Raw genomic sequence first — 243,793 nt, 5'->3', positions numbered from 1 at the left:
GCCCTCTTCTGGCCCTCGACTGGCTGTACTTCTCCACACAGAGTGAGGCGTCCATGGGATTAAGTCCACTGTGTGTCTCCTACCCCAAATCCATACCTCCCCAAACCTCTGGAATCCTTCAGTTCTCCTCTACGTGACCTCTCACTCTCCAGGAGCCACACTGGCTTCTTGGCCTGGTGGTCCCAAGGCAGCAGCCTCAGAGCAGAAGCTGCAAGGTGCTTCGATCTCTGAGAAGCAAACAGCATATGCCCACCTTCTAATGGCCAAAACTAGGCACAAAGCCAGCCCCGATTAAATGGGATGATGGAAAACAGACTCCACCTCCTGATGGGAAGAAGGGCCACATCACCTCACAAAGGAGTGTGGTGGCTTTGTTTGGTGCAAGTGAAATAAGTCAGTCAGAGAAAGATGTCATATGTTTCACTCATATGTGGAATTTGAGAAACTTAACAGAAGACCATGGGATAAGGGAAGGAAAAATAAGTTCCAGGGAGGGAGGTAAGCCATGAGAGACTCTTAAATTCAGAGAACAGACTGAAGGTTGATGGCGGAGGTGTTGAGGGGGTGGGAAAAATGGGTGATGGGCGTCGAGGAGGGCACTTGTTGGGATGAGCACTGGGTGTTGTATGGAAGTGATAAATCACGGGACTCTACTCCCAAAGCCAAGACTATACTGTATATACTGTATGTTAGGTAACTTGATAATCAATCAATCAACCAATCAATCAATGGATCAGAACTAGTAGCTAAGTAGCAGAGCCAGAATTCAAAGCCAGGTGGCCTGCTGGGGTGCTCTAAATAACCATCTCTGAACCACAGGGCATTTGGGGACACTCTGATGTGGGAACGATGACATTCCTGTATTTTGTCTTACCTTGCTCTTGTAATCTCCTTACCGATTTAGTCTCTCTCTCTCTCTCTTCCCCCAGTGTCTGGCTCAGTGCCCAGTACCTGGGGCGGCATGGGTTAAAAATACCTACTGATGTCACTTACAGGAGATGTGACCCTGAACAGGATACCTGACTTCTCTTAAGTCTCCACTTCCTGCTTGCAAAATGGGGATAATCTTAGTACAGAACTCATCAGGTTGCCGTAAGATTCCGACCCCACACCGCAGAAAACCACCTGACTCCACGTTGGTGTTCTGAGAGCTCCTAGAATCAGTGTGACTGGAATGCGGACGACGGATGAATGCAAGTGGACTTTTTAAACAGTGGCAGTAAAACACCACTTGGTTTCCAGATGCAAGCACGAGGCTTGCAAGCACCGGGATTGCAAGCACCAGGGTGGGGAATAATTTCTAAATACAGTGTTTGAATTCTGATAGCAGCTTTAAAACAGTAGGCGGGAAAATCAAAACACACAAAGGAAGAAACACACCAGAGTTGCACCGCAGCCGACCTTTCTCTGTTACCTTTCCGGATTCCACTCTGGGGGTGCTTGCTTCTTCCAGGATGGAGACCTCCCCGGGTGCCGCCAGGTCGCGGAGGCCGGGGGAGGTAGGAGGGGGTGGGGACCTACCTTTGGCGCCAAAGTTCTAGATCACGTGGGCCGCCGAGAGGAGAGCCCAGCAGCTGGCGTCCCGCAAGGTAGTTGTGACTGCAGGGGCGAGGGGCGGGGTGCCTCACTTCTCGCCGCCTCCGCACCGCTGCGGGGGACCTGCTGGCTCCGGTGAGTGTGGCGCGGTGCAGCGGGTCCTTGCAGTGTCCCAGGGACTCAGGGAGCGCAGGGCAGGTATCTCAGGAGCCCTGTGCTCAAGAAGGGAGGTAGCATCATCTTGGCCGGCTTGGAGTTTCCGGAGTTTCCAGGTTGGGGAACTGGAGATGCCTTGCACTTGGCTCTGGGTGTGCCCGGCCCCCAGGGAACATTCCAGAAGGCCCCTGGCACCACCGAGGCCTTTGCACGCAGGCCTCTTCCAGGCCAGGAAACCTCCCAGTTGAGGAGCCTCCCAGGGACGCGTGAAGGTGTGGGACACTCTTGGCGCAAAGTGGGGGAACATCCTTGCCTCCCTCAAGACGTCTCTTTGGGATGTTTTGATTTCGTGGGTGCTTTGGAAGAGGGAAATGCCTTTGATCTGAGCATCCCACAAAAGGAGGTTTAGCCTGATAGAGGGAAGGAAAGCAGGGGAACGACATGGACTATAGGGTTAGGAGAAAACCAGGGGCATAGGACAGCTGGATGAGCTCCTGGCCAAGTGCATTCAGTACTTGCAGGGAAGTTCCTAGAAGCCAGTGGGAAGCATCCAGTACATTTGAGGACAGCTTCGCTTCATGGGAAAAAATAGGCTTTGGTAAATTTTGGATTTAATCCCACCGATGCGTTTTGTTAGTTGGTGACCTTGAGCAAAGGTTTTAAGTTTATTAAGCCTCAGTCTCCCCATTTTAAAGACACTTATTTTTTTCTCCTCCACTTAAATGTACAACTAACTTTTTACTATTTTGGGTGTGAGATGAGTAAAAAGAGATGTAAAGAAGAAAAAAAAAAACCCATCTAACTAGAATGTATTTTGCTAACTTGAAAAATAACTTTTAAGAAAGAAAGTTGTTCCAAATAGGAACTTTTACACTTTTGGTAAAGTGGATCACGCTGGCTTTGTTGGCATGTGAAAGTCTGTACAGTTGTCAAGACCCTTTGGCTGATGGGGCTTTCTAGATTTGTACTCCAGGTTAATCTAAGTCCAGTGGAAACCCTTTGTATTGTAATGAAAGTGTTCTTAGCAAGAAGCTGTTCTTTTTTTTTTTTTTTTTTTTTTTTTGGAGGGGCAAAATTGGTCTCACAATATATATGAGTCCATCTTATAAACCAGTTTATAGTGGGGGGTTCTCCTGAGCTGACTTTTATAGTCCGAGAAATAAGTGGGTTTTGACTGACAGGTACTTCAAATGACTTAGAAGAGTTATCTGGAAAGTCCGCAGGGCTTACCAGTTCACTCCCCTTGAGAAAAGAAAAACAAGAAGCAAACAGCATGACAGAATTTGCTAATGACTTTGTTTTTGTTTCAGAGGGCATATGATTTGTCAGAGGGAAGACTGAGTGTTGAATACCACCCTGGTATGCACCGAATCAAGATAGTAAGAGGAGAGCTTAGTTACTGTCTCAGATAACATCGGATACTCCTTTATTAGCACCGAAATTCCCAAGGTAATGGCCCATTCTTAATAAGTATAGTTCATTTTTTAAAAGTTTAATGATTTATTTTGAGAGTGTGTGTGTGTGTGCACGAGCAAGGGAAGGACAGAGAGAGAGAGAGAGAGGGAGAGAGAGAATCCCAGACAGGCTTCACTCTGTCAGCGTAGAGCCCAACACAGTGCTCACACCCACCAACCGTGAGATCAGGACCTGAGCTGAAAACAAGAGTCAGACGCTTACCTGACTGAGCCGCCTAGGTGCCTCAAATGTAAGTTCATTTTAAAGAGCAAACGTGATATTTCAGTTTAGCATTCCCAGGGGTTTAATAATGTGGGGTTTTCATGGACAGAACTAAGAACATTTAAAAGAACTGATGTAGGGAGGTTTCTCATAATTAGGAAGGTACTTTTGGAAAAATGACTCATTAATATCTATATAGACTTGGGAGAGGGTAAGCTGGACAGAATGCTGAAAACTGTACCTTCTTGGCCAGAACCAGGAATGGAGTTTAAACTTTTATGCTATATATTTGCAAGTTCAGAGATTTAAGCCATAATGGGTTGAATTCATCAGGACAGTGATCAAGTGCTTTGTCATAAGGCCCAAATGCTAAGCGTAACTGAACTGAACCCAGATTACTGAGATTCCTCTCCCTTGGAGATACTGCAGGTATAGCATTGTATGTGAAACCACATGCTTTTCTTTCATTGCTTTAAACCAGAACCTGGGGAGTAAGATAAGGAGGGGAGGGGATAACTTTTTAGGTCCTTAGATCTATTGGCCTGAAAAAGCAAATTCTTAGCATATTTCCAATATCCTTGGGTCTTATCTCTTAACCTTTTCTCCATAGTCGGATTCTAATCAGTGGCTGCTTTCAAATTATTGGGGTTATTTCCAGGCCAAAAGATGTATGTAGGTATCCTGGACCTTTCCCTTTGGGGATTCAATATCCTATTACTTATCTTTCAAAAAGATGCCTAGACATATCTTTGTGTAATTATATGGTTTGATTCTCCTTTTTCTCTCTCCGCAATCCATTCTGTTCACAGTTTAACGACTTTACTTGTCCCAGGACATGTGTGAAGACCTTTAACTTAGCTCTCAGACTTTAGGTCCTCTCCACTCCAGCCTAACACTGATGCTAGAATGAGCTTTTTTTTTTTTTTTTTTAAAGTAGACTCCGCACCCAGTGCGGAGCTCAATGTGGGGCTCAACTCGGAACGCAAACTCACAACCCTGAGGTCAAGACCTGAGCCTAGATCTAGAATTGGATGCTCAACCAACTGAGCCACCCAGGTGCCCCTAGAATGAGCTTTCTAAAGCACAAGACACTCCCCTCCTTAAATGCCTTCAATGGCTCCTGACTGCAGCCAGGATGAAGTATAAACTTCCTGCCATGAAATTCAGTGTCCTCCATGTGACTCCCAACGTAACCACGCAGACCAAAGTCACCTGACCCCTTCACAAACTGCTCCGGTCAAATCAAACCCTTCCTTGTTCCCTAACGTTACTCTGGCTTTTATGTCTTTACAGGTAAGCATAGCTCCAGGCAAATAGAAGGCACTAAATCAATACCAGTTGAATGACAACAGAATTTAGGTAAGGTACACCTACCTAAAGTTGTAAAATTGTTTCAGCTTTTCTGAAAAATTTCATAATCAAACTTTGTATATTCAGGAATTGTGGCAGATGCTTGCTTTCTTGTCACAGAATAATATACAGAGCCCTCAGCTGCCCGCTTAGGTTCTACCTTTATGGTCTCTTCCCTCTCGATTTTATGGTTTCTCTAACTTCATTTATAAGGACACAAAATTAGTTTTATTTGCTTACCTGCAGCAAAGGAGAACGTATCACGAAGAGGTTGGGATAGAGGGAGAGGCTTCTGAAAGGTTTGACCTTGGGCCAAGTGAGGCAAGGGAGGGATCAGGGAAGCGGGGGTGGGAGGCATTCAAGGCAGTTCAGCAAATGACTGTCTCAGAGGTCTTGGTTCAGGAGGTGGAGGAATAAAGCGAGGCTGGGAACACATGGCTAAGAGAGCAGTAACTACCCAGAAGAAAGGATTGACAGTCATTTTACAGCTGCAGTATGGCCTTGGGCATGTAGAAACATTGTCACTGTTGTGTTGGGAGCATCGTAATGTGATTACCAGCAGGGCTGATTTTCAATTTCTCAGGGGTCTGATTTTCCACTCATCCCTACACACACACACACACACACACACACACACACACACACACGCACATTAATGCACTAATGCTAGTTAAATTCATGGCAGAATCAAGTAGTGAGAGATCTTAGTTAATGACACCACCATCTGCCCAGCCATTTAAGTCAGATCTGGGAATCATCCTAGATTCTGTTCTATTTCAACATATAATATTTCATCTCTCCCAAGGTCCTGCTAATTTTACCTTCTAATTATTTTTACGTCGGCCCTGTCCACACTATTACCACTGCCCTTACCTGTTTAGGCTCCATCATCTTAACTCTGGATTACAGTAAAGTGTATTCACTTGTATCTGTGCCTTCTGTCTTTTCATTTAAATCCATCCTCTCACTGTGGCCATAATATTCTTTTCAAAATGTAGAGCCCTCCGTACCTGGTCACTAGAAGACGGAGGCTCTGAACACATCTTCAAGGCTGTCTGCAATTGCTCTCTATTGACTTCTCCTCCATCCTGCTGTTTACCCACTTCCTACTTTATGCTGAGATCTTCTTGCCTATGTGTTCATTATCTATTGCCATGCAATATAGTTTGAAAAGGTGTAAAACCCTTGGCCCAACAAAATAAGAAAGACAAATGCAAATGAAGAGTGTGGGGAAATTCACCAGACTCGGAGTTAAGGTCAGGGTCAGGAATCAGCGTGGAGATTTACAATGGTCCAGGCAAGTCATGTTAAGGACCTAGATTAAGACATGGGAGTAGCACTGATGAGGAGAGGGCAAATTTGAAAAACAGCTAAGGGATTCAGTTGGCGATTGATTGGCTGTGAGAAGGCAGCGAGGAGACAGATAAATCCAGAAAGAAGCTGGGGTTTCTAGCTTCAGTGCTTTGAGAGTATTTTTTTCTTTTCTTTCCTTTTTTTTTTTTTTTTTAAAGATAGAATTGGCTCTGGGGCACCTGGGTGGCTCAGTCAGTTGAGCAACCAAGTCTTGATTTTGGTTCAGGTCATGATCTCACAGTTCATGAGTTTGAGCCCCACGTTGGGCTCTGTCCTGACAGTGCAGAACCTGCTTGGGATTCTCTCTCTCCCTCTCTCTCTGCCCCTCTGCCCCCCCCAAATAAATAAATAAACCTAAACAATTTTTTTTTAAAGATGTAATTGGCTTTATTAAGTTGTGAATTGGTTAGCATTCCATCTAGAAAGTGGAGGGGGTTTCTGAGAAGCTGTAAAAAGAAAGTTATTAGCAAAAGAAAAGGATCTTTCACCTTTCTTGTAGGGGGGGGACAGCAAGGGGTCTTATCATGCAGATGACCTCATCTTCCCAAGGGGGACAGAGAGGGCCCCTCCCATGTGGCAGACTCACAGGTACTCATCAGAAAATACCTGACTGACTGGTTAAGACTGCGTTTCTGGGGGAGGTTGGAACTGAAGTGAGACTATGTGTTAAGCCTTGGTTTGGGAACTTGGCCTAAGTGAAGCCCTTGTGGGCCTGTAGTTTTCTTTTTAACAATCCCCCCCTTTTGATCAGACTTTCAGCTTAACTGATGTGTATGGTTAAAATGTAAGACATTAGCACTTTGAAAGTACTTCTAACCAAGACAGAAAAATAGGGAAGTAGGTACATGTTTAGAGAAGATACTAAGTGTAGTTTTTGAGTTCTTAATGATTTCTGTCCACATAGTTCATGTATGTAGGTGAAAAAACCAACCAAAACACTGGTCTTACTGTTCCAAACTGCACTGGTGGACTGGTGGCTCTTCAGGCATAGCTGTCCTCCTGGGTTTTCTCTTCTGCATTAGCTCCCCTACAAGTGAGACCTTACATCTTTCTCTTTCTTGGTTTTCTTCCTTCTTTCGGTGGAACCCATCTACCAGTAGCTTCCTGAGTAGTGGTATGTTAAGAATCAATTTTTGGAAACCTTATATCCACCTGAAGATTTTCTTAATTTATCCTTATGTTTGTATGATAGTTTGGCTGAGTGTGCAGTCCTAATGTGAAGATCATTTTCCTCTTCGTATTTTGGAGGCACGTTTCCCCAGCATCTTTTAGCTGCCATTGAAAAGCTCAGTGCCATCTTGGTTCCTGGTTCTCTGTTGTGATATCTCTTTCTCTCTCTCTGGAAGCTTAATGACAGCCTCTTTATTTCTGGAGTGTGTTCTGTGTCTTCTCATTCTTTGATCCAGGAACTTGGTGGGTCCCTTTATATCTGGGAGGCATGTCTATATCTCTGCTAAATATTTTTGTGTTATCTCTTCCATAATTTCCTCCCCTGTATTGTGTCTCACTTCTTTTTCTGGAACTCCCATTAGTCAGCTTTTGGTCTTCCAGAACCAATCTCTTAATTATCTTTTTTTTCCTCCTATTTTTAACCCCCTTTTCTCTTTTAGTGGTATTTTCTAGGAGACTTATGTGTCTTTATTGTCCCACTCTTTCATCAAAATCTTAAAATTGCTACCACCTTTTTGGTTTTCAGGAACATGTTCTTGTCCTTCATTTCTTTTTAAGGCAGTATTCTGTTATTTAATGAATGGAAGATCTTCTCTTATCTTCTTAAAGATGTATATGTGTATAGATAGATAGATGTATATATACATATATATATGTATATATGTATATATGTATATATAGATGTATATACGTACACATATATACATATGTATATATGTGTACGTATATACATCTATATATGTATATATACATCTATCTATCTATATATATATTGAAGCATTATTCATTCTACTCTCTGTGTTTTTGTTTCTTGTAGTTTGTTTTTCCTTCAAGTAATTTCTTTTGCTTTTTCTTTCAAAGCAAAGGCTTTCTTCCTATTTCCAGTGCTTCTTTGATTCTAGTTTCATATTAAGTGGGAGAAACCAAGTTGTTGGTTGGAAGCTCTGTTGTGTTGAAGGGATTTGTCAGCCATCCACTGGCTCCTTGGTATTGATTGATGAGGTCCAGGAGATTTTATTGGAGGACATGTTAGTATGTGTGTGTGTGTGTGTGTGTGTGTGTATCTATCTTTCAGTGGATTCAGGTATTCCAGAGAAGAATCCTTTAGTCTCCTAAACAGAGTGAGGGATAGAGGCATATAGTGCTGGCTGCCAGCTTTCTTAAAGATGAGTGTTTGAAGGACCAGAGGCATATCAGTGTGTAGATTTTCTCTTATTTTTCAATTGGATACCTCTTCCCCAGCTTTGACTGTATTTCATATTCTCAAATCTAGAGTTTCTATGGTTTAATCGCTCAAAGAATAAATCTCAAAGAACAAATAAATAAATTCTGCAGCATGAGTCTCTTCCTCTGCAAGGGATCTGAGGCTCTACCCACTGTGACAGATTTTCATCTATCCCTCCGTTTTCAGCGCCACACCAACCCCCCCCCCTTTGCCTTCTACAGAAGGCACCTACCCTTTGCCTTTCTGTGGTTTTGTGACATGAATTAGCTTGTTTCTCATTGATATTCTGCTTTCTCTCTCTGCAGACTATCTGTTCACTTTCCATCTAACAGCAACAACAAAATTTTGATCAGCCATATTTGCTGTTTTCTTCAGCCATGGGATGTATGCCTTTAAAAAAAATGTCTTCACTTTCACTTTAGAGTGGTTTAATGAGGGAGCAGAAATAAACACATGTGCTCAATTCACTGTGCCTTCCCAGAAGGGTTAGGTTCCATTTTGACAAGTTGAGTTTAATATGCCCATGGGGCATCGGTTGAAAATGTTCAGCAGACAGCTGGGTGGGTGAGTCTGCAGCTTTGGAGAAGAGTGGTTATTTGAGTGGGGTCATTGGAAGGTCTACTTGGAGTGATGGGCCCACCCTGGAGAGAACGTGTGGAGGAAGATAAGCCATGGACCAAGGATAAACTCCTGGGAAACCTAACGTTTAGGGGCAAGGCAGAGAAAGAAGGAAACATGAAGGAAAATATTCTAGAAGATCCCTGAAACACACATCACAAAAGGCAAGGCCATGGCAAATTTACCAAGGTGGTAATGACAAATGTGTCAGAGAAAGCAACTGAGACAAAGACCTTTGAATTGGGCATATGGACATCATTAATGCCTGGGGTCAGATGGTGTGGAAAAAAGTGAGAAAGCAGCAAGTAAGAGGGTGAAAATACGTTGTTGTTTTTTTGTCTTTGTTTTTTGGTTGTTGTGGTTTTTTTTGTTTTTCCTTCAGAAACCATAGGGGTAATTATAGAGGGTGTTTCCATGGCTCAAGGACCAGATGAACAAATCTGTGGGCTTTTTCTAGGGTGTCCACTTTGGATACTGTGCACATTTGATTTTAAAATACTTAATGAGGAGGTTTAGTTCTGTATTTATTTGTTCTTGCTATAGTCCATGACTTTGTTGCCCTTTGGTTACCTGTATGAAGGTATTTGGGCTGGTTTGAGTTTTAAAAATCATTTCAGTTGATCAATTCCCATACCTTTCCAGGGCTGGTGTGGGCAAGCCAGAGTGTATGTGACTTCAGATTCTGAATATGTGTGTGAAGCTCATACTGTTAAGGATGCCTTGCTCCAATTATATATATGATGGAAAGTTCGCAGTGGGGTGTAGTGGGAAAAAAATTCCAGCCTGTTACACTTAGAAGAAAGTCCAACTTCCATTCTCCTGGGGTCTCTGAGGGAGCGCTCAGAATGGCAAACTCCTTTCCCTCACCTGAGTTCTGGAGAAATGGAGAAGACAAAAGGGCAAGGCAGGTGGAGAGTGAAATAACATTTTTATTACCAAAACTGGGTTGGGTTGGAACTCTTAGTTCTGGGCAAATAAACCTCCTACTGCTGAAGCCCAGGGTTGAGCAGATTTGCCCAACAATTTACAAGTCCAGACCGGGTGCAGAGAGAAGAACACAGTTCCCTGTGAGGACATCGGGAGTTGAGCCCAGCATGCCCAGTTTACTACCCATATTTATCCATCAGATAAACCTTTCCACCTCTCGCCCCGCCGTCCTGGGAATGAACAAGAGGCGGGCATGAGGCCGGCCTCACCACTGTTGGAAGCCTCAGGGCTGGGGAGAACTGAGCCTCTGAAACACATATTGGCTTCAGCACCCCGAATGATCGGATACCTGGCCCCACTTTGTCCTTTCCCCTTCACTCGCCAGATTCCAGCCATACTAGTTTCTGGCCTCCTGGCCTCCTGTTATAGGGCCCTTGTAATCACTGATCTCCAGCCAGGAACTCTCTTCTCCCCGGATCTTCACCCAGAAGTCACTCATGTCCTTCAGATCTGCTCACAGGTCACCTCCTCACAGGGGCCCTCCCTGACCATCCGATATAAAATAATACCACTCCTCCACCCATCACTCCCGAACCTTTTACCCTGCTTTCATTTTCTTTTCTTTTTTTTTAAATATTTATTTAAATTCAAGGTAGTTAACATACAGCGTGGTATTGGTTACCGAAGCAGAACCCAGTGATTCATCACTTACGTAGAATACCCAGTGCTCGTCCCGACAAGTGCCCTCCTGAATGCCCATCGCCCATTTGCCCATCCCCTCCAGCAACCCTCAGTTCGTTCTCTGTATTTAAGAGTCTCTTATGGTTTGTCTCCCTCCCTGCTTTTATCTTATTTTTCCTTCCCTTCCCCTACGTTCATCTGTTGTGCTTCTCAAATTGCGCATATGAGTGAAATCATATGTTTGTCTTTCTATGACTGACTTATTTTGCTCAGCCTAACACATTCTAGTTCCATCCGCGATGCTGCAAATGGCAAGATTTCATTCTTTTTGATCGCCGAGTAGTATTCCGTTGTATAGGTATATACCACATCTTCTTTATCCATTCATCAGTTGATGGACTTAATAGGTCCCTTTGTGCTCTTTCTCACCGTAAAGTAAGCTTTGTGAAGGCAGATGCTTTGTCCCTGGTTCTCTGTGCCTCCATTAGAGTCTAACACACAGTAGGAGCTAAAGATATGCAGTTTGAGCTGCACTGGTCCACTTGGATGCAGATTTTTTTTGATAAGTAAAGTAACATAAATGCGTTTTCTCTTCCTTATGCTTTCCTTCGTATTTTCTTCTCTCTAGCTTTCCTTATTATAATAACACAATTTACAATACATACAACATGCAAAATACGTGTCACTTGACTGTTGGTGTTATTAGTGAGGCTTCCAGTCGACAGTAGGCTATCAGTCATTAGAGTATGGAGGGAGTCAATATTATGCGCGGGTTTTAAGCTGTGCAAGGGTCACACTCATGGCCTTCATGGTGTTCAAGGGTCAACTGTATGTCTTTGTTGAATGAGTGGATGGCCCCGTGAACTTGGGAGTCTGCCTCAGCTCTGCTACTGACTGATGGCTTTATCAACGTGGGTCTCTGTTGAAGAGCCACTGACTCCTTTGAAGACCAAATGAAACGACGTGTGGAAAAGAGATGAGAAAAATACTAGACTCAACTAAGGGAGTATTACATGGCGGTTATTCTCTATAATAATCGTCTCTCTTTTGGAATCAGGGAGGAGTTTCTTGCCACCTCAGGGAGTGCTGGTGAAGGTGACGACATTGCAGAATGTCCCAGGACCATCGTCACATAAAATATTCTCATCCAACGTGTCTTACCTTGTATTTGCCACGCTGTGTATCTTAAGTTTTTAGTTGAGAAATTTAGTCACAGTAGGTAGCAAAAAGGAGACTGATTCTAAGAGGAATAGGTCTAATTTACATCAGAAAAATAAAGAATTTATCATTGGAAGACAGTGCTTTAGCCATGAGTCCTAAAGGACTGAGGGCTTCAGCCACCACTACAAAATTACTTTCAAAACTGAGGGAAGCATTTCTTCTTCCATTTTTTCTTCGCAGATAAACATGCCCTTAAATCACTTGCAATTTTAACACCTATAAGTTTTATAAATGCCGAGATAATCCAGTTTACCCAGAATTCTGCTTTCGTCAAAAGCTACACTGAAGCAGGTTTTCTTATATTGTGTGGTTTACACAGTGACATATGGAAAATACATGGACTTTGAGATCACTTAGATCTGGCTTCAAATTCCAGCTTTCCTGTTTGATAATAGCTAAGTGGGGGCTTGAAAAATTATTCAACCTAGTACTTAGTGTCCCATCTGGGTATGTCTTATGTAAACCTCTGGATTCAGGGCCTTTCTAAGAATAGTGTCACAGTCAAACACATGCTGCCCATTAATAAGTGAAAGGCTCTGAGATGTTCTGGAACCAGGAAGCCTATTTAAGCTTGTTTAACCCAAACCTTCCCAAACTTTTTGTCCTTTTAAAATCTATTGATATTTTACTGAACTAGGATCCTATGGGAAACCCTGGCTTATAATAATGTCACACATATCTCAATAAGAAATCAATGTAGCTTCTCTTTCCCATTTTATTGTTGATGACTCACATTTTACTCCTCTCCATCACGACTCCTTCCACAGTGTTCCCAGCCTCCAGTGGGATATTGGTCTCACTATCCACGTACTAGTTTCTTAGGGCTTCTATAAAAAAAATACCACAAATTGTGGGGCTTACACCATCAGAATTTATTGTTTCATACAGACGTCCAAAATCAGTCTGGGGCCATGTTCTCTCTGAAACTTGTAGAAGGGGAGGGGAAGGGGTGAACCTTCCCTGACTCTTGCTTTTGGTGTTTGCCGGCAAAAGCCTTGGTGATTCTTGGCTTGTGGATGCATCACTCCAGTCTCTGCCCCCACCCCACTGTCACATAGCTGTCTTCTCTGGCTTATTTATTTATTTATTTATTTGCATGGCACTCTCCTCTCTGGGTTTCTCTGCTAAACATCAGTTACATTGCATTAAAATCTACCCCTAATCCGGTATGACCTCATTCTAATTTAACTGATTACATCTGCAAAGACGCTTTTTTCTTTTTTTTTTTTTTTTTAACGTTTATTTTTGAGACAGAGAGAGACAGAGCATGAACAGGGGAGGGGCAGAGAGAGAGGGAGACACAGAATCTGAAGCAGGCTCCAGGCTCTGAGCCGTCAGCACAGAGCCCGACGCGGGGCTCGAACTCACGGACCGCGAGATCGTGACCTGAGCCAAAGTCGGCCGCCCAACCGACTGAGCCACCCAGGTGCCCCAAAGACGCTTTTTTCAAATAAGGTCACATTCTGAGGTGCTGGGGGTTAGCACTTCAACATATCTTTTGGGGGAACAAAATTCAACCTGTAACAATCCATGAAATTGCTCTGGGCAGAAGAGCTTAGGAGTCATCCTTGCTTCTTTTCTTTCCCTCGGCCACTTTATCTAGTCTATTCATAAATGGCGGTGGATTTCCTTACAAAATGCAGCTCACATTTTTCACCACCGCCACCGCTACTCTCTGGCCCCAGCCTCTCCCATCTCTCCTGGGGTATTACATGAGCCTCCTAATTGGTATCCTGGTTCCATCCTTTTTCTCCTATCGTCCACTTGCTAGGTGGCAGCCAGAGTGATCATTTCACATTTTGCAATTCTGATTAGACCATATTACTCCCTAATGTTAATGAATATGAATACGGCTAAAACTCTACATATTTTGGCCCTGACCGCCCTCTGAACTCATCACGTGCTTGCCACTTTCTCCTTCATTCACTGTACTCCCATCAACAAACAACAGACAGACTTATTTGCACCTCAGGGCCTTTGCACTGTTTCCTCAAGGCTGGTTCCACCCAGAGATGTTTCCTAACCATAACTGAAGTGTTAGCCCAAACACTTTTCTGAGGTCATTTGGAGCAGGAAGGGCCTAAGATATAGATGTTCCTCTATCATGTTTTGTTGAATAAAGACCACAGAGTGTGTTACATAATTTTTTTAAGATATTGCCCCCAAATAAAAAGGATTTCCTGATCAAAAATTGGTTGGTTTGGGAAATACTGGGCTAAGATTTAACAGATTTATTTACACCAGAAATTCTTAGCAACATAATAATTTTATTCTGCAGGGATATAATATGTCACATTTCCAAATTTACCTGAAAAGGGAGGAGGGACTCTGGCCCACATAGCACATCTTACGAGATGCTGGTGTTGTGACTCTAGAATAGTCTTTACCAACTAATTGGGATTGGCCTTAACTCCTTGATTTACCACTTAGTGGTGTGAACTTGGGCCAATAACTTAAATTCTCTAAGGATCAGTTTCTCATCTCTAAAACGGGACGATAATAGAACCTGGCCCCCAAAGGTGAGAAATAAAAATATAAAGCAATTAGCACATCTGCTTGTACATAGAGAATGTCCAACGATTGGTAACTATGATTGGTATTGTTATGATGAGGCCTTTGGTCATGAGGATGTCTTTCTATTTCAAAACTGTTATTAACATTTTGGGACATGTCTGCTTTCTTACTTGCCACTCCCACTCAAATTTTCCTTCTGGCTGGAGTGAGACTTCACCGTAAAGCTCCTTTCTATTGTGTCAGATATGATTTTCTCCTCTTCCTGGTTCTTTTCATCCTCCACCTGCCACATAACTCAAATTTATCTTCCTTTCTTGTGAGTCCAAATGTATGATGGCAGAGATGGGAATGACTAAGTCATTAGCAAGAGGAGACACTCCTGTCTGATGCCCTGGGGGTGGGGGTGGGGGTGGGGGTGGGGTGCTGTGAAAAGAAGATAGGCATGTTCTCAGTGCCCCCTCAACAGAAAGTTGCCTATCACCTCTCACCTTGCGTGTCGTGTGCTATGTCTTTTCTGGGAAAAGAGAGCTTCAAATATCAATTTTAGAAATTAAAATGATGTCTTGAGGAAAGTGAGGAGTGGATTGCTAAAAATAAAGGTTTATTTATAAAAAGGTTTGTTTATTTAGATAAAGGTTTGTTTATACACATAAACCATTTGTTTGCATGGAAATCCTTTAGCAAAAGAGCTAGATTTGGGATTTGGTTTGATATTTAAGTTGAGGGTTGCACAATAACTCTTTGTTACAGGATTCAGGTGCTTTGGATATGCTTGAATAATCTTGAGATGTGCTTAAATCTTTTTAAAGTAGAGGGGCATCTGAGTGGCTCAGTTGGTTAAGTCTCCAACTTTGGCTCAGGTCATGATCTCACTCGCGGTTTGTGAGTCTGAGCCCCCGTGTCGGGCTCCATGCTGATAGCTCAGAACCTGGAGCCTGCTCTCTCTCTCTGCCCCTGCCCAGCTCATGCTCTGTCTGTCTCTCTCTCTCCCACACATATAATAAACATTAAAAAAAATCTTTTTAAGGTAGAGGAACCACTTTCTTGTATACCCTTTTTTTTACTACAGATTTCATGGAAATGTCTGTCACTAGGTGGCCTGTTTTATTAGTTTGTTTTAGGGAATGTTTTTATTACGTTGGGAGCCAGTTAAATAGGTAAGGGGAATCTAAACAGCTGGTCTATTGGAGCTATACCATTTATTTCCATCCTTTGATTAGAATAATCTACATATCAAAAGAGGGACGTGGGAAGGAGAGAAGAGAGTAGAGGGCTGCCTGACACATTTGCTTTCTTTGTCCTCATTCTGGAGTTTTTGTTTTTGACTCTTTTTCCATTGGTAGAACACACAGTTTCCAATGTTTTTTTTCAGATTTCTTTTCTAGAAGCCTTGCATATCTGACCGTGTTAGTGGTTGCTTCCAAACACAGAGGAAAACTTGGCAGGATTTTTCCCTTTTGTCTCTTCTGCTGATCATTTTTTTTTTCGTTTATTTATTTTTGGGTGAACATAAGCAGGGGAGGGGCAGAGAGAGGGGGACAGAGGATTCAAAGCAGGCTCTGCGCTGACAGGCTGACCACAGCAAGCCCAATGTGGGGCTTGAACTCATCAACCTCGAGATTACCACCTGAGCCAAAGTCGTATGCTCACCTGACTGAACCACCCAGGCGCCCCTTCTGCCAATCACTTCGATTGGAATTGGAGCGTGAGTTGATGGAAAGTAGTTTCCAGCTCATTTTTCAAATTAGGAACATGAGACCAACACGTGTGGGTAAATGCTTAACGACTGGATTTCTGGGGGAGTGGGGGTAAAGCCCTGATTTGTGCTGTTTGCTGATTTCTGTGGTGTAAATACTCCCACTATGGCTGATTTCACGATACCAACAAGATGTTCCTGAACACAGAGCTGGAAAGAAATGCACTGTAACCAACCGTTATGTAATCCATCCACCAAATACAGAAACCATAACCCCGAGTCATGGTGAAATGTAGTCAATAGTTATGCAGTGATGAGTTTTGAGTATTTATTATATCTTTCAATAAAACCTATTTAATGGTAAGTTTTCATAGTTTAATCTTTAACAATGCCTTTGTTGAACAACTAGCTCTCAAAGTTCCTAGAAAGGTAACCATTGGTTTTAACATAGCGACTGGGGCCCAGAGAAGTCACTGTCTTGCCAAATGGTCAGTGAATGAGTTGGCAGAAGCTGGATTAGTGTCAGTTTTTCTAAAAATCAAATTTCTCTAGGAAGATTCACTTATTTATGTTTCTGTTTGTTCGTTTGTTATTTTTTTTACGACTGTTACAGGCTATGAATTGTCTATTGAGACAAGAACAGAATATCTGAATATAATTGTAACCAAATTTGGAAGTGTGGAAAACAGGTTGGATGTAGAGCCACAAATAAATCCTAGCTTTAAGTCTTGGCCCTACTACTCACCAGTGGTGTAATCTTAAGGAGGTCACTTATGTACTTCTCTGGCTCCAGTTTTCTAGTCTCCAAGATGAAAGAATTGGTCCACATGAATATCTAATATCTCACATCTGTCTAAAATACCATGACTCATTATTTAGACACATCACTTCAACAAATATTTGCTGATACCAATCGCATGCACATTTGTTATGGATTCTATCCCGGGGGGCATTAAATACTATATAATAATTGTAATTATTATTATAACAGCCCCTCACATTTATGCAGAGTCTTCTAATTTACCAAAGAGAAAGTTTACTTTGAGTCTTGAGGTTCTGTGGTTCTAGGAGATCAAGACATACCTCCATAGAATGTTAGAGAAAGAAGAGTACATTCCAGAAGAGCAAACAGAACACTTATTCCTAGGAAACGCAAGAGGTCATAACCAGGTAGTACCAAGGAATGAGGAACAAGCATTTTGTTTTTTGCCACATCTATCAGCTGTTTCACTTTTTCTTAACAAAAAAGCGAAGCCGAAAACTATTTTTTTCTGATGATAAGATTAATTATTGTAGAAAATTTAGAAGTTTTAAAGAAGTATTAATTAAGGAGAAACTACCCTATATCCAATACAATAGCCTGCTTTTCCTTACCTGATATTTTAGTACATTTTCCCATTCTTGTCATTTTAATTGCTGTGTATAATTCCATCTTTTTGTTGTATAATAACTGACTTATTGTAAATTATATTGTAAATTATTTAATTAATTAATTATTAATTATTTATTACAAATTATTGTAAACAATATAAATTGTTGATAGTTTTTATTATTCTAAGGAACACAGTGATAAATATCTGTGTTTATATTTAAAAAATTGTATGCTGAACATATGGCTTCCAGCTGTAATATTTAAGGATTAGTGAGACAATTTTAGCAAATCATATATCTTTGACCTTTAGCTTACTTGATTCTGCCAATATTGCTTTGTATTTACTTAGATTTTATGTTTCCAAACATTAAGAGGAACAGTTTGTCTGAATCCTTCAATATGATATATTTGAACTGGAAATAGCACCAATGTTTTCATATTATTCCAAATAGATATGAGAAATTGTATGGTGAATACTCCCTCCCCCCCCCCCCCCCCCCAGTTCTTTAGGCAATTGCTTCTAGTAGAGGATGTTTTGTTTAGAAAGTACTCAGTAAATATTCAATACATTAAAAGATTCAGGCTAATTTAGTATAAACAAAAACATTTGAGAAGGATTTAAGAAGAAAACAACACTTCCTTATTCGTGATAATAGCCTTCATTTTCATTAGGAGACATGACAGCCAAGCAGAGTTCAGGAATTCTGGCAGTTAAATGAGAATTATGCAATGAAGTATGTTGTTGCTTTAATTCACCTCCATGAGAAACCATGACTCTAATAGTTATTTGATTAAATGTTAATGAGATCTGCTAAATTGACCGAACTCTTACTTTTATGTATTAGATTTATGTCAATTAAAACAAGACGAGTTTTACCTCTTTCCTTTTTTAACATCTCTGAGTCAACATCTGCTTTCAAGGGAGGTGTTGTAACTACCCTGGTTATTTAAATATTAATGACTTCCATTAAAGGGAGCTGGAAGTTTGCAGCAGGAAGATTGAGAAATTAGATGGTGTGATTAGTTCCTTATTTCTGCCGCCAGGAAAAAAACCTCTTACTGGAAGAGCTTTTTCCAGTATTTTTTTAATTCCACAGATCTTCTTTTTTTTTCCCCCCGAACCAGTTGGAGAGTAAGATTGTTGATTTCAAGTATTCCTTGAAAGTAGCTACAGTATTAAAACAAGTTCACATAATTAATTTAGTGCCATAGTGGTCAGTACCTTGGGCTTCTTGGGACTAACTTCAGTTTTTAAATTCATTTTGTTCCTTATGATAGTCCATAATAGGCAAGGCCAGTTTTTAGCTGCATATTGTATTTGGTTGGGCTTGTTTACATGAAGCATGGGGAATTCTATTAAGTTAACCATGAAAGACTTGACTAGAATTATATATTTGATCACATTATAATTATAAATGTTTATCTTATTGGGGAAATGTGTCTGAAAAGCTTTTAAAATTTGCCACAAACAGTATTTTCATTTTATGCTAACTTGGGTTGTGACAAGTCTGTGGTAACAGATTTTTATACATTTCATGTTTTTAAGATGTTTTAATGGCATGGTATTTTAAGGCACTGAACAGTCCGAAGCAGGCATTATATTTGCATAATTGTATATTTATTTTTACATCCAGAAACCTAAGTGAGTAAAGTATTTATTAGTTTCATGTACTTTATTTAGACTTTAGAGCTAAGAATTCGGATCTTGCTTAAATGGTAGTAGGTGCCGAGTAATGTAATAGCACTGATGGAAGATCCTAATTCTTAGCGTTAAGGATTAAGGTGAAGTAAGTGAGGCACTTGACTCCGGTATAAAATGTAAGAGAGTGCCAAAAAACCCAATAATCATGATAGATAGTATTTTAATGCAACATTTGGGAAAAAATAAAAATTAATGCAAGAAAATCCACGATGAACAAAACGTCACAATTTTAGAAAAAGATGAGATCTGACCCTGCATCTGCCCCTGACTCACCTTGTGCCGGGTTTTGGCCTTGACTGGGTTTACCATGTTCTTGGCTGCGGCATTCCTTATCCAAGGAATCAACATTTCCTTATCTAACATTAGTGCCATTAATCTTTGATTTCCTGGTTGAGTTATTAGGATATTCAAATCAGCTAAAAATACATGGGGAAGCCCATTGTAAATACAAATTACATATTTATTTACAAATTTAGGGAAATCGCCAACTTTAAGTCACTACTATTATCAGTAGAGGTGAGTAGTCTAAGCAAGCATCAGATTTGAAGACCTTTGAAAAACTGTTCACAAAGGTTGAGGCATAGCTCTTGAGTTTATCAGCTAGCAATAAGGGCAGGGACCTGAAGATAGTTGTAGGACCTTCCCTTTCTTCTTTCTTTTTTGTTCTTGAATGCAAAGTTTGTGATTTGTAAGAGACAGAAGAGGTAAGCAGAAATCCACTTGGTTTATTTTAAATTTCTCTGCCCAAGTGCCCATGGACAACTGAAGTCTCACTTTTGCTCAAGCTGTCCCCCCCATAAGTGATGCTTTCTCCATTTCTCCTGCCCATCTGGGTTCCACCCACCCTTCCTTCACACCTAATCTTGTTAAGGCCTCCCTAGGTTCTCTTGGCCAGAGATATGTTCTCAGTCCTGTGCCTTCCCGTGGTAGGTAAGCATCTCTACGACACATTTGGTGATAAGTTACAGAGTCCTTGTTGTCTTGAAGTTTTATCTGATCCTGCATGGAGTTTACTTTTCAGACCACAGTTTTAGAAATATAAATTGTTTCTCTAGTTAGACTGTGAATCCTTGAATAGCCCCTTCCTCTCCCTTAGACTGTGGACTTCAGGGTAAGCAGGGATTAGGTCTGTTTGGTTCAGGTGGTATCCAAGGTGCTTAGCAAAGGACCTTTACACAGAATATTTATTTATTTATTTTACAATATACATTTTTTTTTTTAATGAAATAAATGAATGTCTTGTATGTAAAAGGACTGGGTAAATATTTACTCTTTGGATTCATTTGTTTTCATCCTAGGCCTAGAGAGACTGGTTGGTGCCATGTGGAAGACGATTGTTTTGGTGGTCGTGTTCATGTTCAGCCCTGGTGGCGGGATCTTTCACTCCTTATACAAAAATGTTCGGGTTTCCGTACCACATAAGGGAAACGTAGGAGAGCCATTATTTCTTACTCCCTATATTGAAGCTGGGAAACTTGAAGAAGGTAAGTTTAGTAAAATCAGAAAACCACTGGGGTATTTTCAACAGTTTGGGGTTTTGTTTCATTTTGGGTTTTTTTGCAGTTATTTTACAGGATTCAAAATACATTCTGGTATTTTTTAACCCAGCTGTTTTATTTCAAATATTAATGATTTGATGTCATGTATTATCAGAGTTTTGAGCTAAAATGAGAGTTTGTCAGGGACAGATTATCTGGTGGTCAAGTACCTACATTTCTATTTATAAAACTAGCATAGCGCCTGTCCCCAGCTGGGCAATAATAAATACTAACCTTAAAACTTACTACACATACTGGTTCCGAGGATTCTACGTAAACTCACGTCAGCATCTTAACAACCCAGGCAGGTGTACCCATTTCACATCTAAGAACACTAAAGCAGAACGAGATTAAGTTACTTGCCAGAGTTGGGGGCACCTGGGTGGCTTCTTCAGTTAAGCGTCTGACTCTTAATTGAGGCTCAGGCCATGATCTCACTGTTGGTGAGTTCGAGCCCCATATCAGGCTCTGCACTGACAGCACAGAGCCTGCTTGGTATTCTCTCTCTCTGCCTCTGTCTAGCCCTCCCTTGTTTGCTGTCTCTCTCTGTCTCTCTCTCTCTCTCTCAAAATAGATAAATAGGGGCGCCTGGGTAACTCAGTCAGTTAGGCGTCTGACTTCAGCTCAGGTCATGATCTCACAGTTCGTGAGTTTGAGCCCTGCGCTGGGCTCTGTGCTGACAGTTCAGAGCCTGGACCCTGCTTTGGCTTCTGTGTCTCCCTCTCTCTCTCCACTCCTCCCCCACTCACTCTCTCTCTCTCTCTCAAAAATAAATAAAAACATTTAAAAAATTAAAAAATAGATAAATAAACTTAAAAAAATTTTTTTAAAGTTACTTGGAGAGTCACATGGACACCAGCTGGTAGGTGCAGGATTCACACCCAGACAGCCTCCTTCCGGAGTCTATGACCACAGGCATACTGTTGGGCCCCTCTGCACGGCAAGTTACTCAAATATTCTAGACCTCGGAGTCCTCATCAACAACATGGAGACACAACCACTTGAGTCACAGGGATGTTATAAGAATCAGATGAGAAAACGCACATGAAAGCTCTATAACCTATACGTTGCTCTCTAAATATTAGTGTTTGCAAATCACTTTTTATTTGGAAATTGTGGGGTTTCCAATAATTATTATTAATAGGAAAAAGGTGTTATTGGGCATCATCGGAGACTAGAATTTATGACCTGCCTCTGTTCTTAATGCTTCCTTCTGTTTAGGTAAATCACTGGGTAGATAACACTACTTAATCTTTCAGGACATCAGTGGGTTCCTGAACTATAAAATAGTATATAGGCAGCTGTTTTCAGGTGTTGTTTGTAAAAGGAATCAGAGACATGGGGTAGTGGCTGGAGGGAGCTGTGGGACCAGGAAGGGTCTTTAAACCATAAGAGACTCTTAAAAACTGAGAATAAACTGAGGGTTGATGGGGGGTGAGAGGGAGGGGAAAGTGGGTGATGGGCATTGAGGAGGGCACCTGTTGGGATGAGCACTGGGTGTTGTATGGAAACCAATTTGACAATAAACTTTATATATTGGAAAAAAACTGAGAACAAACTGAAGGTTGATGGGGGGTGGGAGGGAGGGGAGGGTGGGTGATGGGGATTGAGGAAGGCACCTTTTGGGATGAGCACTGAGTGTTGTATGGAAACCAATTTGACAATAAATTTCATATTTAAAAGAGAGAGAGAGAGCAGGAGACAATGTATTTGCTGATAGAAATGATTGGGAAGAGGGGACAGTTGATTGGGATGGGGGACTATTTCAGGAGCACTCTCTTTAGGTCAAAGATGGGGAAGCTGGCCCATAGATGGAGACGTTGATGTTTGCTTTGGAGGACTGACTGCTCTCGAATCACAGGTGGGACAACCGAGTTAGTGGCTGTGAGGCTGCTAGGTTGGTAGACAGCAGGGGCTTGTGGAAGTGATGTTGGAAATTTGAGGGAAATAATCATTTTCAAGATCAAAAATAAATCTATGTACTCCACAAAGAAGTTTAAAAATAAAGCAACGCTTCTTCATTCAAAATATTCTCATAGCTAACAGGGTATTATTGTTTTGGGTTTTGTTTGGTTTAAAACCAAAACGTTCTTGTATCTTGGGGGTGCACTGGAGTCCTGGTCACGTGTCTTTTTTCTGACGTACACATCGACTCCATGTTTTACCGTCTCCTGAGAAGAGGTGGAAAACTTGGATAATGTCGTCAGTGTATATTAGTGTACATTTTCTTAGAATTTATTAATTTATTTTGAGAGAGAGAGAGAGAGCCAGGAAGGGCCAGAGAAAGAGAGGGAGAGAGAGAATCCCGAGCAGGCTACACATCATCAGTGCAGAGCCTGATGTGGGGCTCGAAGTCACGAATCGTGAGATCATGACCTGAACCGAAACCAAGAGTCAGACGCTTAGCTGACCGAGCCACCCAGGTGCCCCTGTGTACATTTGATGATGTAGCCAGCGACAATGTAGTCAGAGAATGTAGTCATTCCTTTTTTAAAAAAGACTCATTTTTTTCTTGATGTAGAAAAGTCATGAGAAGATGGTATTCCGATGGTACAGGCTCATATCACTAGACATATACGAAGAGGCAAAATATCATCCAAATCTACAAAAACGGATCACATGCATTCATTTGGGCTTCTTTAGTAAGTGGGTACTGATGGCTTAGATTATGTTCATTAACAACAAATCAAACCAAATCAGTTAGAGCTGAAATGGCATTGAATACTCATAACCAACCCTACCAATCCACACAGAAGGAATTTGAGACTCCCAAAACGTTACATGACTTGCCCAAGGATATGCAGGTAATAGGACCAGAGATGTATTTAAGACCCAGATTTTCTGACTTCTGCTCTGGGATCTGCCTGCTCTAATTTGTTTCCCTTTGTTTTAGAATCTGGTGCTCTTCTGGAGTGACCAGATGCAGACACATGAAACCAATTAAGGAATAAGGCAGTGAATACTAAAATACTAAAGTGTCACATTTGAGGTAGGCATGTTGGAAATTTTGAGAAGGAAGCTATCCTATCGGTTGGTAGAGTCCAGAAAATAGCAATAGTGTAGTAAGAAAAATAACACATCCTAATATTTAATAACTATATTCCCAATACATAGCACAGTTTCTATATGTAATAGGCATATATAATAAATACTTGCAGAACTTAAATGTTAAGCCTGAATGTATGCCAGACATGGGTTTTACACACACATTAGCTTATTTAACTCTCAGAGCAATGGTAATGAAGAATGCATAATTATTGTTCCCATTTTATAGATGAGGAAACTGAGGCCCAGAGAAATTAAGTGTCTTGCTCAGAGCCATTTAATGATAGTAAGTGGCAGAGGTGGCATTAAAACCTATCTTTGCTGGCTCCGGAACCCAAGGTATGAACCACTGTGCTATGTGACTAGATCCAAACTAGGAAAGGATCTGTGTATACTGAGTGAGGAAAACAGTTTCAACAAAGGCATTTAGCTCAAGCGACTCGTGGTGGTGTGTCTGTTTCATACATCTTGGAGAAACCAAGTGAAAACACAGAGAAATCCATCTGACAGACTGTCCACATCCCTACCACTCCTGTATTCCTTGTTTACAAACATTTCACTGTTGCGGTCATCAGCAGTAGCAAGGAAGGTTTCCAAGGGAGGTAGTTTTCATCTTCTGCCCTTCTGTGCCAAGTCTGATAGATCACCATCTGATGGAGGACAACTTCTAAAATAGTAAAACTGATGTAATGTCACTTTCTAAAGTTCTGTTACGCAGTCAAAATCTTTGAATGGAATTTTGAGTGGCTGATCCAAATTCTGGTACATCTGGGTATTCACATACAGCCCTGATAACATAATTAAGGATAATTTTATTCATCCGCTTTACTGAAAGTTCAGGAAGCTCTGGACAGATGGTCAGCTCATTCCCCTAAATCCCTTTTGTTTATTGAGTCTGTCAAAACCTTAGGCGCATGAGTCTTAGTATCGCAACGGAACATTCTTGAGATAAACAGTAATTCACAAAAAGACAAGGGCGTTTTTATTTTTTAATCTCCCAATTAGCTGGCTTAGTTTTGTGTAATTGTAATTGCACGTTTACTTTCTCTGCAGCTAGAATAAACCCTCGAAACAAAATGAATAAAGGAGGCAAATTTTTAAATATTTACAAACACTGCCTTTTCATGAACTTTAAAGACCATTTTGTTATTAGGTGTCACTTTATTATCACTTACGGTCTGGCCGTGTCTTGTGCAGTACTGTTGATGACTGAAGACTTTGTAAATGTGAAGTGCACCCTGATTAGCTGCTTCAAGTCCTTCTTTGGTCACAATCCAATCTTTTTCAAAGTGTTAATATCATAAACATTGGTAACTGCAGTGAATAATAAGGAGGAAGTGAAATCACTTCAAAGAAAACCTTTTCCTTTTTTTTTAAACTGTTTTGAACATTTGAATTGTGAGTCATGGTTCCAGGAAGTAAGAAACCCCTACATCTTGGGAGTTTATTTTCCACATTCCATTGGTAGACTCTGGAAGGAGGAACAGAACATTTGAAAATGCAAAATATCATTTTAGTTGAAAGAGCTTTTAATTATTTTACCGTGACTTCGTTAAAGGAAATTTAAGAATTGAAATAGGGTGAAACACTTTTTAGTGAGCCAGAAAAAGTCCTTCTAAATTCTTAAGACCTTAAAAAGGCCTGCCTTCTTTAGGAGGATTTTGTAGAAATATGCTAATCCTAGTGCATTGCCAGTGAGTAAATCAGGTGTACCTGTGGGTACGAAGACAAGACAATTTCCCTGCTTTCCAGTAGCCCCTGATCTTCAAGGCGAGGCAGGAAATGTACCTGAGGAGGTACAAGGTAGCAGAGAAACAACTTTGGAAGCTTCAGAAAAGGAGGGCTGGGGGAACATCAGAGTCATTGTCAGAGCAGGCCAGCAGACCTTGTGCTGTGCTGGCCTCAGAGAGATAGATTGATTCAATCATCTCTCTCCCATATTCCATTCCCTCTAGCTCCTTTCTATTACATATTTTCTTTTCTCATTCTTCTTCGACCTTTCTCATTTTTCTCTGTCTTCTTTCTCGAATCCCTGCTGCTCACATACCTCACTGTGAGTCACGTCTCATTTATTCCTAACCCTTCTACCTTCAGGTCTCTATCCACCTTTTTGGGGGTTCTCTGATTCTGAGAAGATTGATAGTTTGGGGGAAAATATGTCAGAAGTGTTTTCGGTACAACATTCCAGTTACAAAAGAAGTCTGGGGATATGATATATAGCATAGTGACTACAGTTAGTAATATCATATTGCATGTTTGAAAGTTGCTAAGAGAATAGATCTTGAAAGTTCTCATCACCAGAAGAAAAAATTGTAACTACGTACGGTGATGGGTGTTTACTAGATGTTGTGGTGACCATTTTGCAATATATGCAAACATCAAATTGTTAGGTTGTACATCTGAAACTCATATAATGTTCCTTGTCCAATATATCTCAATTTTTTAAACAGAAAAAAAAAAGTTTTGAAAGGCTGCCCAGCCCTGGAGGGTCAGCCTTCTTTGGGCTAATTGAGAGCGGAAGCAAAGTGGGGTGGGGTGGAGGCAAGGCTGCTGGAGGGAAGGGTGTAGGCTGGCAATCACCACTTTCCCTAAACATCCCCCTTTTCCTTTGCTTGAGATGCTCCTCTCCCTTTCTTTTTTCTTTTTCTGGCAGCAAGGGATAGGTCTTTTTGAAAAGAGCATGGGAAGAGCTAGAGAAGCTGGATTGAGTTAAGCAATCTTCCCTGGGGGAACCAGACGCCGCCAGAAAAAGGCAGAGTTTTCTAGACAGCACGTGGGGTGGCCCACAAGCTAGTGATGATCTTCGCTTCCTTTGCCCGAGCCCTTATTTTAGATGCAGCTCTGTGTGCTGAGTTTGATCCCCACAGAAAGTCCAGGGTGGGGGAATCGGTATCCACATCTTGCACAAGAGGAAAGAGAGGCTCAGAGAGATAAGGCAACTTGCCAGGGGGCCTGGTCAGAATCACAAACCTGGGTCTACCCATGTTCTTCCTATTGTACTAACCTAGCAGGACCCTTCAGAAACTGCTCTTGAGACCCTGCCTTTATCCCACCATCTCCTCTGCTCCCAGATGCCACTTGTTCCTAATCAGCAGGTGCATTTCACAGGTAACAATAGCTGTGCTCCCTACGAGCCAGCTTCTTTTCTAAAGGTTGTACATGCATGGACCCTTATTCTCATTGACACGTGAAGTCATCCACCTTCCGTAGATGAGAAACTGAAGCACAGACAGGTCAAGTGACTGCCCAGGGACCACAGAGATGGTCAGTAGCAGCGTAAGGCTCAGCAAAGTACGAAGGAAAGGGAACAGTGCTGTCTAGATGAGAGTTTCCCTGCCAGGAGGCAGGTTCATTTTAAAAGAGGAACTTGCAGCCCTGATGCCATGGTGTGCTGGTAAGTGTCACGAGCAGCTCTGTGGGGACGGGGTCCTGATTTGCACACTGATCTGCGCATGTAGACGTTCTTACTGTGGCTTGTTGCCTGCTAGTGGTGATGTTGCTAATGCTAAGGTGGGAAGAGATGCTAACAGCTTGAGAGCCTATGGGCTCCAGCACCCTGCTGAAGGCATCTTTAGTGGGTGGTGTGTGTGAAGGACTAAGCTTCCTGACCTGCTCCTCTCTCTAACCAGTCTCCTACTTAATATGTGTCAGACATAAATAGCTTTTCTTCAATCATTAGTTTTTATTGGGGACACTTGCTTTGTCAGCATTAAGGAATCTTTCTTCACCTAAACTCCCCTTCAGTTCCCCCTACCCCCTGCCATCCATGTCCCATTTCTCCTCCACTGTTTTCCTAATCACTGCTTGCTCTCCCTCCCCCCCCCCCATGCCACCCCTACTTTGGGACTAACTCTCTGGTTGAGAAGCAGTGTAGGGTCAGAGAAGGAGCAAACTCTGCAGTCTGACTGCTAGGTTTGAATCCCAGCTCTCCTTTACTAGCTGTGTGACCTTGGGCAAGTTACTCACCCTCTCTGAGCTTCAGCTCATCTGTAAAGTGGGGATAATAATTACACCTACTGCATAATGGAAAGCCCTCGGTACTGTAGCCTTTAAAGTGTTAGCCCCTCTTAGTATTATTTACTCCTGGGTGTCCTCACGCTATCTGAGCAGTCCCTCTTTCCCCCTCCCTGTCCCTGTCCCTTTGGTGCCGTAAAAAAGCCAGACCTCTGCCCTCTACAACTATCCTGTTGTCTTATTTGGTTTCCTGTGAGTAGCTATGAGGCCATGAGGTCACCCCTCGTCTCACTGCCTGCCTCTCCCTACCCTCCCAGCCATCCCCACTCCCCACATGCGTCAGCGTATTTCCCTTAATGGAAGTGGCAGGCCCCTTGCTTTCATGATAAGGAGAGTGTGGAGAATATAGGCTTTCCGGAGGCTGAGAGCTGCTTAGCTATGTTGTTTTCCTTGTACCCCGCCTCACCTTTTGGGACTTGGTGACTTCTGCCCTGGCCTTTTTATTTATTTATTTCTATTTTATTATTATTTTTTAATGTTTATTTTGGAGAGAGACAGTGACAGAGCATGAGCAGGGGAGGGGCAGAGAGAGAGAGAGAAAGAGAGAGAGGTAGACACAGAATCCGAAGCAGGCTCCAGGCTCTGAGCTGGGCTCGAACCCCTGAACTGTGAGATCATGACCTGAGTCAAAGTCGGGCACTTAATCGACTGAGCCACCCAGGTGCCCCCACTTTGGTTTCCTTTTTAGAGTGGAGCTGAGGATAAGTGATTTTCTTTCTTTTTTCTTAAAAAGAAATCTTATTATAGCTCATAAATATATTTGGGGACCAAAGAAAAAAAGGTTAAAAATGCCCCTTGGCTACATTGTAAATGTGGAACATGTGGAACTGGCCAGGGCAAGCTGGAATTTGCTATAGTCTGTACCTTTATGTGAGTCTCCTGGTAGCTTTTATGTTGGCTCCATTCCAGACCTGGCCCATGAGAGGGAGAAGACCAGAGATGAGGCAGAGATAGCTAACTCGATATTATTTCTCTAATCCTCCGGTACATTCTTTTTTTCCACTAGCAAAAAAACAGAGTTTGGTTCCTCCTTTCCCTGGATCGAATGTGAAGAGTTATGCTGGCTACATCACTGTGAATAAGACCTACAACAGCAACATTTTCTTCTGGTTCTTTCCAGCTCAGGTAGGCCTGCGAGAGCGCTCTATCAGGACACTAACCTTCAGGAGCTGAGAATGCTCCCCAGCGCAGAAATGTTAGCCTAGGAAACCATACTTTAAAAAACAACAACAACAAAAAAAAAAACAACCAACTTTTTTTTTTTTTTTTTTTGCATCTTTTAGATTTTTTTTCTAAAAATAAGCACCAGTGACTCCGTGTGGTGTTCCTGTTTATGTGCAGGAAACAAATGTTTACAGGCAAGGTCCAGCTCTTAAATTCCTTGCAGCCTTATTCAGAATATTAATATTACCACCTTCTTCCTGCCACCGTCTTCTTAAATCATTCTGTCGTTGTTTTGTTCTAAAAATACCTTGGGCAAGGCTGGGCGGTGGGGAACCGAAGAATGATAAGGGATGGGGAGGTTCCCGAAATATACAGGTTTCGTCAAAAGGTAGTCGATTGTGGACTTCTGTGGCTGCTCTGTCCTCTGTCCCCGTGGGCTTTGCAGTGCCAGCTCTTATTTTTGCGCTCCCTCCTTCATGCCTCCGGTATCCATTAGCTGAGTGCTACTCCATGGGAAACATGGAAGAGAGCTAAACTGATAAGGGGGCTTTGGGGGAGCAGTGGGAAAGCAGTGCTAATCTAGGATGGCTTCCAGAAAGCGAATCACTTACCTTCTTAGGTCCATACACACAGCTGGATACATTCTTGTACTTTACCAGTCTTAACTTAGCGCACCCAGGTGCACGCACACACACGTATGCATGTCACACAGCTCTTCAGCATGAACAAACCACTTTTGCCTTACGGGTACTGTTGGGCAGAATTGGTAGAGGTGCTGAGCTGCATAAATAAATTGTATCCCACCCCAGGATAATTTTCTATTTTCATTTTCCAAATTGGATTTGGTTTAGAAGCCAGAGAAAACAAAGAAAAAGCTATCCCTGCGGAGGGTTGTATTTATATTTGCATGTGATTTGCATATCGCCGTGTTGCATCTAGAAAACTGTTTAATCTCGGATAGTTTTCAAATCAAATTGCCTTTGTTGGTACTGCTGGGTTGGGTTTTCTTGACTTCTCATCTCTGCCTTCCCAACCATGGCTTCTGACATAGTTGGCCGCATAGCCAACTATGTGAATGGGAGGAAACATATTAGAATTGGTGAAGAATTCCAGATGCTTTTTGGTTGGGCTCATAGTAGTGTTCAGACTGTCACCTACTCCAGGAAGACTTTCCCGAACCCTGGAGAATTTCTTAGTTCTTCCTTGATGTTATTGTTGAGTGCGCAGATGGGGTGCTTACTGCACAAAATTGAAGGAGAGACTCGCCCTCAGGGTTATATAGGTGCCATGCTGGCACCCAAGTGTCCCCCAGACTCCTGCTGCCACCTCCCGTTGGTGGAATCCAACTGGAAACCAGAGGTGAGGGGTGGGGGAGTCCAGTTCTAGAGGTCTGTCTACCAGGGCACAGAACAGAGTAGAGAATGCAATAGAGAAGCAATGAGGAAAACATCCAAATACTCAATACAACTGTCTTAAAGAGAATTGGTGTACATTAAGCCTACCAATAAGACCTAATTCTAACAGGTGGACATTTTTCATGTGTTCTTGGAAATCTCTTCAACTTTATGCCTTCCGGAAACCATACGATACATGTGCATTTTTGATATCACACCTTTCAATATCCTTGAATGGATGCATTTATCATGAACCCCTTTGTATTAGTTCTCAATTGCTCTTGTACAAATTACCACAAACTTAGTGGTTTAAACAACACAGATTTATTAGCTCACAGGTCTGTAGGTCAGAAGTCTGACATAGGTCTCACTGGCTAAAATTAAGGTGTCAGCGGGGCTGTGATCCTTCTGGAGGCTATCGGGGGGGATCTCTTTCCCTGCCTTTTGCATTTTCTGGAGGCTGCTCACATTCCTTGCCTCATGGCTCCTTCTTCCATCTTTACAGCCTGTGTCAGTGGGCTGAATCCTTCTCACGTTGCATCACTCTGGCCTACTCCATGGTCACATGACTGTCTCTGACTCTTGTCTTCTGCTGCCCTCTTTTACATTTAAGGACCCTTGTGATTGCATTGGGCCCACGGGATAACCCAGGATGATTTCCCCATTTTAAAGCCAGTTGACTGGCAACCTAATCCCATCAGCTACCTTAATTCCCTGTTACCATGTGGCTTAACCTATTTACAGGATCTAGGGATATGGATGTGGATACCTTTGAGAGCCATTGTCCTTTTACCAGAAAGAAACACCTTGCACAGCTAAAATGGTGTGGACGGAGGTGTAGTGTTGCCCCACGTACCCACTTGGGGGAGGGCTGGGATGGGGGCCTGAAGAGGCGAGTGTAGCCTATGGGGTCACCTTTCCTAATCCCGCTCAGTGTTCCTCTGAGGCCTGCCGGGGGGGGTGGGGGGGGGGGGGCTCCACCTCCCCCTCCGCGCTGTCTGCCTCCTTTAGCTCCGAGAAACCCCATTTCCTACTTTCTGTTCTGCTTGGGTGGCTTTTTCTGATAGCAGTAAGTTCCCCAACATGTAACTGCATGTTGAGTCTCCAATAGTAATAATCCAGATTTGTGAAAACAGGAATTAATGGGGTTGGGGGCGGGGGGAGAGAAGTGGTCCACTGAAAACAAAACAAAGACTCAGTCATTTCTTTCTGAGGTGGCCTCTGAGCAGGTGTACAGAATTATCTAGAATAGAGGCGGTGCTCCAGGACTGGAAAGCCGGTCAGGGAAATGGGCCTAGACTCTGCATCCTCTCCTGGTTGCCAGACCGAGATCTGAACCCCTGCTGCATTAAACAGTGACGGGGCTGTTAGGGGCCCCCCTTAATTCAGTGAAGACCTAGCGATGCATCCGCTGGCCAGATTATGCTCTTTTGGGCCCAGGACTGTAGCCCTCAACACATTCTTAGATGAACCCAAAAGACATAAACTCGAGGCCGCCACACGGGAAAAAGATGTTGGAGCACAGCGTGTTCTATTGGAAGTGATAGGCTCAGCTTCAGGGGGGGGGAAACAGGCAGGGATGAAAGGCTGACAATTGTCACCATGTGGCAGCCAGGATCGATTTTTCTGAGACCTCCTTACCCAGGGAGGCCACATGCAGAGCTGGCATCTGAGGCCCCCAAGCAACCATTCTTGCCAAGCCAGTCAGGCTGTAAATTATGGAACAGGCCATATCTCCTTCTTGGGTGTAGAAGATAAAGCATGTGGGAAGGAGAAGTGGTGGTCACCGAGATGGGGGAGAGTTCCTCTCATTTGGCAGAAATATCCGTTCATTGCCTGTCACGGGGAGGCAGCCGATACTAATCAGGAGAGAAATGACCCTTTACAAAAATTGAAGGTGGAGAAAATAAGAGACTCAGGAAGGATGCCGCACTTGTAATATCCTCTGAGTATTTTTTTTTTGGGGGGGGGGGATGCTGTTTCTCAAATTAGTTTTGTTTTCCTGTTTTTTCAGTGAGACTCCCCTGTTATTGTATACACATCGGTGCATAATGGATTCCAGAGCTGGAAATTTTTTGGTGTGTAGCCGGGAGGCAATCTGCAAGAGAAATAATAGGCATTTTCCGTGGGATAAAAAGTATAATGAAGCCAATAAAAATGTAACAATTGTAATGGCTTTTGTTAATTGAACATTAACTAGGTACAAAACACTGTGCATATTCTTATTTAATCCTTATGAGCACCACATGGGGAAGGAATTGTTATCCTTGTTTAATAGATGAAGAGAATTGCAGGGTAAATAATTAGCCCCGAGTTGACCAACTAGAGATTGGCAGAACTTGAATTTAAAACTCGGTCTCTGATAGAGAAATCTTTGCTCTTGATCGCTGTGTGTTGGTCCTGAGAATCAACTAGCCATGGAAGGTGCTAGACTCCAGTCATTAACATTATAGCTCTTGAGTTAGTCAAGCTTGCGTAAAATCTTGGCTCCACTACTTATGCCAGATGTGAGGATCACAGTACCTACTTGATGATGATTTTGAGACAAATGAGAGAATGTGGGAAAACCTTAGATTGGTGCCTGATACATAGGAAGTAGTGTTGCTATTCTTATTATTTCATAATTATCATCAGTATTATCAGTATTATCATCAGTGTCATTAGTTTTCCTATTATTAACACAAATACTGTATATAAAAAGTATAATGAAGCTTAGTTCTTAAGCCGGTCACAATGCGGGATGTTAAAGAAGACAGGAAATGGGCCATTCCAAATTGGAAGTCCCTGAATGCCAGCGAAGAATGCAAATTAATTGTTGGGGGGAGGTTAATACATTACAAAGCGAAACTGGGGTTTTCCACATTTAAGAAGATAAAAAGGCAGAAGATTATTATTGTTAAAATTAGAATTCTTCCCATTGGAGAAAGAAATGCAGTATTTGACTTTGTCTTACAGATATAGGAATATAGGTAATTTGTTGAATTATTTGCATCAAATGTGATGGAGCCCAAACCCGAGGCATTTAGACTTAGGCCTAAGCCCCTTTACTAGATAGACCCCATCTTGCTCCCCTGGCCACGGGGAGTTGCTGGGATTCCTAGAATCTGAGTATCTGGTGACTGAGAAAGTTCAGTATCATATTGAGGAGTCAGCAAGGTTGGAATAGAGTGAGCTAGCCAGCCTCCCAAGAGCGATCTTTAGTTTCTTGATGTCCATGCTCCTGTGTAGTCACCTGCCATATTGAATTAAGGCTGGCCTTTGTGACCAATACACTATAGCAGAAGTGATGGTGTGTGACTTACAAGGCTCCTATTCAGGGCAGTGCTGCTTCCGCCTTGGTCTCTTGGATCACTCACCCTGAGGGAAGCCAGATGCCATTGGGAGGACACTAAAACAACCATATGGATAAACCTGTTTGGAGAGGAAGTGAATGTTTCACCCACCAGTCAGCACCAACATTAGATGATCTTCATCCAGCCCAAGTCAGATGACTGTAGCCCTGGCTGATATCTTGACTGTCACTTCATGAGAGATCTTGAGCCAGAACTGTCCAGTCAGATGTCCCCAAATTCCTGGTCCACAGAAAGCACGAGAGATAATAAATGATTATTGTTATCTTAGGCCACCAGGTTTTGGATGCATGTCATACAGCATTAGATGACTAATATAGCCTCGTGTCCTATACTCTTTGGGCTGTGACTACGATATCTTATGACAACTAGAACTCGTTCCAGTTCTGTCCTTTTACTTGCTCCACAGTGATAGAGCTATCAACATTTTTCCTGGGCAGTGAACATGATGTTAGGCTTTGTCAGTAGAGGGTGCTGGAGAGACATTGCAGGAGGAAGTTGGCTTCTCTTCCTGTTCCCTTGTCCTGCATTTCACTTTCTCCTGGCCCTGCTGTCCAGTCTGTCAGCAGGGCGTGTGTGGGAACATCCAGTAGTCCTCTGCTCTAGCTGGGCCCCCAGACCGCAAAGACCCTCAACAACCTTATAATCCTGGCTCTGTCCCAGTGACCACCTGGCTGCAGCTCCTTCAACACGGACACCATAACATCCTAGGCCATGCCAGCGAGCAGGTTCCCTAAGCCAACTCTCAGCAGACTTGACCACCTGTACCCGAGGCTGGTTTCCCACCACCTTCCCAACGGGGACCCCGTGCACTCTAGGTTGTGTGCCACTTTCACACAAGTGGACTCCCAACATTTTGACTTGCTCTGTACCTGCTCCCACCAGCCACAGACCACTTTTCCCTGGAGGCCTTTCCTACTTGCCCCTGGATTCCTGGCCAGCTTTGAGCCAGGCAACCCAGTGAACTTCTCAGCCACCCAGTGGGTATAACCATACCTTCTCCAAGGAGGTCTAGACCATAGTCTTGGGACTTACACCTTAGGGTGTAAGCCTTGGGAAGAGCCCCATCCCTGCCATATGAGTTTGTCCATCCCTGGGCACTTTCCCTCAGCCCAGAGTACTCTTTGGAGTTCTCCTCACATATTTATGGTTATCCCCCATTATAATGAATATCTCTTTAAAATTTCCTTGTTCCTTGGTGGACACAGGAAGCCTGTCCCGCAGGCTGATATTTGGCCAACACTGAGGATGTGCCTCTTGGGGGAGCAGACCCCCCCTGGCATTACATCCCCACTTCTGCCCACCGGTGGGTGGGTGCGATATCCATGGTGGATGGGGACCAGAGCAAACACTGGAACCTGTAACAGAATTAAAGGTCAATATTTCCATATGAAAAGTAACAATAACTTTAAAATGGGAAAATTTAAAAATTAAAATTGCTACATGGTTTCTGTCTTCTGATTGGACCCTAACTAATATATCCACCCCATTCTAAATCCTTCTCTCCTGCCCTGAGACACCAAGGGCAGAAAGTATGGTCAACTGGAAAGGCATCAGGAGCCGGGACAGCCAGTCTTTCTGTCTCAGCCTTATTCTGACCAAGGCCACAGGATCACTTATCTGTGCCTCATTCCTCTCTCTTGGCAGATCAACATGCTTTGTTTCTCCAGGTATCTGGCAGAAGATGGCTGCCCTACAGTTTCTGCCTTCACCTGTTCTTGAACCATGCAGTCACCAAAGATCCACTAGCACTTCTGCTAGGGGCAGATGTGATTGGCCCACTCTGGGTCAGGTGTTCTTTCTCGGTCCAGTCAGCTAAAGCTGAGGGTGCCGTTTCGTGTGATGTAAGCATGACTAATGGGCCCTTTCTTTTGGTAAATGGAGAGTCAGTTCCTAGAGAAGGGGTTGTGGATGGAACAGATCTCTGGAAAATATGTCTACCACAGATGGCCGCAAATCCATTAGTCATATGACCAAGATTTGGAGGTCGTAGATATTTGTCCTCAGACTTGCACTGTTTATCTTCTTTGCTATTATTGTAATAACGGCACTGGAGATCTGGAGGAAGAGAAGGTAGGTGAGACAAAACAAGGAGAAAGCAGCTAAAAGTGATAAATTACAGATCATTCTGTCCATAGACATATTCAAAATGCAGAAATGCATATTCAAAATGTGTACCTGATTTAACATGGAGAAGAAGGCGACTAACTTGTTCAACCATTTCTTTGTTTGCAACAAGAATGGGAAAGACAGGCCTCTCTCCAGCACCACACCGCCTACCGTCATTCATTCTAAATTCCAACTTTATGGCATGAGGCACCAACAGAGAAGCCATAAATGCCTCATGAAGGAATGAGAGCCAAGTACAAAGGTTAAGAAGGAGAAAGGTAAAGAAGATTCTAGTGGTGTGTAAGTTGGCTCAAATTAATGAGATGACTCAAAGCTCCATGAGAGTCAGTGGGAGCTTGGTAGTTATGTCAAGAGGCCTCAAAACAGAAAACCAACAAACAAACAAGCAAACAGAAAAACCAAAACACATTTGAGGAAGTTAGTTTTCCCGATGATGGGGCAATGGCAACAATCGTAGTAAAGGAAGATTTAGCGAGAGGTCAACAGCAACCACTGTAAGTAAAAATTCTTCCCCAAAGCACAAAATGTCTTAAGCAAGTTGTTTATACGTATTGGGAGTGTGTGTGTAGAATTAAAATGTTACTAGTTAGCTAGTTAGCGATTCTAGTCACAAAACCAATTGCGTTAAATAAAAATCGCTGCCTTGATTAAACCATTAATGCAGCAGCTGAAGTATCAGCGGAACTGGGATCTGTGTGGCAAAATGGGAGTCCATTCAAGCATACTTGGGGGAATTTCAAGACATTTACTTGGGGTACTAATGACTTCAATTAAGATAGAACACATTACTTAAACCAAGCAAATGATCAGCCTCTGCATATAGAAGTGTGAAGGGAGCTTTAATTAATTTACTAATTGCACGTCTCATCTTAAGCGGTACCATTGATTTGGGCCTGTTAGTGGTTTGGTTGCTGTTTTCTCTTACAAAGTATGGTGCCCTTTGTGGGGTGGGTGGGAGGAAGAGGGTAGCTAGAGTATGTACCCAGCCCTGGGCATTGGCGGACAATGTTGCCCTAATACTTGCTTAGATACCTAAGATTTCCTGGTGGCAGATTTTCTGGTCTTCTGTATAAAATGCAATCAAGTGACTTCCGAGTACCAAGATTGGCAAGACTTTAGTGCCACTCCCACCCCCAGATACATGAACTTCCTGCTTCAGTGATATGTGTGAAGCCTGAGTAGAAGGTTATCTTTACCGTGGAATACAGAAGAGGGCTTCAGAGGACAGAAAAGAAGGTGGGTATGGTTTGATGGGGAGTGGGGTGACAAGGAAGGCTCAGAGCACAAGGGGATGCCTTCTACAGAGGGCACGTCCACGTGGGGAGCAAAGGGCAGGAGGGCTTGGTTTCATTAGTGTCTACCTGTGTTCCTCTGTGCTGGCTTAGAAGCAAGGAGAAAGGGAGAAACTGGGTGTTTCCAAGTATCCTTTTATGTACAGAATGTCAAACCGAATGAATGAGTGTCACTTATTGGAATGATGATCTATTAAGACGTCGGGTAGATGTGTTCACCATCGTTATGAATAAGTATTGGGATGCGCTAATGTGAGACATGGTGAAACTTCTGTGTGTAGAGGTTCTAAACAACTAAATAAATAACCTGCTTCCTTCTGGGCTTTTCATTTGGGAACAAACCCTGAGAAAGGAGTGTCCAAGTTCATGAATTGGCCACCAGGGGTCACCAGAAGAATTTAAAGGGCTTCTGAGGCAAAGCCCTGGTTTCTTGCTCACCAACAAAAGGTGCAGGTTTGTGGGACCTGTGTGCCCACACTCTTCTCCGGTGGAGAGGCTTCTCGCTCAAACATTTACTATTCCTGTGTCCCTTCTCATATTTATAATTTCTTTGTCCCTTCTTCGTGATCATCAGTTCTTGCTACACTACTTGGACCTATACAACATTAATAGAGATCTTAGTTTCTTTATAATTAAACATATAAATGCTTATTAGTAGAGGATTACCTACTTTTAAGGTCTTAGCTCGAATGTTAGCCCCTCACCAGACGCCTTCTTTAAGTAGTCAATCTAATGGCTTTCTATTACTCTCTCATATCACCCGTTTATTTAATTACTATTTATTTCCTGTCTTCTTACCTCCCCAGAAAAATAATCAGAGCTAACATTTAAATAGATGTTTGGCTATTAATAGCCAGACACTGTTCTAAGTGCTGTGCGTATATTAATTCTTTGAATCTATATCGCAATCATATAAGATAGGCATTATTATTATTATTTTTAAGCAGAGGACACTAAGACACAGAGAAGGTAAGTAACTTGCCCAAGAGCACACAGCTATAAAATAAGATAGTTGGAATTCAGACCTTGCTAGTCTTGTGCCAAAATACATGCTCTTAAACATTAAGTATCCTACTGTCCAAACCTTAGAACAATGCCTGTCAGTGTTGTATGTTAAATGGGTTAATACATTGTGGTAAATCCAGAATGCCATATGGTTTAGCCAAAAGATGATATGCACTATTACTAAAAGATTTTCACAACATGTTAAGTGAATACAGTAAATATAGAATATTTTATATAGCCTGATTCTATTTTTGGAAAAAAGTATTTACACACATAGCATATATAACATCTACAAAATATATTTATATGTGTGTATACGGGGGGTGCATAGAGAAAAACCTAGAAAACTAACCATCTCCACCATCATCTCTGGGGACTACAACTGGTGGGATAAGGGAGATTTTTTTAATACCCTCTTGAATAAAAATTAATTAAGAGTAAGTGCTTTCTTTGTAACATAAAAAATTTTAAGGAAAATTTCTAGAACTTTTCACAAAAATAAATGTACTATTTCTCGTGTTCCATATGCTCTTGAATTATTGCTTCAAAATAATAAGTACTTTATTTTTTTTTATTTTTTTTTTTAATTTTTTTTTCAACGTTTTTTATTTATTTTTGGGACAGAGAGAGACAGAGCATGAACGGGGGAGGGGCAGAGAGAGAGGGAGACACAGAATCGGAAACAGGCTCCAGGCTCCGAGCCATCAGCCCAGAGCCTGACGCGGGGCTCGAACTCACGGACCGCGAGATCGTGACCTGGCTGAAGTCGGACGCTTAACCGACTGCGCCACCCAGGCGCCCCAATAAGTACTTTAAAAGCCCTGAACTTTGTTAAGTCTTAAGTGAATTAAAGCACTTGCTTCTTATAAGTTTTTCAATGTGGGTTTTTGTTCAGGATGTCTTTGTTTACTTTTATTCTTTCCTAAGTCAGGGGTGCAGAGGGGGAGAGGGCTGCATTCTCACAACTGAGAGCTAAATATGTCACCCTAGGAATGATCACATTACAGCTTTATGCCATTATTCTTTTTTTTTTTTTTTTTTTTTTCAACTTTTTTTATTTATTTTTGGGACAGAGAGAGACAGAGCATGAACGGGGGAGGGGCAGAGAGAGAGGGAGACACAGAATCGGAAACAGTTTATGCCATTATTCTTGATGTAATTATTGTGGCAGGCCATGTCATTAGGATGTCATATCAGATTACAAAAGTCTGTGTGCTGTGATATAACTAACTTTTGGGGCTTTAGCACTGAATACGTAAACCTTGATTTTCCAGCATCTGACTTTTGCATTTCATTACAGATGAGGCTAGTATTAGCTCATAGGTTGGTTGGAGTGTGGTAGAAAGATGTGTGCATGGAGTTTTCTTTTTTCTTTTTTTTAAATTTGTATTTAATTTATTTTTTTAATTTGCATCCAAGTTAGTTAGCATATACTGCAACAGTGACTTCAGGAGTAGATTCCTTAATGCCTCTGACCCATTTAGCCCATACCGCGCCCCCCAACCCCTCCAGTAACCCTCTGTCTGTGCTCCATATTTAAGAGTCTCTTATGTTTTTGTCCTCCTCCCAGTTTTTTATTATTTTGCTTCCCTTTCCTTATGTTCATCTGTTTTGTCTCTTCAAGTCCTCATATGAGTGAAGTCATATGATATTTGTCTTTCTCTGCCTAATTTCACTTGGGGTAATACCCTCTAGTTCCACCCACGTAGTTGCAAATGGCAAGATTTCATTCTTTTTGATTGCCGAGTAATATGGAGTTTTCTTTAAAAACGGGCTTCCTCAAGGGGTATCGAGCTCATTTACCTCCTTCAGGAAAGTACATTCGAGGAGCAAGGTCGGCTGAGGTTGGAGGTGTGTATGCTGATCTCTTATTATTGAAGCATTCCAAGAATGCAGTGTCCTGTACTTCAAAGTTGCCTAATAAAGATGTTTGGCACCGATGTGTTTGACTTGACTTTGTAGTGTGGCCTCTCAGGGTCAGGCTATTTTTCTGAGAGCCCAGAGGTCCCATCATTGCGCCAGGTCACAGGAAGGGACATGAAAAGGGAGGGGAGGGGAGGGCAAAGACCAGAGGGCCTGGGCACCCGAGAGGACAGACTTCCTTTACCCTTGCAGCTTCTCAGCCCTGCCTCCACATCAGAACCACCCGAGAGCTTTGAAAAAGTCTGATGGCTGCCTCACCCCAGACCAACTGATTTGGTATCACTGGGATTTGGGCCTAGGCACTAACGTTTCAAGAAGGTATTTTAATGGGTGGCCGAGGTTGAGAACCACTGGCTCACATGTGGCATACCGTGGCTTCTGGAAGCTCTTGTGCACATTCGGAAAGAAGTCGGGCCTGGGTGTCCACTGGAATGGGTGGGCGCACAGTATCTCACATTCCTAGGGAGGCTGGACCTGCATCCACTGAGATCCATTGCTTCTCCATTTCTAATACGCTCCCTTGCTGAGTGAGTACAAGTTCCGGTGGTCCCAGTAAGTGGTGTTGAACAGCACGTTAGAGCGTGGGCCGGGAGCTAAAAGTCACTTATTCAGACCAAGCACCCACAGTCAGGGCCAGGCAGGTTAGGGTACAGATACTTCTGTTTATCTGGCCCAGCAGAGTTTGCAATATCATTTCATGATACATTTTCTCACACCTGTGAGGTGGGCATTATTGCCATTTGATGGACTGGGAAGCCGAGGGCTGGAAGATTCTGAGGGTCAGGATCACACAGCTGTTTTGTGGCCAAGTAGAACCAGAATCTGCCGGGCTTCCAATTCCAGTTGGTATACCAGTTCTGATGCCAATGCCCTACTTCCCCACAGCAGCCTTAGAAAGCCGTCTTTGATTTTAATATTTCCTAGTTCAACTTATAAGAGAAATCCCTAATTCTTTTGAATTCTTTATGGACATTTGCAAGGGGACTAACTAGTGAAAAACTGACCAGGGAAGGTATTGGCCAAAGGTGCAAGGATAAACACCAAACAAGCCGCTTTTCCGGTCCTCTCATTTATAGAGAGTTTATCTTAAAACCATCTATAATTCCTAGTGTTTCTTTATCACATCAATCGCTAACGTGTGCAGAACACGTATTATATATCCCACTCACTGAGCTTTTCGAAGATTAATTTTAGCCCTCACATCAACCACATGACATAGGTACTATTACTGATCCCCATTTTACAGATGGGGAAACTGAGGTTCAGAGAGCTTGGGCATCTTGCTTAAGGTCACACAGCTAGTAGATAGGTAAGCCCAGATCTGAATCCAGTTAGGGGTAAGAGCTCATGGACTTGCATTATACTGGGCTGATTTGTAGCCCTGTATACAGCCCTACAGTCCTGCTGACCCAAGTTCCCAGTCTGACTCTGGGCTCCTACCTTTTCTCCCTGTTTCTTTAACCACAGTGATTGTTTGTACTTATTATACCTTTATCACACATTAGGCATTGTTCCAAAAGCTTTACAAATTTTACCTCATTTAATTCCTTGATGCGGGAGAAGGGACCTCAGGGTAGACCCTCCTGGAGAGGCTCTTGTCCAGCTTATGGCTGTTCTTACCACCACCTCCCTTTCTGCAAGGCTGACTTTGTTAGACTCCTGGTGACCAGAGAGGAGAAATCCCTGTCTCACATCTGTCTTTATGGTTAGAACCCTGTGGTCAGCTCTGCTTCTAGGTTCTTGGCTGTGGTGCCCAGATCTCCTCCCCTTGCGTTAGTCTTGCCTCTGCCCACAGCCTTCTCACATCATCCGGGTAGATGGAACCAGTCCACTCAAACGTGCAAATGAAACACTGACTGCTCTCTACGTGACTGGGCTAAGTAAGAGGTTGTAGATTTCGTTCTGAGCTAAAGCAATGAGATCTTGCTTGCTAAGCCTGGCTGACTGAACATCAAATGAGCCATGACTTCCAGCCAACACTCACTGTCACATCCAACTGTGAGCCTCCCTGAAGCCACTTTGAGCTCCTTTCAGATCGCTCTGGAGGATTCACGTAGGACCTGGTGACCTCTCGTTCCTCACTCTCATATCCAGCTCTTTTCTGTGTTGACGATTTTCCTCCGCCATTTCCCTCTGTCTGTGGCATTGTTCCCTGGCTCCTCTCATGGCTGGATCCATCTAGAATTCAGATCTCCTTCAACTCAGGATCTCACTCAGTCTTTCCTTGATCACCTGTGTTTAAAGGAAACACCATTCTTTTCTGCCTTCACCCACTCTCTTAACATTGCCTTTATTGCCTCTTCACACTCTTTAATCATTGGGTTTATTCTTTATTGTCTCTGTGTCACATGAAAATAGAAGCAAAAGAGAGTAAGTCTTTTTCTTTTTCTCTACTGCCAGAAACTCATTTTTCATCATCCCCACCCTGCCAATGACCTTTTCTTATTTACCTCTTCCCTGTCTCCTAAATCAATTTGTACCTTGTTTGGGGTTTTGTTACTAACTGATTCTGGGCCTATGCACTTCTTCTCAGTTCCCTCGTGTTTTTTTTTTTTTTTTTAATGTTTATTTATTTTTGAGAAAGACAGACAGACAGAATGCAAGCAGGGGAGGGGCAGACAGAGAGGGAGACACAGAATCTGAAGCAGGTTCCAGGCTCTGAGCTGTTAGCACAGAGCCCGACGTGGGGCTTGAACTCACGAAGTGTGAGACCATGACCTGAGCCGAAGTCGGATGCTTAACCAACTGAGCCACCCAGGCGCCCCACAGTTCCCTCACGTTGAATAAAGTTGCTGTTGTCCTTGTGGGCACCCTCTCAATGAATGAAATCAGAAAGGCAGTTTGGGCTCCAGTGAAGCAGGTGACCTGTCACCGAGGAGGACAGGTTCTTTGTTGTGCCTCTTTGGGAACGTGTTGGTCAAATGCAAGTTTTAACAGATTTAAAAAATATAGCCACGCCCTAGGCAATGTCTGGATCTCTAGGGGCCTACAGAGGCAAACCTTCTATCTTCAGTGGGTTTTCTGGCTATTGGCAGGAAAAGACTGAACTGAGCAAGATAGATACCAGCATGATGAGGCAAATACTAATTTAAAACAAGAGATAACCAGCACTGTGCTTGTAATGGAGAGCAGACACTGGGGTCTGGGCAGGCTTTGTGAGATTTAGTCAAGGCAGTGCAAAACACAGGGTTTGGATATGTTTGCTTGGGTGTATTCTTTTGCTTAGTGCTCCGTGTGGTCATCGGCTTCTTTGTCCCCCTTAGGTACAGCCCATGGCTGCTCCAGTAGTTCTCTGGCTGCAGGGCGGGCCAGGAGGTTCATCCATGTTTGGACTTTTTGTGGAGCACGGACCTTATATTGTCACAAGTAACATGACTGGTAAGTATTACTTGGACTCTGTTTTCCCATGGAGAGGTTTTCACCTGAAACTTACATCTGCTCCATAAAAAAAAAATTAAAGTATACACAGAACCACTAGGAATAGCTTGATAGTTTCAGATTATAAAAACATAGCTTTCTGACAATGTCTGTCCAAGAAGGAGGAGCCACCAGGCTGAGTGTCCTGGCTGGGCTGCTTTCTCCCTTGAAATCTGAGTGAAAGGTTCTAAGCTATTTTCTTGCAATCTGCTGCTGACTTAAGCAATCTGGGCTTATGAAAGCAGTTGGTATTTATTACTATTTGGGCAAGCTCTTTTGCATGAGCCTAATGGGTGGAATTGTATCCCTAATTATTCACATCAACAGAACACCGTATGGCTCAGTAGGATAAATGGTCAGATATCCTGGAAGCAAGATGCTGTGGGTGGAGACAGGGGTGAAGGAAGGGGCGGAGGAACCACATCTGGTTGTAACCCTGGGTCACCTCCATCTCATTTTGGGGGTTGGGGAAGATTGTTTACTTTCCCTGGGACAGAATTTGGAGAGCGAACGACTTTGTCACTCAGGTATAAAAGAGTTGTTCTCTTTGGCATTAGAAAGGAAGAAGAGGCTTTAGAAGGACCAGACTTTAAGAATGGTTGATTGGATCAGACAGATAGGAGGTTTATGGGGTTTTTTCTAAGCGAAACAGTTGCAAGGGGTTTTGTTTCCAAACTTTATCCTAGATGGAGAAACCCTCTGGGGGTTTCTCTAGGTCCGGGAAAAGTAGAGGAGAAGAGGGGAGAAGAAAAAAGGTGCTGGTGTCTGTTCCCTACGGCACGAGGCTGAAGCAGTGTCAAAGGGACCCCAGGAGTTCATTGACACGATGGGGACGGGTGGGGCTGCTGGGCTGCTGACCAGAGCTAGGCCGTAGGTGGGCTGGTTGGTTAACGACCCACTCTCAAACCTCTTCTCTGTTTTACTAGTGAGTCCCAGAGAGTTTCCTTGGACCACCACATTTTCCATGCTTTACATTGATAATCCAGTGAGTATCCGATGGTCCTGTGAAATGCCAAGTGGGCCTCTCTTGTCTTTTTCCTTTATATAAGGTACATTTAAAAAATAAGGGAAATGAGGGGTGCCCGGGTGGCTCAGTTGATTAAGTGACCCCCTTCAGCCTAGGTCATGATCTCGCTGTTCCCGAGTTCGAGCCCCACGTCAGGCTCTGTGCTGACAGCTCGGAGCCTGGAGCCTGTTTCGGATTCTGTGTCTCCCTTGCTCTCTGCCCCTCCCCCACTCACACTCTGTCTCTGTCTCTCTCAAAAATAAAAATAAACGTTTAAAAAACATTTTTTTAAAAAAGGTAGGGAAAAGAAACAGGTGTAGGGTTTTCTTTATAAAACAGAATTTAATCTCTTAAACACCATCTGAGATGTCGTTTTTCCAGCATATATCATTAAATCTGAGTTTGGAGGAATTTTACTTGCTACTTTCTCTCCTCTCATTTTTAATCTTATGAAAGATTTTTTTCTTAATTTTTTCTTTTTTCTTAAAAGATTTTTTTTCTTTCATTTTTAATCTTATGTCCTGTTCACTGAATTATATCATCCAGGATAAGGGATTGGTTTCTTTCGACTGATGATCCGGCTTCGCCATATCATGGGTTATTGTATAGTATTGGAATTCCTAACATTTCTAGCAGAGTTGTAGATTTCAAAAGTCAAAGCTAGTCTCCTTCATTTATCACAGTGAGCCCCATCTGGGAGCAAAATGTGGGGTTCTCCTTTGGAAGTTCTTCTGAAATTGAGTCCAATAAACAGAAAAATAGGAGAGTAATTTTAGAGTTAGCTTCTGCAGATCAGGAGTGTCGTTGCCCCCTAACTGATTTCTCTGATTTCTCTCATGCACCAGATGGTTCCGAGAAAACAGATAAATAGGGAGAAAAAAAAAAGTCCAACATACTTGTTCCCTCTTTTCCCACCAAGTTTTGTCAGCCATCCTCTTTCCTCGTCTACAATTGCGTATTTCTAAAGAAGTCGAATGAAATGTCCTGTTCCCTTGTGTGTTTAGGGAAAGCAAAAACAAAAATGTTTACACCTAGTTGAGGTGTGTCCTTTATGCAGATTTTTGACACAAAATAAGTGGCAGCTTCTTCTGGATTTACAGCTTGGTTGTCTATGCGCTTCTAGGTGTAAGGAAGTGTTAGTTTCAAACTAACCTTTATTTTAAAACTTCTCTACTGAAGGTGAAGGGGGCTTAGTGGCCATATTTCTCACAAATAAAAAAAATGAAAACACACACACACACAAACTATCTTTCATCTCCAGCCTAGAGAGTTCCTTCTTAGCAGGACAGAGCAATGCGCCCTCCAGGTTTCAGAGAGGGGACAACTTTGGGTCCTTTGATAGTGCAGCGGTGGGGGGGGGGGGGGGCAGGAAAGGTGAATGGCTCCCCTTTAAATCAATATCTGGCAGGGTCCACATTGTGGAATCAGGACAGCTCAGCCACTGACCCCAGGGCAGAGCTTTGTGCTGTTGTTTTATTTGGGGTTGGTGGAGGGGAGAGGCAAAAGGTGAAATGCAGCATTGCCCCCACCATGGGGATGGGTAAAGGCACATGGGGTGGTGTGGCAGAAATCCCAGCTCAGAGGCTTGGCCTTTGGAATAAGGTCGATTTCCTTCCCGTGTGGTATCTCCCTGAGGGCTCCGAGGCATGTGTTTCTCGGTGTTTATACCTGCTTATTTATTTCATCCTCAGGTGGGCACAGGGTTCAGTTTTACTGACGACCCCCAGGGATACGCAGTCAATGAGGATGATGTGGCACGGAATTTATACAGGTAAAAGGTCTTGGCTGTCTCTTGACCTTCTTCAGCCCAAACGTTTTTCTATTTCGATACGGAAATTCACCCAATGGTGTCAGTAGTACTGCTGGATCCTCATGGGCTAATTCTTAAAGACATATTAAGAATACGTCTACATGAGGAGCTCACACACGCACGCACACACACACACACACACACACACACGTGTATGCGTGTGCGCACATGTGCGTACACACAGTCTGCTTTTTGCTTTGTTACTTTATCACTGATAACTGTGAAAATGGCCGGCAGACTTGTTGGGATGAGCACTGGTTGTCATCTGTAAGCGATGAATTGCCAAATTCTACCCCTGAGACCAATACTGCACTATACTTGAATTTAAATAAATCAAAAAAAAACACACACAAAAAACAACAACAAAAAATGGTCAGCAAGAAAATAACAAGGAGGGCTGAAATCCTAAGGCACGATTATAATTTTGTAAAAATATCCTTTAAGAGACAACAGAAACGGAGCAGAATTACCCGACCAAAGATTATTTTCAAGCCTTTCAGCTAGGTGCCTGAGAGGATGTTGTGTGCTTTCTAACATTGTATTTGAACTTTGTATTTGCCCAGAAACAACATCTTCTTGCTCGTTTCTCTTTTTTCTCAGGACTCCTCTTTCTGTGGCCTTCAGATGCAATTTTCCCCTCTCTTGCTTCTCCTTCATGACCCCCAGGCTGAAAGCTTAGCTTGTTAGCTAGTCTCTGACTTTTTCCTTCATCTTCCACAACTATTCTTTTACTTAAAAAAAAGAAAAAAAATGGAAAGAAGATGTAAAGTTGTAAGCCTGGTCAAACACTGCACATAGAATTTCTTCTTTTTTCGTACTCATATTTGCTATGGTTATTTTTAGTACTTTTTTTTTTTTTTTTAAGTAAGTGACCATTCTTATTTGGTCACATTTTTCCAGTCTGTAAATTGTTACTAGAGGTCAAATCTGGAATTCTTTCAGATCACTAGGGTACCACCTTATGCCCTATAATCATTTACTCACAGAACCCTAGTGGCCAGAATGAGATAACCAACTCCCCTATTTCCTAATTGTACCCGACACTCATTCTGCTGATTACTTGGTGAGCAAACCCAACCAATTGCTAAAGTGAAAGTAAATCTAATAACAAATCAGAGTTTTCTGATCTCTGACAAAAGTTTTTCATTTTATTCTTTCTCCCCAAGGCAGATGGCTAGGGAACGGAGGAAAGAGTAACTTCTGGCCTTTCTTCCTGAGACATTTCTTTCTGTCTTCTCTGCGGACCCAGAAAACAAATATGGCTCTGTTGTTTTCTACACTTTCTTTCTTTTTTTTAAATTTTTTATTAAAAAAATTTTTTTTTAACATTTTATTTATTTTTGAGACAGAGACAGAGTGCAAGCGGGGGAGGGGCAGAGAGAGAGGGAGTCACAGAATCTGAAGCAGGCTTCAGGCTCCAAGCTGTCAGCCCAGAGCCCCATACGGGGCTCGAACTCACGAACCATGAAATCATGACCTGAGCCGAAGTCGGACGCTTACCTGACAGAGCCCCTCAGGCACCCCTGTTTTCTACACTTTCATTTGTCATTTGTCCCATTATTTTGTCGCTTCCATTCTGTGTCCAGGGGCATGGCTAGGACCCCACACTTCTGCTTCCAGGTACATTGGGTCCTGGGAGCAGATTAGCCAGATTTCCACAGGATTCCCCCTCCTCTGCCCCTAGCTCAGACACCTCCTCTTTCCCTATAGACACATAATCATGATGGCTGTCCTTACAAGTTTACTCAAGTGCCATGAGCAGTGACTGTGTGCTCTCATTTTTCAGATAGAACACCTACTTCTCCCCTTATTCCTCCCTGCCCTCTCTGACCCTCTTTTGGTTTAAATCCAAACAAGCTCAGTTGTTTAACTAGCAAACACCCAGAGGGCGGAGGTTCTGTGGTGAAGAAATGCATCAATCCCCTCTAAGCCAGAGCATGCAACCCGCCATTCTTTTTCTGTCTCTTCTTCCCCTCCCCCAAAGATGGTTACAGCTTCCAGTTGACCCTCCGTGTGGATGTATACTGCTGACATGTGGTACATCTCCTCTTAGATGACATGTAAAGAGAACCTATTTCAAAGCATCCATTGTTTATAGCTGTTTTAGTTCTTTTTGCTTCAGGCTCTTAGAACTGGAAAATAGCTAATCAAGGGTAGTGCAGAAAACTGATTTCAGCTGTTTCCTTTATAGTTTACACTATTTGTTTCCCTTTGTGACTACATTCTTCTCTCCAGCTCTCCAGATGGGTGTTTGGAATAAGAAGGTCGCTTTGAAACCCATAAACGTAGGTTTAAAGAGTAGACCTTCTTTTTCTCCTTTTGAAAACCATCTTTTTTTTTTTTTCCACTGAAAAACCCATTCCTTCTGACTATTAATAGTCCGTGCCTATAAGGAGTAGACTCCTAAAGAGGCATTTGACATTCACACTTAGGCTGCCCTTGTGTGTGTTTGTTTGGAAGCAAAGGCTTTTTACTAACCAGACATTTAAATATTCGATTTTTTTTTTATTTGGAACATGCTATTGAGCCACAATGCCCCTCTGATTTAGGTAAAATAAATAACTAAATATACTAAAGAATAACAAATTTACTAACTTTGATCTGGAGTGTATGGTCTGGTACCATTCCCCTTCTACCACTGTTTATCGATTGCCTGCTATGTGCCAGACATTGTCCCCGATGCTGGTAATAGAGTAGTCAACAAGCTCCCCTAGTCCTTGGTCTGGTGCTTACCCATCTTGAGCGTGCCTGAAGTTAGTTTCTTAGCAGCCAGATGGAAACGGTACTACCATTCTATTCCACCTGCCGCTTTGTATGGGAAATAATATCAATTGCTAAAACGTGTTTCATAACCATGTGACTATGAAACTGGTTTCACATATTAAATGAGAACACTGGACGGAGCAGATCATGGCCCGGCCATAGTGGGGGTGGAATGAAGGCGAAGGATGGCTGCCCGTATGCCACTGCTGAACAAAACTGCCAAGCTTCTTGGCACTGTGCTTATTTCAGTCAAACTGTTACTGACAAAAGCTCCCCCTTGTCTGGCCTTTGTTGGCATGGAACTTTTGCTTAGATTGTTTTAACTTCTTTTTAACGTCTTGTGTTCATTATGCCTCTGACTCCATTAGACCTCTCCAAATTCTCTAGTGCATTATCATTTCCATCTACCTGCTGTGCCCCGAACCTACCAGCTTCCCTTTTTACAAAATGTATCTGAGGAATAATTTCTTTCTAGTCATTTTCCCCTGCGAGGTAGATTTCTTCTTCTTGTCCTTCAGTGTAACTTTCTACCACCAGATGGCCTTTGACTAAAATTCTAGCTGTTAGCGAAAGCCCCTGGCACAATGCTAGCAATGTTGCCAAATGGCATCGTCTGGCAGAGGCAAGCTTCCTGCGACAGCGAGCTCTTGTGACTGTGCGTGGACAGCGAGCTCGTGTGACTATGCACATACACACACGCATGCGTGCAAATGTGTGTCTAGCATGTATTATATATTTTAGCAATTCTGCTTCTAAATTTGAAATTTTATGTAGGCGTGATTCTAGATTGTATTTTTGAGCAAACCCTCACCGTGGAATAAGAATTACATAGAGTTGACTAAGACACAGTTAAACAAGCAAATGGCATATGTAAATCTAACTTACTAAATTGACTTTTTTCTTCCTTCACTCCCATTTAAGAAAGATCTACCAGGGCGCCTGGGTGGCTCAGTCGGTTAAGCATCTGACTTCAGCCCAGGTCGTGATCCCACGGTTCGTGGGTTCGAGCCCTGCGTTGGGCTCTGTGCTGACAGCTCAGAGCCTGGAGCCTGCTTCAGATTTTGTGTCTTCTCTCTCTGCCCTTCTCCTGCTCATGATCTGTCTGTCTCTCAAAAATAAATAAGCTTTAAAAAAAAAAAAAAAAGACCTACCAAAGGCTTGGATTAGCCAAATTTTTATTCTGATCCTCTTGTGGTATTAAAACTGTAACTTCCTCAAGTGGAGAACTTGGAAACTTCAGCTAGAGAATCCTGGCATTTTCAAGCTAGAAGTAACCTGGAAGGTTAGCTCCTTGAATTAAGATTGCCAGATGAAATACAGAATGCCTAGTTAAATTTTAATTTCAGATAAATAATGAATAATTTTTATAAATCTATGTATGTAATATTTGGGTCATAGTTATGCTAACACATTATTTGTTGTTTATCTGAAATTCAAGTTTAATTGGACGTCTTGTATTTTTATTTGCTAAATCTGGCAACCCTAACAACTTTAACAGATTCTCCAAGGAAATAAACTTTAAGCCAAAGCACGAGGCTTAATTGAGATTTACTATGTTAAACTGTCTGTTGCCATTCCAACTAGCAGGAAGAGAGAAGAGAAATAGTTTTTAGCCTGAAGGTTGGCGAGGGAAGGGTAGAAAATAAACTCCTATTTTTATCTCTACGCTAAAGCCATCTCATTGCCAGAACAAACATGGAAGCTATATAGTGTAGCTTCCCAGATTTAGTTGCTACAAAGGCTTTACTTACTGTAAATAATAAATACAGAAATACACCAAAACTCTACAGTGGTCTTTCATGATGGATTTCTATGGAGCCTTTGCAAATTAAGTGCAGCCAGACCCGGCAGTGAGCAGTGATCATAATGACCCAGTTTTGCCTCTCTGTAACCCTTGAACTTTCTCCTCCTCCTGGTTTTGCAGGGCCTCCTTCCTTGCCTTTCATCTTCACTGGATGGTTCGTGGCTTTTAGTCCCTCAGCAGGAAGCTGGAACAAAGCTCTGCCTGACTTTTCAGACAATGCAATCTGGGTCAAAACACTGATAGAGCTTCTGAATTCCACAAGTTTTGTTTCCTTTTTGAAAGATTTGGTCAAGTAGAGAATCATTCAATAATCTACCCTTTTCTTGCTTATTATGAAACAATTTCTGGAGTCTGTTTAAATCTATTTCAGTAGAACTCATTGAAGTGGCTATTGGCATTCTTTAGTAAGTGTGATTTTTTTGGAGCCTAGATGCCACTGTACTGTTAGTTCTATATCTGGCCATTTGGTGGTTTTCTTTTAAATTATGGTCATTTTACAGCCTTTTTGTTCTTTGGTTATTAAAATACTGAAATTGTGGGACCCCCCCCCCAATAGAAATGTTCAGGGTTCCTCACAGGAAGATGTTGGTAAGCAAGTAACATTCTCATTACTTCACCAGAAACCCACGTTAATGGGGTCATAAGGCTTGCAGAACTACCTCTAAGAATTGCTGTAGGGGGACCTGGGTGGCTCAGTCGGTTAAATGACCAACTTCAGCTCAGGTCACGATCTCACAGCTTGTGAGTTCAAACCCTGCTGACAGCTCAGAGCCGGGAGTCCGCTTCGGATTCTGTGTCTCCCTTTCTCTCAGCCCCTCCCCTGCTCATGCTGGGTCTCTCTCTCTCTCTCTCTCTCTCTCTGTCTCAAAAATAAATAAACATTAAAATTTTTTTTAAGAAATTGCTGTAATAATAGGTGAAAGCCTGTATCACTTTGCTCAAGGGTACCCTCAACAGCTAGAAGATCTAGGTTGGTAACCCAGAGATTTGGAAACCTGCCCAGAGTGTTGATGTCCCCTTGTCTCAACCTCTTAGTATCCTAAAGTAAGCCCACAATTATTTTCTAACCATCCACAGTGTGGAATGTTACATATGTGACATTTTGAAAATAATGCCTACAGGAGCTCACAGCCTAATGGCCTCTTCCTTCAAATGTGAAACTTACCGTCAAAAGGTTAGTTTTGGTAGCATAGCATTAAGCTTTTTTGATTCCATGTGATTTTTTTTTTATTGTTGTTGTTCTTCTTTTTGCAGTGCACTAACTCACTTTTTCCTGTTGTTCCCTGAATATAAAAACAATGACTTTTATGCCACGGGGGAGGTAAGTTGAAGTCCTGTGTTCTTGTGTGCTTCCAATATCCTCGGGACTGAAGTACGGTGACTCATGCATTCAGTATGTACATACACGTACACAAATATATATTAACATTAATTCAGCGCATATTCAGAATTCTCTAATTATCCCCCAAATGTTCTCTAGAACCCTTTTTTTTTTAAAAAAAATATAGGGCTCAGTAAAGTTTTGTATATCACGATGGTCTCAGTCCCCTGACATATTGTTGTGGTTGTCTCATGATGATGATTTTGAAGAGTGTAGGCCAGGTGCCCTGTGGCATGTCCCATTTCTGAATTTGGCTGATTCTTTCCTCAACGCGTAGATTCAGTGAAAACATTTCGGCAAGAACATGACACGGGTGATGAGTGAGCCTCCTTTCTTATCCCGTCAGGAGGCTCGTAATATCAGTTTGTCTCATTATTGGCGATGCTACACTTGGTCACTTGGCCCAGGTGGTCTCTCCCAGATCTCACCGTTGGAAAGGCACCTTTTTCTCTTGAAATTAATAAGTAGCATGAGACCATGTGGAAATCTGTTCCCTCCAGCTCTGTCACCCCGTAGTTTTCGCATTCATTGATGATTCCTGCCTGAATCCGTCATTCCACTGGGGAGTTGTAAATGGTGATTTTTTTGGGGGGGGCGTCTATCTTCCTATATAGATGTCATCTAGTAGTCTTCTACAGAGAAGATCTTCCCCTTTTCTTCTTTAACTCTATTTTTTCCCTAGGCTGATTATGTTACAAGTTTTTAAATTTTTTTTATGTTTTATTTTATATTTGAGAGAGACAGAGTGCAAGCAGGGGAGGGGCAGAGAGACGGAGACAGGATGTGAAGCAGGTTCCAAGCTCCGAGATGTCAGCACAGAGCCTGATGCAGGGCTCGAATTCACTAGAAGGGATATCATAGCCTGAGCCGAAGTCGGACGCTCAACCGACTAAGCTACCCAGGCCCCTCTACGTTACAATTAAAAAAAATTTTTTTTTACGTTTATTCATTTTTGAGAGACAGAGAGAGACAGAGCACAAGTGGGGAAGGGGCAGAGAGAGAGGGAGACACAGAATCCGAAGCAGGCTCCAGGCTCTGAGCCGTCAGCATTGAGCCTGACGCAGATCTCGAACCCACGAACCATGAGATCATGACCTGAGCCGAAGTTGGATGCTCAACCGACTGAGCCACTATATGCTACAATTTAACCTACAGTTAAGTTCACTTGCCTAGGTTGGCTTCAGTTTTAGGGTTTGCTTCTTTTTTTTCCATCCAGTTAAATTTAAGGTTATTTTAAACACGTATAGCAGCCAATACTTTGGGAGCCCAGGAATCCCAAGGTGCTAAGAACACCACTGTGAACAAAACAGAACAATTTCCTGCCTTCATACATTGTAGAGGCGAAGACAGTGATAAGTGAAGAAATACATATGCGCTATGCGTCAGGCGGTGATGAGTGTCATGAAGAAAGATGAAGCAGGTGGGGGTTGCAGAGTGGTGCAAGTGCTATCCTGGATACTAGAAAGGCTCTCCGGTAAGGACACAACTGGGCAGAGTGCCGAGACCAGTAGATGCGGACTAGTAGATGAGACTAGTAGAGTGATAGCTGTGGTTATCTTAGAGAAGAACTTTCCAGGAAGGAGGGATAGCAAATGCCAAGACTCTGAGGTGGGGACAGGCTTGGTGTGCTCAAGGAATAGCACGGGGCCACTGTAGAAGGAGCTGAGATGGGAGAGGCAGACGGATCACGTAGGCCCATGGAAGGTTTTGGACTTTATCCCAGGGGTGATGGGAAATCGTTGAGGGGTGCAGTGTTCGCTGAAAGAGTAGTTAGAATCAAATTCGATTCAATTCAGCACTCATATGTCGAGTGACTACGGTGGCTGAGGCATTGGACACGTATTGGAAATTCAGCCATTAATAAGACATTGAGCCTACCCTTAATCTGAAAGCCTGGCAATAGGTAAAATACTGAATGAAAAGGACGATTAGAGAAGTGGCTGGAAAGACAGATAGCACAAGGAGAGTGCCAATAGCTTACTTCTCTCAGTATGGGATCCTCAGGAAAGGCCGGACAGAAGAGGTGACAATTAAACCGGATTTTGAAAGATGCGTAGGGGTGGGTTAGTCAAGGATCTTTTGCTTATAAGTGACAGAAACCCTATTCAAAATGGCTTCAGTAAAACGGGATCATGGCTGTGTCTGGGTGCTCAAAACGTTGTCATCAGGAATTTCTCTCTTGATCTATTCACTTGACTTTGTACTGCGCTAGTTTCATTCTAAGCTATGTTTTTTTCACTGGTAGCCTTGAACCTCTACCCCATCCTCATGTTCTAAGCATAACCTATCAGCTCAACTTTTCTTCCCCAATAATTCCACTATATTCCTGAATCTCATGTGACCCATTTGGATCCCATGCCTGTTCTAGAACTACTAACTGGGGTCAAGGGGATGGACATACACGTTGGCCATAATGGTGCCTGAGGCCCACCCAGTGCCCTGGGAAGGGTGGGATCACAGTGAGGCCCTCCGCCTCTGAATCACAAGGCCTGAGAGTGGGAGATGGGTGGTGCACCAGGGAAGACCCCAGTGACGATACTAGAGGAAGGGCTGGAAGGATGCTGGATAAGCTCAAACCACAGAGGTCCACCGTAAGGGAGACAAGGTGAAAACAGTCTCAGTTTTTCCAAGGAAATGGCAAGTTAATGGAACCAGGAACTTCCTCATCTTCTGCCTGCGTTCTTCTCTATTTGGAAAGGATATTCTAACTGTTTGGCTTACTCCACTTACATCTTTTTAAAGCCAGCTATCTGGTCAGGATTATTTAGGATCTCTACCAGTAATTCCCTGCTGGTCCTTGACTTTTAACCCATTTCAGAGGCAAGTGGGGCAAAGGGGCAGGAAGTGATGCCTCTGTCATTTTGGAAGCCACCCTGAAAAATTCCCAGTCTCCACCTCCGCCAGAAGAGCGATCTGCTTACTGTGTAATTCCTGCCTTGCAAATAATGTGGTGATGCTATTAACCATGAAGTTGGACTTTCAGCAAAGCTGCCCAATTCTGGATGAGAAATTTGTCCATTTCACGTCTGCCCGGTGGTTTCATGCATGTAACTGAATGTGTGTAGGAAAGGACAGTTTTCTTTTTTACACTCTTGGCTGCCAGGATGAATACTTTTAAGGAAACCTGTGCCTTTCGAGTGATGAAGGAAGATGTGAACGAGGGCAGGCAGGAGCTGGGATGAGATGCAGTCACCAGACAGCAACATTTTCATAGGGGCTACACGGGATATGTTAAATCCAGGGCCACATCTCTTTCTAGAAGGAAGAGCACTAAATAATAACACCTTGGTGGTTTGTTTTATTAGAATGCTGTGTTTTTCCAGTCTAGTTTGTTCCATCTGGTCTTCTGTTTTAAGGTTAGGAGGCAGAATGGAAAAGTAGTTCTGGGTTAATAATCAGGGGACCTGAGATTCATTGCTGGCTTTGCCTCTCTGGGTGATTCCAAGCGAGTTCTTTAACCTCTCCTGGCCTCTGCTTTTCATCTTACAGTCGCAGGGCTTGGCTTTTCAATTAGATCACTTTCAGGGATATTTTGCTTTACTAGATGTTCAACCGTAGTTACCTAGATGTACTCTTATAGCATCTGTATACAATTGCAATTTTAATGTAATACCCACCCTCCTTCTCTCCACCCCTCCCCCAAAAAAAACCGTTGCGATAGATTTTTCAAGAAAGGGAAATCCTATCTGTTCAGAACTTTTAATTTCCTCACACTGTTCAGGAGGCTGAACAAACAATGCCACTAAAGTAGCAGGATCGTGATTGAAAAATGAATGAGTGAACTCAGAAATGCTTCTCTGGGGCTCCTGGGTGGCTCAGTTGGTTAAGCGTCTGACTCTTGGTTTTTGAGTCAGGTCATGATCTTATGGCTCGTGGGTTCGAGCCCTGTGTCGGGCTCCACCCTGACAGCACAGAGCCTGCTTGGGATTCTCTCTCTCCCTTTCTCTCTCTTCCCCTCCCCTACTCTCTCTTTCTCTCTCTCTTAAAATAGATAAACTTAAAAAAAAAGAAAAGGTTTTCTCCTTTTCAGCGCAAATGTACTGGACCTAAATATCCTTTCCATTTGCGTACTATGAGTGAGGGGTATAGCCTGATCTCAAAAGGTCTGGGGCAGCTGTTCAGCACCCTGAATTTGGTGCAAGAGAGTCTGGAAGTAATAACAATACCTACTGAATAGGATTGTTTTGAGCATCTAATTAGATAATCCTCCTCAAATATTTAATGACGTGATGGCTGTGGTGAGTACCGAACACACAATGACTGTTATTACCGTTCATGGTGAAAAGCTGGATTAATACATTGTGGCTCCAAAGCATATGACCTAATGTATATAGACAGGGCCTGAGATATTTTAAAAGTTCTGCTCACGTCTTTCTGGGAAGTGGCATTGTCTCTCCTGTTATTTTGAAATCATCTTCAAAAGAAATAGTTTGTTTTGTCTAAACAACGATGGTGGGGCTTAGAAGATGATATTTGAAAGTTTGGGATAGTAGCGAAACGTGCCGGGACCGACCCAGGCCCCCTGCCACTGCCGTGTGGACCATGGCGAGCCCACAACCAGGCATACTGTGGGATCTGCAGGCGGTACGATCCAGAAGGAAGAACCGCCTTGTCTCCTTCCCTCCTTCTCTCCATTTCGGCACAGAACACCAACTGGAATTAATTTTCTCTAAAGAGAGACAAATGTGTCTGTAAATCACCCTCCTCAAGGCATGAAAAAAATGTACTTCAAAAAGAGAAACAAGCTGCATTTAATTCACATAATTAACTTTCTTTATAAGGGTTATCCTTTCTGAGCCAGTAACTATTAGTGAGATTGCTCTTGTTCTTGAGGTACAGACTCACTTGAGAATCCTCTCAAGTGTACGTGGGCCCAGCTAGAAGTTAAAGCAAAACAGCCCTCACTGGAAGGCAGGAAGGTGGCGGCGGGAGGAAGGGGGACTGCCCATTGTTCTCTGAGCGTGTGGCTTTGCGTCCTCTCCCCGGAAAGATTCCGTGCCTATGGGTGGTTGTGGCAACGAATGGGGAGCGTGTCCAAAATGGCAGAATATGTGGTTACAACTGAGCATCTCTCCCTGATCGGGAGGAAGGGCCCAAGTTGCCTCAGAGGCAATTTTGCAACCATAGTTAATGTGAGGGCCAAATAAAGGCAAAGCTTTGAAGCTATTTAAAAATTAGTGAGCTTAATAGGATACTTTATCTTCATCTGCATGAGTGAAGTCCTGCTGGGATCATGGAGTCTGACAACATTTACTGGAATCATCATGGTCCACCGGGTTCGGGTTGCAGGCTCCCAGTAGGTGGGAGCCATGTTTGTGTAATGTGTTTCCTACACTACTAAGCAAAGTGTTTGTTGAATGTTACAGAGCAGCCTTGTGCAAGGTTGTTGCTGGACAAAATAAAAATATTGATGATATTTCTCACCAGTTTCTTTTCATCTCCCTTCCATCGCCCCTGTCTCCCTGCTCTGTGTCCCAGGCCCTGAGAACCCTCCTTTCTACTCCTTTATTTTCCAGGTCCATCCGGTACCCTACCTCCCACCCCCAGCCTCCCTTTCTTTCCTTGGCTATATTGTGCTCAGGTCCTGTTTCTCCATCATGACTATTTTGTTCCTCTCCCCCTTTCTGACTTGCCATCAGCGCACTGTCCATTAGAAAGGATCTGATAAATTAAACTTACTCTCAACATGCTTGTATCTGAATAGAAGGCATAGTTGTAATCGGGGATTTTCCAGCACTGATATACAAGCAAGGAGCGGGAGAGAACTATTCTGCAGGCCCACACCAGTATCCTTTTAGCCCAGGCTTGAATCTGGCCGCCAGAAAGAGGCCTTCAAGAGTCTATAGTTCACTAGTTTTATTTGTAGCTCTTATTTGAGAAGACTGAGAATGGATTGTAGGGCAGGCATGGGGCTAAGCACTGTTTTATGTATGTCATAGCAACCCTCTGAAGCTGGCACTATTCTTATCATCCCCATCATACAGTTGAGATGACTGAGGCTTGGAGAGGCGAGGTAGGTCTTACCAAGGTCACTCAGCGAGGATTGGGACTAAGCAGCTGGATTCCAGAGCCCAAAGACTGTAGACAAGAAACTGGCTAAAGATTGGAACCCTGCTTGTGTAGATGCTGTCTGGAGCCTCAAAACCTCCATCGCTAAGACCTGCCTCTTCCAGAAAGCAGGTGCACTGTGCGTAGAGGGGAGTCAACATCCCTTCCCTATTTCGTGCAGAATGTCTAAGGGTTATCAACCTTATACAAACATAAAAGAAGTTCCCTGTCCTTTTGCACGTTTCTGTCTTTCTGGCGAAGGCTGAGTTTTAATCGTAAAGACTTAGCTTTGATCATAAAGTTTTATGGAGTAAATGAAAGTTTCAAGTGATATAAAGGCTTGAAGTCCGTGGAATGCAATTATTTATTAAAGCTTGGAACTTGCTGAATTTTATTAGATGACATCCAAGCCGCTTTAACTCTTGAGCTCATGACAAATGTCTATTTTCAGTTATGGTCATGTGACCTGCCAATATTTCTTTTAGAATTGAAAATGAATTTGTGACTTAGAACTGGAAGTTTGTACCTTTTGGCCTCCTTCCCCCAACTCCCCCTCCCCCAAATCCTCTGCTTCTGGTGACCACAAGTCTAATCTCTTTTTCTTTGTTTTCTGTGTGTGTGTGTGTGTGTGTGTGTGTGTGTGTGTGTTTTAGATTCTACATGTAAGTGAGATCATACAATGTCTTCCTTGTCTGACTTATTTCACTTAGCATAATGCTTTCAAGTTCCATCCATGTTGTCATAAATGGTTGGCTTCCTCAGTTTTCATGGCTGGATAATATTCCATTGTATGTATGTAACACAACAGCTTTCTCCATTCACCCATCGATGGACACTTCGGTTGTTTCCATGTCTTGGCTGTTGTAGATAATGCTGCAGTGAACATGGGAGGGCACAGCTATCTTTTCAAATTAGTGTTTTGGTTTTCTTTGGATATATTTTCCAGAACTAGAATTGCTGAATCATATGGTAGTTCTGTTTTTTATTCTTTGAGGCACCTCCATACTGTTTTCCATACTGGCTGTGCTGGATTCTTTTTTTTTTTTTTTTTTTTTTTTTTTTTTTTTTTTTTAGAGAAGCATCCTTTGAATACAAAATAAGAATATATCATTTGGAAGGCAGCATAGTGTGTACCTTTGCATAAGTATGTGACCAAGAGATACAGATCAAGATGTTTTTCTTATGTGTCTATTCCTAGAGATTCTACATTTCTTTTAAGCTCATTTTGCAGAACAATAGATGTTTAGATAAAGTCGTAGTCTTGTTGGGAGCCTTCTTTTATTCTTTTTGCCCTTTTCTTTTTTAAATTTTTTTTTAACGTTTATTTATTTTTGAGACAGAGAGAGACAGAGCATGAACAGGGGAGGGGCAGAGAGAGAGGGAGACACAGAATCTGAAACAGGCTCCAGGCTCTGAGCGGTCAGCACAGAGCCCGACGCGGGGCTTGAACTCACGGACTGTGAGATCATGACCTGAGCCGAAGTCAGACGCTTAACCGACCGAGCCACCCAGGCGCCCCTCTTTTTTTTTTTTTTTAATTGCAGCAGTGTGGTCTGGAAATTAGATGACACATGGTCTAGAAATGTCTAAGAAGTTGTACAGATTACCACAATACCGAAGTTCCAGCTTTCCCCATTCATTAATTTTCTCAACTGGCCATTTTAAGGACACACGTCTTCTCTCAGAGAAAATAATGGTCCCCAGTGAAATAAGAGTCTACCCCGAGGCCAGATGAAGTCAAGGTCCCTCTCACTCAGTCCTGTCTTCTGGGCTGCTGTATCATTTGTTACTCCATTACACTTGGGCTCTTCCCCCGTTTTTGAGGTTTTTCAATGTGTGTATAAAGCTCTCTTTAAGGCATATCCCCTTATTTTCTTTGATCTCCTCCATAAGTGGGGGTGGTTCCACCAACAGTCTGTGGTTGGTGATATGCTAGAGGATACAGCACTGCTATGACTCCTTCCAGAAGGGTAGCCCGCCCTGTGTCCTTCTGGGGACACGAAGGAGTTATGACCAGCCCATAGCTGAGTTCTTCAAAGAGATGTTCATTCCAGGTGGAGTGGCTGGGGGAGCAGGGACAGAGCAGAGCAGGGGGTGCTCAACATACCAGTCCTGAGGCTGACAACTCCGCCTTTTCCATTTCCAGGCAGGGCTTAGGAACTAGGACCCGTGGACAGTGACGCTTTGTGTCCAGGCTTCGGTGTGTCTCATTTCCAAGGCCATTGCTCATTATCCTGGGTGAAGGTTCCACATGTTTTACCATAAAACGTATACCTAGAAGCAAGGCAGAGAATGACTATAGCTGCACCTATTTTTTTTTTTTTACCTAAACTTTAGTAAGAAATGCAGACGAGAAACGCAGAGCAGCTCAAACAATAGTAACTGCTAACATATGTGAAATTTCTGCAAGAGGACGTTGTTTCCATTATAGTATTATTCTCTGACACGATTTTTTTTCTTCTAGGGGAGCTGATTTTAGATATGAAATCTTTTTTCCTCCTTTAAAAGTAACTGGGTGGCAGGGGTACAGGAAGCCCGCTGTGAATGTTGCGGGAACATGTAAGAAGGGAGGGCTGTGACGGAATACGCAATTACAAGTTTCTTTAAGTCCCTAGTTCATTGTGCTTTTACACATCTGGATAATTAACCAAGCATTACATTTTCTCTAGACTATTTTTACAAGTACAATATGCTCCCAACGTGATTTCCATTAGGCTGTTCCAAACATCCTTTAAGAACTCAGAAAGATTGCAGACTGAGATTGAAAACCACTGTTCAGCTGTGATGTTGAGACCTTTTCCTCTCGTGGGGGGAAATACAAGACTGAGAGCTGAATTCCGAGATCCTTCCGATGTAAGAGGAAAACTGGAGGCTTATTGCTTTTTTAAGCCCCAGGAATACAAGCATATACAAACACACCTTAATATCTCTAGTCCTCCTTGTCAGAGCCGAGCTCAAAATATGGTCACCATGGGAAAACGTGAGCCACACAACAACGGTGCTGGAAACTGCAGCTTGAAGCTTTTTTAAATATTAGGAAGGAATAATAAGGGCGGACTAAAATCCTGACGTGTCGATGGCTAACCTAATTTGAGTGATTGTGTTAGAAGAATACCTTTGTCTGGCTGAGGTCCTCATTCGAGGGTCACTGCTGAATTCTGAAACAATATATGTTCAGATAGTTAGTGGCCACGCTTTTCCTCTTTTCTTCTTTTATAATCGCTTTGATGCTGTTTCGAGCTTTTATGAGGCCAGGGTCTGATCTTCTGGTAGAAGGTTAGTGCTAATTCACAGGCTTTAGGAGCTTCACCGGCCAGCTGCTGCCCACATTGATGAACACCAGCAAGAGATCGGAGAAACCACAGGGCTGATAGTTGTGCTGGTTGTTGTTCCCATCGTTGTTATAGGCAGGACTCAGAACAAAAGAAACAAGAGTTCATAAAATTACAGGATTGCGACTGGAAGTCCTAAGGGCCATAGAGTTCATTTCTAATAGGTGAACAAACCTAAAGTCTCTCCCCAAAATATACGTCTCTATTCTATTTAAAATACATCCAGAAAAGAGAAAGCTGGGTAAATAAAACATTTGATTTATTGTCTGGTTGTCTTTGAAAGTGCTGTGGTGGTCAGAGATCGTTAAATTGAGAAATAAATGATTTGGGAAGAATAAACTAACCCGATCTTGCAAAAAAAAAAATAAATAAATAAATGTCTCCACAAGGAGAGTGAAAATAATTGAAATTTCATTATAATGTTTCAGTGTCTGTTTTCCATAAAATAATCCCATAATTGTCTACTGTGTGACAGCCTGAGCCACTCAACCAATGGAATGATTAATGAAAACAGCAGTGAAGGATTTGTCACACTGACACAGGGCACGGAAGTGTGTGATAGTCATTAGAAAGCAAAAATGAGATAAACATCATCGTTAGGAGAGCAGATGTGGACTGAACAGTGAGGAATCTGTTTTGGACATGGTTGTAGAACTCCCCATGTTTTCTTTGAATGGCCAACTTAGCAAGCTTGTAGGGGATGAACCCAGGGCTGAGCCCCAGCTTGGGAGACCATAGACTCATAGTCTATTCCAGGACCCTTGACTGAAATGTGATTTGATATGAGAGATGGGAGATGTGGAGGCAGCCAAGCCTAGATGAAATCCCAGCCAGGCACATGATTGAAATGCATAGACCCTTGCTTTCATCGTTTTAAAACATAGGAAGATAATGTTAACTGTCAGGTGGCTCAAATTAAAGTGGGGGAGGTAGCCTATTCATAGTAGATCATAGTAGATGCTCAGAAATTGAGTGGATGTTCCTTCTTAATTTCCTGCCTGGATATATCCCAGATACACATGATGGTCACGGGGGGGGGGGGGGGGGGGAGGGGGGGGAGGGGGAGGAAAGGTGCCATAAAAATGTGGCTGTTTTCGCCTAAATTTGTCATCACCTTCAATAGAGCAATTTAAAGTACACGCCCTTCCATCTCAGAAAGAGCGAAAGAGATGTTCTATCGCTAGGTCTTATAACAAGACAACTTAAGGGATGACCTCCAATAGAGAAAAAAATGTTTAGCAGTAATGACAGGTTAGTCATTCATTTCTCAAATGTGTCTTCATGGTCCTACTATGTGCTGGGCAAGGTACACCTTGTGAGAATAATAATCCATGAAATGGTAGACTTTGCCCTATCACATTAAAAAAAGTTTTTTTTAACATTTATTTATTATTGAGAGACAGACAGAGACAGAGAGAGACAGAGCATGAGCATGGGAGGGGCAGAGAGGAGGAGACACAGAATCCGAAGCAGGCTCCAGGCTCTGAGCTGTCAGCACAGAGCCCAACGCAGGGCTCGAACTCACAAACTGGGAGGGCACGACCCGAGTCGAAGTCGGACGCTTAACCAACTGAGCCACCCAGGCGCCCTTGCCCTATCACATTTGAGTCAAGTTTTCTGTAATATTTTTTCAAAACGAAAGCATTAGCTTTACGAGTTTTGTGTTGTATTCATTTTCGTGCCTTCTCAAATATCTACTGTGATGCTTTGACAGAAGAGTTGCCTAATAAACCATTACTGAATGAAGATTGTACAATACAGGTTTACCACTGAAACGATTACTCAAGGAAATTTGGCCTCTTTTGTTCACCTTACAGAAATTATATTCGATAAATGTTCACTTATTGTTCCTCGCAAGAGAATATAGCACTTTTGGGCAGCAAACCGCATTTCAGGCATGTAAACACATCTTCTTATTACCACAAGGACTCTAAAATGTGCTCATGGTTATGAATGGATACGTTGTTTTGAGTCAATACTTTGCCTAAATAATTACTACACAGAGGTCTGCATCAGTGAGGAGATCCTGTATAAATTGCGCAGATTACGTAATTGTATCATACCTTGGAAGGTGTGTCAGTTTGGGAGTAGGTCAGGGCAGGTTTGATTCTGATTCTGCCACTTAACATCTCTGAGCCTCAATGCCCTCGTATTGAAATGGGAGTAATGGCATCTCCAGCATGCGATTACGGTGTAGAATTAGTAGAGCTCTCGGGGGCTCCCAGCCTTTGAACTGCAGACCCCTGCAGAGCCTTGGAAATATTACAAAGGGTCTGCAGACTCATAAGTACCCACATGATGCCTTTAGTCTATTTTGAACACATATGCATTCGCATTTTTCAAATGCAAGTAAGTTAATTCAAGACCATTCATTCGATAACTGTTTACTGAGCACTAACAGATAAACAGCATCAGGCACAGGGGACATACTAACCCACAAAACAGACGTGGAGCCCTGTGTTCGTGGATCTTTGGTTCTAGTGTGGGTGGGAGAATAACGATGCACAAGATGAATTAGTTGAAGTGTATAGGAAAGTGAATAGGGTTCAATGAAAACATAGAGAAAAGAAATATAAAATGTCAAAAAAAGGGGGTGTCCAAATTTTAGAGGAAAAGCATCCCTAGAAGGCTTCACTGAAGGAAGTAGGGGAGTTAACCATAAGGACACTGAGGGAAGAGTATTCCAGGTGGCGGGAACAACTAATGCAAAGGCCCTGGTGGAAGGGGCCAGTATGGATCACAGTCATGATTATGGTCCAAGACGGGCTGGAGAGGAATGAGCAAAAAGGTAGCAGGGGATAGTGTTAATGAAGTGACTAGATCATGCCAATCCTTATGCCTCCAAAAAAGCACTTTTGCTTTTACTCTGAAGGAGATGAGAAGTCATCAGAGGGTTCAGATTTATGTTTTAGTAGACCACCATCTTGAAAATAGACTGGATGAGGGGAAGGACAACAGCGGGGGCAGGGGGTGGTGGCTAGGCCACTGCAATAATCCAGGCAAAAGATGAGCAAACCTGGAGCAAGGTGATGAAATATGGGTATGTGAAAACACCGGATCCTGGACCTATTTTGACAGAATAGGTGCAATTGACAAGGCTCGCTGATGAACTTTTGTGGGGAGAGAGTGTGTGTGTGGCGGGGAGGGGGGGGGGGGGAAGAATGGCACCAAGATTTTTGGTCTAAGCAGTCAGAACAGAGTTAATAATAGAGAGGCTGTTGGAAGGCTTGGGGATTAGAGCTTCATTTTGAACATATGAAGTTTGATATTAGACATGAAGGTGGAGATGGTCCAAAAGGAAGCTTTTTAATGTAAAAAATACAAAACAATTTTTTTAAATCTCCCTGAATAGTAGCTTTTGTCAGCATAATCTAAAAGCAGAATTATAATGTTTGCATCCACAAAATATTTTAAAATTGGAAAAGAACTTTGTACTTGGAAAGGTTGGAAACAGAGATAGTTGTCAAGTGACAATTTCAGTAGCCAATAAATACTACTTTCCTTTTCCTCTTGCTTTAATACATGTTGCTTTCAAGCTGCATCATCGTAAGTATTTTGAAATCTTAATTTTGGCCTTGGGGGTTTCTTTGTCTTTGTAAATGAAGTTTTCAATGGAGCTTTCTGGTAAGAAAGGTTCTGTGGGTGGCGGAATTGTCTTCACTGGCCCATGTTATTTTGGAAGGAAATTAGACTGTTCGCCCATTACACATCCACTTGTCATTTTTTGTGCACCTCACCCATGACTTGCATGTCACGGGTGCCATTTGGGATGCCAAAAGAAGTGACAGAGCTCTGTGCTATTGTGGAATTTACAGCGTAAGGTAAAGAAAATATATGGTATGTCTCATGTGGAAATACTGCTGTCTTACTTTAATTAGCTTAAACACATAATTTTATACCTTTTTTTAATGTTTGTTTATTTTTGAGAGACAGACAGACAGGGTGTGAGCTGGGGAGGGGCAGAGAGAGAGGGAGACACAGAATCGGAAGCAGGCTCCAGGCTCTGAGCCATCAGCCCAGAGCCCGACGCGGGGCTGGAACTCACGGACCGCGAGATCGTGACCCGAGCTGAAGTCGGACGCTTAACGGACTGAACCACCCAGGCACCCCATAAACACATAATTTTTATAGCACCAATTTGTGATGGTTCATTTTAACACCCGCCCTTCTCAGTCTTACGCAGGGAAGTACGTGCCAGCCCTTGCACACTATATCCATACATTGAACCCCGTGATGACAACGAAAATCAATCTGAAAGGAGTTGCTATTGGGGATGCGTATTCTGATCCCGAATCAGTAGGTGTCTCCTTTTTCTTTTCTGTTCTGTCCCTGAAAAGATTAAATCCCCTTTAGTCAAATGGAGGCTCCTCTTACCTTAGAGACCTAACTTGGTAGAAGGAAATAGTGTTGCCCAGTTGATTTTCTAATGATTGAAATCTTCCAATTTTTACAAAATGTTTTAAGCTGTCAACTCCCTATGTCAGCCTAGATTGGGTGTGAGTGCGAATGTGGGGCACGCACGTGTGGGTGATACGTTTGTGTGAATTTTGTGCACATGTGGGTTGTGTGTGTATGCTCGTGGTATGTGTGGGCATTGTGTGTGGTATGTGTATTGTGTATGTTTGTACGTGTTGTGTACGTGTTTGTGTGTTCTGTGAGATCTGTGTGTGTGAGTGTGTGTGTGTGTGTGTGTGTGTGTGTGTGTAATTGTCTTGCTTGGCTAATTTCAGCACCCACTCGATGAATTACAAAGGGTTATTTCATCAAGCAAGTGGGTCCCTAACTTCTCTCTTTCTCTCCGTGTGGCATTTGTGTTTCTCTTCTCTCCTCAGATCATAGGGGGCTATGCAACATTCCTGTACCAAATTGGCTTATTGGATGAGAAGCAGAGAAAGTACTTCCAGAAGCAGTGTGATGACTGCGTGAAATACATCAGGGAGGAGAGGTGGTTTCAAGCCTTTGAAGTGAGTTCTGGGGCCTGCGTTGCCCTGGAGCAATGAGAACCATCTGAGGAGGGTCCTAGAATCCCCGTGGCACTCAGGCATTTTGTTGTTGTTAGGGAAGGTCTATCTGGGATGCTGTCTGAGCTCAGGAGGCAGATGTGTGGGCTGGAAATGGAGAAAAGAACTGTCCCGGCCTCTTTGAATTTACTTGGGCTGTATTTTAAACCTTCGATCACCTTGGAGTGTTTATCTAACTGTGTCTTTCATTAACTGTTTTGATTTCTTTAAATGCTGTGTAGCCCTAAAGGCGTACCCTATCACAAGGAAATCAGAAGAAAGGCTACCCAGAAAGTGGGTGCATGTGCTTCAACCTATGCTCTATCCACACACAGTGTTTCAGCTGGAGAAGTGGCCCCAGTGTGTAACAAATGTCACACATTCCTGTGCGTCAGGAACAAAGGTTATGAAGTATAGAAACCAGCACCTTTTACAGAGGGCCTCTGGTGTTTGTAAATATTGTCACATTACTTCCCCAAAGCTGAATTTGAGGATCAAATAATATGGGTATATTCCTCACCCTTTTTGTTGGGGGGAGAGTTATTTCAAATCTGAGACTGTATACTAGATAGTAAGACATTCGGGGTTTTGTTTGGGTTTGATTTGGTTTTGCCAGTGCACACAAAGACCGTGTATCCACAGTCTTCCTGAAGGGTTTTTGTTTTGTTTTGTTTTGTTTTGTTTTGCTGCTTTTGCCATAGAGCCATCATGTTTTCTACACAAGTAAACGAGGCAAGGATTGCATTTTGAGGACTTCGGTCTTTTTGTTATTGGGAGCACATCCTGTATCATTAATGCTGAGGCCTGGTATTAGCAGTCTTCTAGGCACTGAAAGTCAGCTGGTTCAGATCAAAACGAGAGACATACAAACTTAGAAGGGGGTAAGAAATATAAAATGCTCCATTTTATAAGTAAGGGCGCCTGGTGTGGCTACAGAGTGTGGATTCAGAATCCTGTGCAATTGTCAATGCCAAGGAAGAGGGATCTTATGGGGACAGGGAGGGCTGCCTTTCAACTTGGGATGACTATTTTCAGTCTAGTGTTAGGCGCTCTGTTGTAGTAAGCGGAAAGGGTGAAAGGATTGAACCGTTAGAATTTAAAATTAATATCAAATTTTACATCATGTGAGACCAATAAGCAAGTGAGATATTTGATGTGTTTGTGAGGAAGCATCCAAGAATTATTGATGTTAAGAGGAAAAACATCTGACTGGCCCTGAGGGATAAGGAAAGCAGAAAAGATGTCCATGATGCATGATGCGGTAGCCTGAGCACCCACAGGTTTAGTGAAACAGTTGACAAGTTCAGGTTATTCTTTGCATTCGGAGGTAATGAGGAGACGCCCTATAAGGTTAGAGTTTCTGCCAAACTAGATTCATCAGGAAAAAAAATGCAGAAAGACACCAAAGTACAGTACAAAACAAAACGAAAACAAAAACAACAACAAAACCTAAAATCTTTGAAGGTATGCAATGTCTCTGTGACCATCGGTCCAATATTTGGAGTGATGAATTAACATAAAAACCTTTGTTTTTTCAAGGGAAATAGATAAAATGGCACTTGGGAAAGTAAGCAAGTACTCGTCAAATGTGTTTCAGTATATGCGATAGAAGTCTCCCAAGAAATCCTGAGACCCGAGCGAATACAAATGTCAAAATCACAGGCCTAAATAATAGAGCCTGTTTGATGCTCTGGTCCCTTAAAATGATTTAGTTAATCAAAGAGCGGTAACTCAGAGCTGGAGGGAAATTTATAGATCATCCTCTGCCCTTACACACACACACACACACACACACACACACACACACACACTTCCTTGGGGAGGAGGCTAAGGCCCAGAGGGCCTGCCTTCAATTGCCAGAAGCCACTTAATAGATTCTGGAAGGCCTAGAGCTAGAATCCACCCCCACCCCAACACCATTCCCACCCCAGTATTTCTCCTGTGGTTTCAGGCAGTCTATAAAAATCCTGGGACAGGGGCACCTGGGTGGCTCAATCGGTTAAGCACTGACTTCGGCTCAGGTCTCATGATCTCGTGGTCTGTGAGTTTGAGCCCCATGCCGGGCTCTGTGCTGACAGTGTGGAGCCTAGAGCCTTCTTCAGATTCTGTGTGTCTCCCTCTCTCACTGCCCCTCCCCTGCTCATGCTCTTTCTCTCTCAACGATGAGTAAACATTAAAAAAAATTTTTTAAATAAAAAGATAAAAATAAAAATCCTGGGACATTTAGACATTCTGCAAGGTGCACAGTGGCCCGTCTCTGGTCCTGTATTGTCTCCCTTATCATGACAATGTTCTGGATCACAGAGTTCTTTTTGTGAAGCAAGTTTCAACCAGAAACTGGATTTCACAGGTCTGGACCACCCACCTTCTTTATTTGTTTGATGATAAATGATTTTTTACTCTGAAATCAGATCCATGCTTAAGGATTGAATTCATCTTCCGTTGGTGTTGATAATTTCTAAAGATAAATACCCCAAATGCTGCATCCATTCAGGACTACCGCTGGCCTACAGTGTTCCCTCTGCATGGACAATTTAGAAAAGGGCGTCTTCCTCTGGGCTGACATAGTCCTATGGATTCAGGGCTTGGCAAGTGGACATCACCATTGTATGAGCTATCTCATACATGAGCCATGAGATGGCTCACACAATGGCTGTTTCTCCAAATGCAGCCCAAACCTAGTTATCCAGCTTGGCAAGCAGAACTTTGGCTGGTTCTCCGGCCCTTCTCACCCCTCCACCAGGCATCCCCATGACGTGCACAATCTGCACAGCCAGAGCCAGTGGTCCTGAGCGACCGTGGCATTGCTGGAGCATACTTACTGCCTCCTCTCCTTTCTACAGCGATGATCCTTTTCATACATGGTCCCTAGGCCTGTGGCCCTAGTAACTTGGATTAATTAACTTTGATAAAGAAAACGAATCTAATGCAATAATAAAATTTTGTATTAAACCCAAGAGCATGGCCAGAAAGAATTGAAGACTAGGAGAGACCTCAGTGTGACCCTTGGGGAGCTAGGGTGTGTGTGGTAGAACACATGGGCTGAAGAGGCGTGGCCTGGGCTTGAATCTCAAGTCTGACGTTATTAGTAAGGCGTCCTTGGCAAGTGGCTTAACGTCTGTGTGCCTGTTTCCTCCCCTGTAGAACTAGGATACTGGTAACCTATATTCTTACCTTGTAAGAAAACCTAAAATCGCACCTGATCGTCGATTTTGAAAATGTGCCGAATTCATCCTTTTACAAGAGCTCCTTACAGACTCAATTTCCTCATCCCAAAACGTCCCAGTGTTCTCAATCTCTTTTATGACAATCCCTTTCATCTTCTGGCCCTACCCCACAGCCTGCTTCAGCCCTGCTGCTGCCACTCTCCCCCTACCCCCCCGCCCCCACGCAGGGGCTGGGTTCTTTCTTACCTACTCTGTAAGGCACTTGGTTAGGAGGTTAGAGGGGGTGTCCTTGCTCCTCAGTGCTACTTCCAGATCATATCCTTCTGGAAGCTCTGAGTGTTGACTCTCATATCCTCACATGATACCACCCACCACTTTTTTTTTTAATGTTTATTTTTGAGAGGCAAGGGGAGGAGCAGAGAGAGAGTGGGGGAGACACAGAATCCACAGCAGGCTCCAGGCTCTGAGCTGTCAGCACAGAGTCCGACACGGGGCTCAGACTCACGGACCATGAGATCATGACCTGAGCTGAAGTCGGACACTCAACTGAGTGAGCCACCCAGGCGCCCCACCACCCACCACTTCTTGTAGTTACCTACAACCCTCTGGCTTTCTCCTTCTCATCCTCTGAGTATTATAGCTCCTGCCTCACTGTCCTTCTCTCTCAAGGGTATCATGCTTGCCATTGTTTCTAGTGATCACACTATCTGCATGAATGACCCTTTTAATACCTGGCCCCTTAGTTCTTTAGCTTCCTCTCTTTTAGTGATCTTGTTCTCCTCTTTACCTTAGCTGTTCAGTCCCCCTCCCAAAAACAAATCTGAAAATCACTCCACGATCTCAGATTCCCATTGTGCCAGCTCACTTTTCTGAATATACAAACTCAAATAACCGTCCTGCAACCCCACTGTCTTCCGGTCCATTGATCCTACTACAGTTTCAGGATCCTTAACTCCTCTAAATCTTAGCTTCTCTAATTACCCGACTGAAATTCAAGGTCAGTCCACCTCCTTTGGCTGGACCGCCATCCTGGCTACAAGTGCCACTCTAGCACCCCACACCTGCCTCTGTGCAGCTGCACGTGACTGGAGAAGAGCACGCAACCATCGCTCTCACCTCCGCTGATGACCACCTTTTAAGGTCAGGAGTCCAAAGGGAACTTCCGCCAACTCCAAACACCTGCGCATTTGTCCATACCCTCTGCCCTCTCTCCTCAAACTGTGGGTGAGTGGTCAGCCATCCGTGTTACGGCTGTCCTTCCCGACAAGCTCACTCCCACAGTCGGGGCTTTGGGCTCACTGTTTCCCCTGCCTGGAATGTTATTTCCCTAGATGTCTCCATGGTCTACTTCCTTCCTTCCAACAGGTGTTTACTCAAATGCCACTTTCTCAGTGAGACCTCTGTTTCCTCCTCCCTGCGGCATCCGTGCTCACACACACACACACACACACACACACACACACATAGGCCCACACACCCCCATGACATTCCCTACTCTTCTCTTTACTTTTCTCCTTAGGACTCTCACGCTTACCTTACTGCATGTTTTGCCTATGAGTGCTTGCTTATTGTCCTCCTCTAGAATATAAGCTACATTAGGGAGGACTTTTGCTCTGTCATCTTCACAGGGCCATGTCCCCAATGCCTGAGACAGTGTCTAGCACAGAGAAGATGTGCGATAAAAGGTTGTTGAACAAAACAATGGAGGAGTGTCAACGCAATGACAAATGTCTGTACGTTTTTACCTACCCTGATGTTTTCCTTGTTTCTTTCTTCCCTCTCTCCCGACCTAGGTACTGGATAAACTACTAGATGGTGACTTAACAAACAATCCTTCTTACTTCCAGAATGTCACAGGATGTCCTAGTTACTATAACCTGTTACAATGCAAGGTAATGAGTGCAACAGTTTACAAACTATACTAGTGTTTGCTTAAACCTTTTGGTAACACCAAACGTCCTTCAACTTGAGAAATACTATAGCTGGGATGGGGGGTGGGAGGGGGGTAGGTGATGGGTGTTGAAGAGGGCATCTTTTGGGATGAGCACTGGGTGTTGTATGGAAACCAATCTGACAATAAATTTCATATATTAAAAAAAGAGAGAGAGAGAGAGAGAAAAATACTATAGCTGACTTTATACTAGATAAATATGTCCTAACTGTAGTGCATTATTTGGTCTACTAATCTGTAGGATTTTTTCCCCACTGATGTTGTATATGTTATAATCTGACCATCAAGAATGTATGATATTCCAGATAACGCAGAACAATCTCTGATTAACACAGTTTCCCCCCAGTAGAACTTGTGATACAAAAGTTCTTTTGTCAAGGATAGGCCAAGATTGCAGTTCTGGGGATTAGGTTCCAGAACGCCAAGACTATAGTGAATTTCTTGAAAGTGTCCACATTATTTGTTCTGTACTTAAGGCAGCTTGGATAATCAAAACTGCCAAAGCCTTTATGAAAATATTTGCTTTGTCTTACTTTTAACTTAAGAAGGTTTGTGCGCTTAGTATGGCCCTCACTTCAAGCTCTCTGGAATATTTCTTAAAGTATTCAAGTAGTTTTCTTTCATAAAAGCAGGCCAAAGTTGATGTCTTTTGTGAAGAATTAATCAAATATAACCAAGGGAGCCAAAGTGGGGATTTGGATTTGTACAGTCTTTGTCTAGTGTATATGACAATGTATCTTGTTTTTAAAATTGCCTTATTTATTAACTATTTCATAAATAAAATACAAAGCTAATTTCAATAGAATTTGCTAACCCTGTGGTTTTGGATCTAGAGTCTACCAAGAGGAAAACATATGGTAGGCAAGAGAGAAACAGAATTTGTAATTACATTTCTTTTTCCCTTACAAAGTAATGTATTCAACAAATTAGCAAAAATTGATGATGCACAAAATTATTGATCTCAAACTCTAAGTTTTTTTATGATTTTTGTCATTTTTTAAAATAGCACTTACTCCTTCTTCTTTTAGTATGATGAATATCACAGACTTTTCAATACCACAGACTTTTATGCAATATTTTTTTTTTAAATAAGGATCATGGACGACTTTTCTTTTGTCTGATGTCCTTCATAAGGTATCATCTTTTTTTACACTTGGTATATTTCCCCCCTTCAATTATGGTTAGCTGATTATTTTCTATGTATGGTTTTAATAAACAGAAGAACATGCAAAAGGAAGCCCAGCTTTTAGTCCGCCATGCCACCGCCCCGGCTCCTGTGGTCTATTTGACCCTCCTCCTGAAGAGCCTCCGACAAGAAGCAAATTGCTTTTGATAATCTCACCTCTTCCGTTTTTCCGGTCTTGGCCTCAAGCGGGGCTGTTGATTGGAGTCATAGACTGCAGAAGTTTCCTTACCGAGAAAGGAAAATCGAGCATTTGCAAATTGGCTATTAGGCTCTGAAGGTATCAGATCATCCAGTTTTATTGTCAGTAACATTTAAATTACCTCACAACCCGCAAGTTAAAAATGTCAGGGTGGAGACCAGAGTTAACAGCCATGTCTCATCTTGTCCATGATGGTTTATGTTCTGAGAAATTTGAAGCTTTCCCAGCACGTTGTTCCTGTCACCAAGTCATGTTCTCTGATATTTTTCTGATGTCTCCTTCCGCCAGGAACCCGAGGACCAAAATTACTATGGGAAATTTTTGTCCCTCCCACAAGTGAGACAAGCCATCCACGTGGGAAACCGGACTTTTAGTGATGGATCCCAAGTTGAAAAGTACATGCGAGAAGATACAGTAAAGTCCGTTAAGCTATGGTTAGCTGAAATCATGGATAATTATAAGGTAAGAGGGTTACTTCTTTTACTGTTGATTTCAAGAACTTTTTAGATTATCTAGAGCAGAGGTGACTTTCTTTCGTTTGTAATTTGACGTCCGCCATGTTTTTATCTTTAAGATATTTTACAAATGTAAATAACAGCTCCCCTACTGTTTGATTTCGTTGAATTACGTTTTTTTTTTCCTTCTAATTAAATCACTGTCCCCTGATAGTTCCTTAAAATGGAATTCTCTTTGGCACATGCCACCTCTCATCATTTCTTGAGAAAAGAAGTACAGCAGAGCCAAGATGTTGATTGGCCTGTGGAAGCCGATTTTGCCTTATTGCCTGCTTTACAATATTAATCCCCACGAAGTCAGGAATAAATGTAGTCAACTGGTTATTCCAAAAGATGCATTTTACCTAATAATTGTATTCATTCCCATTGCTTAGCCGTTTTTTCAGTATCTACGTTTTTTCAGTATCTACGTTAAGTCCAAGAGCGTGCTAGGCTGTCAGGTTGAAACAATGAATGAGAAAGTCTCTGTCTTGAGGAGTGTAGATTCAAGTACTTCGTTGTCTGAGATGTTCTGCCTGGTTTGGTGCTGGATGTACCAAAGGAAAGTGAAAGCGTGAAGCCCTGAAAATTCAGGCAAAGGGGTCACGGATCCTAGAATTCTCACCGTGAGGGATGGGCACCAAGAGCAAGTGATGGAGGGAAGAGTCATCCTGTGAATTTCTTTGCTGCTCCTTTATTCTCACTTCCTTCTCTGATCTTCTTGGGCTCTTATCATCTGTCCCAGGCGTGGTATATGGGCCAGCTCTGCAGGGTAAGTGTGCTCATGATCGAGATCACCACCCGAGGTGATCCACTTCCTCTCTATTTCCTGGCAGAGGCAAGAGTAATGTTTGAGATGAACCAAAAACAGGGCAGCTGGTCTCCAGCACAAATTGTATAAATTAGAAAAAAGGCAACCTCACCTCAGGATACTTTAGTTCCACTGGTCAAAAAATTCTCCAAATATATTGCTTTAATTTGACCCAAACCCTTTACTACCATTTTCTGCATGAGGAATACACAGGTCTGCGATGTCTCTATTAGGAATACTTTCCCTGAGGATTATTCAGGCTACAGCTGTCATTACCGTGTAAGGGAGTCCATCACCACACGTACCCTTACTAGATTGTGTTTTGAAATATGCCAGACCTAGAAGGCCCCATTTTTTTTTTTTTTGATGATTTGAGTCCCTAGACATACATGCAGCCTTTACTGAAAATAATCTAAGGCCGATGCCATGCAGTCTACAAATCCATTACAAATTTGCAGAACTTTATGAAATGCTTTCTAGGAAAGAAAGGGTCTGGCTGGATGAGGTCAGAATTTCAACCATCCTTGTGTTTGGTTCTTTTGGGGGTCCTTCATGCTTGCCAGTTGGAGACTTCTCTGCACACCTGTTTAAAGCACTTAGCTGGCCGTCCTCTTTTGCCAGCTCTCAGACCATGTTGTCTCTACAACTATGGGTGCACTTAGAACACTGTACTGCCATTACAGGCTGTCATTTCCAGCACTGGAGCAGATCTAAAGAATGAATGAACGAATGAATGAAAAATAAGTTCCATAAATTAGTGATACATCAAAAATATATCTTATGAACTTTTCCATAAATCATTAGGTTTTATCTACAAATTTATTAGGCCATAAAGAGCTGAACGCTTGTGTTTTCAAGGCATAAACAATAGACTATAATATAACATCAAAGAATGCAAAGTGGGTTTTTTTGAGGGGAGAGCAAATAAGGAAGTTTGTACATTTTTTTGTGCCCTTGGGAGATACATTTTCTCACTGTATACATTTAACTAGAATAGGGTTCTTTTCTCAGCCACGTGAGGATAGGGTGGACCGTGCATCTCCCCTGAGAATATAAACTCTCCTGATACTGGCTAATTGCCGTGGAGTATCCGTGGAGTATCCATTTATCTTAACTGATAAAGACTATATTGACTAAAAACGACCCAATATTTTGATACGTAGACTTCTCTGTCCTTGTTTCCCATGTGTCTTAAGCCAACCGATATAAATTTTAATGAAATCAGAATATTTTTGAGACTTGAAGCTCTGAATCACTTGTTAGATAAAAAAGAGAATAGATTAGTGTTACAGATAAACCATGTTTCCATAAAGAAAGAGAACAAAATGTGCAGTCAGTCCGAATGCAGACTCAAAATGGCGCTTCTAAAGCAGACTATGTATTTTGCTACCGCTGAGGTTGCCTCCAGGGCAACGATGGTCTTTGGCTTGTCTGTTAATGGTGGTGAACCTCAATGTATATGCAATAGAATCAGAACAACCTACATTGGCTTAAAACATTAGCACCCTCAAAGTTATATTTATGCAAGTCTCAGTGCTAATTTGTCATAGAAAACAGTGCACATGTTTCTATTCATAGGAACTTGGAGGTCTTGTTCCAGTACCAGATTCACTTTAGGCAACACGAAGTATCTCTGATGGGCTGAGGAGACCTTCGACAGTTTCTGGGAACTAATAGAACTCCTGGCCACATCAGTTTCTGTGTGGACTGCATAAACATATAATCATTTTCTGGCAATGCCTTACAGGGAATGTGTATTCAAAGTCATTCTCTTTCATTAACTTCAGATCTTTGGGCAGTAAATTGAAATATATTGGCAGTTTTCAAAATAACTAGGAAGAGAAATAATCTCTTGGACTATTGGAATTCTTCATGATTCAATCGAAGTCACAATATTATCAGGAATTTAAGGAGTCGGCTGTGTTGTAGAGAATGGTGGTTATGAACATGGGTTCTCAAATATTTTGAGTTTGAATTCTGGTTCCCCATTCACTGGCTGTGTCCCCTTGGAGGAAGATACTTAAACTCTCTGTTCTTCAGCTTTCTCATCCATAAAAGGAGAATAATCATAGCACTTGTAGGTGAGTTCTTGTGAGAACGTAAATAGATTACGTATGTGAAAACACTTAGAACAGTGGCTGATGGTTAGAAAGTACTTGAAAATATAAGCTATTATCAATGATGTTCAACAAATTTTAGCAAAAGTCCTTAAGCATGTGCTATATATAAAAGTTATATAGGAAACCCTGGAAAACACAAAAATAAGAAAGACTTAACAGACTTTTGGTTTCTAGTCCAGCATGTAAGGAGCTTAGAAGTTACCACTCGATCCCAAGAACAAGTAAAAAGTTAAACAAACTGAAAAGTCAACAACTCTTCTTAGATCTGTGAGAAAAGTGAGGTCAGAGGGCAAACCACTTCTCCACAAATTAGAAAGAGGCCGATACCACAACTTAATCCAAGCAGAAACTTCCATAGGAACCAATGCCAGGGTAGGAAAGTCTGCACTGTAAGTTTTCACAATAAGAAAATGAACAACCCCATTAAAAAAAAAAAATTGTTAAAGACTTTAACGGACCCAAGTCTTTTTGTTTTTTAATTAAAAATTTTTTTTAATGTTTATGCATTTTTGAGAGTCAGAGAGAGGGTTTGAGTGGGGGAGAGGCAGAGAGAGAGGGAGACACAGAATCTGAAGCAGGCCTCAGGCTCTGAGCTGTCAGCACAGAGCCCGACACGGGGCTCAAATCCATGAACCATGAGATCGTGACCTGAACCAAAGTCCAGCGCTTAACCAACTGAGCCACCAGGCCCTTAAGACCTTCACCTCACTCAAGAAGATATGCAGGTGGGATGGACGCATATGCAGAGATGTTCAACATGATATATGCCATTAGGGAATTGCAAGTTTAAACCATAAGATACCACTACATACCTGTTAGAATGACCCAAATCCAAAACACTGACAACACCAAATGCTAGGGAGGATATGGAGTAATAGGAACTCTTATTCATTGCTGGTGGGAATGCAAATTTGTACAGAACCTTGGCAGTCCATTTGTGTGTTTGTTGTAAAACTAAACAGCTCTTACCGTATGATGCACTAATCATACTCTTGGGTATTTACCCAAGTGAGTTGAAAACTCATGTCCACACAAAACCCTTCATGCAGATGTTTGCAGCAGCATTATTCATGATTGCCAAAACTTAGAAGCAACAAGATGCCCTTTAGTAGGTGAGCAGGTGACCTGTAGTGTAGACAATGGACAGTATTACTCAGCGCTAAAAACAATGAGCTATCAAGCCATGAAAAGACATAGAGGAGACTTAAATGAAAGAAGTCAGTATGAGAAAGCTACATACGGTATGTTCCAACTATATGAGATTCTGAAAAGGACAAAAGTATGGAGACAGTAACGGGTTCACTTCTTGCCAGGGGTTAGGGAGGAGGGTGAGGTGAATAGGCAGGGTGTAGAAGATCTTTAGGACAGTGAAACTATTCTGTATGATCTTACAGTGATGGAGACATGTCATTATACATTCGTCAAAATCCATAAAATACACAATACCACAAGTGAACCCTAATGTAAACTAGGGGCTTTGAGTGATAATGATGTATTAGTGTAGGTTCATGTGTTGTAACGAATGTACCACTGTGGTGGGGGAAGTCGATGGTGGGGGAGTTTGTGCGTACGTGGGGACAGGGGATGTAATGGATTTGTCTGCTCTATTTTGCTGTATGCCGAAACTGCTCTAAGAAGGAAAGCTTATGAGTTAAAAAGCGAAAAGACTTGATTGTCTGCCTAGTGAAAAAGCTAGTTACCAGTAGAGTTGATAAAAGGTAGACTCATTTTCTGCTTCCAGCACAATGATAAAGTAGACACTGAAAGACCCCTTCGTTGAACTACAACTAAATTCAGAGCAAATTACAACAAACGTGATTGCGATGCTTTTAACCGAAGGAGACCTCAAAGGGAAAAACAAAACAAAACAAAACAAAACGGAAAAAAAAAACAGAAAAGAAAAACAAAATATAGAGAACTGAATCCTGTGGAGCAGGAGTAATATAATACAGGGTGACCCTGAGAATCAGTGTCCTCAGCTCTGCAATTGGTGACAGAGCCATGGGCCCCAGTAAGGTGAAGTTGCTACCCTGAGAGCCTGGCACGAAGCCGGTGACATATGGAGGGGCTAATTGGTCCCCTGTGGTAGTGCACTCTGGCAACCAATAGAAGCCAATATACCTGTATTTTGGCCTTTCAGATTTTTGTTAGCTAAGTTTGACACAAATGTAATCTCATAATCAAAAATCACCCAGTATGCTGGGAAACAGGCTACCCATTGCTGAGGATAAGTGGAAGCAATTATAAAACGTGGAGCCATCCAAGGCACCTCCGGTGTAGGAAATATGAGGCACAGAATAGAGAATAACTAGGTATGAAATATTTACACGCATAGAAATGGAGTTGAAAATAAGCAATGAACAAGGAACCATCAAGTAGGGCTAGGCCAATTTGAAGGAGAACCAGTAAGAGCTGTTAAAAATGAAAAATACAGTTGTTGTATTTAAAGCCCAGTGCTTGCGATAAAGAACAGATTAGACATTGCTGCCAATAAGATTCACGGGTTAGAAGAAATTAACCAAAATGGAACACAGTAAGACAGAGAAGAGTTGAACAAAATGATTAGTGACATTGATTTAATGAATATATATAAATCTCTAAACGTAATAATCAGCAAGTCTCAAATATTTTAAAGAATTTGCATCATACAGCCCATATTCTCTGACCATATACCATTAGTTTAAAAATCAAAAATAACAGTATACATTAAAATGTCAAAAAATACAAATGAAAATGTAAATCTGTGTAACTTAGGTATCAAAAATGTAACGTTCAAAAAAGGATGAAAACTACATGTATAGTGATTTAAAAGGTAATGCAGTATCACTAGAAAAAAAACTTACGGCAACAAATTTTAAGCAGATAAAATGGGCAGAATTCTTGGAAAATAGAATTTACAAACACTGATTCAAGGAGAAATAGAAAACCGTAATGGTCCTTAACCATTGAATAAATTGAGTCAATAGGTGAAAATTGCACCACAAAAAAACACCATACCAACAGGGTTGTATATGTAAATTCTGCCTTTCATGAACTAGATTAATCCAATTTTATACAGACTTTTTTACAGAGAACAGAAAAAAAGAAAATACTACTCAAATTGTTCTAGGGCACTATCATGTTGTTACCAAAAACATTTAAGGAAGAAGATGGAAAACTCTAGAACAATCCCACTTATGGGCATGTATGTAAAAGTCCTAAACAGGATATTAAAACAACCTGATCTACCAATGAATAAAAAAGGTCAAGTTTAGTTGATCCCGTGTATACAAGGACACTTTTGTATTAGAAATTCTATCATAGGGACACCTGGGTGGCTCAGTCGGTTAAGCGGTTAACCCCACTTCAGTTCGGGTTATGATCGCAAGGTCCTTGGGTTCAAGCCCCACATCGGGCTCTGTGCTGACAGCTCAGAGCCTGGAGCCTGCTTTGGATTCTGTGTCTGCCTCTATCTCTGCTACCCGCCCCCACCCCCACTCACACTCTGTCTCTCTGTGTCTCTCAAAACTGAGTAAACATTAAAAATTTTTAAAAAAGAAAAGAAATTCTATCGTAAAATTCAGCACACTAAAATTTTAACTTTTTTAAATGTTTATTTTTGAGAGAGACAGAGACAGAGTGCAAGCAGGAGAGGGGCAGAGAGAGAGGCAGACACAGAATCCGGATCAGGGTTCAGGCTCTGAGCTGGCAGCACAGAGCCTGAGATGTGGCTCAAACTCACAAACTGCAAAATCATGACCTGAGCTGAAGTTGGACACTTAACGGACTGAGCCACCCGGGTGCCCCACCACACTAAAATTTTAAAAAGGAAAAACATTTTTGTTTGATCTAAATAGATGCGAAAAGTGGATTTGATAGAATTAAAATGCACTTACGATAAGATTTTTGGCAAACTGGTAACAATATCTGTATTAGTTTCTTATGGCTACTATAATACCATTACCACAGACTTGATGACATAAACTACAGAAATTTATTTTCTCATAGTTCTGGAGAATAGAAATCAAAGTGTCAGCAAGGACCCATTCCCTTTAGAGGCTCTGTGGGATAATACATTCCTTGTCACTTCCAGTTTCTGGTGGCTCTTAGCCTTCCTTGGCTTGTGGCCACATCATTCTAATCTCCGTCTCTGTGGTCACATTGACTTCTTCTGGTCTGTGGTCAAATATCCTTCTGCCTCCCTCTTATAAGGAGGCATTTTAGGGACTGCATTTAGGGACATTCTGGATAATCCAGGATAATCTCCCGAAATGCTTAATTTAGTCACATCTGCAAAGTTTGTCTTCCTCCTTTGTTACTTCGTTCCTTTCTTCCTTTTTTATTTGCTACATAAAGTAACATTTACAGGTACCAGGGATTAGGATTGAGTATCTTTGAGAAGGGGCGATTATTCAGCCTAGCACAGTATGAGACTTCCTTGACTTGATAAAAAATCTACCAAAAGCCTACAATAAGGATTATTCTGTTTCATAAAACAGAACACACATTGCTTTAGAATCAGAGTCCATTATGGTATGAACAAATGAATTAAAAAATGGATGGAGGGATATTCCCATTACTAAATGTATAAGGAATAATGGAATCATTATTTGGCAAATAGTACAGAAATAGTTGTTTCAGGCAAGAATCACTAATGGATGCTAAATTCAGTGAGTGAAACTATGATGAGAAACAGGGTATCAATGTCGTCTCAAAGTATTCCCCTTCAAAATATTTATGATGAAAGGAAAAAATTAGTAACTTTACAGTAGAGAAACCTGGCATGTAGGAACCAAACGATCTCAGTTAACATTACCATTAATGAGACAAATCAATATTATATGCCTCTGATGTATTGTACTAAGAAGACACAATAACATTAATGTGATATTCTTTCAAAAAATGTCTAAGAGGGATTTGATCATGAGGAAACACCAGGCAAACTAAAATTGGGGGACATTTCACAAAATAATTGCTAGTACTGGTCAAAAGGTCACGAAAAACCAAAGACGAAGAAGGAGAAGAGGAAGAGGATGAAGAGAAAGAAGAGGAAGAAGGTTGAGAAAGAAGAAGAAGGAGGAGAGGGAAGGAAGGAAGGAAGGGAGGGAGGAAGGAAGGAAGGAAGGAAGGAAGGAAGGAAGGAAGGAAGAGAGAAAGAAGAAAAGAAGACAAACAAAACCCAACCTGAGGGACTAAGGAGACTTGAAACCTAAATACATACAATGCGTGACCTTTTATTGGATCTAGGACCCTAAAAAGCTTATTAGGTGACAAATGGAAAATTTTAATAAAATCTGTAGAATAGGAAATGGTTTATATCAATATTAATTTTCTGGCCTTAATGAGTTCATGATGATTATGTTAGATGTTAATAATTTGAAGGCTACATAAAGGGTACGCAGAAATTCTTTGTACTATATAACAGCTTTATTGAGGATACACTTCACATACTGCAGAATTTACCCATTTAAAATGTTCAGATCTGTGGTTTTTAGGATATTACCACTATTTAATTTCAGAACATTTTCGTCATGTCCCAAAAAAATCCCTTATCTTTTAGCAGTAACGCCCACATTGTCCCTCTCTTCAGCTCCCAGCAACTATTACTCTACCCTTTCTATGGATTTGCCTATTTTAGACATTGTTCTGTAAATGGAAGCCCGTAACATGTGGCCTTTTGTGACTGGCCTCGTTCACTTAGCATAATACTTTCAGGTTCATCCACGTAGCTTGTGTCAGTATTTCATTCATTTTTATTGCCAAATAATATTCCGTTGCATGGATATGCCCCATTTAATTCATCCATTCATCAGTTGTTCCCACTTTTTGATTATTATGACTAATGCTGCTATGAGCATTCATGTGCAAGTTTTTGTGTGGACATGTGTTTTCAATTCTCTCTCAATTCTCTTGGCCATATCCATAGGAATGGAATTTCTGGGTCATATGGTAACTCTACATCTAACATTTTGAAGAACTGCCAAACTTTCCAAAGTGGCTGCGCCATTTTGCAATTTCCCCAGCAATGGATGAGAGTTTGAATTTCTCCACATCTTTGTCAACACTTTGACATTTTGAGTATGAACTATCCCTTTGTGGTTTTGACTGCTGTGTCTCTAATGACTAATGATGTTGAACATCTTTCCATGTGCTTTTCATTGTTCATTTTTGTAAATTCTTGGGAGAAGTGTCTCTTCAAGTCCTTTACCCATTTATTAATTCAGTTATTTGCCTTTTTATTGTTGAGTTGTGGGAGTTCTTGAAGTATTCTGAATATTAATTAGTCCTTCATCCAGTATAGGATTTGGAAATATTGTCTCCCATTCTGTGGACTGTCTTTTCATTTTCTTCGTGGTGTCCATTGAAGCCCCAAAGTTTTCAATTCTGATGAAGTCCAATTTGTCTCTGTTTTCTTTTGTCACTTAATGCTTTTGCTAGTATATCTAAGAAACCAGTGCCTAACTCGAGGTAACAAAGATTTATTCCTATGTTTTCTTTTGGGTTTTATAGTTTTGGCTATTTTTTGTCATTAAAGGAAATTAACAAACCACAGATGAATGCAACAACATAAGGACTCGTAGCTATGGAAGAATACATACAGAACGAACCACGAACACAAGCCAAAATAAATAATATGTTATTTGGAGATACATATATATGTAGCAAAACTTTTTTCAAAAGTAAGGAAATTCTAAACCTCAACTTCAGGACAGTGGTTCTCTCTGGGGGGTAGACAGAGGGTTGGCACAGAGAAGTGCTCTGGGTACATTCAGTGGTATTGGTAACATACCAGTTCTTAGGATGGCTGGTGCATTTGTGGATGTCTGTTTATTATTACGCTTCCTCACCTCAGATACAGTATAATATATTCTTTGATATATATATATATATATATATATATATATATATATATATAGTATTCATAATAAAATTTTGAAGGAGCCAGACTGTGATTAGTGCTTTGCAGAGGTTTAATTGACCATGTTTTGAGCATGTGGACTGCTTAGTATGGCCATGCCTTTAAACTCCTTCAGCATATGACAGAGATTTGCAAGACATTATCGTGGAGGCAAAGACAGACACCCATCTGCTCGCAGAGACTTCCATCACTTTTCCTCATGGGTAGACATTGGTGACATAATCTGAAATAGCAGGTCATCAAAATAATCTTTTCCCACCTGGCCCTATAGGCCTATTGGTGGGCAACAAATTTACCTTACAAATCATATTCTAGTCCAGCTCCCTGATAGTGGTATCCAGGTGTGTTCAGTGTCAGAATTTAAATTTTCCCTTTCACTTCCAAAGCTGTAAAATTCTATTTATCTCATTGACAATAAGCATAATAAGGGCAGTCATCTTACCTTATTGTTCACCACTCTATACAAGACCTAGCACTGTGTCTGACATATACCGGGCACTCAATAAACTTTGATGATGAAAGAATTGTCATGGGAAAAAGGCAGTAAGGTCAAAAGGCTTGGCAGAGAGTAGATGTTGCTTCATACATTTTACTTCCTTTAATTTGCCCTTCTCTTACCATTGTGAAACTGCACTTCCTTGTTGGTTATGGGGTACAACGCTCCTTTTGCTTTAGAAGCACCTGGGGAGGCTTGGGGTGCCTGGGTGGCTCAGTCGGTTGAGCGTCCGACTTCGGCTCAAGTCGTGATCTCACGGTTCATGAGTTCGAGCCCCGCGTCGGGCTCTGTGCTGACAGCTCAGGGCCTGGAGCCTGCTTGGGATTCTGTGTCTGCTTCTCTCTCCGCTCCTCCCCTGCTCACACTCTGTCTCTCTCTCAAAAATAAATAAATATTTAAAAAAAAGAAACACCTGGGGAGCCTCAAACAAAACAAAACAAAAACCCTAATCATGGCCCACTCCACCAAATGTTCTGATTTAGTTGCCTAGTATAGCAACTACCACATAGGGTGCAATAAACTTGGAAGGAAAGGCAGGAAAAAGGACAAAATCACAGAAACAAGACAGGTGGTTTGTTCATTTATATCATAATAGGTCTTTACAATGAGCTCCTGTTTGATTTTAGTAACTGCAGATAATTCACCAGTCTGATTGCCATTGATTATATTATGTGTATTATGTTCCTTCCTCTTTAAGCAGAATCACACACACACACACACACACACACACACACACACACACACACACATATACTTTCATACATTGATTATAAGATGTATCTTGATTTTTAAACGAATAAAATGTGGTAGGGTGTGGAGGGTATCTCTAGAATCTAGGAAATGCAGCCCGTACTCCATAAGAGCTATTGGCTCTGAATACCTTGCTCTTTGTAGAACCCTGTGCCCTGGTCCCTAGGCCTTTCTGATAAAGAAATTACACTGTTCTTGTGATGATTCTTTAAAAATCTGAATATGTTTGGGGCGCTTGAGTGGCTCAGTCTGTTAAGCGTCCGACTTCAGGTCGTGATCTCACAGTCCTTGAGTTCGAGTCCCGCGTCGGGCTCTGTGCTGACAGCTCGGAGACTGGGGCCTGCTTCAGATTCTGTGTCTCCCTCTCTCTCTCTGACCCTCCCCTGTTCATGCTCTGTCTCTCTCTGTCTCAAAAATAAATAAAAACATTAAAAAATATTTTTTTTATTTTTTTAATAATTTTTTTTAACGTTTATTTATTTTTGAGACAGAGAGAGACAGAGCATGAACGGGGGAGGGGCAGAGAGAGAGAGGGAGACACAGAATCTGAAACAGGCCCCAGGCTCCGAGCTGTCAGCACAGAGCCCGATGCGGGGCTTGAACTCACGAACAGCGAGATCACGACCTGAGCCGAAGTTGGACGCTTAACCGACTGAGCCACCCAGGAGCCCCCCAAAAATATTTTTTTTAAAGAAAAATCTGAATATGTTTTTAACCTCCCTTTCTCTGTCTGGTTATAGTTCTTGCCTTCCACAAAATATATAAGCTATATTTTCAAAGACTAAATGTGCACAAGAGAGAGAATGCAAGGGGGCGTGTTTGTGTGGCAGTGGGGGGAGGGGTGGATTTCCTGTGTCAAACCATTATTTCAATGAACGGGAGTTCCAGCTCTAAGGGTCATTTGGATCCAAATCAAAGCAGTGACCTTGGATTTGAAGTTGCTTCTGTTGCTAAATTGGAAGACCACTGCAGTTTCAAGAGGTACATCTCCAAATGCCACTTCTTACCTCCACATGCTTGTATTTTTAAAGGTTAAATTGCCCTGGGGTAGGGCTCAGTTTGCTGTGTTTGAAAGTTCATCTTGTCAGGAAATTGTAAATATAAAGTTACATTTCCCTGTCATTTATCATTCTGCAGCTCATTAAATTTCAACTAATTGCATCTTCAGAATTCAGGACCTTAATGTTTCTCAGCTTTACCACCAGATGAAAAAGCTTAACACCCAGGTCATTAGAGTTCTATTAACTTATCCTAGGCTATCAAAAGATCTTCGTTTAGAAATGGGCAGGTCCTGATTAGTGAATGTGAGTTAGAAATTTGAAAGGGAAATATTTCTAGCAAATCTAACTCATTTTAGTGGTCATTCTAATTGCTTGTGACATTTTCCTTAATGACATCTTCTGATGGCAAAATGGCTATGGCAACAGTGGCCAGGAAACTAGATTTGATAAATGTCTAGCATCCAAGAAAACTTTAACACTTAAATGGGTCTGATTCTTCAACTTCTTAGTTGGACTCTAAGCTTCCACAAAGCATGATGGGAAAAGTCAGCCTTTGTTGACTGTAAGCTGCTGTGATCACTTTTCTTCCAAACCCTTTGAAGACAATGAAGGGATACCAGCACCCGTTCTATGAAAAGCTTCCGGAAGGAGGGAGTAGCTCCCAGTGAAATACAACTAAAGAGAGGGAAGCTAATCCTGGGACATTTGTTTTATGTAATCGTAGCCTAGAGACAAGCAACCACCACTTTACAGACAAATAAAAATAGCATACATTTGAAAATCAATTTATACTGCAGAGTTCATTATGTATTCATTTTTCCTGTTTCAGTTATAATCCAAGTGCAGGAGTAGTACTAATGTTTTTATGAGCCGAACTTCTTCTGGGCTCCTTTAATTTTTAAGCATTTCAATGAATAAAAGGGAAAGAGAATACTCATAAATTATGAAACAGACTTTGATTTCACCCAAACTTGTCATGCTTTTGATGCCTTTTCTTGTTTGTCGTTTAAATTTATGTTGGGACCAGGGGCACCTTGGTGGCTTAGTCAGTTAAGCGTCCGACCTCGGCTCAGGTCATGATCTCATGGTTCGTGGGTTTAAGCCCCGGCTCACAGCCTGGAGCCTGCTTCAGATTCTGTGTCTCCTTCTTTCTCTGTCCCTCCCCTGCTCACACTCTGTTTCTCTCTCTCTCTCTCAAAAATAAATGAACATTAAAAAATTAAATTTATGTTGGGATGAAATGTTTAAACGACAACCAACACATATTTTTATTTTCTTACTTCTTTAAGTTGTGTGAAAATACATGCCACGTAAATTGGTTTGTTTTCCGTTGCTTTGCCTGGTAAGTGCCGTAATCATGTTGCAAGGGCTTTATTTTGTTGTGTGAAGGTACCTCATGCTCAAAACATTACAAGGTACATTTGTGATTTATGGCGATAGGAAAAGTAGAATTTAATCTGGAGTTACCCAAATACGGCAGGGGGAGGGTGGTATGAGGAGAAAGATAATAAATGACGATACCATTTGCTAGGTAGGCTCCAGGGATCTAAAAATCAATAAGCAAAGAAGTGCATATTTAAATCCAGTTGCCAGGAAATCCAACTGCTGGGACATAAAGGCAATTATATCAGTTGACTTTACTTTGAAAAGATAAACAGGGAAAGAGTGAGGAGAGTAGTCCTTTCTGGATACAGTGAGGAGTATCTCTTGTGCAATAAATGTCACCACACGGCAGTAGCTTCCCCATCTGTAGTCCTCACTCATGCCATAGTATAATAGGAAAACATGCAAAAACAATGACAGAAATGCTGTAAAACACCGGACCATCGGAAACCGGTGTGGGAGGAAAATAGGAAAGCTTTAGTTTTTTTTTTTTTTAATTTTAAAAAAAGGAAATAAAAAAAAAATAAGCTCTGCTAATGTTTAGTAGGTGGATTGGCACTGGGCACTTATATGGTCTGTATGTTAGAGAGTCACCTAGCAGCTGTGACGGAGCCAGAATACAGAGCCAGTGTTTTGGTTTTTCTAACCTTCGCCATCATCACTTGAGCCCATTTGCCTCCAGGATCTGACTCCGGGTTTAGTGCTTTTTCCACGTGAGTTTCCTCTTCTGCCATCAGAATGTGACTTAATTCAGTGGCAGTGGACCTTGTCTATTGGTTCAAAAGGGGAGGCAGTGTTCGCACCCTTCCTGCGGCCTGAGGAAACCATATTCGCAGCCTCTGGGAATTAGACTTATAGGAGTGGCTTTTCTGGCTCTTTGGATGAGTGCCTACTTACTCTTGTCCTCTTCTGATATGAAGGCAAAGTAATCCTCATTTGTAGGGAACTGGAACTTTCTCAGGCTGGAAGGGAAGTTTGTGCTGGGAGAAGAGAATGTGGACGGGTTGACGCGTGTCAAAGGCCAGCCGGAATCCGAAGTGGACCGCACTTTGCTGAGTGTTCTACTCACGGGGTAGTGGAGGGCCTGCCTTGCCACTGTCCGTATTCCCTTTGGGAGTGTCTGAGCACTTCTGAACTGATGCCCGTTAAGGTCATTTGGTACTTCTCCTGTGACAAGACCACCCTGCTTTCTGTTAGTCTTTGGGATAGCTTCAGCAGGAGGTCATTTCTCTGCCCTGCCCAGGCAGAAGAGAGAGCAGGCAACGGTGACATTGCACGGTGGCAGGGGCTCCGCTTCCCTGTTTTGTCCTCTCGAAGACCTTGGTGGACCCACTCAATTTTGTGGCAGTGCTATTTGCTTTTGAACTTGAGTGACCGCGATGTGGAAGAGCCGGGAGCCGGAAGGGGACTCGAACTGTCCTGTAGCTCCTGTCTTCCTGTAAAAACTGAGGCTGTAGGAACGACTTCTACTCCCGCCCATGAACTCTTTTCCAGTTTCCTTAGTCCTGCTCAATGAACTGCTGATTGCTCCTCTAAGAGTGGCTGTCCTTGGAAGTTGTGCCTGTCATTTGGCAACTGTTGACAAAGGGACAGATTTTCTTCGCAGGGTATGCCAAACCCAAGGTATAATGGCGTCTGTCCAATAGAAATATAACGCAAGCCACATATGTAATCTTAAATTTTTCGAGAAGAAACATTAAAAATACATAAAGACATAGGTGAAATTAATTTTAATAACATTTCTTTAACCCAATATACCCAAAATGTTATCAACACGCAATCAATATTAAGAAATTATTGAGAGAGGCGCCTGAGTGGCTCAGTCGGTTAAGCCTCCGACTCTTGATTTCAACTCGGGTCACGATCTCATAGTTTGTGAGCTCGAGCCCTGCATTAAGCTCTGTGCTGACAGAGGGAGCCTGCTTGGGATTTTCTCTCTTCCCCTTTCTCTGCCCCTCCCCAGCTTGCATATGTGCTTGCTCGCACATGATCTCTCCCGAAATAAATAAATAAACATTAAAAAAGAAATTATTGAGATATTTTACATTCTTTTCTTTGTACCAAGCCATCACAGTTCCAGTGTGTATCTTAGACTTATAGCACATCTCAATTTAGACTAGCCATGTTTCAGCCACATGTAGCTGGTGGCCACTGTATTGATTAGTGTAGGTCAATATCTGTGGACTTAATTATTATAAATTATAGCATTTTTTATTTGTTCCATGGGGCTGTTTCTTGTTGCTTGGGTTGAGTGCAAATGTGTACTCATTAATGAAGTCCGTTTAATAATGGGGAAAGAGGAAAGATTTGGCCCCTTGGCCTACCTTTCAGTAGAATAATAACATTGGCAAGCATGAGACAGTCTTTGGAGATGACCCTTGGTGTGATCTTGAAGCTGACATTCTGATGACCAGGAGGACAATTCCTCTCTCGAGAGGCTTGTCTGGGGGAATGGACAGTCCTGCTCCGGGAGCAATTTCAGTTTGTTAATCCAGTTATTGTAATGAGGGTCAGAGACGACTCTTAAGAGGTTAGGAAATCAGGAAAAGACTCCGAGAGCAGACCCTGAAGAAGAAGCCGAGTAAAGAATCCCCTCAAGTGGGCCCCCATGACTTTTCTATTCAAACTGGAGGAAATGCATTATTCTGGGTCATTATTAGAAGTAATTTTAAGTGTGCTATTCTAGGTAGTTAAATTTTCTTTCAAAGAGCTCAGGGTCGCAGTGATGGCTTGCTGGATCCTTTTCAAGTTGGCTTTGCTTTCTTGTTCCCCTCGCAAAGCAACTGAATTATTTAGTTAAGTTGCAAGAAAGCAGAAATCATTTTCTTTGGCCAAAAGACATTATTTGTATAATCACCGGACACTCACTCAAACTTGTTTCTCCCCTTTCGTTTTTCTTTACTCGTCTTGGCAAAACCAGCTGGTAGGGGAATGGCGGGCACATGGGGGTGTTTATTCTAAGTTCATTTCCCCCTCTGTCTTTGTCTTCCCTTTTCCTTAAACCTGGAAGCAAATTACATCCCTTTTGAAGAACAGCTTGGTTGCAGAAGTGACTACTGTTTCATTCAATCGTTGCACAATTTTCCACCAGTCCTCTCTAGGCAGGCCCTGGGGATGCAGGCTTCCTGAGCATGGCAGTCCTATATCCCCACAGAATCCCCAGGAGAAGTAGGGCCAAAAGCACAAGCGGTGGGTAGGTAGGGTTGAGGCATTGTCCACGAAAGGATAACAACTCTGCCTCCAGTCGGGAACATTTCTTGAACGTTACACTCCGCAGCTGAAATTTAGTTTTTCCTTTGCAGTTGAGTTTTTGGGAAACCCTCGGGAATTACCCTGGGTCGAAGTGGATATTAGTGAAGTTAATTCTCTTCTGTTCAGGAGAAAGGCACTGGTGGGTCATGTTAATTGCTTCAGGCAGAAAAGAACTCCCAGCTACATTGGAGTTTGTAATAGAAAAATGATAAGTAAGGCGGCCAGGAGAGGAAGTGTGGAGGGCTGCTTTGTAGAAGTTTCATTGATTTAGCATCTGTAGGGAAAGCTTCTCTTAAAAAAAATTTTTTTTTTATTAGTGAACAGGAGAACATTCAAAACTAAGACAGATAGCGGCCAACTGGGAATGCTGTGCAGCCTGGAATAGCTTAGGCTGCTGTTCAATCATTTCCCCAAACAGGAAACCACAAAATGTTAGAGATTAAGGTCACTAGATCATTGGGAAAAGAGCATAACTTTGTCTGCAAAGTATTATGATGGATTGTAAATGGGCCAAAATATAAGCATAAATCTTTCGTCTAAAAATGCAACAATAAAAATCCAGCCTTCTCGCAAAGCACAGTTTGCTTTCCTGTCATACTGCTGCCCCTTCGGCAGCATTTCAGAAATTGTCCTAATAAGTGGAGGAACAAAGTGGGGGAAACAGAGAGAAAACCTTTGTGTTCTCTGTGGGTGACACGTGTGTTTCGGTTTGGGTTTTTAAAAAAGAAGCTATCGTTTAGATCAGTAAGTGGCCCTCACGTGATTTATTTTCAGTCTTGCGCTTTTCTACCGGTGACAATGAAAATATATCAAAATCACATTCATATACATTTCTTCCCCAAATCTCTTCTTTCAAGTGTTCAGTTGTATAGCCACCATGAAAAAGCACAGATGTCTTTTTCCACCTGTGAGTATCACATGGGACCTCCCAACTTGAAGTCAAAATCTGATTTCAGAAGGCATGGGGTCTTTTTACTGGACTCTGCAGGTAAACTGGTCTGCAGCTATCTTCGGCTAACAGTTGGTTGCTTTTTATCTGCCTGGAAAATATTTACCCTTCAGGAGTATAGACTGTGTAAAATAAGGTTAATTATCTGATTCTGTTCGTCAGATCTTTACAAAGGAGGGGTTTTCTTGCTGAGAGACTTAAATCCATGAAAAAGAAACTGATTTAGGGGTGCCTGGGTGGCTCTGTCAGTTAAGCATCTGACTTCGGCTCAGGTCATGATCTCGTGGTTCACAGTTCAAGCCCCGCGTCGGGAGCTCAGAGTCTGGATCCCGCTTTGGATTCTGTGTCTCCCTCTGTCTGTTCCTCCCCTGCTTACACCCTGTCTTGCTCTCTCTGTCTCAAAAATAATAAATAAAGAATTTTAAAAAAAACCTGATTTATATACATCCAGAACCTTGAAAGGTTTATGGTTTGAAGTGTTGAAATGACTAGACTTTAAAAGATTTAAGTGCAACTGACTTTTTTGTTGACCCCTCTTTTTTTTTTATTTTTTTTAACGTTTATTCATTTTTGAGACGCAGAGAGAGACAGAGCAGGAGCAGGAAAGGGGCAGAGAGAGAGGGAGACACAGAATCCAAAGCAGGCTCCCGGCTCCGAGCCGTCAGCACAGAGCCCGACGTGGGGCTCGAACTCACGAACCGTGAGATCATGACCTGAGCCGAAGTGGGACGCTCAACCAACTGAGCCACCCAGGCGCCCCTGTTGACCCCTCTTTTAAGGAAAACTTAGACATGAAAGAGTAAACTTGCCTCTCCTCTTCTAATTATTCGCTGGTTTTTAGAAAGCTAAAAAATACGGAGCATTAGGAGGAGAGGGTGTCACATCTTTTGTTACCTGTTCCCTGGGTGTCTTGTCCTCAGGCTCCCCACAAATATTTCCTATCGAATAAGTGGAGATTTCACGTGAGCAGATTCAACAAGCCAACAAACAAAACACACTCATGTATAAGTGAGCGTGCATTCTTTCCTCCAACTCAGACAAAAGGTCACTTCCCTTCCATTTTCAATGGAAGTGAAACTCAGCTGCCCGTGAATCCTGGAAGGGAAGGAAATAAATGAAGAGAGTTGGATCGAGACCTACTGATCTTTCTTTTTTACCGATGACAAAGACACAGATACAGAGAAATATTTTTCTCTTCTAAGAAAAACAGTGGCATAAGCGTTGAATAGATGACAGGTACTCTTGCACCCTTGCGGGGGGGTGGGCGTGGGGGGAAGGGGTGGATACAGTGTTAGCTCGTTGTGGGTGAGTGGAAATACAGGCACGACCTGGCCAGATCTCCCAGTAATTAGACGCCGGCATCTAATTGCAACACTGTGTAGACTACGCGAGTGTTTATCTGCAAGCTGAATGCCGACTTCAGGCAGCCCACTTAAAAGTTATGCGCTCCGCTATAGAAACTTAACTTTTCAGGTTAATTTTTGAACGGGAGTGACAACAACATTGCTAAAACGCTGCTCTTCAGGCTACAGGATACTTTTTGCATCTCACATCCCATCTGACCCTCCCAGCGATCCTAGAACATAAATATTCCCCTTCACAGAGGAGAAAATTAAGGCTCGGAGTGGGTCGATGACATACCCAAGGTTGCTTCTTTTGCCCAGGCCTTGGGAGGCTGCGCTGGGGCTGGAGCTCAAGCCTTCTGTCTGCATGCATCCTACTACTTTTTATACGCCCCTGCTGTTTGTTTTGTTAAACTGATGACCTAGGGCGGTTGTATTAGAATTTTAACTCTTACATCCTAAACCCTGATTGTAATCCACAGATAACGTCTCACTTGGAAACTGTGGAGCTCTTTGACTAGCTATGTGGAGCTATTCAAATGTGGTGATAATAATAATTAGCTTAATTGAATATTTACTGTGTGCCCAGAATGCAGGGAGCTTTACTTGCATTACGTTATGTAATTCTCCCAGTGACCCTCTGTCATGTATGTTTCTCTTCCACCCATTTTATAGATGAGGAGATGGAACTCTAGATGGATTGAGTCACTTAAGACGATCTTGCTAGTAAGAGGCAGAGTTAGGATTTCAAACCTGGCCACGGAGCCTGTGCTCTTAACTATAAACATGCATCCTTCATTCCTTGCTTATCTTTAGGTTTGCTTCCTGCCTGTGGAATTACAAATATAGGATAAACTACCTATTCAACGTGCTCCTTTGGGGGCAGTGATTTAGACAGTGAGGCAGTACAGAAGAGGGCTAAGAAGCACACATTTGGGACTCAAGCAGATCTGAACTTGAGGCTCTGTCCCCAGTTTGCCTCCTCTCCCTGTACCTCTGTCTCCTTGTCCCTAAAATGGGATAAATAACATCAGCCTTCTGGGGGTGCTGTGAAATCATGGATGCAAAATGCTTAGCACAGCTTCCCCAACATAAGAGGAATGAGAAAGTTCTACTCTGATTCCAAACTGTCCGTTTAAAAGCTATGCTCTTTACCATACTTTTCTAGCCATGAATTATGGGCAAATTCCTTGCCGTCTTGAACCCTATGCTTCAAAACTGAAACTCCTTTTAAAAGAGTAATTTATAAACTCATGGCTCCGACTACCAAAAAAAGACTGCTGAGGTATCGTGGCCAATGTGTGTAAAATTAATAGTGAAAGGCATGTTATTTCAGGCGTTTGAATAGATGGAGTTCAGGTTTATCCCAGCTGGACTTCCTCCTACTGTAGGCCTTTTCTGGAAGGGTGAGATTGGCAACTAAGTGTTTGACTCAGAAGGACCATACGCATATTCTGAAGGCTTATTTTAGAAGAAGTGCTTTATTGAGTCTTTTAAGTCCTTATCCGAGTATCAACCCCCCTGAAAAGGAGGAGGACCTCACACTCATTGAACTAATTTGTGTCAGGCACTGTGCTAGCAGCTCTGTGCACATTATCTCATTTACTCTCACTACCATGAGATGTAGGTCTTAACCATATTCATATCCAGAAAAGGGAATGAAACCCATGGAGGTTAAGCCACACGTCCAGGGGTTCCCAGTTATTGTATACTGGGGCATGGGGGGCACTGGTCCATTGGTGTATGTGTTTGGATTTCATGCTTTCAGCAACAGAAACAACTGTGCTTGCTTGAAGCATAAAAGAAATTAGTCAGATGACATGATAGGTCACAGAATTCCCAGAAAAAAAAACTGATTGAAGCACTGGATTGAGACTAAGGAAAATTCTGGGGATCTAGGACGGAAAGCTAGTGGGCAGACTCATCAGAAACCTATGTTACTCTGCCCACAATTCACATTTTATGAAAAGAGCATTTGAGTGCCTTAGCTTGGGTCACATGCTCATCCCTTGCGCAGAGGAGGCAGGATATTGTGATTGACAGCCTCCACCAAGGCTGGATCCATTGGGGGGTGTGGGAGTCCAGGAACCAGGGGAAGAGAGAGTGGACCTAGGCAGGCCAAAGCAACAGATGATCGATGTACAGCATTATAGAAAACCTTTAGAGAATGCAATTGACTCTTCCCAGGGTCAATACTTTTTCTGGGATGCCCAGCACTGAGCAAGGGCTATGGAGCCAGGAGAGCCTCGTTCTCAAGGAGCCCAAGCTCTGCCACAGCTGCTTCATCAGTGGTACTCCCTTCAACAGAAGTGAGACATCTGTTGCCAGCTGGATAACGTCCTTGCACACATCATTGTCCATGGAGCCAAAGTGAGAAATGACTGAGAGATGTCACCAGACTTGGACCAACAGACCAACGTGATTTCTGAACTAGAGACGTGAACTGTGTCTCACACTCAACCAACTCTCCCTTGCCAGAGGCTTTCGGTAGCACAAAACATTTAGCTACGGGGAGTCAGTAAATGCCTGTTGGTTTGAAGGAATTTGGCTCCTTTCTTAAGGAGTTCTGGGTAGAAGTTTGGAAGTCTGGGACCTCAGACATGTTCTGACCCCTCGCTGTGTCACAATTTCCTTAACAGTAAGGTGGAGGCAGACATTGTAATTCCTCTCGTCCTGACCTCAAGAAACAGCATGAGAATAAAGTCATATGTACGTGAAAGCACTTTGGGAGGTAAAGAACATAATAAAAATGGTTTTCTCATCTCTGCCTTTGCCTCTACCAAACAAACAAACAAACAAACAAGATGCTTAAAATCGAAACCACCTTCTACCATTTCTTATAAATGCTTGAATTCTGGAATGGATTTTTTTTTTTAATTTTTTTTAACGTTTATTTATTTTTGAGACAGAGAGAGACAGAACATGAACGGGGGAGGGTCAGAGAGAGGGAGACACAGAATCCGAAACAGGCTCCAGGCTCTGAGCTGTCAGCACAGAGCCCGACGCAGGGCTCGAACTCACAGATCGTGAGATCATGACCTGAGCCGAAGTCGGCCGCTTAACCGACTGAGCCACCCAGGCGCCCCTGGAATGGATTTTTAAGATCATCTACAAACAAACTAGTTATGCTGTTTGCCTAGTTGTCATAAAAAATTGAGAGCTGGTACTATTTGGGTTAATACAAATTATTCCTTAATAAAGACCCATTTTTGCCACCCATGGTTCCCCAAACTTAGTGTTATTGTTTGTTTTACTATTTTTTCATTATAAAAACACCCTAATCACATTTTCAAAAACAGACCAAACCAAAACAACAGCAACAACAACAAAAAACCCACCTAGAAAACAGTAAAGTTAAAACAAATTACCCACACTGCAGCTACCTTAACTGTTGGTATTTTGATTTATTCTTTTCCCAAGCTTGAAGCATCTTTTAAATTTTTTTTAATGGTTATTTATTTTTGAGAGAGAGAGAGACAGAGTGCGAGCAGGGGAAGGGCAGAGAGAGAGGGAGACCCAGAATCCGAAGCAGGTTCCAGGCTCCGAGCTGTCTGCACAGAGCCCAACTCGGGGCTTGAACTCACGAACCGTGAGATCATGACCGGAGCCGAAGTCGGACGCTCGACCGACTGAGCCACCCGGAAGCCCCGATGAAGCATCTTTTAAGAAAAACAATGTCACAATCATAGAGTACAAAGAATCATAGTCTTCGCTGATGTTTTAATAAGAAGTATTTTTTCACGTCTTTGCAAAACCATCCATTTCACCGCGCTAACTGGTCAGACCTCGAGTAAAAGAAAAGAAAATTTTCCAAAGGGAGTGCCTTTGCCGTTGAAAGGAGGCTTCGCAGCTGTCCAGGAAGGAAAGCGAGGAAACAGGAAGGAAAGTGTTTAGGGGTGCTGCCTCACGTGTCACTGGAGACCAGCTGCAGCCAGTGCTCCTCCTGTGCCTGGTTTTGTTACAGTCACTACTGAGAAGACAAGGGTAGCTGAAAGCCGCCTTCATTTCTGTCTCCTCCTCTCTGTCTTTAGATCTCGTTGCTTAAAATACCATCAAGCCTTGGGGAGAAGCTTGCCCCAGACTGTCCCAGGGTTAGCTTGAAAGCCCAGCGTCCTGGAAAACGCCTCAGGCCAGGGCAAACCCGGGGCTGTTGGTCACCCTAGAGGAAGGAGTGGAACAAATGTGTGCCAACGTGTGCCCTTGGGCTTCAGGACCACCACCCCCCCCTCCCCTATGCTCCACGCTCACCCCTCCCCCAGCCTCTTGGCTTACTGGATCCTGGGATATCTCCCCACTCATCCAGCCCTAAAGGCAACTGAAATATTCCTGTCAGGGCTGATGAGAGTAAATGTGACATTTAGATAAAAATAAAAGCTCCAGAATTCTTATATTTAATGCTGGCAGCCTTAAATGCCAGCTTTGAAATCACTTTGCTTGATCATTAATCTTTAATTTTTTTTTTTTTTGCATTTGACTTGTGTGCCCTTTAGAAGTTAAAAATGTTTTCCTTGCTTTAAAAAGAAGATTTCCATTGCCCACCCTCCCCCCGAAGTGGGCCTTCTCCCCATCGCATGCACAAAATTAGGCAGTTCAGCCCTTCACTGCCTCGTTCCAGAGAGTTAGTGCTCTCGTTTGTGTTGAGTCTTGAATAGCAAAGGGTACGGCTCAGGCATGGACTTCATTTCAATTCAGTCCAACAAACCTGTGCTCTAATGCTGTACAAATAAGCCTGTTTTTTTGCCGTGACCTGTGGATTTGCATCCCCGCAAGAGAACACATTCAAATCAATTTCAAAATACACTGATGATAGTGAGATAGCTACAAGAGACCCTCAGAAAGAGGCAGGCTTCATTTAGTAGCCACGGAGTGGAAACCAGCCAGATGCACTTGTGTATTTGCTAGTTAATCAGCATCTTTTCATTGAATTCTGGAAGAGGAACTACTTTATAGATAATTATCTTTGTTAATCAGGCCTTCCTAGGATGGTGGAGTATTTAAGCCTTGTTCCTTGGTACAGATCATGTGTAATTGCTTCCATACTGTTGGCAAGACAGCTGTAGGAGTTTTGCATGCACCGTAAGTACCCAAGGTCTTTGAGGCAATGTCTTTGTATAAACAACGCACATTTTTATGGCTATAGTTGAGTTGAGTTTTTTAAAGAGGCTTTAAATCGATCAGGAGTTTTCCCTTTGGGTTTCTGCTCAGGAGAGCGGAGGTGGTGGTGGTGACGGAGTAACATGAGAGGCCCAGGGCCCTTTCATCTTAGGCTGAATCCTGGCCCACTGCTGCTTGAGGATTTGGAGTGTGTAAAAGTCCTGGGCTGTTTAATTATGTGCAAGCCTTTTAAGAAGCCTGCACCAGGAGGGCAGAGATGGAAACATATGCAGTGAAACATTTTCTATCCAATTTGAGGATTCGACCAAAGGTCTTCACTTGAGCAAAACCAGAACTTCCAAGTAGGTCAAAGGGTAGTGTGGAGTTGAGGAAAACCTCTTTGTTGGGAGTTGAGTGACAATGCCTTAGGAGCATTAAGATCATGTTAGTTGCATAAAAACAACGTAAGAAGAGTGGAAAACAAAGGAGAAAATTACTCAGCTTTGTGCCACCTAAATTAACCAACCGTATTCCTTTTCTTTAAAGGTGCATGCCATATATGGAAATATGTATACCTATTTTATACGCTCATAATTGTGAAATATATTTGACTTTCAGCTTTCATACTTAACCGTGTGTGACAAGTATTGCTTATCACATTGCCACACGGTTCAATGAAACATTTTAAATGGTTTTGCACTATCCGATAGAAAATCTGTACCGTAGTTTATGTAACCAGTCACTAATTATGGAACTTTTGGGCTGTGTTCAAGTTTTTCATTATAAGACGTGATAAACAGGGTGCTATATATATATATAGATATTTCTTTGGGCTTATTTTCATAGAATTCCTTTCACAATCTGGGGTTACGGGGACAGCAAGCCTCAACATGTTAAAATCTTTTTGTTAAAAATGGATCATTGCTTTCCTCAAGTGCGGTGCCATTTTTGTGCTTCCTCGGCATTGGATAGTGTATGAATTCTTTTTCAAGCCAAATGAATATTAGTTTTGGAGAAAAGACAAGACCTTGCTTCAGAGTTGGTTCTCCTATAATATCCACCAACTTATCACACACACACACACAAATGTATTCTAGGAAAAAAAGACATTCCTCATTGTCGACAAGTGGCTATCATGTTTAAGAAAAGGAGGTCTTAGAAGTTGCATGGCAAACATTTGCCTCCAGCGTGTAACAGATCTGAGACACCTGCGTCTGTCTGCCTCAAAAAATCATAGTCGCCCCTGTAAAGTCAATGTCAGAGGGGAGAACAATATGGATTCTCAGCCCCCGAGAGAATGCTCAGCTACTGAGAGAAGCCTTTGTGCAGACTCCTAGGAAGGTTCAAACTTTTGGAAGAATTGCAGTGGCTGAGACCAGGCTTGAGTTTATTTCAGGTTGTTGGGGTGTGTGGCCAACTGGAAGAAAATGACCCCGCTCCCCTGCTGGACTGGCCTCTCTCACATTACCTTTCTTCTCGTGCACACACTATCTATATGTAGATAGATTTGCTGCCTTCCCCTGCTGAATCCCGCATTTGCCCCCGGATCCGTTTCATTTCAGGTACTGATCTACAATGGCCAACTGGACATCATTGTAGCAGCCTCCCTGACAGAGCGCTCTTTGATGGCCATGAAGTGGAAAGGATCCCGGAAATACAAGCAGGCAGAAAGAAAAGTCTGGAAGATCTTTAAATCCGATAACGAAGTGGCCGGTTATGTGCGGCAAGTGGATGACTTCTGTCAGGTATGGAAACACTTTGGGACCTGTAAGCTGTGAGGAATGGGATGGGCGGATTGGAACTAAAGCCTGAGTACCAATAAGGCATGGCTGACCCTACACAGAGTCACGCAGTAGCCAAAGTGTGCCTTCTGCAGCCCTACTTTCCAGAGAGCAGGGTGGTATGAGTTCATTCAAGTACATAGTGCCTCATGCAAAACAAGAGGAAAGTGTAGATATTATTCAAGAGACAAGGTGACGATCAAAAAGACCATACTCAGCCCCGAAAGGCAAATCGTTACTGAGAGATTTAGTCTATTTGGGAACAAAGGAGAGCTTGAACAAACAACCTGAGTTAGATTCAGCGTAATCTCCTCTGGCAATTCTGTGCTCACATTTGTGTCTTACACATGGAGCCCCAGGACAAAATCTGTCTATCTGATGCCCCTAGCGTGGCCTCCACTTTAGAGGTCAGATGTTGCTCCTGGTGAAGCCCATCTACTGTGCCTCTAGTTTGCAGGTCTCAGCTTCTCAAGGATCAGCAGGGCTCCTTTGGTGACTATGTGATGATTACACTATTTACCTCCAGAAAGTTTTCGGAGAAATTAAGAATGTCCCCTAGTTAGCTTTTGTTTAGTCAAGAGAAGAAATTTAAATCTTCTAGACTTGATTTTTTTTTTTTTGAGAGAGAGAGATAGAGACAGCGTGAGTAGGGAAGGGGCAGATACAGAGGGAGATGGAGAATCCCAAACAGGCTCTACACTGTGAGCGCGGCACCCTACGTGGGGCTCGAACTCACTCACAAAACTGTGAGATCATGACCTGAGCCAAAACCGAGAGTCGGATGCTTAATGGACTAAGCCACCCAGGCACCCCTTCACAATTTTCTTCTAAAGTTTATGTATTTATTTTGAGAGAGAGAGAGAGAGAGTGTGTGTGCATGTGTGAGTGGGGGAGGGGAAGAGAGAGAGACTCCTAAGGCAGTTCCACGCTGTCAGCACAGAGCCCAACTCGGGACTGTATCTTACAAACTGCGAGATCATGACCTCAGCCAAAACCAAGAGACAGATGCTTAACGACTGAGCCACCCAGGTGCCCCTTTCCTCAATTTTTTATTTGAGGCAACAATGGGACCTCAATCCTATAGGTTTGAATATTTGGAATTACAGCTTTCCAAGTACCCGAGCTTACCACTAGGCAAATCCATGCTCCAAATAAAAATTAATCTCAGAGGAGTGCCTGGGTGGCTCAGTTGGTTAAGCATCCAACTTCGGCTCAGGTCATAATCTCACGGTTGGTGAGTTTGAGCCCCACATCCAGCTCTGTGCTGACAGCTTGTTGCCTGGAACTTGCTTTGGATTCTGTGTCTCCCTCTCTCTGCCTCTCTCCTGCTCGTGCTCTGTCTCTCTCTCTCTCTCAAAAATAATAAACAAACATTAAAAAAAGAAATTAATCTCAGAGGCATACTGGGTACTTTGGGATAGTAAATAAGTTTACAAAGAATTTCATAAGGGTCACTGGGTTATGATATACATTTGTGTTGGAAGGAATGATGTTTAGTCGACATCTAGATTTTAGGGTTGTAGATCAAGTAGAAATTACCGGTAGTCTAATGTATAAAGGTACTCTTCCTTCCCCTGCCCCAGTCATTCTAGCCATTGAATAACGTAAGAAATTTAAATATCTTGTAACGTTGACTACCTGGGACAAAGGAAACAGCAGAGAGACATATTTCTGGTCTCACGTAAAGGGAAACTATGTTGGAAAATTTATAACATTATAGTTTCTAAATCAAGATAAATTACACCAAAGAATTAAAAACCAGTGCCGTAGCAAACGAAATGAGTCAGAGTAGAAACAGTTCCGGCGGAATGCATGTGAGGTTTGAAAACGGGGCGGGGGGGGGGGGGGCGGGGGAAGGATGAAGAGTGGAGGGTCTGTTGACCTGCAGAGGGATTTGGAGATAAGACGGTGAGAGCTGTGTCTGTCCTGTGTGCTTCTGTAAACTGGAGCACAGGCAGTCTTGGACTGGGTATTGACTTGGGAACCACAACAGCAGGTTAACTCTGAAGACTGATTCCAAAAGATTGGAATTCCGGGACAAGTGGAGGCTCTCCATTTGCAGAAAGTAATCTGGACTTCATTTTTGGTATTTATTTGTCTGTCTTTAAACAACAGGTTCTATAGCAATTCAAATACTTTTTTTTAAAAGAGGAAAGAAAAAGTCAACGTTTCAACATCTGAAATTGCATTTTAATTGATGCCCATGTACACAATTTTACATAAATTTTACGTAATTTTAACAATGTTATATAAGATTGATTCTGCCGTGTTTCTTTCTTATAATGAAATTATTTATTGAGTTACAGCGTAATATAGAAAACATTCACAAGTCACAAATGTATAGGTAAATGAATTTTCACAGAGCAAATGTATAGGTAAATGTAACCATCACCTACATAAAGAAATAGAATAGAGCAATGTCCCCACTGTGGTCACTATTCCCCCTTCTTCCCAGAGTATCCACTGTCCTGAGTTCTAATATCCGAGGTTACTTTTGCTAGATTTTGAATTTTGACAAATGGACATATTCTCTATATGCCCTTTCTGTGTGGCATTTTTGCTTGACTTTATATTAATGACATTTACTTATTCTTTTGCATGTAGCAGTTGCCACTTTATTTTCATTGTGGTACAGTATTCTAATATATATTTTTATATTATTATAATATGTAATATTATATGATATAATATGATTATTATTTATAAGTAATATATATTTAACATGATTTTTCTATTCTCCTTTTACATCCATTTTTACTTTATTTATTTTGTTATTAAGTGCATATAACTTCAGAACTGTTATACTTTCTTGGCAAATTAAATCTTTTATTCTTATGAAATGTCCCATTTTATGTCTAGTGATGCTTCTTGCCCTAAAATCTAATTTGGTGATAGTAGGGTAACAATGCCAACTTCCTTTTGATTAATATTTGCATGGGATATCTTTTTCAATTCTTTGATTTTAATCTTTCTGAATGCTTATATTTAAGATGTATCTCTTTTAAGTAGTGTATAATTGGGTTTTGTTTTTCTTTAATGGAGCCTGACAATATTTTTTAAATGGGATAGTCCATTTACATTTAGTGTAATTACTGATATATTTGTGTTTAAATCTACTACTTTACTGTTTATTTCCTATTTGTCTTATTTGTATTTCAATGTTCTCTTCCTCATTGTGTCCTTTAATATTACTCAAATGTTTTATATCATTTTCATTTTTTTCCCTATTCTATAAGCTTGTCAGGGTATACATTCTGTAATCTTGTTTAATGATTATACTCAAGGGTACAATGTAACTTCTAGACTTATTCAATCCTAATATAAATTAGAATTTTACCACTTTCCAGATAAATGCAAGAACCTTGGATCTTCCTTGCCAACTCTCCTCCTTTTTGTGTTATCATTAAAAACAGTACAAAAGGGGGGGGGGGGCGCCTGGGTGGCTTAGTTGGTTAAGCATCTGACCGGCTCAGGTCATGACCCTTGCGGTTTGTGAGTTGGAACCCTGCATTGGGCTCTGTGCTGACAGCTCAGAGCCTGGAGCTTGCTTTGGATTCTGTCTCCCTCTCTCTGGCCCTCTGCCGCTCACACTCTGTCTCTCTCTCTCTCAAAAATAAATAAAACATTAAAAAAATTAAAAAGCAAAAAATATTCTGCATGTAATTCAAACACCACAAACCATTATTTGCATCATGTTACACAACCAGTGTCACTGTGACTTACCCATAAATTTACCCATTCAATTGCCCCTTAGCGTTTCTTGCATTTCCATGCTTCAGACTGGAATTATTTTTCCTTGCTTAAAAAAAAAATCTCTTTATTATTTACTTTAGTAAAGTTGTGTTGGCAGCCATTTCTATTGTTGGTTGTCTGAAAATGTCTTTGTGTCACCTTTAATTGAGAAGTACATTTTTCATGGAATTGAATTTTAGCTAGGCAGTTATTGTCTTTCAGCACATAAAAGATATTACTCTGTTGTCCTCTGACTTGTATCACTTCTGATCAGAAACTGTCCATTTTATTACTGCTCCTTTGGAGGTGGTTTCTTTTTCCACCTGACTACTTTTAGGATTTTCTCAGTTTTTGGTTTTCAAAAGATTTGACTATGTGTATGTAGCTGTGATTTTAAGTGTGGTGTGTGTGTGTGTGTGTGTGTGTGTGTGTGTGTGTGTGTGTGTTATACGGGTTTCTTAAGCTTTTTGAAACTATAACTTGATATCTTTTGTCATATTTGTCATTATCTCTTCAAATCCTGCTTGTTCTCTGTTCTCTCTTTCCTCTCCCATGAAGACCTAATTATGCGAACCTTAGACCTTTTCATTTCATATAGCTTTATTTCTGTTCTTTCTTCTTTCCATTCTTCAGTTTTGATATTTTCAATTCTGTCTTCTAGTTTTCTGTTCTTCTCTGCTGCTATTCCGAATATATTATTTAGCCCATTTATTTTTTAATCATGGCAATTGGTTTTTTTATAGTTCTGGAATTTTAGTTTTATTCTTTTTTATAGATCTCAACTTTCACATTATTATCTATTCCTCACCTTGTTATCTATTTTTCGGGAACACATTAATCCACTTATTTTGATGCCCATTGCTGATAAATTTTAGATTTGTATCACCAGTTAGCCTGATTCTATTTTTTCATGGTAACCAGATCCTTTTCTCTGGTATGCCTACAAGTTTTCAAGTGAATGTCAGGCATTATGCAGGTAGAATTATAGAGATAGTCTGAGTTTGTGGCTGATGATACTTTCCATCAAAGAGATTTTACTTTGTTTCTGTCAGGCAGTTAGAATAGGGGTCAAGCACTTTGATCAAGTCTGGAATTGATTATATTTAAATCTGTATGTTAGCTGGTCTATTTCCATGGTCCTAAATTGACATTTGTAGTGTTAACCAGGGCCTCTGCTCTTTGGCAGCCTATGAACACCAATTTTTGTCTCCCCAAAGTTCCACGCAGGTTTCCAGCCTCTTATCTCTTCCTTTAATAAAGGGTTTGTAGCCTCTTGGCCCTGAATCAACCATTGCTTTTATGGTGAAAGGACCACAGGATATCCAATTAGCTTTTTGCCCTCCTCTCTACTTTGTAAGCCTGGCCCCTTAGGGTAGTCAGAATAATGGTTCCCCAAAGTAGCCCTTCTAATCTCTGGAACCTGTCAATATGTTATATCATATAGAAGAAGGAATTAAGGCTACATGTGGAAATAAGGTTGCTAATCCTCTGACCCAGAGATGGGAAAATTATTCTGGATTATCCAGATGGACCCAATGCAATTACAAAGATCCTTGTAAGAGAATGAGGGAGGAGGCACCTGGCTGCCTTAGTTGGTAGAGCATGCGACTCTTAATCTTAGGGTCATGAGTTTGAGCCCCATGTTGGGGATATAATTTACTTACAAAAAAATAAGTGAGGGGTGCCTGGGTGGCTTAGTCAGTTAAGCATTCGACCTCAGCTCAGGTCATGATCTCGCAGTTCATGAGTTCGAGCCCCGTGTCAAGCTCTATGCTGACAGCTCAGGGCCTGGAGCCTGCTTCAGATTCTGTGTCTCCCTCTCTCTGCCCCTTGCCTGCTCACACTCTGTCTCTCATTCTCTCTCTCTCTCTCTCTCTCTCTGAAAAGTAAATAAACATTAAAAAAAATTTTTTTTAAGTACAAGTGAGAGGCTGATGAGTCAGAGCCAGAGATTTGAGGATGATACACTGCTGACCTTGAAAATAGCAAAAGCAACCATGAGCCAAGGAGTTCAAGCAGCCTATAGAAGCTAAAAAAAAAAAAAAGACAATGATAGAGGCTCTATCCTCTAGAGCCTCCAGAAGGAACAGAACTCTGCCAACATGTTGATTTTAGTCCATCAAGACCATTTTGGACTTCTAACCTTCAGGATTACGAGAAATGTGTGTTGTTACAAAGGCACTGAATGTGTGGTAATTTGTCACAGCAACAATGGGAAACTCACACACTCCTCACATCCTGGCTGCCTTGGTAGATCACCATGACTTTTAAATGGGCGTGTTCTGTATTTTGTCCAGCTTTTCTAGTGTTTATCGTTGGTTTTTGGTTTTTTAGCAGGAGGATTGAGAGCAACAAATTTCTTTGCCAAGACAGGAAGTGGCACTTGGTGCTCTCCTCTTTTAATATATCAGATTTTATATCAAATATATCACATTTTCAGAGTTATGGCATAAATTCTTAACTTATCTTTAAGTAATATTCCGTTGAATGGATGTAATTAATTTTCCAAACAATCCTCTTCTTGTTGGCCTTTTAAGATTGTTTCTTATTGGGGCGCCTGGGTGGCTCAGTCGGTTGGGCGTCCGACTTCAGCTCAGGTCACGATCTCGCGGTCCGTGAGTTCGAGCCCCGCATCGGGCTCTGGGCTGATGGCTCAGAGCCTGGAGCCTGCTTCCGATTCTGTGTCTCCGTCTCTCTCTGCCCCTCCCCCGTTCATGCTCTGTCTCTAAAATAAATTAAAAAAAAAAACGTTAAAAAAAAATTAAAAAAAAAAGATTGTTGTTGTTGTTATTATTATTGTTATTTTCTAACAAATATGTGTTTCAGTAGTTCTGATCAGTCGAAAAACACACTGTAACTTTTTGTGTGTACAAAATAACAAAAGATAGGAAGGAACAGAAGATATACCAATCAAAGACAGGAGTTATAAGGGTGGGTTCATCATTTATGTTCAGTAATGATAAAGTAGCTTTGCTTCTTGAGCACGTGTGCTGGACATTGTGATTGGCGCTTCGTGGATATTACCAGAACATCCTTGCAAATCATACAGTGTCATTTCCATTTTACATATGAGGAAACAGACCCTGAGAAGGTAAGCAACCCTGTATCATCCAATGACAGGAAGGGGATTCAAACTTTATTCATTTTGTTCCCATAACGCGTTTGCCAATGTCTGTCATATTGCCTCTGATATTTAATTGCCAGTCGGGTGGGGAATGTTAGCTCAGTAGAAGGGAGATTCTCAGGACAAAAAAAGACTCCTTTATGTAATTTTTTCATGTGCTTGAAAGGTATTTGTTAAGCTTTCTTTAGGTGCAATATAAAAGAGGTACTTACTGAAACTCATTAGGTTCTGAAGTCACCTCCGGCAATATTTGAGCACAATGTTCTAAAAAATAAGGATAATAATAATAGTTACCTGCTGTGGACTAAATTGTGTGCCTCCTGATTCATATGTTGAAGACCTAACCTACAATGTGATGATATTTGAAGATAAGACCTATAAGGAAGTCATTAAAGTTAAATGAGTTTGTAAGGGCAAGGCCCTGGTTCTATGGGGTTAGTGTCCTTATAAGAAAAGACACCAGGGGCGCCTGGGTGGCTCAGTCCATTGAACATCCGACTTTGGCTCAGGTCATGTTCTCACGGCTTGTGAGGTCGGGCTCTGTGCTGATGGCTCAGAGCCTGGAGCCTGCTTTGGATTCTGTGTCTCCCTGTCTTTCTGCCCCTCCCTCACTCACACTTGGTCTGTCTCTCTCTCACAATAAATAAACATTAAAAAAAAAGAAAAAACAAAACAAAAACACCAGAGAGCTCACTTGCTCTCCCTCTCTCTGCCACGTAAAGACACAGCAAGAAGGCAGCCCTCTACAAGCCAGAAATAGAGCTTACACCAGAAACCAAAATAGCCAGCACTTTATCTCAGCTCCAGAACTATAAGAAATAAATTTCTGTTGTCTAAGAACAACAGTCTGTGGGGTGCCTGGGTGGCTCAGTCGGTTAAAGCATCTGACTTTGGCTCAGGTCGTGATCTCATGGTCCATGAGTTCAAGCCCCACATCAGGCTGTCTGCTATCTGCACAGAGCCTGCTTTGGATCCTCTGTCCCCCCTCTCTATCTGCCCCTCCCCTGCCTGTGCTCTCTCTCTGTCTCTCTCAAAATAAATAAATAAACTTAAAAAAATTTTAAAAAGAACATGCTATGTTATCCTTATAGAATTATTAAGGGAATTCAACAAGTGATTAGCATAGACCAGAACCTTTTCATAGTAAATGCTTATTATTATTATCCCAAATCACATATAAGAATCTACATAACAAAAGGTAAATTGTAAATAGTAAGTCAAGATCAGGGAAAGTGTTTGATAGAAAATCAACCCTTGGGGGAAAGTTTATTTTATTTTTTATTTTGTTAACGTTTTATTTATTTTTGAGACAGGGAGAGACAGAGCATGAACAGGGGAGGGTCAGAGAGAGGGAGACACAGAATCCGAAACAGGCTCCCGGCTCTGAGCTGTCAGCACAGAGCCTGACGCGGGGCTCGAACTCACGGACCGCGAGATCATGACCTGAGCCGAAGTCGGCCGCTTAACCGACTGAGCCACCCAGGCGCCCCAGGGAAAGTTTAAATATTAAGATTTAGGCTATTAAGGGCAAACATGAAAGTGGGACTTCTAGGGAGCGATGGACGTGTCCCTTGTCCTCGCCTGCTGCACTGCTTTATGATGACAATCCCACCGGGCACACTCAACACGTCCTCCAGATCCTTGATGGCTGCTTCCGCCCGCCTGTGTCCCTGTGTCCCTCAACCAGCCTCGTGGACCACGCCAGCACTTGGCAGTGCCCATGTGACCGGCTTGGCTCGGTGCATAGAGTATCTAGCTTGGGAGGCTACGGGGCAGTGTGCACCACAGAGGTGGGAAAAGGGATTGGCTGCCACTCAGGAACTTGTGACAAATACCCCGCTAAGCCCCGCTGACTCTTCTTGTGAATGCGAAGCACATTGAGCAATGAAATGGCCCTCCTCCGGCTGCCAAAAAGTGGTAACAAAAGAAGCAAGGCCCACATGTGTTTGTGATAGGGAGTGTTTTACCACACGGCCAGGGATCCGCATTTTATGTAGGTGATTTTAAAATGTTGGCAGAACTCCCGCCCCCCTTATGCTTCAGTGTAGGATTGGGGGTGGTGCGCGGAGACGAGGGGAATTAAGGAGGGAAATGAGCTCCGGGGCTAACAAAGGCATTCTCTGTGAGCCTTCGGATGAGAATACCGCCCAAATGTCAAGCGTCTGATAATGAAAAAAACGGGCCTGAGCCACGGACTTGCTTTTCAGCAACAGCAGCGTGTAAATGTGTCTGCCAAGAAAGAAACCTCACTCTTTGCCAGACTCCACAGCTCTTAATTTAAAAATCGAAACCAAAGTAGACTTGTCTCCGGATGGTTGCCTAAAATGTCCGCTTAAGAGGATGACAGCTGTCCCTGGGGAGCAACAGGGTGGAGAGAGCGCCATTCTGCCCACGTGTTCCCGTCAGGCGATGCCTGGGAAAACCAAAGGCAGCTCCAGCCAGCCTGCGGAGATCAGGTGAAGAAGGAGGGCTGGTTGTTGCCTCCTACTCGTTCCCTAGAAGGCAGCACGCCTTTGGTATCTACGCAATTCTGAGAATTGGAGACAGCCGTATTACATCATCTGGGGCAGTGGGCTTCTCTCAGTTTGTTCATCTGTAAAATGCAAGGTTTGGACTGAGTTATCTGTAAGATATCTAAGAAAGATCTGAAATACCTATTTTTCATTAATGCCCAGAAGGGCTCAGTTAGCAAGCAATATAGAATAGTACAGTGACCTTCAGTGTGTGTGTGTGTGTGTGTGTGTGTGTGTGTACTTAATAGTGTTACAGTGTAGACCAAAGGTCTAATCCTCTTTCTCCTTGGCTGGTGACAACCCATGGCCACCTGTTGCTCCTTTTGGGGTCTTTCTCCACCCTTCTCCAAAAGTCAGTTACTGTTCATGATCTGTGAGCATGCTGTCACTGCTTTTGAAATGCGGGCTATTTTGTTATTACACTATTTTGTCTTTATACCATTGAATTGTCATTTTCACCCTAAGGAACTTTTGACTCCACATTTAGAAATATAAAATTTTAAGCAGAATAACACTGGTGAATTTCTTTAAGAATAGCTTTCTAAAAATATGGGGCGCCTGGGTGGCTCAGCTCAGGTCATGATCTCACAGTCTGTGAGTTCAAGCCCCGCGTCGGGCTCTGTGCTGACAGCTCAGAGCCTGGAGCCTGTTTTGGATTCTATGTCTCTCTCTCTCTGACCCTCCCCTGTTCATGCTCTATCTCTCTCTGTCTCAAAAATAAATAAACGTTAAAAAATTAAAAAAAAAAAAGAATATCTTTCTAAAATAAACTTCAAAGGGATGCCTGGGTGGCTCCGTTGGTTAAGCGTCCTACTTTGGCTCAGATCACGATCTCTCAGTCCTTGAGTTCAAGCCTCGCGTCCGGCTCTGTGCTAACAGCTCAGAGCCTGGAGCCTGCTTTGGATTCTGTGTCTCCCTCTCTCTCTGCCCCTCTCCTGCTCGCTCGCTTTCTCTCTCTCTCTCTCAAAAATAAATAAACATTAAAGAAAATAAAAATAAATTTCATGAGGCTAAAGTTTCTGAAGAAAGCACTGCAACCATTTCAAATGTTTCCATCTTTATTTCACTGAAAATATTTTATTGAGACTAATTATTTTCCATGTACACATTGAAAGAGAGGGTTGAGTCACCGGTCCGTTTTCATTCTTATCAAATCTTACTGGGCATAAGTTTCTGCTAATGAGTTTTGCAGAATTTCAAACAAGCCTATTTTTCCCGACTGCAATTTGAGTCATTGTTATTTTTATTTTGTATTTTCATTATCAATATCAATTCAGGTTATTTAATAATTACAGGATGGATTGTCTCAGCTAGGTAGCATTTTACAGCCGAAGCAAATTTTAGATCTCATTTTCCAGGTGGGAAAACTGAAGCCCAGGGGTTAAGTGACTGTCCAAAGTCTCCTACCCATTTAACGACTGAGCTGGGATTAGATTCCAGGCCTCCTGGCTTCCAGCCCAGTGGTTTTCTACTTCACAAGGGTACACATTTCTGGAATGATGCATTAGCAGCTGCATGCTAGCACAGTGAAAACTGCCACCTGCATACCTGTCTGCCATAATTCGAGAAGGCCTGGGAAATCTCACATCTGATGTTTTCACATCTGATGTTAGCTGTGAAGTCACATGCGTGTGCCCACTTCCTATGGACAGAGCATCAGGGTTTTTAACAGGTACTAGAGCTTAGTAGGAGGTGAGGTCAGGCTCACCCAATGTTAAGAAGAGTTATGGCTTCATCTGGGAACTTCTGATATTGATAAAAGAACAGATGCTGAAATTAGCTAAAATGAGCAGAGAAAACATGGCAGGCAGAGCCTCAAGGTGGGTGCCTGAAGAGCAGGCCACCAGCAGAGCACACAGCTTACTGGTTTCCAGTCTGGAGCCTGGAGAATGAAAACCAGGAGACAGACTGGGAAAGGTCCTATGCCCTCAATGGTTGGAAAATGGTGAGTGCTCCATTGTTGAAGTAGTGGGAGCCATTGAAGGTGGCTTTTCTTTTTCAAATTTTTTTTCAATTTGTTTAAAGGTTATTTTTTTTTTTTTTGAGAGAGAGAGAGAGAGAGAATGAATATGGGAGGGGCAGAGAGAGGGAGAGAGAGAATCCCAAGCAGGCTCCACACCATCAGCATGGAGCCCAACATGGGGCTCGAACTCATGAACCATGAGAGCATGACCTCAGCTGAAACCGAGAGCTGGACACTTAACCAACTTAGCTACCCAGGTTCCCCTCCAGTTTTTTAAAGTGTCAAATACTAATACCATAAAATTTATCATCTTAACCATTTTTTAATTTCATTTAATTATTTATTTCCTTTTAAGTAGGCTCCACAGCCAACATGGGGCTTAAACTCATGACCCTGAGATCAAGAGTCAACTGAGCCAGCTATTCCCCCATAATCCTACCCATTTTTAAGTGTGTTATTCAGTGGTATTAAAAGCTTTCATGATATCGTGCATCCATCACCACCGTCCATCTCCATGGCTCTTTTCATCTCCTCAGCTGAAACTGAAGCTATTGACCATTACCTCCCCACTCCCCAACCCCAGCCCCTGGCCAACCGCTGTCCTACACATTCTACTTTCTGTCTCTGTGAACTGGACGGCTCTAAGTATCTCTAATAAATGGAAGCATACAATGTTTGTCACCATGGAAGGTGGTTAAGCACGTTTGCAAAGCTGTCCTTTGGGAAGTTTAAAATGGCAGCAATCAGATGAATTCAGGGTGGAGAGAGGTCAGGGAAGGGGATCCTGGGAAATAAGGAGTCTTGTAAGGAGCTCTATTGGAAGAAGCTTCTTTGCCTATTTCCTGAGCCCAGTGCTTGATTCTGAGGTCCTGAAATGGAGGTTGTGGGGATAAGCTTTGGAATGTCGTGAGGACCGATTGCTGTTTGAGAAGTGGTGTTTGCTCTGTGGTTACACCGACTTAAAAGCTAAGTATCCACAGGGAGAGCCTACATGTGGTGTCATTCTAGTGTTCTCCTTGGGCAGCCACAATAAGCACCACCAGCCCTCTAAAGCACAAGCCCTGAGCCACGATTGCACCTTGACCCTGACCTGAGTGTGTCTTGTGAGAGACATACTCTCCCCAAGGGCCTCTCCCTGAGTTTCCAACAGGAATGAGACCTTCTGCTAGAGGTTATGTACAGAGAAACCAAAGGCAAGGAGCCCCCCTCGCCCCTCACTGTTTTGGAGACTCGTGACCAATGGAAGGTGGTCTGGTGTCAGGAGAGGAAGGTAGTCTCTGGAGCTGGACAAACCTCGTGTGAATTTCTGGCCACTCACTGGCTGGGGGCCCCTTCTGGTGCTGTAAACTCTGAGCGAGAAGGGTGTCGGGAGGGCCCAAGGGAATGGCTAATGACGGCCACCAGTTCTTCCGCATTTGTCAGCGCTCGGGCCCGAGGCCTGTCACACACTTTTTAGCCACCGTTTTACGGAATGCTAATCGCTTCCCTGTAAATTACGTGATCGTACTTACTGGTTTACAAAGGAGGAAACACAAGTTTCACCTGCGCAACTTGCTTAATCGTGGTAGTGGTATTTGAGATCTGACAATATCAAATCGTGGCAGCGTCTGATATTTGACAGGGTCAAAGAGTAGTAATATCTGAGATTTGACGACCCAAATCTCAACCTTTCCCTTGCGCCACCATGCCTCTAAGTACGGCAGTGAGGGCAGTGTCGGGGGAAGGGATGGGATACTCCTGTTGGCCGGACTAGTCTACACGTCTGGCCTCGGGGTGCGTATGTGGTGGTGGTGACAGAGGTGGGGGCGATGGCCAGTATACTTGGCAGTGCATCCGGTCCACGTGGAAAAGTCCGTTTCCTAAAGGAAAGCAGGGTGCTTACAAGAGGGAGGAGGAGAGGGAAAGCATGATGTGCAGACAGAAAGCAGTAAGAACCCCAGCTTCCCAGGTGTGCCTTTCTAAAACTAACATTCACTTTGTTTTATTTCTTTGACTACACACAACTGTTAAACGGAGCCAAGAATAACCACAGTCCTTTGAGTCCAAAGGGAGGCCGGGCTGGGATTGGAACCTTTCCACAGATAATCCACAGAGGGAGTGACAGAGAGCTGGCCATTTGCGTCTCTTGGACTTCCTCCTGACAACTGTTGTTGTTGTTTTGTTTTTTGTTCTGTTTTGTTTTGTTTTGTGGGGTTTTTTTTGGAATTTTAAACACCCTAGGGAGCATTAAGAACTATTCCCCAAGGAACTAACAGTTCCAGAAAGGTCTTCATCAAGTCCTTGGTGGCCCTGACATCAGAGTAAGCAGAGAGCAACAAGTGTGATTTTTTTGTGTGTGTGTTTGACTAGTTGAGAAGGGAGGCGATGAAGTTAAAACAGTATTTAATGGAAGAAAGTAACTGTTAAACAGATTTGAGATGACGATTACCAAATGCAGCTAATTCCCTGGGGACCTGTTTTGGCTTTGTTACAGAAATTGTTACCCAGCGTCTTCCTCTCTCTCCCAGCTCTGTCGCTTTCTACAGAGAGCGCTGTCCTGATTCATAGGTTCTTTGTCTCCATCACTAGATCTGGGAAAAGTTCTGTCCACGCATGGGAATCAGGTGGTGAGCAGAAGACCAGAACATAGCGGTCAAACCACGATGACGGTGATGGCGATGGCGATGGCTTGCTATCATCAGAGAGTTCCATGGTAGTCACGGGCTAAGTTCTCCAGAATCAGGCATTTGGGCCAAGGTTGGGGTAGAAGATGCGTATTAGGGATCAACGCCTGTGGAAAAAAAAAGGGGGGAGGAAGCAGAATTGACAGAAGAGGAAATCAGACAGTGACGCATGCCTGAGAAACCTTGGCCAACCCGGCAGGGAGCTCTGGAGAGAGTCTTCTTCCATCCACGTCCGACACTGGGCCAAAATGGCCAAGCCTTTAACCCCCCACCTCACTCAGTCACCAAATGCGGGCTGCCCTCGGAAGGGCATCATCTTGGGAAAGGCTGCTGTCTGCAGCTGAGGCAGACCTGAAGGTGCTGACGGCTGGAGGCTGGGAGCTGGTCCATCTTCGGAGGGGGATCTGATGGTGCCACAAAGGCCACCCAGATAATGTAGTTGTGAGCTCTCAGGGTTGGCAGGGGGAGTGGGGATGGCATCAGAGGCTGGTGGTTTGCCTGATGCCACATGAGATATAGGTCTTTGCATAATATCAGACTTCCCCTAAGCGCTCAGTGTAATTAGTCTATCTGCATTAGAAAGATGGATCCAGCCTTGCTCTTCAACTCCTAGCAAGATTCCAAGCGAAGAACAGATTTTTTCAGGAAAAAGAATAAAGAATTGTCAGCAAATATTTCCCTCTTTCAGTTATTTATTAACAGAATGATCGATCACTCCAAAAGTCAGTGGCTTAACACAGAAGCAATTTATTATTTCTCATTATGTGGGTGGAATGGGCTCAGCTCGATGGTTCTTCTGACTCACCTGAGATAGCCTGAGACCATCCAGGCAGCTGCATTCAGCTGTGAGTCTGGCAAAAGCTGAGACATCCAAGGTGGCCTCTTCTTCTCCAGTGCTCTTTCCATATGGCCCCTAACCATGCAGTGTCCCGACCTAGCTTCACAACATGGCAGGTGGCTTCCCAAATTTAGAAGCCAAAGATGTCGGTCCTTTTAAGCCCAGGGTTCAAAAGTTCCAGAAAATTATTTTCACTGCATTCTCTTGGTCAAAGCAAATCACAGAAGAGGCCTGGATTCCTCTTAATGGGAAGAATGGCAAAGAATTTGGGACCATTGTTAATCCACTGCATTTTGTCAACGCTTGCAAATATAGATTCCCAGGCCCTATCTACAAATATTCTGACTTTGGGGTAGGAGCTGAGTATCAGTATATAAGCTTGTTAGAGAATTCTAATGCATCCTGTTTGGGGGAACCCTAAATTGTGATGTCTTTTGGCCTTCTACTGATACCCAAATGTCCTCCTCTTGCAGGAACCCCATGTGGCTTATGTTTGGATAAAGTTCTATTCTGATGCCTACAGGCTGCTCTAAATCCTGACCGATTTTACTTCCTTACACAGGTCAACCGGAAACCTGAGAACATAGTTTCACTCTTAACAAACCAGCCATTGATCTGAAACCTCACTTTTTAGAAAAGTGTCCTATAGCCAACAGTGTCTACTTGCGGGGCTCTGATTCTCTGAAATCCTGAGACAAAACCTTAGGCTAAATTTTAGACCTCAGTCCCTGCTGTGCATTGTAGATTTTACAAGTGGTCTTTGTTCTCTCAAAATACTGATAGACCATTAGTAATTTGGACTCGTAGGAAGCCTCTGTTATTTACTCAAAACATTAGCTTTCTTTTCCCAGCAGACTTTTGTGCTGTACTGAAATGCCATGGTCTTCTGTGCAAAGTCAAAAAGCATGTCTTTGCTACTTGTCAAAAATGATACAACCAGATCGACTGCTGGAAACATCAACCAGATCGATTCTCAGCAAAGATGGGTGTCCACCAGGCATCTTGAATTTATTTCTGGATATTAATCATTGGTAAAATACTATGATGATTAGATACAATTAACGTCATGTCAAAGCAAAAATAAAAATGCAGTGATTTCAACTGAAGCTTTATCAGGAGTAAACATAACATTTTTATTAGGTGATTGTTCAGTTCTTTAGTAAGAGTTCTTAACCCAGGGCAAGCATCCGTGGTTAGTATTCAAAGGGTCAGTGAACTTAGAAAGGAAAAAAATGCATTTTATGTTCACTGACTTCAAACTTAAATGGCATTTCCTTCCATTATGAATTACGAAATTTAGCATTTCCTCCCATTATGAATGTAGACAACAAACCGCAGAGGCCTTAGCAGCACCTTTGACTCTGTCACCAATAGAAAGCAGAAATACTTTCATATCAAATACACATATTGTTTCAAATACCTTGAAACAACATTTATCAACATCACTACTACTTTAAAATTAACAGTGGTTATCGGGGGCGCCCGGGTGGCTCAGTCGGTTTAGTGTCTGACTTTGGCTCAGGTCATGATCTCATGGTTCATGAGTTCGAGCCCCATGTTGGGCTCTGTGCTGACAGCTCAGAACCTTGAGCCTGCTTCAGATTCTGTATCTCCCTCTCTTTATCTCCCTGCCCCTCCCCTGCTCATGCTGTCTCTCTTTCTCTCTCTCTCAAATAATGAATAAATGTTAAAAAAAATTTTTTTTTAATTACGGTAGTTACCAGACCCACTGGTCGCTCTTGTTGAATGTATTCATATGGAAGTACACATAATGCTATATCGCAAATTTATTTTTTACTACTTTGTTAATTTCAATATAATGGGTTCATTTGTAATCTATTATATATGTACATATATGTAAAATGTATTTTAAATATTTTTTAATGTTTTTATTTATTTTTGAAGGAGAGAGAGAGAGAGCATGAGCAGGAGAGGAGCAGAGAGAGAAGGAGACACAGAATTTGAAGCAGGCTCCAGGCTCTGTGCTTGTTAACACAGAGCCCAACAGGGGGCTCGAACTCACGAGCTGTGAGATCATGACCTGGGCCGAAGTCGGATGCTCGACCGACTGAGCCACCCAGGCGCCCCCATATAAAATGTATTTTAAAACATTATTCAGAGAAGTGTCCATAGGCCACAGTAGGACACACGGACACATGGCCACATGGACACATGACACAAAATGACCAAGAATCCATGCATTAGACTATTTGAATTATTGAATAATTTCTAGATCCTCCCCACCCCCAACCATAGACCACCTTTGGAGAGTGAGTTATGAGTTATGAGTTTAGCTCTCAAGTAGCCTTGAAGTGTATTTCGAGTTCATGACCTTGGCAATTCTAACTACTGCTATCGCTATACTCAAGTGACATAGTGCAGAGATTAAAAGATTGGATACAGCTCTAGACCCTGTTCCACCACTTACTATCTGTGTGACCTTGGGCAAGTTACTTAACCTCTCCAAGAGGTTCTTCATCAATGAAGTGGGGATAACATTAATCCCTCTCTCTCTCATGAAAAGATTAGTTGCTAGGATTCAATGAGATAATGCGTGTATCTTTGTGTGTGTGTAGAAATATATATATATATATATATGTATATATTTCACTTAACTATATTGAATATATTTCATATATATTTCATATATCACTTGACACTTACCTGGCACCTAGTAAGCATGGAATAAATATTCCTACTGCCTCTCCTAGTGTTAATCTGTTTTCACAGGGCAAGAAGCTCTCTTCCTAGTCTAATAGGGTCCTAAATAGATACTATGTTTTAAAGGCTCAACTAAATGTTATTTATCAGAAAGGCTTGGAACTACAGCAGCTGTATCCTGTTGTAACTTTACTCAACAATTTCGGTGAGAGGTAGAAGAAATAGAGGGGCTGGGGACATAGTCCACATTTTGCCACATGGCAGTCTAATAATAATAAATAAAAATACACTGAATAACGAGATGTTTCTAAAGCATTGAGTCCCTTCTAATTCAACAATAATCTGAAACATCCCTGTTGACAATAAATGAAGCATCCAGCCTTTTTGTTTTTGTCTTTCTTCTGTGCCATTTGTACTGAGCCTCTAACATATGGAACCAGGGAAGCAGGGGACTATAGGAATTTAGATTTAAAGAGGGAAAACATGTCTAGCAAAACAAAACCTCCAATTATCTGGCCTCCTTTCTGCTCTTCTGCTGTCCTGCCTGGAGTATGTGGGTGTTTATTTTTGTTCCTAATATTTATTTTCTTCTGCGGCAACCAGAGTCCCAAGGTTTAGATTCTGGCACCAGCCCGGTCTTCTCAGAGCCGCTCGCCAGAGGGGCACTTCCCATTTTTGCTTTGGTTTCCGTTTAATTGCTTCTCTATATCCTCCCCACTTGCTGTTTTAGACACATGGCCCATCTCATCAGGTCTGTGTTGGACAGATGAGAAGAGCATGACAGAGAACGTGTTAAATTTTTTAAAGATTCCTTCTTGTGACTTTGGCAGCATCTGTAGGTGGTTTTGCTTTACTTTTTTTTTAATTAAAAATGGAAGAGTAACCAAAGAGTATATATAACACTTGTGTGAGATAAAACAAATAATGATGAATGAACACCTTTGTACTTACCAGCCAGTTTAAGAAATGCAGCATTACCAAGAACTTACCTTCCCCAATCCCACTCCCTTCCCTCATTGCCTCTGGAGGTAAACCACCGTCCTGGATTTTGATTTTATCATCCGTTTCCTTTTTTATTAGATTTTTAAAGCTTATTTATTTATTTTAGAGAGAGAGTGAGCACAAGCAGGGTAGGGGCAGAGAGAGAGGGAGCGAGCATTCCAAGCAGGCTTCATGCTAACACAGAGCCTGACGCGGGGTTCGAACCCATGAACTATGAGATCATGACCTGAGCTGAAATCAAGAGTCGGGTGCTCAACTGACTGAGCCACCCAGGCACCACCCCCACCCCATCCTTTTCCTTTTATAAAAAAATTTTTACTACAGATATGCATCTCCATAAACAATATTTTTCTTTTCATGTTTAATTTGATATAAAAGGACTTATTCTATATGTATTTTGCAATAACATGCTTATGCTGTTCAGTGCTTTCTGAGATTCATCCATGTCAATAGGTTCGGTTGTGCTTTGTTTTCTTTTTCATTGCTGCATAGTATTCCACGGCATGATTATACCGCTCATCCATTCCTCTGCTGCTGGACACATGGGTTGTTGCCAGCTTTTCTGCTACTACAAACATTGCTGCTGTGAACGTTCTTGAACATATGTCCTTGTGCCTGTGTGCAAGAGCTTCTTTCTAAGAATAATGCCTAGAAGTGGCACTGATGAGTTCACAGGGTTTGAGCATCTGCAGCTTCCTCAGATAACGCCAAACTGTTTTCCAAACGGATTATACTCTTGCCAGTAATGTATAAGAGATATGATTATTTCACTTTCTCACCAACTCTTGGACTTCCTCTTAGTCCTCTCTCCAGTGGGTTTGTTTGGGTGAAGGGGGGCTTAATGTCCTTTCTCACGTCTGCCATTCAGTTTGTCTTCTTTCTCTCTTGCTGTCTTTCCCGTCTTCTCTGCCTATCATCAAATGGAAAGGCCTCCACACACGGTGAAAGGCTGAAGTGAACACATCGTGTCCACGTCTTGGCACTGCTCTGGTTAGGCAGATGCATTTTTCTCTCTGGATGTCCAGGGCTAAGGTTGGCTACCAAAATATCCAGCTTAAAAAAAAATAAGAAATTTTTTTTTTTAGAAAGTTCCTCAGCCCCTTTTCACTTCAACTCACCAGCAGTGACTCAATATAAGAAGCAACTGAGGGGCGCCTGGGTGGCGCAGTCGGTTGAGCGTCCGACTTCAGCCAGGTCACGATCTCGCGGTCCGTGAGTTCGAGCCCCGCGTCAGGCTCTGGGCTGATGGCTCGGAGCCTGGAGCCTGTTTCCGATTCTGTGTCTCCCTCTCTCTCTGCCCCTCCCCCGTTCATGCTCTGTCTCTCTCTGTCCCAAAAATAAAAAAAAAATTAAAAAAAAAAAAAAAAAAAAAAAGCAACTGAAAAAAGTAGACGTGGGCACCTGGGTGGCTCAGTCGGTTAAGCGTCCGACTTCAGCTCAGATCATGATCTCACAGCTGGTGAGTTCAAGCCCTGTGTCAGGCTCCATACTGATGGCTCAGAGCCTGGAGCCTGCTTTGGATTCTTCTCTCCTTCTCTCTCTGCCCCTCTCCCGCTCCTGCTCTGTCCCAGTCATTCTCAAATAAACGTTAAAAAAAGTGTAATAAATTTAAAAAAAGCAAACATATTTTAATGTACGCCATGGATTTGCAGGCAAGACCTAGACCATTGGGAGGAGAGTCTGAATCTTTTCCCAGCACATCAAAAATAACCCCACTTCCATTACTTTCCCACTGAGACAAGAAGGAGGTGAAGTGACTTAGCCAGTTGCTTTGCTATGTGTCTTGCCAGAAAATTAAGAAGAATAGTAATTGGTAAATATTACTAGCATTCGCCACATCTGCTTTATAGATCCCTCTCAGCAGCCTGACTTGATTCATATCCTAGTGCTTGACACAGAAACCGCAAAGAACTATTTAACGAGAAAGACACTGATTTTATATAACACAATAAAAAAAAAAACATATAGCCTTTTGGGCACATTTTTAAAAAGATGGTTCCCTTACTTTATATATTCGAAAACGAAACTGTGTTTGCTTTGTGGTGTTTTAAGAAAAGGCACAGGCTTTAGAAGATGCTATTCAAGAACACTCTGTGTTTTAAGTTGTGGTTTAAATTTTTTTTTTCCTTTGACAATAGCTGGTCTTCCAGCTAGAGTGGTCCTCCTCTCCACTCTACTCGTCTCTCGGTGCTTTTTCCAAATGCCAGTCTAATCATGTTTTCCCTTATTCAAACGTCCTCACGGAATCCCCGCTACCTGTAGAATAAAGCCTGAAGTCTCTCCATAGAGTAGTAAAGAGGTTAGTCTGGCCTGGGCTTTCTTCCCCCCACCTGAATTCTCACCCTCCCTCCTTGTCCATTAGAATCCTAAAGAACAAAACAAAACACCTTATAATTCCCCAGAGCCACCTTGCTGTTTTGTTAGTCAGCAATTCCCATGGAAAGGTCCTTTCTGCTCCTCTGGCTGCCCAGAAAACCCCCATGTGCCTTTCAGGGATGAGAACTACCTCTAGGGGGCTCGGTCAGTAGAGTATGCTACTCTTGATCTTGTCATGAATTTGAGCCCCATTCGAACATAGAGATTATAAATAAATAAGTAAATAAATAAATAAATTGACCTCTAGGAAGCCCTCCTTCTCCCAGAATACCTCCTGCTCTACATCTCTATGTACATCTTCTAGTGCATGTACCTCACTGGGGTTTCTCTTTAGTTTACCTCCTTAATTGCCTTCCTCCCCTCCTTGACACTGAGCTCCTTGAAGACAAGAATACGATATCATTTATCTCTGTAGCAAACCCCTTAGCACCGTTCCCAGCACCCAGTAAATGTCCAGTGAATGAAAATCAAATTGGCCCCTACCTTATATTCATGCCCATTCGTGTGTGTGTGTGTGTGTGTGTGTGTGTGTTAAAAATGCAATTCTCAAGGAGTGCTGTGGTTGCTTACCAACTGCATGTACCGAAGTGTCTTCTAAGAAATAGACTAGGTGTGCTAAGATCATGAATGGTTCAAAGCAATTCCCTTCAAACGAAAGGATGCCCTGTTCATGTCAGCTGAAGACGATTTCCTTTCTGTGTTACACAGGAGAAGAAAGGAGAAATATTCTGGGAAATAAACGTATGGGAGGAGTTGGAGAAGTTTCATTATCTCAGTGGCTGACTAGAATGTCCTGTCCTTTAAAAAATTGAGTTTTTGGTGTTTGGGTTTTTTTTTTCCTAAAAAAAAAAAGAAAAACAAAAAAACCACACAGCTTGCTTCCTGAAAACAAAGGAAATAATAAACAATAGCGACTCCCAATTTTACTCTGATTATTTGCCAAGAGTCATCTTAGTTCATGTGGTTCTATTTCATTAGAGAGGGCTGATTAGCATAAAAAGAATGCTTCTAAATTAAGCTACCCAAATATGCAGTTAGTTAATACTCAGGGAGCTAATTTATTGTATTATTTAAAATATAAATTGGGTAGCAAATCTATTTACTGAGGTATAACAGCTAGGCAATGATGCATAATTTTCTCTTAGCTGTTGAGTGGTTTTTAATATCTATTGAAATTTAACAGAGAACCATTTCATTATGAGAAGTGAATAAATACTAAGAAGACTAACGTTTAAAGTATTATCCACACATGGAGAATAGGTTTTAAAACTTAATGATATTTGAGGAACAAAGGGAACTGGGGTTGCTTTTTAAATGGCAACATTTTGTGTTTCAATTTGAAGTGTAACCAGATCCACAAAATTGCTTGTGGAAATGTTAAACAGAGCCAAAAAATAAACAAGGTGGAGGGTGGAGTGGGGCCGAGAAAAGGGCAAGAATGAAATAAAGTTGTGTTAAGAAACCGCCACATCATCAACTGGACCAAAGGCACTACCTGTGCCTTGCACAGTCTTTGCTTTGCTAGTGAAAACCATGTGCCTTGTTTTATTTCAACCAATAACATCATGAAAATGTTGTGATCATTGGCGTGTCCCATATCCTCAATTCCTGGGGACATTTTTGGGTCTGGGGTCCCCTTAGGCTGTGGGTCAGGAACACAGTGGAATCTAGATACCCTTTCTAGTCAGTAGTTGTCCCAAACGGACCAGCTTTGGGGTGTCGCAAGGGCTCTCCTACAAACAGAGGCATCCATGAATGCTGTGGTGTGGTCTTGAAACTCTTATTCCTATTATACTAGAACTCAGTGGGGGTAGGCAGGACTGGAAGCAGGCAGCAGGACCTTCTCATCTTTCTGCAAATATTTGAAACCCTGCCCATCTGATTTCCTAAGCCAAGATCTCAGAGACGTTTTAGACCTTATAATTTATTGATTTGAGTGGATATTTCTTTTATTTATTTTGGGACACAGAAAGAATGCTCTAATGTTTCATCTTTCCCCAGGAGAGCCAAGATGTCAGAGAACCAGTGGTCGGAAGGTAAACTGGCTTGGGAGAGCGGGGAGACATTGATCTGTAGTGTTTGTGCATTTTCGTGGTGTAAATATTCCACTGTGGTTGATTTCAGGCTACCAGTATAACACCACTGAACGTGGAGTTGGGCAGCAGTAGACACAATCGGCTGTCCTGAGCCAGTGCCAGAGCTCCAGCACACAATGCTAGAGCCTCCCTGCACTGATGTTTGTAGGAGGTCAACCTTTAGCGGGCTGGCTGGCTCTTGTCTCCCTGTTCCCCAGAAGGCAGCGAGTCGGGCTCTACGTACTCGATACACCCCCAGCAGAGAGTATTTGCTGCCGTAACGTCTGCCCTCTGCTCCCTGGCTCCCCCCTTCTCTCCTCCCAAAGAAAACTACAAACAGTTTGTAGTTTGTAGTTTGTACTCAAAGCTAGATATTGAGTACGAGTAATTAATGAACTGGATTTTGTGCTCTTTACCCTCTTGTGGATTTCACATATAAAACTGGACATGGAGGAAGTGAAGCTTCGATTGCTTTTTTTAACTGCATCAAATCCTAGGTTGTAAAGTGAGTTCTTCAGAGGGGATAAAAACAGACAGAATGGCTTTTTGCCATTCTGCTAAGACAAGTGAGGTCTTGCTTGCTTGACATTTCTATGTGGGGAGAAGAGGGTGTTTGGCATTGCAAGTGGTAATAGGGGGTGGAGGGAAAGGATGGGACGGATCATGATGTTGGCAGGTTTAAGGGATAAAATTCACTCTAGACAGTTAAGTCAAGCATATTGACAGAAGTTTGAGCTCACATTCAATCTGCTTTCTTACTTTAATTGGGACCTTTCCCGTGGGAAGGAAGGATTCATAGCATGGAAATAAAGAAAGCCTGGAAGAGAATTTTTCTCCCTCCTGAACAATATAATTCTTCTTCTGAACAAGTATAGTACTACATTTTATATTTATTAGTGTTGTAACTTCTGATCTTACTCCACTCTTAAAGGGAAAACATACTTCTCTGACGATAAAAAAGGAGATAATAGTCTGATGACCATTGCTTGAGTGTTGATATATATCTGTACGGCACACGGTACAAGCTTAATATGTATTTACCAACTGAGTGCTGTGCAGTGTTTAATATGCATCTCTTTGAACCCGTACAAAAAGTTAGATATTCTTAGAGTAACAGACTATCCTAGTTTGCCTGACCCTTTTTCAACTTTAGCACTTTGAAGATCCCATATTCCCAGGAATCCTTCAGGTCAGGGCAGACTGGGACAACTGGTCACCCTAATTTTTACCTTCATTTTTACAGATGAGAAAATTGAAGCAGTTAAGTCCCTGTTCCAAAGTCAAGGGGCTGGACTCAAATCCAGATCTGTTGAATCCTGAGTTCATGCTTTTGACCACTATGCCGAATTGCTTCCTACTACACTGTCCTGTGCTTTAGTTTTCCACTGACAAAAATGATCAAGGGGGAGAAGGTTCTAACCTTAGTCATTCATACCAACATTGCTGAAATTAACATAGAAATTCTTGGAGCTGATTTAAAGAAAATTTCCATGACCTTTTTTTTTTTTTTTTAATCAGAGACATTCATAGCACATTGAAACATCTAACTGATTTGATTTGGTGAGATTAGGCTAAGAGATGTGATTGAAGGGCCTTCATCTCTGAGGCATTCATTTTGTGCCTCTCTAAAAAGATGGGGGGTATGACTTGATCACCAGATTTCTTCTCATTTAAAGGTTCCCTGATTGTCAGGAGTCTGTTTTTCACGTTACACAGAAAGGTCTCTGCCATTTATTCTTATCCTTCTATCTTGTCTTTTCCTTTGGAGACAAAATGTCTTTTTTTAAAAACACTATTTCCTTGTTAATAATACATTGTTTTATCATCTCTCCTTTAATTTTATTTTGTATTAATTTTTAAATCTTAATTCTAGGATAGTTAACGTATAATAGTATATTAGCTTCAGGTGTACAATATAATGATTCAACAATTCTATCCATAACTCAGAGCTCATCATGATAAGTGTACTTTTAATCCCTTTCACCTACTTCACCCATCCCCCCACCCATGTCCCCTCTGTTACTATCAGTTTGTTTTCTATAGTTAAGAGTCTCTTTCTTGGTTTCTCTCTCTCTCTCTCTCTTTTTTCTTTGTTCATATGTTCTGTTTCCTAAATTCCATATATGAGTGAAATCATCTGGTATTTGTCTTTCTCTAACTTATTTTACTTTAACATTATAGTCTCTAGCTCCATCCATGTCATTGCAAATGGCAAAATTTCATTCTTTCTTTATGGCTGAGTAATATTCCACTGCGTATATATACCACATCTTCTTTATCCATTCGTCTGTTGATGGACACTTGAGCTATTTCCATAACTTGGCTATTGTAGATAATGCTACAATAAATGTAGGGATATTATCCATCCTTTGACCATGTCCTTAGAGATTACAACACACGTGCGGATTTAAGAAAGTTGACTTTGATATCATATGATTTCACTCACATGTGGTCTTTAAAAAACAAAACAGATGAACATAGGGGAAGGGAAGGAAAAATAAGATAAAAACAGAGATGGAGGCAAACCATAAGAGACTCTTAAATACAGAGAACAAACTGAGGGCTGCTGGAGGGGAGTTGGGTAGTGTGATGGGCTAGATAGGTGATGGGTATTAATGAGGGCACTTTGGAGATGAGCACTGGGTGTTTACTAAATTCTATTCCTGAGACAATTATTACACTGGATGTTAACTAACTTGGATTTAAATTTAAAAAAAATAATAAAAAGGGGCTTAGTCAGTTAAGTGTCCGACTTCGGCTCAGATCATGATCTCGCGGTTTGTGAGTTGAGCCCTGCATCCGGCTCTGTGCTGACAGCTCAGAGCCTGGAGCCTGCTTCAAAGTCTGTGTCTCCCTCTCTCTCTGCCCCTTCCCTGTTCACGCTCTGTCTCTCTCTCTCTCAAAAATAAATAAAACATTAAAATAATTAATAAATAAATAAATAAATAAATAAATTTAAAAAAACAAACAGAAAGTTGGCTTTGAATCAGTGCATTTATCCTTTGCCAGATATGCAAATACCTGAAAATACCTTAACTCTGTGCCACCTTTTGTGCAACTGTTGTCTTTTTTGTTTTGTTTTTTCTTAACTTCTATGTGGTTTGTACTCCACGAGACATTATTATTATTGTCATTCATTTATTTTTAGGTACACATGTAGATTCTCAGTTGCTTTTCATTCTCCTCCGTGTTTGCATGTTTCCATTAGGGACCATTACCCTTCTGTCTGAAGAACAATCTTCAAACCTTTCTTCACACACCTGCCGGCAAGACCTTTTTCCAGTTTTTTCTTTCCTTGAAAATATCTGTATGCGGTCATTACATGGACATTCTAGGTTGTAGCTGTTTTCTTTTCTAACTTGAAAGATAGGATTTCACAGTCTTCTAGCTCCCATTGTTTCCTTTAACTAGTCAGCTTTCTTGTTTCTTTGAAGTTATTGAAAGTGCCATTTCTTTTTCTGGCAACTTTTAAGATTTTCTCTCTGTCTTTGGTGTTAACAATTTACCGTTGTGTGCCCAGATGTGGTCAGTTTTCTTTGGATTTTTCCCATGTAGTTTCATAGAGCTCCTCAAAGCTGTGGCTTGTTGACTTTTGCCAATTTTGGAGAGTTTTTTTACTCACGGTCTCTAAACTTTACTATTTCTTTTGTACTGTTCCTTCCTTCTCTTCTTATTCCAGGACTCCAGTTAAACATAGTTAAATATTTTGTCATCTCATGTCTTTTTTTTTTTTCTTTCCTCTGTGTTTTCCATAACTTCTTAAATAATTTGGTCATGGTTGTTTTAAAATCTATACCTGATAACTCCAGTATCTGGATCCCTGTGGTCTTTCTGTCGTCTGCTTTTTCCCTTGGTCTCTGGACCTTTGATCTTATCTTTTGCCATGCCTACTATGTTTTCTTGAATGCTGGACAAAATGTATGAAAAATGATGTTATCTTTCTTCAAAAAAGCCTTTAATTTTTTTCTGAAAGCCAGTTAGTACAGGGGCGGATCATCTGGCTTCAGTCAGGGGCTCACATGGTGAGTGGGTGCTAGAGTTCAGGTTTTGGAGGGCTAACCTTGTCTTTGATGGGTCTAACAGAAAGCCTGTGATGTTCACCTCCATGACAAGCCTGCAATTTCAAATCGCATCTTTTGTTTCTTTGGGGTTTTCTTTCTTTCTAGTTTTTGGTCTCCCAGACACCCTAAGCCTTGCTTCGCTTTTCATCCTTTTATCTGTCACTTTTTTTTTTTTTTTTTTTTGGCTTCTTGGCAAGAGAAGCTTAGGCATTGGTGAGTTTCTCAGAGAGAAAAGCAGCACAAAATGTTAGGTTCACTTCTCTGCGATTCTCTTTTCTCCATGGTCTTGGCCTCTCAAGCCCTCGTTGCTTTCTGATACTTTTCAAACAGCGTTTTTGCTTTTTTTTTTTTAATGTTTTATTTATTTTTAAGAGAGAGAGAAACAACGGGAGGGACAGAGACAGAGAGGGAGACACAGAATCTGAAGACAGGCTCCAGGCTCTGAGCTGTCAGCACAGAGCCCGACTCGGGGCTTGAATCCACGAACTGTGAGATCATGACCTGAGCCGAAGTCGGACACTTAACCGACTGAGCCACCCAGGCGCCCCAGCGTTCTTTTCTTTTTAATTCGGCTTTTGGTGTTCTTGTGGGGTGGGGTTGGTTTGACACATGCTATTGCATCATGGTCAAGAGTGGACATCTTGGGGTGCCTGGGTGGCTCAGTCGGTTAAGCATCTGACTTTGGCTCAGGTCATGATCTCACGGCTTGTGGGTTTGAGCCCTGCGTCGGGCTCTGTGCTGACAGCTTGGAGCCTGGATCCTGCTTTGGATTCTGTGTCTCCTTCTCTCTCTGCTCCTTCCTCCCACCTCAAGAATAAATAAACATTAAAAAAAATTTTTTTAAGTGGAAATCCTAAATTATGATATTGTTGTAACTGATTAAGTGAGATGGTATATCTAGGAGGCCCTTAGGGAACTGTCAATAGCATCAAAGCTATGTATTGGATACAAGGATGTGTTCCATTGTGATGGCTACATTTCGGTCAGCTAAAGCACCTTTCCCCGTTGCGTTCAATAATCCATTGCTACACTAGACATGTACACTGGTAAATCTCAAGTTTTCCCGGGGTGTTTTGGGAGCAGCTCTTAACTTTGACCTCTGCTTTTTTTTTTTTTTTCTTTTTTTTAGGGGAAGGGTTATCGTTGTTGGTTTTGATAACAAGCTGTGGCTTGTTTTTTTATTCTCATTCCCAAGTACCTTTTGTTTTTAGTATATTTTTTTTCTTTCAGGGCCTATTTATTCTGTTTCTGCTCCTGGTTATGGTCTGCAAATGAAAAGGTTAAGATTTTGTAAATATGAAATAAGGTAAAAATAATAAAACAACTCTAGTATAAATCAGAAACCATAACAAGCAAGACTCTTTTCCAGGTTTGCATCGTCCTGTAGTGAAAAAAGAGATTTATAAATCTATCCCACATTGCTTGCTTCCCAAACTCACCTCTTTTTCTTCTTTCTTGGTTAATAGCATCTCCCTTTGCAAAGCTGGGACAGAAGCCTGAAATGGGGCGATGTATGTATGTGCTGGGGGATGCTTTCAGTTTACCTTTATGTCTGATTAGTCACTGATTTTGTTGGTTCCAGCCCAACATTCCTCTTCTCCTTCCCCTCCTCCCCATTTCTCCCGTGTGCCCACATCCTCTCTCACCTGGACAGCTGGTCTCCAAATTTGCCTCCCTGCCTCAGTATCATTTCTTTCTAAATCAGCCCCCTCAATACACAAGAAGTCATCTTTCTATAATGCAAATCTGAGCATATCACTCACTACCCTGCTTAAAACCCTTTAAGACATGTCCAGAAGAGGCAACTCCATAGAGACAGAAGGCAGCCTAGTGATTGCCAGGGGCTGGCAGGGAGAGGAGAATGGGAAGAGATAGCTAATGGATAATCAGGTTCCCTTTGGGGTGATGAAAACATTCTGCAACAAGATAGTGGTGACGGTTGCACAACATTGTGAATGCGATAAATGCTACTGTCCATTTAAAAATGGTTAGAAGGGTGGAGCGCCTGGGTGGCTCAGTTGGTCGGGTGTCAGACCTCAGCTCAGGTCATGATCTTGTGGTTTGTGAGCCCGAGCCCTGCGTCGGGCTCTGTGCTGACAGTTCATATGCGGAACCGCTCGTGGGCTGTGGGGTGTCTGCGCACTTTCGCACTCCTCTGTGTTTGCAAGAGCAGTTTCCTCTGGGTGTGGTCCCTCCCCCACCCCAGCCAGCATCGTCTGTCCAGATACCTGCTCCTCCAAGGCTCCCACGAAGTCTCCCCTGATACACCCACATCAACACGCCCAGTGTGAATTTCCCACGATATCTTGTCGCCTGTAAAAGCACAACCGGGAAACCTTTACAGCCAGGTCCGTGTTTCTGGTTCCAGGGAGAATTATATCCTTCTCTAAAAATTAAAGTGGAATGAAGCTTGAAAGTGTTTGCATAACCCTTTTAAGATTCATGACACATTTGTGACCCCCTGGAACATCTGGAATACATGAGTTTAGAGGTTTCAGCTCTCGTGTGGAAACACCCAACATACACAGTTTCTGTTGCTGAGACCAATTCTACCCAGGGAGCCTTGGGATTAATCTTGTCACATTTAAATATGGAATCATGGCCCTGTCGCATTTTGTTACACACCTCTAAAAACCGTGGCGTGGTTTGTGCCCTTGATTTGTGAGTGGTGAGCAGCTTGGCTATAAACAACAGAGTGATTTTTTTCGGCACTCAAAAATTTATCTTTTGGTTTTTTTCTGGCACTCATAAACTTATTTTTGAAGTTAACATCAGTAAAATGCTGTATATTAATCTGCTAGGGAATATACTTTGAAAATTTTGTGACATGCGAAAACGACCTTGTTCCTAAATGAGTTTTTCCTTCCAATCTTCATGGCACCGTTTATGATGTGATTTGCTCCCAGGCTGGGGGGTCATGCAGGTTACTGAGAATAAGAATTGTTAACACCCAACCCAGTCTCTTCTTCACCACTTGATTATCATGGTCATGGAAGTGTGTGTGTGTGTGTGTGTGCGCGCATGCACGTGTGTGTGTGTGTGTGTAAATACCAAGAGGGCAGATGATGAGGAAGAAATACACTAAGGTGAGATCATGACTAGGTGTTAATTTCTGTTTGCGTTCTCTATTGATATAAATAGAGAATTGCCCGGTTTGTCACAGAATGGAAAAAAGGTTTTCTAAACAGTGGTTCTCAAAGAGTAGTCTTTGGACCAACGGCATCAACATTACCTTGGAATTGTTAGAAGCGTCAGGCCCTGCCCTGGACCTTCAGAGCTGGAAAGTCTAGGGGTTGGGGCTCAGCAATCTGTCTTAAGAAGCTCAAGCATCTCGGGGCACAGTCACGTTTGAGAGCCACTGTTTTCAACAACCCCCTCAAACCCAGATTTCTTGCTGCTAATGTAGGAATACAAGGCTTTAGGGTAGTTTGATACAAGCATTTTGATCCTGGCTTTTGAATGGGGAGGACCATTGGAAAAATAATGACAATGGCTAATATTTATTGAGTTCCATCCCAGTCCAGACACCGTGCTAAGTGTTCCATGAACATTACTCCATTAATTTCTCATGTAATTCCCAACTATCCCAAGAGGTAATACTTTCTTCTCTCTTGTACAGTTAAGGAAACTGAGGCTCAGAGCAGGTAAATTACTTGTCCAGTGTCACACAGCTTGCTGTGCCTCAAGTCTTGCTCCTGCACACTGACTCCAAGCCACGCCATAAAGGCTCCCCCCCATTAGCTGCAGCTCTGGTCCTGGAGGCAGACTGACCTTTTCGCTCTTGGATTCAGCATACCACCGTTCAGGACCATTGCTGCCAAATTCATTTCCAGTCGAAGCAGCAGCTGGGTTTTGTCACAAGCATGACTTTCTTAAGTGTCCTCAGCTGAGCTGAAGTTGCACAAAATCACTCATCAGATTTCTGCCAAGGCTGGAGATTTGGATGGGAATCTACAGGAGAGAATTCTAGCCTGGGATTGTGGGGGCAGCAAAAGTTTTCCTCCAGAGTCACCTACAGGGACTCATGTCACACGTATGTTTACTTTCAGTCTGTGACGAAGCAAGACATGTTGGGTTTCCAGATGCAAGCTTGAACACAAATGGTAGATGGGCTCCACTGTCGTTGCAGCAAGGGACAAACGGCCATTGATGGAGTGTTGCATGAGGCAGGTGTTTCCAAACGCATGTGAGGGTTAAGTCCTAGCTCACGTCTGTAATGGCGGTCTGCTTCCCTTACCTGCCTCAGAGGGCTGTTGAGAGATGGGTGAAATGTTCTGTGACTAAGCTGTAAAGCTTGGCTCAAATGTGAAGAATGATTGTACAAATACTGCGACTTGAATAAAAACGCTGGTGTCTGCATCAGAAGCCAGGTTCTAGCTTATTCTCTCAGTTACGATTGTGTGACTTGGGCAAGCCTCCGAAGAGCTCCGTATCACTCCGTCACCGAGGCTGGTGTCAATGGTGATCTCTACCATCTCTCTGCACACCTTGGCTAGCTGTGAGCTGCAAAGCAAAACTCATCTACTGATGTTGACCCCACTGGCCGCCTGGCAAGGTTGTAAGATGCCGGGGGCTGGGGGTGGATTTGTAATATAATAAATGCACTACGTAAATATATTTGTACTCTTTTTCTGCCTCCGTTCCCTTCTTGAGACAGGTAAAACACGCTACAAAGGGCCTTGTCAAAGTGGTCCTTACTTGCCGATTGTGACCTAGCAGCTAGAACGCGATGAATGTGATCCCTCACTCCATCCACTACTGACCGCTGTCCGGTTGCCACATGTACCATAGAATATCTCAGGCTACAATGACTCCCCCATGCAGGAGGCCCGCCAACACCCACTGTCAGTTCTTTCCCTTTTGGTACTGAATCATGAAGTTCTCTCCTGGTCCTCTACTTGGGGCACTTGCTGCTGAGCCTACAGTCTTTCTGAGTACAAAGACCAGTACCCCCACCCCTTTCTTAAATTAGTATGGCACCTAGCACTAGGGTCTGAATTCACCTTAACTATAGGTGTTTAAGAATGTGTTGTACATCGGGGTGCCTGGGTGGCTCCGTCGGTTGGGCGTCCGACTTCAGCTCAGGTCACGATCTCGCGGTCCGTGAGTTCGAGCCCCGCGGCGGGCTCTGGGCTGACAGCTCGGAGCCTGGAGCCTCCTTCACATTCTGTGTCTCCCTGTCTCTCTGCTCCTCCCCTGCTCACGCTCTGTCTCTCTCTGTCTCAAAAATAAATAAAAACATTAAAAAAAAAAAAAGAATGCGTTCTACATCTTGTTAGGTGACACAGGTAACCGTGCCATCCAAACTCAGTGAGTCCGTATTAAACACAAGTGCATTTCAGGGTGTGTTAATTTTACATAAAATCTGGGGGAAGTGTACTGATGCCCGCATTTTACTTTGAAACGTGTCAAAAAAGATAAGATGGATTAATAGATGGACAGTGAGGCAATGAGTTCCGTGGGCGTTAATGAGAGAACCTAAGTGGTAAGTCTATGAAATTCTTTCAGATGTGCTGTATGTTTGAATAGTTTTCACAATAAAAGGTGGGGGGAAAAGAAGTACTCTGTGCTACTCAAAAAGATGGCCTTTTAACATTTCAGGTGTCAAAGACTTCCATTTATTGTCGTTTTAATTTTTTGGAGAATCCAAATATCCCCTGTATTAATGCATGCCCCAAAGGCCTGGATTGATAGAATATGTTCCGTATTTCATGTAAGCTTTAAAAATACTTTAATCTGAACTAAAATTTTCCCTTCATGTAGAACACCCATTTCTCTAACTTTTTTTTACCTTTTACTTTTCTTCTCCAAGGTAATTGTTCGAGGTGGAGGGCACATTTTACCCTACGACCAGCCGCTGAGATCTTTTGACATGATCAATCGATTTGTTTTTGAGAGAGGATGGGATCCTTATTGATGGATAAGCTGCTGTCCTAAAAACAAAAAAAGGTCAGGGGACTTAATCTTTGAGAAGAAAACTTCCAAACCTGAAAATGTCGTATAAATAAGAAAAGTACCTTTTTATAGCTTTTTATAGCTTTAAAATGTTTCTCATCAATAAAAGTTATCTTTGAAACAAGTAAGGTTCTGTTTTGGGTGAGAGATGGCTCATTACAAAATTAACTGTAAGAAAATGCTATGCGGGGGCGCCTGGGTGGCTCGGTCGGTTAAGCGTCCGACCTCTGCTCAGGTCATGATCTCGCGGTTCGTGAGTTCGAGCCCCACGTCGGGCTCTGTGCTGACAGCTCAGAACCTGGAGTCTGCTTCAGATTCTGTATCTCTCTGTCTCTCTCTGCCCTCCCCCTGCTCACGCTGTGTCTCTGTCTCTCTCTCTCTCAAAAATAAATAAACAAAAAAAATTTTTTTAAAGAAAATGCTACCTGTGATTAGGAATGGTATCTTGTAACTGAAAGGATGGGAAGAATGGATTCGGAGACACTGTTTCAGATGGAAACAGATAAATGGAAGGCGGAGGTCTTGAATAGGAATTTTAAATTCCTTCTAAGAGTACGTGCAAAGTGCAGTAGGGGAGTAAAGTTGTCACAACATTTTGTTCTGTAAGTAACAATAGAGTTTGTCATAGTATGTACCTGGAAGTATTTCAGAAGTAGTATTGGGTAAGAGCATCTCATTATCACTCCGAAGGAATGGGTGCCATCATGATGGTGGTGGACAAGACTTTGGAATGTGGACAGTCTTAGCAAGAAAGGTAGCTTGGAATTCTTTGAAATAGAAATTTTGCATATAAAAGTAACAATGCACCAACTGGCAATACGTAGAGGATCATATTCAAAGGACACACTGAATCTGTGTCTTTTCTTTTCTTTGTTTTTTTTTTTTGCTTTTTGGGGGTTTTTAGTTTGTTGGTTCAAGTGTACCCATTTACCAAACAGCCTGCAGGCTGCAGGCATTAGTTATGAGCCGTTTTCAATTTGGATTTTAAATTCTGTGCTTCTTGTAGCCAAATAGAGAACGAACTAATTTTGTGTAATTGTTGGAATCTCAAAAAAATTTGAGATACTCTGGCATCAAAATATATACATTTATAAATATGCACACATTAGTACTTTTCCAGCTAAAATATCCCATCTTGGCACATCTTTCCTATTTATGCATCATGTGCTCTCATCTCTAATTTTCTACAGCATGTTTGGCTTTTTCAACATCATTTCCCTCTCATATTACCCATTTATGAATTGGCTCACTGGAGAACTGAATTTAAAAAGTCAAAACTTATTCTTGCTGCAAATATTTTGGGTCTTTTCAACTTCTCATTCTGTGCCTGATTTCATTCAGGTTCGTGATCTTCCTTTTTTTTTTTTAATAGATATATTTCCGGGGCGCCTGGGTGGCTCAGTCAGTTGAGCGTCCGGCTTCAGCTCAGGTCATGATCTCAAGGTCTGTGAGTTTGAGCCCCGCGTCAGGCTCTGTGCTGACAGCTCAGAGCCTGGAGCCTGCTTTGGATTCTGTGTGTGTGTGTGTGTGTGTGTGTGTCTCTCTCTCTGCCCCTCCCCCACTCATGCTCTGTTTCTCTGTCAGAAATAAACATTAAAAAAATTAAAAAAATATATATATATGTATATTTCCTTGTGCCCATGTAGGAGGAGTCGTCAAATCAAACATTCTGATCAAAAACAGATTTTAATTATTGCAGAGAATAAACTAGAGTTTTGCATGTGGCCCCACCTGCCATTTACATTGTTGCATTTGGTCCCAAAAATATGCAGTGGAGAGGGTACCAACTGTGGCTGGGAAAGTGCCATGCGTGTCACACCGGCAGTGGACATTTCTGGGTATGTCACCTCACTGTCCTCGCTTTGCCAAGTCCCAAAGGAGGCAGCCCGAAGAGATTGCTGAGGTTCCTTTCAGTTCACACGTCATTGTACTAGTGTCCGTTTCACAAGGGTACCATGAGATGATATAGTGAATCTTCATTATTCATAGATGCCACGTTCGTATGGCCTGTTCACTAAAATGTATCTGTAACCCCAAAACCAATAGTTGCTCACTTTTGTGGTCATTCACGAACACGTACCAAGCGATGAACAATTTGAGTTGCCCAACGTGCATGTTCTCAGTTACGGCCAAACAGGTGTTCTTTTTGTAGTCTGTTTAGTGCCATGTGTTTTTTGTTTTCCTTGTTGTTTTTTTTTTTTTTTTTTTTGCACTTTTTTGCTTTTTGTTCGTGCTTTTGCCATTCAAAAGGGTTCCTACACACAGTACTGAAATACCATGTAGTGTTCCCTCGGTGCAAGAAGGCTGTGGTGTGCCTTGTGGAGAAAGTATGTCTGTTAGGTATTCTTCATTCAATCATGAGTTATAGTGCTGTTGGCCATGAGTTCAATATTAATCAAGCAAGAATATCTATTTTATGAGGTTTCTTTCAACAGAAACACACGTAAAACAAGGTTGTGGATTAACTGGTTGACAGAAATGTGACCAGAGGCTAGTAGGAGCCACATCCTGTATGTCCCCCTGGATCAATGATTTAGAATTCACTAATTCAGTATCTGGGGAGATGTTATAGAAGATAACTAGAGTGAACAAAGAGAATCGACAGCATTTCTAGAACAGCAGAGGGACCAACACAAAATAATAGCTCAATAAATAGAAGTTGTAGGTGCAGTCGTTTTTAGTGTCCCCTTGCCCCAGGCATAGGATAGTGGGGAGTACTGGGGGACGACCTGCCAGGTCTTCCCAGAGCAACCCGAGCCAACTCCCCTGAGGGTACAGTATTACAGAGACTAAATCTGGCAGGTATTTTACTTCAAAAGAAGGGAGAGAAGAGTAGTTCGGAGACTAAAGGAAAACAAGGTTTTGAATTCACTTGGAGAGAGTCCTTTGTGTAAGAGAACCTTTGTGTGGGGTACACACTCTCCGTGGGACATTCAAGACAATCCATTAAGATGCCCCCTCTTGGTCCAAACATGAGACGGTCTGATGTCCCACATGGCTGCCATTACTTCGAGCAACTTCCACACAGAGAGGGCGCTATAGGGAGGAGAGGTGAGGGACCTTCTCGTGGTGCTGGGTCCAGTGTATTGCCAATTACAAGTTCCATGCAGATATGATACTATCCATGGGATTCATTTCATAAAAACAAAGCCTTCAAAGCGTGGGATCTTTATAGGGCTTTGCCATTCGATGGGGAATGGCCCGGTACGCCTCTCATACCCTACTGGTCATCTCATGGCAGTGTATTTAAAGAGCTGTAGGACCCGGGAACGAGTTGTGCATTCTTTCTTTGACAAACAGGCAAGTGTCATAGACTAGCTGTCATTTTCTGTCATGGCAAGTGGCTATTGTTAGTATGTCGTCTAGCAGGTATTTTTTTAAGGTCAACACACACAAATCAATAAAGAGTAAACATACAATCTGTCTTTTCATGGTAGAAGTGACATATCAACAATTACTGAGAAAGTCATTTCTTTTTTTTTTTTTTAATTTTTTTAAATATTTATTTTTGAGACAGAGACAGCAAGAGAGAGAGAGGTCATGCATGAGCAGGGGAGGGGCAGAGACAGAGGGAGACACAGAATCTGAAGCAGGCTCCAGGCTCTGAGCTGTCAGCACAGAGCCCGTTGTTGGGCTTTGACCCACGAACTGTGAGATCATGACCAGAGCCGAAGTCAGACGCTCAACCGACTGAGCCACCCAGGCGCCCAGAGAAAGTCATTTCTTTTCAAAAGAAAGTCAAACTATGGCAAGAATGTTTTGAAAACAGATGTTTGGAAATGTTTCCATTTACTTTGTGTGGCACATTACAAGGGAAAAAAAAACCTTATATCAAAGAAAATTTCAACAAACATCTTTGAATAAAGGATAGGTAGGATTGAAAAATGAGTTTGGGGAGCTAATAAAGTTTATCTAATGAGGTATTTCTTGCATCTGGATCTATGTGTCTCCATTTGTAAAGTGTCTCCTTCAGCTCTGATGGACTTTGAAACCAAGTGTCAAAGTAAACTGAACATATAACCAGACTTTGAATTGCTGTATCACAAAAGGGTGACCCTAGATTTTTCAAATATGACAAAGCATATTCAACACATTGATCTATTTAAAAATATATTAGCAGTGATATTTTAGAAAGTAAAAATACCTGTGCTACTAAAAATCAAATACGGTTTTTAAAAATGAAGGATGTAAAATTTCATCTTTATCATTTTAACGTTTCTATGTTGATTACTATTTTATAAAGTAAATGTCATTACAGTCATGGCATGACTATAAATGAATGAATAATTATTTTTTTGCTATGCCTTCAGCAACTTTTTTTTTAACTTTTTTTTTTTAACATTTATTTATTTTTGAGACAGAGAGAGACAGAGCACGAACAGGGGAGGGTCAGAGAGAGAGGGAGACACAGAATCTGAAACAGGCTCCAGGCTCTGAGCAGTCAGCACAGAGCCCGTCTCGGGGCTCGAACTCACATACTGCGAGATCGAGACCTGAGCCGAAGTTGGACGCTTAACCGACTGAGCCACCCAGGCGCCCCAACCTTCAGCAACTTTTAAATGATGGAGTGACACATCCTTATGTATCTTTGGAAGAGCACTGTTTGAGAGGACAGAAAGAGTCCACATGTAACAAAGTATGTTAAACTATGTACCGATTTTTTTGGAAGTTTATGTATTTGAGAGAGAGCGCGCACGCGCGCAAAAGAGAGAATCCCAGGCCGGCTCCGCTATCAGCTCAGACCCCAAGGTGGAGCTCAAACCCAGGAATCTAACCGTGAGATCAGGACCTGAGCCAAAATCAAGAGTCGGACGCTTAGCGTGCTGAGCCACCCCGGCGCCCCATACCTATTTTGTTAAATTAAAAAAGCAAAGCATGTAACAGTACACTATGCTTTCATTTATAAGAAAGGAAGGGAAATTAAATAAACAAATAAGAGAAAGAGGAAGGGAGGGAAAGAAACAAGTTTTGTAAAGGATTGGTGTCTCTGGGAAGATAAATAAGAGACTAGTAGCAGTAATGAAGGAAGGACGGGGTGTTGGTGGTGGGGGGGAGGAAGACTTAGGATTTTTATACAGTTTTCTGCTTATGATGTATGTATATATATATATATATATACACATGATATAAACTATATACACATTATAGAACTTATATACATATAAAATATATAGTATGTGTGTGTGTATAACTGGCCCCAGAATCTCAGAAAGAACTGCCCTCTGGTTCATTTTGCTATGGAGGCAGAGCCCTGGGATAGGCCCCGATGGACTAAATCTGCTCAGCAAAATCCCAGGGGTGTTTCCCGGACAACCTGACAGTGGGATGATGAGGGTGCCAGAAATTCGTCAGAAGGAGGGGTTAGAGGAAGCAAAAGAGGGAGACTGGCCATGTGTTGGCTGAGATCAGAGGGAGTTGGAATTCTACAGAGCCTGGAATTAGGAACCGATTCAGCACTGCCCTCCCCGCCCCCACGGTGCAGAAAGCAGTGGGGTTGGGGCCAGGAAGGCTTGCTGAAAGCTATTGCTGCCCTGTGCTGAGGGGCGGGGTGGGAGTGAGTTGATGTGACCTCGGACTGCCATTGTCAGGAGGCGGAAAGTCATTTCTGCTGCAAAGGGCTTGCCTCTGAGGAAGCCCACGGGCTGGTCTGCAAGGCTCAGCCTTGACCACCGAGGAGTTGTTCCCACATGGCACAAGAGGGGTTTGCTCTAGCTGGACATACCTAATTCTGTGAAATCAGAGGTAATAATAACAGCTATCCTGTCTAAGCCCTTAAAATGCACCAGATATTCACAAGATATCACCAGGGAGATGGTTTTCCCATTCGACAGATGAGGTCATGGCCCCTCATTGATACAAAGAGACTTGCCGTCTTGCTACAACCCGTGGCAGGGCCAGCCCAGGTTCAAACCCGGGTGTCTCTCCTCTGACCCCATCATCTCTCCACGGAGGAGACACGCTGCCTCCTGATCCCCAAGTGCTTTCGCACCTGATGATAGGGACAGGTAAGTGTCAGTGACCCATGTGGGGTCAAGCGGTGTGCGCCTTCATTAAAAATGCGCTTTATTTTGAAAGTTGCGTAAGCCAGATTCTTGGAAACGTTTAGATACGGTATCTGCTCCACCCACGAGGAATTCATGGACACTTGAATCACAATTCTTTGAAAAGTACTAAGAGCTTTAATAAATAATAAATTACAAATAATTATTTATTTATGTGCAGTGCTTAAATCATCTTTCCTCTTGCCACCAGAAACGTGGCAGATAAGGCCAGAAACCAAGCACAGATCCCGTGACAGACTACTTGACTTGAGCCCCGATTTATTTTGGAAAGTCCAATGTCCTCTTCCTTTCTTCTCGTGCATTCTGACAAGACCCACCCCCCACCCCCACCCCACCCCCCGCCTCCTCTTACTGCTGATGCTATATGAGCCATGGCTATGTCGGTCTTCATGCCATTTAATCTTCTGGTTCTAAGCTCAGAAGCTACTCCATGCTGAGCCCCTGCTGCAAGGATGCCCAGTGGAGGGAGGCTTGCCTCCACACCACCATCACACAGGAAGTTTGTACCCTGGGATGAAATACAGCGACCTGCACAGATGCGTTTAGTTTTCCTGCATCCTGTAATGGTTATTGCTAGTATAATTCCAAAGGTTTAAGAAACATCCAGGAAACAAACCTGAGAGTGATTGATTTTGTTGCCCCTAAGACGACCAGCCTGGAATGGAAAGCAGGCCGTTTGTGATGGATATCCGTTCGACCCCAAGAAAAGACATCTGTTCAATCATTTTAAAGGGATTTTTGGCAACTTGAGGAGTGTGATGCTGTGCTCTCTGCGTATTCCCCTGGGCCCTGTGCATTTGAGTAGGAGAGACCAGGGCTGTGGTTGCTGTTCAAATGGATTTAACAGGAGAATTCATTGCATCTGGCCAGATCTTGGGGGCAAACAGAATTACTTTTCTTAAGTCTTTAGTTTTCAAATTGCTCATTGCAAAAATTAAGTAAAAGCTTCCTCTCCCCAACCTCATACTACGCAGTGAGGACTACTGGTAACTCTTCCCAGGCCAAAGGAGAGCGGGCCACCTCGAAGTCAGTACCACCAAGGCCACACTCAATGGGGGTAGACAATTACACGCCCCCCCCCAAAAAACAACCCAGGGTGTTGTTACTGGAAGATAGGGGGCCTGGATGCTGGGAAGCCAAGAGCCAAAAAATGTCCACCACATGCAGAAGTCAAAGCTCAGTAGCAAGATTAAAGCCAGCCTCTACATTTTGACGTGTAGTGGGAATACAGGGTGGTAATTTTCCTACTATCCCAATGCACATTTATAATCAACATTTACATGTACGTCTATTAACTTTTGCTGATACTTTATATTTTCTTACATGAATCGAAGGAGAAAAGGGAAATAAGAGGCTAAGAGAACTGAGGACAGGAGAAGAGGGGCGTTGTCTGAAGAGATTAGGAAAACCCAGATTACCCACGCCAGCATTACGAACAGAAATTCCCCCTGAATCCCTGGCCCATACATGCTTGCCATCTTATATTAGGATGTATCATATTAAACCTTCTATACAACAGGACCTTTTCTGGGTGTTGAAGATACGGAGACAAATTTGGCCCATTCCTCTGCCCCTCGAACTGGGGGACGGGGGGCCATGTGAAGGGAAGACGGGCGACCACTGCATAAATGACCATAATCCCAGAGTGCCAAGTACTCTACTAGAGGAAAGTACAAAGCCCTTTGAGAGCAAAGAATAGAGAGTGACTAATGACTTCTGGGAAGAAGGAGTTTTCCAAACTGAGGAGTGGGGAGGAAGGCTGGAGGCTTTCCAGAGGCAAAGGGTAAGTAGCACCGATGGAGCCCTGAAGAAGAAGTCTAGGTGCCCCCGGGATGGTGAGAGTCCAAGCATTCCCTGCTTCTGCCTTCTCTCCTCTTACCTGTATCCTGTATTTTGTTGCAAAATCCGAATTCTCATCTAAACTCTTGTAATGGAGGAAGTAAATGGGCCGATTCCCATAATCAACTGATAGGAATAAACCCCTAACAACCATGCTGTAGTTTTCCCATCTTGTCTCTATGGAATCAGGGAAAGACCTAGAAGACTGTTCCTTACAAGCCCACTTGTCACGTGGCTTTGGTGGCAAGCGAGAGGACTACTTTATTAAAATCCCCACACACAGGGGTGCCTGGGTCTCTCAGTCAGTTAAGTGGCTGACTCTTGATCTCAGCTCAGGCCTTAATCTTAGGGTTGTGAGTTTAAGCCCCATGTTAGGCTCCAACTCCATGGAGCCTGCTAAAATCAATCAATCAGTAAATAAATAAGGCACCTGGGTGGCTCGGTCACTTAAGCATCTGACTCTTGATTTTGGCTTAGGTCATGATCTCGTGATTTGCAAGTTCGAGCCCCGTTACGGGTCCTACACTGACAGTGAGAAGCCTGCTTGGGATTCTCTCTCTTGCTCTCCCTGCCCTTCCACTCCTTGACTCTCTCTCTCTCTCAAAATAAATAAACTTCAAAATAAATAAAAAGAAAAGAAAATCCCCGCACACTATACAGTAACATCTTGGGACAGGCTGTCATTTACCCATTTCCCATCTCCCCTGAGAAGAGACATATCCTGTACGGAGATGATTTTGAAATGGTCCCATAGTGTGACTCACTGGAGGGAAATGCCAAAGGCTTTGGAGCAAAAATAAACAAAAGTGAACAAATATGCCGATTCTATTTAAAAAAAAAAAAAAGGCTTGGAGTGATGTTGCACTAGAAAATTGAAGCAGATCTTGGACAAGCTGGAGGGAGTAGTGGACAAAGATCTCGTTTGGTCAAATGAGGTAGTTTGTTCAGGGTGAAATTTCACCAGCATGTACTTTCCTGGGCTGTGAGGGACAGAGGAAAAGGGAACTCTACTAAGGCACAGCTCCCTCAAATATGTCCTGTCTGCCCCTGAAAAAATCATCACATTTGTTGGGCTAGAACCTAAGAATGGGTCCTTAAGTTCCAGTTTCTTACATAATGAGAAATGCAATTCTCTTTTGGCCTCATAAGTAAACCAAGCTCCACATAGCACTGGTTCTAGATCATTTCTTCCCTTCCCGGGTAGTCAGAGAGAAGAAAAAAAAAAAAAAAAAAAGCTCCAGCCCAGGGAGCATGTGATTGCAAATGTTCTGTGATTTCCAACTCTTCAGTGGATTTTTTTTATCCCCCTTGGGCTGGAGCAGAGTAAAAAGAGTTGACAGCCACATATCCAACTTGGAAATACTACAAAGATGAGAAAAAGGATTCAATAATCCTATGTTATTAGGATATGCCCAGGTATGAAAGTTGAAATCGGGTGTTTTAATACTAGTACCCATAGTTCTCACGGGATCTTCTTTTAGTGAAGACCATATCAGTAAGGCTAAGAATGCAGAGGGGTCTGCGTTGTTCTTTCCTACATCTCACTTCATACAAGTCCCTAAATCCCCAATAGAGGTACCACCACATAAAAACAAAGATCAGATCTAGAGAGACAAGGGAGGCGTGGAAAAGACAAAAGGGGGTAAACAGAGAGATGGCTTCCTGAACCACCAGAGGGCAGCACGCAGTGCCCACCCCAGAGTGAAGTGGATTTTCAGCTTCCCCTTTCTCACCTGCTCCAGTTGCAGATGCAACAGTGACCTTGAAGCCCGAAGTACCACGGGTCTTTGTGATGAGCTCTCCCCACCCCATCCCACCCCTGCCATCTGCCTGAGAGCAGGCGAAGATGAGCTTCTCTGGGAAAAGAAGTTCAACACCGGGCAAGAGAGCACGGGAGTCGGGAATGCTGGCCGTGAGTAGGTGCTACTTTTCCAGGTTTATTATGCTGGGGGATTCTGGCATCTTGATAGATTCCTAAAAAAGCAATCTCTAATGGATGGTCTACAACGTATAAGGAAGAGAGCAGAAAACACGGAGAATGATATAATTAAAATATGCCTCAAGCTAGATATATGATTTAAAGGCCATTTCTTCTCGCGTCTGATCGGACAGATTTCATAAAACCACCAGGATTCTGTATTTATGGAGAGAAAACTTGACGCTGCGTGGGTCTGCCCTTTTGTTTCTTGGGAACGGACTCATTTTATGTTCCCCGGTGCAGCTGTTTCAAACGGTGTCCACATGCAAGCTCCAGTGTGACCCAGGGACCGCTCCCCTCACTCTCAGCAAACAGCCTTGCCTCCGTCTATACTGAGACAATCAAAGCAATGCCGACACCGGATCCCTTGGTTTTCGTCCCCAACCCCAGCAAAGGCCTGCAGCATCCTTACCCACATCCCCTTCCCATCACGGGAAAGACGGCTCTTCTGAGCGCCCCGCCCCCAGCGCCAACTTTCCCGGTGGAAACTCAGATTCCACATGAGCAGCCCGTTACCTTTCCCTCACGAGCCAGCAGCTGCTCTTGGTTTTTCCTCATCTGCAGAGAACACCTCCATTGCTGCCATCACCATCCTTCCGGTGCCTTTGACATTGAACCAGTGGTCAACCCTGCCTGTGCTATGCCCTCCATATCTTTTGCATCTCTCTTCTCCTTCTGCCTCCTAGATGACAGGAATGCTCTCCCTGCTTTGGCCTTCCCAATCACCAGCCCCGACCATCAATCCATCCTCCATAGTGTTGCCGTTTCATTTCCTAACACACCCTTCTCATCTTCTCGCTCTATGACCCAGTGGCTGCCAAGTAACTTTCAAGTTAATGTCAAAACACCCTGACTTTGAGGGCCTGTCACACCATGACTCCAACCTACCTTTTGGGGCACTTCTTTTCCCACTGCTCAAACACATCTGGTCGGATGAGATCATTTGCCGTCGGCTATACACAACCTGTTTCCCTTTTGCTTATGCTTCTCTCTCTGTCCCCCACACTGCATGAAATGAAATACTGCCCAGCCTTCCAGGCTCACTCACAAGGGCAAGAGGCCTTAAGTCTTCCTTTTTCCTGGGTTTCACTCTTTCCACCCCGGTCTCAATGGAATCATGTTCTTCTCTGCATTATCTGTCCCACTCCTGCAACCTGCATTCCTGTCTTGTGCCCGAGTTGTCTGAAGTTCTCCCTTTCGGTTCCCCACTTGAGCAGGTAGCAGACTCCACATCCTTTGCCTCAGGGAGGTAAGTGGCAGGATGAGAAGCAGAAGGATTCTGACTTTTGTTCTTTCTCTAAAACCCAGAGGCCCAAGGGGAGGACAGAGTTTGAGAAAAGCTTAGTGGTTTAGAAACACAGTGGGGAAACAACAGATGAAAAAGAAATCCCCCCAGTTATGGGGAGGAGCAAGTTCTGTGGGTTCCTGGCAGAGGCCATGTTGGGGCAAGCCCCCAGAGAGGAAGAGCCTTTGGGTGGAAGCATCTGGGGAGCTGAGGCTATAGGGCACTGACGTTTTCAGCCTTGCCCAGAAATGGCAGATGGCCATCAGGCATGAAGGGACCATGGGGACAAAATGTGGTTAGGTTGATTAGCAGTGTCCCTTCCTCAAAGCCCTTGTCAGTGCACTAGACTCTTAGAATCTTGACACCCTCCACCCCCTGAGAATGGGTAGGGAGGGAAGAATTCAGTTATTAACTGAAATGAAAATTCCTACTGGTGCAATGGTGTTGGGGTCCGAATTTTAAGAATATTGTAAAAAACAAAGACACCATATTTCTGAATGCCTGAACTTGTGCATTGATACTCATTCTTGATATACGGAAAACACCTATCATAACTTTTCCATTGAGGAAGAGAACAATATTTATCGAGGGCCCACTATGTGCCAGGCACTGGTCTAGATGGTAGAGATCTAGCAAAGAACAAGACTGAAGACCCCTCCTCAAAGACAGTACATTTTGGTGGGAGATCAGTGTTCAACTATAGACATATCTGTGAAGATATATATTGACAAGTGTCATAAAGAAAATCAAAGCAGATGAGGGCACGATTGTATCGGGTGGTTAGAAACAGCCTTCCTGACGTGCTGACATCTGAGCGGGGTCTGAAGGAAGGGCAGGCAGGAGTCTTGCTTGCATTTGAGAAGACACATTACCGACACTACAGGAAAAGCAAGGGGTTCTGGTCCTGAGAGGGGAATCAAAGCTCAGCGATCCGATCCTGGAAGAAGGGCTGGTGACATCAGACCCATGGGAGATGGCAGATCAAGCTAAAGACTTGGGACCTGCCTAGCTTTGCTTCCCCCATAGGGCGCCAAACACGGGAAGTATTTATTGACTAAAGGACGGACCAAGTATGGCTCTGTGTGCCACACTGAGAAGTAAAAGATAACATAAAAATATGAACAAATACATAGAACCCCCAAAATGACCCATACGCCCACGGCCAAGACATAACCAAATATAAATTTTAAACATTAATACTCGTCCTTCTAGTCTTTTATTATTTATTCTTTTTTTTCACATTTGAGACAATACTATGTCCTATTTTCTTCACTTAATCAGCTTGTAAGTTTTAATATCCTTTAATTCACCGAGATTCAGTGTGCATCTCTAACCGGACCCAGTCCCTTGGGCAACGTGGTTATAAGGCAACTCACTCCTCCAAGGGCCAACGGAGGTGCTCGGTGGCCACTGACTTTTACAAGGAAGGGGATGCTCAGACCACAAACCTTGTAGACTGAGATGGAGCGACAGCATGCTGGCCCGCATGGCCCCGGCTGGCCGCCGGCTGAGGGATGCCTGTCTCCTCCCTAACACAGGGGACGTCCTTGCCTCGCGGTGCATAGGATTTGTCATCATTAGCCAGACGATGCCTGCGAAACTTTCCCCTCCACATTTGGGCTCGAGGCATTGGAACATTTCCTAGAGAGGCAGTCTGTTCCGTTTCTGTCTCTGCTTTTACCTCCAGTAGCTGCCCCCAGCTGTTCCTAATTCTCTCCCCTGGTGAATGACTCAGCTTGATTCTGTGTCTACAACGTGTGGCTTCTTAAAGGAGCCAGACCATTTTGTAGCACAATGACACGTTAGCCCAAATCAAAGTAGCAAAACCACCGACGAGCACAACCATAAATTGGAAAACATAACATCTATTTATGTTCAATGTCCAGGATTATAAGCTCTTCGGTCACGAAAATAAACATGTGTCTGGGTAAAAACAAACAAAATCAGAGAGGACTTACTAGAAATCAGGCAGCAAGCCTAAGCACTTTCCGACGTGGCCTCCTATTCTTGCATACGCTTTGGGAGAGCTCTTTCTGGAAGAGCCATGGGGCCCGTGCTGAGGTGTGCTCTTAGAGCCCAGAGAAGGAGACAGGTGTGTTCATGGCCAAGGGGGAAGGCCCAGTGGGTGTTGTCTGAGTAATGCAGATTTTACCAGTGAACCACCGTTGTTACAGCCGAATGATGTTTTTGGCTGGTTGTTAAAGCTGCTTTTGCCCCTGAGCAACCAATGAATTTATTCGTCTTGCATTGCTGAAAGGAAAACAAACCTAAGGCAGGACAAAATTAACGGGAAATTTTAGGAAGAAACACAACCCACCACCACCAACAAACAACCCTGTTTTGGCTGAGATAATTAGTGCCAGATGGAGGAGGGGGCCCAGGTGCCCAGACCAGGGGAGGGGGGGATGTGTCTAAGGACAGAAGCAGCTGTACGTTAGCCAGCACAACCCGAAAGTTCATACCACTTGCAAAGCAGAGAAGCATTTCCTTTCTTCCTCTTTCTCCCCCTCCTAGATCTCTACCTCCTTTCTCTTTCCCTGTAGCCATGGGGATGTTCTAGGTTGGCACTCTTCCAAACGGCAAGGCACATTGTGACGGGGCTCACACCAAAACTCAGGAGTGGGGTGGACGGAACAGAGCAAAGCGCCAAGGAGGGGAGTCATGATTTCTCATCATTTTCCCCAGACTCTGGATTTCAAAATCAGACTCCCATCCAGAGATAGGAAAAGTCGCATTTGGCTGCCTCTATGGCTGTCCCGTAATCAGTTCACGGTGGGGTTGTTGGATGCTTTGAGTTTAACCAGACCTGCACATGTCCTCAGTCTAATTCCATCTTGTGCCTCCTAATGTCATCATACGTAGCCTCTGGCAACTAAGTCATTTTCCAATTGCCGACATCCTTTCCCTTCAGCACTCATCCTGCCAGAATCTTTTACAGCTTCATGTTCTGAATCTCCCCAGGCAAGATGTGTGTGTGTGTGTTTGTGTGTGTGTGTGTGTGTGTGTGTTTCTTTAGCAAGATCGTTTCCAGAAAACAACCCTTTCCATAGGACAAATGAATCGAAAAGTCCTGTTGATTACAATCAACACAATACTGAAGAAACTCAAGGATCCTAGTGCTCCATTAAAGGAAAATAATGTCACAGAAGTCCTTTGTGCAGTATTTTTTTATTCATAGTTTTTATCACATTTGCCACTTCACCCATTTGGTGAAGAACATTAGTTTGTTCATATCAACACTTTGTTAATGTTTCAGTTCATTCCAGAGGCCCATACGAGGAGCTACGTGAACTCTGTAAAGACAGGGATTTTGCTCTATTATGTTCAACCCTGTATTTACAGCTCCTGGTAGAGTACCCGGCACTTTGTAAGTGTTCATTAATATTTATTGTTGAATAACTGAGGTATTTTCTAATGGGAAATGGAAGTCCGCCCACCTTTTAAATGTTGTGGTGTTTTGTGTGAAACAGAAGTGTTTATCTAATCTTGGAGTTAAGAAGGAAAATTCTGACCTCGTTTCACTCTTAGGAAGCAATGAGACTCTTAAAACATGTTTACCTAGCTTACTTTAAATTCGCAAACCACCACTAGGTATTTAGAAAGTCAACCCTTTCTTCCATTCCAAATAAAAATCCTATTTCATGTCAAGCACTACTCCTTTGTCAGTTACAAGTTAAGTCCCACCAGCAGTAACGGATTGTTCCCCTACCTTATGCAGAAGATGATTCTGGACTCTGGTACAAGGGCTGTACTTTACATTCGATGCGCCAAGATGAAATTTTGCCCGTTCTCCTCACGTTTGGGTAAACACAGCAAAAGTGAATGTATAATTGTGAAAATACTCCATATTGCGTTATTCTTAATCATCCCTAGCTATTTGAGCTAGTGGTCGAGGATTGAAGAAAACATAACATTCCAAACTCTGCTTTTCACAATTAGAAAAAAAAACACACACACACACAGCTGATTTAATAGAACTCCCACAACTGTTGGCCAAATCCCAGATGGCCAAATCACAGCGTGGTTCTGAAGTGAGTTTTTAGAAGTCTGTCTTACTTCTAATGAAATTATATCCTAAAACCCAGGCTGCTATATCGAATCTTTTCCCACAGAGAAAAGTCTATTCCGAATGTGTTGACAGCTAAAGACAAAGCCGGCCGTACTGCCAACAGGGAAACCGGCTGGGACGAAAGAGGTAGGGCTGAATCCTTTGAAATTCAGGGGGAGACTTACGAGTTTCCTGGGTTTCCTTTGAATCTGAGCGTAGGGAGTATGCACCAACAAGAGGTAAAACTAATTTGTGACGATGTCAGATGTGCAGCTTCTAAGATCGCCTTCCACTTCCCAACCCGGGTGTGGAATCCCAGGGAAAAGAAAAAAAGCATGTGCATTAAGAGATCTCCTATGTGCTGTCGAGGAGTTGGGGTGGAATTTCCATGTTCTTCCTGTTTTGATAGTTTTACAATCAATTACTGTGAAATCCAGTTGTGGACGTAACCCGTGAATGTGGGTTACGAGCTGGTGAACGAGCAAATCACCGTCCCACTCATCTCAGATAACTGCTGCTTTGTTCAACACAAACGATTTTGTCAACTGTATCAGGAGTGACTGAAACAACGGTCATGTCTATTCGTAACGGAACAGTACATGCAATAGGCATTTCGTTGCGTGTCGTGACTATTACTGAAATAGAAAAAGTAAAAAACATTCCTTTCCACGCGGCCTCGTGCTTTCTTTCACCTGTTCGGAAATGTAACCCAGGCACATCTTCTAGGACTCGGCCCCACAAACAGGAAATGGGATTTAACAGTGTTTAAGCTTCTGAGAGTTCAAATAAATGGATTTGGTTATTGACTCCTTACCAGTATTAGCCGGCTTATTAGAGATGTATTTCGTTAATTTGGCTGACAATGAGGTTGACGGTAGAACAGCATGACCACCAAAAGCAGCTTTGGGTTTTGCCCTTAATGAGAATTTTCATCCCGGAGCAGCCTGGATTTACCAGGGTGTCGTGCTTTAAGGGGATTATGCTGAAGATTAGAGCAGTGGAAGCCTCGTGGAACAGGACTGGATATTCATTTTAGGACTGCAGTCCTGTGTCCCTATGGGCCAAGATGCTCAAAGGTTTGAGGATTCTGGTCACACTCTGAGTTGCTGCAAAGTGTGGAGCAGCCGAAGAAAAATCCTCCTAGAAAAGCTGAATGGGGGTTGGCGTGGCAAGTGTAAACAGGACCCAACCTTTCCCGTTTTAGAAAATTCGAACGCGTCTTAGAGCTGGAAGGAGAATTGTCAGAACTCCCCCAAAAGATGAGAAGGCAGCAAAAGTGCTGGTTGATTAACTAAAGAAGATAAAATCGGGAAACAGAGCTGTGGGGTGGTGTGAGCAAAGAGCAGCAAAGGCCTCCATTCTTTAGGCCAGCGGAACCGAGAGTCAGGTGGCTGAGATGTGGCCCGAGGCAGCCTCTTGGGGCTGAGACCATTGTGCTGGTCTGGGCAGCCCTCCAGCCCCAGGCTGAACCAAGGGGCCCAGCAGCACAGGCTGAAGGAGATCACCGCCCACAAATCATTTACAATGTTTCATGATGAAGGAAAAATGGCTTTGAAGCAGCACTGCCACCATGAAAGGATCTGGAATGAGACCAATAGTAAAATGACCAGGACCTCGATTTGAACCACTAACCTATGGGGCAGAGTTGGCTGTGTCATCAGTTCCTTCCTCAAGAGAAAGCCTGAGCCCGTTCACAGGAAGGAACGCGGGGCTCTTTCCTGGCCGCCAGTCAGATGACGCGTTCAGATGGCATTCATCATAAAGGGGAGGGGTGCTGCGAAGCTGTCCCCCAACACACACCATGTTTGCATATTCAAAAGGCAACATAATACCAAGCCTCAAGGTGCTTCCCATTCACTTGGAAAAGATAAGGCTAAGACACACAGGGACAGTATTTTAGAATACTTATTAAGCAGTTAAGTAGCCAGCTGCTGGATTCCAGAGTCTAGTTTAATCCCATTTCAGCCATTTAGAAGTCTGCACAAGAGCATCGGCAGGTGTAATTCCAAACGGAAAAAGACACGAACATGGCCGAATATGTGGCGTGACAATATTTTCCTAAAATGGAAATGTCCTTAATGCTCTTACTGATTAAAAGAGAAGATGGAGGGCAACACAAATATTCATTATCTGAGCCTTCTTATGAAAATATGATGCATTCCGGTTTTTTGTCTGTTTGTTTTGAACTGGAGAATGAGGAAGCTTGCTCTGTGCTGATACGGAAAAATTCCTGTGTCACTCAGTGTGCAAACAGGAAGGTAGGAACCATTCTATATTCTATATTCTATATTTCAAGCAGAGAAGGATGCAATGTAGGAAACTGGTTTAAAAAAACTGCTGGAAAGGCTAGGGAGCAAAGAAAGAGGGGGCTCTTGCCTAAAGACAGAAGCTGCCACTGTCCCTTAGCTGGATCTTGTGAGTGGACACTCACTGCTGACGTTGCTGCAACTACCCCCCAGGCTGCTGGGGGTCTGTCGCGCAAGCAGTCAAGCCCAGTTATGTCCCTGCTGCTGCCTATAGCAGGGAGAATGGCTCATTTCTTCCTCCCGCACTGGAATCTACCACCAGTGCCTCCCATTGTAAGAACCTAACATGAAATCGGCCAGATGAGTGTGTCTGGAAAAGGGGACGGCGGGTACTTCGAAGGATGAACTTGGACCCAACTGCCAAAAGACACACTCTGGCCGGTGCACCCTTTTGCTACTCAGATCCACACATTCCCCGGCACCCGTTCAACAACTATATTGTGCTTCCACCCAAAAGAACGCAACCCAATTCCTCACGCAGAGGAACGCAGGCTCACGCTCTCCCCCCAAAAGAGGGGAACACAAGAGTGGGACCAAGTGAAGGGGCAGCCTCAGCCACTGTAATCAGCTCTCAGTGATGGCAGTTTCTCTTCTCATCACCATTGCACCCTGGATATTCTGCAACCTGAAGGCCAAACTGTAAAGTTAGCCACCACCAATACTCAATGTTACACATCACAAGCAAAGAAGAAAAGACGCACAGTTGCTTCAGTTCTTGTTCTGGTAACTGGTAACAAAACTGGTTGGTTGACGGTGATAAGAGTTGAATAATAATTGATGATGGGCTTCTTCCAATGTCCATCCCATGTTCCCTTCGCCTCGGACCCAAACCTCAGTTGTTTGGGGTTCTTTACTTCGCAGGATGACCTCAACCTTCATTTTTGAAAGGCCTGAGGTTTTTTCAAAAAAATTCTTTTAATGCTTATTTTTGAGAGACAGAGAGAGAGAGAGAGAGGGAGGAAGGGGATAGAAAAAGAGGAAGACACAGAATCCGAAGCAGGCTCCAGGCTCTGAGCTCTCAGCACAGAGCTTGACGTGGGACTCGAACTCACAAGCTGTGAGATCATGACCTGAGCTGAAGTTGGACGCTCAACCAACTGAGCCACTCAGGCACCCCAGAACGGCCTGAGTTTTCAGTAGTCTGGCAGTTTGCAATATTACTCCAGTAACTCTTAGCACATCGATGGGCTAAGAAGCACCCAAGAGAATTTCCTGGGCTCCAGACATAGTCTTTCCTACCACCACTGTGTCACAGCAACCCAATTCCTCTTGGGAATTCTGATCAATCACCCCAGCCAGAACAGTAACCCTCTTCTTTGCCTGTCATTTCAGTGGTGTAAGCCACTTGAAACAGGCAGATGGCACTATCTACTTCCTGTTCACTGGAACAACTGTATGTCCCTAGAGGAAGCATTCTCTTCTTAGAATAAAGACCTATAAACCAGCTGATCCATGCTGCAAAGAAGGAAGGCAAATATTCTGAGTGATGTGCTGCATGTGAGAGTGAGGGGAAACACTCCCATTTTCTCCCCTTGATTCCCAGATCCGTGTATCCTGACCATAAGAGACACGGCACTACTTTTTTGCTGCTGATCCACATTCTGCAAGAAAGTCACCCAAACTGCAGAGAGTTGTCTCCCAACGGTGCCATTTTTGAAACTTCAATGATCCACTCCTCTACTTTATAATGATAACTGCCTTGGGTCATGGAGCATATTTGTAAACCAGTGAGTCCTAAGGGCATGAGCCCAATTCTATGCTTTCTTTGCTGTAAAATCAGTTCTTTGGTCATAAGCAATGTTGTGTAGGACATCATGTCATTAGATAAAGCATTATGAAAATTAACAGACGGTGGGACTGGTAACAGCACTGCAGGCAGGGGATACACAGCATATTTAGAAACAGTGCCTATTCCGGTAAGAATAAAATCATGCCTTCCATAATGGAACGAGTTCAATGTCATAAACTGGCTACCAGGTGGCTCAGTGGTCCCCCTGGGGAAGAATGCCACATCAGGGTTCAATACTGGTCTCTGCTCTCAGCAGATAAGGCAGTCAGCAGTGACAGTAGCCAGATCCACCTTCGGAAGGGTAAGCCCATATTATTGAGCCCACATCTAGCTTCCACCCCTGCCCCAATAGCTATGGTCCACATGAATCTACTGAATAAGCCTCAAGTGGCTAAGAAAAGGGCTGAACGACATCCACAGAATGGACCGTCTTGTCCAATTGATTACTAAGTCTCATCAGCGAATAGCCCATGGTAAGCATTCACATAGTTCAGTGCCCATCAGCAAACCTCTTCCTCAGACCCCCCTGTCACCAATATGCCAATCAAACCACGAGTCACCCATGAATTGTGTAAATCCCTACCTCTGGCCAGCTCTCCATCCAGACAAAGTAAATAGTGGATGTGTTGGCCTTGAGAGAACTTCCCTTACCATGTTCCTGATGTGAGCTATAATGTTTCGACAGCCCAAATCCACCTGGTGCCTTCAAATTACAAGGGACCATCTGTGAACCTGGCCCAAATGTTTTCTTCCTGTGTCAACAGTCAGTTCCAGAAGGACACAGTTCAACCCCAATCTGGTAATACACTACTGACAATGGATGATGGATTGTGGCTGTGCATATGCCCAATCTTACAGCCTGGGGGCTCAGTGTATTAGTTATCTATTGCTACATGAGAAATTACCCTAAAACTTAGCGACATGCACTTGTTATCTCACATGATTTCTGGGAGTCAGGAACCTGGGAACAGCTTAGCTGGGATGATCTGGCTCAGGGTCTCTTGCAAGGCTGAAGTCAAGCTGTCAGCGAGTGCTAAAGTCACCTCAACCTTAACTAGACATGCGGTAGACCAGGGGTTTTCAAATGGGAGCGATTTTGCTCCCCCAAGCATATTAGGCAATCTGGAGACATTTTCGGTTGTCATAACTGGGTAGTGGTCCTGCTGGAATCTCGTGGGTAGAGACCAGGGATGCGGCTGAACATTCTATAATCCTCAGGATAGCCTCCCACATGAAAGAATGATCTGTCCCCAAAACGTCAAGAGGGCTGAGAAACTCCACTAGTGAGCCTTCTTTTGCTCTGGCCCCAACGCAAAACTGGCCGCCTTGCGTGTTACACAAAACATTGCCATGAACAATACACTCAAAAGGTACATGCTATCTCAAAAATCAAAAGAGGTACAGGGGAGCCTGAGTGGCTCAGTCGGTTGGGCATCCGACCTCGGCTCAGGTCACGATCTCACGGCTCGTGAGCTCGAGCCCCACATCAGACTCTGTGCTGAGCGCTCAGAGCCTGGAGCCTGCTTCAGATTCTGTGTCTCCCTCTCTCTCTGCTCCTCCCCCATTCACGCTCTGTCTCAAAAATAAATAAACGTTAAAAAATTTTTTACAAAAATCAAGAGAGGTACAAAACATTGTAGCTCTTTCTCAGTGGTAGGTGGTACAAAATACAGCAATTCACCTTTCACTTTGGAGAGTAAATGCCAAATTTTCCAGACTACTGGAAACGCCACTAGGAAGTAAGCCTCGGATTTTTCTGGGGGTTTATTTCCCAGCGTCTGGCATACATGTGTCTTATTAAGGTATCTAGGGTATGTGCTATGTCCTAATCACCATGTCAATAACATAATATAGCAGCATGCTCTTCTGGGGACCATCAGGGTGATCGAGGTGCCTGCAGATAAGCTCTTATCAGAGAACAGATGAGTCGACATAGGCCTGAGGTAGGACAGTGAGGGTGTTTTGCTGATCCTGCTAGTTTGAAAGCAAGCTCCTGCTGGTAATCTTTGCTAATTTGGTAATGAGGAAGAAAACCATCTGCCAGATCAATGGCTGCATACAAAGTGCCAGGCACGCTGCTGTGTCATCCAGTAAAGAGACTACATTGGGTCCAGTCCCCGAATAATTTTACAGGAACCCACAGGCCCTCCCCAATAACCTTCTCACTGTTGCACATGCCACACAGATGAATTAAATCAGGGTATGACAGAACGAACCCTGTTTGTTCAGGGGTTACATGGAAACAGTGGTCTCTGAAGTGCCCCCCAGGGATACGGTATTTTTCGGTTTACTCCAATTTAGGAACGGCAGATTCCAGGAAGCTTCTGCAAGGCCATGCCTCCTATCCTAAGGCTCACTGCTCAGGTTAGGGAATCAAAATGGGGTCCTTCGAGTTGCTGGATACCTATTACAACTGTATTCAGGAGTGGGAAAATAACCATATGCGGATCAACGGACCCACTGGAATCCTGTGAGGCAGCCACAGGCCAAAATTTCATTTATCCCTAGATAACCATAAGTGACACCCATCCCCAGTGCTCCAGAGGCATTTTGGGCCTCTGGAGGTTAGCGCTGACTCAGAACCAATGTCCAGAAATCCCCTCAAGGTCTGGCTGGCTATTCTCTCATCGTCAGTGCACAGTCACCCAGTGAATGACTGCAGGTCTTTTGGAAAGACTTTAAAGGAAGATTTATGCTAGAAGCTTACAAAATGCTATCCAGCCCTTTCTTCGTCTATGGTTAGAGTTCTCAAACCCGATCATGCATCAGAACGAGCGGAAGGGCTTGCCGGAATGCAGACTGTGGGACCCACCGTCAGAGTGCGTGTGTCAGTAGGACTGGGTAGGGCCTGAAAACCTTGCACGTATCACAAATTCCCAAGTGATGATGCCGCTGTTCCTTGGCCAGAGTTTGAGAATCAGTGATCTCCAGATTTCTATATCTCTGAACTGACTCAGGTCTGGGACTTGGGTGATAAACAATGACTCTCCATCAAACAACTTACGTTTCTGTTCATTAGACCTGGAGATTTCCTAATTACATACATCAGGCCATTCTTAGCCGACTGCTCATCTATTTCGGTCCCAGGGCCACTGAGAATAATGAGCCAACGCTAAAGATCCCTGGGTGCTCAAATACTCTGCTTGCTGCCTCAGGCACTATGCCCATCACAGTAACAGCACCCACCTCGCTTCTAGCTGTTACGGGCTGCCACTTGGCTCGGGCCCTGCAGAAGCCTGTCATCCACTGAAATCAAGCAGTTTATTGTAATGAAGACGTCTTCTCCCATTAGTGGGAGAAGTGGTCTCTTAAGAACCCCTGGGCAAGAAACAGAGCTCAAAGCCTCTGCCAGGTCTGGAGAAGCTTGACAATAATAATACCAATTGAGAAAGATCTTTCCCCGTGGTTACCACTCTGTCTCCCCAAGTCCCATCCTGGAAGGACCAGAAACCGTGGCTAACATGGGGGTGGTGGTGGGGGAGGGGTCATAGGGTAGAAGCAGTGAATGGGCTAAGAGAGAAGAAACTGATCACAACCCCATCCCTACTGAAGGCTTCTCACTTGCTTAAGGGACAAGAAGGGGGCTTATCTACAAAGCAAGATTTTGATCGTTACATGAAATTTAATTACTAAAATAAGAGTATATTTTGTGACTTGAAGTGACTGGAGATCCATGCGTCTACTACTTTGACAGTGACCAGAGAACTCAGGTGTCTCCCTAAGTTTCCATCCAGGTGGTAATAAAGAAACCTCCACGGGGTGGCTTATAAAAGACCCTGGGAAAGACACGTAAGGTTGCTTCGTAATTGGACCCTCTACGACCCGTGTGTTCAATGTACCTGCTACAACGGCAAATGATGTGGAAACACACAGAGGTGGTTGCATCTCCATAGAGAAGGCAGAAGATAAAAGAGCATGCTCCCAAACACAGCCAAGGCTTCCCAGATTCCCAAGGGACCTCAGAGTCAGGCGGCTGTGAATGGCACCATCACGAGCAATGAGGATTCCGCCACGGCCTAGAAAGCACACTCATGGGCTTCTATACCCTCCTGGCTCTCCCCCTCACCTGACTGCTCGAGGGACTCCGCTAATGTGCCCACACACTCATGCCCACACAGGAGACTGAGTGAAATGAAAGACAATCTCACAGGAGTATCCTTCAGGAGGCTCAGACTTTAGGTACGCCTGAGTTTCATTCCTGAATGTCCCCAAACCATTCTTTGGAAAGTATATCATTTCCTCTCATTTTGGCAGATGATAAAATAAGCGTTTTAAGTAAGGCATTCACATATATGGAGAAGTCTGTTTCTGTATTCTGTTCTCTTCCTTAGACGCATTAGCCTAGGCTCGCACTGGCACCAGAAGAGCAAAAAGGCCGGTGGGGCTGGAGTGAACTATCAGAGGGGAGAAGAAAAATAGGACAGGTCAGAGAGGAATATTCTCGGGTGGGAGGAGATTCCCGTTTGGCCTTTAAACTCTGAGTGAGCCACTGCAGGCTTGTGAGCAGAGGGTGAAGTGATCGGGTAGGTGTTAACAGGATGAATCTGGCTGCTGTGTTCTGTGGAGAACAGGCTGTGGGGCGCATGAGTGGAAGCAGGAAGTTATTGAAATAATCCAGGTGAGAGATGACAGCTTCCTGGACCAGGGTACTGGTGGTGGAAGTGATGAGACGGTGAGAATCTGGGTATATTCTGAGGGTCGGGCCAGCAAGTTCCCTAATTGATTGGATGTGAAGTGTGAACAAGAGTGAGGTCAAGGTTCTTTTTTTTTTCAACGGTTTTTTTTTTTTTTTTTTTTTTTTGGGACAGAGAGAGACAGAGCATGAACAGGGGAGGGGCAGAGAGAGAGGGAGACACGGAATCGGAAACAGGCTTCAGGCTCCGAGCCATCAGCCCAGAGCCTGACGCGGGGCTCGAACTCACAGACTGCGAGATCGTGAGTGAGGTCAAGGTTCTTGTCTGAGTAACGGGAAGGATGGAATGACTATGGCCTAAAGTGAGATAGAGTGTGGGGGGTACAGGTTTTAGGAAAAGACCAAATTCTAGACATGTTTAACGTGAAAGATCTCTGATATTTAAGGAGAGATGTCTGATACATGAGTCTTATGTTTTCCAGAGAGATCCAGGCCAGGGACAACTTGGGGCCTTTAAGACAGACACAGTATCTAGTATCTTACGATTCGATTAGATCACCAAAGGAGGGGGCAGAGACAGTGGTGACATCTAAAGACTGGGACCTGGGGCATCCCAACATCAAGGCATCATGGAGATGGAAAGAAACCAGCAAAAGAGAGCATGAAGGAACAGCGTATATGGTCGGAAGAGAGAGTATGGGATCACCGAAGCCAAGAGAAGACAGTGGTCCAAGAAGAACGGATTGATCAGCTCAGCTGCTGACAAGAGCGGCTGCAAAGCAAGAAGACGACCAAGAACTCACCACTGGATACCTGGTGACTTGCCAAGAGCAGTTTTGGCAGAGCGGCGGGGCCGAAAGTCCTCACTGGAGAACTTTCTAGAAGATGAGCAGAAGTGTTAGAGACCGTAGACATCATTTTTCTGGGAGTTTGGCTACAAAAGGGAACAGACAAATGGGGTAGTGAGGGAGAGGACCAGCGGAATCAATGAGTAGCTTTTTTTTTCTTTCTTTTAAGATGCAAGAAACGACAGTACGTCAGATTCAGGCTGGAGCGGTCCGGTAGAGAGGAGACACTGGCGATGTAATAGGGAAAGGAAGAAGTGTCAAAATAATGTATGGGCAGGCAAACGGGCACTCTCCAACACTGCAGGGAAGCTGTATACTGGTTCAAGGTTTTCAAAGGGAAATTTGGCATTATATATCAAAATTATGGATGCAGGTATACTTGGACCCAACAACTTTATTTCCAAGATTCAATTCTGCAGATAAGCTAGCATCTGTGTGCAAAGACGGATCAACCTTATTTATTAGAACACTGTATATAATACCAAAGCCTGGAAAACCTTACATTTATATTGATAGCACATGGTAAATCCATACCTGAAATACTATGCAGCATTAAAACTAAAGCAGACCTCTATGTTCTGTCCTGGAGTTACCGAAGTGAAAAATATCAAGGTACAAGAAAGTACTTGATTTGCTTCCACCTGTGAAAAAAAGCAGGGAATAAGGTGATTATTAACAGAAAGATAAGAGTTATACATAAAACATATGTGTATGTACATAGAACATTTCTGAGAGATGAGGATTTCCTTTCCATTGGATATCCTTCTCTAAGGTTTCAATTATTTTTAAGAAGTGTATTTATTATTTTTCACTAAAGATTACTACAAAGAAAGGGGCACCTGGGTGGCTCAGTCGGTTAAGCGTCCGACTTCGGCTCAGGTCATGATCTCGCAGTCTGTGAGTCTGAGCCCCGCCTCGGGCTCCGTGCTGACAGCTCAGAGCCTGGAGCCTGCTTCGGATTGTGTCTCCCCCTCTCTCTCCCCTCCCCAGCTCATGTTCTGTCTCTCTCTGACTCTCAAAAATGAATAAATGCTAAAAAAAATTTTTTTTAATTTTAACAAGATTACTACAAAGAGAAAAATATCTTTTGCTAGAAAGAAAAAAAGCAAATTTAACAATTCTGGCTGTGCATTATTTTATGAACATAAAGGACCTTTCTTCTAAAACATTTAAGGGAGAAATGCCATTCTCTTCTAGACTGTTCTAGAAAGTAGGGGGGGGGGAACCTCTTCTAAACTGATTTTTACTGAACCAGCAATGTCTTTATTCAATAATTTGCAACACTGGAACATAAACTTTCATTATGTACGTGCAACTTAAAAGATTTTTAGTTTCAGAGTGTATTTCTGTGGGACATACAATAGGCATCCAATAAAAACATGTTGGGTTGAATCAGGTTGGTAATTAGATGAATGGCAGCCCTAAGCATGTGGGAAATGGAATTGAAATACAAAACATCATTGAAGTTCCCTTCTTTGTAAGTTTGTAGGTATGTATGTCTGTATGTGTGCTTACTACAGATTAGCATCTGTTCTTTTTATTCTCAGTTTACCGCACAGAATATAAGGGGGCTATGAACTAAACCAAATGGCCATCTTGATATAATTTAGCAAACTATTTCATCATATCATTAACAATTAAAAAGTTATCAAGTAGCGGGACACCTGGGTGGCTCAGTCAGCCCCGCGGCGGGCTCTGTGCTGACAGCTTGAAGCCTGGAGCCTGCTTCGGATTGTGTCTCCCTCTCTCTCTGCCCCTCCCCTACTCGAGCTCTCTCTCTCTCTCTCAAAAATAAATACTAAAAAAACAAATTTTTAAAAGAGAAGAAGTTACCAAGTAGGGATGGAAAATAAAATGAGGAGAAGACCAATTTCCAGAAGCAGAAATCATTCCTGAGACTGGAGTCTGAGAACGCACCCATACTGAATTAAGAGGGTATTTTAAACATAAAGGTACTCAAATGAAAAGTCCTTAAAAATAAAGAACTGTGCCCATTAGGTACTTCTGAACAGGGAAAGTAGAAATTCATCATTTTTAGTGTCTGTCAGCATGGAATCTCTTGTTTAGTACTTTCATGAGCCACATTCATATTGAAGACCACATCGAAGCTTTTGATGGATGACAAGACCTTGAACTGCCTTCTGAAATATCGAGTAAGACTACATTCCTTCCTATGTTTTTAGTAGTAAGCATACTTATCGTAATCAACTCTTTTGAAAACTAGCACTCTGTGCTACCTAATAGCATCATATATAATAATCCTCGTTTCTCAACCTTAAGCATCAGGGATTCTCTGCTATTTATTTAAGCTTGTGTGTTTTTTCTTTCCCTGGTTTACTGAATTATTTATTAGTTACACAGGATTCATGCTCTGTGTTAAGTGCCACTTCTCTTCTGCGGCTGGAACACAAGTACATATTCGATTTCATTATCAGTTTAAAGCTCACCTGAAGCTAAGGAGGTCATCATTCATTCTGATGGAATCGCTGGGATGGTCGTATATTTTCAAAAACATTAAGATTTTGTTTTTAATGTTGGGTCTATTTGCTGCTTTTTTGTTTGCTAATAGACAATGATATATAGGCTATATACGAAATCTTTACACTGCGGTGCAATTATTTGTAGGCAAGATCCACAACTTGACAGGCTTCCGAGATGAAAAAAGGTGAAACTCGGTTCGCTGACAAAATGTTCATCTTGAATTCAAACAGGAAATGATTGATGGAGCATTCTCATACCTGTATGCAAGTCGATGCAAGGGGCTGCAGACCAGTGTTTTTCAGACTTTACAGTGCATACGAATCAGCAGGGAATACTGTTACCATGCAGAGTCGGATTCACAGGCCTGGGATGGGACCAGAGATCTTGCATTTTTAAGAAGGTCCCAGGTGATGCTGACGCTGCTATTTCCTAGACCTCACCTTGAACAGGAAGGTACAAAGCAACGGTCACCAATCCTGGGTGCACATTATAGAGGAGCCTCAGAGAAATATACATGTCCAGGCTCCAATTCACATCAACTGTATGAGAACTTCTGGAGATGATTTTTTAACGTTTCCCAAGTGGTAAGGACTGAATGTGTTCCCCCAAATTCATATGTTAAAACCCTCATCCCTTATGTGATGGTATCTGGAGACAAGGCTTTTGGGAGGTAATTAGATTTAAATGATGTCATGAGGGCAGAGCCCTCATGATGGGACTAGTATCCTTGTAAGAACAGATACCAGAGAGCTGTGAGACACAGTGAGAAGATGGCCATCTGCAAGCCAACAAGAGGAACCCAGATAGGCTGGCACCCTGATCCCAGACTTCCAGCTCCTAGAACTGTAAGAAAATAAATCTGTTTCAGCCACCTCGTCTATGGCATTTTGTTATGGCGGCCCAAGCCAAGGCACAGGGAGAGTCCAACATTATGCAGCCTAGGTTGGCAACCCTTGTTGTAAAGAATAGTGAAGTAACACGATCATAACTTTGCTGTAGGATGCTTTCACCTACTGGGGAGCTAAGACATGAGCCTATAAAAGTCATTGGTACTCAAGTGTAAGTGTGGGCCAGAGAGGTAGAGTATTAAGAAATGCAGAACAAGATGGTACCCAGGGTGGAGATGATGAGGGAAGAAGGCCGTCACTTCTTCAAGAGTCCTGCTGAGGAAAAAATTTTTAAGACTGAAGGTATAATTTACATTATACAATAAAAGGGCTGCACAGACATTAAGCATTGTTAGGACTTTGATCATTGTATACACTGGGTGTACTCACTACCTCAATCAAAATATAGAACACTGCCATCACCCTAGAAAGTTCATTGGAATCCTATCCAGTCAATTCCCACCATTCACAGAGGCAAACACCATTCCGATTTCCATCACCGTAAATTAGCATGGTCTGGTTTATAATTTCATATAAATGGAACCCACTGTATATACATTTTTGTGTCTGGCTTCCTTTACTCAACAGAATCATTTTGAGATTTATCCACATTATTACATGCGTCCATATGTGTAATCTCCTTTTATGGCTGAATGATATTCCATGGCATAGATACATAACAATGTGCCCATCTTCCTAACTGTTGCTGGACCTTTCAGTTGTTTCCAGTGTAGGGCTATTAGAAATCAAGCTACTGTGAATGTTCTTCCTAACGTTTTTTTTTTTTAAAAACATATTTCCATTTCTCTAGGGTAAATACCTAGAGGTGATCTTTCCAGGCTATGGGATAAATGTACATTTCACTTTATAAATGAACTGCCAAACGGTTCCCCAAAACGAATGTATAAATTTTATGCGCCCACCAGCAACGTGCATGAGTTCTGGTTGGTCCATTTACTCACCTTAGTGTTGTCAGCATTTTCTAAAATCTGCTCACCTGTGTGACATGACCAAGACTTTTGAGAAGCAATTTAGCAAAGTAGTTAAGAGAATGGAGCCCTTGGGGCGCCCGGGTGGCTCAGTCCTTTAAGCGTCCTACTCCTGATTGGGGTTCAGGTAATGATCTCTTGGTTCATGAGTTTGAGCCCCATGTCCAGCTCTGCTGACAGTGTGGAGCCTGCTTGGGATTACCCACCCCCCCACGCCCCACCCTTCCCCTGCGTGCATGCACTCTCTTTCTCTCTCTCTCAAAAATAAATAAGTAAATTTTTTTTTAAAAAAGAAAAAAGATTAAAAAAAAAAGCATTGAGTACTTGGAGGATAATCTAGAAATACAAAGAAAGAGATGTAATAACGCTGTGAACAAGCAATCCCACTTCTAGGAATCTGCCAACATTTTTATCTGTTCAACTGTAAGAGATAAAGGCACAAGTTTATTCCCTGCAGCACTGTTTGCAATAATAAAAGGTTAGAAAGAATGCAAATATCCAGTAACAGGGAACTAGTTGAGATAAACCACAGTATACCAACACAATGGAGTTCTAAGAAGTTGTAAAGAAAGAATGAGGAAGGATTGTATGTACTGATATAAAGAGATCTCCGGAATATATATCATTAAGTGGAAAATACTTTTAAAAAGCAAGGGTATGTGTACAAAGAAGGGAAGGATTAAACTAAAGCTATACATCAACACACACACACACACACACACACACACACACACACACACATATGCAAAAAAAACCTGTAGTAGAATGGACATATAAATAAGGAACTAATAAAATATGGTCATGTGTAGAAGGACAGAAAAACAAAGTACAGGGAGCAGGGGTAGAAATAGACTTTTTTAAAAATGTTTATTTATTTATCTTTGAGAGACAGAGCACAAGCAGGGGAGGGGCAGAGAGACAGAGGGAGATACAGAATCCAAAACAGGCTCCAGGCTCTGAGCGCTCAGCACAGAGCCCAACGCGGGACTCGAACCTATGAACCTTGAGGTCATGACCTGAGTCGAAGTTGAACGCTTAACTAAGCCACCCAAGCGCCCCGAAATAGGACTTCATTGTGAATATTTTTCCATAGAGTTTTGATTTTGAATTATATAAATGCATTACCATTAAAAAATTACAACTAAGGTATTCAATTGAAATAAGTTTGCTGTATTTTATTAAACTCTAAAAAAATTCACAACCAAAAAAATCCTAGAACTAAAAAGCAAACCTGAACATGTATCAAATTAGTACCATAATCACACAGAAAAACTGTGGAAACACACTGATCTCATGAAAATCTAGGAGTTCATAATGCTACTCGAAAAGAGACAAGCAGAAATCAGTGGTCATCACTGAGGCTGTTATTAACCAATTTTTCCCTTTGAGAATTGGCCAAGGAAGAAGCACTTCTCCTGCTTCCCCGGTTTGAAATGTTTTTCAGGGCAACCAAATAGATCTAATGTAATTAGAGAGAGCTCTTCTTCACTAAGGAGTAGTGGCTAATAAATGTAGGAGAAATGACACCATTAGCTATATTCTGGAAAATGTTACGTATCCAAAAAATGACTCTAGGGATGATGAGGACACCATGGTCAAAGATACATGTGTAAAGTACGAACAACAATTTCCATAAAACATGAGTTCAAGTCCTAGCTCTGTCACTAACTAGCTGTGTGACCTGTGCCAGTTATTTAAACTCTCTCTGCTTCCACTTTCCTCGTGGGGTTGTTGCAGGATTACATTATTGAACTTGTGCAGGGCTTAGAACTGTGCCTGGCACACAATAAACACTCTGTAAATGCCAGTCGGTAATGGTTATGATTCTGGCAGGTGTTTGTGGCCACCTGTTTCAGATGGAAAACCATTCTGGAATTTTAGTTAAGCTGGTACTTATATCCCATTACTTAGGGGAATCACAAGAGTCATGTACTGATCATCAATGAGTTTCTGACACCCAAGGATACTAGAGGAATTAGCCTGAGGATTTCACTATTGGAATTCTCACCAAACGGCTAGGTTTCCAGGAAACATCCCATCAGCGTTAGCACAGTGGCTAACCAATATTTTTGAAGCATCAACAGCTTTTTAAGCCCAGAACTGTCAATACGCCAAATGGTACTTACAACTATGGGTTTCTACCACTCGTATCCTGATGGAAACAAATGTCTAATAATTTCCTAGTTCGACAACATGGGGGCAAAGCAAACAAGTTTTCCAGGACTGTGAGAGACGGGAGACAACTTCGGTATATGTTATCCTGCCTACCGTGGAGTCATATTAAACCTATCGGATACCATGAGTTGTCGAGATCAGTCAAGCTCAACATAGAACATCACATTGAAAGAACTTTACCTTAACACATTCTAGTAATATTGAATAATGGTCCATGGGTTCCTTAATGTTTCAAGCTGGAGGAGATTTTAGTGATCATTTTAATCCAGTGTGCTTCACTGTAGGTTAATAGTCTTACCTGCCAACCCCCATTTCCTTGTTTTCTCTAGGATTTCCCAAAGCCTTGAACATGCTATCTTGCACCGTGACTCTCCAAGACGGAGACGTGGTTTATGGTCCATGCTGACCGCAGAACTCCTTTTTTTTTCCCCCCCTCATAATCCTTTAACTTCACAAAGGCTACTACTGATGATACAACCTTCCGGGCAAACGCTGATGTGTTATAACCACACTTCATAAAGCATGACACCCACAGTGGTCAAGTGATTCACCGTGTGAGCTAACTGATGGCCCAGAATCTAGGCCTGTCCATACAGCTATTCGGGAAGAACCTGAGGCTGAAGACGGAGTGCTCTGAGCCCAGGCAGCCCGGGGTAGAGCAAGGAAACAATGAAAAGACAGAAACAGAACTTACCAGGAAAGACAGAAGAATGGTTACCTGGAATGTGCCCTCCTCCTCTTTACTTTTTGGCTCAACTGAACATTTATTAGAGACTCGCAATTTAAGAAAAGGCCCCATTTGGGGCACCTGGGTGGCTCAGTCAGTGAAGTGTCTGACTTCTGCTCAGGTCATGATCTCACGGTTGGGGAGTTCAAGCCCTGCGTCGGGCTCTGTACTGATGGGTCAAAGCCTGGAGCCTGCTTCAGATTCTGTGTCTCCCTCTGTCTCTGTTCCTCCCCTACTCATGCTCTCTCTCTCTCTCAAAAATAAATAAACATTAAAAAAAAACATTTCAGAAAAGGCCCCATTGAGCGTTGCAACACCGAAAAGCCATGCAAAAGACATGGTCCTGCCCTGGAGGGCCACAGATTCTCACAGAGAAGACTTGCATGAGGTTGAAATGTTAGCAAGAATCTTGTTTTCCTAACTCTGGTAGTTACTAAGCACTTTCCCATACATTTCCCCAAACGCATACATTGTGCAAGTATGATCTGTCCCTTCATATAGATGAGAAAATGAACCACTGATCAGAAAGACTGACGTGGCTCAAGGTCAGAGACCCAGCCAGTGGACTCCGTCTTCTGCTCACCCCGCACACATCACATGGGTAGTTTATGACAAATGCTTGGCTTTTTTATGACATCTGCAAACGCTTTAGGGGTTTTTACACTGTATACAGTAAATTATTTGACTATCCAAGATTATTTCCATTACCAAGATTGATTTTTTTAAAGAGGTTTAGAAGCAAAAACGTTTGTCACAAGGAAGGAGGAAGGACATGTCAGGACAATGCGAAAAGCAAGACTGAATATGGTATCATGTGCATTTTTAGGAAGATTTTTAACCGCAAAAACAAAGGCTCATTGTAGAACACTGTGATCATAAAGTAGAGTGCGAAAAAAAATCTGTCCTCTTACCAGCCAAAGAAAAGCGGCGTTCAGCAACCCTTCACTCCCCAAAATTTTAAGGTCATACGTACACACTATAAAACTTGACAATGTACAGTAAGCTTTTGAAAATTCTGTAGTTCTACGTATCTTTCAGTGGTAACCACCACTTTTTCAACCCACAATGTATTATAGCAGACAATGAAAAGGATGCTCAGAACGTTCACATTAGCAGTGTATCAATTATAATTTCAGAAATCAAATAGGGAGGCACGGGAGTTGGAGGAGTGTCCTATGTATCCATTAGCTTTCTATCAACAGAAATATGTGATCCTGCCTACAGCAAGGCTCCAGTACTGTGGCTGGAACCTTTGTTCTTGCATCTCCCTCCAGCATATGGTGCTACTAAGCATAATCAAAGTGCAAATCTTTATAGAAAATTACAGAGACTCCAAAAAGGGGATGGGTACTCCCTTCCTCTAATTTCCTTTACTGCCATGTTCCGGGTCTTGAGTAAAAAACATCTGGTCTTTTGATGAAATCTGCAAACACTTTGAGGGTATTTACACTGTATATAGTCAATTATTTGACTGTCCAAGATTATTTCCATTGCTGAGATTGACAGACTGTTTCTTGCCAGGATAGAGCCACAGTTTTCAGCGGCATGGCTATGAAGTTGCCTCCCTTATTTTGACCCAATACGTGACTCTAGAATAAGGAGACACCTGCAGCTCAGGGACAGATGGGGGGCGGGGGCTTGACATGTGTGCATCCAGGCTTTGAAAAGAATCACTGATAACTGACAGGATGGGTTACTAATCCTTGAAGTTGATACTCTTCAAAAGAAGTGCCCCCCCCCACAAATATTTGTAAGCCGCTATTTATAACAATTCAGATCAAGTTGTGAGAAAAATAGTACTTTTTTTCTGAACTGAATTCCCTTCAAATGCGTCCATCAACTTACTGAAGGGGAGAGAATTTCTGAATTATACGTTGAAAACAAAACTCAGGTTTTGTGAAAATCGATGACTTCACCCTCTCGCCAATGTTCTGTGAAGACTGGAGCCCAAAGAAACGGGCTCCAGGCAAGTTTGCAATTTGGAAGAACTTGGACCCAGGAAGGCTTTGTGTGTTGTTTCTCATGGTTACTGATTATATTGTGCCTAAGCCTTAAGCAGATCGTTTTTAATAATGTAGTTATTAAGGGAAAAAAAGAGAGAGAGGGATGGATGTTTAAAGCACCATTCAAAAACTTTAATCAAGTACAGGCAAGTCTCCTTTCAGCTGGTGGGCACTGGCATGCTGGGCTGGTTGCTCGTGGCATCCTTCTGTCCTGACTGGGGCTGTGCCAAACCTGTCTGGCTGGTGCTCTTACTGTACCAGCTGCTAAGTGTTTGAATATCACCCTGAACTGGCTTCATTCGTTGTACTTACAGGCATGTATCAACAGGGAGCCTAGCAAGGTCCAACTATAAAAACCTGAGGTCAGAAGCCAACGGCTTAGACTGTGGTCTGCACTCTATTATTATAGTGCTAGATCATTCCAGAAGTTAGCTAACTTCTCTAGTTCTTAGCATGCTCTCCTCCAAACTGGGATATACTTACGTTGAGGTCAAAACCAGATATTAGGTTTGTTTTTTACAATTTTGTTTTCAAAGTATTTTTTAACCAATTTCAAAGCAACACGTGATGATAGTACATCATTCAGGAAATGCCAAAAAAAAAAACCCCAGAATGTAAACAATTATTCGTTTTCTTACCACGTAGAGACAACAACTATTAATACTAAAATTTTTTTTCTTCTAGATTTTTTGTGAAAACTCTCTGATAAGTCAACAACAGCTGCTGAGTACCACAAAAATGAAGCAAAATAAGGCTGCTGTCTTCCCAGTTGGGTGGGGACACAAATTGCTAAATAAATGTTATTACTGTAGTGTGAAGAAACCCAAATAAGAGAATATTGGAAAGTTGTACCATAAAATACAATTATAAGTCTGGTTCCTCGAGATGACAAATATTTTGGTATTTAGGAATTAAGAGACACTTTTATACCTAAAGCATTTCCTTAGGCTACTGACTCCATTCTATCCAAGGGAGGACATCATTGGATTAGCGCTCTAAAATTTCAGTTACACAAAAACGAACTCTATCCTGCAGCCATAAACGGTATGTGGATTTGCCTTATTTCTTAAGTTATTACACTTAGCCAACAACCGCCTTTCCTTTTTTAACTTGCCAGAAGTGCCTACAGTTGACTGTAGTTCTTGTAGCAAAGCAATCTGTTTATGCATGTCAGTTTCAAACACTCTGGCATCTTTGAACTGATGGATAAGGATTTTCCTTGAACATAAAATCTAGTGTGCTGGAAGCAGCCGCTTGCAAATGGCCTTACACACATACAGTTTTACGTGGGCTGGTATTTTCTACAAAGGCTTCGGTTCTTTATTATTTTCCTTGCAAAAGGTAATTGCCATTCTAGCAAATGGTGCTCATCGTACTCTTCTATGAAGGCACCACCTTCCCGGATTATCACCTATATACAATTTAACTCTCCAGCCGTGCTGAGCTCTCAGAAGGGAGAGAAAGAGGTCTCCCTCATCTTTCTACCCCTGGGTTCCTAGCAGAGGAGACACGGAAATGTCTGAAAAAGCCCGTAAGAATTCTCCTTCAGCGACAATACCTAAGAAAATAGGTGGGAATGTGCTAACTAAAGATCCCTAGGCCCTATTCTGGAGGTTCTGAATCAGCCTCTGCGGGTGGGCCTAGGATCCTGTATTTTTACTAAGCCCCTCAGTTTTCTCCTCTGTAGAATGGGTTAACAATAGTTCCTACCTCGCAAGGTAGCTGTGAATAAGCTACGTTACACCACCGCGTGGCACTCGGCCAGCACTATATGAGTGCCGGTCATTGTTACTGATGTTGTTATAATACAACCAGCCATTCATAAGCAGGTATCTTAGAAATACCGTCCATTGGTTTTCTCAAACTTAAGTGTGCACAAAAATCACCTGGGGCTCTGCCCCCGGAGATGCTGATTTAGTAAAGCCGATACCTAGTCAGGAATCTGCCTTCCTATTTGCTTAAGGTTGGGGGGCCGTGGAGAACCCAGCAGATAGGACTGTAACCCATTGGTCCTCTTCTTCACGTCCTAATCCCCAAGGCAAAGAAACTTGCCTCTCAGACTGGAGCTAAGATGAGGCTCACTCAGACAAAGAGAGTTGGGGGGCTGTTTGATAAAATGCAAAAAACCACTGCAAGGGGTGCCTGGGTGGCCCTGCAGGTTAAGTGTGGGACTCTTGGTTTTGGCTCAGGTCCTGATCTCACATGATCTCTCATGGATGGAGCCCTCAGTAAGGGCCCTGTGCTGATAGCACGGAGTCAGCTTGGGATTCTCTCTCTTCCTCCCTCCCTCTCTGCCCCTCACTTCTCTGGAGCGCACGCTCACTTTCTCTCTCTCTCTCTCTCTCAATAAATAAATAAACTTAAAAAAAAGAATCACTGGGGATTCTTGGTTTCCTACTTCATCCATGTCAGGGGCCCTGCTGCCTGTCTCGGGCTGGCTGAGCCGGGGTGAGGCAACAGCTGTCTTCTCTGCAGGCTGCCTTGAGCAAGCTCTGGGAGACTGCTCCAGCAGAACTTGGCCGGTCTATCTCTCCCCGCAGCAGGGAGCTCGCCACAGCTCTCCTCCCCCTAACCCTTCCTACCCCAGAACAGCCTGGGGTCAACTGGCACCAGGTCCAGGGGCTACTGAAGACACGCCTGGAATCCTTCTTGCCTCTACAGCTGAAGGTCAAGGGAACCACAGATTGCTTGGAAGAAAGCACTGCACATCCCTGGCAAGCCCAAGAAGATCCCAGGCCTGGGCAAGAACGCCCAAGAACGCTTACACCATACATACATGTCATGGAGCCAGCCCAGACTTGCTTATGCTTCTGACCCCTGCAAACACCCAGCGGTGCGCTTGAGATTTAAAGGGCAAGCTCTCCAAAAGCGAAATGACAAAGCTCTTGCTTCTCTCATGAACAGCATTCCCTTCTGTTCCTTCTGTGGATTATCCACAGCAATCCCTTCTGCGATTATACAAATTCTACATTTAAGCATAATCAATACTTGAATCTCCCGGAACATGATCAAGCTGGATCCATCCATAAACAAAGGCATTACATACTTAAGAGATAGGCATTTCAACGGAGACAACAATGTCCTTGCTTTTGCTAAAAAGTATTGCTTTCTATAGAAAACTGGGTATAGGTTATGTCGCAATAAAGTAGAATTTACATTTTAGAAAATGCTTTCCTTCAAACTCCTGTTATTTTTCTCCGTTTTCTTTGTAAAATCCAAGTATATGTACTTTTTCCCTCCCCAAAAGCTACATATGGACGGGCCTGTCTCTAATATTTGAGAAGCCCAGGGTAGAGTGTGAGAGGAGATCCCTGGTCCCCCGGCTCCTCCTCTCAGCTCTGGCTCCTGCGTTACCCAGTGTCTCATGGCCTCCCAGGCATGCCAGGGGAAATCCCAGCTCACACCTCCAGATTCTTTTTGCACAGCTGCCTTTGGCCTTCACTTGGCCGAGACATATACCCACTTGTGGCATCATCAGCCCCCAAGAGGACAGATGGATAAAAGATCTTCACAGCCTTAGGCAGTTGAGTAGGAAATTCCAGGGTCCCAGAACCCTGAGCAGGAGTGGGGATATGGGTTGTGGGGTGGGCACATACCTTTGGAAGCCTGGAATCCTGCTCTTCTGGAGAGGGACACAACCAGAGGGGGACTGGAACAAAGCCCTCTAAAGTGTGGGATCCAACGGGGCGGGGGGGGGGGGGGGGGGGGGGGGGGGGGGAGGGGGGGGGTTCAAGGGGCCCAGGGGGCCCCTACCCTACAGGACTACCAAGAGTATCTATACATTGTATCTATACCTATGTATATTTCATGTAAGTGAACACCTTGGTCTGGATGTTCTATCAACTGCACACCCCCATTCCACACAAACCCACTGTCAGATTTCAAGGTTCTAGAAGGCAGGAACCAGACAGATAACATTCTCTCTATAGAGCACCTGCTTTATTTAGCAGAGATGCCTCTTGATGTTGCAGTACAAATACGATGAAGTCAGTTTTCTTACGTAGAAGTCCTTACCTGCAGAAGTGCTTAAAAAGGAGTAAGGGAATATTTATTTGGAAGTCCTTGTATGAGTGAAGTTGTGTGATACTGTTAAAAAAAAAAAACAAAACAGATGTCAAAAAAATCTCATCAACAAAGACAGAAGATCCGCAGGTTCCTAAGGGACTCTCTCGCATGGATCTGCAGGCTCCCAGCACTTTCCTCCTCTGGAAACCTTCCTCAAGCTCTCAGTCCTAGGCGCAGGTGCCCTCTCAGGACTCCTACAGCTACCCCCCCCCCCAACTCCCACAAGGCTTCTCACTCGGTGCTACACCCACTCCTTGCCCATCAGCCTCCCCACTGAGCTGTCGCACCCTGGGATTTGGCACTTGGTAGAGTCTCACTAAATTCCTCCTGCCTGATCAACCAGCATTCAAAGCAAATGCAGTTTTGGAGTTGCTATGATAGCTCTCACTACCAGGGGCTCTAGGTACTGCCGAATTCAAGCAAAACACTGTTTTAACTCCTGGAAGAGAGAGATGGTCTAAAAATAAATCGAACACCTGAACCGTTGTAGCATTACAGAAATGGAGACCAAGGGGGAGGGGGGGGGCGCATAGGAACATGGCATAAATGTACTCTGACGGATTTAAATGTCATTCATTTTTAAAGTTGACCTCAAGTTACATGCCTCTAGAAAGGGAAACATTTGTTAAAAAGACAGTAACCACGCTTTTTCAGAAAGGCTGAGCCCCCATATGTGTTTACCACTTCATCTGTAGATTTCAAAGTCTTACTGAAACTGACTGAGGGCACAAGCAACACCTATCAAAAGCTGTGTATACTTATTTGAAGTATGGCACACTATATCTATTTTAAGCAAGGTTAACTATAGGTGGCAGATGGATTACTTCAAGAAAATGGAACGTTATGGAAAAGCAATTGTCTTTTGACATAAACCACGTACGATATTATTTCTACCTGCAGTCCAGCACTGCCGGAAGGAGTGTTAAACGCCGGGCAATAACACCAAAGACACTGAAAAATACTGAACATCTGCAGCGATCTGATGACTTTGTAAATCTTCCTTAGAGGCACCTATAAAGGAAAGACACTTCAAGTGGAGTGACTGATTAGTCCAACTATAGAGGTCCTCTGATGGGACGGTGCCTGCCCTCATTCTTCAAGTTTTCTGCAGATGCAGGAGGAGAGGAAGCTTATGCAAAGGGATGGGGTCTGATCTCTGCATCTCCCTCTTCTGTGTTACACCTCTGTCAGCTTCCAACCTCTTCTCTGCTCTGATGGCTGTGTGTGCAGTCCTCACACCATAGACTCAAAGCAAATGCTGTCATGGCTCCATCCCAGCTAGATCCAGTGGTTCCCTTTGAAAGCCAGTAGCTTCTTACCATGCTATCCTCTGAAACAACGGGATAACCTCGGTTGCCAGCAAGGACTTCTGATAGTCCTCCTAACAGCTTCTGGGGCCCAACACAGGAAGGCATATGCTACACTGTGCCAGCCTGGGTTTCACCCACTAGGGCCGCCATACCTTCCTAAAGAGGCCTAGAGTCAAGACCTAAAAATGTTTCAGAAGCTTCTCACAACGAGAACTAAAAACCAATCTATGGTTTATCTTGTTAAGACAGAAACTTGGTTTCCCACATTCATCCTTTATTTGAAAACTCAAAGCACAGCACAAACTTGGTCTGTTCATTGTGCCCTGAAGGGGCATTTCATACTGACCGCCCGCTAGCTCTCCTCCACCCATCTCCCGGGGACCCTGCTTCCCCAGAAGTCTTCGCTGACCATGCAGCCAGTGATCTCTTTCCTTAAATTCAGAACTTGTCTCTATCAATTGCCTACACGAGGCTAAATGAGGCACTCAGTCACTGCCAAACACCGGCATTACTAAAAATCACCTTGCACCTCAACGGCTTTCTCTTACTACTGCCTTCTATTATTACTCAACCTTTCTATGCCCTCCCTACTAGTCAGCCTCTTGAGGTGAGGATATGTCTCCTTTAATTTTTCACGCAGTAGGTCCTTAAAATCACATTTTCTGAACATTTGGGGCAGGGAGGGGGAGAGAAGAGGCCTTTATTTTTAGCAAGGCAGTTTGCATGAACAAATACTAAAACAGCTATTCCTTGCCCACCCTCATTCTCAGCAGGGGCTGCCCTCAAAGGAGCTAGTGACAAATGCTCCATTCTATATTGATAAGTACTAAGATTCCCCACCCTCCCCCCACCCCCATCCCGCCACTAAGCCAGGCCTGAGAACTTCTGGGGTCTCAAGATTTTGAAGATCACTAGAAGTCCCAGGCATCAAGGGGTTGGGCCCCACCCCCGCAGGCAGCAGTTACCAGAGGGTCAATGAAGGTTTTATACATATATATATGCACACGTGCAGAGCCTACCCCAAGGCCTGTACGACTGGAGAAGGATTAATGGGACTAAATCACCAAAATCTGACAGAAACACTTCCACGGCGGTAGAACCAGTTCTGAGACTCTCCAGGCTCTTACCTACAGCAGGGCCAAGCGAACACTCGGTTCAGATCCCTAAAGGAGGCAATGCCTCTCCTGGGCTACCTGGACAGCCACGTCAAAAATCCAAACACCCAACATTCAGAAGGGGCTGACCTGGCCTCTTCTAGCCCACCGACAGTTCTTTGTAGCCAACGGGGTGCTGCCCTAAACGTCTTACAGAATGTTTGCGCAGTCCGTGCTGCCTGAACTTCCCGCAGGGTGGCACCTGGAAGAGCAAGGGACTTAAAAACGAGTAAGAGCATCCGTGCTCCCAATGCTCCGAAATGCCTGATGTACTCATCTAAAATAAAAAGGTCTCTGTCTGCAAATTCCGTTTGTTGGCCCGGTAATCCACCCCCGCCCCCAGCCCTGCGTCCAGGGCCGACCCGTACAGCTGTTTTTAATCCCTACTTTTCTCACTCGGCGTCCCCGGCTTGGGCTGACCAGACGCGGAGCCACTTAGCGTTTCCTCCTCCCCCTGTCGGGGTCTGTCCTCCCTCCGCCGTCTCCTCTTTCTCCGCCTGCATCCCCGGGGGGCAGAGTGTGGGAAGAACGAATTTCCGCCCGGTTTGCCCGCCACTCGCCGACTTGGGTCCCTTCCGGACGCAGCCTGCGCACCCCCGGCTCCTCCCCCGGCTGTTCCACCGAGGCCGCGCTCCTGGTCCGGGACCGAGAGCCAGGAGGCGCGAGCTGCGGGGGCCGAGCCGCCGGGGCACAGCAGCCAAGCCGCGCCCCGAGGAGCTCTTGGAAGGGCTCCCGCCTGCAGCTGGGGAATCCGCTCGGCGGGGAGAATCCGTGCCAGGGAATCCAGCTCTCCGGACTCAGCTGCAAACAAAAAGCTCAGGTCTGACTCCCTCCCTCCCTCCGCCCCCCGACGCACACCCGGAGAAACAGTTTTGTGCAGAAATGCAACAAGTAGCACCCGGAGCTCCCGGAGCGCCCCGCGCCGCCTGACTTGGCTGGGGGAACCCGCCTGCAGAGACCCGGGCCAGCCACCGGACAAAGGGCGGAGGAGGGGCTGGACCGCGCTGCGGAGTCCGAAAGAGGCCATTTAGCGACTCTGGCCAGGCCAAGGGGAATGCAGAGGAGACATAGAGCCGGCGGGCCAAGAGGACGATCCGGCCGCAGCACGCAGGACGGGCGGCGATGGAGGCTGCCCGCGCCGTGCGCTTCCTACTCGTGGTGTACGGCTGCCTCGCGCTCCCGCCGCGGGCCCAGCCCGTGTGCCCAGAGCGGTGCGACTGCCAGCACCCCCAGCACCTCCTGTGCACCAATAGGGGGCTCCGCGCAGTGCCCAAGACCAGCTCGCTGCCGAGCCCCCAGGACGTGCTCACCTACAGCCTCGGCGGCAACTTCATAACCAACATCACGGCCTTCGACTTCCACCGCCTGGGGCAGCTCAGACGGCTGGACCTGCAGTACAACCAGATCCGCGCTCTGCACCCCAAGACCTTCGAGAAGCTCTCGCGGCTGGAGGAGCTCTACCTGGGGAACAACCTCCTGCAGGCGCTCGTCCCGGGCACTCTGGCCCCGCTGCGCAAGCTGCGCATCCTCTACGCCAACGGGAACGAGATCGGCCGCCTAAGCCGCGGCTCCTTCGAGGGCCTGGAGAGTCTGGTCAAGCTGAGGCTGGATGGGAACGCCCTGGGGGCGCTGCCGGACGCGGTCTTCGCCCCCTTGGGCAACTTGCTTTACCTACATCTGGAGTCCAACCGGATCCGCTTTCTGGGCAAGAACGCTTTTGCCCAGTTGGGCAAACTGCGCTTCCTCAACCTCTCTGCCAACGAGCTGCAGCCCTCCCTGCGCCATGCAGCCACCTTCGCACCGCTGCGCTCCCTCTCCACCCTCATCCTCTCGGCCAACAGCCTCCAGCACCTCGGGCCGCGCGTCTTCCAGCACCTGCCTCGTCTCGGCCTACTCTCGCTCAGGGGCAACCAGCTCTCGCACCTCGCGCCGGAGGCCTTTTGGGGGGTTGGAGGCCCTACGCGAGCTGCGCCTGGAGGGGAATCGGCTGAGCCAACTGCCCGTGGAGCTGCTGGAGCCTCTGCACAGCCTGGAGGCGCTGGACCTTAGCGGGAACGCGCTGTCAGCTCTGCACCCCACTATCTTTGGCCACCTGGGCCGGCTGCGCGAGCTCAGCCTGCGCGACAACGCGCTCAGCGCTCTCTCCGGGGACATCTTCGCTGCCAGCCCGGCCCTCTACCGGCTGGATCTAGACGGCAATGGCTGGACCTGCGACTGCCGTCTGCGGGGCCTGAAGCGCTGGATGGGCGACTGGCACTCACAAGGCCGTCTTCTCACGGTCTTCGTGCAGTGTCGCCACCCCCCGGCCTTGCGGGGCAAGTACCTGGATTACCTGGATGACCAGCAGCTGCAGAACGGGTCTTGTGCGAGTCCCTCGTCCTCAGTTTCCCCGACCGCGGAAGGGCTGCGGAGGCCCTTGCCCACAGCCGCCGGGGAGGAGGTGGCGCCCCCTGCAGGTGGCCTCGCGGAGGAGCTGCCGCCGCAGCCGCAGCCGCAGCAGCGCGGGCGATTTCTGCCTGGGGTGGTCTGGGATGGGGCCGCCAGGGAGCTTTTGGGCAACCGCAGCGCTCTGAGGCTGAGCCGACGGGGCCCGGGCCTCCAGCAGCCGGGCCCCTCCGCCGCTGCTGCCGCGGACCCGGCGCCACACCCTCTGGACCTGCTTCAGAAGCCCGAACGGGGACCTCCGACTTCTGCAGATGCTGCCCATGCGGAGCCCACCCCGACGGCCGCACCCGTCTCTGCGCCATCGTCCGCTGGCGACCCCTGGCAGCGCGCGGCAAAGCAGCGTCTGGCAGCGCAGCAGCAGGAGAGCACCGCCCAGTCCGACGGCGGGGTCGGCCTGCCGCCGCTGGTGTCTGACCCGTGCGACTTCAACAAGTTTATCCTGTGCAACCTGACGGTGGAGGCGGTGGGCGCCGACAGCGCCTCGGTGCGCTGGTCCGTGCGCCAGCACCGCAGCCCCCCGCCGCTGGGCGGCGCGCGCTTTCGTCTGCTCTTCGACCGCTTTGGCCAGCAGCCTAAGTTCCACCGCTTTGTCTACCTGCCAGAGCGCAGCGACTCGGCCACATTGCGCGAGCTGCGCGGAGACACACCCTACCTGGTGTGCGTCGAGGGAGTCCTCGGGGGTCGGGTCTGCCCGGTGGCCCCCCGTGACCATTGCGCTGGGCTGGTCACCCTGCCAGAGCCTGGGAGCCGGAGCAGCGTAGATTACCAGCTGCTGACCTTGGTCTTGCTGGCCATCAACGCACTGCTGGTGCTCCTGGCCTTGGCGGCCTGGGCGTCACGCTGGCTGCGGAGGAAGTTGCGGGCTAGGCGGAAGGGTGGGGCCCCTGTGCATGTTAGACACATGTATTCCACCCGACGTCCCCTGCGCTCTATGGGCACCGGGGTGTCCGCCGACTTCTCTGGATTCCAGTCCCACCGTCCGCGCACCACCGTGTGTGCTCTCAGCGAGGCGGACCTCATCGAGTTCCCCTGCGACCGCTTCATGGACAGCGGCGGCGGCGGCACAGGTGGCAGCTTGAGACGGGAAGATCATCTTCTGCAGCGATTTGCTGACTAGATCCAGAGCCTCCGAGGTTGTGGAAACCTTCTCTTTGGCCTTGAGGAGCCACTTTCCATGGAACCCCTCAACCCGCCTCAAGGGGAGATCTCATTTTATCAGAGTTTCTCCTTTCCCCCTTTTGTGCATTTGCCAGACGAGTCAAAGGGAAAGCCGATTCGGCAACCCCTCGCCACCCCCAGTTCCCAGTACCCACTCATGAAGTGAATGGGTGGTACTTGGTCAAGGCCAAGAGTAGGGGACAAATGGATGATGGAGGTCAGACGGGGGGAAGCCTTCTTCTACAGGGAGACCTTGGCACAGCTGTGGCAATGGCCTTTGTAGCACTGCGATACAAGAGCCTGTCCCCCTTTGGGGTAGAAAAGGGTGCTTTTGCCCCCAGTGTGGCCAGAAAGAGATTTGGGTGCATGCTCTTTGTTTGTGTGCATGCTCTTTCAATGTGAAAGGAGAGTTTTGTTCTATTTAAGGAAAAAAGGAACTTATTTAGTATTACAAAGGAGGCTTGGCAACTTGACTGCACTGGTCTGGCAGTCTCGGCCAAGAAGGTGATGTTGTAAACAGGTGGTAAAGTTTAACACACTCACCAAGGAACTCTTTCATGTTGGTTAATAGAACATTCAGGATAATTTAATGTTTAAATAATCAGAGACACTATTTTTTTTTTTCTTTCAGGAATGTGAAGATTTCTGCCATGTAACAAACTGACAATAAACTCAAGGACTGTTTTAGTTGAGCTGAGTGGTTCAACTAGTATTTTCTTTTTAACATTAACACCGCAAGAACATTCGCTGACCTTGGGGTTAACTAAGGTGACCTACTTTCTCAGGAGAAGGCTGCGCGCAAGACTTCTCTGTCAGGGTTGCTCCTGTGGCTTTTTAATTTTGTTTTTCTGAACCTGTATATGCAGAAGGAAATTTCAGTGCCGGCACTTGATAAAAGAATGTTAACTAACGCGTGTGTAACCAGTGACCCCGCAGGGAAGGGCAGCCTTCTAGTTCACTTAACCGCATCTCTGACAATGTGTCCAGACTGGAATGAATACGATGTGGTACTTCTCGTGTTTTTCTCAGTGACACGCAGTTAAGGGTGCCCTGCTTCTCTGGGGTTGCACAGTTAAGTGATAAAGGTAATTTCCTAATAGCAAGGAAGCAAAAGGTGATGGTCAATTGATAGCGTGACGTTCAATCACAGCAGTGTCTTACTCTATATAAAATAGAGAGGAAGAAATCATCGGGAAAAATGTGAAAAAGTATACATCAGTGGTTGTCTGTTTCTACTAAAGCCAGAAGGTTGTTAGGAGTACTTAAACCTCACTGTGAAATAATTATATATTTTGCAAGTTAATCCCTCCACTACCCAGTGTTGTACCACGTTATTAAATCTTATCGTTTAGTTACTAATTGCAGTATTTCTTTTAAAATGTTGTTTTGCTTTAAACTTAGGATTAGGCTCCTTTATTTGCTCCTCCATTGTTTTCAACTATTTGGGACACTTTGGTCCCCTGATATTTATGAAGTACATGTTTATCGCTAACCGTAGTGCTTTGGTTTACATTAGCAGTTTTGTGTGTGGTCTAAAAAAGCGGTCCCAGAGAAGATCTGCACGGTTATACTGTCCATGGTTATGGATTTATTGGCAGTGGGGTGCCGTGGAGGCGACTGCAATGGTGCTAAGGCTAACAGCAAATCTTCTAATTAGGGCCTTACGCCCCTGATGGTCCTGATGACTCAGGGAATCTATCCTAGACCGGGGGTCCTTCCCCAGGCCTCTCCTTTTATGTTTGGTCCATTGAGCCAAACCTGCCCTTGGCCCAGCAGCTGAGCAGGGACCCAGGCATCTAAATGAACTGATCTGTGTTGATGTTCAGATGAGTGAATGTCCAGACCACTTAAAGTACAGCTGCTTCTCTGATAGTCGTATCTGTGGGGCCCAAACTTGACCAACCACAGGAAAGAGGCTGTCATTCTTACTCTGCTGCCGAGTATTGTGACCAATCCCGAGCCTATTAGTATGCAGGAGAGGAGTCGTTCACTCTGTTTTGCAACCTCCGGGCTATCTTAAACCCCTGGTTCCCCTACTTTTGTTCATTTGTACAGTGATGGCATCTTTTAGCTGTTCCTTTGCACAGCAGTGAAATATTGAGCCCCACTGAAAGTCTGGAAAAGACCTCTGGACCTTCCCACCACCCACCCTTTCGTAGCAGAACATCACTGAAAATACTTCACAGAAAAACAGTAAAAGCTATGTGAAAACAGTTCGACTGGAAAGTCTTTCGGTGGGAAATGAATAAATGTTATATGTTGTTATGTTCAGTTATGTCAATAAACCCACTTGCTAATGGAGATGTTTTATGGTCGGAGTTTCCAAATATTTTATACGCTTTCATAATGATCCGCTGTGGTTTTCTACAGCAGTTGTGATCGATGACAATGAAACATGAGCTTGAAGTCTATCTGTCCTCGTTCAGTGGTTTTTAATTGCCATTTCTACGGTAGCGTACACACTCTATTTTTCAGGAATAGATAGGTGATTTGGTGCCCAGAGAAACAATAAGATGACTGTAAAAGCGATGGTGAGCTGTGATATGAAAACGCTGTTAATATACCAGTGACAGCAAGATGATTGGGTCTCAGCAGGCCTCAGCTGTTTAAAGGAATTGGAATTAAAAGTCAAGCCCTTTGACTCCCATGGTCAATGATAAGAAGGAGCTATCTTGAACTGGAGGTCATTTTTTCATTACAAAGTTTATGAAAAGATAAGATTCCTAAAGAAAAAAGACTAAACTTCGCATGAGGTAGGAGTGTTCATTTAAAGAGCCATTGAAGCCGTCTGGAATGTGGTTGGACCCTCCACCCAACCTGTAAGCGTATTACTTTCATAAGACAGATCATTGTGCCATGCACTGCCCGGTAATAAGTGGCACGAGATCAAAGCCCTCTCCCCTAATTTGCAAAGGCCTGGTTTTTACCAGAAGTACAGCAATGTGGGCAGCTATCCTATAGTAAGAAACCATTAAAAGAGATAACTGGTATTACTTGGTATTGGTACTTAGCCACTTCCCAATCTTCTTCTGTAACTTGGAAACAAATGACGATGAAGCATTCTAATGCCAGAAATTTACTAAAGTCGACACCATGACCCAGGATGGAAACAGATTTCAACTCACTGTTGTACCTTCACTGTCCCAGAGAATTATAGCATCCTTGAAGTTCAGTATGATTTTAGAAAGCGTTGAAAGCATTTCAGTCACCTGGGACTGCATTTGTTCTATTAACGTCATCTCTTTGTGCCTCCATTTCTGCGTCAGTGAAAATGGGTCCTGAGTCCAGAGTCCTGACTTCACGTTGCCACTTTGAGGAATAAGTGAGTAAAAAAGCATTGGACAGCACCAGTTCTAAGGCAGATGTTCAAAAATATTACATGGATTATTAGTAGCAGCATTTTATGCCCGGGCAACCAAGTGTTGTACGATACGTTGTAGAAATGTCACTGCCGGACAAGGCATTTCTGCTTAAGCCCCAACGGATCAGAAACTGTAGATGATGAAATTCCGTGACCCTTCCCTTTGTCCTGGTTCGTCGAGGCTCTTCTGTAATTTAATATGGAAGGACAGCTCTTGAAATACTTTTCGTTATTTCATTGTTTTTTTCTTTCTCATTATTAAAAAAAAAGGTGAATATACTAGTATTTGAGCAAACTTTTGTATATTTATTAAACTCTTGGCATAAGTTCATTCATCTTTTAGACCGGAGCTACGGATGTGTAAATGGCGTTGCTTCTCATTAACTGAACGACAGCATCTCCCAGTGTCCTTTTACTTAGTTTACTTAAAAGAATACTTTGCATGAACAAATGCTTCCCCCCTCCCCCCCCCCATTAGGGATTTCAGGTCACTTCATTCTTATCATGTGGCAAATACTACTCATCTTACATGGGAGACTGAGGGATTTGGAGATTATACTTACATTATTGTTGAAATCATTAGGGGGGAAATACAGCTTCCTGTTAACCTGGTTGCTTTGTCTTGGGGCAGAATAGCTAAATATCTCATTACATCCATTTGAAGGATTTTAAGCTACAGGTGGTCACTCCTTACTGGCACAGAAATGTGGCTTTATAATCTGGCTGTGACATGGCATCAGGTGCCAGACGGAAATAAATTGTCATGCGCCAGCATTTCCAACAGCGTCTTGTGACTCTAAATCCGTAACATTCTTTTTTTTTCAAATTGACCAAAGCTTCATAGTGCTAGCTCCTTCCCCTACTCGGTCCTCAAAACCAACTACCACTGTGAGTAGGATGTGTTTCCTTCTAACAGTCAATTCTTACTCACACAAGTTGTGTTGTAGAAGGTCACAACAAACCTGAAAGGAACAAATATCGAACCCTTGCTCTGGGGGAAATTCATGTTTGGGTTCCTGTAAGCATCTGGTCACGTTTTCCTCAACTTCCCAATACAGAACCTTATTTGAGGCTCATTTCAGTTTAAAAACGCCTGGGTGGCTCTGTCGGTTAAGCGTCCGACTCTTGGTTTTTGCTCAGATCATGATCCCCCCATTTGTGGGATCGAGCCCTGCATTAGGCTCTGTGCTGACAGCACGGAGGAACCTGCTTGGGATTCGACCTCCCTGTCTTCTCTGCCCCTACCCTGCTCCTGCTCTCAGGTGCTCTCTCACTCAAATAAATAAACTTTAAACATATAAAGACACCTTATTTAATATATATGGTTGATTCGTGAACATTGAATTCACGGCCAACAGCCCTATAACTCATGCCTGAATGAAGTTTACCTAACACACATGCTTTCTTAGACACATCACTGCCGTCCTTCACTGAGGAACTCTAGACAGCATCTCAGCGCTATGTTTGGGGGCCCTTTTAAACAGCAAAATCACACACACACACACACACACAAAGTAAGAAAGTGTGAGAAATGTGGCACTAAACAGACTGTGAAAAGCACACTTGTTTACAGTGGGAGAGCTGAAACAAGCAGGTGAAACATTGCCTCATTCAGCCTCAGCAGGGGGAATGCCTGGGTAACTCAAATTTTCCATGGCGCTGCCTGTGTCCCCGAATGGCCACGAACATACTGCAGAGTATTGATTCTGGGCTCACAAATTGACGTTGGCGAGTAGGAGCTTTCACAAATATACAATCTGCAAATAATAGAGATCAACCGTGCTCTTTATCTGCCCAGATCCGCCTCCTGGGACCCCACCCCCTTTTCTCAGTGCCATAAATTACCCACTTTATCCCTGGGGCAATGTTTGGTCCTTTCAGTTGGTGACCACACCTAACATTCCATTTGTATTGTTGGCTATGGTAGCTTTGCCTGGTTAAAGGTGAAGGTGTGCTGAAGTTTGTTTTGTTTTGTTTTTAACAATTTTAGTTTGAGATTTTCTGGCTACTCAGAGTGGTTTTCACTCCCATGCTACATAGGTACAGTTTCTATTTCTTCTTTGGGAGAACATACCATATATTAAAAATAAACCTATGTAGGTGTCTTACCTTGAAAGGGCGGGCCTACGCCGGCCGACTCCATCTTGTTCTACGTCCTTCACCTTGACCACACCTCCTCCCCTTGAGTAACACCCCCCTCACCTGCCTAACAGGACTCGGACCCTTCCCCAGCCAATCAGTTGAGGCCATAGCCATTACCTCACCAACTGCCCCTAGGCCCCAATAAAACCTTTGTCCTTTTGAAACTCGCTCTCTCTCCCTGGTATCTCACCGCTGCGTCGGTGCAGGTAGGGGATTGAGCTCGAGCTAGCTCGAATAAAGGCTCTTTGCTTTTGCATCGGACTCGGCTCCCTAGTGGTCTTTGGGGATCACGAATTCTGGGCATAACAACCTCTGCCCACTTACTACTCCTGCTTTCTCAGGAAGGGCTCCACAAAAAAGAAATGGCTAAGTCAGTATCTCCCTGGGCTGAGTATAACCCCTGACCCCCATCTGCTCTGGGCTCACTTCAGGAGACGTCAGCCTCTCTTCCCTTCTTTTACTGTGAAGACTCTCTGGTACTCTTAGACTCTACGGCATTCTTCCGTGTGCTAAAGAAAAACATGGCTTTCTCTGAGAATATGGTTTGCTTCTTGGAAGTTCTTATTTATGTACTCTTACTGCCTTCACATGCCTCATTGAGTCATATTATCTTCCTATTTTTATTTTGACTGCTGAATACACACACAAACATAGCTTTTTTGGGGGCGCCTGGGTGGCTTGGTCGGTTAAGCGTCCGACTTCGGCTCAGGTCATGATCTTACGGTCCGTGAGTTCGAGCCCCGCGTTGGGCTCTGTGCTGACAGCTCGGAGCCTGGAGCCTGTTTCGGATTCTGTGTCTCCCTCTCTCTCTGCTCCTCCCCTGTTCATGCTCTGTCTCTCTCGGTCTCAAAAATAAATAAACGTCAAAAAAAAAAACAAAACCATAGCTTTTTTGTTTTTGCCTTATGCTCAATTCTACTCAGGTATTCCTCCTTATATCGTGTTGTGTCGCTCATTATTACCTTCTCTCTTATTTGGTTCTATAAACAAAACTTACAATTTTATGTAAGGCCAATAGATACTTGAAAAGATGCTCAACATCACTCATCATCAGAGTGATACGCAAATCAAAACTACAATGAGGTGTCACTTTACAACTGTCAGATGGTTAAAATTCAAAACACGAGAAGCTAGAGAAGCTAGTGTCGGTGAGGATGCGGAGAAAAAGAAACCCTCTTGCATTGTTCTTAGAAATGCAAAGTGGTGCAGCCAGTGTGGAAAACGGTATGCAGTTTCCTCAAAAAGTTAAAAATAGAACTCCCCTACAATCCAGTAATCACACTACTGGGTATTTACCCCCAAAATACGAAAACACTAATTCAAAGCGAGGCATGCACACCCATGTTTATTGCAACATTATCTACAAAAGCTAAATCATGGAAGCAGCCCAAGTGTCCATCACAGATGAATGGATAAAGAAGCTGTGGTTTATACATTCAACGGACTGTTCCTCAGCCATAAAGATGAATGAAATCTTGCCATTTGCAACAACATGGATGAAACTAAAGGGTATAATGCTAAGTGAAGTAAGTCAGAGAAAGACAAATACCATATGATTTGATTCACATGTGGAACTTAAGAAATGAAACAATGAGCAAAGGGGGAAAAAGGAGGAAAGAGAGCAGGGGGGATGGTTGAAATAGGGGATGGAGATTAAAGAGTACATTTGTCATGATGGAAAAAAAAAAGAAAGAAACCCAAAGTGGGATAACTAAAAAATATTTCTTAAATAACTTCTAATTTTCAACTTAAAAAAGGTTGCCAGACTCTTTCAAAAGATTTCTGTGTACCCTTTAACCAGCTTTACTAATTGTTAATATTTTGCCCCATTTGCTTTATTTTTGTCTCTCTCAACTATTTGAGAGTAAACTGCAGCCATCATGTTTCTTTGCCCCTAAATATTTCACTTATACCTCCTAAGAACAAGGACATTCTCTTAAATAAACCTAGTGCAATTATCAAGGAAAAATTTTAGCACCAAAATAATGCTATTTTCCAATCCATAATCCATATTTAAAATATATCAACTGTCCCATGGGCCACCTGGGTGGCTCAGGCGGTTAAACGTCCCACTTCAGCTCAGGTTATGATCTCCCGGTTGGTGAGTTTGAGCCTGGCGTTGGGCTCTGTGCTGACAGCTCAGAGCCTGGAGACTGCTTTGGATTCTGTGCCTCCCTCTATTTTTCTTTGACACTTTAAAAATCTTTGTAATTCAGCTTAGATGACTTATATTGACCTATCTTTATATTTACTGACATTTTCCCAACTGGTTCCATCTGCTAATTATCCCTTTAAAGAATTTCTCGTCTCTAATATGGTTTTTTTCCCCTAGCATTTCTTCCATTTCTTTTTAAAAACATGTAGAACTCTCTGTTGATATTTTATATCTGTTCATGCATGATGTGTAGCTTTCCACTAGATCTTTTAATATATTAGCATTCATTGAATTAAAGTCCCTTTCTAATAGTTACATCTTCATCATGTCTGAATCTAATTTTATTGATTGCTTTACCTTTAAACAATAGGTTGTTTCTTTTGTGTGCCTCTTTGTCTTGTAAGGTTTGTAGGTCATACATTGATGTGCCAAATAGTATGTTTAACCTTAACGTTTAAAATTATTTCTTTTCAGAAGCATTTATTATGCATAGTAAGTAAGAAGTTCTCTTGATTCAACAGACTTGTTTTTGGAGTTTTGCACACATAGACAGATGTTCTCAAGTTAAATTTGTGTAATAGTTTATGCTAATGCATGTGCAAATGAGCACCCATTCACTTTTTACTTAACTCTTTTCTCTTCAACATGGTGTAAAACACAGGGACCCCTATCCAAATAAAATTAATGAGAGACTTCGTTTGTAATGAACAGCTCTGTGAATCAGATTACATTTAGGTGACATCTGAAAGAGTTCAAGTGAAGCAGGTTACAGAACTGTGTACTTTTTTTTTTTTTTAATGTTTATTTTTCAAGAGAGAGAAACAGAGTGCAAGCAGGGGAGGGGCAGAGAGACAGGGAGACACAGAATCCAAAGCAGGCCCCAGGCTCTGAGCTGTCAGCACGGAGCCTGACAAGGCGCTCAAACTCACCAACCGTGAGATCATGACCTGAGCCAAAGTCTGACGCCTAACACACGGAGCCACCCAAGCTCCCCAGAAACGTATACTTTTTAAAGCCCTGTGATTGGGGCTCTTAGCGTCAGCGTGAGAACATCACCAATCATGGTATCATGAATTCTCAATTAGACAGCTTTCTCTACACTGCATTTGCTTAGGAAGGAACCCTCTCTTGTAAAAGGCGATGACCTTCTATTGTTCATGTTGAACTGGAAACAAATGCTCAATCTGCAACCAAACAGGTGGAAGAGGAGCACAAGGAATTATCTACAGTGGGATTTGTGTTTTGTAGAACGATGCCTTGCTCCTGGGAAAGACTGTGCAAACCCAAAACTGTATAATAATCACCAGGTCTCACAATTTTGGAGACAAAAAATAGCTCATGGCCACCGAGAAGATAAAAATACTTAATGTTCATATTGCCTACATCAAAGGTATTATTAACTGGCAACATGGAACAACTTAGAGGAGGGAGATGCTGTATTGGAGACTATATTTTTATATATATATAATTTCATTTATGTAAAGACTTAAAGTGGCATGACATGAAATGAGTATGTAAGACCCAAGTATTGAGTATTGGGGGACACAGGGTGTTTAATTTAGTTAATTTAACAGATTCTTACAAGCACGGATTTTGTGTCAGGCACTACTTTAGGAGCACTCCTCACACAAAGTCGTCAGTCCTCATAATAACCCTCTAAGGTAGGTCCTGTTACTATCCCCCCATTAGAGCCAAGGAAACTGAGGCACAGAGAAACTGTGAACTTTGACCCAGATTCCCAAATGGGGAGGTGTTAGAGTGGGTGCCGGCTCCAGAGCCCTTGCTGATCATCCTGAACCCCAGCGGCCTCGTGTGCACACACATGACGATTGGTAAAACATCAGGGGCTTGTGCTTGTGAATATTACTCTTTTTTCCCCCGATACCACACTTTAAAAATCATCTCGAAGTAGTTTGGCCTTTATTTTAGGCCTGTTTTTTTCAACTTGTGTTGGGGGCATACATCAAGGGCAATATCCATTCATCTTTAAAAACAAATTTTTTTTTCAACGTTTTTTATTTATTTTTGGGACAGAGAGAGACAGAGCATGAACGGGGGAGGGGCAGAGAGAGAGGGAGACACAGAATCGGAAACAGGCTCCAAGCTCCGAGCCATCAGCCCAGAGCCTGACGCGGGGCTCAAACTCACAGACCGCGAGATCGTGACCTGGCTGAAGTTGGACGCTTAACCGACTGTGCCACCCAGGCGCCTCTCCATTCATCTTTAAATATTTGATGAGCCACTGGCAGTCCGTCCCACAGACACAAACGCTTCACTCTGTCTTGGGTCACTGTGGTGTGCTCCGGGGTCAGTCCTTTCCACTGGTTTACAAACTCCCTTAGGACAAGAATCTCCGCTGGTATTTCTCCTTGTGTTTCCACAGGGCCCGGCTAGCTTAGGGTTGAGTCCCTGGCTACCTGCTTATTGGTGAATGCTGCAGGACAGCTGTTCAACCTTTTCCCACCCAGACACACGTGCTAGACTCTGTTCACATAAGCGATATGAACCTGTGTATTGGGGCAATTCATTTAATATAATTCCACTCCAATATCCATTTACAAAACAACAGTGGGAAACTGATGTAAGAAGGAGGTATGACATAACTCCACTTTTTCTATCTCTGTTCTAGGAATACGCTTCTCAAAAAGTGAACGTTTGGGAAAGTAAACGTATTTTTCCCCTCAGGTACTCTTTATAGATTTCATGTTGCTGAGAATAAATCTAGAATTATGTATCATTTATGACGGTAGTCCTATCACCTAGTATAGGGCATTTCACGTAGTAGGTTCTCAATAAATGCTAGTAGATTTTTTTTAAACTTTTTTTTAACGTTTGTTTATTTTGAGAGAGAGAGAGAGACAGATGCGGGGGGGGCGGGGGGCAGAGAGAAAGGGAGACACAGAATCCAAAGCAGGATCCAGACTCTAAGCTGTCAGCACAGAGCCCGACGCCAGGCTCGAACCCACGAATTCTGAGATCATGACCTGAGCCGAAGTCGGACACTTAACCGACTGAGCCACCCAGGCGCCCCATAGATTTTTTTTTTTTTTAATTAAGCATTAGTACTATTAGGAAGAGTGTTATGATAGGAAGACTTTTTCATCACAGATCTTTTGGGTCTACCAAAACTTGAGTTTTTACTTTCTAGGACATGGAACAGAATACTGTTGTATACACGCTGGTAACTTTATTTTCCACCTAGTCTCCATTCTTTAGTAACTTCTTCCCCCACAGAACCGTGACCAAGGTTTTTTTTTTTAAACCCTAGGCACAGCAATAATTTATGAATTTCTTTCTGTACCAGAAAGACACAATAAGACAAGTGTTTTAGAGAGATAAGAAACATTTCAGCGACACTGTGAGGCATGAATTGAAGTATAGGCAACCAGACCCACCAGGTAAATGATTATCTGCCGTTGCCAGAGTAGGCAGTCTCAATGGCTGATGAAGCCACTGACCTTGGCGTATTTATCATCATTACCCCAGGGGACAGAAACCAATACATCTATTCTTGTGAATATCCATCCATAAAAGGAGGCCCAATCCAGTGGAAAAGAATTTGTGTTTATAGGTGGTGTGTGTGTGTGTGTCTGTGTGTGTCTGTGTGTGTCTGTGTGTGTGTATGAGAGAGAGAGAGAGACAGAGACAGAGAAAGAGAGAGAGCAAGAATGTTTCATTTCTTACATTTTCTTTCCACTTTTAACTTCTTTCTATTTATACTGAGAAGGGAAGATGACCTCAGTCTCTCATCTGCGAGCTCAGATTTGTAACAGCACCCTGATCTGCAAGACTCCAAGGGGCATAGTTTTTCCTTATAAGGGAGCTGAATAAGGCTGAAAAACAAAGACAATCTGTCTTATCATCTCTCAGGCTATGATTGCTGTCAGATTAGGGGAGGCCAGAGGTGAGGGATGTGACCTTGGATGATGCTCCTGCTGTCTTCTGCCCAACCCCCCACCCCAGCATGGTGCTAACTGCTCTCTGGACTGGAGTTTCCAGGCAAATTTTGGGACCTGAGTTCACAGAGAGCATCAAGCCTGCTTAGATGATAGTGAAGCAGAGCCCCCGTGGAAGCTGTTGGGGGGAGGGCGGTGCAAGAGGGAGGGGCCAACGGCTCTGTCCACAGCAGTCCTGGGACAAGGTTAAGGAGATGAGAGAGGCTTTATTTCCGGAAAGAAGTGGTTGCCATTGAGTTTGCTCAGGCTGCTGGGGCAGAGTAGCAGGAATTGGCTCAAGCAGAAATGTAGGTCTCACAGTTCTGGCGGCTAGAAGTCCAAGGTCAAGGTGTCAGCAGGCTTGGTTCCTTTTGAGGGCTGTGAGGGAGAATCAGCTCCATGCCTCTCTCCTAGCTTCTTGTGGTTTTCTGGCCGCCTTTGACATTCCTTGGTTTATAGACCCATCGGCCCCAACTCTGCCTTCATGTTTATGCGGTGCTCTCCCTGTGCACCCGTGTGTGTCCAGATTTCCCCCTTTTATGAGGACACCAGTTATCCTGGAGCAGGGACCCACTTTACTCTGTGATGACCCCATGTAACAATAATTCCGTCTGCAATGGCCTTATTTCCAAATAATGCCACATTCTGAGGTACTGGGATTTAGGACTTCGACATCTGAGTTTGTACAATGGGGAGACAACACAGTTCAGCCCATAATGGAATTCAGAAACCAGTTGATTCAGTTGGGGGAATCTTCTTATTAATTCAAGGAAACAGGAAAGGACATGAAACCAAGAGAAGAAAGGGTAGAACAGCTCATTTTTTTCTAGCAAAGAATCAAGGCATGGGAAAGTGAAGCCTGGGGGGCAAGGTGGTAGGATTTCTTCATCGTGTGTGGGGACAGTCATCTTTTTGAGGACACTGGCAGTATCTGAGTTGAAATCTGATCTATGGGTCAAAGAGGACCTAAGTCCCCAAAGCTTTTGCAAACTCCCGGTGGTATGGGAAATTTAGCTGCCCAGAAAAAACTACCCAAAGTCCTTGGCCTAATGCCTTCAGAAATACAGGTGGGCTTACCGGAGGGGCCTTTCTCCTTTTCTATTTTCTCAAATATGGTGGGAACTATCAGAGAAGGAGCGGCTCCTGCAGAAGCATCCCACCATTTCAGCCACTCAGCTGCCTAATTGTCTGCAATAGGTCAAAGCACGTTATCTATTTCCTTGACAAATGCCAAGGTAGGATGAAATTCAGTTAAGACTGGGTGCCAAGTGCTTTGTTAGATACTGGTATATGTTATCTCAGTCCTCACAGAAGCCCATATTATTATTCCCATTTTCTAGATGCAGCAGTCAAGGCTCAGAGTTCAGTGACTTTTCCCCGGGGGCTCACAGGAATCCTGCATGACCCCATGTGTATGCCCTCTGTATTCTTTTCACTCTGCCTTGCTGCTTCCCTAAGTATTTGAGGGTACATCTTTGGAGAATGTGAATTTTTTTTTTTTAATTTTTTTTTTCAACGTTTTTTATTTATTTTTGGGACAGAGAGAGACAGAGCATGAACGGGGGAGGGGCAGAGAGAGAGGGAGACACAGAATCGGAAGCAGGCTCCAGGCTCTGAGCCATCAGCCCAGAGCCCGACGCGGGGCTCGAACTCACGGACCGCGAGATCGTGACCTGGCTGAAGTCGGACGCTTAACCGACTACGCCACCCAGGCGCCCCAGAATGTGAATTTTTTAAAAGATACTAAATATCACATGGAGGTAAGAATTCATTTTACTCCTTTGAGCCTCTGGTGTAAAATGGGGAGACTGGATTCAGAGGATCTCTGTGCATCCGTGTAGCCCTAACATGCGTCTAAAATTATGATTTTATTTTCCTGTTTTGGACGTAAGAAGAAGAGGATGTAGACTGTCCATCTGGGTTTTTTTTGTTGTTGTTTGTTTTTTTTTTTTTTAAAGATGGAATTTTAACATCTCCTTGTGGAATTTCCTGGTTCTCAACCAAGTATGTAGATCCCATCCCTCAGAAGCCTGTCTATTTTTGACTGCAGTGGGATTACAATCGGGTTATTTGGGGGGCAATCTCTCTGGAGCCTCACATTTTTGTTTTCTCTTCTTCAAGTACCCCTGTGCTTCTACTGCTCCCTTGGAACTGACTGCATGAAGCCTGGTTTGCACGAAGCAGTGGCCAAGCTCCCTGGGCCAGGGACACACGCCCGCCGTTCCAGGCTGAGATCGACTTCCGCTCTGGGCACATCTCCTGTGGGCCCGCGAACAGGCTTTGACTGATTTAGCTCAGAACACTCGCTTGTTTGTGGATATGGTAATGACGCCAGTAAAATTCAATTACTGTATCCCAGAGGACCGCAGCAAGCGATAATAAATTAGGGAACATGAGCTTTGGAGTATCTGAACTGAAATTATAATGGGGCTATTGAAAAACAAACAAACAAAAATCGCAAGCATTCATTTAATAATAGATGCTGCAGTTTTCCCCACCAAAAATTAGTTCATCAACGAACCCTTTGTTCTTGTCATAAAAGAACATGCCTTAGACACAGCCAAGGACATTCTATCTTAATTACTTGGTATTGTTGTCGCCCCCCAGAGCCCACCTGGCTTCAGGGTAACTGGTACATGGGGAGGAAGTAGCTGCCTGCCAGGGTCCCCCAAGGCCGCGGCACTAATCCATGCTGGGCCCACAGATGCTCGCAGCCGCCCATGGCCTTGGGTTTCAGGTTGCCATCCAGGGCTGAGGTTTGAATGGAGGTTGTAATCTCAGAAGGTCCAGCTAGCACTTAACCACTGACATCCATCAAGTATGTCAAGGCTCGCATTGTCTCATTAATTTGAACCAGCTTTCCTGCTATCAGATCCTTTTTCATTTCTAACCTTTCCACCCTGCCTTTCTTCCTTTGCGCACAGTTTGTAGCCTCTCCCGTTTGTGCCTTCCGTCTGTGAGTTGTGTGCTACAAGGCCACTCTTGAGGGGGAAGAGGTGCCTTTGCGCTCCTCCATGCCACAAACAGGACTTGGGTGTCTCTTCTCCAACGTGAAGGTCAAGCACACGGATGGAGAAAGAACATTCGTGGCAGTCTGGATGTGTCTGCAGACTCTATTCTGCAGATGATTTTAAAGCTAAAATTGCTACCTTCCCTCGCTTTGTTTCCTTTCTCATCCAGATTCCAACCTTCAAGTGTGTAATGCAGAATTGTTGAAATGATGAGCAGACGAGATAGGAAGAAGATAACCAAGGTGCTAAAAAAGTACTCCGAATTAGCAGCAGGTCATTTTCCACCTGTAGAAAATACCTTTGGGGGCAGCTCTGAGACCAAGCCCCTTGGTTGGAGAACTGTTCCTCCCTCCCCACCACCACGGAAGGCCCGTGGACGTCGGTCATGCTTACTTTACATGACCCCATGAGGCCGGCTGAGTCAGGACCCAAGCTGGACACAACAGAATCTTGCTCTAGGACCTGGAATGTGTGGGAACTTGGAAAGGCTAGAGCCCTGGAGTTTGGGGCCTTCATTTTCAGCCATGTGTACAGAAAGCAGGAAAGCGAGGGGGTGGAGTAAGTTTTGCCACGAATCAGAGATGTTGAGAGAAGCAGACCATAGTCATGCAGTCCTTTGATAAAGGATGACCCTCCCTATGGCCTCCCCCCAACTCCTTCCTGACCATGTTCTGTCTGTAAGACCTTGTACCTAATGCTGCCTCTTAAGCCTCAACCCTTCATTATCTCTCAATCTAATTAGCCTCGTGGCCAATGCCTGTTACATGTTCCTCTCAGGGCCTTGGCATTTTTTTTTTTTCCAATATACCCACAGAGTATAAAATTTTAATATATTATTTGATCAGAGACAAGAGAACTAGCAATCTGTGGCACACTATCTTAGGACTTGTCAAAATCAAGGGTGATTCTTTCCATCACAAAGAGACGGAAGTTTCAGGACATCAAGAGACAAAAAAGCAGCCAAAGGATTTTGCTGTCCCTTTATTTCCCGTGAAATACAACCCTAAGCAGTGTTCATATTTTCCCCACACTGCTTCCTGTCCTCTGCCAAAGGAGGGACTTGATCCAATGTCCCAGCTGTTCTGGGGCCTGCGCTGGGATGGCCGGGTTGGAAGGGGGGGACACACAGGTTTTACTCTCATGCCAGCTACGCCTGGGGCCTCTGTGTGGGCAATCAAGGGACCTTCCCTCGGGCAGAAGCCTGTGGAAACATCCAGTCTGATGCCTCTCGTTTGGCACAATGAAGGGCAAATATCTCTCCATTATCTACTGGAAAATGAATGAGCAAACACAATCTCTAAATCAAGGGACTTAAACAGGAGATCATATTTCCTATTCCCTAGGTGTTAGTAATATTCTGCAAAAAGGTCATGGGTCTTGGTAACTATGTTAAGCACTATGGTCACAGTTTATTAACCTCTTATGTTCTTTGGAGAAAAAAAAAATCAGAATATAAGGTGTTTGGGCCAATATAACACAAACCTAGGCATGCCAAGCTCTGTGTGGGAGTTTTACAGGTACCTTATTTAAATGTCACAGTAGTTCTATAGTATGACCACATCACTATGAATTGTCTAAGAAGTTTGAGTGGGTGCCTCAAAGGCCACACAACCGGTAAGTAGAAAAGCTTTTAAGTGAAAAATCTGGTAAAAAAAAAAAAAAAAAAAGGTCACATAGCTGGAATGTGGTCTTGAATTTACCTTACTCTTAAACCCATCCTTATTCCATTGCACTCTAAGGCAACATTTCCCAAATTTGTCTGGTAAGACTCCTCAGTGTGAGTGCTTGTTAAAACTCCACTCTCTCGCTCTCTGCCCCTCCCCCACTCACTCTCTGTCTCTCTCCTTCAAAAAATAAACATTAATTTTTTTTTTTTTTTTTAAAGGCTTGCCTGGGTGGCTCAGTCAGTTGAGCATCTGACTTTGGCTCAGGTCATGATCTCGTGGTTCATGGGTTCGAGCCCCGAGTCGGGCTCTGTGCTGACAACTCAGAGCCTGGGGCCTGCTTTGGATTCTGTGTCTCTCTCTCCCTTTACCCCTCCCCCACTCACACTTTCTCTCTCTCTCCTTCAAAAATAAATAAACATTTAAAAAAACAAAAAAGAAAAAAAAATCTCCACTCCTGGGTCCAATCCTGCTGCAGATCGAATAAGCCAGAGTCTCCTAGAAATGGGGACAGGAATTCACCCTAAGTGAATCTTACCTAGCAAGTTAGGTAAACACTGCTAAAATGCCTTAATCTCTTTTTAACCTAGTAATTCTTGGCAAGGTGTGTCGAAAAATGTCTTCTCTTTTTAATAAGCTTGTTATTTTGGAATAACTTTAGATATGCCTGGAAGTTGTAAAGGTGATAAAGAGCGAGCCCATATACTTCCTCCCATCTATTTCCACCTAATGTGAAGATCTTACACAACCATGGTCCATTTGTCAAAACAAAGAAACTAACACTGACAAATTACTGTTGACTGTGTTAGGAATCACTTGTCTTGGACATGGAAGGAAAGGAAAGACAGGCCAGCCCGGAGTCCCTTTTTTTTTTCCTATTCCTCAGGGAGCTGAAGGCACACAGCGTTGGTAGGAGGTGCGTGATTAAGAAGCAAGTTGAGTTTAGCTCTTTGCTGTATCTATTGCAAGAAATGAAGACCCTTCTCAGCAATCAGACTGTTGACCTTCCAGAAAATGTCAACAGCACTCTGAAGGGACCCATGATTACTGTGAAGGGCCCCCGAAGAACCCTGTGGAGGGTTCCTCAGTAGAAGTCAGTCTCCTCGGAAAGAAAAAGAAGAGGCTCTGAGTTGACAAATGGTGGGAAATGGAAAAGAACTGTCTACTGTTCTCACTATCTGTGGTCACCTACAGGCCATGGTCAAGGACTCTACACTGGGCTTCCTTTACCAGATGAGGTCTGTGTATGCTCGTCTCCCTGTTAATGTCATTACTCAGGAGAATGGTTCTCTTGTTGAAATCCAGAATTTCTTGGGTAAAATTCGGGGCGTCTGGGTGCCTCAGTTTGTTAAGCATCAGACTTTGGCTCAGGTCATGATCTCAGGGTTTGTGAGTCTGAGCCTCTCGTGGGGCTCTCTGCTGTCAGCACAAAGCCTGCTTGGGATCCTCTGTCCTGGCTCTCTCTCTCTGCCCCTCCCCCACTCACGCTTGCAGTGCTCTCTTTTTCTCCCTCAAAAATAAACATTAAAAAAATACATCCACAGGCCTCGCTGAGGCCAGGTGTTGTTTGTTCAGCATCTCAAGCCCAGACAGATGAGTTAATTCTTGAAGGAAATGACATTGAAACTGTAGCAAACTCAGCTGCTTTAATTCAGCAAGCCACAACAGTGAAAAACAAGGAAAATTTGGGGATGGTTTGTATGTTTCTGAAAAAGGAACAGTTCAGCAGACCGATGGATAAGATCTAAGTTGTCCAGCTACAGAAATAACAAGATGCCAGATGAGTTTTCAGACTTATTTGTGATATTTTAAAGATGCAATAAAAGCTGTATTGATTTGGAGCTTTTTCTTAAACCAATAAAAAAAAAAAAAAGAAGAAGAAGCAAACTGAGTTTATTTCCCACAGGATTTACACTGTTCTGGTAAGAACAAAGTACATATGCATGCACAGGCTATGAAATGCAAATTATGTAACTTCGGTGACTTCATAGATGAGTTAAATACACTTCGTTTTTATTTTATTTATTTATTATTTTATATTCTAGAGTTCTTTTTTTTTTTCTAATGCTTATTTATTTATTTTTGAGAGACAGACAGAGAGAGAGAGAGATGCAAGGGGAGGGACAGAGAGAGAGGGAGACAGGGAATCCCAAGCAGGCTCTGCACTGTCAGCATGGAGGCTGATATGGGACTTGAACCCACGAACCGTGAGATCAAGACCTGAGCTGAAATCAGGAGTCAGAGGCTTAACCGACTGAGCCACCCAGGTGCCCTGAGTTAAATACGCTTCTATTTGCCTTTAGAACTGGCATTGCAAAATTCACACTAACAACTAAAAATTTTGTTTCCTTTACTTGGCAAGGCATTAAAGAGCAAATAAAAAATACCGTGACTCGTTGAGGGAGAGACTGGGGAAGACGGAAAAAAAAAACTTTATACTTCAGTTCCACAACTGCACTTTTCCCCTACTTTTTGGACCAGGGGCTCCACATTTTCATTTTGCACTGGGTCCCACAAATTATGTAGCCAGTCCAGCTGATCCCTAGTCAAGAGGCATTGTCCTAACTCAACGATCACCACCATCAGAAAATGGTAGTGATTGTGGCAGCCAGACAGACAAGTAGAAAGACGTGTCAGGAGAAGGGGACTTTCTGCCATTCTGGGCAATAACATCAATGGAGGGGGTTTAGTCTCCCACATGCACCAGCCCAGGTGGCTATTGGCACCTCAGGGTGATTCCTGATATTTTAGCACTCCTAGATATAACCCGGGGCAGTGGGATCCTGGTTGGACGTACCCAGTGGCCCAGTGCTCTCTGATGCAGACTGTGCAATGGCAATGCCACATCAAGAAGCAGTTAAACACTTGACCTGCCCCAGGCCTGTGGCTTTTGCATGTGCCACTCTGTATTACACTGCTTAATTATTTTTGTGCTCCAGTGGGCAGTTCTTCCTTTTTAGCTCGACTATTAAATCAAAGAAATATCCTCCGCATCTCCAAAGCCTGCTAACTCATTAAACACAGAATGGGGTGTTTCTGTGAAAAGGCAGCGCGGTGGGTTTGGGACAGCAGCTTTAATTTATATCTGAAAACAAATTAGGCTAATGGAGCAGAACAGCTACAAATGCTCTACAACCAACCTGCACCAGGAAACAGAACATGGCTCTTTGGCTAATTAAAGGACACGATGGCTCTCTCTTCCACTGTGAAATTTTTTTGCGATGTGTCTTTTAGGATCAGGTGCTTCTTTTAAAATAAGAAGTGGGGGTGGGGTGGGGCGGCGCCTGGGTGGCTCAGTCGGTTGAGCATCCGACTTCGGCTCGGGTCATGATCTCACGGTTTGTGGGTTCGAGCCCCGCGTCGGGCTCTGTGCTGACAGCTCAGAGCCTGGACCCTGCTTCAGGTTCTGTGTGTCCCTCTCTCTCTGCCCCTCCCCCACTCACGCTCTGTCTCTCAAAAATGAATAAATGTTGAAAAATAAAATAAAATAAAATAAAATAAGAAGGATCTCCAGCTGGTGATGTGAGGTCTGTCCTCCCCGGTGGAGTGAAGCCACGCTGCTGGGACACATGGAAAGAGACTCCAGCCACGAGCATGAGGAATGACGCTTCATGTCTCAAGGTGACCATTGGCAGCCCTGGGCATGGGCTTGTCCTGTGTCACCCAGCGGTAAGACTCGCGATCAAGCACCAAGCGCAGTTAGTAGGAGGCCCACTCAAACATGCACCGCCCAGAGCTCTTCCCTCTGTGGAAATCAGAACAGGGGGTTCCTCTCCCTTCCCCTCCCCAACAAGCCTCTCACTTGGCTTCTCCCAACCCCCAGTTCTCTACGCCTCTTGTTCCCATACTCCGTCTTCAGCTGCCCTCTTTATTGTTTTTTCCTTCCCCTGCACCCATGTGATTTCTGCCAAGGTGGGGACTTTCTCTACCTTGTTCCTGGCTGTGTCCCGGTCCCTTACATGTTGCCCAGTACGTGCTAAGGGCTGGATCATTATTTGTTGAATGAACAGGCAAGTGCAACAGTCAAGCCTACTTCTCTCCATGCCACATCCTTAAGAAACCCCTGCGCACAGATACATGACGCACACCTCCCCAAATTTGCATGTGTGGTCCCTCCCTCCCCTTTCTACCTGTGCCGGGCTCTTCTCTCTCTGTCTGCATCCTCCTGGAGCCTCTACAACTCCGTAATGCCTTCCCGCGGTGCACACTCGATACTGAGCCGCGCTGAACGGGGCTTCTATAGTCCGCAGCCTCCCCCCAAGAAATGCTAAGCAACACCAGATAGTGCCACTTGTGTCTTTTCCCCTATCCTGGTGCTTTCGATGTTTGAGGAATGTATATGTAAATGAGCTATCCAAAGACGCACAGCTAGTTAGTGGCAGGGACCAGGCTAGTGCCCAGATATACTGGTCTTCCATACATGGCACTTTGTTATTTCCATCAGAGAATGCCTCCGAGAAGCCCTTCTCACCAACTTCCCCCAAACCCACCGTGTAGTTTCCGCACGTCTACAAGTGTCAGCTTCCTGGCATCCAGCCTGTATGGTGTCTTCCAAAAACAAACGCTTCCTTAATTCGTCGTCGTCCTAATTCCTCACCTTGAATCGCAAGGTCATCCGATTGATTAATTTTCACAAAGTGTTAAAGCACAGAGAGATCTGGGGCAGGAAGAGTTGGCTGGAATTTCCAGATGTTTTGAAGTTAGTTACACCGAAGGAATAACATCCTGGGCACATTTGCAAGGTTTTTGGAGTCTGTTCCGTGAACACATTTTCTTTTTCATGAAAAATCTCAAACACACATAAAAATAACAGGACCAGTACGTTAGTAGGAATGATACAAACCTCGTAGATTCATCACTCAGCTTAACAATTATTAATGACTTACAACATTTCCTTTTTCTTTATTATTCTTTGTTGAATTATTTTGAAGCATATTCCAGAGACGGCATATCGTTTTATCCTTCTTCAAAATGCCCCCCCTTTTTTTTTTAACATAACCACCCCTAACAAATTAACAATAATAATTACTTAAAAATGCAATAAAATTTTCACGGAGGTGTTTGGAGGGGGTGGGTAGAGCTTCTCTGTACTCTCTAAGTGTATAACAGAACAGAAATAAACCCCACTGAAGAGGCCTGTGTGTATCCATTTTACCTTCTCAGGAATTTTAGATGGAAGTCTGAAACGGCCCAGACTTCTTTTCCTGGATGAGTGGAGCTTCACTGGAACTTTCTTAAGAATCTAGAATTTTCTCCTCTTAGGGTCTCAGTAAATGCTGGCTTTGGAGAGCTGCATTCTCTCTGGGGACCATCCCCAGGCCATGCTTACACCGTCCAGGCCCTTTAAAGCTGGCCTCTCTGTTCACCACCTACCGGCAGTCTAAACACCCTTTCATTTTCTTGGCCCTTCCATTTCATAAGCATAGTGACCAGGCAACAATAAAGAGAAGGTATTCGGATTAGTTAAGTGAATTAATATTCAAGTTTAAACTTTCAAAAATCCCGATATCATCTATACGGGATCCACAGGGCTGGGGAGAGAGAGCTAAAGAGACCCCAGGATGTGAACCGCCTGGCAGAGCCTTTCTTGCCTCACCAGAAAGAACTTGACCATGGGCAGGTCATCCCCAGAAGATTCTCTGGCCGCTTCCAAGGGCCAACGCCCTGTCGCCGCTCACACCCTCCCAGATTTGGCAGGACCCAATTCCTCCCCCTCTTTCCCTCCTTCCTCCCACCCACCCCTGAAGCTCATTTCCCTCCCTTCTAGAGCACAGCTTGTTTTCTCTCGTTGCTAAGCAGCCTGGTGCTCTCTGGCAGTGCTTGCTGTCGCCTGTCCACTCCCGCCCTATTCCGATTATTCACATTAACCCTCTGTGACATAGATTAAAAACCTGGGGTTGGGTGACAGTCCGAAGGATCACATCAGGGGGCCAATGACAATCTACGCTTTGCGGTCCCTAGCACTGTATCCTCTCTGGGGTCGAGGAAGTGTGATGGCTGAGGGTCCCAAGTCCACACACAGCTGACTTTGAGTTCGGATCCCAGCACTCAGTAATGGAGTGACGTAGTAACTTCTGGGAAATTACTCACTCTTTCCAACTAAGCCATGGTCTTCTTGTCTGTGAAAGGGAATAACATAATGGTTGCTGCATTTGCCTCCTCTGAAGGTTAAATTACTTAAAGCGTGTCGAGGGCTCAGTATAGTGTCTGTCATGTAGTGAGAACTCACAATATATTAGCTGATACTGATGCAATTTGCACAGCACTGCCACGTCCGGCATCTGCTTTCACAACAGTGTTAGTTACCTCGTGGAGGTAACCATTAATACTTCCATTTGCGGCGTGGAAAACACAGGACAGAGAGGTAAAGCAACTTGCTCAAAGACAAACAGCTAAACTAATATTGGAGTGGGACTAGTTTTGTGTTTTATGTTGTCACTGGGTCCCAGACCTATCTGAGGCTTAAGATCAATCCCACCCGGACCCTTCTTTGGGGAAGGGAATTTATTTGGAAGCAATCAACCCCATAGGCTTTGTTTCCAACTTCGAAACAGTATAGTATTTGAAGTATAATATTTGATCAATACAGTAAATCCTCCCCAAGATGAAAATATGCGTGCATCCATTTCCATATCTGGTATAATGAGAATGAACAGATGATTTGGGCTTCAAGTCAGACCACGAGGGCTGGAAAGGGAAAATTTGGCCTTGAAGTACATGGTACTGACTCACACCTGCAATTCATACTACGCATAGAGCTTAGGGAAGCCAAGCTTCATAAAAGAAAAGGAAGAGCACATAACGCTATTCCTGAAAAAGCAGATAATGTTAAGTCTTATCTCTCAGCCCCTAATTCTAATTATGCTACTTCCTCTTGTTAAAGGTGGTGAATCCAGCCAGCTTCCAAGGACTCGGGAGGCTCAGATGTGATGCCTGAAACTCTTTCCCTTAGTTGTGTTTTGCAGCCCGAGGCTGCACTTGACTGCAGCCTGGTCCTGGTCTCTCAGGGGGACCTAGTGAGAGCCCCCAAGCCTTGGCTTTCTCCTCTTCTGGAAGATCAGCTTGAAGACCGCACAACACTAACGTGGCATTTGAGTACCCCTTTTCCAATTTTTGTTACACCCTCGACCATTATTTAGTCGACATTTTCTTTGAGTGCCTTCCTTTTATGATTAAAAACTTTTTTCAATCCTTGTGTGAGCCAGGAGAGGATGGGCTTTGCTGAAATAACGAACCCTGGTATCTCAATGGCTTTCGCACAGCAAAGGTTTATTTTTCATTTGCGTGACATCCAACGTGAGTCCGACGACTGTGCAGGGCCGCTTTCCTTGAAGGGGAGTCTTAGCCAATGGCCCTGACATCCAGGCCCCCTCCATTTTGTAATGCCACCGCCTCAAGACGTGGTGAAGACATTCAGGACATGCTACCCCACCATGTGCCGCTTTGGTATATTGATTTTGAGTTGAAGGCCTTTGAAAAACAGCAAATGCAGGGAGAGACAAGGCTTACTCTGAATTCTCTTTATTTGCCTACGTTCCAGAAGGACTCAATTATCTTAACCCTCTTTCCCGAGAGCCAGGAAAGCTCGATTCTAATCGCGGGAGAGGAGACTGGATGCGAACACCACACCCAGGCAAACTGGGTCACAAACAATCACGTCTCCCATCTGTTCTTCCAAAGGCCCATTCATCTTTCCTAAAAATCATTGACTCTCCCCTGAGTTGCCCTTCCCCTGCTTCCCCTGTTAAGATGACACATGAACTCTCATTGAGGCGGGGGTATTCATGTTTTTTCTTGTGATGCCCTGTGCACATACTATTTAAAATGAACACATGTGTATGCCTTTACTTCCGTTCATCTGCCTGCTGTCAGTTTACTTTGTAGACTCAGCTATTGAACCAAGGAGGGCGGAGGGAACGTCTTTCCTCCCCGACTGTGGCATCCAGGGTCACGGAGGCAGGAGAGAGAGAGAGAGAGAGGCAGGAGGCCTGCACACTGGCTTAGGAGTTCTGAGCCCAGAAGGGAGGTCAGTTGTTTCTGCTCGCGTTTTGCTGGTGATGAGCTGTCCCGCGGCCCCGCCTAACTGCAAAGGGGCGTGGAAGTGGGCGTGAGGCACGTAAGGTATTTGCTTAGCCCAACGCCCCGCCAGTGGGACGGAAATGGAAAGCTGGTGTTATCGCTTGCAGTGAATAAGAGATGGTCATAAATAGAGGTAACGAGAACAACGTGTTACATTCTAGGTGGGTATTTTTGTCTGCTGAACACTCGGATTCTTAGATTGATTTTCTTGCGCAAGAGATGTTGGGGGTGCAGGGGAGAGATACAGGTGTTGAAGGCATATTCACACCACATGGAGAGCCCTCTCTAATTTCCGAAGGAATCAGAAAGATTGCAGGATAACTGAAGCGGGAATAACTTTCTCATTATAGGAGTGCAGGTTTTGCTTAACACCTTGCCGTGTGCTGTCTAAAATCATCTCTCTTTCCACCCAAAAACTCCCAGTGGACGCCAGGCGTCCACCTGCCATGCTCTGGGACACGCTGCCCTCATTGGACTGGGTCAACATCACTCTCCAAGGCAGGAATAAATATGAGCTGTGGGTGTGCCTGGTGCGAAGAGCACAGAGATGATGATTAACACCCCCACCCCCACCCCGAAGATCTCAGAGAATGGAGAGACCGAGAAATAAACCAACAGTTCCAATCCAACGCACAAAACGCGTTTGGGAACCCCGAGGTGTTATTGCAGTAATCCTTGAATGACCGCTGATTTTCCCAGAAAAATTCTGTCACGTCCTCCTTGTTTTGTGTTCACTGTTTGATTTTGCTTCCTTTTAATTTTTCTTTCGGTGATGTCGATGGTATTCTATTTAAGGTAAAACCCATGGGTAGAAGGGAAAAAACCCCAGCTAATGTTTTCTAGATACTTTGAGTCCAGTGCCTCTTAAGGCATGAGACGTACTCAGGGGGCCACGTTGATAAGAAACATAAGGCTGTTTCAGGATGTGGGGAAGCCGGATTGCGAGGTGTGGAGAAGGCTCATAACTATGTCAGATCAATACAGCCGTTATCGACTGAACTCACTGAATGGAGGGGATAGGCGGCAAGCCCTGGGTCCAGCCCAGGGTCCTGGCATGTAGCACCGAGTGCCTTGTGAGCAAGTTTTCTTCTTGGGAAACTCAGAGAATTGGACGAAATGTGCAGTTCCTGAACTCTGAATGTTCATAGATGCAAAGGGAGCTCTCTCATCAAGCCTGCCCACAGGGGACAGATGACCTCGGAGTTCCTGGACTCTATGTTTAGCCTCAGCCATCCCCTCATTTGTTATTCTAGTGCATTTGGGGGAAAACAGTATTAACCTCATCACTGCTGCTTCCATTTACTTCATACTTACTGTGTGCCAGGGGCTTTAGCAGTATTAATTAACTTAATCTTTTAAAAATGAGTACCGTGGGGCGCCTGGGTGGCTCAGTCGGTTAAGCGTCCGACTTCGGCTCAGGTCATGATCTCACAGTCCGTTAGTTCGAGCCCCGCATCGGGCTCTGTGCTGACAGCTGAACCTGGAGCCTGTTTCGGATTCTGCGTCTCCCTCTCTCTCTGCCCCTCCCCTATTCATGCTCTGTCTCTCTCTGTCTCAAAAATAAATAAACGTTAAAAAAAAATTAAAAAAAAAAGGAATAACTGACACACACACACACACACAAATGAGTACCGTTATCATGCCCATTTTAGAGATGGGAAAACTGAGGCACAGGGGGGTTCAACGCGTTCTTTGGTATCCGGTATCTAGAAAGATGCAGGCAGGTGTTCAGTCCCAGGCAGTCTGGGTCCAGATCTTGCAGTCACTACCTTGCAGCGCCTCTAGGCAAGGGAGTTACAAGTGCTAATAATAAGATGAGGAGACAATGACAGACGTTGCACATGTACCGGAGTGGAGTCCTTTTAGAGAAGAAACAGCATGGATCACACGGTGTGGGAGAAGGGGAAATGCCTCATATTGTTATGGACCTACCAGGCTTTAGGTACATGAACACCTTTGCTCCTCCCAGCAGCCTCAGGAGGTAGGGCCATTACCACCCCCCAGCCCAGGTCATACAGCTGGTAAGTGGTGGACACGAGGTCCCCCAAAGACCCAAGTGCCTTAGGGCGGAGCTGGTGCCCCAGACCACTGCCTGGACACCAGCAAGGGCAGGGATAGGGAATCCACATCTGTCGGTCGAGGAACCATGGGTCTGAGTGTGGTGAGGGGGCAGCTGGTGACACCTTTGCTGGGGACATGAAGGGCGTCCTGAGTTCAGACGTCTTAGGGCCAATGCCTTGGGGTAAACGGGTCTCCTGTTTGGACAGGACGCTGTGCTGGCAGGCGTAAGAAAGAGAGATGCAGTCGCCTTAACATAGTCCAATCAACCTGACGGGTCTGTTTCCAGCAAAGACACCCTGTGCATAGGGGACGCCTAGCGACAAGACGAGTGTCTGGTCTTAAGTGCCGCAGGACTAGATTATACCCTTGTTTTGTGGAAAATCATCTATAAGCCACAGTCGCTCTGGACCAGGGTTCCTCAACCTGAATTGTTCCCCCAGTATCCCTAAAATTTCTTCCAAGTCTCAGAACCTAAAAAAAAAAAAAAAAAAAAGGATTTGCATACAGTACTTTATGTATGGAGTTGCTCAGCACAGCAGAGAGGAGGAGACACAGAATCCTAAGCGGGCTCCAGGCTTCAGTTCATTTTTAAGTGCTTATTTATTTTGAGAGAGAGAGAGAGAGACAGAGGGAGAGAGAGCACAGCAGAGAGAGAGAGAAAGAAGAGAGAATCCCAAGCAGGCTGCATACTATCGAGCAGAGCCAGACGTTGGGGGGGGGGGGGGAGGTCTGGGGGTGGGGAGGGTTGAGGGAGGAAGGGGCTGGATGCCAAGACCCTGGGATCATGACCAGAGCCAAATCAAGAGTCCGTGGCTTAACCGACTGAGACACCCACACGCCCCTCATCCAGTTAATTTTTGATATTTCGGGGAGTGTATGGCTATGGTGAACAGAGCTTGGAAAGCACACTCAGCGCACTTTACAATACGATTTTACTTTATTATTTCACCTCCTAACGGGCGGAGTTCATGTCTTGCACCATACTGCCCCCTAGCGGGCACTTTGTTTCGTAGCACACAGAAGAAAGGCACTAATAAAATGGCTTTTTAAGACCGAAGTCAAGCGGGGGACTTGTTGGGAAGGTGGGTGGGGTTCATAGGACAACTGCACCTTCTGGCTTAGCCGAATGGTGACCCTCCGGCTTCGCCACGCCCCCCGAGAGCGGCGCCCCACTCCTCCCCGAACCCCACCCGTCTTCCTGCAACCCTACTCCCGCACATTCCGGCACCCATGACCCCTGGGTCTTTCCTGCCAGCAGACTAGGCCTCTTCTTTGAGGAGGGAATTCAAAGCTGTTTCCATTTGGAATAGAAAGAGCATCCTGTCACTAGAAACATCCGACAAGAAGCGTTTTATGAATGCCCAGAAGAGAGCTGCCACGTGAAAACTAGAAATGATTCAGCGGAAAAAATATGGATGATTTGTTGGTGCTGTTTCCGAGTTGGCCTCAAAAACTTCCCAGGAATGTCTTTCCTCCCAAGTGGAGAGTGTGCTACTTTGCAGGTGCCCGTCTGTTCTTCTCACCCAGCTCCGGACCGTTTAGTTAATGGGATGTGACAGGCCGCCTTGTAAATGCATGTACTTGTCCTCTCAAGAGCTTTGGTAAGCCGAGTGAAATTTCAGGGAACTAGAGACTACTCGAATGGCTTTCAGTCAATAGGTGACATTGTGTGATTAGTAATCCTATAAAGCTTTTAAAAAACAATTTTTTTTTTAACGTTTATTATTGAGAGGCAGAGCATGAGCAGGGGAGGGGTAGAGAGAGGGGGGGAGACACAGAATCCGAAGCAGACTCCAGGCTCCGAGCTGTCAGCACAGAGCCCCACACGGGGCTGGACGCGGGGCTGGACGCGGGGCTGGACGCGCGGCTCGAACTCACCGCAAGATCATGACCTGAGACTAGTCGGAAGCTTAACCAACCGAGCCACCCAGGTGCCCCACTTCACCTTCTTTACTTCTTGTCACTTGACTCGGTTTGACCCCAAGACCCCAAGGTAACAGGAGCCTGAGCCCCAATATCTGGTGATAGATACTACCTAAAAGAAAAGATGATCTCTGTGGAGGTAGATGTGAACTTGACAGTATGAGCAAGAAGGAATTGGTCGATGCGACAAATGGTGAACTCAGGGAGTCAGTATGAGCCAAGAAGGAATTGGTCGATGCGACAAATGGTGAACTCAGTCTGGGCCAACAAGTTCGGCCTGGCAGGCGAATTACCCATCCTCGGATCCACGGATCTCATCTGCACTTACCGCCCCCCCCAAGATGACTGGAGGGGGCTACTGTGTGACAAAGAAGACAGAGGCTGCTGGAAACTTCCATGACCGGCAGTTGAATTGTTCAGGAATGTTTAATCCCTGCAATGGAGGAGCTGGATGAGGCAAAATAATACATGACTGGTCCTCAGGGGTTAATAGAATCGGATGATTCATGTTAGCCAAATGTCAAAAAAATGATAGCAGTAAAGTCTAGATGCTGTCTCTAGCCACACGGTGCCTGTGGCAATGTTACCCTTTTGGCTTATTATCGGCTATCTTATCGAAGCCGCTCTAAGTGTGCGAGAACTCTCCTCAGAGAAGAGACGTGTATTGAGAAGGTTGCTTCTTTTATTTATTTACTTATTTATTTTAGTTTATTTATTTATTTTGAGAGAGAGAGAGAGAGAGCAAGCAGGGGAAGGGCAGAGAGAGAGGCAGCAGCAAGTGCCATGCTGTCAGCACAGAGCCCGACACGGGGCTGGAACCCACAAACCTTGAGATCATGACCTGAGCCGAAATCAGACGCCCAACCGATTGAGTCGCTCAGGCGCCCCTTTGGAACCTCTTTTTTCATGTCTGTAAAACAAGGGTAATCAAAGATGAACTTTATAGTGCACAGGGCCAAGTGCCTGGCGTAGAGCAAACACACAATGAGCCTTCGCCTGATGGAGGAATTTATTTTAGAGTTTGATCTTGAAAGTTATTTGTGCGTCTCTCTGAATTTGCCTCACCCCCACCTCCCTTCACTGTTGACTGCAGGAGACGTTGACTATCAGTGAAAAATCCATTCCCTAGTTAATGTTCTCCGGCTTGCCTTTTATACTGTCTGTCGGATCCAATCCATCACGCATGTAATCATATTATACATTGCCTTCTCTATGAATAAGAAATGAGAGGACGGTATTTTGTTTGCTGCAGTTCCCCTATCACGAGAGACTAGATACAGGACGAAAGTTTTAGCTCCATGGCTGCAGGGAGGGTACAGATAATAAATCATTTCATATTTCCGGGATGGAAGACAGTCTCCTTGGGGATTCTGTGACTGTGGAAGCTGTGGTCTCTTCACGATCAGCATTTTGGATGCCAGTCTGCACTGGCCAATGGGGAATGAATGGAGACCTTAGGGCACAGCCATATCCTCCTGGGTGGGGTGGGGAGCCTTCCAGAGTCAGAGTGTGGAAGTGGCTTAGGTGAAGTCCCTGTGGGCGTTAAACTCTCTGTGGGCATAAGTGTAGGCATCAGTTAGGTGTTAGGACCCCAAAAAACTTCTCAGCGCTGCAGAAGATTTTACAGTCTTTGGATGCTAAGAACAGCTACTTAACTTCTTAACATTCTAGCTTCCTTAGGCGTGAAATGGGGGATAAAAGCTCCCTTACCTGTTTCACCGGATCACGTGGAGAACAAATGTAATAATGAAAGTGAAAATGCCTTGTACATTCGGGGAGAGCGATGAAATATTACTATGAAAGTCAATAGCATTAGTTACTATTATGTGCATAATTTCACAGACAACCTACATTTCAGCAATGGCTTCCACACACTTCTTGCATTTGCATCCTGGTGCTGCTTTATTGTATAGATAGGCTATGGAAATGAATTCTAAATGCTAAATACTGGATCCTCTCAAATTGGAGTAATACAGAGAAGGCGATTCATATACATAGTTTTGTTTTCAGCGTGGTTGTCTGGAACAGGTTGCTAAAACATTTCTCAGATCGATGAAATAGCGCCACCGTGTGGCATAAGGACGTAATGCCCCTCACTACTCATTTGTCTTTGAATTTTCATAAATACGGCTTAGGAAATAAATATCGGAAAGCCTATTTCCTGTTTAAATAAAAGTAATTTTTATATATCTACCTGTAGGATGCATAGAATTCACGGAAATTTAAGGAAATTCAATGCAACCCCCCTCAGCTGCATTTGTGAACTACTCGGTAGAGAAAGTTATCCACTCGTTCTTGGCACGAACATACTCGAATGTTTGTGAGTGATAACAAACCTAATATCCGCCACAATTCTGCCTTTGTGATGATGATAACTATGGAAATATACCTTTTCCAGGATATCTCCCTCAATTCAATTAAAAATTATATATAATGTGTATATTTCACAAAAATACTTTTTATTAGGGGGTCTATATGGTAATACATATTTAACAAAAAATATAAGAATGAAAAAGTTGTGAAGTGTTTACAATTAAGACGCATTCACCTATGCTTGAATTACGCAACTTAAGGCTGAAGCACTTTTGAAAATGACGTGATAGCCCTGGATTGGACTGATAGTAAATGGAAAAACCTGAGTAAGGTTGTATTTGTCAGGGAGAATACCACAGAGAGGATTGGCTAATATTTTCAGTGGCGTATGAATGACAATAACAAGAACTCACTAAATATTTAGCAAGGCATTGTTAAATTTGGTAAGTATGGAGGAGTTCAATCATGACCCTTTAGAAAATTTTAATGGAATTTAAAAAGAAACAAAACTAGCCAATGTAAGCAGAAACATCTTCAAGCTAGAAGCGGAGCATTTGCCTGAAGTTCTGGGTGTTCGGTAGTTAATGCTCTGGGTGGCTGATGCCCTCTGGTGGCCATTAAGGGAATTTACAAATTTAACCCTGAAAAACATTTTTTTTAAAAATTCAAGAATGTACTTTTATTTTGCTGTTTCCCAGGCCCCAATACCATTTTGAGCTTGTTCATAGGCTTTCCTATTAATCTCTGACCAGCTGCTTTGTCAAACATGGATGTTATTCCTATCCCTGTGACAAATTCTTACCTCTTAACAATGTGGCAAAAATACATTTCTGCTCTATCCTGCCCAAATTCTTTTTTTTTTCCTAGTGGCTATCTCTATTATCTTCTTTTTTTAATTTTAATTTTAATTTTTTAAAATTTACATCCAAATTAGTTAGCATACAGTGCAACAATGATTTCAGGAGTAGATTCCTTAATGCCCCTTACCCATTTAGCCCATCCCCCCCCACAACCCCTCCGGGAACCCTCTGTTTGTTCTCCATATTTAAGAGTCTCTTATGTTTTGTCCCCCTCCCTGTTTTTATATTATTTTTGTTGTCCTTCCCTTATGTTCATCTGGTTTGTCTCTTAAAGTCCTCATATGAGTGAAGTCATATGATTTTTGTCTTTCTCTGACTGACTCTTTTCACTTAGCATAATACCCTCCAGTTCCATCCACGTAGTTGCAAATGGCAAGATTTCATTCTTTTTGATTGCTGAGAAATACTCCATCGTATATATATATACCACATCTTCTTTATCCATTCATCCATCGATGGACATTTGGGCTCTTTCCATACTTTGGCTATTGATGATAGTGCTGCTATAAACATGGGGGCGCATGTGTCCCTTCAAAACAGCACACCTGTATCCCGTGGATAAATGCCTAGTAGTGCAATTGCTGGGTCGTAGGGTAGTTCTATTTTTAGTTTTTTGAGGAACTCCAAACTGTTTTCCAGAGTGGGTACACCAGTTTGCATCCCCACCCAACAATGCAAAAGAGATTCTCTTTCTCCGCATCCTCGCCAACATCTGTTGTTGCCTGAGTTGTTAATGTTAGCCATTCTGACAGGTATGAGGTGGTATCTTATTGTGGTTTTGATTTGTATTTCCCTGATGATGAGTGACGTGGAGCATTTTTTCATGTGTCAGTTGGCCGTCTGGATGTCTTCTTTGGAGAAGTGTCTATTCATGTCTTTTGCCCATTTCTTCACTGGATTATTTGTTTTTTGGGTGTTGAGTTTAATACATTCTTTGTAGATTTTGGATACTAACCCTTTATCTGATATGTCATTTGCAAATATCTTCTCCCATTCTGTCACTTGCCTTTTAGTTTTGCTGATGGTTTCCTTCACTGTGCAGAAGCTTTTTATTTTGATGAGGTCCCCGTAGTTCATTTTTGCTTTTGTTTTCCTTGCCTCCAGAGACGTGTTGAGTAAGAAGTTGCTGCGGCCAAGGTCAAAGAGGTTTTTGCCTGCTTTCTCCTCAAGGATTTTGATGGCTTCCTGTCTTACATTGAGAACTTTCATCCGTTTTGAGTTTATTTTTGTGTATGGTGTAAGAAAGTGGCCCAGGTTCATTCTTCTGCATGTCGCTGTCCGGTTTTCCCAGCACCACTTGCTGAAAAGACTGTCTTTATTCCATTGGATATTCTTTCCTGCTTTGCCAAAGATGAGTTGGCCATACGTTTGTGGGTCCATTTCTGGGTTCTCTATTCTGTTCCATTGATCTGAGTGTCTGTTCTTGTGCCAGGACCATACTGTCTTGATGATTACAGCTTTGTAGTATAGCTTGAAGTCTGGGATTGTGATGCCTCCTGCTTTGGTTTTCTTTTTCAAGATTATTCGGGGTCTTTTCTGGTTCCATACAAATTTTAGGATTATTTGTCCTAGCTCTGTGAAGAATGCTGGTGTTACTTTGATAGGGATTGCATTGAATATGTAGATTGCTTTGGGTAGTATCGACATTTTAACAATATTTGTTCTTCTTATCCAGGAGTATGGAATCTTTTTCCATTTTTTGTGTCTTCTTCAATTTCTTTCATAAGCTTTCGATGGTTTCCAGTGTGTAGATTTTTCACCTCTTTGGTTAGGTTTATTCCTAGGTATTTTATGGGTTTTTGTGCAACTGTGAATGGGATCGATTCCTTGATTTCTCTGTTGCTTCATTGTTGGTGTATAGGAATGCAACTGATTTCTGTGCATTGATTTTATATCCTGCAAGTTTGCTGAATTCATGAATCAATTCTAGCAGTTTTTTGGTGGAATCTTTTGGGTTTTCCATATAGAGTATCATGTCATCCGCAAAGAGTGAAAGTTTGACCTCCTCCTGGCTGATTTGGATGCCTTTTATTTCTTTGTGTTGTCTGATTGCAGAGGCTAAGACTTCCAATGCTATGTTGAATAACAGTGGCGAGAGTGGACATCCCTGTCTTGTTCCTGACCTTAGGGGGAAAGCTCTCAGTTTTGCCCTATTGAGGATGATATTAGCGTTGGGTCATTCATATATGGCTTTTATGATCTTGAGGTATGTTCCTTCTATCCCTACTTTCTTGAGGGTTTTTATCAAGAAAGGATGCTGTATTTTGTCAAATGCTTTCTCTGCATCTATTGAGAGGATCATATGGTTCTTGTCCTTTCTTTTATTGATGTGATGAATCACATTAATTGTTTTGCAGATATTGAATCAGCCCTGCATCCCAGGTATAATCCCACTTGGTTGTGTCTCTTGTAAAGAGCATATAGATGGATCTTGTTTTCTTATCCATTCTGTTACCCTATGTCTTTTGATTGGAGCATTGAGTCCACTGACGTTTAGAGTGAGTACTGAAAGATACGAATTTATTGCCATTATGATGCTTGTAGAGTTGGGGTTTCTGGTGGTGTTCTCTGGTCCTTTCTAATCTTTGTTGCTTTTGGTATATATATATTTTTTTCATCTTTTCTCCCCTCAGAGAGTCCCCCTTAAAATTTCTTGCAGGGCTGGTTTAGTGGTCACAAACTCCTTTAATTTTTCTTTGTCTGGAAAACTTTTTATCTCTCCTTCTATTTTGAATGACAGCCTTGCTGGATAAAGAATTCTTGGCTGCATATTTTTCTGATTCAGCACACTGAATATATCCTGCCACTCCTTTCTGACCTGCCAAGTTTCTGTGGATAGGTCTGCTGCAAACCTGATCTGTCTTCCCTTGTAGGTGAAGGACTTTTTTCCCCTTGCTGCTTTCATGATTCTCTCCTTGCCTGAGTATTTTGTGAATTTGACTATGCTATGCCTTGTTGATGGTCGGTTTTTGTTGAATCTAATGGCGGTCCTCTGTGCTTTCTGGATTTTGATGTCTGTGTCTTTCCCCAGGTTAGGAAAGTTTTCTGCTATGATTTGCTCACATAACCCTTCTACCCCTATTGCTCTCTATTCCTCCTCTGGGACCCCTATGATTCTGATTTCTCTAATTCTTAAATTGTGCTCTTTTGCCTTAATCTCCCTCCTTTTTTCCGCTTTGTTATGCTCTATGTCCTCTATATCGCTGATTCTCTGTTCTGTCTCACCCATCTTTGCCGCCACTGCATCCATCCGTGATTGCAGCTCAGTTATAGCATTTTAAATTTCATTCTGGCTATTTTTTACTTCTTTTATCTCTGCAGAAAGGGATTCTAATCTATTTTCAACTCCAGCTAGTATTTTTATTATTGTGATTCTAAATTCTGGTTCAGACATCTTGCTTGTATCTGTGTTGGTTAAATCCCTGGCTGTCGTTTCTCTCTGCTCTTTCTTTTGGGGTTAATTCCTTCGTTTTGTCATTTTGAAGGGAGAAGAGGAATTAATAAAGAAGAAAAATTGAAATAAAAAATTAAAATTAAAAAAATGTTAAAATTAAAAATTAAACACACACACACACAAATCAAATAGATGATACTAGATCCTAGGTGTGTTTTGGTCTGGGTGTTGAAAGTGGCTTGACAGATTAGAGAAAAAAAAGGGGTGGGAGAAAAAAAAAGGAAATCATTTGAGAATTTGAAAAATGAATATGCTGAAGTAGACTAAAATGAGATGATGGGGGTAAAAAGAAAGAAGAAAAGAAACAAAAAAGAGAAAAAAGAAAAAAAAAGGAAATAGTTTGAAAATTTGAAAAAGTGAATACACCATAGTAGACTAAAATAAAAGGATGGACGTAAAAAAGAATTTGAAAAAATTTACATAAAAGCAAAAAATATAGTAATAAAACTTAAAGAAAAATATTTTAATAGAAATTGAAAGTAAAAATGAAGTTTTTCTCTTTCTGCATTCAAGAAAAAGAAAGGAAACTAAAAAGAGAAAAAAAGAAAAAGAAAGAAAAAGGAAAAAAAGAAAATTGTTTGGAAATTTGAAAAGGTGAGCACACTGAAGTAGACTAAAATAAAATGATGGAAGTAAAACAGAATTTGAAAAAATTTACATAAAAGCAAAAAATATAGTAATAAAAATCAAAGAAAAACATTTTTAATAAAAATTGAAAATAAAATGAATTTTTTCTCTTTCTGTATTCAAGAAAAAGAAGTGTAAAAGAGAAAAAGAAAAAAAAAGAAAGAAAATTGAATAGATGGTCCTGCTAACAGATTCAAGTAGGACTGAAATTATTTCATTTTCCCCTAGAAGTCAGTCTATGTAGTGTTTTAGAGTCCATAAACTAAGCCGGTGGTGAGACTTGTGTTCTTGAAGAGTGAAGTTGGCCCAGTTGGGCGGGGCTCAGTGTAATGGCTCCACTCTCCACTAGATGGCGCTGCTAGCCTACTGGGGTGGATTGTTGCGGCACTCGTAGGTGCGTGTGCGTATGCGCATGCGCGGGACCGGTGAAAATGGAGCCACCCAGGAACCCAGTCTGTTCTCCCGGATCAGCAATCGCGCGCCCATCCTCTGTCTTCAGCTCTCGTCCACTCCCCGCTTTTTCACTCTCCTTGACCAGGCCCCAGGCAGTACCTCTCTCCTGAGTTTTGTCTCACTTGCGGCTGTTTTCCCCGGCCCGTACTTCCGAAGGACTGCGGCTTTGACCTGTTCCGCCCCTCTGCAGGAAGGTGTCACCGAGCAATGGCCGAACGATGGCCAAATGTCAGTTGCACCCAGGAACGCTTGCTGGACCCTGCTGCTGCTGGTGCCCCGAGACTACAGCCAGGTGCCAGCCCGCCCCAGAGGAAGTTCACGAGACAGTGTAGCAGCAGCATTTCAGGGATTATGGAAAATCACAACACACGTCTGGCACCAGGCTTCACCCTTAACGACCTTGTTCCAGCACCAGCGAATGTGGCCATTCTCTGGGGTCTGCTGGGACCAGGTGGCTTCAACAGTCTCTACCAAATGCCCTTCCAGCAGTGGAACCGCTTTTCCTCGTGTGGCCTGAGACCCTCCCAGACTCCACTCTGTTCCTGGGGATTCGCCCTTCCCACCAGAGCACTGCCAGGTATTGAGCTGCAGAGTTGCAGCCTTTGTGCTCCCTTTGTTTACAGTCTTAATGGAATTTAAACCCTCTCCTTTCTCCTTTCTCCCTTCTCCCTTTTAAGTTTAGTCCCTGTGGCTATTTCCAATTTTCCACTTTCTCTCCAGCTGCTTTTGGGGAGGGGTGCTTTTCCCATATCCTCTCCCCCTCCCTAATCTCCAACCTCTCTCCACCCGCAAAAGCGGTTCTCTACCCTCTGCGGCTTCTTGCTCCCCAAATTCACCTCTCCGTGCCGCGTACCTGCTAAATTCCGTGGTTCAGGTTGTACAGATTGTTGTGTTAATCCTCCAATCAGTTTTCTAGGTGTGTAGGATGGCTTAGCGTTGGTCTGGCTGTAGTTCATGGACGTGAGACACACAAAAAACTTCCATACTGTTCCGCCATCTTGGCTCCTCTTAACCCTGAAATTTAACAAGTAATGAACACACCAGGACACCTGTTGGTGATTGCAGAGTCCTGTCCAAGGACACCGGTGTGTGGCCGGTGTGTGGCCAGTGACGTACAACCATCTTTATTGTCATTAAATCCCTACTGTAGGTGAAAGAGATAGTAAGTGCATTCAGATCCACTGATGTGTTAGGATTCAATATGGAATGTGGAGTTACAACCTATAAAATGATGGGCGTTAACAATGGGCTGACACGGCCACTGTCTGTTTTCCTATTTTAGCTGTTAAATCAAGTGGGAGCAAGCATTGAAAATGCTAAGTAAATCATCAAAAGGGTAAACAAACTGTGGTGTATTCATTTGATTCATTTAAAACTGAAAGTTGATTTTTGCACTACACAACATATTTATATGCATGTGTGCATGCGTGTGTGTGTGTGTGCGTGCACATGGGAAATTGCAAAAGGATACACATCAAATTGTTAATAATTGTGACCTCTGGGGATGCGTATGAGGACAGGAGAATGAAAACTTGCTTTTTACTTTGTCATTCGTTCGTTAACACAAACTTGTATTTCTTTCATCGTAAGACAATCTTAAGGGAAATAAACAGATTTAAAAAAACAAAAACAAACTTATGCCCTTTGAAATAGAACATGCCCTGAAACAGAGATGTTATAAGTTATTTTACTATTTTAGAAATTTAAAATGTATAACCGTATGTATTAGTTTTGGTGAAATTTGTATGAATTCCCTAGTATTTTGCTTGCTCCTTAAGATGAAATGGAGTTTACCTATCCATAGATCTAAAATATTTTCATTACCTGCTGTGAAGCAGTTAGGGCAGGAAATCTGGAATCCTTCTTATAAGTCACAATTTCACTATTTCCGTATTTGTTGGTCTTTTTAAAAAGTTTCTTCTTTACAAAACTGACACAAAAGGCAAATAATGTTTTGTAGACCGCATTAAAAGTAACTCTGATGCCATGTATTTATGTGCCAAAATATTTAAGGTGGTTTTTTTTTGTTTTGAAATCTATATAGAATACCAAATAACAAAATAAAAATAAGCATGAGGGATAAGGAGAAAGGAGAAAAGGGTAAGGACATAAAAAGAACCACATTTGAAACAAGTGAAAGCACATGAATGAAAATGAAGATCCGTAGAGCTTTTGGTAAGGGTGAATCCTAAATTCAGTTTGGAGTTTGCCAACAATTGAAACAAGGAAGAAATATGAAAAGTTCCAGGAGTCACAGGCCCATGAGACACAAACTAATCAGTAGTTACAGAGAAACAACAGCTTCTGGGCTATTAAAACAAGAAAAAAATCTGTCCCTGCTCGGCTGGCTTCTAGAAATATACGATGTTGTTCATCCATTGCAGAAGAAGATGGGATACGTGTGCTAGAACATGCCTTTATCCTGGGCTTGAGGCGAGACTGACTGTTAGTTAGTCTTCAATCCCTCAGAGGTTTTCACTGCCCATTTTTAGTGGTCTCTGTGTGCTTCCTCTGCCGAATCTTGTCCGCAACCCCACCCTGTCCCTGGGACGGGGGTGGGGGGGGGTGAGGGGGGGATCTATGCTTTCTCCATTTCTTCCCAGTCAGACTGTGCTCCATGGAATGGTTCTGGAAGACTCCATAGTCATGCATAAGTGATTTAGAATACAAGTGTGCCCCCTCCCCCTTCAGGCATTTGGATTTATTTTTTGTTAGAATGGCAGCTGGGTAGGTGGGAGTCATTCTTCATTCTTCATAACAACGTTTCCACTTCACTTGGCGACACACGGGTTAGCATCTCCTCTGACTCTTTCCTGTATTTACAAATTCTCCTTTGGCTGTGGCGATCCCAAGTGAACCCTAACCAATTAAATTATGTCAACTTTATTTAATACATCCTGGTTCTATCTTCCACATATTTTATTCTAGAATTGCTTATTTTTCTTACAGCCATCACCCACTGATAATCAGGTTAGGGTCTACTATGACCCCATCATCTTCTAAATCAGTCTTGAAACCTTGTAAGGAGTCCACTCATTCCCACTGGCTGTTTGTCATCCCCTCCCCCTCTCCCGCTTGAAGTGTTCGTTTAGCATCCAAGTTCACACATAAAAAAACACATTGTGCAATGACAGACTGTGATGCCCTAACCCAGGGCAATAAATGGACTATTCATCTCACCAACGTCTTGGCCTAAGAAGCAGACTTGAAAGGAAAATAAACAAAGTTGTGAGTTGGTATAGGTGGAACCCTCCAGATTTCCTTTCCCAGACAGCACCAGGCAATTAGGCCGAATGCCCATAAAAGTGTAGGTACTGATATTCTTTGCTTCTGCAGTTTTCCTTTATAGAAGGCAGGAAAGTGGTGGTGAGTCCATCAAGTTACGTACACTAGGTAATGGATGGGCCAATCCAAGAAGCCAGAGACTCTCTTTAGGACCAGTGTTCCCTTAGTTATTTTTGGTCATGAGCAGATGATCAAGGTCTAAGAGCAACAAACTTTATGATGTGGGCACACACAGACCAAGATCACTGATGTCTTGGGGAGGGATCAGTGCTTCCAGGAGCCCAGAAACATCTCATCCCACCTTGGCCCATCTGATGCAGCCTTCATGTCTCGCCACGTTGCCCTCCCACCCCTGGAATGTACTATATAGTGAGGAAGAACTGGCATGCCTCTTCCAGAGGAGGTCCGTGTATTGGACCTGCCATTAAAGAGCTGTTTGGGGGCGCCTGGGTGGCTCAGTCGGTTAAGCGGCCGACTTCAGCTCAGGTCATGATCTCGCGGTCCGTGAGTTCAAGCCCCGCGTCGGGCTCTGTGCTGACAGCTGGGAGCCTGGAGCCTGTTTCAGATTCTGTGTCTCCCTCTCTCTGACCCTCCCCCGTTCATGCTCTGTCTCTCTCTGTCTCAAAAATAAATAAACGTTGAAAAAACAATTCTAAAAAAAAAAAAAAAAAAAAAAAAAAAGAGCTGTTTGGTCCTCACGAGGAACAGAGCTGTATTAGGTCACAGGTTTTGTGACCAAGGAGGTGGCAATGGTGCAATTCACCTAAGTGAGAGGAAGTTCAAGTTGTAGACTCTGTCCCTGTCATCATCCATTATTATGTACGTGTTTATAAATGGGCATGCACATGGTAGAGGCTCAATGTATACCCTAACGATGCTTTTGGCAAATGTTTTATCGTTCAAGTATTTTGCTTAATAGAATTCAATGCTAGTTGATTTGAGGCACAGAGGTTTGCAACTGATTACCTTTACGGTGGATTGATCTGTCAATGTACAAATGGCATTTTAATCTTATTTGCGTTTAGTTTATATTTGCTTGAAAATGCCTATAATTTGCTTTTAAAATAAAACTATAAGGAAGTATAACATAGACACAAAAATGAGAATGTATAACTCAATGAATTTTCCACAGTGAACACCCCAGTGTAACCAGTTTCCGAGTCAAGAAATGGAACACCACCAGCATCCCAGGGGTTTCCTCAAATCCCCTCCCTGATACAACCCCACTTCCAAGATAAATATTAACCTGACTTCTTTTTTTTTTTAATATTTTATTGATTGATTGATTGATTGATTGATTTAGAGAGTAACCAGGAGAGGGGCCGAGGGAGAGGGAGAAAGACAGAGAGACAGACAGACAGAGAGAGAGAATCCCAAGCAGACTCCACACCAAGCACAGAGCCAGATGTGGGGCTCAGTCCCATGACCATGAGATCATAACCTGAGCCAAAATCAAGAATTGGATGCTCAATTGACTGAGGCACACAGGTGCCCCAAAGATTTTTTTTAAGTAATCTCTATACCCAATGTGGGGCTCAAACTCACAACCCCAAGATCAGGAGTTGCCTGCTCTACTGAGCCCACCAGGGCCCCACGTTAACCTGACTTCTAACACCAAATATTAGTTTTACCTGTTTTTTTGTACCTTCTATAAGGGAGATCATACAGCTTGCACCATTTTGTGTTTGACTTCTTTCATTCATCATGCTCATGATGGCCCTTCAAGTGCTTGCATGTAGAAATAGCACATTCATTCTCTTTTCTGAGTAGAAATCCATTCTATGAATATATCGCCATTTATATATTTTATGGTAATGTACATCTGGGTTGTTTCCAGTTTGGGGTGATTGTATATTCTTAGACTTGTCTTGGGTGGACACATATATAGATGTTTCAGTTTGATATAAAACCAGATTGTCGCACTGGGTAATGGGGCATGCCAATGTTGGATTTAGCAGACCATGCCAAATCATTTCCTACAGTGGCCACACCAAGTTCAGCTCCCCAGCAGTGGATCAGAGCTGAAGGTGCCCCACAACACTTGGTATTGTCAGTCCTTTCACTTCTGGTCATTCCAGTGGATACGCAGTGGTACCTCAGTATGGTTTCCATTTAAATTTCCCTGATGTCTGATGATATGAAACACCTTTATATATGCTTATTTGTCAGTTGAATATCCTCTAAATCAAGGGCCTTTTTGAGGCTTGGCCTATTTTTCTATTGGGCAGTCTGTCTTTTTCTTTTTAGTTTGTAGAAAGTCTTTATTTATTCTCCATGTAAGTCTTTTGTGAATATGTCCATTGCAGATGTCTTCTCCTCCCTTGTAATCTGCCTTTTCACTCTCATAATGGTGTCTTCTAATGAACAGAAGTTCTTAATGTCAGTGCTATACACTTATTCCCCACCCCTCATAGGTAGTGTTTTTTTGCGACGTGTTTCAGAAATCTTTGCCTATCCCCAAGGTCATGAAGATATTCTCCTAAGTTCTTTTCCAGAGTGCTTTATTGCTTTATCTTTGATACTTGAGGTTATCATTTATCTGAATTGTTTTTGTGTATGGTGTGAGGTAAGGGGTGAGGTCCCTTCCCTCCCCCACCCCCAACCCCTATATGGTTATCCGACTTGCCCGGCACCATTTGCTGAAAAGTCTGTGCTTCCCCACTGCCCTGTGGTGTCATCTCTGTCAAGAATCAAGCAACAAGGTAAGGGTGTTTCTGGATTCTCCGTTCTGTTCCCTGGTCTATTGGTTTATCCCTATGCTATTACTACACTGTCTTAGTTGTCTATAATTTATCTTTAACTTGTCTGTGTCTTTTTGGTTTAGGCACACCCCTTATTAGCAGCTTATAATTAGATTTAGGTTCTCTAAACCCACCTTGGAAGTAATGTCTTTTGAAAAAGGGGTTTTATGAAGCATTTATCTTTATTGTTATAGTGGATACTTTTGGCCTCATTTTCTGTTTTGATGATTTCACATTTCATCTTCTTTTAAAAACACCTGAAAACGAAATAAGCTTACCTATTAAAATCAGTAAGTGTACAAGTATTAGCTTCTTCTCGGTCATCTTTGGTCTCTGCTCTGTTGCAACTTTCCTTCGGTTTCCTGCACTTTATAGGTTGATATCCCTGTCCTTTATAGATCAGTCTTTTATGGACAGTTTGTCTCCATAACTGTCACCTCTCCTTGGTTCCTCATTTTGTCCTTTCTCCTGATCTTTTAATTTTTTAATGTTTATTTATTTTTGAGAGAGAAAGACACACACACACACACACACACACACACACACACACACACACAGAGTGCGAGTGGGGGAGGGGCAGAAAGACAGAGGGAGACACAGAATCCAAAGCAGGCTCCAGGCTCCCAGCTGTCAGCACAGAGCCCAATGCGGGGCTCTTAACTCCCAAACCGTAAGATCATGACCTGAGCTGAAATCAGATGCTCAATCGACTGAGCCACCCACGTGCCCCTTTTCTCCTGATCTTTTACGAGATTTCTCCACCTCATTGATTTGTTGTCCTAAACCATCATTTTTACTCTTGGTCATTTCACTGTTAATTTTATTTTTGCTATTGTAATTTTCATTTTTTAGTAATTTGGCCTGTCTCTCAGTCTCTGAGCCAGGGATCAGACTGTACAGGAAGCAAGAGAGCCTATTTCTAGGCTTGTGCATTCCTGACAAACTCTGGGCTTTAGTGGTCTCATATTTTCAGTCCAGCTCCACGATCTCTGTAAGTTCCTAGAAAATCTTCCCGAGTTATGGCCATAACTTGACTCTTAGTTTTTCTTACTGTGATATTTATATTATGCGTGAAGTGGGATAGATATAGTAGAACACGGAGAGAGATTTCCTCCACTGCTAACAGCTGGAGGTACCGGAACCTCTCCCTCCAGCATCGCATAGACTACATCTTTCTAGCTTCTTACAAATACAAAATACAGTTTTAAATAGTCATTACTCTCAACTTAGAGGTTTCACGTTTCAGCAATCTTTCAACCTTGGCTCTTCAGTAATCCTGACTCACGGTCAGTGCCATTCATTCACTCTCCCTTGGAGCAGCCTCCTTTATGAGACCGAGGCTTGCTTTTTCCGCTAGATATACGTTCTCGCCTGAGTCATTCAACTGCTGATGATCTTGGCTTCCTTAATCCAAACAATGAGGTGCCTGGATTATACCCTCTGATTGCTTACAGTTTGAAACACCACGCTTCTGTGAAATGCCACAAACGGTCATTCCCAATTTTTTTTTAATTGAGATGACAGTGATCGCCGAACAAAACCAGCTTGCAGAAATCATAGTTCTTGGCAATAATAATGTGTCCTTCCTAACACCTTCTTTAGTTGACTTGCCCAGAAGCCACCGGCACTGTAGCGGTGAAGGGCTTGTTCGTAACCAAAATACACCTGCTCTGCGTCTTTTTGTTGGATAGGATGGTAGCGTTAATGGGTCCCCACTAGGTACACTTGTTTATCAGAGCTTTGAAGTTGCCTCCTCACAAGGCTTCTATGGAAACAGTGCATGGCTGACATATTAATCCACTCTTTGAGGACAAGAAAGATCCTACAGTAGGGGTAAGGGAAACCCTTTAAACCCTCTGGAAAGGTAAAAGATAATGAGACATCAACGACTCTAGAAAACTTGAAGTTATGACTTATATCCTCTTTCACGTGCATAAATTGTCACAGTTTTTCCTACTATTCTATCCAAGAAGGGAGATATTTCTATCCCGAGAAGGGAGTGTTTTGTTTGCTTATTGAAACCAAAATCAGGTCCTTTTGTAGGATGCCACCATAAAAATAATCTGATGGGTCGGTGGCTCATTACAGAAATATCCAAGATGTGAACAAAGGAAAATAAACTCCAAGTCTGAATATTTTATCTCCATACTGCTGAATCTGGCCTTTGGGACAGCTGCAGAATCGGTGTTTCTCTCTCTGACTGTCTGGAACTGTGTGCGTGGAATGTGGGCATGGGGACACACATGCAAGATGGCACCGGGGTGGTGGCTTCTCTCTTTCACCATTTAAACGACTCTCTATGAGATGAAATAATTGTTTTAAATGTCCAAAGAGGCTTGGGTAAAGATTTCGAGTTGTTTCCTCCAAAAAGCTTTTTAGGGTCCATCGCGGGAATGGTTTTAGCATCAAAGACATCGTTTCCAGCCCGTAAAACACCACTTTCATCCACAATGAAGCAAACTTTAATCCTCGGGAAAGCAGGGTTAGCACAGACCAGTGGTATTTTAGTACCAGGCATTCTCGGTAATGACCTGTAAGATTTTTTAAAAAGGCTCCACTGGTGAATTCAGGGGGAGGCGAAATGAAATGTGTCCAACACTCTGGCCAGCCTGTAGTCGCCTCGCATCTTAAATGAGAGGCAGGTGTTGTTCTGGGGCCAGGTGACACAGTGGTCATAAAATCCACACATATCTACTTGAAAGTTGCAGGGCGCATAACCATTGACATCAAAGGCAGCCTTGGGGTCTGCAGTGATCCTCAGCCAGGTTGCCCAGACACCCATGGGTCAGAATATTTTTAAAACAAGAAAAGTTGGTGAGGAGAGTTTGCAAACAAGAGGCTTCCGTTTTGAGGTTCTTCTAGAGGCGAATGAAATTGTAAAGCAATTGAAAAATAACCAAAAACATGTAGCATTGGAGGAAAAGGAATACAACTGGTATTTAAAATCTGTCCCATGAGAGTCATCACTTTCTCAGCAAAGCCTTGTGGATTGTTTGCATAAGGAGCAATCTTAGGGATTATCCAACCCAACCTCGGTGCCCCAGTTATCCAGGCCACAAGTGCGTATTCAGTCCTACTATGCACCAGGCAGAGAACTGAGGTGTAGAGATCAGTGGTTTTCCCAGCATCACACCACATCTAATACTTATCTAGGTAGGTCCCAAATGCCCCCCAAATTTAGATGCCTAAACCACTTAATAGCTTATGGTTTCTGTGGATCAAGAACCAAGCACAGCTTGGCTGGGTCCTCTGCTTCAGGGTCTCCTCACAAAGTCTGCAACCGAGGTGTGAGCCAGGGCTGAGGTCTCATCTGAAGGTTCACCTGAGGAAGAGTCCCCCTTGCCAGGCTCATGCATGTCGCTGTTGGCAGAATTCAGATCTTAAGGTTGTTGGACTTTGGACTTTGGTTTCTCATTTGTTGTTGGCTAGAGGCTTTCCCTGGTCCCTTGTCACTTGGGCCTCTTGGAGATGCACTTTATTTCATCAAAACCAGGATGACAAGAAGTCTGCTGGCAAAATGGAAGTCACTGTCTTTTGTAACCTAATCACAAAGTGACCACCGTCACCTTTCCCGTATTCTTTTGGTTAGAAGCAAGTCGCTTGGTCCAGCCAAGGAGAGGGGATTTTATGAGGGCACTCAAGGGGAGAGGATTATATAAGAGTGTACATACCAGGAGGTGGGGATTAGTTTAGACGTTCTCCTACTATGCAGAGTAAATGGTAAGACTTAAAATATACTACAGTGTGCTTTCCACCCTGCAGGCAACATACTTTAGGTACATAACAAAAAAGAATGCATTCCCCTTTTCTGAGCCATGTAGAGTGGTATCTGCAGAGAAATCCAGTTGATTTTTGTTAATAATTTTTTTAATATCCCACCAATGACTTACAATTTTAAGGGAAGTGATTTAAAAATGTTTTCAGTATAGCAGTCATAATTCAAGGGGCCCTGTCTCCTCACTCTCCACTTTAACCCACTTATATTAGAGTGAGCATATAATTTATCAACCAAATGGGGGCACTTTGTGGAGTGAAAGGGGTTGGTATGACATTAAAAATTACAAGAGTAAACCAGGGCCAGCCCTGGTAAACCTGACCGTATAGCCCCTCTACTTACATGCAAATGCAAGAAAAATCCTCATCCAATTAGGAAGCCCAAACTTGAATGATGAGGAAGGGGAGAGAGATGGAATCAACCCTGACCTTCGGTGGGGCTATGGATCTGCAGACAGATAACCGCCCCCGTCCTGCATCTGACTTGGCTTCTCTGGGAGCCTTTTAATGAAATTAAGGGTCGTTAGAAGCCCAAAGGGTTTCTTTTTCTTTAAAAAAATTTTTTAAGTTTTATTTACTTATTTTGAGAGGGAGAGAGAGAGAGAGAGAGAGAGAGACAGAGACAGAGAGACAGAGAGAGACAGAGATTGAGAATCCTAAGCAGGATCCACAGGGTCTGTGTGGTGGCCAATGTGGGACTTGAACTCAGGAACCCTGAGATCATGACCTGAGCCAAAATCAAGAGTTGGGTGCTTAACCAACTGAGCTCCCAGGAGCCCTTTCTTTCTTTCTTTCTTTCTTTCTTTCTTTCTTTCTTTCTTTCTTTTTTTAACTGTTTATTTTTGGGAGAAGGAGAGAGAGCACAAGCAGGGGAGGAGCATAGAGGGAGACAGAGGATCAGAAGTGGGCTGTATGCTGACAGCACAGAGCCCAATGCAGGGCTTGAACCCACAAACTATGAGATCGTGACCTGAGCAGAAGTTGGCCAGTGAACCGACTGAGCCACCCAGGCACCCCTAGAAGCTGGAAGAGCTTCTTAATGGTCTTGTATTGCTTCTCCTTGTTGTCACTTCTCTTTCCTTTTTCTGTTAATTTAATGAACAAATATGAAATGCACCTTGCCTCCTTCAAGGTTTTGCGACAGTTCTGTTGTTCTTCAGCTCTTTTATTTCATCTCATTTTTAAAATTTCCAGATGCAGGTTGGGTTATTTCTTGATACAGTATTGACAACAGATTTCAATGGAAAATGATAGTCCAGTGTTTCATTAAATGCTTGCTTAAAAACGAAAATCTGAGACATCACTGTCTATTAGTTGTCGGTTCCTCTGTCTCATTTAACACTCATACCAGATACTTCCAAATTAAACACATAGTAGACATTTTTAGAACTTGATTAAATTGACTGCTTAAAGGCAGCAAGCATGTGAGATATTTATTGAAACTCATGGAAATATTGTCTGCAAAGCAAGCATTTCTTTGGTAAAAAAAAAATCTGTTGAATGCTTTCACTGAGAAACAAAACCTGGTAAAAATATTTACTTTGTTTGAATCAATATACTCACTACTTTAAACAGAGTCCTCAACATGGAAATCACTTGTGTATGCCCAGGGCATCAATTAAAAGTGAGGTCAGACAAAGAAAGACAAATACTGTATGATCTCGCTTATATGTGGAATCTTAAAAAAAAAAACAAAAACGTGTATTCATAGACACAGAAAATAAAGTGGTGTCTGCCAGAGATGGGGGATGGGTAGAGGGCAAAATGGGTGAAGGTGGCCAAATGTACAACCTTCCAGTTATAACATAAACCAGTTCTGGGGATGTGATGTGCTGCATGGTGACTATAGTTTAAAAGAAATAAAGTGAGGTTTAAGACAGTTTCTCCTATGGGAGACTTGCCTGCAGTATAGTGTATGTATGATTGAGTTTGCCTATGGCGGCCTCTTGAGGACTCCTTCCATGTCTGAGCTGTCCATCAGGAGTCTTTTATTATTTTCTAGCCCCTCAAACAAGAAAACCATGATAATGATCATAATTCCACCTTTATACCCACCTGACCATCTCTGTACTTTTCTTTGTGTGCATACATATATATATATACATATATATACAATATGTATGTATATAATATGTACATATATAATACCCTGTATATGTATATACACTGTATGTATATATAATGTATATAATATGTATATATAATATGTATATAATATACATAATGTGATATGATATGATAAATATTTCAAACTTTACAAAAAGGCATACAGTCAAGCACACGTTATAATCTCATTTCCTGGGGCAACCATTATTAATGATTTCTTATATATCCTCCAAGAATTTTTCTATGATATGCAAACATATAAAAATTTGCACGCATGTTCTTCTCTCTTTCTTTCTTTTTACACAAAGGGGAGAATATTATCACATTTGAAAAAAAAAAAACAATTTAACACTATACTTTGAAGATCTTTCCAAGTCAGTACTTATTTGTTGATCTGCTTCATTATCTCCAGCAATGCCCCCAAGTATTCCACTAATGGAGATACCATATTTAATGTAGCATGTAGCCAGTCCTAAACACGTAGGCTGCTTTCTGTTATTAAAAACTTGTTGCTGTGAACATTCTTGTCTTTGTGTATGAGTGCAAGTATATCTGTTTGTAAACCCCTAGAAGTAGAATTGCTGGAACAAAGGAAATATCATTGTAAAACTATGATAAATATTGCCAAGCTAATTGAGTATCTTTATACTCAAAATATCTCCAAATAGAGCCAATTCATACTTCCATCCACAGAAAATGAACATGCCATTTCCCTACTTCATTAACTTGTGTGTCACCAAAACAGTGTCACTTCTCTCACAGGTGAAAACGTTCTTTTTTTCTAAATTGATTTTCTTTCATTATGATTATGGTCAAATATCTTTTCAAATATTTGGATTCCACTTATATTCCATTTTCAGTGAACAGCAGGCTTTCAGATTACTTGCCCATTTTTCTATCAGATTGTTGGCTGTCCTCACTCTGAAATTAAAAGTTCTACCAGCTTGGGGTGGAATTTTTACATAGATATATTCCAAATTTATACAGATATATACCAAATCCTGAATCAAGTGTTCTTGGGAACAATCTAACCGCCATAATGTTCTTATATACAATTTTTATTACCCTTCAGCTGCTATGGCTTTGGGCTTTAAAAAATACACAAGGCCTGTCTTTTACAGAATGGATTTCAATTTTTAATGTCAGCTCTTAAGAAGGCCTTACTCCTATCTTTCGCTTAATGATGTGCTGGCACTCAGCATCCACAGACGGCATTTTGTTTCTATGAAAGCATTAACTCTATCTGGTCCTGGTTTTCATTGACTTTCTCTGGATTGCGGTCAAATGCTGTGGTAATAATAAAAGTAATTCTGTGCTTCACTTTGAAGTGTTAAAGCTGAGGGTCACTCGGACAGGCTGCTTTTATTTGGCCAATGCGAGAAGGCTTCATGAAACTGGGGCACACGGGGTTGTCCTGATCTCGCTAATGCAAGTCTTCAGAGAGGCTATGCAAATAGAATGTATTTATCCATTCTTTTGATTTATATGTTTTCTTAAAGGTCATGATTTACATTCTGGTTCTCCATCTCTCCTTGTGCTGCTTTCTGAGAAATGCAAAACCTGTGAGGAGAAAACTGTATTTGGGGATCTGGCTTTTGAGACATTTTCAAGTGTAACTCCCATTATTATCACCAGAGGTGGGGCTCCCTAGTCCTTCCTACACCAGCCAAATGCCTGGAGGGGAATGGATTATCTTCCTGTCAGTGACTCCATGGGAGATATTCTCAATGGTTTATGCATTCTGGCCGGAAAATGCTCCCTGCAGACATGTGGGGAGATTTCTTCCTGTGTTCTCCAGCAGCGGTCCACTGGGATTGAATCTGGCTCACAAAATGTAAACCCCATGTACTGTAAAGAGAAGATCAAGGGGCAGCATTGGCACTAAGTGGTTGTTCAAAAGTTTCCAAATGCTCTAGCTTTTCAAAAACAGAGAGTGAATTCTTGCCGCTTTAGCCTCAGGGAATGCTTTAAGAAGGTGTCTTTAAACACCCACACAAAGTGCCCAGATTTTCAGAGGAGGGAAAGGAAACCATAATGGGAACAATGCTATTGGTTCCATGTTTGGAGAAGAAAACAGAAAGGCAATAAATAAATAAATAAATAAATAAATAAAGTGCAAAATCTTCCAAAGCAGACCTTCATGTTTGTGCAGAAAGCATTTGCAAATGCAAAGCCAGGCAATGGATAACCAAAAAATTGGTAGCTCACAAGTATCTCCTTCACATGTAATGGCATTGCGTTACAGTTTAGATATCTGTAACAGCTTTTGCGATAAAGCAAGAGGTAAGCTTGGTAAACAAATAATGTGCTTTTGGAAAATGAGCAAGAAAACTCTTTGAGTGTGATCCAAAGAAACAAAAGAACTTTCTGAAAACATCTTCGGGGTGGAGTCCTTTCTGTATCTCAGATCCCGGATCAGGAATATTGGAAGATTGATGCCATTAGCCAGTGCACATCCAACCAGGGCAGCTTTATCACGTAATGTTTTTCTGGTTGTTCTACTGAGCTTGAAGGACAAAAGGTTAGCAAACACTTAAATTACCGGGCACATTAAGCTTTTGTTTTGTGATTCTTAGGCTCCGGGGAGGCCTACAATTTTGGACTTGAGCTGATAAAAGGCAGATTCAGGGAATTATTTATTTTGCTCTTTTTCCATCTGGGCTTCCACATTTAATTGAATGGATTCATTTGGTGCCATTTTTGTTCCCTTTAGAATTTTGGTCATGAAAATTAAGAATCATAACTCTAATATCTCACACAGCCTGTGAGTAATGGCAGGATGCTTTATGGCTCTGACCTTTCCAGTTTTCTAAGTTTTGATTTGCTGAGTTCTTTCCTCCTCTTTCTTGCAGTTTACTTATTATAATTATTAATGAGGAAGCAGAAAAATGACCATTCAGTCAAACTTTAGGGAATGGAACATAATAAATGGTCTCTGTCTAGGATCTAACATTTGCCCCTAAATACAGTAATTATTAGGTTGCCTGATGATATGCTGAATTTTACAAGGCTCTTATTAGGGGAAGAAAAAGAACATAATAAATCCACTAATGTGGGTAATGACTGGTATGGCAATTGAAAATGGTTCAAAATTAACCCACTCCTTTTTTCCATCTTCTACATGCCCTCTGGGTCCTAATATTATTCATCATATAGTATCCTTGCTTTTCTCTCATTTCAAGCAGTTCTGCATTGCTAAGAAGCTCCAGAATTGTTTGCAATTAAGTGCTATCTCGCCTAACCCAAGCACTGCCAAGAATTAAACAGAATCTGTGGGAAAATATAACCAACTTGCATTAACAGATTGATTCAAACGTTGGCCTGTGAACCCTTTGTATCTTACCCATTGTTAGCTCCCTGGTGCTCTGAACAGCATGGGACCAGAGAGGTCCCCAGTGAGTGGGAATTTTTAGCATTATCTCCAGGTATTCAGTGATCACTGCTGGAGGGCTGAAGAGCCTAGGTTTCTCTTTTCTACTTCTAGGGTTTTCTACTTCTATGGGAAAAGGTAGTCGTATATTAAATGCAGGACTTCCTATGTGCCTTTTAGAGAAGCCAACAGACAAGAGGTGAATAGGGGACATGGTGAAGATTGAGGCAGGGAGAGTACAAAGAAATGTTTTCTACTTCATTGTCTCAAGAATATTTGAGGTCTGACGTTCACTGTTTGCAATGTTATTGTCTACCTTGTAGGTTGTTGTATAAAACACTGCATTTATACAACACATCTTTGGAAAAAATTCCATTTCATGTAGAGATGTAATTATTTGTTGAGGCTAAAACTGAAAAGAGTGTTGGATTGAAAAGAAACCTTAATGTCACCCAAAATCTGTTTTCCACATACCTCCAACTGATGTTTGCAATTTTTTTTAAGGCTTAATTGAAATCAGAGTGTAGTAGTGGGAGAAAATCAAACTAAACTAGGACCAGACACCAGCTCTGCAAAACAAAATAAAAACAACGAAAGGAACAACCAACCAAATAAACAAAAACACACCAAACCTTTAGTAACTTACAAGAGAAAAAAAAGTCGTCAACCTAATAAGGATTACTTACCAGAAAACAAGAGCAAACATCATACTGAATAGCAAAATATTAGAAGTATTAAAAATGGAAAAAAGAAAAGGATGTTTTTAATCACTGTATAATTCAACACTGTATTTGAGAGTTTGCCAATGTCATAAGACAAGAAGAAATTAGAAGTATAAATAGCATAAGACGAAGAAATAAAACTGTCACTATTTGCCAATATGATTGTTATTATGGGCTGAATTGTGTCTCCCAAAATGTATATGTTGCAATTCTAACCTTCAGAATGTAATCATGTTTGGAGATAGGGTCTTTAAAGAGGTGAGTAAGTTAAAATGCGGATTTTTAGGGTGGGGTCTAATCCAATATGACTGGTATCCTTTAAGAACAGGAAACTTGGACACATAGAGACACCAGAAACATGTGCACTCAGAAGTGTGACCATTGGGGGAACACAAATGAGAAGCGGCCATTTGCAAGCCAAGGAAACAGGCCTCAAAAAATCCAAGCCTGGGGTGCCTGGGTGGCTGAGTCAGTTAAACGTTGGACTTCAGCTTGGGTCATGATCTCGCTCTTTGTGAGTTCAAGCCCCCTGTTGGGCTCTGTGCTGACAGTTCAGAGCCTGGAGCCTGCTTTGGATTCTGTGTCTCCCTCTCTCTCTGCCCCTCCCTCACTCACGCTCTGTTTCTCTCTGTGTCTCAAAAATAAACAAACATTAAAAAAAAATCAAAGCCTGACAAACACTTGATCTTGGACTTCTAGCCTCAAAAACTGTGAGAAAATAAATCTGGGTGGTTAAGCCACCCAGTCTGTGGTGTTTGTTATTATGGCAAACCTGGCAAACTGATATAAATACCTGTCTAAAAATGCAACTGAATCAAATAAGCTCAATAAAGTAGCCAGAAAATGATCAACATATAAAAATCAATTGTGCTTTTATACACTATTGTACCAGGGAGAAAAGAGATCCCATTCAAAATACCAACTTGCAACATAAAATAAACACCTAAATATAAATGCAACTGAAAATACACAAGACTTAAACATGATAAAATTTTACTGAAAGACATTAAAAAGGCTGAAGCAAACAAAAATATACCATGTTCCTAAATAGGAAAAATTAATTATAAAAATGACAATTCTGCCCCCAAATTAATAAAAAATTCCAGTGCAATTACAATGAAGTTCCTCCTGTCAAGATTTTTTTCTAAGGCTTAGTAGAAAGGGTCTAAAAATTTATAAGAGAAAACTATTAGCATTTAATAAGAAAGTTTTTTTTTTTAAATTAGAAGACAGGGGAGAATATTTTCCTATTATCTATCAATATACCTTAAAGAAATAGTAAACAAATTGATGGGTACTCATTTAGGACTAGATCAAAGGAACAGAATAGAAAACATTAATGTGCTTATTATAGTCTTTCTTTAAAAAAAATTTTTTTTAACATTTATTTATTTTTGAGAGACAGAGAGAAGACAGAGTGTGAGCAGGGGAGGGGCAGAGAGAGAGAGAGAGAAACACAGAATCTGAAGCAGGCTCCAGGCTCTGAGCTGTCAGCACAGAACCCGACACGGGGCTCAAACTCATGGACTGCGAGATCATGACCTGAGCCAAAGTCCGACGCTTAACAAACTGAGCCACCCAGGAGCCCCTAGTCTTTCAAATGAATAGCTAAACAGTGTCTATTTAATAAATGATGTTGGGACAGTTGACTTGCCACTGGAGAACAATACAGCTAGACTCCCACTTAACATCAGGAATTTAGATTTCAGATAGCTTAAAAACAAACCCAAAGAACTACCTGATGAAAATATAGGAGATACTTTTCACTGTAATCTTGAGGCAAGGAAGGCCTTAAAGACACAAGACTCAGATCCCTAACTAAAACAGAAGAAAACAAAAAATGTGTATGATATTATAAATATATCATAAATAAAATAAAAAATTATGCAACAAGCTTGGAAGAAATAGTTATATAACAGGTAAAGGATCAATAAGAAAAATTTATAAAGCATGCCTACTAATTAAATGACCAAAAAGCTATCCCAATAAGGACACAGGAAACAAATAGTTAATTCACAGCAAGATGTACCATAAGATGTCAGTAAACTTAAGAATTCTGAGCCTCATTAGTAATCGAGTAAAACAATGAAATACCAAATTTTGTTATCACTGGTAAAAATTGGAAGGATTTATATGTCAAGGATTGGCAAAGATAGAGAAAATGGTAGTGACTACTTCTTGAAAGGCAATTTGACAATATCTGTCAAAATTAAAAATTCATCATATGCTTTAACTGGGGATTCCTCTTCTAGTAATTTAGCCTAAAGAAATACTCACACATGGGCACAAATATGTACGTACAAGTCACCAGAGTGGTCTATGTAGCTACAAAAAAATTGGTATATTACTTAATTAGTTTGTTGGTACTGCCATGACAAAGTACCACAGAACAAGTGATTTATTTCTTTACAGTTCTGGGAGCTATAGTCCAAGTTCCAAGTGTTGGTAGGGTTGTTTTTTTTTTCTGAGGCCTCTCTTCTTGCAGACGGTCGTCCTCGCTCTGTGTCATTTATATGGTCTTTTTTCTGTGTGTGTCTGTATCTTAATCTCTTCTTTTATGGACAGTAATCACACTGGTGTAGGACTCTCCTCAATGACCTTATTTAACCTAATGACATCTTTAAAGGCCCCATACAGGGGCGCCTGGGTGGCTCAGTAGGTTAAGCGTCCAACTTCGGCTCAGGTCATGATCTCGCGGTTCGTGAGTTCAAGCCCTGAGTCGGGCTCTGTGCTGACAGCTCAGAGCCTGGAGCCTGTTTCCGATTCTGTGTCTCCCTCTCTCTCTCTGACCCTCCCCCGTTCATGCTCTGTCTCTCTCTGTCTCAAAAATAAATAAACGTTTAAAAAAAAAATTTAAAGGCCCCATACAAATACAGTCCCGATACAAATAATACAAATACAGGCCCTATACAAATAAAGGCCCTCCAAATACAGTCACATTCTGAGGTACTGGGGGCTAGGACTTCAACATGTGACTTTTGACGGGACACAATTCAGCTATAACAGTTGAAAACACTCTTAAATACAAAATAGGAAAATGGTTACGGTGCATTCAGTCTGCACTGAATGAAGTTGACTTAGGAAAGATTTTCAAAATATTGTTAAGTGAAAAAGGAGTCACAGTGTATGTGTATAGTATGATTCCACTAATGTAAAAAGAAGACAGAGAAATTGATATGAGTGCACATATCAATGTATAGTTTGAGAGAGAGAATTAAAAGGGAATACACTGAGGCGTTGGGAATGGCTGCCTTTGCTTGGGGAAGGAGGTGGAAATGTGGCTAGGGCGGAGGGAAGCATAGCAGATGAAGGATGAATTTCATGTTTTTCTCTCTATGTGTTTCGATTTACTTGAATATTTTACAATGGGAATGAATTCTTAAATTACCTAAATACCTTACTTACTAACATGCTTAACAACTTCATAATAAAGTGGCACATGCACATACAGAAAAGGAAATTTGGAGTTTGGAGTTGAGCAAAACAGAATTGATAACTATTCAACACTCTTGATGCCCCAAATTCCACTCTCCAACCGAGTCCAGAGCAGCCCTAACTCGAAGTCTCTCTTCTCTGCCGTTTTCTACCATAAGGAATGTGAACTGATGCCCTGGTCAACCGGCAGAGCGATGTCAAAGCATAAGATTCAAAGGAGGAGCTAGAGAAAACGTCTCCCGGCTTTCTCGAAGGAGGCATTCGCTGAGGAAGATGGTAGCAGAGAAGCAGTGTTAGCAAGTCTAGGCTCTGATGAGAGAAAGAGAACCGAGGTCTTTTTAAGTTTATTTTTTATTTATTTTGAGAGAGAGAGAGTGTTAGAGGGAGAGAATGAGCAGGGAAGGGGCAGAGAGAGAGGGAGAGAGGGAATCCCAAGTAGGCTCCGCTCAGCGTAGACTCCATCCCACAATAGTGAGATCACGACCTGAGCCGAAATCAAGAGTCGGACGCTTAACCCACTGAGTCACACAGATGCCCTGGAACTGCTGTCCTTCTGGATACTCTTTACCTCCCTCTGTCCTGGGATCCTGGGAGCTGTCAATGAAGAGTTCGGGGCAGCAGCTGGTCCTGGAGCTAAATCCTCAGAATCGGCTGGGGGTGAAGCCGCACTGGTCCAGGAGTTCTGCACTGGAGCTCAGCAGGAAAGTAACGTGGTGGACTGGAAACCCTAGCCTGGCAAAACTATAATCGACATGCCTGAATGTGTGCCATTGCCCTTAAAAAACTTAGATCCCAGTATAACACTCAGTCATTTTTAGACATGTCAGAGTTTAAATAAGAGCAAAAATAAATGATTGGCTGTTGTATTGAGGGTGGCTTTTAAGGCCACCACCTACTCAGCTAAGATTTATGTTTTTCTAATTCCAGTTTCTGTCCCATAGAAACTGCCATGGAGGGAGTGGGGATCGCACCTGGGTGGCTCAGTCGGTTGAACATCCAACTACGGCTCAGGTCATGATCTCACAATCGTGGGTTCTAGCCCTGTGTCTGGGTCTGTGCTGACAGCTTGGAGCCTGGAGCTTGCTTTGGATTCTATGTCTCCCTCTCTGTCTCTGCCCTCCCCCACTTGTGCTTTCTCTCTCTCAAAAATAAATAAACATAAAAAAAAGAGAGAAAGAAAGTGCCACAGGGAGGCATATGGATGTGAAGAAAAGCTTCGAGTGTCAACATACATGAAAATTCTCACAAGATAAATCAATTTGCAACCAACATTTTAAAGAATGCATCATTGTGGATAAGCAGGTTGTGATTGTGGAGCTGTCTAAAGGGGGTAAGATTTGAACTGTGATTTCTGGGGCATGGTGGGAGTGGCCAGCAGTCATGAGAGAGGGAGGTTGCTCCTGCTGTAGGGAAGGTCAAACAAAGATGTGGGGTTTGAGAGCATGGCCAGAGAGAAGGATGTGCACATGGAGAGGTGTCAGTTGGGGAGGACCAGGGCTTCTGATAGAAAATTCTTTAGTCTTCTGTGGGGCTTATACTGATCTTCTAGTATTTATGCTTCTTTTTTTTCATATGAAAGTATCATACATGAAATGGCCACCCACCTTAAAAGCGTTAAGAGAAATTGATGAATGCAATCAGTAATGTATTGTGAAATAACAATACCTTTATTTACAATTTTATGCATTCTTCACGTATTAGGGTTATTAGCCCTTTGTCTAAGATACATGTTGCAAATATTTTCTCCCTGTTAATCAGTTGTCTTTTGGCTTTTTAAAAAATGGCATTTTGTTTGTTTTTGTCGAAGAAAACCTTTTAGTTTTTATTAGTTAAATTTATCTCCTATGTCTTCTCAGACTGGCTCTGGATTTTAAAGCCACTATTAGGAAGACTTTCCTATATTGAGACTACAGAACAATTCACCCATATAAATTTCTAGTACCTTATTATTTTATTACTTTTATTTTTTTATTATTTTATATCCCCAGACTATTTGAAGTTTATTCCTATGTGTAGTGTCAGACATTGGATTTAATGCTATCTTTTCCCAAATAGCTCTTCAGTTTTCCAACATAATTTATTTTAAAAGTTCATCTTTATTCCAGTAGTTTCAAATGAGACCCTTGTCATATTCTACACTTTTATATGTATTTGAATTTATTTCTGGATTTTTTTAGTCTATTCTATTGCCTGTGTCAGTACCACACTGTTTTAATTATAGAGACCTTATAGTATGTTTTTGTGTCTGCTGGTCCCCCCTCATAAATATTCTTTTTCATGGGGCGCCTGGGTGGCGCAGTCGGTTAAGCGTCCGACTTCAGCCAGGTCACGATCTCGCGGTCCGTGAGTTCGAGCCCCGCGTCAGGCTCTGGGCTGATGGCTCGGAGCCTGGAGCCTGTTTCCGATTCTGTGTCTCCCTCTCTCTCTGCCCCTCCCCCCTTCATGCTCTGTCTCTCTCTGTCCCAAAAATAAATAAAAAACGTTGAAAAAAAAAAAATTAAAAAAAAAAAATTCTTTTTCAGTGATTCTTGGTTATTCCTCCATGTTTGTTTTTCCACGTAAACTTTGGTATCAACTTAACTCTATAAAAGAGCTTGTTGGCATTTTAATTGGGATTGCATTGCATGTGTAAATTATCTTAGGGAAAACTCACATCTGTATAATGTTGAGCTATTTTGTTCAAGGACAGAAGATGTCTTTCCACTTGTTCAAAACCACTTTTTAGTGTTTCAGGAATTTATTAGAAGTATTTTCTATTAAATTTAATCTTATGTATTTTTGATGCTAGTATAAATGAAGTTTTTTTCTACCACTATATCTTCTAACTTTTCATTGTTTCTGTATATGAAAACTATTGATTTTTAATATTAATTTTATACCCTGCTACCATCCTGAATTGTTTTATTGTTTGAGTTTGTTTCACCCCTGCTTCTCTGGGGATTTCCTAGTATACTATCATATCATCTCCAAATAGAGATTGATCATTACACTTCATTTTACTTCTTTACCCATTCTTATACCTCTAATTGATTTCTCTTGTCTGATTGCATTGGCTAATGACTCTAGTACAACGTTAAGTAGAAGAGAGAGTGGTCATCCTTGCTTTGTTCCTTATCTTAGTAAAAATGCCTTGAAGATCTATTGGTTTTACCTCATCAGTGACTCTTCTCTATTTTTCACTTTCCATTGTCAATGATAATGCCCTGATTCAGACCTTATCATTCTTTTCCTGGACTGTTGTAGGTCACCTATCTAGATTCCCAGGCTCTCATTTCACCTATCTATCTCCTTTCTAACATACACTGTAGGCTGCTATCAGAGGTGGTCAATCTAATACGCAGCTCAGAGTTTGCAAAGCTCCTCAAAAACCTCACCACTGCTTTGTGAGCAAAGTCCTAATATGAAAGTGTGGCATTCGTGATCTGATCTCACATTATATTCTCTTCTACAACCTCTCCCCATTCTTATTTCATGAATCTCTGATCTAGACATTCACCTTTATACTTTAACTGATGTTGTTTTCTCTGATAAAAACAACCGTTTCAAATTTTTGAAATCCTCTCATTTTTAAGAACCTAGCTAAAGTGCCGTCACCTCCTCAAAACATTCCCATTCCTTCAAGTCAGAATTGTTCTTCCTTTATGTCCCATAGCATGACTTGTAACAATATTTAGCATTTATCTTATATAATATTATGAGTTAAAATATACTGAGAGCTTACTATATGCTAGAGGGAGTTAAGCTCTGGAAAATCATATCTCATTTATCCCTTCAAATTCAATGAGAAAGACATTGCTATATCCATGTCATTTGAGGTGGATAAATGAATAGTGACTATCTCAGTACCTTCTATGAAGTAGACTCTTATTAAATCAATTTTGCTGAAACAAAGAAGCTCTTTATTGGATGACTTCCATTGGCCTGGAAGTCTTATTGTTAACAAGAGGTCAATTCCTCCTTTCAGGAAATTAAGTCAAGGAAATATTTATTGAACACTTACCATGTTAGCACTTGTAGATTTCATATGATCTTTAACACAAGTTCTATTATTATGTTTCCCACTTTACAGTTGAAGAAACTGAGGTTTTAAGGAAGTTGATGAACATGCTCATGGCTACACAACTAGTAAGTGCTAGAGCTGAAACTAGAACTCATGGCTTTCTGTCTCCAGAATTAGAGACTTTAACCATTATATTGTCCTGCCTTAAAGGGCTAATGATAATTAGAATTGGTTTCAAATTTGATATTCAAAGTACCTGGCACAGACCACTGTTTGTCTCTTTAAGTTCATCCTCTTTTTCTTCTCGGAAACATGGCTTCCCAGCTGGAAACTAAATTTCCCAGTCTCCTTTGCAGTTAGGAATAACGATAAGGCTGTTTTTGGCCGATGGAATGTAAACTGCTGTGATGTGAACAATTTCCACCTCACTTTTGTGAAGGAAAATTATTTGCTTTCTATTTTCTGTCTTTCCCTTTCCCAAGGGTGGGGTGCGCTTTTTGTTATGGCAGCTTAGCCTTTATTACCCTAACTAATACACCATCCATTCCAAACTGATGTTATCCATGCTTTTCTGAAGACAATTTGAAGCTTCTCCTCATCAAATTCTCAGAGTGGGGGACAGATAGACCAAACAGGTACTTGTGAATGCATCAGTAACAAACCAGGCATCAATGAATAAATTACAATACTAATGACACAGCTAAAATGTTTTTCATCATGCTTTATGATTCCCAATTAGAATCTCTTTCCATTGCAAACTTCATTTCTGCAACCAATCTACTGTAATCGACACTAGCTAGCAATCCAGCCACAGAATGTTAATATTTTTCTTCAGCTAATATGGAACAAGCCCTGAGAATTTAATGAGATAACCAGCTGGGTGACACTGAATATATTCCTCTCTGTTCTCTGGATGCACAAAGTGGAGAAGAAAACTGCCCCATCAGGGGAATAAAAATAGGAAGACACCTGGACAGAAGATAATGAGAACCACATCAGCATAGAGAATGGAGAACAGGCTCCAGAGGACTGTTCAAATACCAAAGTGTCAGAATAGGAAAACTGTCCAAAGGAAAAATCATGTTTACTCTATATGTGCCATGAGCCAAGGTGAGGCTTGGTTTGAAAGGCTAAAAGATTTAGGTCAGCCGAACACACACACACACACACACACACACACACACTCCTACCAGTTTAAGGATGAGAGAATGAAAGGGTAAGAAAAAGGAAAAGAAGGTAAGAAAGAAGAACAGAAGGAAGGAAAAAAGGAAGGGAGGGAGGGAGGAAAGGGGATATATGGAGAAAAACAAAAACATACTACACGAACTGTATAGATAGGTTAGTTCATGTTCCTCCCTTAGAGGTCATAAAACGTTCTTGCGGGCCTCCCTCTGCAATGTGTGACACACCCAAAGGAAGTCTGCGACGGGTCTCAATGACACAAGAATCACACCTCATCTCAAGGCCTTTCCAGCTTCCGGCAAGACTTTTTGTGAACTTTACACTTAGGCAGGGCTTTGCTTCTTAGGCAGGCACTTCCTTGTACAAGTGGGAAAAAGAGCCAGAGACCTCGGAGAAGCATCTTTGCTCCAAAATCTGACTTCTTTGGGCGTTTTATGTTTCCTAATGGCACACTTGCCATGTGACCATTTATACTCACGGAGAGCTAAGGACTCACATAGAACATTTGCTTCTCAGTCCCCCAGGGAGCACAGGAGGAGGACTGGGCTATGCACCAACCTCCCCAGTGACAGAGCAGGTTTGGGGTCCACGGTCAAGCGGGACATGGAGCGACCAGGGCTTCAGTGGTCTCCAGACGCACTTCAGTTTCCTAGTAAATTCCAACTTTACGATCTTCCCTCCTTCCTGGAAAACGCAAGTCTTTCGCTTTTTATACATTGGTTTGTCTGCTTGTTTTCCTAGCGGACTTCAGCGATTGGTCCCTTACACTGGATTTTTGTTTAGCTATAATAGATCTTAATTATAAATTTGCAACAACATTTATAATGATTGCCCAGAGATAGGAATACAAGCCTCTATAGCTCAACATTTAATGGAAGGACTTTTCTTTTTCCATCTGAAGTCTGAAATGAACTCATATTTCATGGCTAAATATTTTCTGGTGTGAATCATTTAGAGCTCTTGGTTTGCCCTTTTAAAAGCATCACTGATAAAATGTTAAAGAGATACATTTAAACATTCTTTAACACACTGATCTTGAGAGTTTGGAGGACTGTGGAAGATAATAAAACAATCTGTTACTTACAGGCTACTAGAAGGGAGGAAAGAAAGAATTAAAAATTAACCCAAAATATGGCAAGAAGAAAATAATAAGTGGCACAAATAACAAGAGGGACACAGAAAACAAATGGCAAGATGGCAAATTCAAACTTGAATGTATTGGTAACTAAATACAAATGGATTTAAAACTCCAAATAAAAGACAAACTTTGTTAATGAATAATAAAACAAAACTCAAGTATATGTTATTTGCAAGAGACTCCCATTAAATATAAAGGATACAGAAATACTGAAAACCAAAGATTAGAAAAGGATATAAAATGCACACATTAAGATAATGGAAGCTAATGTAGTTATCTTTCTGTGACAAACATTGGACTTCAACACAAGCAATATTACTAGAGGTTAAGAGGGATATTTTATAAAGATAAAAGATATAACAATCAGGAATTTTTATGCAATACATAGCATAGTATCACATTGTATAAAGCTAGGACTGATAGAAGTAAAAGTAGAAATAGCCATCTGCACAATCCTAGTTGTACTTTTTATCAAACCTCTCTCATAATAGAATAAATGAATAAAGTTTCGGTTAATACATAGGAAATTCAAAAAGCCAGAATAACTTTACCAAATTTCCATGGAAGGAACTCTGCACCCAGCATCTGTAGAATAAACATTCTTTTCCAGTACACATGAGACATTTACCAAAAGAACTCAATACTTCGCTGTAAAGCAAGTCTCGCCAAATCTCCAAGGATGGAAATAGGCTATCTGAATACAATGGAATTACACTTGAAATCAATAACCATAAATAACCACTATGGAAAACTCCCCAGATGTTTGGAAATGAAGTAATACACATCCGAATAACCCATGGGTAAAGATACAATTACAGTGAAAAACTTAAAAATTATAAGTTGGACTAAAAGAGAGTGAAAATATGACACATAACAACCTATGGGATGCAGCTAAAGCTGTAATTAATGTCAAAGCAAATTAATGTCGGGGCGCCTGGGTGGCTCAGTCGGTTAAGCGGCCGACTTAGGCTCAGGTCATGATCTCGCGGTCCGTGAGTTCGAGCCCCACGTCGGGCTCTGTGCTGACAGCTCAGAGCCTGGAGCCTGTTTCAGATTCTGTGTCTCCCTCTCTCTGACCCTCCCCCGTTCACGTTCTGTCTCTCTCTGTCTCAAAAATAAATAAACGTTAAAAAAAAATAAAAAAAAAAAAGCAAATTAATGTCAAAGACAATAGAAGGAAACAATAAAGATAAAAGGAGAACTACTGTAGTAAAAGATAAATATGTACTAGAGAAAAATAATCAAAGCCAAAAGTTGGCTCACTGAAAAGACGAGCCCCTTTTGTAGGTAACCCTATTTGAGAAACCAAGAGAACTGAGAGATTACCAACATGAAGAATGGGCATTTCTACAGAAGACCTCAAGTGTGTAAGGAAGAAATGGTATTAATTTTATAGAAATTCCTCCGGAGAAATGAATTTTGAAAACATCCAACAAAATAGTTAGAAAGTGAGTCTAACAAGATGGAAAAAGAGTGATCCTTATGACTGCTTTGTGTTTCTTCTGGGAATACAAGGCCGGTTTAACATTTGAACATCTACGGAATTCATCACATTGTCAGAATAAAGAACACTCAGATAATAATCTCAATAGCTGCAGAAAATTATTAGGTAGGATAAATCCCAATTTGTGACAAAAAGTCTTGGCCAACTAGGAATTGAGGGGGACTTTCACAATTCTACCAAATTTTGGAGAATATCTCCCCCCGCAAAAAAATCTGCCTCTAATTTAGTGTGGAAACATTGAAAGTTTTCCTGTGAGATGGCAAATGAGACAAAAACATCTACTGTCATGGCTTCTATTCAACATTGTACTGGGACGTCCGACCATGACCAACTCCAGGGCAACTGAACCTCAGGAAAAGGTTAGCCCTTTGAAGAGTAGAATCCCAAATCAAGCAGCTTATTTCTAGACAGGACTGTGGTCTCAGAGTAGACAGACATGAGGAGGAGTCTTACAGGATCTCTGAGAACATGAGGAAGGACATGAAACCTTGGGGACCTCCTGAATGTGGGGAGAGAGAAAGTAGGAGGAGCCTAGTGAAGGCTCTCAGCTGAGGAGGCTTCTGAAGGATCTGAGTGGGTGGGAGAGTCATAAAAATATTTCAGTATGATTATTTACAGTATTAATTCCTCCTCAACTCTTCTCTTTTTTTTTAATGTTTATTTTTCATTTTTGAGAGAACGAGCACATGTGAGTGGCAAGGTGCAGAGAGATGGGGGGGGAGGGGGGACACAGAAGATCTGAAGAGGTTTCTGCGCTGACAGGCAGAACCCATGAACTGTGAGATCATGACCTGAGCTGAAGTTTGATGCTCAACTGACTGAGCCATCCAGGTGCCCCTATTCCTCCTCAACTTTTAAGAGGCATTTTTGTTTGTCCTGCTAGATTTCCAGGTCTTTGTTGTTCTCCAAGAGGAAAGGGCTGGTTAGCACATGTAAGAGGGTACTGCAGCAACCTGGGGCTGGGTGGAGAGGTGGCCAGGATTGGTTGGAAGAGGGTTAAAGAGAGGACAGCAGAACATATGAACGGAACCCGGAATCCGGAAGTCTGGCTTTGTGTTTGGTCAGGATACAGGACAGCGATCTGGGAAGAAGCCAAGGGAAGTAGAATCTGCAGAGAGGAAATGGTAAAGGGGATTTTTAGAAAGAGAACTCCAGTGAAGACCTATTATATATTATTCTTTAAAGCTTGCTGAAATAGTTTGGGGGGAGGGCAAACATACCAAGTTTTATTCAAACTTCTTACAGAATATCCTCTAATTAAGGTTGCCAAATGAAACCCAGGATGCCCAGGTAAATTTGAGTTTCAGATAAACAATAAATACTTTGTTTTAGTGTTAGTATGTCCCCAATATTGTATGGGACTGTTAAAAGATAAGCTGAGACATATTAGAATTTTTAAGAGTTTACCTGAGCAAAAAAAATGGTTAGAATAGGGCATCACCCAACCGGAAGTGGTTGGTAGCCCTTCACCAACATGACCATGGGGACAGATGTTCATGGAGAAGAGAAAGAGGCAAAACAAGGAAATGATTGATTAGCTATAATCTTAGCGCTCAGTTGGCTGTCGTGGTTGGTTATTCGTAGTGTTTCAATTTTGTCACCTTGAGGTATTGACAGGCTTAAATTTCGGCTTGCTTCCACGGCCTACAATAGCATTAGAACCACAGTTTAATGGCTTCCTTATTTACTTCATTCAACAGAATAAACTTATACCAAAAGGACAATTAGTCGCTTATATGTAATTTGTTTAACTGGACATCCTGTATTTTTATTTGCTAAGTCTTGCAACCCTATCAATGTAAGAATTGTAAATGATACACAAGAGTTTTTACTATAACATCACCATCATTTGTCCATGGCAGTGGTCATTTGCATTTTGGCAGATATAAATACAGCTGTAAAAAATTTTAAATTATACTTATTTTCTCTTGATAAAATTTTTTCTAATTCACCGTGGCCAAGGTGCTTCTTAATAAACAGTTTATGTTGCTAGTAGGCTGCTGGGTGAAAAGATTTTCCTAGATTGTAGGGCACCAAGAGAAGTGTGACTGAAAATAGGTTTTATAAGTGGAGAGAGGGGCGCCTGGGTGGCTCAGTTGGTTAAGTGTCTGACTTTGGCTCAGGTCATGATCTCGTGGTTTATGAGTTCAAGCCTCACATTGGACTCTGTGCTGACAGCTCAGAGCCTGGAGCCTGCTTTGGATTCTGTGTCTCCCACTCTCTCTGCCCCTCCCCTGCTTGTGTTCTCTCTCTCTCTCTCTCTCTCTCTCTCTCTCTCTCTGTCAAAAAATAAATAAATATATTTAAAAAATAAGTGGAGAGAAAGCAGGGTTTACAGGAGCTATGGGACCATAGATGGTAGAGAAGAGAGGAAGGTGGAAAGCTGGGAGCACCCAACACGAGCTTTAGAGACTGGATTCTGAGCTACACTGAATTTTTGTAATTTTCATTTGACAGAGAGAAACAGAGAGAGGGAGACAGGGAAGGAGGGTGTGAGAGCAGGAGAGAGGGACAGAGGGAGAGAGAGAGAATTTTAAGCAGGATCCATGCTCAGCTTGGCCCTACACTCAGTGTAGGAGTGGAGCCCAGTGTGGGGCTTGATCCCACAACCCTGGGATCATGACCTGAGCCAAAATCAAGACTCGGGTACTTAACCAAATGAGCCACCCTGGTGTCCCTGAGCTACACTTAATTTGTAACCATAGCAAAAATCAAACTTCCTTTTATTGTTTTCCCCCACCTCCACCGAAGCTCATTAATTGTGACTGTTTTTCCACCTTGGCACACGTTAAAAGTACTCTTTGATAGAAGACCCACTGTTTTCTTGCTCAAGCCAAAATTACTGAAAAATCATTTCCCTATCATTTTAACACTGACATTTGTTATGGTAGAGGATTTTGATTATTGGTTTCAGTTCTCTTCTTCTCATCTCTGTTATTTCGCTCCCTGAATATATTTCCTGTCTCTATTTCCTTTTTCCGATTTCTAGCCATTTTTCCAGTTGATTCCAGCTCACGAACCATGAGCATGTTCTCTCTAGCAGGTGATGTGTAAGTGTATGTTGCACATGTATTATTTCTTTGTAAACCAATTTTCAAAAATTTTTTGAAATATACCCTTAGTCAGGCACACATTTAACAAGTTCAGGACTCCTTTTATGTGCTCTGCCACATACTGGACTGAACTGCGAGTCCTGTGTGTACTCTGTTCTCTCTCTTTCTGCACCTACGTAAAGAACATAAAACTCCATTCATAAACATGACTTACAATACATCCTAGGTACAACATTTAAAAGAGTTTTCGATTTGTATAACTGTATCTCCAACAAAGAAGCCCAAATAAACAGCCTAAGGAGTCAATGTCACCATTGAAAAGAATTTATTCAACATTCACTGGATGGAAAATGCTCAAAAGATTTGTGCTGTTTTTACAGAGTGAGTTATAAAATGTGTGGTCCATAGAGAGTGGAGAGTGTATATTTATAGCAGAGTGCCTAAGACCCCTGCCCCCACCCAGAAAACTTCAAGCTCATCCAATCACCTTGTCTTAGCTTTATAAACATGAAACCCTGTATAAATAACACTGAAGAAATGCGAAGACATGTTGGCATTAGAGCTGCTTCAGAATAAACACAAAAGTAACATTTTAATGTGACTTTATTTTCTAAAGGGAGCCGAAAGGGTAAATCGTTCGTGTGCAACATATCTCAACTGATGCCTTGAAGCAAAAAAATGGAAAAGTAAAGTCAAATGTCACCAACTGCATCAGAATCACTTGGAAATCTGAATTACTTGTGTTTAAAGCAACAATAGTTCACTCTCCTGTTAATGGAATGTGTGTGGCATCCTGAATAACCAACAAGAA

The 243,793-nt window shown here is 42.9% G+C and overlaps 2 protein-coding genes, 2 long non-coding RNA genes and 1 pseudogene across 6 annotated transcripts; 3 read left to right on the top strand and 2 right to left on the bottom strand.

The window, feature by feature from the left end:
- Positions 1-3,007: 3,007 nt before the first annotated feature.
- CPVL (carboxypeptidase vitellogenic like) lies at positions 3,008-132,414 on the top strand. Of its 2 annotated transcripts, XM_019443691.2 has the most exons (13): positions 3,008-3,141; positions 20,497-20,682; positions 28,802-28,920; positions 43,317-43,431; positions 44,397-44,455; positions 46,168-46,247; positions 52,108-52,174; positions 65,788-65,910; positions 66,447-66,578; positions 71,575-71,673; positions 73,406-73,579; positions 99,271-99,453; positions 132,310-132,414. In XM_019443691.2, the coding sequence occupies exons 2-13, from the start codon at positions 20,520-20,522 to the stop codon at positions 132,412-132,414; spliced, it is 1,419 nt and encodes a 472-aa protein (XP_019299236.2). In that variant the 5' UTR covers positions 3,008-3,141; positions 20,497-20,519. The 2 variants fall into 2 exon arrangements, with proteins under 2 accessions (XP_019299236.2, XP_019299237.2); XM_019443692.2 differs by lacking the exons at positions 65,788-65,910; positions 66,447-66,578.
- LOC109263897 (uncharacterized) lies at positions 129,979-161,789 on the bottom strand. Of its 2 annotated transcripts, XR_002078446.2 has the most exons (5): positions 159,688-161,789; positions 157,775-157,881; positions 132,289-132,430; positions 131,501-131,714; positions 129,979-131,000 (listed from the first exon to the last, which is right to left on the bottom strand). It is a non-coding gene; the product is annotated as an uncharacterized LOC109263897 (long non-coding RNA). The 2 variants fall into 2 exon arrangements; XR_008420151.1 differs by having other exon boundaries at positions 157,775-161,789.
- Positions 161,790-173,691: 11,902 nt separating this feature from the next.
- On the top strand, positions 173,692-178,935 carry TRIL (TLR4 interactor with leucine rich repeats). The gene is given in 3 exon segments (XM_019443690.2): positions 173,692-174,975; positions 174,977-176,609; positions 177,266-178,935. Coding segments are annotated over 2 exon segments (2,439 nt in total). The 5' UTR covers positions 173,692-174,153; the 3' UTR covers positions 176,594-176,609; positions 177,266-178,935.
- A 14,938-nt stretch (positions 178,936-193,873) lies between these two features.
- LOC128775479 (60S ribosomal protein L9-like) lies at positions 193,874-194,643 on the top strand (annotated as a pseudogene).
- A 2,091-nt stretch (positions 194,644-196,734) lies between these two features.
- Positions 196,735-198,591, bottom strand: LOC109263634 (uncharacterized). Its single transcript, XR_002078303.2, has 3 exons — positions 198,499-198,591; positions 198,058-198,308; positions 196,735-197,691 (listed from the first exon to the last, which is right to left on the bottom strand). It is a non-coding gene; the product is annotated as an uncharacterized LOC109263634 (long non-coding RNA).
- Positions 198,592-243,793: the final 45,202 nt, after the last annotated feature.

This window comes from Panthera pardus, unplaced genomic scaffold (genome assembly GCF_024362965.1).
Source record: "Panthera pardus isolate Hobbes unplaced genomic scaffold, ASM2436296v1 HiC_scaffold_8, whole genome shotgun sequence".
NCBI lineage: Eukaryota > Metazoa > Chordata > Mammalia > Carnivora > Felidae > Panthera > Panthera pardus.
The sequence above is the reverse complement of the archived record's forward strand: the minus strand, read 5'-3'. Positions and strand labels throughout refer to the sequence as shown.

Coding starts and splice junctions, on each gene's coding strand:
- CPVL (XM_019443691.2), top strand. CDS start 20,520: ATGTGGAAGACGATTGTTTTGGTGGTCGTGTTCATGTTCAGCCCTGGT. Junction 66,579..71,574: donor GGTGGTTTCAAGCCTTTGAA/GTGAGTTCTGGG, acceptor CTCCCGACCTAG/GTACTGGATAAACTACTAGA. Junction 99,454..132,309: donor AAGTGGATGACTTCTGTCAG/GTATGGAAACAC, acceptor TTCTTCTCCAAG/GTAATTGTTCGAGGTGGAGG.